We start from the raw sequence: 288,358 nt of genomic DNA, 5'->3' as shown, positions 1-288,358 counted from the left end.
GTGCTTCAAGGTGTATACCACATACTTTAAATTAGGTTAATTGCATGATTGCACTAGCTTTCGATGCGATATTTTAGTGCGTACAATTGGGCACAAACCCCACGGGATAGGAAAAAAATCGCTTTTTACGCAACAAGAAACAATCAAGGACGATAGCTTCGTTGCCTGACCGCAGAAATTGCCTCGAAACGTTGCCTCCACAAGCGACACAGTGAGGTTGTGTCGCATCTAGGTAGGCGAGATGGTAATTGAGTGTAGAATGAACGGCAAAAATCTGTAGTCACGAGTTAGCACATTTCTTTGAATTGCAATCTTCTAATGGTCCACGACTGTCCAGTCATTCTAACCCTCATTTACTTTGCCGCTCTACCACGCCATGCTCGGCGTGCTTTCGTCCTTTTGCCTGATGAGCGCAAGAGCGCGGTCCATTTTATTGCGCTGCTTTTCATCATTCGTTTACTTCGATGCCCCCGCATAGCAACCGCCACTATGCCGGTCTAATAGGACAATCGACGGTAACGCAGAAACGTACAGGCCGCGCAAGCATCTGCTATCATCGGCATCAATCTTTATTAGCTATTTTATATTGCTATATTTATTATCTTTCATTATGTTTGTTCAAAGGTCTTCGCGCATGGGCGGCTAGGCGGTTACATGAGTAAGGGCGCACTGGTATAATGTTCTTCTGATGTGGACATAGCGGATCATATCAACGCCTCCTGCGTTGCTACGAAGCTTATATAATTGGTTTCCTGTTTCTTATTTTCGTTTGAATTTCTAACCACTCGCATTCTTTACACCCTTCAACGGAAAGTAATAACCGTCACCACTATACCATGAATAAAGATCCTTTCGAAGCTTCATTCTCAAGTTAAAGAAAAAAAAGAGTAAAATGCCTACGACAGGCAATCGAGAGAACAAAAACATTTATTGGCCTCTAGCTTCCTTTCATTTTCTTTCTTTTTCTTTCACGGGGCAGTTGTAGAGAGTAATGGCTTTTTTCCTTACTTCTTCACTTTTCACGATTTTCTCCATGTTCCATTGCACGCGGTTTCGTTATTATATGCACAGCCGTCTGCACCGACTTTCCAGTTGAAGAACTGCAATGAGGGAACGAGCTTACGTTCTCATCTCCATGCGAAGAACTTAGTTCGATGCGCTACTAGAGACTTGATTTTGTTCTTATCGTTGTTTTCTTTTTCATTCAGTTCGGTGCTTTGACAGTACAAAAAGAAAGTATTTTCGTAGGGAATTAAAGAGAAAAGTTAATCGAGCATTATTAGTAAATTAGCCTTCTATAGTACAAAAATATTAGCTGCTACCATAATATAAGCCTTGATAAGCTTGAAAAGACGAATGAAAATTAAAGACGGGTCGCCACGCCGCCTTGAAGTTCCGGCAGCAACCAACCATGACGTCACAAATTTTTCCGGCGTCTGCAAGGGCCTATATAACTTTTGTTTGTTTGTTTAAGATGGTTTACATTGTATTGTAAATCGTTAGGCACTGATTTGGCCAAGGTTTAAATACTTACAGAGCCACAACTTCCTGAATACAAAAGAAAAGTTCCAGTATATAGGTATTTGTGACGTCACACTCACCTACCGGCGCTAGGGTTTCGAGGTGAAACTTATAAAACAGAACTTCGAGCTTAATTTTCTCTCCAAATAATTAACTAATTGCCCGAAAGATTTCGAAAATAGCATGTTGAAGGATTCTCTATTAGTCTAAATTAACATAGGTCTTCTCCTTGGTGTCCCAATTTTAGAAATTTTGGCTTAATGAAATGCTCTACAGGTGCCTGCAAATTATTAAAGTGAAAAGAAAATTACATTGCATGAAGCATCTACGGGTCCCCTTTCTTCTTTCGTACGATTTCCTTAGCAGCGCAAGTTCTTCATTCCACATGTCGTCACCCAAAGCATTATTCGAACATGCAACGGCCTAGTTCCTCGCAGTTGGTCCGTGACTCTGTGAAAGGAAAATTGTAGCAGACACCGTAAGGCATCATTGAGAAACTCAGCGATAGCTTTCTTGTGTAATATTGCGCATGTCACCATGCCATCCCCGAGTCGCACACCTCCATCGGCACATCAGCAGACGCACAAAGTGTAAATCTCGCCGCTAACCACTATGCTGAGGTGATCCCATGACTCCCAGTGTACCTTGTTGCAATCACTGCATCTCCATACCAAGCCCCATATATCTAGTATCGTGGCTCCAACTTCTTTGCAATGGCTAGTCACTGGGTGGCCACGTAGAACGCGGAGGGGTGAGTTGAGGGTGGGACGCAGTCGATTTAACATATTTAAGCATGCATGCTCTTTCGTCGCCTAGACACATCGGTTCTGCGTGATGGTCCACGAACGGGCACAAACCAATATAACGCACGCAGTGCCGAAGTTGTCGATTGGGGCACGTTACCAGTGACCCATGTTGTAAGCTGGGGCAAAGCAGCAGCGAGCACATGCCTGGTGGGCCAAGCTAGTACACAACTTGGGTCACGAGGTATGTGCCAGTGTCTAATGTGTGAAATTGTCCAAACCGTTCAATATGGTAGAAGTAGATATAGGCTGCTTTCGCTTTAACAACGAAATGAACTTACAGCGACCATGAAGCTGTAGCGCGCAATTTACCTGCTAATATTCTTTTTTGCGTCTTGGGGCATCCCGTTTCTCTTTTTCTTCTTTGCAACAACGCAGTGCCTTTGAGCAGAACACAGCACCTTTTTTTTTCTTCGCCTGAAGGGTCCGCACATTTGTTACGCGACTTTCACTCTGTTTCGCCATACTTTAAACATTAGTGTATTACATGTGTTTGCTAGTTCGTTTATACCTTGTTGGCGCCACAAGAAGGCTTAACAGCAATTACCTGCATTGCTGCTTCTTACGTAGGCAATTTTAATGCGTTGGCGTTCTTTGGGTACTTCATGCAATCTCGCGTGCTCTCCCCATCTCTGTATGTTTGTATCTATGTATCTTTCTATCTAGCCATTTTCCCGCGTGTCTGGGTCACTGCGTTGTCTGAGATCGAATGGTTAGCGCATAAGGCTGTCGTTCCAGTGTATGTTCCAGTGTATGTATAAGTATGTTCCAGTGTGTACATACGTGCCTACGCACGTACGTACGTACGTACGTAACTAAATACAAAGTTGTCTCTCTCCAACGGACCACTTTCCAGCCGACATAGCTTACTGTAGATACAGGGTTGCAAAAATGAGCGTCTTTTCCCAAATTAAACCCCTACTACTGTAGGCGCGGGAATGGATAGGAACCGCTGTTCGAAGAGACTCCTTGAAGCCGACTTCAAGCGCTGGGTTTGTGTTCCTTGGTCTATGCAGGTCTTTAATGAACTACTTTGATACAAACTTGGGCAACTAGGTATGTGCCAGTATGTGTGTGCCGCTCTTAAACGAACGTCTTTGACGCCAAATAGCGCAACTAGGTATGAGTCACTGCAAACCTGCCACTCTACAACGACGAAAAACATCCCCGAAATTTCTCCGATGCTGAGCGGAATCGTGCTCACATCACAAGAGTTCCGCCAAATCACCAGCCTGACGCACTAGGAGGCTCCGCCACAAGTGCACTGGATTTGTGCCGCTTTTCAGTGAACGCTTTTCACCCCAACGTTTAACGAGCGGCGCCAAGAATGCACTGGGTATTTGCCTCTCTTCAGCGAACCTCTCGCCAACTTCGGTTACTTGAATGTGAGCCATTGAGTGCGCAAGCAAGCGAGGGAACCGTTTTCAGCATTGGAAGGCACCGGCACACCAAGCTCCTCGTCTGGGAAGCCACGCGCGTGCTTCTGGGCAATGCCACTAGATGGCGCGGCGTGCCTGGAAAGAAGCGTCTGAGAGGAGCCCAGTTGACGCATGACTCGTTTCGCAGCGCTCCCACGCAACAGGGCGTCATGCGTTTCGGAGGCCAAGCACTGGCTTCTTGGCGGCGGCGCTAGATGGCGCCGAGTGTTCTTGTGCAATCTCGAAGGAGGAAGGAGACCTGCAGCAATACGCGCCTCACACATAGGCAGTTTCGACGGTAGCAATGCGTTGTGTCGCTAACCCATTGATAACCCACTGTTGTCGACAGTCGTCACCAGATGGGTTCTGCCGCAACTTTTTTTTTATGTTAGTCTTCTTTATGCCTCCGAAAGTTTGGATGTTTATTGCTGCGTTCATCTATTTTTTTAGCATTTGAATTCTTCACATTTCTCTCGATAATCTGCACTTATATGGACTCCTGACTCTTCTGCGATAATGTTCTGTGTAAGTCGATAATATTGAACTCAAGAAATTTTATATGTGAAAGTTGTTTCACGAGACTCGCTAGAAACAGAAAGGAAGGCAACCTTCGTGGGTTTTTTGTTGTACAGTGCGACGAAAAAACAACTATTATTATAGGCAAGTGAAAGCTGTGTCTAATCATACTTACTTTGTGAAGACATTATCATGGGTAGAGTTTAGTGCACATTCAATTATATTTCGTACAAGCGGTGTTCTTTGATAGCAACGTCACCTAATATCCGAAAGGCGCGCATCAGTTACCCAGGCGGTGCAACAAAAAGCGCGTTCCGGGGGGTCGCTTCCGAGCAATGCAAGAACTTATTCTGTAAATATGACCGCAAAGAAAGAAAGGAACACAGAAAATAATTCCACGCCGGTGCTTCCTTTCTTTTGAACAGCAGCTTGAGCGTTCGACAGACATTTTCGAAACCCGGACGCAGACTCGCCGCCACAGTTACCAGGGAAATCTCCTCCCTAGGCGTCCCCGTTCCTTACACGTGCGGCGCTCACATCGAACGCCAGCTTCCCTCTTTTCGCTCTCGAATTCGGCCCGGAGAGCCGGGCATCGCGCTTTCACATTCAAGGTTGAGAGGCGGCGCGACGTGACGTTGAATTGACGTCACCGCCATCCCCGGGAACTGGGAAGCGCTTTCGACATATTCCTGCGAGAGGGCATTTCTTTCTTCTTGACGCTGCTGCAACTCGAGCCCGTGAAGTCGTTCCCTTTATCGTTTATAGTGCGACCATCGATTTCCGTTCTCGATAAGTCTGTGGAACAATTCCTTGTACTGGGCAGAATATTTTACCCGCTCACGCATTGCACACATCGAGCGCTAATTACAGTCAGAGAAGCTTTTAAATACCAGTAGCTACAGAGCATGAGCAGGTGCGTCTTAATTTGCAGGGATCGTTACGGTCCTTGTTCGTTTTTTTCCTTCAGCATTATAATAGCCGCACCTGTTTCAATTGCATAAAAAATATAGTTGTGCAAAGCGTGCGGTCGGGATTGCATGAGACTGAAAGCCAAATATAGTTTTTTTTCTCGTGTACGCGTATTTTCCCTTTATTCCATCGAAATTTATATTTCGGCAGGCAAAGCGTGCGGTCGTGAGTGCATGTGCCTAAATGCCAGCTGTGTTTTGGCATGTACGCGTAGTTTGCCACAATTTGCTCATAATTTTTGTTTCGGCAGGACGTCCAAAGCTTCATTCACATCTCCGTTCAGTGACTCGGCATAAAATCTGTTTTAGGTAAGGCACGCGCGCGCACGGCACAAACACACACACACACACATAACTAATGTCCCACTCGCTCGCATCGCACTTTGATTTTTGTTCATATGCTTTCACGCTTCACAGGAACACACTGTGAATCAAGTGGGAGTGGCGTCCGCAATTTGCGTGTTGAGGCAAGTGGTATGTGCTATTAGTCGCTTTGACATTGAATCAAACACATCGGAGCATTCGGTTTTACAGTCGACGCTCAGAAACAAACATGTTGCACGTTCTGAAACAACGAAATCATTTGTGCAGGGTGTATACTTGCTCTCTTCTAAATGTTGCAAAATGCACAACACAGATTTACAGTAAACAAATCACGGTGAAACGGGCTAAGAGATATGGTAGCTCTATAAACAACACGAATATACAGCGGGTAACAATACAAGGGAGAGAGAGAGAGAGACACAGATCTGGTCGATGCGGGACTAGCACGTGCGGCAACGCAATCGCAATAGCTTTAGCTTGGCTGAAGTTTGTCAAGGCAAACAGGGCGACCCGAATGTAAAAACTGAATCCTGAATTTATCAGATTCCTTTCCATGTGCGGTGCCTACATGTAGCCGCCCGCACACGCCTTTCTTCGAGAGATTTAGGCTTAAGTGTGCGCTTGTTCCACGCCTCCCCCCCCCCCTTTTTTTTTCTTTGCGTGTGTGTGTTTGTGTGTGTGTGTGTGTGTGTTTTAGCGCGATTTCGTTTCTTTATCATTTATTTTTTCGTTTCATAGGGATTGATAAGAGAGAAAAGGTTCGCTACGGGCATATGTTTACATTGCATTAGCGGTGTGTTTTTACGAGGAAGCTTTAGCTCGGGGATTCCTATCTAAATACAGGGGGAAGGAGAAATAGCTTTTCTCGGCAACCACGGCATCAAATTTGATGAGGTTTGTGGCGTTTTAAATAAAAAGGTAAAAGGTAGTGACTGTTTTTGCGAATGTTTTATTGAGGCCGTAGTTTTCCTTTATTAAAACTGAAAAAGATTGCAAATTTTCAGATGATGAAACTGTTCTTTTTATAACTCTGTAATTCATCACTGACAAGTGATATCACAATCCTGCAAATTACACCTAATAGTACATTTAAGGCGAACAAAATTGATATATTAGACATGGCTGTGTACTGCAGACCAATACTTTGTTATTAGAACTTTTCCCAAACTCTTGTGAGCAATGTAACAAACAACGTAAAATATAAATTGACACCTCAAGTTTGTCCGCTTTGGATGTACTAGTGGATGCTGGTTACAAAACTGCGATATTTGTTCTAGGCGAAGAGCTGCAAATTTGTAAACTTCGTGCTTCTATATTTTTTTTCAATGTTACAAATTTTTAAAGATCGCATTAAAAAGAAATAAAACCCTAAATCTGAATTCCGCTTCCAACAGTCACTGTAATTTAACTTTATCTCTCAGTTGCAACTGGTTTCTCCAAAATAGGCCCAATGTTTATCTCGGAAGAGCGTTTCTGCGTTTCAATTGTGCTCGAATATGCGGCATCGGTGTTGGGCCCGAGCTATAGCTTCATGTTAAAGACAAATAAAACGAAGTGAGTGTAGCGAACTCGGCGAGATATTCTGAACTGCAGCTTCGTTGCGGGAACAGCACAGCGCAGTGTTTTCTTTGAAAGAGGGAAGCCGGGCCTCTTCGACTCGGTCGCACTTTCGGCACTAATTCAGCGAGCGCGACTCTGTTCGTCCTCGATTTGTCGCTGTGCCGCGTGCCGCCTGCGCCGCACTTTTCGATTCGACTTTGTTCGAGGCCAGTTCAGCACGACCTCGCGGTTCTCTTGCATGCTCCCCACTTTTTAGCACAGATAACATAACGCAGCGCCAGCTCACTGGCGCTGCGCCGACGGGGTTGTATCCCGCGTTGCTTACCACGCATTCAGACTAGCTCGCATTTTCAGGCGAAATGTAAGTTAGACGCATGGAAAGTTGAAAGGGCCCTTTGTTGAAGTATGTTTGTTTGTTTAAATATTTGGGTTTCGTAAAAAAAATAAAAGAACGTCGCAATCCCGGTTGCAAGCACGCTGGTAACGCGCAGTACAAACTTGATTGATATTGCCACCGTAACAAATGAGCAACAAGCTTTATATTGGAATCCGCGCGTTCGCCCGCCCAAAATGCTTAACCACTCGCAGCAGGTGACGTATAGCCCGTACGTCCCTGCGCTTTAATACTCTATTTGGAAACGCCGCGTTCGCGCATGTCGCGTTACACTTGCGAACCGGAACTCATTCGTCCCCGGGCATGACGGTCTAAAAACCTGAGTAATCAGGTGCAGCTAAATTTAAAAGATCGTCGGTTACCCGCAATTTCTGCATAAGCAGGGAGAAGGGGAATTACAAGATTACAAAGAAGTGTGGGAAAAAAAAGGCGGTAAAAGAAAAGTCGTACCCGAGTAACACCGATAATGTTATACACGGGGGAAGCGTTGCGAAAAAAAAAACAGCACGCAGACCCATTTCAGTTTGCTGGAGTCCAACTCGAAGCTTGTTTGTGTTAGCGAGGTAGCGGCAGTAGTTGGTGATCAGAGCACGACGTCGTCCCTAGCTGCTGTTAGCTGCCTGAGTCACGAGGACAAAGGTGATATATGATGCTTGTTGAGGGAAGATGGTGAATTAGAGGCGTGTGCACATATAGGCGTGGCACATATCAAAATAGAGTTAGTGCTTCTATACTGTTTGATGGCCACAGTGGCCTATACCCAGCTGCACTTCGCCACCGAGCCAAGCTTCTCTCGACTTGCCAATACAGTCGTCAGCTGTAAGTTGTCTACTCGAGCGCACATTCAGTGGCGCATAGGTAGCGCAAGATGTCCAGGGACGTGCGTCGTCTGCTCGGCAAAACAGCAGCATCCAGCACTCCGCATTGTAAGTGTTAAGGGCAAACAAATGTTCGCCTTAAATTCAGGTCTTCCTGCCGAGTGTTTCCCGCAACTATAGAACCAAATTTCAAATATAGCGTGGTATAGTGCGGTAGAAATGGGCCTTGGACGAATGAGACCAACGGCATATTGTTTGTAGTCGTGGTAAGTGAATAGGTAAATAATTAGGTTAATTAACGAAATGATCACCTTTAAGAATTTCTGAATGTTTATTATTAGGCCTGAATCGCATGTAAGCATGATGACTTTAAACAAAAAGAAATAAAAAACTGTCAGCACATTCTTGATTACGAAAAAAAAAAATTTTATACTGTACCACAAGCCAACTACATACGTCGTGCCCATCTTTCACCGTCAGTCTGGGCACGAAATTCATCCTTGTGCACTGTGTTTGCTAGTTGGTGTATTTATATGCTTATCAATAATGCTTAAAACACGCTTAATTTACTGCAATGTCCAAGTAAGCCTGTGAATTGTCAGTGTGATATGCAGCGTTGCTTCATAGCATATTTTTAATGATTTTTGTTATTCTCGCGCGTTCCTGTCTAAAGAACGTGTCATTTTAAGCAGAAGCGCAGTATATGCTCCGCGGTGGATCATTGCAGTTGCGACGTCGCCCTGTTAAGCGCGACGTGCCGGGTTTGATTCTCGACCGAGGTGACTGCATTTCAATGGAGCAGGGATGCAAAACACACTCCGGTACTCAGATTTAGGTGCAGGTTAAAAGAGCCCCAGATGGGTCAAACTCAATGCACTACGGCACGCCGCTCAATGTGGGTTTGTGACGTGAAAATTTAGAATTCAATTAAATTTTTTGGCAGGCCCGGCTTTTATCACTCTTGTGATGCATGAAACGGAGCACACTGTGTAACTTGACCGTTTTAGAAACCCGGGACCACTTCGACGAAGCATTCTTTACTCGTGGGTAAGTTACCCAGGGTTAAACTTGTAAACTGAAAAAAAACAATGACGTACATAAAATATCAGGACCCGATACACTCTGTGAAGGTGGTTGGACAGCGAAGCTGTGCGGTGAGCACCACCTACCATATGACGACGAGAAAAACAGTAAACTTTGGCAAACGTTCTTCTTATTACAGTGATATACTGGTTGTTGAGATCGAACGGTCCCTACAAGCGATGAGCTCAGCCTCAACGTATACCTCGCGGGACAACGCATTCCAGAGAAGACCACCATTCTGATCCTGGGGATGTGGCTCCAGCCCAATCAACGGTGCAATCATACTCTGACACTGCTGAAGACTGCCACCTTGCAGGTAGCCCGTATGATCAACAGAGTACCTAGCAAGAGACACGGTATGAAGGAGAGCGACACACTCAGGCTAGTCAGGAGCCTCATGGTTAGCAGAGTGGTGTATAGCCTTCCCTACCACAAATGCATCAAGCAAGAAGAAGAACAAGCGGATGTCATACTGCGAAAGGCGTACAAAACTGAGCTTCACCTACCGCAGTGCACATCGACCGAGAAACCGCGGTCCCTGGGACTGCACAATACCTTCAGGGAACTAAGAGAAGCACTACTATGCTCTCAGGCACGTAGGTTGATGCAGACCCCCACGGGAAAGGTGCTCCTGCGAAGATACGGGGGCGGCAGCATGATCCAAGAGATTGAGCGTACCGAGGCCATTCCGGACTAGTATCGCAGTACACTGCGAGTCGCACAGATACCCAAGAATATGGACCGGAACCTGCACAAGGCTCGTAGAGAAGCAAGAGCGGAGTACGTGCAGAGAACCTTGGCGAACAAGGACAACACAAGGTATACGGACGCGGCAACGTTCGTCAAAGACGGAAGACAAAACCGCACAGCAGTGTCGACGGTGGTTAATTCGGACCTCAAGGAGATCACCAGCGCATCACTACAGGACTGCACGGTAGTCGAGGCCGAAGAGGCAGCTGTGGCTCTGGCAGCACTGGAGGGCTATCGATCTGGCAGGCGTCTAACAATAACAGACTCTCAAGCAGCATGCCGTAATTATACAAACGGCAGAATTGGGCGCAAAGCACGCCACATACTCTGCTCATGCGACCCGGGAAACAAAGTTCAGCATACCATAATCTGGGTACCAGGGCACACTGGCATAACAGGGAACCAAGAGGCGGATAGGATAGCTCGAGGGCATACCAACCGGGCGTCCGACACATCCAGCCTTGAGGAACCCGAGTCAGTACCCATGGGCTACTCAGATATCCTAAATTATTATAAAGGGGTCAGACTGAAGTACCCACCCCCAGATAAGGATCTAAGCAGAGAGGATGCTGTTGCGTGGGGACAACTGCAGACGGGTACTTTTCCGAATCTAAACCTTCTCAATAAGATTGTCCCTACACAGTACGAGGCTAAGTGCCCATGGTGCGGAGAGAAACCAGATCTATACCACATATCATGGGCCTGTCAAAATATTGAGTCCCCAACTATCTATGAAATTAAAAACCAGAGTGCGGAACAGTGGGAGAGTATGCTTTCCAGCGTAAGTTTGAACGGCAAAAAGCGCCTAGTAGAGCGAGCTCGCGGGTTGGCCATACTCAGTGGAGCCTTGGACTAGGGCACCAACCCTGTGATTGCAGACAGAAGAATCCATCAGAAGAAGGAAGAGGCCATCTGAAGCCGCGAAGATTTCTTTTATAGAGCCCAATAAATGTTTTCCGATCCGATCCAACATGTTGTTCACTGTGATGCATTGTTTAGGTTGCTTAGGGTGGCATGAACTATTGCTGATGATGACAGTTTTTTTCTTGCACTTTTCTATCTGCGGACGCTATTGTAACATTGGAGGGTATCGGTAAACAGCTTCGCTGTAAAGATCTGTGTGAGGAAAAAGATTTGCAGTTGCTTTAAATGATTCGTCTTGTTCGCTCGGCTGTGCACCGGGTGAGAACTGTGGCTTTCGGAATTGTTGGTAACACAAATAAATTTACCTCTGAAGCCAGTTATTCGTTTATGCACCCTCAGGTGTCAATCACAGCAAGGCACACGAGCTTAATGGTTTTCGTGTCACTAAAAAAGAGGAAAAGAAGGAAGATGAAGTTTCGCATAGTTTTAAGCATTTGGAACGAGTGATATCGCTACTCTTCTACAGCTACTGTGAACGACGTTGTGTTTTCACGAGGACTCTGACACTCAGGAGGCATTCCAATTGATTACTTCTTGAGAAGAGAGGATGAGGGGCGAGGGCACGACAACAGCACCGTGTTCGCGATGGTTCATAGGGCTGCGTGGTTTATGCATTTTTTTCCACTTCGCTGTGTATATGTGTCATACGAAGATAAGCAATGCTTGAAGGGCTGCAGAGGACGCATTGAAAGCGCCAGGCCAGCTAGTTCTGTTTACTGTGTCTGAGAAATGTTATAAAGTTGGGAGCAAAGTAACATAAAACTAACTGACTAATTTTGAGTTTATTTTTCAGTTACTTGCTTGACACAGGAATTGCCAAATATAACCAATTACATTTTTAAATGTACAAATTGCAATTGTAGCCGTTAACTTTTTTCCTATAGTGTGTACATGTCTGATCGACACTCAGGCTTTTCAGTGGCTCCCGACCGAGCCAATGAAGGGCATACGCTCCTGAATGTCTATCAGACATGTACACGCTAAAGGGAAAAGTTAACGGTTACAATTACAATTTGAACGTTTAAAAATGTAATTGATTATATTTGGCAATTCCTGTGTTAAGCAAACAACCGAAAATATACTCAAAATTAGTCAGTTAGTTTTATGTTACTTTGCTCCCAACTTTATAACATTTCTAAGATACAGTAAACAGAACTAGCTGGCCTGGCGCTTTCAGTGCCTCCTCTGCAGCCGTTTGCGCATTCGTTATCTTCGTTAACAATCGGTTTCCAAATATTTCGTCGGATATCTTCCCTCGTTTTTTGTCGTGAAGTTATCAGCAACGTCACTAAAAACTCGCTCAATGTGCAAACCGGGGGGGAGGGGGGGATTGAATTGAATTGAATTGAATTTATTTTCGTATTCAACGGGGGAAAGTTCGAACTAAAAAGTGAAAGTGAATTCAGTTGCGAGAGGTTCGGACCCCCTTTACAAGGCATACAGTAATATAAACCAGTGACTAACATTTCAAGCATAATATGAGCACAAAAATTGTTAAACACGATAAGGCGGTGTTGTAACGCACATGCATATTGTGTACAACATCATTGTGGTTACTCAGCGTCTGGGTCCTCAGTGCAGCGCACAGCGTCATTGTTCAGAGACACTTCAGAAGACGCTCCCGACCGAGCCAAAGAAAAGCGGAAAAACCCATCGGTATGCGAGGGGCAAGCATTAATATCCTATGTAGCCGTCGCTATTGGTATAATACCAGCACCGCTTTCATTCGTCGGCCAAGATCTGGCGACGTCGCTCAGATGAATACACAAATATTGAGCTCCCGGCTTTGCCTTTCTCAACATGCGCATCGGCGAAGCAGCTACGTGGCGTGATCTTAGTCGTTCTTCCGTACGGCCCGCCAGATTCAGGCTCTCAAAGCTGCATATCCTTTGCAGCTCGTCTCGCCGAAGAAGTAGCTGGTAACATGTAATTGCTTACCGAAAAAAATGTAATCAAACTACAGCGAGCATTACCGAATAATGGGTAAATTACAGAACAACCAAAATACGTAATTGCTTACGAGTAATTAATTACAAGTGTGATTGGCGACGAACTGAAGGGCGAACCTGTAGCCTCTCCGTTTCTCAATCATTCTTTGGCAGGAAGAGCCCAGTGGGGAGCCTACAAACACGCTACAAACAGCTGCCGGCATGTTTTGAAATGCTAGGCCTACCTGCACCCAACAACGCCCTTCTCATCCTATTTGCGTGGCTGTGAAAAACCTCAACTATGGGTATTTCCTCCCGCTGAGATTCTCTTAGTAATCCGAGAGGTGGTGCTTAAATCATGATGACTCGCTCGCTCGCTCGCTTTCTTGCTCCTTAACCATGGCGCTTGTCTAACACGGTCGATTGGCCAAACCACCGGCCGTTGGATGAAAGAGCGGATATAAAATGTAAAGCATAAAGCACAAGGAACGGTAAAGTGGAAATTGTTCTTAAAAATGTTCTTAGAACTAAGTTTGAAGGGAAAATTTTTTTTCGGAGGAAGATGTGTGGTTTATAAAAGGATGATTGGTCCGGTAGCGCATCCGCCATCAGCAACAGAACGACTGAAGTGCCCCAAATGTGGCCTTCAAATCGTACCACATTTTAAACATATTTTATAAGATTGCCCAGTACTGACCGCACAGCGGAATGGGCTCAAGGCACTGTCTTTTCGTAGCGTAGACGAATAGGTCTACGAATAATCATTCGTATAAACAGCATGCAGCTACAGACGAACAACCCCGGATTGATCAGGAGCAACGAGCTGTGCGAATTCACTTAATGCCTACGACCATGGGCTCTGTAAGTTTATTTTCTCATTATTTATTATTTTTCTTTATTCATTTAGTTTTCAGTAACATAGTTTCATCGCTCACTTACTTTACGAAAGGATAAAATTCAAATTCAAATTCTTGAGCTTTAGAAAGGATCGAATTGAAGCAAACCAGGTATTGTACTCCTTACACTACATTGTAATTCGCAGATAGTCATGCATGTGTTACTGCGCCCAAAGTCGAAAGCCGAGGCTTCGTAGGTAATTACATTTGATGCATTTACAGGAATACGCAATCGGCCAAATGAAATTCCAAAAGCTTCTTTCTCGCGGCGTTGAAATGTCGCTCTGTACGACAGCTTGCTTCTTCTCTGCCATTTCATATTTGTTCACTGTGTCGTTTTCTGCGTCTTCTGAACACAATCTTCCTCACCGGCTTATTAAATGGCAATGCCAATTTTAAAACCTATTTCTGGGGTGTTACGCGCTAAAAGCAAAATGTCAAGTTTAAGCTGCCGACAACTGCGTTGACTTGTTGTAGCCAAGTTGTTTCGTTTATGTCGCATAGATGCCGCCTATATGCTACACCTTCCGTTATTGCGAGAACCGCACCCTTTATATGAAGTACATGGTCCACCCTTTGCGTACTGAGTTCGTAATTTGCTCAAGCTTTCCACTAAATTGCTGAAGACAGTGAAATTGGGTAGCAGGTGGGATCCTTGCACAAGTTAATGGGTACACGATGCGAAGACTGCAATACTTTCTTCAGGAAGGCCTTGCGTTAAATACAATGATCCAAAAACATTACTCGAACTTTCCAGATCGCTTTGGATGCCTCGGGTCCTCACGTAGAGTAAAGAAAGTGTTCGCACTTCGTAAGCGATAGGTGCAGACAGAAAAGCAAAAATGGGCACTGATATTGCGCGAAATATATCTTGAATCGCTGTATGTGTCGGGTGGTGCCTTAAAGATGAGAAAGAGAAAGCTCGTTAATAAAAGGCAGAGGATTCTTCTAGCGTGTTTGTAGGCGCCTATTGCTATTCTGCATATCAAAGGAGCTCCGGGACAGAAAGGCCCGAAAAGAAAATAAAGTGCAGGAAAGTGCATTATTATGGTATACTGTCTAGAGCTTGTCATTTAGGCCAATGGCTCTGGTGAGACTGGCGTGAGATGGAGCCTCGTCCGCGATATCCCGTACTAGGGACGCCGACCAAGTAGCGGGGCCACTCTGTGTAACCCAAAAACTCTCTACTTAAGCAATAAAATGTTCACCACCACTTCCAATCCGGAAGGAATTACTAAAAAAAAAATAAAGCTTGGCGTTGTCATTTTAGTTACATACGAGTAGAAGACATAGTGAGGTACGCACTTGTGGGCGTCGGGGCAGGTTTGTTGCACGATAGAACATGACGTCAGCAGATAAGGATAGAAGGCTGCTAAGGTGTTCGAACAAAGGCACAGATTCGGTGGTGTAATTTTTAGATCATTTGCCGCGCAAAAAAAAAGTACAGAATACATCATGCGATGTGCGACGCTAAATCAGCATATCCGTCAAGCTCGTCGCGCTGAGCATGCTGCTGCTAAGCTAGTGGGTGCAACTAGTGCTACAGAAAAGGCTGGATAACAAATCGCAGAGCTTTTTGCCCAGGCTTGGTGGGAACCTGTGGGCCATTTGCACCAAGGAAACAAAGCAATGCGTGAGCTAGTTGATCTTGAGGTGGACGTACTGCCGCAGTCTTCGAATCTGCTTTTTGCGGACACTGCTCCGATGGGCAACATTTCTCACGATGATTTTTCAGAAACTAAGAAGGATAATCGCATGTGTTATTCCATTCCGTCCGTAACCGCTGTGGTGACTCCTTGGTACTGATGTTCTGTGGAACAGTAAGCCCCAGGTTTCATTCCAGATTGCGTCAGCCGCTATCAGGGGGATCAGGGGGAGAGAGAGATAGAGAGAGATAAACCTAAAGCAAGCTTGTTAACCAGTCAGGAGTGCGGTTGTGTACCATACGATGGTGGAAGGGAGCGGGGGAATAGAAGGAAGGGAAAGAGAAATAGAGTGGGTCGAGCAGGGGTTGGAGAGAGACGTGCGCGGACAGCACTACAGCGGGGGAGCAAGAACGCAAGAAGACTCGTTTACCGTGCCTGCGATGCACGTTAAACGTGCACAGGTGGGTGATCTAAAGCTATACACTATACACGCATCGAGCTTTACCTGTTGTGATTTTCGACTAGACAAGCCACGTAATGTAACTTCTTTCACTTTGTCCCGTATAATAGCAATAATAATCCGGCTAGGATGTTTTCAGAGCACTTGTTCTTTACCTTGCCAAGTGGTATACATATATATATATTGTAGTGGGTAATATGCATGTGGCACTGTGCGGACTGCCACCGCTGCGGCGCGAGACACGAGCGCGGGTTGTTGATGCGAAGCGCTAGGACTCGTGATCTAGAGCTACCTGCGATCCCTCGAACGAGCTACAATAAACCCCATTTCATTTGGTGGAGCTGCGGGGTAACCTCGAAAACTGGAACTCCGAAGCCGGACGCTACCGACTGCTTCGACCATGCCTGACGAAACCACCCAGGAAGATGCACCACAGCCTCCGACGGTCATCGTTTCCGGTGCATTGCGCCAGCGTGATCCTGCCATCTTTAGCGGCACCGATGATCATGACGTGGAGGATTGGTTGTCATCTTACGAAAGGGTGAGCCAGCATAACAAGTGGGACGACGTCACGAAGTTGCACAATGTGCTGTTTTACTTAACCGGCGTCGCGAACCTCTGGTTCCGAAACCACGAACACGATTTCACAACGTGGAGCAGATTCAAGACAAGTTTCACAGAAGTGTTCGGGCGCCCCGCTGTGCGCAAGCTTCGCGCAGAACAACGCTTACGGGGGCGCGCGCAACATCACGGTGAAACGTTCACAAGTTACATCGAAGATGTCATTGACCTGTGTAAGCGCGTGAATCCATCAATGGCGGAACAGGACAAGATAAAACACATTATGAAAGGCATTGATGAGGACGCATTTCAAATGTTGCTAGCGAAGGATCCGCGTACCGTGGCCGAAGTTATCAACTTGTGCCAAAGTTTTGACGAGCTACGGAAACAACGCATCTTAGCTCGGCGCCCACCGCCTACGGAAGATTCGTTAGCAGCATTGGTTATTGGCGACAACCACACAACTTTGCTGACGCAAATAAAAGAATTTGTGCGCGAGGAGGTCGCGCGACAGCTCTCGATTTTGCCGACCACGGAGAAGCCTTCTCAATATTTGGCTCCAGCGATCCGACAGGTAATTCTAGAGCAAGTGACCGAAGCTCTTCCACCTCCGTGTCAGCCGGCTCTCGTGGCCGCGCCTCTGACGTATGCTGAAGCCGCTGCACGGGCGCCTCGTCTGCCGGGATTCTCGCCTCCGCCTTCAGCGCCTCCCCAGCCGGTGTTCTCTCATCCGCCCTCGCCTCGCCAGCAGGTCGCTCCCTTTTTCAGCGCACAGCAGCAAGGCACAAATCCTTGGCGCACTCCTGACAACCGCCCAATATGCTGTGCCTGCGGTACACCGGGACATGTAGCGCGCTTCTGCCGCCGGCGCTTGCCGGCCTTCGTGGGCACCGCGCGACCACCCAGCTCCGGCTTCCGACCATACCGTATGCCTCAGCGACCACCACCGGAAGTCTACGCTGCTGATGACATACCAGCACCGCAGTCACAGCTCTACAATACTCGTCGCTCGCCTTCCCCTCGTCGGCGCTCACTCTCACCCATGCGTCGTAGGCCCAGTGCCAGTACTACTGAGGCGGAAAACTGATTTCCGCAGTTCCTGAGGCACGAACTGCGTCATCGTCGGAACATCAAAGTCCTCGTTTTTCCCCCGCTAACGTTATTGAAGTGTCTGTTGATGGCATCAAATGTCTTGCGCTCGTCGATACAGGTGCTGCTGTATCTGTGATTAGTGAGAAACTTTGCCGTGCCTTACGGAAAGTGACCATGATGCCTTCGGTATTATTGCTTAGAACAGCCAGTGCACAACAAGTTCAGCCTGTCGCTATGTGCACTGCCAGGGTGTTGATTCGAGACATTTTGTATTCGATTGATTTCTTTGTGCTAACTTGTTGCTCCCACGATGTGATTCTCGGTTGGTATTTTCTGTCGCGCCATCACGCCGTCATTGACTGTGCACGTGCTGAGGTTCAGTTCTCCGTTCTGTGCGATTTGCCGTCTCACGACTTTCAAGTTCATGATGTTACCAGGATCTGTGTAGCTTCAGATACTGACCTTCCCCCTCACAGCGCGGTATTTGTCCCTCTTTCATGCGCATCGCTTGCCGAAGCGACGGTCATGTTTTCACCCGCTGCCGTCTTCATTCGCCGCCTACCTATATTGTTGCCTTTCGCCCTCCTCACAATTCACCATGGGGCTGCAGCAATACTGATTTCTAACCCAAATTCGTACACTTTGGCTTTGCACTGTGGCGAGACTATTGGTACCATCCAGACTGTGGACGCTGACGTTATTGTGCATTTCCCTGTTCCCGACGACGTGGATACTGCCAACGTAACAGCACTGGCACCCCATGTGCCATCTAACCGAGTACCACCGGATGTTTTTTGTCGCTCTATTGCCGATGACCTCGAGCCGACACAACGTGAGCAGCTTCTTACTCTTTTAAATGATTTTCACGCCTCTTTTGACTGCAACCAAGCATCATTAGGCCGCACCAGTACCGTCTCTCACCACATTGATACGGGACACCACGCACCATTACGCCAGCGTCCGTACCGCGTGTCATCCACCGAGCGTCGTGTCATCGCCGAGCAAGTTGAAGACATGCTTGAACGTGGCGTTATCCAGCCATCCTGCAGTCCTTGGTCATCTCCTGTAGTACTCATTAAGAAAAAAGATGGCTCGATTCGTTTCTGTGTGGACTATCGTCGCCTCAACAAGATTACACGAAAAGATGTCTATCCTCTACCGCGCATAGATGACGCCCTGGATTGTCTTCATGGTGCCGAATTCTTTTCTTCTTTGGACTTGCGATCGGGCTATTGGCAAGTGCCAGTGGCTGAATCCGACCGCTCGAAGACAGCTTTTATTACGCCTGATGGCCTGTATGAGTTTACAGTAATGCCATTCGGCCTCTGCAATGCACCCGCGACATTCGAAAGGATGATGGACAATCTTCTACGAGGCCTCAAATGGAAGACGTGTTTGTGTTATTTAGACGACGTGGTAGTTTTCTCCCCTGATTTCACCACTCACCTCTCTCGTCTACGCGAAGTCCTTACTTGCCTTACCACCGCCGGCCTTCAACTTAACTTGAAAAAGTGCCGCTTCGGAGCCCGCCAGCTGACCATACTTGGCCATGTCGTGTCCAAAGACGGCGTCCTTCCCGACCCTGACAAACTTCGTGCTGTCGCAGAATTTCCGCGGCCGACTACAGTGAAAGAGCTCCGCAGTTTCGTCGGTCTTTGCTCTTATTTTCGCCGCTTTGTGCGCAATTTTGCCTGCATCATCGCTCCCCTGACGAAGCTCCTGGCTGGCTCTGGTGACCTTCGCGACTGGACTCCAGCATGTGACCAAGCCTTCACCACTTTGCGCCGTCGGCTTACCTCACCGCCTGTTCTACGCCACTACGACCCGAGTGCACCGACTGAAGTTCATACCGACGCCAGCGGCGTTGGTCTTGGGGCCGTCCTTGCACAACGGAAGCCTGGCTTTCCAGAATATGTGGTTGCATATGCGAGTCGTGCTCTCACGAAGGCAGAATCCAATTATTCTGTCACGGAAAAAGAATGTTTAGCTATAGTTTGGGCCTTAAACAAATTTCGCCATTACTTGTATGGCCGTCCGTTCGACGTTGTGACAGACCACCACGCGCTCTGCTGGCTTGCGTCACTGAAAGACCCGTCGGGGCGTCTTGGACGTTGGGCTCTTCGGATCCAAGAATTTGACATTCGCGTCATTTATCGATCCGGGCGCCAACATTCTGATGCAGATGCGCTCTCCCGTGCGCCCATGCGATCCGACGAAAGGCCACCTTCACCCATAGAGTGCCCGGTTGCTACGCTTGCCGTTAGTGACATGCCGTCTGAACAGAGAAAAGATCCGTGGATTGTGTCTCTTATTGACATTCTTAGCAGTTCTTCAACGTCTACATGCCCTCGAGCCATTCGTCGCCAAGCCACCCACTTCGTGCTACGGGACGCCATCTTGTACCGCCGAAACTATCAGCCCGACGGTCGCAAATGGCTGCTAGTCATCCCTCGCCATTTGCGTTCCGACGTATGCACGTATTTCCATGCAGACCCACAACAAGCTCATGCTGGCGTCCTGAAAACCTACGAGCGGCTCCGCCAGCGGTACTACTGGCGCGGCATGTATTCTTATGTCCGCAAATACATTCGGTCATGTGCAGCCTGTCAGCGACGCAAGACATCTTCTCATACGACAGGCCCTCTGCAACCTTTACCTTGTCCTGCACGTCCTTTTGATCGGGTTGGCATCGACCTTTATGGGCCTCTTCCATGCAGTGCTACCGGCAATCGTTGGATAATTGTCGCAGTAGACCACCTGACAAGATATGCTGAAACTGCTGCACTTGCTTCGGCTGCTGCTCGCGACGTCGCCGCATTCATCTTACGGCATTTCGTCTTACGGCACGGCGCACCGCGAGAACTGCTCAGTGACCGAGGCCGTGTCTTCTTGTCCGAAGTTATTAATGAGCTCCTCGCCGCGTGCCGCACTATTCACCGCACCACTACGGCGTATCACCCACAAACTAACGGTCTAACGGAACGATTCAACCGCACCCTTGGGGACATGCTCACCATGTATGTTGCGTCGGATCATTCCAATTGGGACGATGTCCTCCCTTTTGTGACGTACGCATACAACACCGCCGTTCAGGCTACCACAGGCTTCTCACCATTTTTCCTTCTTTATGGCCGTGAACCATCCACTACCCTCGACACCGTACTACCATATCACCCGGATGCCTCTGAATTCACCCCTCTTTCCGAAGTTGCTCGCCATGCTGAAGAGTGCCGCCAACTTGCTCGCTCGTTCACGTCGGATACCCAAGGAATCCACAAGGATCGCCACGACAACGATCAGCCCACACAGTCCTTCGCCGTGGACTCTCACGTCTGGCTTCGGCTGCCCTTCCAAGCTCCAGGCCTTAGCTCAAAGCTTGCTCCAAAATATCAAGGTCCGTACCGGATCGTCGCGTGTACTTCGCCTGTGAATTATGTGGTCGAACCGGTGACGCCATCTCCGGACAAACGCCGCCGTGGCCGCGAGACTGTTCACGTCAGCCGCCTGAAGCCGTACCACGACCCCCTTATCGTATCATCGCCTTAGGTCGCCAGGATGGCTCCTCTTCGCCCCGGGGGAAGTTGTAGTGGGTAATATGCATGTGGCACTGTGCGGACTGCCACCGCTGCGGCGCGAGACACGAGCGCGGGTTGTTGATGCGAAGCGCTAGGACTCGTGATCTAGAGCTACCTGCGATCCCTCGAACGAGCTACAATAAACCCCATTTCAATATATATATATATATATATATATATATATATATATATATATATATATATATATATATATATATATATATCTTACTTCTTACTATATCCTCAATTATCAGTGACTTCGGCATCATGTACACGCCGGAATGCCGAATAACACAAGCACGGAAGCCTCTTTCTGCCCACTCCACGTGCGCCAAGGGGAAAGACACGTGACCAAGCATTAAACAGAAACAAAGAGGGGCACGTGTTGCACGGTGGGCGCCACACGTGTTTCACCGTTGGGTGCTCGCACCGCGCAAATGAACAGCATCGCTTTACGGACGTCACGACGAATGGCCCGTCTGTCAGCCATATATCACCTCGTCCCCAAAGCGACGCTATTCGGTGCGCGCTATTGTTTTCCGCTTTCCCCGCGGGCCATTGCGGGGCCATATACATTAACGGCGTAACTGTCAACGGTGAAATCCAATGCGCACTCGAGCGTCCGCGAGCTCATCGTTCGCACCAGTAGCGCGATCAGCGGCAGGATAGCAATTTGCGCTCTCGTTTCATGCGCTTTCACGCTGAGAGATACAGTATGCGAAAGGGCTCGGCACGTGCACGGCCCAGTTTGTGTCCGACGCTGCTTTCGCAACCAGTTTTATGATCTTTCCCGCCGCATATCAAGCGGAGCGGCATCTGCTGCGTTAGCACTGTTTCGACGTAATGTGTACGACGTTTATGGGGTGCTCAAAGTTTCTGTAAGCGAACGTCACTCCATTTGGCGAAGGAACCTGTCGCGATCTCGGGGTCGGAATGGGCGCAGACAGGTGACCGCGTATCGGAAGCGTTTTGAATCAATAGCTGTTCTATATGGAGCGGCAATTTGGACACGTGGCGCGACCACATGTGATGACCGCTCGTGATCGTCATCGTAAGTAAGAATTAAGAAACGCTCCCGCCGTTGTGGCGGTCCAGTGGCTACGGCATTGGGCTGCTGAGCTTGAGGTCGCAGGCTTAGAGCCAATCGTGTCGGCCGCATTTCGGGAGAGGGGGGGGGGGAGGAAAAAAAAGCAACGCTCGTGTACAGAGGTGCACGTCAAAGAACCCTGCGTGGCCCATATCTGAAGTCCCTCATTGTAGCAGTTTCGCGACTTAAAGAAACTATAGTTTTAAGGTAATAACGTTACGCCAATAGAGGGGTACAGAAAAAAGGCACGCATTCACATACCCTCGAGATGCGCCACTTCAAGCGGTTTATTCTACTTAGCAGCTGCACTGTGAATAATTCATACCCCCTCAGACATCGGCGCGCGGTGAAGATGTCAGCGCAGAGTATAAGAAAACGCGGGTAGTAGTTATGGCGTATCCAGTATGCAAGCCGCAAGTGTTGGCATCCAATGATAAAGCCAGTCCTCCCTCACTGCTGGCGCGACATGGGTAGAAAAACAGGCTCACGTAGACCATGGCAACATTATGTTAGGAATTGTGTTTCGATCATCTATTTCATATTTTCTGTTTCTGCAAATATTATTACTGCAAATAAATGTTCTGCAAATATTAAACAATAGTTCACGCCGCAACGCTCAGTATGCAAAGCGTGAAACCCTCCAGCAATGTTCATTACGCTGTATTCTTTATTTTTATTTTTTTTGGGGGGGGTGGGGGTAAAACAAAAACAAAGGTCTCCCGCAAGGTAAGGCGAGAGAAGGGCGTAAGCCTCTTTACTATGAACATTACCTCGATATAGGAGCACAAGTAGCAGTTTACAATTTATTAATAAAACCAAATACACACACTAATAAGAAAACAACATCAAAACTATTCACAGCTAAATTTTTAAGTGCACTGTAAATTATCAATTACTTGCAAAAGGGCATGAAAATAAATTAATACAGCACTGCAAAAGCAAAGCATTCTGTTACATTCATAATCTTAAATATTTTAGAATGTAACATTGATAACACCACTATCAGCTTCGAACAAGGAAAATCTGAAATTATTAATCAGTAAACATGTCCTGGTTAAAAATATATATTTTTACTATTGCATATTTAAATTTGTGAATTGTTCTACAATTTTTAGCTTCGGCAACAATGTCAGGGTATGTATTTCAACGACACATTCTTTTATAATCGATAGTTTGCGTGCCATATTTTTTATCCTTGCTTTCTTCGTTACTATTTAAGTACGGCGTATGCTGTGTCCTATGTCTCTATAAGGAAACGATATGAAAAATTGTTAGACGTTGCTGAAGACGTCTTAAATACCCGTACGTTGACCTTTGCTCTCTAAGAGTCTCTAAAACTGAGAATGTCGTAGCGCATCATAAATATAGGACATCATATGCATTGCTTTGAAAAGTTTAGCATCCGAACAGCTCGCCGTTGTAATGCCGCCAGTTTTTCTATATCAGTTTTATCACCATTTCCCCATACAAAGATGCAGCAGCTAAGATACGAACGTACAAGCGAAAACTGCGGTTGTCTGATAAGCCTGACAGGCACAGAGTATCGGATTCGTTGTGTAAAGCCAACAGATCGTGCGACCTTAATACGTAACTTATTTATGTGCTCTGAGCAGCTGAGGTTCTTATGAAATGTAACAACTAGAAACAAATGGCTTTGAACATATTAAAGTTGTGATCCACAATAGAAAATCTTTACATCGTAATTTATTTCCTCATTATTGGAATAAAAAAAACTGTAAACTGGGTTTCTGTGTGTGTGTGGTTCAGTGAAGCTTACTTAAATACAGCCACTTGCTAAGTTGTCGTAACCAGTAATTTGTGGCAAGTTATAGTTCCTGAAGGTCTATTCCGGCAAAAAAAGAAGGACATTAGTGTCATCAGCGTACATTATTCTTTCATCTGTTGGTGACACGTGTGTTATGTCATTTGTTTATATAATAACAATAACGGCCCTAAAATGGAGCCTTGTATTACTCTGTATTTAATTACGCTCTTTTCGGAACTGTGCCCTTGCAAGCAGTGCGCGTATGCTGGAATCGATATTCAACGTAGCTATGCATAGACTCTAAAGCTATGCCTAGAACGCCGAATACTTCGAGTTTCTCTAGTAACACGTTGTGTTTTACGCTGTCAAAGGCCTCGCGAAAGTCTTAGAATATACCAATGATGAGTTTCTTTTCATTCGAAATTATTTATAATTGTATGCCTGACTTTATTAATGCCATTTCGGTTGATTTCTTTTTCTGAAAGCCACAGTGTGTATCCGAGATAATGCCTTTATCCGGTCAAAAATTCTATTTAGATACCTATATATAATACGTTCAGCAACTTTAGAGAATGCCGGCAGTACCGGAATTTGTTTGTTATTATCAAATCATTGTGCTTTCCTACCCTAAGGATCACAGCAACATGAAATATCTTCATTTTTGGAAAAAGAATTGCCGTGAATAATATACTCGTACTTTGACAAATGTCTTTCAACGGAACACAGTTTAGCGAGCAGCTGTTTTAATAGGCTGGGCTTTAATGTGTTCTACACCAGCGGCTCATTTGTTACTAACCCAATTAAGAACGGGAAAAATCCCTCTCTCAGACGTAGGCGTAAGAAAAATGGTCTCGCTTACACGATGATTAATATCACTTTAAATTCTATGTTCAGGACACAAACCAGATGCAGAAGTTGAAGCACCGGTATTCACAAAATGCTCATCAAATAAATTAGCTACGCCGTTACCATAGTACTTATCACCATTTACAAGTTCAAGTGTCACGTTCGGTGAAGATTAGCCTCTTATCTCGCAGTATAGGCTGCACGTTCTGCACGAACATGAATTTTAGAGGCGTCAAGTCGACGCGTAAAGCATTCCGGTTTTGCCTATTGTTATTGCGTTGTTATTACTGAGTTCTTATTGCTTACGTAGTATCGACGTGCCAACACTGCTACCCTTGTAGATATCATCGTGTCGTCACCCCAACGAAGAAAGAACCGTGTATATTAACACGTGTACTTGTTTATCTCTTTCGGGTGACCGATTTTCACCGTACAACAAATGTTCTCGCTCAGCGCGGGATGCGCCCGCATGTACGGGAAGTTTCGCCAATGTTATCGATGGTTCTATCTACCATCGGATTACCATCGGATTACCACCATCTACCGTCGGATTAGACAAGTTTCTCCCGAAGCTTGTCGAAGCCGGCGGCATTTGCGACGCGAATTGTGTAGACCTTTCTGGAAGACACGCTTGCACCAGCGATTACTCTGGGACCTTCGATATCTCATGTATAAAACCGACGCACTTGACCGGCATATCAGAATTTCGGCGATCGCCGACTGTGTCCACCGCTATCGTTGTTCCTTGAGCGTAGCCTGTTTTTGAGGGAACAGGTTCGCAAAATAAAAGACTTATTTCGTAGTTCACAGTTTTGTTATTTTTTTCACCGTCAATTCTGTGCGACAATATGCAGCTAACTAAAGCCAGAGTTTAAAACTACGCAAATGTCACATAGCTGGAGAGAACCAAGGTAATGTTGTTTACTGTCGCTTGGAGATACTCAAATTATTCTTTTCTTCATTCTGCCTAATTAGATAATTAGTCGTAATTATTTATTCAACTTTTCCAATGTTACAATGAATGAAAAGTGTCAATGACAAAATTGTAAAGCGGCATAAAAAACTCCCCATACAGCTTTCTGTTGCTCAATACATGCTACATAAGTGTTTTTCCGAGCGCGAAAGAAGTCCGCAAACGCACGCGGAATTGTGGCGCGACTGATCGCACCAGGCACTTTGCGTTTGTTCGCCGGCTACTTTCACGATCGGAAAATTACTATTACGTAGCAGGTATTGAGCAACAGAAAGCTGTAGCGGGAGTTTTTCGTGTTGCTGTACAATTTTCTCATTGACACTTTTCATCAAACTATAACATTCGGGAAGTTGATTAATTAAGACTGTCTAATTAGGCGGAATCAAAAATATACTTCATATATGTCGCATTTGCATGTTTCTAAATTCTGGCTAAAGTTAGCTGGGAGACCCTGTGTCTAACGAAATGAAGGCACTGAAGCCGTACCCGGCTTAGTCTTCTCTCGACTAGACAGTTGGCTTCAGGCCACGGCGCTGTCAGATTCTTACCGTTTTTGTGACACTGTAATATTCGTAAACAGGCCGTCCGTAAATCGACGAAGTGCGAATGTTAAGAGCTGCGCTTCCTCGCAAGGAAGCGCTACGGCGCCCTGCACATTGTCACGCACGTGAAAGCAGCAAAAGTAGTAGTAAAAAAGAAATTCAGTGGCCAATTAGCCGTGAATGTGACGGAAACGCGTTAGCATTACCACAGATCTCCTTCAGATCCCGCATGCATGACTTAAACCGCGTTCGCCACGTAGCCAAGTGTTGTGCAGGAGCTCACTCGACAAACGTCTTGCCTCGTTAGGCGGCGAAGTTCAACTGACAGCACACACACGCACCCATATATATATATATATATATATATATATATATATATATATATATATATATATATATATATATGGGGTGTTTTTTCTTTACATGCACGAAAGCTTTAAAACTACAAAAACATTTATCACGGGAACTTTATGTTTACCATTCGAGTGTACAGTTAGCAGCCGCTAGATATACAGCAGTGTCCACAATTACGTGCGTAATTGGTAATTAACTAAGTTGCGCCAATTAACTTTCTACTTATCAAGAATAGGTGGCTACTGCAAATGAGTATATTGGGGTTCGTCCTCAATGCTAGCTATCACAACGATAAAATTTTAAATTGCTTAGTTCATGTGGGAGCTACGCGAACAATTAGTTCCCCTTGGCAGGCTCCTTGATACCGAAACTGGCTGGCAAAACAGTGCCTCTGTTGTCGATTTCGTCCCCCCTCCCCCCGCCTTTCGTCAGGCCTGCGAGGTCACGTACCACCGATCCGGCGATGTATATATATATATATATATATATATATATATATATATATATATATATATATATATATATATATATATATATATATATATATATATATATATATATATGTACATCCAAGCATGTTAAGCGCCACTCGACACAAGGAACTGTCGCCGGCCCTTGCAGCGAGGACTGAGATGGCTAAGAAATGTACTGCTGGCAAACATGCAGAGCTGTCCTGGCTTTTCGAGATCATAACTGCGTTTAGACTCTTTCTGTTGATCGAAAATCTAATTACGAAACGACTGCCAGGGAACACGAAGCGGCAGATGCATGCACGTACAGTACAATGGTGCAATCGATTTGGCTTCAGCTTACAGCTCACTTAATGCGTGCGCTTGGACCAACTCGCTGGATCAAGTTTCGACATCCGCGACGCCGGATATGCGGAAAGAGAGCATTGCGGGTTGTGCCGGGGCGGCTGAGGCATGGAAATTTGACCAACCGCAGTGTCGTAAGTGCATTGTGCAACAATGCGCTTGTGCATTCTGCATTGTGCTTCCGTTGTGTATGACCTTTAGGTAGCCAACGAAATCGAAGCCGCCAGACAGGCCCAATTTAACGCATCAGCAACTGCTGCGATGGGCAATGACGTGCGTGTATCTAGGCCTCAATGTTCTAGTGGCTGATAAAACGATACCTTATGCAACAAAACTTGACAGCACGCATTCCAGACACCATGATATTTGATTTAAGTTGATCATACTGGGTCTTTCAGCGAAGATTTCCAAAAATGTCTTAAAATTGCATGTGGTAGGTAGCGCAATCCTAGTCGATGGGTTGGTCTACTCAAAAGACCCGCATTACTTGCACGTGAAATGCATAATCGAATAGTTAATAGGAGCTAACTAATTAGGTTTTTACCTAATTACCTTGGGGCACATATTGCGATTTACAAATTTTAGCGCCTGAGGCTCCAAGGCATATCGAGTTGAAAAGAATTGTCTTGATGATACCATTCACGAGATATGCGCGGTCAGACTTGCAGTAAGAATGCATTGATATCCACTTACTTTCTTAACAAAACATTGTTTTAAGCATTGCAGCATAAGAATTACTGCAAGGTCAATGCATTTGTCCCCAAAGTTCTGGAATTAATATCTGGAAACTGTTATCATCCTGGCAGTTCGTTCTAAGTGGATTCGACAAGCCAACTCCCCGGCCTGAATTTGTGAATTGCAGTATGTGCCATATACTAATTAGTTAGAAACTTAATTAGGGAATTTGTGTTCCTTAGTGTATAGAGCATTTCAATTGTTCCTGCAAGCAATGTCTGCATGTTCGAGTAGACCAGCTCATGGACTAGAAGTATGCTATCAGCCACAGACAACTTTAAAAAATGTTTTGAAGGCGCTAGCTGAGACACCCGGTATATCATTCTGCAAAACGTTGCGCAAATAGCAGTGGCATTCAAAATTTTGAATTTTGTTATTCAGCGCTGCTAATGCAAACACTTACTTTCAAACAGCAGATTTGCAGATGAAATACGGCTGAGTCCTCTAACCACTACCAATTAGTCACGGCGTAACAACTCTGCCGATATCAGAGATGAAATCGCTTAGGGAAAGAATATCCTCTTTTGTGTGAAAGAGAGAATATTATTATGGCAGATGCAATACGCATTATACAGATCGAACACAACAATCATTGCGAAGCGCAGCTTTCGTGGAACGTAATAAATACTATCAATTTATCAATTTCATTCCTGCGTCCTTGGCATGAAAAATTTACCTACGATTACTACTATACTTCCTAACGCGACATTTGAGCGCAGCTCTTTACGTGTTACACATTGGTTGGTGCATAAAATCTGTCTCATGCGGCACAACGAAATCGGCGCGAAGAGTGACGTGACGACATCACAAATCGGGAGATCGCTTAAGGCCGCGTGTGAGTGACGCGTGGGCGCGATTTACAGCAACCGCAGCAGACAGACCTTTGCTTATGCAGCGTTTTGTTTCCATGTACGGTACCGGTCGACGAGCCTGCCGCATGAGATCGGTGAACAGACGACGGCCGCCTACTCTGGCGCAGTCTCATAGGGATCGTGGTTGCAGAGCCTGGAGCCTGTCTTGTGCAGCACTACGCGTTTCCCCTGGCCCGTTCCCTATACGCTCCTCCTCCTCTAGACGCCTCATGCTTTCAGTGTTGCCCTCTTCATCACCCGCTGCGCTCCGTGCTCGCTCCTTCATCCTTCACTGTGCTCATTCATTCGGTTGCAATGAGGGAGGCCGGGGTACGCCGACACTCAAAGCAGGGACGGGCGCGTAAGATTTGTGCTCTAAAATTGTGCAGAAACAACAAAGGAGTTTTCTAAGTAGCGAAAGCATTGTGAGGCTTGCTCATCTTCACGAACATGACGCGAAGTATGTTGTTTTCCACGATTTACGAAGCAGTGCATGGTATATTCAACATATGTTTTATTGCCCGTGTAGTCTGCTTTGGATCTTCAGCTGATCAACCCTTATCGATCGTTAGCAACTTCACCGGACTCGGTGCAACCCTTATCGACCCTTATCAGCCTTTATCGTTCGTTCTCAACCTTATCGGACTACATCCGCCCCTTACTGACCCTTACTGGTTGTTATCAACCTTTTGGAATCAATCTGACTTTCATCAAGCCTTATCTGTCCTTATCAACCTTATCGTACGTGACCCGCCCTTTATCGGTTCTTATCGATCTTATCGGACTTCATCTGACCCTTGCAAGACTTCTCGGTCTTAAGCAACTTTATTAGTAATTGTCCGACCATTATATTCTGTTGTCACTCTTTAGAACCTTATCCATCGCCCTCGAACCATTATCAACCGCGATCAGACGCATATCATCCTAACTCGTAAACTGCTTATCTGTTCGCACTGCGTGACAACACAAGCAACGTGGTACTACACATTCGCTTTGTTAAAAATACGTATATTCGTTTTCTGCAAGCGTGGTTGTTCAGCCCGTAGTGTAAAGCCCTGAACGCACGTACCCTGTCGCACCCCCCCCCCCCCCCCCCGCGAGGAACAGCGGTTTGCATCTACAAAAACGAGCGACAGCGCGCGCTCACTGGACTCACTCATAAACGCCTTGGCAGGCACCGCTTCATACTTTGTCATCAACAAAGTTTCAAAATGCTTCGCTATGTATAAACGTATTTGTAATATTTTTCTAGCTCTTAGATCAGCACAAAAAAGGAAAGGAGAAGCACTTTCTTGCGCGATATAAATCAGCTTCACTGAGAGTTTTTTGTAGCGCGCCGTAGCTGCAAGGCCAGGCGCGCCGACGCCAAGAGAGAGAGATAATTTAATTAAAAGAAGGCAGAGAGGTCGGCCTGAGCTAAGGTGCTCTAGCCTGCTACTCTGCACAGGGGGAGGGGAACTGGGACATAAAGATGTGATGAGGGATGATGACATAGCAAGAAGGATGCGCAAAGGTGAAAGCAAGTTCAGCACTCTGTGGTTAAAGAGGTTAAAGAAAAACTGCTAGAATGGAGGGAGGGCCCATCAATCGAAGCCTGAGCGTCACCATCTTGCGGGGGACTAAAGCACGCGAGTCGCCGCAGTTTTTGTGTTTCGGGTCGTCGTATTTTCGAACGTATGTTGCGGATCCCGAAATGTGCCAGCAGTCTGGTGTTTCTAGGAAAGCTGGCGTACAAGAAGTTTGCATGTTAGCGTTCTCCTTCTTACCTAAATAAGGTTACAGATTAGCATTTACTTTCTCTTTAATAAAGGAAAATTTTATATTTCAGGCTAAAAGGAAACCGCTGCCACCAGTTCCGAGATGCAGTGAGGATGCTAAAGCACGCACAACACGTGCTGATAATGAGGATTTTAATGACTACTTATGTTTGTCGAATGTAATACTATTTCTCATTCCACATTTTAAGCCTTTAATTGCTTTTTGGTCTGACAATTTTAATGATTGATCACTTTCTACACTGCATTAAAGAAGGTCAATAAACGCTAATTATCGCATGATATTTTTGTACTTTGGAGCAGCTACGTATTCCTGCCGATAAATTGGGGAAGTGCTCCAGTAGTAAGAAACCTGCGATTCGGAGACCTTCAATATGGCTTGCCTCATAGCCCACAATTTTCAATTAGAACTTGTAAATACGGTAAGTAACTAAAAACCGCTGGAAAAGTCCGCAAACAGGGCTGCTAAGCTATTGGCATTCCGCTTCTCGCCCTCCGCAAGATGGCCGCCGCCGGCTTCACCCGAGCCAATAGGCAGGTATAGGTGACTTACACTCCAGCATTTTTTCTTTAACCTCATTGGCCAACGAGGGGCAAGCCAAACGCGCGATAACTGATAGACAAGCCATGGACGCTTCAGCTTCGATAGAGAAGTGCGCTGCTGTCCCGTATATCTAGCTCATGTTTTTAAGAAACGGGGTGCATGAATCGCACATGTTCCAGCAAGCAAGTCTAAAGGTGACTTGATGAACCTGAAAGATCCTCTCCCTCGGGCATGTTTTTCTGGCATGGTACACAATATTCCATGTGCCGATTGCGAATCGGTGCATAATGGCGAAAGCGGAAATTTCCGCAGGCGTTTGAAAGAGCACAAGAAGGATGTCGCCAAAAGCCACACAGTGAAAAATGCCCTCGCAGGGCATGCCTAGACGTCGGGTCACGAGATAAACTGGGACAACGCGCGTATCATGTCCACAGGAAAAAAAACTTGGCAATGAGGCTGAATCTCGGATCACTAATAATTAAAACGACAAATCACGCAATCAATAGACTATCTGGCATAAGACAAGCGTTCTCGCGAACTTTGCGCCATGGACTGAACGCTATTTAAGGCGTCGTGCTTAGTCGATATTCCACTGTGAGCAAGGGATCCCTACGGATCGCCAAACGTCGTATTATTTTTATTTTGATCTTCGTCAGTGACCTGCTTTCTTTCGTATCAAAGCCAGAGAGGAGCTGTTCACCGAGATCGTGCCGCGTTTCTACGTGTAGGAGCCGTGTCGCACCCTCTGCGCATGCGTGGGCTCACGGACGCGAGCTTTTGCACGTCCGCAAGCGTACGTGTGGTCAATCGGCTTCTGAGTGTCTCACGTCAGCGGCGGTTTTCCTCAGTGGGTGCTCATAGAAATGATTACATACTTGAAACAACAGCAAGCGAATGTGCTCTCGCACAGCCATGAAACGCCGTGTGAATACTCTTATATTGTCTCGTTTTTCTTAATTTCTTCGTATCCATGTACCGCCCGCTTCTTAGCCATTCCAGCGTTGTGGGTATGGACGGAAATTGTCTATGTCAACAAACGGTGACCTGCAAATGATAAAGATGGCTTTCATGGGATCAAAGTGTGCGTGATACTGTGGGCCTATGCTTAGTAGACAGGAAAAGGCTGGACATTTGCGATAAAAAAGGAATTGTGCTGCTCATGAGGTTTACTTGTTGCAATGAAGATATTTGGTTTGCTTTAGCAAGCATCGATAGGGATGACTGCCTTGTCCCGTCCCTTTTACCTGTATGAAAAGGGTCGGTATTAAAATACTGCAAACTAACCCGTCGTGAGTGCTCATACATTTCTTACAGACAAACGTCTGTCATACTTAAATCACGCAACCTTTTCCGAGGTGGCGCGACGGAGGGCAGCGTCAGAAATCCCTCGGGAGTCTACCGCGGTCACTGATAGTGGTCCGGTAATCACTCCGCCTGCCTCCCTGGTGGCTGCAGCAAGTGCTGCTCCATCAACATCGAAGGTGGACATGCCGACTCCGGTTCCACAGGTCCCAAAGCTCCAAATTCCTGTAACTGCTCAAAGAAAGGGACCGGTAACCTAAACGGTTACTGCCCTTGTATACATATCCATCTATCTTTACCACGTGCTCTTGAACACAGACAACAAAAATCTTCCTGAATATGGCTGCACAAATCATTCAGTGGAATGCCAGGGGCCTTTTTCGCAATCTAGATGACGTCTACTAGAGGAATATCAGCCACGACTGTTCTGTGTTCAAGAAACACATTTAAAGTCTACACACAAGAACTTTTTAAGACAGTACATAATTTTCCGTAAAGATAGAAATAATGGTAATTCTTCTTCAGGTGGTGTGGCAATCGCAGCCCAAAAGTCAGTAGCATGCCAGCATGTATCACTCCAAAGTTCATTCGAAGCAGTGGCTGTTCGAGCTATATTGTTCAACCAACTTATAACTATTTGCTCTATATATTTATCACCTGATGAACGGTTTGACATTGCAGAATTTGAAAAGCTGATTGACCAGCTTCCCGAACCCTATATAGTAATCGGACACTTCAATGCTCACAACACACTCTGGGGTGACTCAAGATGTGATGCGAGACGACGGGCACTAGAAAACTTCCTTCTTTCTTCTGAAGACTGTCTATTTAACAAGGCAGAGCCAACTTTTTACAGTCCTACACACAACACGTATTCATGTATAGACTTAGCCATAGGGTGAGCATCCCTTCTTCCATACCTGGAATGGAGAGTTATCAGTAATCCATATGAGAGCGATCATTTCCCAACACTCCTAGAAACAACAAAGTGGCACGATGGACCAGCTTACCCCAAAAAGTGGAAACTTCATAGTGCAGACTGGGCAAAGTTCAGAAACATATGTAAATTGTGCCTGGAAGATGTGGACCACCTAGGTGTAGAGGAACTGGTCAGCTACATCACTGAGCACATCCTCTGCTCTGCTAAAAACTGCATACCTCAGTCCTGTACAGATAAAGTCAATCCAAAGCCGTGTTGGAACAAAGACAGCGAAACTGCAAATAAACTCCGGAACAAAGCATGCAGTAGAATTGCACGCTATCCAACCACAGAAAATCTAATAGAATTTAAGCGGTGCAAAGCAAATGGACGCCGTATCCGCCGAACATCCAAAAGAGAAAGCTGGACACGCTACACATCCTCAGTAAGCTCATACACGGATGTTAGCAAAGTATATAACAGGGTACGTAAACTAAAAGGACAACGTCCAAATCCTTTTCCTCACGTCACTGGCTCTGGTGATTCAGCTGAAGATCAAGCAAACACTCTTGGCGAGCACATTGAGATGTATCAAGTTCACAAAATTATTCCGAAAATTTATTAAAGCATAAAAGAATAGCCGAAGATATTCCTCTGCGTCCAAAAAAAGTCATCAGAAGGGTTCAATAGACCATTAACGTCCCATGAACTCAAGCTTGCCCTAGGCTCTTGTAGTAGCTCGGCTCCAGGTTCTGACACAATAACATATGAAATAATCAAGAATCTCCCTTATGGAGACCCTAAACTGCATCTTAGGTCTTTACAATAAGGTTTTTGCAACTGGTCATACACCTTCATCTTGGAAAGAAGCAATAGTCCTACCAATACTCAAACACGACAAAGACCCTTCCTTGGTTAACAGTTACAGACCAATTGCACTCACTAGCTGCTTATTTAAAGTATTTGAAAAGATAATTAACCGTCGCCTTGTGTTCTTTTTGGAATATAATGGTATATTGGACTCTCGCCAATCTGGCTTCCGAAAAGCGAGGTCTCCTACCGATAATCTAGTTCTCCTTGAATCATATATACGTGATGCATTTGTACATAGCCACTACTGTCTATCTGTATTCTTTGATATTGAGAAGGCATATGATACGACACGGTATTCTACAAGACCTGTCTTCCTATGGAATTTGTGGTAGTATGCTGAATATTTAGCAAAATTACTTATCTGAAAGAAAGTTCCGCGTAAGAATTGGCAATGTACTATCGCGCACTTTTATTCAAGAAAACGGTGTACCACAGGGAGGAGTGCTAAGTTGCACACTTTTTTATAATCAAAATGAACTCTCTCCACTCTGTTATACCGTCAATGGTGTCTTATTCTGTCTATGTGGACAGCACCCAAATCACCTTTAAATCTTGCAACCTGTCCATATGTGAACGCCAGATACAGTCGAGTGTTAATCGGCTCACGAAATGGGCAGACAAAAACGGGTTTAGATTCAATGCAGAAAAGACTTCCTGTGGGCTGTTTTCCACACGTGGAGGGGTATGTCCTGACCCTTGCATTACGATGCATAGGAGAAGCCTGGTTAATAGAAAAGAACAAAAATTTCTGGGTATAACCTTCGACAGTAAGCTAACCTTCACGCAGCATATAAAACAGTTGAAGCTGAAATGTCTTAAGACCATGAACCTTTTCGAGATTTTATCTCATCAGTCGTGGGGAACAGATAGGTATTGCCTCCTATCTCTTTTTAAAAGCCTTGTGTTGTTACGCATAGACTACGGATGTATTCTTTACCAGTCGTCTTCAAAGACAACTCTTAAGCTACTCGATCCTGTGTATCACTTAGGTATCCGCCTAGCACTTGGTGCCTTTCGTACGAGCCCCGTTCAAAGTCTATATGCAGAATCGGGTCAGTGGCCGCTGGATTATCAACGTACATATCTGGGAGTCACCTATGCAAGAAGAACCATGTCACTAAAACAACATCCATGCAAAGCACTCATAAGTGATCAGTCCACAAATGAATTGTACTTAAACAGGCATTCACACGCCCCGCCGTTCCCGTTGGCAGTAAAATCTGTTGCTGAAAAACTCGGAGTACTTTTCACGGATCTGAAGGAAAGCGACAATGCTGAACCCACCCCACCTTGGGAGCAATGTACAGTTACCTGTGACTTGTCCTTTACAGAACTGAACAAAAAGAGTTGTCCAAGTGCCTTCATCCAGCAACATTTCTTGGCCCTTGAAGACAAGTATAGATCGACGGCATTTTTCACTGATGCTTCGAAGCCTGCCACTTCGGTATCATGTGCAGCCCATGGCCCAAACTTCTCCAACACTAAAACCTTAAATAACCATAGCAGCATTTTTACAGCCGAAGCATACGGTATCCTGGTCACTGTTGAGTACATAGTGCCGCACAAGATACAAATTCCATAATATACACAGATTCCTTAAGCATTGTCACAGCCCTGTCCTGTGGCAAAGCAAGCCAAAACCCTGTATTAAACATGCTCCTTAACCACATTCACGTGGCGTATAAACAAAACCTTGCTCTTGTTGTATGCTGGGTGCCAGGACACTCTGGAATTGCAGGCAATGAAATGGCGGACAAAAATGCTGGACAAGCGTCTCATCGGGGTACCGTTGGTGTAACCTAGATACCTGGTGTGGACATGAAACCAGTGGTACGAAAGGCGCTCCGTAATCATTGGCAGGCCCAGTGGGACAAGGAAGTTGAAAATAAGCTGCACCTGCTCACACCGCACTTAAGCAAATCTTTTCCACTGAAGCTTGATAGACACACCGAAGTCACCCTGGCACGACTCAGAATAGGACACACTTATGGCACACACAAATACCTCTTGACAGGAACTGACCCACCGACGTGCACACGCTGCGGTGTGAGCCTAACCGTCCTACATGTCCTTATTCAATGTCCTGAACTTCACCGAGACCGATTGGCTCATTTAGAACTCTACTCACACCATATACCACCCAATCCCTCGATGTTCTTATCAGAGGATGCACTTTTTAACTGTAAAAGTGTGCTTAATTATCTTGCACAAGTTAACTTTCTCGACACCATCTCATACCATCCTAACCTTCAGATTGTGCCTCAGAGGTGAGGCACAGTCTTATGCACAAAAGTATGTCTGAGCTCTTGCGCTTCTTGTGTAAGCAAGAATTGTACCCCAAGGGACTTGGACAACCGAGAATAATTTAACATGTGTGCCTGTAGCAAATACATTTAAAGCCTTGTATTTATCTTAGTAATTATTTTAGAATTCATCCACTAGTATTTAAAGACATATCTTAGGTGTAGGCCTCTATACAGCCTTTATCTTAAATCATAGTCCTAAACTCACAATTATACTTAACCATAACACATGTTCTGGCGCTCTTTGGCCTTAGATGCCCTTGCGCCATTAAACATCATTCATCATCAGCAGCATGTGATTAAACCCGTCGGAATTTCACATCTGATTACCACAACAACTGTCAACTGGCACCGCCGTGGTCAGCCAGGAAGCCTTCGTTTCCATTCAACAGCAAGTTGGAAGGCAACTAGGGCTTCAGGCGTTTCTTGCCCAAAGCAGCCGCCTATTTTGCTCCTCTGTACGATGCCTTGGCCGGTCAACGAGGTAACCCACAAGGCGTCACATGGGCACTAGATTTCAGGCATGCCTTGAAAGACTGCAACGCTGCCGTTGACGACAAAACTCTGCTGTCTCATTGAGTACAGGATGTTTCCTTCGCACTCTAATAACTGGATGCCAGGACAAAACCTGGAGGCCATTGGCGTTCTTGAGAAATTTGCCACCCACAAGGCAATCCCTACCACCCCCGGTTCCGCTAACACAGCCATGACTCTGGCACCGACGAACTGGCCTGCTTTCTACTGAGTGCTTCTTGTCATCTACCAGGCAAATTAATGCTTTCGCCTCATCCTCCAAGCGAAGAATTGCTCTATTTATACCAACTACAAACTTATCCAATTCACCGTCTCTTAACGCCACCATAAACTTCTGGGGGCCCAACAGAAGTAGGTAGGATGATGTGGTCGCCAACGGGCTTTCCCGTGTCTCGGCCGTCCGTTTTTCTGTGATTGATGATGTTCTCACCGAAGCTCCGACAGCCAATGCCTAACTGCAGCAAATCCTCAAGCGTGAATCTTCACTCAAGCTGTGGTAACTTTCCGTCCCTGTGCCAAATAAGCAATCTTTTGTGACATTTGCGCCAGACGACCCAGATCCTACGTACCTTCATACCATCGCCATAGGCTTTTCAACGAGCTGCACAACCTCAGCCATCCTGTTTTCCATCCATCGTGGGTGACAGCTACGCTTGGACCTTCGTGTCGCTTGACTGCCGTGCCCATGCGGCACCCGCATGCGAAGTCAACTTTTCAATATTACCCAGCACGTCATTTCGCCGCTCGGAACTTACTACCTGCTTTCATAACTCGTCCAACATGTTCCCTTACACATGATTCGGTCCTTTCCACCAACCGGACCTTATCGCCATTGTCTCGCACTCGATGGACTGAAGTATGGCCACTCGAAAGAATTACAGCGAAAGTCGAGTCAACTTTCTTCACTGTCTGGATACCCGTTTCGGCAAGTCTCGTCACTTCACAACCGTTCAGGCTCGGCAGTCCGAAGCTCAGCTCTTCGGGATCCCCATGCTCGCGACCGGTTTTAAGAGACGGAGGACCACAAGTTACCACCCTTGCGCCATCGGATGATCGGACGCTTTCTGTGACAGTTAGATGCAGTCATCATGTCTCACCCTGATTTAACCTAGCTCGAGACTGACACCTCCGTAGCCGGAGATCTTTGCACCACCTTCAGTCCCTACATTCAAGCGACATCTGCAGAATTTGTCTAAGGGGAGTCACTGCGCCTTCCCAGAGAGTTACTGGCATCGTGTGGCGTGAAAGCTCAGATACATCCGATTTCATGGCGAGGCTACAACCCATCATGATCAACCTGTCCGTCGCCAGCGGCACATCATTAGGTGAACTCCCCTTATTTTCCAGCACACAACTTGTTCACATACATTCCTTCGCTATGACACGATACGCGGTTTTATCCAGCCGCCTTGCACCGGACCCTACCATGGTATCCTTCGCCACGACAAAAACTTCACCCTGCGCATAAAATAGAAGTGTATCCGCGTTTCCGTAGACAGAAGGGAGCCGGCACACATTACCTCTAACGAGCCGCACACTCCCAGTGTTCCTTTGGGCTTTGGCAACCAGGGAGAACACATTACGCAGCGAACACCTCTCATTAGGGATGTCGGGTGCAATTGACGGACAACTACTCGGAAACCTAAGGTTTCTGTGCCCCGCAAGTCAGTGATGTGGCGATATACTATCACTATGAATGCTCGCCAAACGGACCATTCGATCAGGCTTGCTGCGCAGTTTACGGATCCCTGGACCACAGCCGCGGCTGCAGCTCCCCTAAGCCTCTGATGTAATGCGTATTGAATTCGCTATTTTCTGACGTAATCAGCCATCCTGTTCTGCGTGGGAGTTGCCACTTCGTCATCCCACACGTTCTTGTTATCTGGTAAATGCAGAAAATGACATGGCAAGCAATCGCAAGTAGATTTAGAGGACTGTGGAAAACTTGAAACCTGTTGGTACTATAGCGGGTTGAATGAACCTGGTTATTGCAGAACACCACGATATAGAACACCATGCTGTAGACTGCTCACAGATACGTCTAACTTAGTGTCAAGTACGGCGATGCTCAGCTTCACAACTTCGACGAAATGCTACCGCTAATATTAGTACAACCATGAACTTGACGTTCAGACATATCTCAGGAGATAAGATCTTCAACTCTTGTCTATAGATGGCAGCTGCAGAGTTGTAAGTCTTTTGTTACCCTTTTTCTATCCACTGCTCTTGAAGTTAGCTGGATTGCGCACGGCTTCGCCTCTGGCATTTTTCCCTTCCTAATTTTATCTCCTTTCAGTAATGTTACTTCAGTATGAGTTTTTTTACCCGAATACAAGCACGAACATAAGATACCTGAAGCCTTAGGTAAAAGATGGTTGACGCACGTGCATCGTCACTTGTATCTATCTGGCTTTATGAGTAGCAGTCCTCGTGAGCAACCATTATGGAGTGGTCACAGCAGAACAACTTTATGAGGCAACTGCAGATGACGTCGAAAAGGAAAGAGAGCACTGCACAAGACAAAATGACTAACAATGTCCTCATCCGATCATGTTTTCATCGGCCGACTTCGTCCATTTCTCACTGCTACGTGGAACAGGCCGTCATAAGATCTTGCAACGTAAGACAGGGTTCATGGCACTGCCAACTGGACAATCAAAGATACTGCCGAACTTTCTGAAGTTCTGCACCGAAATGTCCACGAGTAACCGCGGGGGCACCTCCATGAAACGTATCATCGTCTGCTCCCTCGCGTTTGCATGAGCTGCAACAAGCTCGCGGGCTGCCTGAAACATCGTTGTTGCCTGCTGCTGAAACATGGGTGCCATCTCGTCGCACTGGGTCAACGCCCAGGTGGTCAAAAACATCTGGTCGAGTGCCGTGTTCGTCGAATTATCCGTCACACTGGCTGCGCCTAGTATCATCGAAGTCGTCACGTTCTTGTATATCTGGAACACGTCGTACAACAGCGCCACAAGTGTGCCGAACTCGACGAATTTGCTCTGAGCAGCATCAAGTGCCACGTCCTCCTTGACGAGGTCCGTCATACCGGCGTAGTACTGCTCGAATAGGCACAACCTCGTCTTGGCCAATTTTGTGCTGGTCTCGCGATGCCTCAGGTAACCCCGCATCGCCACTGCCGAATAGATCGGCGTTGCCAGTCCCATGATGATATATGGGAGCACCGACGGCATGAGAAAAACGGGAGCTACGTTGAGGGCTGTCAAAAGCGCCATGCTTGCCGGGGCGACCCACACACTCTTGTTAGACTCACGGTACTCGTATCCCGGGACAAGGCTGCTCGCTGTGACTCTCGTGTCGACATCGACGTTTTCGTCGGATGACAACCAATACAGTTGGCTACTCGACTGCTGCAACGTCAGGAACGCCTGAAATGGAGACTGGCTGGCGAGCGGCACGGCTAGTCTGGAGTGGTAGCGAACCAACGTTGTCATCTCCTGCTCAAGGTCATGCTCGGTGAGGACGGTCATTTCGTTGAGCTTCAAGATGGTGTTCTCGAGTTCGGCGGGCATCATCCAGTCCTCTTCAGCAATGTGGTCTCTCAAGACTCTCTTGCAGGCGGCCGTAAGCGCGCGCACGGTTTTCTGTTGCTCCTTCCAGGTGGCTGCCTCGACGCTCTCCTGGTTGGCAGTGGACGCCAGGACCCACATGGCGTAAGGGTAGATTTTCTCAATGGAATGAAGGCAGGCCAGGGGCCTGGCGGGTACTTTGGCCTGGTGGTACGCGTGGCCGAGTGGAAGCAGGAATTCAAAGTCCTCGGAGAGAAATGGGGCGATGAACGCAACGAACCGGTAGCGAATGTAATCGAAGAGGGTGCGTGTGTCGGTCTCCCCGATGACGGTGGACAGCCGATGAAGAAGATCGGGCGGCTTGACGAGCAAATGAGACATTCGGAAACCCCTGCGCTCTATCATCAATGTGGTGAAGTACTCGTCCCACTTCCAGAAAGAGTGGTACTCCTCCCACGTGTTCTGAACAGGCACCTGCGTACAATGGAAAAAATAATTTTGTTGCCAGGGATTTTCCATTTGAACGTGCCGTTTTAGCAGCGACCTAGAAGCATTTACGAACCTCCCGAAAAAACACGAACCAATAAGTTTATGCCTTCATCGCTATTAACTGCCATGGTAAATTTCTTTCTCGTGGGCTAACCACGAACTGCAATGCAATGATCATTCACTGCCAACCATACATACCTGCCTGGATCAACAAGACATTAACTTCTTAACACCAAATAAGAATGACCTCTTAAGACATTTTGTAGTCGCACGCCGTATTTCCTTTCTGTCAAGTCAACGAATTTTCTTTTACTAATGCTCAAATACTTACCTAAATTGGCTGCTTTCTAATATATTCAAACTTTAGTGCAAAATTGTGTCTTTCATTGCTTTATTTGCATAAATTTGCACTGACTCCTGTGCGATTGAGTAGCGCCAGCCAGCCTCTGTTGTTTCGGGGGCCCGGTACCTTCAAGCCCCCTCAAAATGGCCGTTTTTCTGGCTGCTCTTTTCGCTGTGTATAATATCACCGTTGGAAAGAAAACTGATTTGATTGATTATTTAATTGATCGCATGAAACAAAGCGATGATCCTTGATCGATAGGGTCATCCCAAACGCTTTGTTAGTGGGCTTGCAAAGCAGCGTCGACGATATGACCTGGGCTACCGCGGATGGCGAAGCATCCTCACTTGCTTGGCTTACTCTTGTAAATACAATCAGAATTACATTATAAGGAGCATCAATGCCTACCGTAACAGTTCACATTTAGATATTCACAGTGCATTCCCACCATTGAGTGACGCACGTTGCCCGACCGACATACTCTCAAAGCGAGCATGCCATATTATCGCACCGATCCAGCAGCTAAATGTTTGTACCACTTATTCGCTGCTTGACTGTTAAACTTTGAAAATGTAATCGCAAAGCTGCTGAACGAATCAACAGCGCATAGAAGAACACCGTGTGAATGCGCAGACACCTACGTCCTGCACAGCTTTCTCCACTCCTTGTTTTTATGGCGATAATGAAGCCACTACCGCTTTTCGTTCACCAGGGCACCCGTTGCCAGAGCCAAAACGATCACAGTGCGTAGCTGCTTAGCCGTTGAGTGCATAACAATGACAAGAAAGAAAAAAAGGCTGATAAGCAAAAAAATTCACCAGAATGCTACATTACAAGGCGCTAAGATCTGCATAAATGATGTAAAGGTTTCCTGCTGTGTTACAAATTAAACGTCTCTCTCTATAAACTACTAGCACCGCTTGACAGGAGCGAATTCCTTATGATCAACGTGACCTTGAACTTCTGCGCTGAAAGCATAAGCACGTGACATTTGTATATGTATCATCGATTACAACGCACATCCGTGTAACATAATTTAGTTTTTAGCCGTTCAAATTCTCGCGTACGCCAAAAAGGATTGTACCTATGGGTACGTATTATCGCTATACACCCGACCACCCATAGCGCAATATCGCTTGCTGTTTTTTAACGCGAAAGCGTTAAGGCCCTCGCGCCGCAAAAAATCCAGCGTGGGCGTCCAGCGTGGGACGTTGCTTCGGCAAAAAGAATTTCGAGCCACATTCCGAACTACACATGCCCAGCCACTTCTCTACCGCCAAACTAGCTCATAACTTGTGTTTCATTGTTTGCAAAGTTATTCCTCGGAATTTCGAGAACGGCAGCACACAAACAATTTTAATGAAAGAAAGAATACACCAGCAGCGCGTATCTTCTGCTGTACATCATGCTTCTTCTACAAAACTTCTTTTTAGAAATTACGAAAGTCTTCCAGTGTTCTGTTTTTATAATTATAGGCTGATGCTGTGTTGTAAAGCTTTTGTCAAGTATGGCACCAATGCCATAATAATTCTTGCTAAGTTAAAAGCAAACACAAGTGTTCGTTCAACCAGGCACAAATAAATGTGGACCGTACCCACCCCTAGAACTTCTAATGAACAATCTTTGTCCTATAAGCTACCTTCCCATCTGAACCTAATAAACGATGGAGATTTTGATCCTTCGTGAAATAAAAATTCTGTCATTAGGCGTTTCGCCCAGTCCATTTATTTTCAGGAATAGTACATCCTTTCGAATTTTTCCCTTTACTTGTCGATCGCTGTTTTTCATGTCCATGCCATTCCAAGCCTATGCAATTGGGTTGTATTGTTCTTGTGCTGTGTTACATAACTTTTTTGTTGCTCGATATTATGTAATATTTGTTGATTTATTTGAACTCTTTGTGCATGACTGACCATCATTCTGCTGTTTTGCCAACTGTAACTGTCGGGAATGTAACTGTGTAACTGCCAAGTGTCGGGACCTCGTCAAGCTGCTCAAGGTTTTAGTCCCGTACTCCTCCGATTCCAAGGGAAATAAAGGTGATTGATTGATTAATCGATTGATCGATTGATCGATTGATTGATTGATTGATTGATTGATTCATTGATCGATCGATTGATTGATTGATCGATTGACTGAATGATTAATTAATTAATTAATTGATCTTTTATGTTACGCAGTTTAAGACTGAAATATTTAAACTGCGAAACAATAACAGGAGATTGACCCAGGCAAGAGGCCGCATTTCAACCCGAAAGCTTGCCTTTGTGCACTGCGTTTACCGCCATCGTTTCTCGGTAAAAGTTACAGTTACACAAGCTGCAGTTGCCGGGAAGCTTTAAAAGCAGTCAGGGGTCCTTGAGTGCTATCGCGATCCACTCCTAAAGGCGAAGCTTTAGCGTCCTGTAAATTTTATGTTACTCTGCAATTTTTCGTTGAAAACAGCTTGTCAATTGGTCGAACATGTTCTGTGCTTTGCTCGTTTGTTCTGCTCGTTCGTCATGACTTCGTTGTCTTCATTCTAGCCGAGAAAATTGTACAGTAAACACAAATATTCGATCGAGTACGCCCTTAACTGAACTAAGGATTATTGGCTTAAACCTGTTCCTTCTGCTGTGCTATGCCACGGCTGCACTGCGCAAGCAAATCAATAATATTGTCGTTGTTAAATCACCTATCTCGCATCAAACAGTTTCTAAAATAAGCGAACCTTCCAGTGCCAAGAAATTCGTTTTCACTTGAATTTTGTCAAGTAAAAAGCGTCGATTGAATGAAGGAAAGAATCTTTATCGGCTACACCAAAGCATTATACATGATGCACATGGTTTCGAAATGTTACTGTACAGCGAGAAAATGAAAGTATCGCGATAATTGTGAATAACATCGCAGTTTCACGTGTGAAACGGCAATTCAAGGCCTGTAGCTCGTTGTTGGGACTCAAAAGATGAGTGTAGCATAAGAATCGCCACACACTGCCAAGTGTTACAGACAGCCATGATTCCTGTAAGATGGTGGTGGACATCCGTTATAAGTATCTTCTTAGTCCATACTGCACGGCAGTGAGTAAAACTTCAAGTTTTAAGGCTACCATGAACGCCGCAGAGTAAGTTTTTCGGACACCCTGTATATTGTATATACTTTAAACTTGAAACATTACTCAAGCACACAGACCCCGAATTAAAGACTTAGCAAAAGCAACCTAAGGAACCTTCGGTGTAACCGCGATGATCGCTTAGGGGCTATGGCCAAGCGCTGCCGAGTCGTGTATTCGATCCTGAGCTCCGTAGACTCATTCCGAAAGCGGTCAAATGCATGAATGCAGGTGCACTGAGATTTAGGTGCACGTTAAAGCTCCCTAAGTGATCTAAATAATCCAAAATCTCTCATTATGGCGTGCCTCAATGATATCGCCGTTGTGGGACGTAAAACTAAGAGATTTTATTAGGTTAAACTGAATTACTCAATTTTATTGAAATTTGAATTGAATTTTATTAGGTTAAATTGAAATTGCTCCCTTAAGTTTGCAATGTACCCACGCGCGCAAAACTTCCACGTCAGAATTGTTCGTAGCAGCAACCATGATGTTGTGGGGTTTGGCATGTTCTTAAACAGGAAGTGACCGGCGAATGGCAGGCAGCTCTTCCGAACGAAAAGATTCATGAATTCAGCACCACGAGTTTTCCAGGTGGTCACGGCAGTTCCGTTAGAGTGCATATAACTACTGGTGGTTCTTGAATGCGCGTGGGAGCCTGAAATACGTTTCAAACTCACATGTTCATGCCGATATTCGGAATAACAAAGTTGCGTTTAAAAGGAGCAGTTACACTTATTCGATATTTTGTAGAAAGTCTACCTAAATATTTTTTGAATGTCAAAGAGGGCACTTTGCAAATATGAAGGTTCCGAAACATAGTGGTTTGGGAAACATCTTAGTTACTATACTGAACATTGGGGTCCCGAAATGCGAGAACCCATGTCATCGAAATTGGAGACATGATGACTAAGAACTAGACTTGCTCACATAGTGCTGCAATAAGACTAGGTATGATAATGTAGTTTGCCAAAAAAAGAAGAAAATAAGAGTGTTGTACTTGCTACTTCTGCTACCGCTTGCGTGTGGTAGATATAGTGATCAAGGAACCGGACGGGGGAAACCAGCGTATCATGAAGCCATCATGTATACGTGTCTTTGGTACCGGAGCTGAAACTAGCTCTTAGAAGAGAACATTATAATAAGTTATTTAGGGTCCTATGAGCGTTTCACTACAGCCTATCGCCTTTGCAGCAAAATAATCTGCATATATACGCGAAGGATCGATGCTGTCTCGACCGAATCACTAGGTTTAATGTGTAATGTAAATGACCCTACAGCGAAGACCCCTACAACCAATTTGCCTGCACAACAAAATAGCCTAGGCTTCCTCGACGGCTCATTTGTTGCTTTACAACGAACACCGCGTAGCGGTGGTGCCGCCATTGGCATCTGCACACGTCACCAAGATGTGCCACGGCTGCACTCTGCGCTTGGGGCTGCAGCGCTAACGACGCACTTCACAAGCGTGCCGTTGCCAGAAGCACTGCTGCCCCACTAGTCCAGGTGCGCCACAACTGCGTCAGTTCTGGCGCACCCGCGGGTGCGGCGGCCGACGAATACGTCGCACTTGATGACGACGCGATGACACAAGCCCATACCTGACTACCTAAGACATTTTCAAAACCTTCTAGAGTGGAGAGGATGCGAATGTGATGGAAGGCAAGAGCTCAAACCCAGAAGTTCGAAGCCATGGATGCTGATAGCTATATTCTATGATATCCAACATTGAAACATGCTGTCAACCTCGATGCATTAAGTTTTGGCTACAGTCGCGCATTCTGTCAAAGTGTCCTATAATATAGCCACCTATTTCGCGAAGGCTATTTGAATTCATGCTAAATGGATCTTTTTGATTTGATTTTCATTGAGCGTGCTTAAACGACTCTATAGTGTGGGCGGTGTAGTGGGCGACCTTTACAACGAAGTGACCTACATAATGAAAGTTCATGGAGGCCCCAACACTTCGTCTTAAAGGTATTTTAACTGTATTTACAGATGATATGTGCTTCTTGCTTGGGCCTTCATTTACCGCCAAAAAAAAAGAAAGTAGATAAGTGTATAACTGTCGTGTAAGCGCTCTCCGTTAAGAGAATCCAATCGCCCTGCAACAATCGCCGCAAAACAAGAAAGCACAGCTGGGCAAGTGCAAGAGGGCTGCGACCACAACGATTCTATTCGGCATCAAACGTTTCATTGAGGCGAAAAGGAAACAGGTTTTGAGGAACGACTACACATGCGTCCTGATAACAGTCATGTTAAAGTAATGCGCTAACACTGCAGACAAGTTTGTGTGGCAGTTAACCCATCGGAATTCCGACAAATGGGATACACAAAGAATGCAATCATGGAAACAATCTTAGTTATGCATATATGCGTATACATCGCTAATATTGCAGTGAGAGCCTCTACAACTGGTAGGAGAAAATTTGAAATAAAAGTGTGCTGAATCATAAGTTGAGGGCGTACACACTTCTGTGTTGTTTTACGTAAAGATCCTTAAGCCCAATCTTCTGCTATAACCTGACACATTTACCATACGTGATTTCCACCTATCACGAGGCTAAAGGAAACCCGAACCATGCTAATGCCATTCCCAGAAGCATCATGTGATGACGTTACGAGTTACCACTCGATATCTGCGTCGCTCCACCTTCAGAATTTCTTAATAAAGCAGGCTAGAGTAATGACACACATAGCAACGTTTCAGATCATGGGCTGATTCGTGGAAAAGAACCGGAATGTGAGGGAGAGGGAAAACATTTATTGATATAAAGGCAAACTGCAGGGTCCTTCGACGAGCCCGGGGCGTGAGGGGGAGTCAGTAGCGCAAGACCCCATGAACTGCGGATGCCCGGCGTGCTGTCAGGACTACATCAAGCCGGTCCCGAGAGCTGACGCTAGACATTGAGTCTTGCCACTGCTGTGTGGCGGGATGTGGGATTCTAGGGCCGGCACTCATGCGCTGGCGTGCCCAAGTGGTGTGGCAGAACGTGGCCGGAACGTTGTAATCTGGGCATTCCTAGGGATATTGTGTGGGGTGAATGGCGTGATATGGTGTGCGGTGCCGAAAGGTGTTTGTCTGTAGCTGCCTCCGCGAAGTTGCTTCGGTGCGCGTGGGGTAGTCGTGCAACGGGGGATATTGTCGGCGCTGTAGTCTGAAATGTTGAACTGTGGCGTGAAATTGTTTTATGGTTGGTTCCGAATTTATCTCGTCCCGGTTCTCTTGCTTTGAGGCTCCCTAAGTGTGCGCTCGAGCCGAGGTGTGCGCCCTCAGGTTTCCAGCGAGAGAATCGTGTCCGGGCGTTCGTGCTATTGTCGCCGTTTCAGGAAGGGTAGAAGTATTTAATACGAAGGTCGCTGTTCGCGAAATTCTACCAGCATCGTAGTTAGGACATGCTTCGTGTGAATCTGCGATTATCGTGACGTGTGTTTTTCGGGGCTTCATGACCAGGGCTATGGCTATGGCCGCCTCTTCAGCTCCTGTGGTGTAAATGTACTGTATCGTTGCCACGGCGATCTCACGGAGGGCATAGTCCATGACGCTGACGGTGTGTGCGTGTCCGGGCTCGTACCTGGCCGCATCTGTGTACAGCTTATTACGGTAGTTGGCGCCCTTCTTTTGTAATGCTTCCGCGCAAGCTTGTCGGCAGCCTCTGTTGCTTTCGCGATGCATTTTCCTGGGTAATGGTGCGACATAGAGGTGCTCGCGAATGGAAAAGGGGTAAACTGCCGCAGTGCGCTAGCGGAAAGAATTCCTGGAAAGCGCCAAGTTGTCACAATTTGAAAAATGAATGGTACTTTGAAAAGCTGTGATCACCGAATTTAGTCTTCCGCTTCAATCAATAACCTGAAAGGCACTCCCAAGCCCCTGCAATTACGGAGGAGATTCGCTTGAACTCCGCTCTTTCTGTGAGCTAAATGCAGAACGCCATATTTAAACGATACTTCAGGCGAATAGTCGATTTCGGGTGGGTCCTTAAGTTCATCTTAAAGAAAATTATACGTCTTCATAGGCAGATGTCAGATAGCCTGGTAATGTGCATTGTCTGTCCCGGATAAGCACTTCTTGCTCTTTATTAGAGAGATAACATAGAAAGGGAGGAAAAACCCCAACGACTGATTTCAGCAGTCAGAAAGGGCGTCTTTGAAAGATAAAGAGAGCTTGACTATTAATGTATGGAAAAGAAAAGAATAACAAGGCCATGTGGAAAAGAACGCGTTAGAGGCATTCAAGCATGGGATACTGGTGAATTGCAAAAGAACCATTTGTCAAGGAGATCTTGCGAACGCTACTGCAATTTGTGTTGTGTGGCATAATCACTCGATTTAGATCCGAGAGACATACGGTCAAAAAATAGCGCAATACAAGAAGTTCTCTATAAAACTGATTTAGGTAATCTGGGCTTACAATGCCGCGGCAATAACGCAGATAATAAAGCAGTATAGCACTGCAGAGAGCAAACGCTTTGGTAAAGCATACCTCGTGTAATAAACCTCCGCACTGACTAGAGAACGTTGTTTGCTGTCCCCTATTGTGTGACGGTCATTTATGCGCATGGATATGTGCTCTCTCTTTCAGGCGGCTAATGGTGTTACTGACAATCGTAGATTAGTTCCAGAGAATAGCAACGGGCATGCCTGGGTTGAGGCAATACGGACGACGCCGAAACTCAGACGTGCTCATCAGATATGCACGGAATATTATTGCCTAATGAACACGACGAACGATACGCGGAAACGTCTGTAGATTGATCACCAGGTTCGGAGAACATGGTTATGGCGTTGGTAAGGATATTTCAGATACCTACCTAAACTCAATCTAATCAACCAAATATACACTCCGAAAGTTTCAGTTTGGCAACCCCGCAAGTGTAATGTGTCTGCCTGGTTTTCAACACGACACTGCTCATTTAAAAGGATCCAAAAGAGAAACAATATTTGAGCTGTATTCCTAACTTACTTTTCTGCAATGACGAAATAGCCGCTACAAACACGCAAAAAGTCGTGATAAGCGACAACAGTACGCTACAACAAGACTGGTGCGGGCCCGCCGCATTGCAATTACAGCACCCACTCACTGTGACGTCATGGATTTTGTCGGCCTCTGCTTGGGCCTTGTGAATGCTTCATCTGCAAACGTACACTGAAGTTGATATTCTAGAAGAGCAACACGCGGAACTTAGTAACTTTCAAAAAATTTTAGTAACCACAGTGACCCAAGTGCGAAAAAAGCAATTTGAGACCTTTAACTACACACCGACGTAGTAGTGGTGGGGTTCCATCGGGAAATTTAAGATTGGAGACTTTCACCTTCATTTACTCTTCTAATATATAATAAATGGAGGCTAAATTATTGAACTCTATTTAGATAAATTTCCCCATCAATTGAAATTCATTGAGTCTGTCTATAATGTTCCTTTTATACAACAGTAAAAAAGTCTTAGAAATTGCAAACCGTAACATTACGCCATCAGTGGCACGAACCACTCTATTGCATATTTCCCTGCAGTGCATAGTTCTTCTTTTGTTGGTTTGCTTGCTTTTTATGAAGCACACGTTCGGCATCATTTTGGCATAGCCTGGAAACAAAACGAAGCACTATGGGACCACATTGTAGAGTAGTGAAGAAACACAGGATGGGGGGGGGGCACATTGTTGTTTCGAACAGTCGCTGCTGGTTACAGAGCTATATTGCACTTTGCCAGCTAGGGATTTGGGTTTGGCAAAGTAGTTATCAGTAGGGCAGCTTTGAAAGACACGTAGCTTGCCCATTTTGTGTAAGCGCGCACTTGGTTTCATACATTTGAAAAAGGTGCTACCGCTGTGCATACATAAGGAGCTTACACCGCTAGACAGCCTGAGAAATGAAATTGATTTTTTTTTTCATATTGTTACGTAGGAAGGCGCAGAGGGAAGCTCTGTACATATATATTTACAAGTACGCCGCACTTGGCCAAGAGGCAACAGCCCGCGCTCGCCTCTAATCGTCGTCGTCGTCTGCACACTACTAGCTTTTTCATCATCGTAAATATTGGTCTGTAGCACTAACGCTGGCTGCAAAAGCGCTGTCCCAGAACAACTAAAGACCGGGCTCGGAAGCAGCGTAGTAGGTCTTGAGCCTGCTGATGTACACGACATCGCTGAATGCCAGAGTAGAGGGCGAGGTCGAACTGCAGCAGCAATTTCGTACGTCACTGGCGTCACCAGGCGCAGCACGCGGTAGGGCCCCGTGTATCGCGAGAGGAGCTTCGAGAGGGCGACCACAGGAGCACGGCGCACCACACGAAAACTGTGCGCCACGATGGCGGGCTTTGAACATATGATTCTGAGCGGTTTGCGAGGCCGTCAGTCGAGTACGGGCCAGCTGACGGGCAAGCTCGGTGAGGACGATGGCGTCGCGCGCAATACTCGCTTGCTCAGGTCGCACCAGCAGGAAGTGCCGTATCAAGAGGCAAGGTGGGTTCGCGACCGTACAGTAGATAGAATGGAGAAAATCCGGCGGTGTCATGCCGAGAAGAATTGTATGCAAATGTGACGTAAGGAAAGTCAATGACGAAGCCATGGTGGTCCTTCGAAACGTACACGGACAGCGTACCTGTGAGGGTATTGTTTAACCGCTCCGCCAGACCATTGGTTTGAGGATGGTAGGAGGTGGTCAGCTTATGCTGAGTGGAGCAGGAGCGCACAATGGCGCGATAACTTTCGACAAGAAGGGACAACCACGGTCAGTAAGCAGCTCTCTCGCGGCGCCATGATGCAATATGATGTCATGCAAGAGAAAATATGCGATGTCAGTGCAGCGACTGGTTGGGAAAGCCCGCGCGATGATGTATCAGGTGGCGTAATCAGTTGAAACAGCTACGCATTTGTTGCCATTAAATGACGCGGCAAAGGGGCCTAAAAAGTCTAATCCAGCACGAAAGAACGGTTCCATGGAGACGGATATCGACTGGAGATGGCCGGCTGGTAGCACCTGAGGCGTTTTCCGATGCTGGCCGGAATCACAGGCAGCAACATAGTGTCGGACAGAGCGAGCGAGACCGGGCCAGTAAATGCGGCGACGGACGTGGTCGTACGTCCGATTTACCCAAAGTGCCCAGAAGCGGGTGCGTCATGAAGCTGAAAGAGAACAGTCGGTCGTAGATGTTTGGGCACGACAAGAAGATCAGGTCCGCCAGGGAGGCAGTTCCTTCGGTACAGAATGCCGCCTTGGAGGACGTACCGGTGGATGAAGGCATCGGTAAATATAGAGTGCAGACGCTCAATCAAGGCTGGCACCGATAGGTCGCGGTACTGCTCATCAGCGATGTTAGTGAAGGCAGACACAGAAAATGCCGTTGGTGGTACACCGATGGCCCGGGTAGCGAGGAAGGCAATCAACGTCCTTGTGCAGAGGGACATATTTGTAGTTAACGGAATAGTTACGCTTAGGGGATTAGAAGAGCCTGCTGGTGTAAGCGATAACACGGTCCTTGAACCACGCTGGCGTCACTGCGCCAATTCTGTGGCCGCTGGCTCAGTATGAACTTCGGTGCAAGGTCCATCTAGATAGGTCGGGAAGTTGGGACGAAATGCGTGCCAAAGCTTATCGCCAATGATATCAGTTAGTGGTGCACGATTGAAGCGTGACAAGGTGAGGAGTGGACAAACACTTCAAATAGAAAACTTATGTCTAACAAATGCTCTAATTTTTTTAGACATCGGTTTTCTAGTTGCAGTGCTTGTCCCCCAAAAAACCTACGTGTAAAAATGGTCTAAATTTTTTAAATCAGAACACTGACATACGAGTAAAATTTCAGTTTCAGATATTTTTCCTGCCCTAACAGAACAAATGTTAATTTTTTCTATTTCACAATTTCTTAGTTCTTTCTTGGCGACCTTTACCAACCACTGATTATGGCGCAAGACTTGGCAAGGCTGTGCAAGCCAGCTATTAGGTCGTGAGGAATGGCGTTGCTCACTTGAACGCGGCAGTTTCGTCCGGGTTCTTTTTTTTTTCCTTCGGTGTTTCTTCAAAGTGTGGCGTGCGCTAATTTGGCGTGACCGAGCGCACTGCATTCATTGGCGAAAGGTGTGAGCGCAAGTTTTTTTCTTATCCTGCAAAATTCCAGCTGTGGCTTCCGACACGCTTGTCTCGTCGTGACGATAAATGCGGAGCGCCCGGCGAAAAAATGTCGCGCTATGTTCGTTTACTCTCCGTAACGTCGGCTCTGAGTGTCCGACAGGCAGCAAAATTAGTAAGTAGAATGTTTTCTAAGTGATAATGCGCGACAATTTTATCTCATAACTTTTGGATATGAATACAAGGTGCGGCAAGTAACTACGAAAGATTCTTTGAAAAGGATTCGCATAGGTTGCTGTGCCTTACGACTGTGTGCCGGCCATAGTACTTTTCATTATTGAAAGATGTTTTGTTTGGTCAGTTATATTGGTTGCATTTTTCAAGGCGAATAAAAGTGAAGTTGATTTTGCAAGATCTTTGGCCGTGTCCTTTAATTCCATTCTATTCGCTGACCTTCCTAAGGAAGTTACTGGAGCAATCGCCGTCAATAACAGCCTAACTACGTTCACTTTAAGACATACACGACTCCTAATAGTTAAACGACACGCTGGTGTTTCATCTGAGGTGAGTCGCAAGCTCGCCTTAGCCTCAGAAGAAAACTGCTGTCACAGCGGCCGTCATGTCGGATGCTAAAGAAATGCAAACATTCGCATCAAGCAGCGTAAGATCTTGACGTCATTGCCATTTCCTCTTGTGACGTAACTTTCTTTTCTTGTTCTTTTCATCCTTGCTGTTAGTTGTCCCCATAATACGTTGAGGGCGACGATTACAACGAACCCAATTTTCTTGGCATGTGGACTTCTATGGAAGCTTCGCTACCAGTTTACATATACCTTGTTCGGTAGGCGCAGAAGGTGTGTTAGAAAGTTGGTTAGATGCGAGAACGCAGAGACCTCGTTATCACGCCACTTCAAAGGGGCGTCTTACTTCAAAAGTTCGGTTAGTGGTCGTGCTATGGCCAGGCAATTTTGACGTAGCGGTGGAAGTAGGAACAAAAGCCAGTAAAGCTGCGCACATCCTTGGCACACTTCGGAACAGGGAAGTACGTAACAGCATGAATTTTGCCTACGTCCGCTTGCACTCCCTTCGCATCAACGAGATGTCCGAAGACAGCAATCTGGCGACGTCCTAATTGGCATTCTGATGTGTTGAGTTGCAAACCGGCTAGACAAAAAACGTCCAGAACTGCTAAGAGGCCTTCGAGGTGCGTAGCAAATGTTGAAATGAATAATATAAAGTCGTGGAAGTAGAACAGGCGCGTGGACCATTTGAAATCGCGAAGAAGGAAGTCCATCATGCGTTCAAATGTGGCAGGAACGTTACATAGACCGAACTTCGTCACTTGGAATTCATGAAGGCCGTCAGGTGTTACAAAGGCTGTCTTCTAGCGGCCTAGATCGTCCACGGCATTTTGTCGGTAGCCGGAGCGAATTTCAATAGACAAGAAATAGCGAGCACTAGTCAAGGGAGTCATCAATACGAGGTAGGGGATACACGTCCTTTTTGTAACCCTGTTAAGGTTGCGATAATCCACGCAAGATAGCCATGAGCCACCTTTCTTTTGCTTCAGTACAACAGGTGACGCCCATTAACTACACGACGGTTCAGTAATGTTCTTGGCAAGCACTTTGCAAACCTCTGCGCGAATAGCTTGGCGCTCAGCCGGCGACACGCGATACGGGCGGCGATAAAATGATAGGCATCACTGGTGTTATGTGACGTTTAACAGCTGTAGTTTGGGCCAAATTCTGATCATTAAAGTAAAAAGAAATAGTAGTATGAAAACAGAACGCGGTAGAGTTCATGAGCGTGCTCGGACAGCAAATCGGGCGCAATCATTTTCTGTAACTCCCCATTGTGCATATTGCTGACAGCGACGGTAGAGGAGGGTCGATTGAATTGTCGCCTACTGCAATAGATTCTATTGAGTGTTCCTCGATTGAGCAAAGCTGGGCCAGAGACATCCCGGGTGGCAGCGCTTGCGTCGCCAAGCCAAAATCGACCACTGGCAGGGAGACGCTATTCGCCCTAATAGATAAAACATCATGAGGTACTGTGACACCATGTGTAAGGAGGACGTCTTGCATGGAAGCCGCGATGTAGTCATCATCTGGCACTGGTGAGGATGACACAAAGTCAACGTAAGTCAGCACCGAAGGTGGCAAGAGAAAGAAGTTCGCGGAACTGAGGCGACTCGGGAGTGGTTCAGTGGCATCGAGAACAAGCAGCTCAAGGCGGAGAGTACTGGCTGAACACTCTATGAGAGCAGAGTGCGAGGAGAGGAAGTGCAGGCCGATGATGATGTCGTGCGGATAGTGGACAATGACTGTGAAGAGAAAGACAGTGGAGCGATCGGCGAAGGAGACGCGGGCGGTGCACACACCAATTACTGCGGCTGTTCCGCTATTGGTGACACGGACAACGGGTGTCGTGATGGGTGTTGATGTCGTGCGGATAGTGGGCAATGACTGTGAAGAGAAAGACAGTGGAGCGATCGGCGAAGGAGACGCGGGCGGTGCACACACCAATTACTGCGGCTGTTCCGCTATTGGCGACACGGACAACGGGTGTCGTGGTGGGTGTTATTTTCTTGAGGCGGTTACGAAGGTCCGCGCTTATGAGGGATAAATGCGCCCCAGTGTCTATTAGAGCGGACACAGGAACATGTTCGTCTTGCACGTTAAGAAGGTTCATATGGATGGGCAGCGTCAGTAGAGGATTTGGTGGCCTACGGGGCAATGCAGCGTCACCTCGAGGGGCTGCATCGTCTAGTTTTCCGGCTGAGAGCGACCGCAGGGAGTCGGCGAATATGAGCGATGGGGCTGGGGCGAGCGAGATTGTCGGCGTTGGGGCAAAGGTGACCGTGAATAAGCGCGAGTCGGTGCAGGAGATTCAGTGGCGGCATCATCGAACCATGAGGTATAGGGAAAAGAAGGGCCGCTTGGGTAAGAGTAGCTAGTATAAATGGTCCGGGTCGGGGAACTCCAGTGACGGTGACAGTGACCATAAATATGCCCTATTCGACGGCAGTGAAAACAAATGGGTTTGTCTTCAGCAGTGCGGCATTCAGATGAGTTGTGGAAACGTGGTGGGTAGTACAATGTGGGACGGGGCGGAATAAAACAATACGAGCTGGCATCAGGGCGATGGGCCACACGGACGGTGTGGGGACCCATGTTAGTGAACTCTTGCCGGACAACTGCCTGGATCAAGAAAACAGGGACTGCAGGTTAGTTGTAGGAGCTGAAGTTGAAGAAATGTGCATGGGTGGCCTGAATCTCTCGTCGGGCGATCCTCGTAACATCGCCAGTGTTAGTGGGACGAGGAACGTCGGCACAGGAAAATGTTGCCGCGGTGTTTGGTAAATGGGCAAACTGTTGCTCGTTACCTCGGCTTTCTGCGAGTTCCAGGCGACGGCAATGTATGATAACCGCGTCCACCGTAGCCACATTGAGCAAATTGAAGGCGTCGTCAGCAATGCCTTAGAGAATTTGGGAAACCTTGTCCGGCTCAGTTATCTGTGCGTCGTGCGGCATAGAACCAGGCGTATTGAATGTGCGTGAGGTACGGCTGTGTTCACGTATGCAAGCGGCTGGATAACGCCTTCTTCGCGGCAAGTTGGTGACCGAAAGGCTTGACGAACAAGCCTAAGAGTTTTTGTTTAAGTTTATTCTAACTGGTGAGCTCATCATCGTGTGCCTGAGGTGTGCTACCGAGGTAAAATACTACGTTGGCGAGCATGACGGTAGGGTTCGACCGGTTATTTGCGCTGACGCGTGCATACAGGCTGATCCAGTACTAGACGTCTTTCCCATATTTTCCCTAGAATACACTAGGATCACGGGAACCGGAGAGTGCAATGTAGATCGTAAAAGTGGCAGCAGGTCTCGGAGCCGGTTGGAGTCGAGCGATCGTTGCTGGGAGCCATGATGGAAACTCGACGAACCGCCCAATGCGAAGCTCCGTGTCGAAGTTCAAGGAACGTCATCTCCATCAAGTATTGTGACATGCTGACAAAGATTGTACCGCTCTAACATGCGCCTGGAGGGCCCTGCCCGACTCTTCGTTGTTCCTGAGCATCTGCGTCACACTGTTCACGCCCAGCTTCATGATGTCCCGACTGCCGGTCACCTTGGCGTGTCACGGACCTATGACCGCGTTCGTCGGGGCTTCTAATTGCCTGGTCTATACCGTGACGTCTGCCGTTATGTCACTGCGTGTGACCTTTGTCAACGACGCAAAAAGCCGACCACACTCTCTGCTGGTCGCTTTCAACCACTTGACGTACCATAAGAACCATTCTTCCGTGTAGGTGTTGATTTTGTAGGCCCTTTTCCTACGTCTGATTTGGGAAACAAGTGGATTGCAGTAGCAACAGACTACGCCACCCGATATGCAATCACACGGGCTCTTGCTCTGTGCAACCGATGTCGCCGACTTCCTCCTAGAGAACGTCATCCTTCACCACGGCGCCCCTCGACAGTTGCTCACCGACCGCGGCCACTACTTTCTTTCTAAAGTTGTCAACGACATTCTGCACTCGTGCGCGACTAAACACAAACTTGCTACAGCTTACCATCCACAAACGAACGGTCTAACCGAGCGCCTTAACCGCACCCTTACTGACGTGCTGCCCATGTATGTCTCCGCTGACCATCGCGACTGGGACGTTCCGCTGCCGTTCGCTACTTTCGCCTAGAATTCGTCTCGCCATGATACCGCCGGCTTCTCTCCATTCTTCCTCTTGTTTGGCCGCGAGCCTACGTTACCTTTCGACACCATTCTGATGCTAGCCTGAATTCCACGTCCGAGTACACCCGTGAAGCCATACTCAAAGCTTAAGAAGCACGCCATATTGCCCGACGTCGACTTGTGAAATCGCAGGACAATCAGCGGCGCTTATATGACGCCCGCCATCGTGACGTACATTACACACCGGGCACCCTGGTTCCCCTTTGGACGCCGTCGCGACGCGTTGGCCTCTTGGAGCAGTTACTTTCACGCTACTCTGGCCCTTACCGTGTCTTGCGTAAAGTAACTGACGTCACGTACGACATAGCCCCTCTTGAGCCAACCGGGGCTCTGCATCACTCCGACGTGGTCCATGTCGCTCGTCTTAAGTTGTATCACTCGCCCGCCTCCTAACTAGCGCCGAGCCGGTGCTTCCGCTGCCGGGGGTCATGTGACACGCTGACGAAGATGTTGTCAGCTTGGTCGGAAGAAGACGACGCTCTGGACTTCGCGCGCTGTCGACCATCTTGTCAGCCGCTACGATTATCGTAAATATCCTGTAAATGTTCGTCTGACTGTTTTTAACCCCGTAACAATATGTTACGTAGGAAAACGCAGAAGATAAGCCGTACACCGATACGTTTATAAATACGCTGCACTTGGCCAGGAGGCAACCGCCCGCGCTAGCCTCTAGTTGTCGTCGTCGTCTTCGCACTTCTGACCTTTTCGTCATCTTGAATACTGGTCCGTAGCAATATGCTAAGCCAGACCACAGAAAACGTATTAAGCATGAAAGAGGCTATAGTGATAGGACGAGCAACACACTGCGCACGTCTCTTACCTTGCGCTGGCATTTCACAGCGTAATGGTGAAAAATGTATCAGGTGTTCGCATATTTCTGAACCTAATTTTTCTGAACCATTGCTTGTTTCCTTAAAAAAAGAAACACAATGCCTAGCCAATTATTCAGATCAAATGGCACCTGACGTTGCGTATGCAATATAACTGCTACCTCACAGTTGAGTTAGCTGAAAAAGAAAGGAGCGAAATTGCCCTTCGAAATGAAATTAATCCCATGTCGTAATATAAGCTTAGATTTTTTAAACCTTTTGAGAAACACTCGCTCGGAAAGTTCGTACTTCACATGTTCTTGTATAAATTAACGCTAAAGAAAGCACAAGTTGTGCTCTGTTATTGAATGGTGTTTCGCGATACTAAGAAAAAGTGCTGTTCCGGTGAGCCAGAAAAGCTTGGTAAGCCAAAAAATGCGCAAGAACAAAATAGAAGTGACGACGGCGCCGCGAAATCTCCACACCTGCGCGCCCTGACTTCATGAAATTCGACGGCATGAAATGGGGCCTAGATTTTTTAAGCATTAAATGATTTTTGCACATGTCAGCGATCTTCAAGCGACCTAAGCCAAAGCCGTTATCCGCGCATTCAAACGAGAACATTCGTGCAAGTTGCGAGAAGAGAACGAGATCATCCGGGCAACAAGTCAAAACTTAAGAAAATGTGTTCTCTGGCCCCCACAACTCTTCGTACATGAGCGCACTACATACGCTAGTTACTGCCCAAACAAGTTGCAAAAATATTGCGTCTGAGTTCTTCCTAAACCTTTATCACACTGTCACTCAAGCCGAAAACACGGGGAATGCAGGAGATGGAAATTCAAGACGATGGAGCAAAACGAGAACAAGGTGAATGCAGGAGCCAACGTTTCGACAAGTGGACTTGACTACTTCAAGGCGACGTACGCTTTCCTCGCCACAGTATATATAGGTGGGGTTCTTCTAAAGGGGAGAGGGTGTGAGGCGGGAGGTTGCGGAAACGAGGGAAGGTATGTTAGCGTGTCGAATTGAGAGCAAAGGAACACTGTGCACACGGTCAAAGCCGGGGCCACCTCGCCCTCCTCCCCCCCCCCCCCCCCCTGGTCTGTCAACGCACGCGTGTTAGCCGGCGTGTGAAGGGCGTCTGACACGCTGGCTGAAAAACGAAAAAAAAAAAGGAATGGAAAGGGGGAAGAAAAGGGGGGGATACGCCAAGAAATCAAACTAAGTGTTGTTGCCTATAGCTTGAAGATTAGCATAGCGAATAGATTCTAAAGCTCCCTTTGAAACGTTTATGCCTATTGGTTGCAATGTCTTGAACTTATGGATAAGGTATGATTCTCTGTATTTTTTTTCTCGTTCAGAACGGAAATATGACTGTAAGATTTGGAGTTTAAGTTCATCAAAGTAATGGCCTGGTTGGTTGAAATGCTCGGCGATTGCTTTGGGAAGCTTTTAAGCTGTGTCCGCGCGATGTCCGATTAATCTGACGTTCATTGATTGTCCTGTTTCACCGATATATTGTTTCTTGCGGAAGGAACATTCAAGCATATAAATCACATCCGAACTTGTACAAGTGAAGCTAGATTTGACTTCGGTGTATAACTATTTGCAGTGCTTTTAATTTTAATGTCACTTTGAAGGTGTCTACACGTTTTGCACCTAGGGCGACAACATGCTTTTATTACGGGGGAATGCTGTTGGCTGACTATTGCGTGCACTAACATGTCTTTAAAGTTCCTGTTTCGGCGATAGGTAACCCTAGGTACATCCGGGAACGCTTTTCGCAGACGCTCATTACTTGATAATAATGGGTGGTATTTCTTAGGATGTAGTTTATGTTTGGGAGTGCATTAGAATATTTTCTTATAAAGGCCGGTGGTCTATCAGATTCTAGTGTGGGCTGTCTCTTCGCCAATTCCGACTGTCTCTCCAATCTTGACGCTGCATCATAAGCTCTATCGAGAGCAACTTGGGGATAGTTCCTTTCTGCTAGCGTTGTTTTAAGGTCATTTAGGTGGTGGATATATCCGTGGTCTTCGCTGCAGATTCTTCTTATACGTTTCGCTTGTCCGACAAGGATTCCTTGCTTGCAATGTCGCGGGTGATCTCTGTTGTAGTCTAAATATTGCTGGCTATCTGTAGGCTTCTGGTAAAGTGTCGTTCTCAGTTTTCCGTTTTCTATGTAGACCGTCATGTCCAGGAAGTTGATCTGACTAGCGGAGCGGTGAGCAGCAAATTTAATACTCGGGTGAAAGCGATTGAAATGGCTAATTAAGTCTGTTAAAGCGCTTGTGCCGTGTTCCCATACTATAAATATGTCGTCAATGTAACGAAGATAGGTCAGGGGTTTTAAAGGGTAGGATTTCAGCAGGTCTGCTTCAAGCTGTCCCATGAAAATGTTCGCATACGTAGGAGCGAATGGCGTACCCATGCTAGTGCCGAAAATTTGCAGGTAGTGTATAGAATCGAATTCGAAATAGTTGAGCATGAGAACTACCTAAGGAGCGATAAGTAAACTGCAGAAGCGTGCGCTTGGGGATTGATTGCGAGGGATCTAGAAACGGCTCCAATTCCTTCGCTCATGGGAATCTTGGTGTAAAGGGCAGAAACATCCAAAGTGATTAGAATATAGCGGTAGGGAAGGATTTGGTTGGCGTTGATGCCGTCGATAATTCGAAGGAAGTGTGGCGTGTCTTGAAGGAAAGATTGGAGGGTGGTGGGTATCTTTGACAGGTGGTGATTTAAGATTTTAGATAGTGACTCAGTAGGTGTGTTGTTATTAGACACAATAGGCCGACCTGGGATTTCTGCTGTAAATATTTCTTCGACTGGAACTTTATGTATTTTAGGAAGAAGATAAAAGCGGCCTGCGGTTTTGTTCTTGGGCGTCATGAAGCGATATTCAGATTGCGTGATTAGTTCCCTGGACAGGAGATCCGCTATTGTGTGTATCACAATATTGCTGTAATCTGAAGTTGGGTTAGAGTCGAGTTTTCTGTAATGGGTGTGGTTGCTCAGTTGTTTAGAGGCCTCATTATTGTACCTTTCTATAGGCCAGATTACAATACTGCCGCCTTTGTCAGCTGGTTTTATTACAATATCATTCCTTTTCGCAAGTTCTTTAAGGATTTCGTGTTGAGCGGGGGCCAAACTTTTGCGTTTCCGGCAATGCCGCGTTGACTCTAGAATTTCCTTTGATATCAGTTTTATGTATAAATCGAGGTCTGGGCATTGTTCGGTTACCGGTGTCCACGTGCTAGGTGGTCTAAGAGAGTCTCTATCTTTTTTTCCTAAATCTGGTCTATCGAAAAAGAACTCCTTGATGCGCATGGATCGTGAAAACTCTGTTATATCTTTGTGGAGTTCGTATTCGTTTACTGCGTTGTTCGTCGGACAAAACGTTAGACCAGGTTTCAGAAGGTCAACTTCTTTGGGGCTTAGACTCTGAGATATATCTACTACATTGCTGCAGTGCACTGGATGCTCGCCTGTAGGACTGTCGGTGGAGCTACGTGCTGCGGGGCTTACATTAGTTTCTTTGGGTGGATCTGGAGCTCTAATATCTTTGCGCTGGTATTTATCTAGTAAATTTTTCCTGCTTAGTTTGGACGAACTGTTAAAGTTCTCTTCTTTCTGGTTCAGGTAACATTAAGCTGTCGAGTTGATCAGAAATTATCATTCGTTGTTCCTTGCAGTGTTTTTCGAGAATGTCAATAAGGGAGAGCGATGCATTTTCTAGGAAAGCATTCCACTTTAATAATAGCCTGGAGGGTAAAGAACTGAGGGCGCATCTTACCTTAATTCTGAGACTTTTCAGGATTTTCCTCTGTTTAATGCAGCTAGTGTAAGTTTTTGGGTGAAATCTGTAATTTGTTTGTTTGGCCACGAGTTTGCGGGATTGGAGGAAAGGGCGAGATTTGTTGTTGCGTGTGCTATTCGTAGTGCGTGGTAGTCATTTCTGCTTGGTTCGGGCCGACCTCCGGGGTGAAAAATCTTCAGGTGGTGTCTTTTTACGCTTAACTTTCTTGTCGAGGCCTGCACCGATGTCTGTCTGCGTATCGGTTTGCTTGTTAGTGTATGTAGCTGTTTGCGTGAAGGCTTCGCGGGTGGTTGTGGGCTTCCGTATGCGCGGATGTTGTAAAGGTGGTGTTGGTTCCGCGTCCACCGTCTGTGTAGATGCTTCTTGGGTTCTAGCTTCGGTGTAACGTGCGTGCGAGCTGGTGTTCAAAATTTCAGGCGTGTGCTTGTGTTGAAGCTAACTGGGACGCAGGATTTGTTGGTGTTGTAGGTTGCGTCGATTTAAAAGAGTTACTGAGCCTGTACTTGATGTTGTTAGCCATTACCTGGACGCCAAAAAAAATTGGGGTGTAGTCCGTCCTGGGCGAGCAGAATGTCAGGGTCCTGGTGTATTTCAGCGTGGTGGATGACATCGACGTTTTCGTGTTGGTTTCCAATGTCAGGAAGAAAATCATTGAGCTTACGTGTCTATAGTGCGTGAGCTAGGAGTGTCGCTGATTGTTGAATAAGCGGCCTGTGTTTGTTTGCAATCCTGGGAAGTACTGTTGTCAGGGTGATTTCCGCGTTTGGTCTGTTGGTGTGCAAATCGTTGATGAGCGTTTTCATGACCTCAACTGTGTTGTCACCGGTGTCGTGGTTAAGGTCATTAGTCCCGCAGTGAATGACGAAATGTGTGATGTGCTGTGGTGCTGCAGCAATGAGGTCTCGGATGGCGTGCGTTGTGGCGCCGCTCTTAAAGCTAATCTGCGGTGAGTGTTGGCCTGATGGGAAGTATTCGTGCATGTACTTGTAGTGACTGTCTCCAATTAGTGCTACGTGTGCCAAGGAAAGTAGAGGTCGCTCACCTTGTTCCTTCATCTTGCGTCGGTACAAATCCAGGGAAAACACGGGGTATGTGGGAGATGGAAATTCAAGACGATGAGCAAAACGTGAACAAGGTGAATGCACGAGCCAACGTTTCGACAAGTGGACTTGTCTTCAAGGCGACGTACGCTTTCCTCGCCACAGTATATATAGGTGGGGTTCTTCTAAAAGGGAGAGGTTGTGAAGAAGGAGGATTCGAAAACGAGGGAAGGTCTGCTAGCGTGACGAATTGAGAGTAAAGGAACGCTGTGCACAAGGTCAAAGCCAGTGCCAGCCCCTCCACCCCGGTCTGTCAACGCACGCGTGTTAGCCGGCGTGTCAAGGGCATCTGACACGCTGGCTGAAAAAAAAGAAGAAAAAAGGAATCGAAAGGGGAAAAATTGTCACTCATTGTCACTCAAGCTGTAACTTCTAATACTTATGGCTGGCTCATTCGTAATCGAGTGCAGATGTAAGCATTAAATGGCAACCGGCGAAGCAGATTGGTTGGAAATGATACTAGCCAAAATCTTAAAATCGGCGCAGTGCGTTTACGCAACGGCACACGGCGCCATAGCGCACCGCACCATGCCGTACTGTGCACTGGTCCATGTGGATGGTCCCCAGCTACAAGAAGAAAACCGGCTGGAGGCCCCACGAAAGGCAACGAAAGACGCTAGGGACACAGAGTGCCCTGCCCAGCTAGAAAAAGAATGAATTGAATTCTGGGATTTTACGTACCAGAACCACGATTTGATTAGGAACCCCACTGTAGTGGGCAACTCCGGAATAATTTTGACCGCCATGGTTTGTATAACGTGCCCCCAATGTACTGGACACGGGCGTTATTGAAATTCGCCTGGATCACAATGCGGCCGCCGAGACGGGGATTTATCTCATGGCCTTGTGCTTAGCAGCGCAACACCCTAACCGCTAAGAAACCGCGGCAGGTAGAACCGCGGCGGATAGAACCGCCTGTAGGAGGGGTCACGCAGCATGGCGTTACCTCTCGAGGCGATGCAAAACGCGTGCCCTGGAACTTCCGGGCCGCTACCATTCATAAGACCGCTCAGCGCCAAAAGATGACAGTGAAGTTTATGGTGCCCTGTAACTTCGTTTTGAATGTCGCTATCAGAAATAAACTTATGAGTACTAGAATTTACAAGCATGAGTGATACTGGGAACAAACATTAGGAAGAACTCGGAAGCAGTATTTTTGTAACTTGTTTGGGCAGTGACTAGCGTATGTAATGCGGTCTTGTACAAAAGGCTGGGGGGCCAGAGACGGCATTTTAACGCGATAGCGTTATGAGGCCCGCATCGCAGAAAATCCGGCGTCGGCGTCCTGCGTCGGACGTCGCGTTGCCAAAACGAATTCTTACAAAATTCTGAACCACGCGTACCCAACCGCTCTTCCAGCACAAACGTTGCTCAAACCTTGTCTTTCATTCTTTACAAAGTTATTCCCCGGGATTTCGAGAACGGCAGCCCACAAAGAAATGCAATTAAGCAGAAAAAACACCGACAGCGCATAACATTTACGTAAGCTCTTCTCGCACCGAAATATTAAAAGTGTGAAACAATAACAGGAGATCCACCCACGCGAGAGGTCGAGTTTCTAGCAGAAAGATTCCCTTCCTGCATAGCGTTCGCCGCCAGTGTTTCCCGATAAGCTTTACGGTTACATAAGCTGCAGTTGCCGGGAAGCATGAAAAGCTGTCAGGGGTCTTTGAATGCTATACCGCGTTCCAATCTTAATGAAGGCGAAGCTTAAGCGCCGTCAAAATTTTCCTAAGTTTTTGACTGGTTGCCCGGATGGTGTCATTTGAGTGCCCGGATAACGGCTCTGTCTATTGGCTCTAGGTCCCTCGAAGGTCACCGACAACGGCAGCTAAAGCATTTCACGCGTAAAGAACGAGGAAGGGCCATCACTCACCGGAACGGCCTGCTGCTTCTGGGCGCGCACGAGGCCAGCGATGGAGGTCTCCAGCTTGCGCTCCAAATCGTGCACGTTCTGCGCGTGCTTTCGGACGTCAGTGTCCGGCTTTAGCAGCGCCAGGGCACGCGCCACGATCCGTGTGTAATCCCGGTCCGTGGGCCGCTCCGCCGACAGGAAGTAGCTGGACGCGTAGGCCCGGCAGGGCATGCGGACACTCGCTCATACTGACTAACCAATACTACCGCAGGCTCTGTACTCAAGCTCGCATGAATTCCTACTCGTCGGTACTCACTCGCGATCACGCTAATACGGCCCTTACCCTCGCCAACACTCACTAGCATTCACAGTCGCTTCCGTTCAAGCCTACCCGCTCCCGCTTATACCTGTGTCTCATGACACTCGCCTTCTGTTACTCCCGTACACTTTGCCGTGCGCTCTCACTTGTCGAGGGTCACTCGGGATTCCGTTCACCCTCGTTCACTAACAGCATTCGTCACTCACCAATGAAACTATTTCGGAGCGAATAAGAATAAGCGCACAAGGTGTAGAAGTGTGCCAAGCTGTTCCTGGATAAAACGACCATAAGCACAATCTTCGATACATTAGTAGAGGATGCAACCACATCATCTACTAATGCATTGGAGAACAACGCAGTTCCATCGTCTATAGGGCTTCTTGAAATTATATTGCATATTGTTTTAATACATCTGAACATGCGGAAGTTATAACATAAAATAGTCTTCTTGGATGTGAAGTGTGATATATTTGGAAACAAACTGAAGTGGTTTAATTATATTCATGCCGTGAGCTTTAAAAAAACGCCATAACACTGTCCCTTTCAGAGTGTTAGGTCGCCACAGACGTGGAAATAAAACCAAGAATTGCACTTCTAGTATTGCCGGTTCACATGAAAACGTAGAGTGCAGCTTCAACATAGCAGTTTAATATCTCGGCTTTTAGACAATTTTTTTTTACCACGACAAAATTAGGAGACGCTTTTTTTCCCACTCGTTTGGAGGTGAAGCCTGTAACCCTTATATTTTAGCAACATTCATTTTTTGCGTTTGTAATCTGCTAATAAGCATTAAAACCTAATTGGGAAGTGTGTAAGTCCTGGAACAGTCTTCGGTTTCAGGAGTTTGAGAAATAACTCATGCTGTGGATTAACACATTTCAATATTCATCAGCATCATCCCATGCTCGCTGAGTTTCGCTGCAGAACGACGGGCCTTCGCAGTGAACACCACTATTTCATGTTTTGCGCCAGCCCATTCAATGGAATGGGTACCAAAGTTCCTAACTGTTTCATTTCCTCCAATAAATTACTGCCCCTCGACCACGTTGCAATCACGTGGACTTACTTTCTGTTACTCCGAAGTTGTAGTTATGGGTTACCTGAACATTGCGTGGTATTCAAAATTCGACTAAGTCTTAATCGCTACTGCAATATCAAAAACTTGAATTTGCTCTCTAACCCACAGCGCTATCTTATGCTTCTGATTCTCCATCCAATTATGGAAAAGGTTATCGTTGTCAGTGAGTACTCGGTCGTCTCATTGCGATCGCCACAGTCATCTCGCAAATGAGGCCACGTTAACAGTTGGCCAAAGCACTTACCTAGCATGCCAAACGACTCTGTGGTAAGGTGCGGTTCATTTCCACTGGGAATTGTTCGCCCTGAAAGGGTGCTGCTCTAGGCTGTGTGGTAGCGATGTCACCTTTTCCCTTTATGCTGATGAAGTTTGAGTTCAAGTGCCTTATTTTATCACAAGTCGTGTTTCAGTATATGGATTTTTTCTAAGCGAACGTTTCTATGCGGAAGCGAGTTTTCTTACTTTTTTTTTTGATCGGTCACGCCTTCAAGCGCATGAATGTCTTTCTACTACTGTGCATTGTTTAACTTGGAAGCGAGTTTTCTTACTTTTTTTTTTGATCGGTCACGCCTTCAAGCGCATGAATGTCTTTCTACTACTGTGCATTGTTTAACTTTGCCTATTTCGTTCTACCCATAACAGTGAGCGTACGCGAAATGACTAGAGCTCTAGAAAATAAAATAAAGCCACGTAATCACGGAAGCTCTTTTTCAAGCATTACAGCTGCCCCTTCTCACCGTTTCAGTAGCGTGGCGGACGGCGTAACGGCAGCACGCAGCGTGTCGGGCACCAGAGAGACAGTCACGAAAGGGAACACACGCAACTCCCGGTCCAGCGAGCCCAGCAGGCTAGTCAGGTTCTCGTCGTGGTTTGTCTCGTGGATGTGGAAGTCTCGCAGCGTGTCCTGGAGGCTCTCGCGTTCGTTCTTGCCCTTGTACTCGATGAGGCAGTCCATGTACAGGTTTGAGAACTGGCCGAGAGGGTATGCGTGATGTTAGCATAGTTAGTTCGCAATCATAAAAATGGGCCATTGAGAATTCTTACGAACAGGCAGACGTTAAAAGGTGCTCGAGAAAGTTCAAGATAGTGAGAAATTTTTCTAGTAACATTTATTGATATCGTAGGCACTGTCTATTTGTTGACGTTTCTGATAAAAAATAATTAGTATGGCGGTAGGATGAGTAGAATCAGAAATGTCAACGCTCTTAAAACACCATCAGAAACGTTGTTTTGATAAAACGAGAAAAGATACTCCACGGCATGTTCACGGTAATTATTGCAAATGCTAAGTCACTCAAGGAAGAAACCAGGATCCAACGAAGTAAACATAAATGGTGTGCAACAGCCTACACGAAAGCAGCGTGCAAAGCCATTTGGGACTATTTCCGACACCAAAGAGCAGTCTCCCTTTCAATTCTGTACCGTGCCGGGAAATAAGATTGTTGAACGAGCGAGTATTTAGGTTGTTGACGTTAACCGTCTCATGACAGCATCGGGAATCGAACCAGTAACTTAGTGCAATAAAACCACTCGTCATTGTCCACTTTGCCCACTATTACGGAGTACCAACTATCCCAACAATCAACTCTCATTCATCATCAGTACGTCTGAGAATATTCATTTAGTCGAAGTCTAGCGCTGACGTACTTGCCATCCAGCCTAAATTAAATAGACCGAAAGCTCAGCACGCTAGATTCTTAGCGCTCAGCCCCCACCGGAGTGGGGCAGCGGGGCAATGAAACACGTGACCTTATGCTTAGCAGTAAAAAAAATGTTAGTTACTGTAAACCACTACGGCCTCACATGCGGAAATATGTGAGGAGGCAAAAGAACGTGTTGGGTAGTGGAAGGGTGGGATCACGACAATAATTTGGGAGGTCATGAACGCCGCTAACAAGGGGAGGGCGACTGATCTCATAATTCAACCATTATACTTTCTATCGTGTGCAGAGCTCGAGGTAATTGTCAGTTCGCGAAAGCTGTAAATTACATAAAAATGAAGCTTACACCACACGGGCCACCATCTCGAATTATTTTTCTTTCAAACGATGTTATGGCGCCAGCGGTATCCGTCCTTTGACACCACTCGACTTCTTTTGTGCATTCACGAGTCAAAAGCCCGATTGCTACCGTTCCATTTAATTTACGTCAAACGTGAGTACGCGTTCCTTGTCATTGGTCTCATTGGTGCCTGCAGGGCAAAATGGATACACCAAAAACAAGGAACGCCTTTGCAATAAATATGTCGCGAGAGCATTTTGTCTATAGTTGCTTGCTTCGAGCGCAAGGCAAGAGGGCTTTCCCTCAAGAGAACATTGTGCTCATCGGAAGAAGCACAATATAAAGTTTCTTTACTTCAATCTTCTTTTTCCGCTCACTAGAATTTTGTGTTTCGTTTCTGAGGGAGACACGCACACAGAGATTTGCCGTTTTCAATAGACTTTTGTTGCAAAGGCTTCAAAGAAGTCGTTTCGCTTGGCTGTTCCGCGCAGCGCTCAGTCAGGCACGATCCGGTGATTTCGGGTCGCTAGCCACTTATTGGCCCAAAGCTATGAGCCACGTGCCTTGATCTTCCTTTGTGACTCAATGTAGCTGGAATGTTTAAAAGCCGTAAGAAAGTTTATATACAAAACAATCTGCATTCCACCTTACAAAGTGTCGGTATAGCGACAGGGCCAAGAAGTTCTCAATCCATCAGTGTTTATACCACGAATCAATGAGTAGCTGTGGGTATTTGTAGCACCAGTTTCTGCCTTCTGGCTTTCCTCCGCAACTTATGCCTTATAGAATAATAACCGAAACTCCTTTATTCTAACGTATTGCGCGAAGCGGGAAAACGTGATTGAAGCACAGAAAAAGAAACACTGTGTTCTTCAATGACAGAGTCCTTATTGCAGAAGGTTGCACAGGTGCTCCATATTACGTATGTCTGTACATGGGTAACTTCACTATGCCTTACAACAGGGGCATCGTTGCGGCATCTTTATGAATAAAAAGCATGCTAAAACGCTCAAAATTCATCCAGAGTCCCCCACTATGGCATGCTTCATAGTCATATCTAGGTTGCGGCCTTTGAAACTCAAAAAATCAATTTTTAAATGCGTAACGGCACATAGAATAATATGAGGATAATGAATACCTTCTTCCGCAAGCGGGCTAGCGAAAGTGGACGTGGAGGAGCCCGAACGGCGAGACTAGAAATGAAATAGACTTCATACTCTGCGCTAACCCTGGCATCATACAAGATGTGGACGTGCTCGGCAAGGTGCGCTGCAGTGACCACAGGATGGTAAGAACTCGAATTAGCCTAGACCTGAGCAGGGAACGGAAGAAACTGGTACATAAGAAGCCGATCAATGAGTTAGCGGTAAGAGGGAAAATAGAGGAATTGCAGATCAAGCTATAGAACAGGTATTCAGCTTTAACTCAGGAAGAGGACCTTAGTGTTGAAGCAATAAACGACAATCTTGTGGGCATCATTAAGGAGTGTGCAATGGAAGTCGGTGGTAACTCCGTTAGGCAGGATACCAGCAAACTATCGCAGGAGACGAAAGATCTGATCAAGAAACGCCAATGCATGAAAGTATATCTAACCCTACAGCTAGAATAGAACTTGCAGAACTTTCGAAGTTAATCAACAAGCGTAAGACAGCTGACATAAGGAAGTATAATATGGAAAGAATTGAACATGCTCTCAGGAACGGAGGAAGCCTAAAAACAGTGAAGAAGAAACTAGGAATTGGCAAGAATCAGATGTATGCGTTAAGAGACAAAGCCGGCAATATCATACACTAATATGGATGAGATGGTTCAAGTGGCTGAGGAGTTCTATAGAGATTTATACAGTACCAGTGGCATCCACGACGATAATGGAAGAGAAAATAGTCTAGAGGAATTCGAAATCCCGAAGGTAACGCCGGAAGAATTAAAGAAAGCCTTAGGAGATATGCAAAGGGGGAAGGCAGCTGGGGAGGATCAGGTAACAGCAGATTTGTTGAAGGATGGTGGACAGATTGTTCTAGAGAAACTGGCCACCCTCTATACACAATGCCTCATGACCTCGAGCGTACCGGAATCTTGGAAGAACGCTAACATAATCCTAATCCATAAGAAAGGGGACGCCAAAGACTTGAAAAATTATAGACCGATCAGCTTACTGTCCGTTGCCTACAAAGTATTTACTAAGGTAATTGCAAATAGAATCAGGAACACCTTAGACTTCTGTCAACCAAAGGACCAGGCAGGATTCCGTAAAGGCTACTCAACAATAGACCATATTCACACTATCAATCAAGTGATAGAGAAATGTGCAGAATATAACCAACCCTTATATATAGCTTTCATTGATTACGAGAAAGCGTTTGATTCAGTCGAAACCTCAGCAGTCATGGACGCATTACGGAATCAGGGTGTAGACGAGCCATATGTAAAAATACTGGAAGATATCTATAGCGGCTCCACAGCCACCGTAGTCCTCCATAAAGCAAGCAACAAAACCCCAATAAAGAAAGGCGTCAGGCAGGGAGATACGATATCTCCAATGCTATTCACAGCGTGTTTACAGGAGGTATTCAGAGACCTGTATTGGGAAGAATTGGGGATAAAAGTTAATGGAGAATACCTTAGTAACTTGCGATTCGCTGATGATATTGCCTTGCTTAGTAACTCAGGGGACCAATTGCAATGCATGCTCACTGACCTGGAGAGGCAAAGCAGAAGAGTGGGTCTAAAAATTAATCTGCAGAAAACTGAAGTAATGCTTAACAGTCTCGGGAGAGAACAGCAATTTACAATAGGCAGCGAGGCACTGGAAGTCGTAAGGGAATACATCTACTTAGGGCAGGTAGTGACGGCGGATCCGGATCATGAGACGGAAATAATCCGAAGAACAAGAATGGGCTGGGGTGCGTTTGGCAGGCATTCCCAAATCATGAACAGCCGGTTGCCATTATCCCTCAAGAGAAAAGTATATAATAGCTGTGCCTTACCAGTACTCACCTACGGGGCAGGAACCTGGAGGCTTACTAAAAGGGTTCTACTCAAATTGAGGACGACACAACGAGCTATGGAAAGAAGAATGATAGGTGTAACGTTAAGGGATAAGAAAAGAGCAGATTGGGTGAGGGAAGAAACGCGAGTTAATGACATCTTAGTTGAAATCAAGCGAAAGAAATGGGCATGGGCAGGACATGTAATGAGGAGGGAAGATAACCGATGGTCATTAAGGGTTACGGACTGGATCCCAAGGGAAGGGAAGCGTAGCAGCGGGCGGCAGAAAGTTACGTGGGCGGATGAGATTAAGAAGTTTGCAGGGACGGCATGGCCACAATTAGTACATGACCGGGGTTGTTGGAGAAGTATGGGAGAGGCCTTTGCCCTGCAGTGGGCGTAACCAGGCTGATGATGATGATGATGATGACACTCACCGCAACGAATTGAAGATCGGCTTTTGCACAATGCAACACCTAACAGATTTAGCGCAATTGAAATGCTATTTCAAACACATAAATGAACGTAAACAAACTGCTCAACTTTGTTCTGTTCACCAGCTTGCTCATATTTTAATCATGTAGCTGCCCATTACACGGATTCACCTACGTAGTACCACACCTGGTGAACAAATTCACCTCCGTTTCAACGGAAAATGACGACAGTGGAAAATGTTTTTACCTCGGCAGTTGCGATAGTCAGATAGCAAGGCAGTTTCGCCAAAGTGACGGATCTTTAGCAGAAAAAGTTTCGTGCATCTGATGTGGTTGCTTAGTGTCTTTGGTGTTGCACTGCTAAGCACGAGGTTGCGGCATCAAATAGCGGTTACGGCGGCCGCATTCCGATGGGAGCGAAATGCAAAAACACCCGTGTATTTAGGATTTGCGCAGTAAACAACCCCAGGTTGCCAAATTTACCTGGAGTACCCCGCTCGTCATGCCTCATAACCAGATAGTGGTTTTGGCACATAAAACCCCCATAATCTAAAAAGAAGGATGTCTGCGACAACATTGGCAACCATCATTAGTGAAAACACAAACTTCCAATGTGGAAGCCCAAAGTAATTAAATGTAGAAAGTGTCAGAGTCTGTCGAACAGCCTTGGAATCGTTTAAACAATGCGACTAGTTCAACTTTCTCAGGCAGGGAAGACGTCTCATTGCGCAGCTTATGCCGTAATATAAAATGCCATTTCGTGCTCCCTCATCGTGCAAGCATGATTCACTATTTCATTGTGAATTCGGATTTCTTCGCCCTCGCGAATTGTTTTTCCTTTGAATCGAAAATCTGAAAAGAAGGTTTTGATGACCAGATTGTTTGGAGATTTGAGATCGATTTGGGGTTCATGAAATCTAGGTATCTGGCCGTTTTCGTCTCGTCAAATTATACGATTTGACGTCTTCTAGTACACGTATGACCAAAAAAAAATTGCGTCATATGGAAGTTTGGAACGAAAAGGACGCACGAAGAGCTTAGAGTCACATACGGAGGAGACAGAAGGCTTATTTATCGCAAAAACGGCCAAATAAACCTACATCCGCTCGTTTAGTCCGCATGCGCCTAAAACCGAAGCCGGAAGCGTGGCTTGAAAATCGAAAGATGCGAGAGGGATCATGGGAAGGATTCGAGTATGGGTGTGGTGGTAGTATGCAAAGTGTTAAAAAGAAAACACCAACAAGATGCCTGGGAGTCTGTGAGAATACGATTGGGGTAGGAGGAGCGAGAGAAGAGGTGGAAAGGATTTCCCCAGCAATCTGACATTCCTCCAGGTGGGAGAGATCGATTAATGTACAAGCGCCTACAAAAGTGGTATACTCCACGCAGATTGCTACTACAGCAACGCCGCTCGGCAATTTGGCGAGCTGCAGCACGAACCATTGACACGAGTCGAGCGACATGCTTGCAGGTAATAAAGCGCACCCATTGGCTGTCTCAATCCCAGATGCTGCCTGTAAATGGCGTTGCGATGCAGTTTGCCATTGCTCGGTGTCCCGCTGCGTGGGGTATACCACTTTTGTCGGCGCCTGTACGTTCCTATGTTGCGAGTACGGTCCCGAGATCAGAGTCAACTACTTCCATGGCTCCTACGCGTTCATTCGCTGGAGCTGGCGTCAGTGAAGAGGGCACAGACAGCGCTGCAGCCCACGGGATAACCAGGCGGCAAGTAATGCGACCGATGGTCCCGGTGGGCAGTATGGCAAGTAGAGTTCATATGGCGGGGAATGGGAGATACCGTAAGCTTAATTGGCACGCGCTGCAGGAGAAAGAGCCGTTGATGTAAGGGCAGCAGGATTGGGTGGGTAACCAAGTGGACTAAGAGGATGCCGTCCCGGGATTATGGAGAGCAAGCATGTCATTTGGGCGGCCTGATGGTCCTCTGTAAGTTCCTTGCATTACAGTGAAGCTATGAAAGCCAATGGCAGCGGTGCGGCAGTGTGCTTGATATCGAATCTCAATCATGCAAACTTCAGTAGCGCAGCCCCCAAGCGGCCGTATACTCGACTGCAGCGCCCGTCAGAATTTCATTTGAAACGTAATTGCGAATAAATATAAAATAGAAGTTAGGCTTCGTAACCTCCCTCGCATACGCAACTCCTCTGCGCTTTCTTTAGCGAGCAATCCATTTTTTTATTTCATATTTTTTGGCTAACGTCGCGTGATACCGGTTCAGTGTTGGAAGTCAAGTAAGAGTCAGGTAAAATCTGACGTCGACGTCTTGTATCACTGTTTGGGTGGGAACCCCTAAGCGACCGTATGACCGTGACGCCAATGATGAATGATCATTGAAGATTCTGCAGAAACCAGCACGTATTTGCTCTTGTGCGGAATATTTAGGCAGCGTTTGCATTTTCATTGCGCAATTACATAGAGAACAGAGCCGTTAACCAAAGCATCTGTGGTGTAATTATGGACTTAGCGCTTAACCAACGTATATGCATCTTCGGACGCCCCAGTGCTGTACCGCAAGTATGTATCTCTCAAAGAACGATAATAGTAAGTATCGGCGGACGAACTCAGCCTGCAACTAGGTTGCTTGAGACACGCACCCTTTGCGTCTACGCCTCGTGGTGAAAGTACTATCGACAACCATCACCAAACACGACGAAAACGTTCAAAAAGCGAAAGAAATGTATCCCCTTTAAAACAGCCAGCAAGTGCTTTCGAAGGCTGTGATAACTCGCTTGTATAGCTGCGCATGAGGTGTTCACACCTGTGAAGCTTTCTTTCACTTTCGATAGGCATGTATAACGTCATAAAATTCTATAAAAAAAGGCCCAAAGAATAGAAAGCGTCAAAAATACGAGAATGCGAGAAACGTTAGCTTAAAGGACGCATAGTGCGAGCTCAGAAAGTTTCCGCCATTCGTAATAAGATGAGCGAGTCGCACATGTTTCTTGCGTGTATAGAATCAATCTTGCAAAATGTCCTAACTACCCCAATGGTCAACACAGCACGAAGGGAACGTGGCTGTGAACCACTGCGGTTCGTGAACACTCATGCCTAATCATGTACTTCCCTCTTATACAACAAAGCTTGTAAACACCTGTTTTATAACCCCAAAGCGACCTGTGGAATAAATGTCCCCATGGTGTATTTTAAATCGTGTTTTAACAAGTAAAAGACACCGCCTCCATTTCACACTGTAAAAGTGGATGTGAAACAAAACTGTGGACGAAGTGTAACGTTCGCCATCGCGTACGTACCCTTTCCGTTGATACTTCGACACCGCGTTGATCGCTGTGCGTGTACGCGGCGTCCGTACACGCTTGCCTGTAACGCACTTTCACGAGTTGAAACGTCGCTAACTTTTAACGCGATACCGTTAAGGGCTCAGTGTCGCAGGAGACCTGGTATCGGACGACGTTTCGGCAAAAATATTTTGAAATCATCCACACCCAGCCCGCCCTCAATGTGGCGCAAGGAAGCTACTGAACTAATTTTCTCAAACTAAAATAGAAAGATAAATTATAAATTAGGACTTACACACAATCTACAAACATGACAGCGTCAGATTGCAATTTGACTATACGAGAAAACATGATTCCGTTACGCGACAACTCAAAGAAGCCTATTTCCAGCGTTTCTACCCGCGGCTAGATAGACCACCCGCGGCTTCCGCCATTTGCGCGCACCAGCGCGTGAGTATTTCGGGGGCCACGGAGCGTCGCGCCAGGTTTTTAAAGCGAAAGCTTTACTTGCCGCGAACTTGCGATTTCGCCGTGGTGGTGCTCCGAGGAAACACATGACGTAACAACGAGCGCCTCACCGCGGATATTTCCCTTTCTCTCGCTCCATAGTCACTACTGCGCATGCGCCCCTAGTAGCGCCGAGACAAAGGTGTTCGATCCCTGTACGGTGCCGCGCCTTTCCGCCGCAACCATTTGGTATGACGTCACACCGCGTTCCTCGTCGTTGCGCTCGCTTCCGCTCGCTTCGCTAGCTGTGTCTCTTGCCTGATAACATGTCGGAGAATCGAAAAGGAGAGCTCTCGTGCGCCGCAACCACAGTTGAGGCGGCAGTATGGACGGCGACAATTCTGATAAGCAGGAGGAGACCTGGATTCGACATCGGAACGAGATGAAGAGGAAACGAATCGCCCAGGAAACAGACGAACAGCGCGCCGAACGACTGGCTAAACGCCGCAACATAGCTAGACAACCAGACTAATCGGGACTTGTAGTCAAGGTTAACCAAGGCTAACCATGCTATGCCTTAGCTTTCGCTACGTATATGTTGGCATAGCCGCGCTAAGCCACTGCCAATTTTTTGCAATAGCTCCAGATGGCGGTCGCTTCCGCCGCATCGCGGCCCACACGAGAGGCCACGTTTCTACCAGAAAGCCCGCCTTCGTGCATAGCATTCGCGGCCAGCGTTTCCAGGTTAACATTACTGTTACATATACTGCAGTTACTGGCAAGCGTGAGAAAGAGTCAGGGATCTTTGAATGCTACCGCGTTCCTGTCTTAAAGGCGAAGCTTAGACATCCTCCATCTTTTTGGACAGTGCTTGACATAATGTCGATTCCGGTCGCTGCACACGTTGTGCGACAGATCTTCAAGTGACTAATCGTTTGATGACGTTATCACATGAAACAGGACGTCGCACAATGACGTCATCGTCAAGTGATGATGATGTCACCTGATGAAGTCATGTGATGCCTCCTAGAGAAGCAGCGGCCACTGTGCACTTGCCGCTTCTTTGCACTGTGTGCGGGAACGGCTCACGTTTTTCTTTGAGAAAAGGTGTCGCACACGGACAGCGAAGAATACCGACCACCTATAGGCTAACAGGTTCGCTGTAAAAGCCGTCGACGTTGCGTGGCATACTGCCAGAGGCGCTTGCACGGCAGTTCTTAGATTGAGCACGTTACGGCCACGCAGATATATAGTGGCGTTTCCGCTATCGCTACAGACTGTAACGGTGGTCTAATTTGGCGTTGTAAGCATTGTTTTGAAGTCTGAAGCGACTTTCGCGACCCTGACCCTAGAGGTGGAAATATCACTGCCAATTTATGAGTGAACGAAAGCCTTCTACTTCGTGCTTTCTCGTTAGGCTACTCGTTCTCATTAATATATCCGCAGTATATAATAAACAATTGATCAAACCTGAATTTACAATACAGTGCATGCTTATTATACCTGAGCTCATCAAAGCGCGTTGCTGCAGTTGTACTGAGAAATGCACTGGGAATGTGCAGCTCGACAACGACGAAAAAGATTCTTCAACGCATTTCGATGGGGACGAAATGCGAAAACACCCGTGTACTTAGATTTAGGCGCACGTTAAAGAACCCCAGGTGGTCAAAACTTCCGGAGTCCTCCACTACGGCGTGCCTCATAATCAGAAAGTGGTTTTGGCACCTAAAGCCCCATAATTCAAAGATTCTTCAAATTTATCTGATGCTGAGCGGAATCGAAGCCTTGTAACAAGGGTTCCTCAATGAGAGCAACACGATGCTTTGGAAGGCTGCGCCACAAAGGCACTGGGTATGTGTCGCTTTTCATTGCATCTCTTTCAGGCCAACGCCGAGCTCTGGGAGCTGCGCTATGAATGCACTGTGTGTGCCCCTATTCAGTGAACTTCCCGTGAACTTGGGTCACTGAGTGTGTTCCACTAGTTGTGCGGCAAGCGAGGGAAGAATGTCAGCGTTCACAGGCGCCGGCATTCCACGCTTGTCTAGGAATCCACGCGTAAGCAGTACCATAAGATGACTCAGATTATCCACATAGAAACGCGGAAGGGGAATCCGGTTGCCGCATGATGCATTTCTAAGTGTTCACATGCGCCTGCTGGCCATGCGTTATAGAGGACACGCGCAGGCTTCTTTCCGGCGGCGCTAGATGGCACCAATTGTTCTTAGGGAATCGAAAAGAGGAGCCTGCTGTAGTGCACGCCTCGCACATAACTCGTTTTTGGGGGGGTTCGAATTGGGCATTCGTCGACGGTAATGCGTTTAGCATTACCGTCGACAGTAATCGTCAGGTGGGTTCTGGCGAAATTGTTTAGGTGTGAGCTATTCGGGTAGACCGCGGGCAGCAACCAACAGCAATGGTCAGAAATTTTGGTAGGCTCCGCAAAAAGAAACATTCGCTTTGATACAATCACCGCTATTACACCGCTGCCTCAATTATGGCTACCGCTACTACTGTAGCCTCTATTCCTACTTTACTAATACTGCTGCTACTACCACTTCACCATACCTGCCACTACATGTGCAACTTTTGTCTGCGGCACTGCCTGTGGCGCCACAAACCTGATGCAGGAAGCGTCCCTTGAGCTCGTCCTGGAAGTTCTGCTTCGAGGTTCGGTTGAAGTAGCTGTGCAGGTTGGCCACCATGGTTCCCACGGCCAGCTGGCGGAAGGAGTGGGGCCCAAACGGGTACTCGCCGCCACCGCGCCACTGGTGGTCACACGCGTGTCTGTACAGATCCGTGCATGGGTCCACAGGGTTCTGCACGCGGTTAGTCAGGTAGAGCGACACCCAGCGGCAGTCCGGGTGGCTGCAGGCGGACGGCTCCGTCGAAGTCTGCGAGAGGTCAGCTGTCCCGCTCTTTTAACTAGACAACAGAAGAGGCTCGGTCATTCAAGACCTAATAGTTGCTCCAAGGTTGGGCGTAAGGTATGGATGCTGGCGTGCACTTATTACAATGACTAAGCAATGCGCGACAACCCGGGCAGAAGAAGAGACACGCTGAAAACAGAAGCGGCGCACGTTCTATTAATCTTATCCGTCTCTTTATTTTGTTCGTGTTTGCATGTAAAGCTACCTATCTGTTTGATTTTTCGGGCATCGCGAAAATTCGCGCATCTCATACAGCGAATAATTGGACACGCGCGCGCGCATGTAGTACGTTAACTCTCAACACACAGAACATGTCCTGAACTCTGCGATTTATTAGAATCGCAGCCCAAAAGACAGCGAAGCAGAGTTTTTTATGAATTTGCGACAGCGCTGGGCCCTAGGGGATTTCTGAAAAAAAAAGTATTTCTGCACCCTAGCACTTTTTGCCGGTCGTGCGTTGGATCGGGACAAAACAGATGCACAGGTGCTGTTGGTGGCCATTGCCCAACCGCCACGTTTAAATGAACGGCCGCTCTATATCTTTCGCTAAATAATAACTTTATTCGTGTGTTTTCGAAATCAGCAAAAAAAGAGTATTCCAGTTCACGTTAGCTGGACCACGCGATATATATACTGATTACTGTACAGCTATTAAAGGTAATTAAGGTTAATAAGAGACTAATAAGACTCTTTACAAGCAAATTACTTAAGCAATTACAATTACAAGACAATTAGGAATGGTGAGGCTAATTAATATTATATGTTAGATTATTTCCTAATAAAAGAGACATCACAATCATACTATTCATTAAGCCTAATAATGTCGAATAAATAGTTAATTAGGTAATTTAGCGCACGTTGGCGTCGTACGACCATACGTGTTCGGATGGCTCAGAGGCGTATGTGTGCAAGATGAGCGTCTGATAAGAATACTTACGCACTATCTGTTAAGTCAAATTAGGGAGTTCCTGTCGGCAATTTTTTTCGGTTGCAAATACCTAAAATTCGTTTACTATATTGCGTTTGCTGTTGTTAAAGAATCCTCGCACGCGGCACGTAAGCACAAGCATCGTCGTGCGTCAATCAAGGATGATGCACTCGATAAAAAGTGTCGTACCTCTAGTTGTGTCGATGCGAAGGCTACGGAAGGCTACCACAATGCACTGCGCTTTGCTGCAGCATCGGTACTGTAGTAAAGCGGCTCGTACTATCAGTCTATTACGGTACCCCACCCAAGCCGTTCGCATGCAAAAAAATACCTTCAGAGGTTATCTTAAGCATAGAATGTCTCCTGGACCCTCGAATGAGATTAATAAGTTTGCAAGGAAGACATGGCCACAGTTAGCACATGACCGGGGTTGTTGGAGAACTATGGGAGAGGCCTTTGCCCTGCAGTGGGCGTAACCAGGCTGCTGCTGCTGCTGCTGCTGCTGCTGCTGCTGCTGCTGCTGCTGCTGCTGCTGCTGCTGATGATGATGATGATGATGATGATGATGATGATGATGATGATGATGATGATGATGATGATGATGATGATGATGATGATGATGATGATGATGATGATGATGATGATGGACACTCGTGACGGTGCACAATTTTATGCATGGATGTTGTGCCGTTTTCTTACAGCTAGCGATAATATATAAACGTGGTAACCCGCTCGAACAAGCGCTTGAAAAATTTTAGCGATTATTTGCCAAATGCTTCCTGAGCCCTCAATGAGCCTATCCGTGAACATTTTTTTTAGGAACATGCTTGGAACGCAAAATTTATGCTTACAAAGTTTCTAATTGACAGTGTAGATGTTTGCAAATGGCAAACGGCTTAGTCCGCCGCCAAGGTTCCCTTCGGTGCCCCATCGCCGCTGCTTCATTAAGATTCCTCGAGCACGTTCCTTATGAGAAACAGTTTATTTCTATTACGATTCGTTTTGATATGTTGGTAGTTCTGAAACAATGCATCGTTGAGTATCCATAAATATGAACTACGCAGTCAATATGAAAGTAAGGAACTTGCCACAAAAATACCAATAACTCCAGTATTGCTAAGTTCCACCAACAACTACCTACAGACACGACGTTTCCTGATGATTTCAATGCGCCGGACATGATGGTTATCTGAAGCAATTTAAGCCGACCTTACGAAGAGATGTTTTGGAGCGGACCTTCTACATCCCCATTTGTAGCCGCGATAACAGTTTCGTTGCAAAACGAATAGCAGAGAGACGCACAGAAAATGCGTCTGCCACATGTGATGAGTGTGCCACGTACTAAGTTCTGACAGTGATCGTGGCCCAGATAAGCCGATCAAGAACGCGACACGAAGGCGCAGCTTATGAGGAGGACTTCGTAGGGTCGCAGCAATTAATGCGGACACAAACCGGAAGTTTCCCCGAGAAACAATTTGGCTCCAGTGGGACTCTATTGGGACCCGTTGTGGCGTAGTGGGGCCGCTGGACCAAAGTAAGCAACTCTACACGAAACGTGTAGAAAACTCAAGCAGTGGCTACGATAGTTGTTTTTTTTTTCCGGCTCACGTACGTAACCACGTAGCATCACGGCAGGACAACCTTTACATCTTGCGAGAATATGGCGGGACAACAAATGCTGTAATTTCGTTCCAACTTTAGTGCACACAAAGTTTGCTTTGAGACCTTGTGTTTCAAAAGAACCATGACGTCCTCAGTCTGACCATGTTCGCGCCCTTGTCCCCAGAAACTATACAGACCTGCTTTTTTTAAGATTAGTTTTGCTTGTTTGCAACGTTTCATAGTCCAAAAATGTAGTGCACCATGTAATCAAACTGACCGTTATGTTTGTGGTGTGCAGGTTGCAAAATGTTATGGCACATAGCACGTTACCGTATTATACAAGGCGGATCTGCTTCTGCTTACGAAAGAGTTCTTGAGTCTGAGACTTAAATTTGTTCTCATATCACGTGTTTCAAGAACGCCCGCATGATGCAAAGGCCACAGTTCCACAGATGATAGGCGGTTCTTAGTGTAATATGTGTTGGATTGCATTGTACTAATTGACATGCAATATGAAATTAGGTTGGTAAGTCTTTTCATTGCGCGGAAGGGGCCGCAATTTCAGTGGCAGTCTTTCTTTGTCCCGCCCGCTGCGCCTGTGACATATGGCGTACTTTTGTTCGGATACCTTGTCGCCTGCCTTGGCGCGCGGTCCGAGAAACTCATTAAAATGGGCAAGGTCCTGCATCAGGCCCTCTGCCGTGGATTGACTGTTGATCTGCTTGAGCCGATACGGCACCCGGCGCCGGGGGTCTACCGCCTGACTTCGCACGTTGTTCAGGTGCTTCGAGGCGGTCACCAGGGCGGCGAGCATCAGCAGGAAAGTCACCTGCACCGCACAGCAACAGAACGAGCACGTAGTTTCTTACAATCATCATCATCTTTAATGTCCACCAGAGGGCCAAAGCATGTCCTAACGATTTCCCCTTAGCCCGGTTTCACGCCAGCTCACCCCGCCTTATGCTCCCCATTTCCTAAATTTATCATACCACCTACTTCGCCACATTTATAACATCCGCTTCCTTTTCCGTCGCGCCAATCCTGTAACACTAATACTCCACCGGCTATCTGCCATACGCATTACATGGCGTGCCCAACTCATTTTCTTCCATTTAATGTCAGCTATATATGCACAACGATTACTTCAGTTTGCTCTCTAATCCACATGGCATTGGCGTTGCGCTGATAAGCCAGAAGGCGCGGGATCAAATCCCTACTGCGGCGCCTGCATTTTTGACGGCGGCAAAATGACAAAACACCCGTGTATCGTGCATTGGGTTGACGATAAGGAACCCAAGGTGGTCAAAATTATTCTGGAGTCCGCCATTGCGGCGTACCTCATAATCATGTCGTGATTTCCGCACGTAAAACTCGAGAAATAGTCAATCCTCCTGACTTCTTTTTTTTGTTTTCCTGTCTCAACGTTACGCCTGTAATTTTTCGTTCCATCATTCGTTGCGCGGTTCTTCACTTCTCGACTGCTTCTTTGTAAAACCTCCGATAATGGTGATCTAGCAAGTAAGAAGAACTAGTTGGCTACCAGTGCTATAGCACGTATCTTTACGGCGCAGATTTAGACGGCACGGAGTGAGAGAGTAAAATTTGATAAATTTTTCGGCTCACCACTAACACTTTTGCACCCTGATAACTTCCTATATAGTCTCAGAAGATTATTATCTAACAAGATAAAAGGCATGCACTGGGAATGTTAAGCTTCGTGAGAATTGTTTGTGGGCTGCCCCAATCTCAGAGCTCTCAGAAAAAAAACTTAGTTTGGAACGCAAAAACTGATATGAGCAACATTAGTGATAGAATGGTGCACCAAATTATCCCGCATATACAGCATAGAGCATGCATATGCCTAATATATGCGGAGCCGCACGGCAACGCTGACGGCGACGGTGATGGCGAAAGCGAAAATTCGCTTGGAATGTCCATGCACGTGCTCTCGAAATAAAACGCTACCATTGCACATAAATTGTCATCAAGCACGTTCGCAGCTTTTGCGCTTGTTCACGACTTGGTTTAGGGGAAGCTGTTTTCTTTCTGATAGGACAACAGGCCGCAATCTGACGTAGACGTCACCTTCATTACTGGCGCAGTATAGAACTCGGACAATTTCTTTTCATTGTGCCTTTTGGAACATGCATTTGCTCTGGCATTTAGGCCCAGAATAAAAAGAAATTGCTTGAGGCCCTCTGTAGCAAGAAAGCAGGTAAATTGTGAGTCAGCACTGCGTCTATATGTGCATAAAAAAGAACACCTTATTCTAAACAAAGTGATGTTTCATTCATATGTGAGAAGGCTGCGAGTGGGCTTTAGATAGTATGCACAGTGGCAATGTTTTTGTATTCCCGACGCAGCGACTGCTAGTAATGTATTGTTGAGCAATGGAGACCAGTTGTTGAGCGTTTGTCCCGTGTTATTAGCTCCCTCAGTTCTACATTTGCTTTGTAGAATTATGTTGCATACTAGAGTCCAAGTTTCTGTCCCTAAGGTTACGCAACTACGGAACAATGACTGTGCTTTTTTTTTTCAAGGACACTTGGTAATGATTATTGTATGCACAGGGGCCCATTTTTATTCTTCTGTAAGCTTTTTTCTCGTGATCATTGTCTCCTGATACTAACCGGCGTAGATCAACGTACTCTTGCGAACGTTGTAGGGGCTAAATGCCTATGAGAAATTCTTGTCCTAAAAAAAAAAAAAATCGGGAAAACTTACAGAGAAATCCAGCGCGGCGGAGCTGCTGTTTGAGTTGGAATGCGAGAACGTGGTAGCTTCGTATTTACAGTTCTTCATAATTCGCTACGGAAGTGGTTAAAGAAACACTATTTATAATGGCGGACGAACAACAGCGTGTCTGCACGCCATCCGTACTGTCAAGAGGCGCAGAAACGTAATTCTTTCAGAAGGCCCCGTCCTGTATGTTCGCTGACGCCACTGGCGAGAGCGTCAGCTAATATCGAATACTGATTTCAGTAGGCTCATTATCTTCTCTTCGTTGTTTCTTGTGCCGTGTTTATTGCTGCCTTGACGCATGCCGTCATTAAAATAGATGAGTTGCTAAGTTGCGCTTGTGTTTGGTGCTCTGTACTTATTGGAGAAACAAGCATGAAAAGTTTCCGGAAGATCTCGTCATGGCTTCCGTAGCATAATAGGCTTGAAGGGCTATTAGATACTTGAGGTGGGTGGGCAACATTTACATCGCGTTTCAAGTAAAACGATAGCACATTTGTCTCATACTTTCGTGTCACGAAATATGACGCACTTTCACATGAAAGGACTCGCGGACATGAAACTATTTGCCCCGAACTCGCGTAGTGACACGCTTTCTTTCGACCAGCGGTTACAGCGGACAGCTTGCGTTAGTAATCGAAACATAATGCGTAGGCATACTGGGAGCGCAAAGGCGCACAAATTTTACGCAAATCGACGTAAACTTTCGTCAACTAGTCGAACTCACAATACAGGAAGTAGTTATTCTGTAGAAAGCGTTACACATTAAGAACAGACGGCACCACTGCGAGAAAACACCGAGTCAGACTTCTGCGACCTCACCGTATGCTTGCAGAGCTTCCTAAGCCTTCTACTTCCTATGAACGTATACGGCAACGAAGGATATGGCTATTTGCGCGAAAGAAATTGTAGCGCCCGGGGCCACTCACGCCTGCCGAGATGAGGAAGTACTTCCGGTTGCCAAAGGCCTCGGTCAGCTGCCGCAGTACGGTGTCCTCAGTCTCGGCGTGCATGCTGGCCCCCGAGCGAGCGCTGCCGGCGGAGCCCAACGCGCCGGCGCTCCTCGACGTTTGCAGAAGCCGTCGCGTCTTGGCCGTGCAGGGCGGGGCGAGCGCGGAGCTCACCCGGTCACCACGACAGACAGGGCCGGCTCCGTGCAAAGCCCGCTTCTTCTTCTTTCTCCCTCTCTCGCCACACGACACACGGCGGCTACTGCTTTGCGCGGATGGATTTTTCGGCTATCCCCTATATAGTAGTGGGTTGTGCCGTTTCACTTGGCACCAACAGACCGTGCCACTGACCGCACGGAATGTTTTTTTTTTTTTGCTATGTTTGCGATGTCTCGGAATTGTTCATACAGACTTACCGTTCAAGAAGATCAATCTGCTGCACTCGTTCTTGAATTGCTTATTATTATTATTTTCTGTATATACAGATGTACATATATCTCTGTATTGCATCTTGCATCCTCATATTTTCGTTGCAAGCTAGTAATTGAGCAATGTTTCAAGAAAGCTTTAGCCAAAATTTATAAAAGAATTGTCGTTGCACATGTTAAACCATTCTCGATAAAGACCAGTGCACGGCCGATAAGACAAAAATAGATTTACTAGGTTGTTCAACATAGATTTTTTTTTCACATAACTACATAATTACCAACAACACCAGGCCGACTCGAGAGAGGGTATGCATACCTTCAGCGAGCTGACGCAAGCGTATAGGGCCGAGCGCCAGCTCTACCCCCCCCCCCCCTCACTCATCCCTTACCCACCAACACCATATCCTGTGACGCCGCCTCCAGACACGAACACTCCCCACCCCATGTCTACTATCCCGCATCCACCCGGGTGCCATAACTTGCTGCTTGTGCTCCCACCACACCACTACCCGAACACACATCCTTGTGCGCCCGCCTCGGGAGGCCGGCGCACATGGATGTGTGGGGGGAATGCGAGGCCACACATACTCGCACCGGCAGAGGATCACGCGGGCTGTAGGTGTGCAGCTGCGACATGGACTGGCGGACCTCTAAGCACTGTGGGGCCGTGCCTGGCCTAAGCTTGCACCCCACCAGTGGACAATAAAGGTTCGTCTCTTATTCTCGTGTGTGTGTGTGTGTGTGTGTGTGTGTGTGTGTGTGTGTGTGTGCGTGTGTGTGTGTGTGTGTGCGTGTGCGTGTGCGTGTGTGTGTGTGTGTGTGTGTGTGTGTGTGTGTGTGCGTGTGTGTGTGTGTGTTGATCCCTCCATTCAATATGCAATCCACCCGACTCATTGCCTGTTACCCTTAGTGGGGATGGGCGCCTACTTGAAAACGGTAATATTAGAGCAGGTGCACGGCGAAGAAAAAGCAGCCGATACTATGTCCTGTGTCTCGACAATTCCTTTTTTTTTCTGCAACTACTACCTGCGGTACAATATTTCTCTTAAATATGCGATGCCAATAAGCCACAATGACCATTGACTTTGGCTGGCTGTTGCTCAGTTTAACCAAACATCGCATTCATAGGAACCGGCTGAAAATTGGGTCGTAGGTGAGGTCAAAAATGTTCAAGAAAACTGCGAATAATGTAGGGTTCAGCAAGATACCTATGCGGAATTCTTAAAACCTTGCTTACCCGGTGCCGATACGCATTGTACATAAACTTGATACGTTTTATAAAAATAATAAAGCTAAATACCCTAATTAAAAAAATAGTGTAAACCAAAATAAGAAAACGGGAAAGGACGAAACTTACGGTACAAGAAGTTCTTTACAATTGTGCCAAGCTGGCTTTTCTGCTGTTTAGAATTGCCGAAGGTGTGGCAGTTAGGGCATAGTTAAAAAAATAATTAAGAGACAACTCCAGAACCATTAAGTCATTGCATGCTTCAAGCTTTACAATGAACTAATATTTCCTGTACTATAATGCAAGATTAGCATAACGATTTTCATGCTACATCCCATATGATCCCATCTTATTGTCCGCATAGCATCATACTCAACATAGGCGGAATACCCTAAGTCAAAAACGAATCTCTAGCAGCGAATAAAATCTATATTTAACAGTGCGTGAACCACTACACGATTTGTGATTCAGAGAAGCCAGCTTGTGGCGTTCTAAAATATTTCTTTGTTTATTTGATGTACCCCACAATTGTCTCTCACTTCTGCTTAGGCTATTGGGCTGTTGTTCTATTGCAGTTCCCACCAAATTCAAGCGCCGAAATCTGCGTCGCCTGTTAAGCTTCTCTCCTCACTGAAGTAACTGGTTACGCGGTATCGCTTTCCAAAAAAAGTTACTTGATATACGGTGAGCATTCCCGAGTAAAAAAAAGTAATTGTTCACTTCAAAACTACCAAAAGAAACCGTAAATGATTACAGGCAATTATTTGCACGTAATATCTTATATAAACGCCTGCCCAGACGGTAAAGAGTCGTCGCTAGAGCGTAAATGCTGACATGACCTATTGCTGTCGCAATAAAAAGGTGAAGGCATCAGCATCCGGACTTCTGGGGCCGTTCCTCGGGGTTCACACGAATACCATGTGTATCGGAAGTTATGTTGGCGCAGCTGAGTAGTCTCGAAGGAAGAAGTGATTTAAATCCTCAGCTTCAAACAAAGACGGACCTGTTCCGCGAATAACAAGAAAATGGGCACAAAAGTCGCCCTTTCCTGCGTTTAGCGTCGCGTCCTTCACCGTACCTCGGCGTCCCTCCCCGTACCTCGGCGTCCCTCTCCGTACCTCGGCGTCCCTCACCGTAGCCTCAGCAGGCCTAGGTGTAACCGAGCGAACTATCACAGCGAAGGACGAAAGAACGCACGCGTAGCGCGGCTGGAGATGATACTCGGCAACAGCAAAGAAAGGGTGAGGAACACTCCCGAACACCGAGGGGCAGGGATGGCGCAGGATGCCGCAGCAGAGCAAGCGTCCGGATGGACGGTGACGTCGGCGTGAGATGTTCAAGTGACTGTCGAGCATGTCCTGCCGCAGGGACGCCGTCGCCTGGCACCGGGCGCAGGAAGGGGACTGACAGTGCGGACCGGGAGCAAAATAAATCTGTACCTCTCTTTCTTTCATGCCTTCAGTGCAAGGCTGAACGCTGTCCTGGCTCCGCCGCAGAGACCATTCAGAGGAGAGTGAGGGTGCGTCACCTTAGCTTTGTTGTCTATGCAGCGCAACGGATTGCGCGTCTATCGCGCGTCTGGTTACCTTCTGTCCATGCACGCCTCAGCAACGCTTGCACCATCGATACTGGGACAGCACGGCGCGGAGCGAGCGCGCCTCAAGTCCCCATTTAATTGCTGTCGCAATAGTAGTGTGGTGCATTTTTTGCATGTACTACGAGGGCGCGAGCGACTGCTTCGAATTCTTTATAAGCGATGAGCGAAAGAATGAAGATACAAGCAAATAACTACAAAAGGTTGCTTGCGTCCTCGTGTGTTCGCGCATTGTTTATAGCATATCTACTCCGACTTGCTCAAATTGCAGTAGGTTACTGAGGAGCATACAATGAGTGCACTGTATAAATAGCAAACGCATTTGAATCAGGAGTTCGGATTCGAAAATCGGCAGTTATGCTCACCGCTATATCGTCGTGCTTTGAGCTTAAATTTCTTGTCTTTTTGGGTACGAGTTCCTCCAATAAAGAATTCGATGTCTCACTCTAATTTTCAGCTGTGTATTTTTCCTCCCCATCACTACAGCGTGACCATATGCGCAGCACACCGTCAACCTCCACTGCAGCACCGCAAGCTGTGCCGTTCAATAAGCTTGCAAGGATCTCATCATGGTAGCGTCCGTGCTTTGAATTATTCGGCTTCATAAGAGCGTGCTCTTAGAACGTCTGTGTGTCGCGCAATACCGCACAAAAATAATCAAGCGCGAATGATGCGCCGTCTCTAGCAGATCGTTTAGGGCTTCAGGCTCCAATGTAACCAGTAGCGACGGTTGGCAGGGATTTTTTTTTCTTAGTCATGTGATGGAGGGTAAACCGAGTGTTAGAAGTTGGCCGACGACGACGACGGCGACGACAGCAGAATGACGATCTCGCAACTACAATGGTGTAACGATGACACCGTAATTAAATCGATAGAAGTATACAAAGCAAATTCCTTTTCAGGCTTTCAACTTCTGACGCCATCAAATTTGCTCAGAGGAGAAATTAAAGGAAGAGCATGCTGACCACTTATAACGGCGGGTAAGAAGGCAGCATAACGGCAGCGAAAATGAAGAATGACACTTTAATGCGTTTTTGTTGCCTTTGTCCTTGCGCGGTAAGCCTGCGCTTCTGGCAAGCACCAACTGAGCCTAGACAGGTACTTCGAAATAAAGCAATGCAGATGGGCGTCGCTTGGAAGAGAAAAGGGTGATGAAAAAAATATGAGGAAAGAACAATAAGTTAGATTGCCAGCTTACATTGGTCGCGTCGAAATGCAGGAAAGTGCTGTAGTGGTGTTAACATGACGTCACTGCATTTAAGGAACACCGACAGAGCGCTGCAGCGGTCCTCTACTGATCCGTTGTTTTTCGTTTCAGTTTAGCCTCGGCTAAAGCGTGGCTGGCTTATTTCTACACGTGACGCTCAGGTTTAACTGGGAGCCATAACTGACAGAGTTAATATCACCTATATCTTAGTCAGTATCAGTATGACACGCACATTTTACCGCGTCCCACAGATCAAGCTAGAAAGGCGAAGTGTAATGTTAGACCTACTGTCCCAGCGGAACAAAAAAGAAAATGAAATTTCGCTTCTTCTTCCACATGTAGCCAGATTCTGCAAGTAATCCCGAAAAAGTGCGAATTAGAAGAACCAAGTCAACAAGCTTAAGCATGCAGAAAGACTATAAAACGCACACCTAATTAACGAAAGGATAAAAGGAAACACCGGAGAACGAAGAAACAACCATAAGTTATGGCAACACGGGCACAGCGCACAACTGAGCCTTTACACCCCATTTATTTATTTTTTCGTTTATTCCCTAATGTCGCACTATAAAGCGAGGCTGAAAGAGCCTGCCCGGCTTTGTGTTCGCCAAAAAATCAATACACTCATTCCGTAGAACCATGCAGTAAGATACAGGCTTAGTGATGGCCAATGTGCTTCTTGTTGCTATGCAGCGAAACTCCCACGATTATGTCAGCCTTTAACTATGTACCTGCTTACTTTGCGCGAAATCGAAGGACTCGAATAGAGATGCAGCTGCATTTGCTGACGAGACAAACGTAATGCTAAATTTACTCTTCGGAATTTCCATCTGTCGGCTGTGGCATCCATTGCTCTAGCAATATATATCCTGGTTCTGTGTCGATAGCTATGCTAATAGTAGTGTTGTGAATTATTGAATGTAAAAGGAGAACAAACTTTGGCCGCTTCACTGGCGGATCTAGAGGGGGAGGGGATGGAAGCCCAGCTCACCACCACTCCCTTTGATGAGACATTAGTGTTACCTGAGTTAAACTCCCTTGAAGTGAAGGCCAGTATGCTACCGTTTATGCTGCGAAAATACGCTTTTATATTCATATCAGTTTACCATAATTTAGTGAATGTGAAATTTCAGTACCAGCTTTCTTTCGGGCGGACATCTTCCAGCGATATTTTTCTTCGTCATGCTTAAACTACCATCTATAACTCCTTTATATTTCTGAGAGTTTTTTTAATACGATTCCTTTCCTTCCCAAGTTGCATAATGGATTAAGGTTTCCACGGATTTTCTTACACATGGCCTAGATTTGAAACGCGCTTGAGAACTAAATGATAAGCAGACGGCGACAACCCTTTTGATGAAGGTCCGCTCCTAGATGGCACCCCGGATTTGCCCCTCCACCGATTGGCCTTTTGAAGCGTATGCGAACGGCAGTAACGCTCTTTTTGGGCTCGGGACGAAATTATTTGAATGATAGTTGCTTGAGATTTCAAGAAAAACTCAATACCTCCGACCGATGAAAGGAGGACTTTAATGTATGGAACGAAATGTTCCGGAAACATATTTTGGCAAATCGGTAGGCTTCGAAAAAATAAGGAATGCGTCGAGTTTAAAACCTGTGCCTGGATGTCAATCATAGATACCGCACTTTCGTAAAGTGGTCTCTTCTTAATATCTGTAGCAAAATAATATCACACCTTAGTTTGCAGCTTACGCGAAGCGGCGATTTTTTTTTTCGTTTTCGGAAAGTTTATTCCAGAAAGTAGCCTTATCTTCATTTTTTGGAGCTGACTACAATAATAAACTTGCCCGCAGTTGGTCGCGCAATTCGCAAGTCCTTGAAAACCTGGGCAGCGCTTTTAAGGCGCTGAGTGCCGAAACTGGTCTGGACCAGTGTCCTGGTACTTCTTTCCTCCGTCAAGGGACATCGCCTTACCGCATCGCGTAATTGCGTGCATTTTTCTTTCTATACAATATTTTTTCTTCTATCGCCTTTATTTCGCTTTAACCTTTCCCCAGCACAGGGTAGCTAGCCGATAGCTACGCTGGCTAACCTCCCTGTCGTTCCCGGTTTCTTTTCTCTCTCTTTCTTGTCCGCTGTCGAATCGAGGCAACTCATAGAAATTTTTCACTGGCTTTAATTTTGCAATTAGGGGGGGGGGGAAATAACACCTAATAAGTATAAGTAATGGTTGACCCCTACAGGGCGTAAGGTGGGTTGCCTACATTAAGTCGTTTGTTTGACTCACCATCCGGTACACAACAGCAACCTGTAAGATAAAAACATTTATTTCATCTAAACTTATATAATTTTTGACCTGATGCATTAGTTTACTTGAATTATTCTGTTTCTGAAGAACTGTATATTAAAAAAAGTGCTAAAAAGGCGGAAAAGAAATCTGCTGTGAACAGCAGGTGGACTCAATTTTCTATTTGAATTGTTGTAATTTTTTATAAAATCAGTTCACGAGATTTCGGTCAGAACAACTTTTCCTAGAGAGTCGCTACGTTACTAGAGAGGCGCTCTCAAGTGGATGTTTGCTCTTAAATGCACTGCATGGAACCTTCGTAGCGAGAGCGAGCGAGACAGTAATCCGGCAGCAACCGGCATGCCTCTAGTTCCCAGCTAGTATTCCACTGGGGTCACAAAGGCGAGCGGGAAGAAGATGAGGAGGAAACAGTAATGCGAAACAAAGGCGAACTCTGAAAGAATAGCCGGGAGGTTCGGCACAGGCACCTCTGTCGCCATATACACGGTTCGGGACCCCGGTAGTAAAACTGGTCCCCCAATGCGTCGGCAGTTGGAAACGTGTGCGCCGGCGAGTCGGCAAGTCAGCTTCCCTGTGAGCGCGTGCAAAAAGGTTCCCCCGTGGCCCATGACGAGACGTGAAAGATGGGCACAGTAGGTCCCACGGCTCCTCGCTTCCATAGCTGTTTATTAGTTATTTACCATTCTCGCGATGACCCGTTAGCTTCAGTTATGGAAGATTCTCGATTTCGAGTATAGGTTGGTCTCATTCTCTCTTCTTCTCTTCTTTTTTACTCGCGCTCACGCGGTATCAAAAACCTATCCTTATACTTTGTTGCCCTTCACTACTTCCTTTCCCCAGCAATACACTTCCCACTCGTCTTTTGGGAAGTCAGCTATATCTGCGTCTTTGCTCGAGTCCGAAATTAAATTTCCCTCATTTCCAAGCTGTCTGTAGACCCGCAAGCGGGTCGACGTGCTCCCAGTAAATTTGATCAGGCCAGTTCGTACGATTTCGCGATAACTGCTGGCGCAAATTGATGAGGACACAGGACCGACGAAACACTATCGCGTATGTTTTGTTGATCCTGGGCCCTTGTCGATTTCACCCTGCCTTTTACTGGGGAAAATGTAGACGCCTGTTTAACTAAATTAGCAGGTCTGTCGGCCAATGAACAGTGATCCCGAAGGGGCAACGTGGGCGCTGGTGACGGAGGTATTTTACAGACCTTTTCACGTTCATTTGGTGCCTACCATCCTGTCCTGGACATATCTTTGCACCAAATTGTTTCTGGTCCTGTCCCCAGAGAGCGCAGTCCTTAATTTCATCTTTTTGACGCACTGTGTATTTGTAATTTAGCAAGTTCTAGGGAAGGCGGAGGTAAGGCGTTATCAAAGCTGGATATATCCCAATGCGTAGTTAAGAAATGGAATCTATGCGCTTGTTCAGATGTAACCTGCACACACATACTGCTACGTGCTAATAGAAGACGATGATGTTGATCCTTGGATTTTGTTGGACGTACTCATAAGCGGCCACTGCTGATCTGATGACGACGACGTGCCTTGCTTGATGTTGACATCTAAATTGGTCTCCTTCCATTTGGCTACCTGACTTCCCGCCTATCTTTCCGACAGAATTATTGGCAGGTTTCTTAGCTTTACACAAATTACCATCATCTCTGTCATCAGCTGTAATCTGAACTGATTCCCTGTCTGTCTATTATTCACTAACTCCCTGCTATAATGATATGGTACGGGCGGAGGCTTTCACACATTACTTTACATGCCTCAAAATGAAAAAAAAAATGTTCTTCACTTGCCATATCCAAAATTGTCCGATTCATTAGGAACTTTCTATTCTCTTCTCCCAAGACACTTACGTCTTGTTCGTTTAGTATGGGTGACAGGACACAAACGTCTAGCCTTAAAGAAATATGCAGGTGCACTCGCAGTAGCATTCGTGATAGTCCTACAACAATCACTTTACCTACATCAGCTTTCATCACCGCTGCGGGTTTCAGAGAATGTGCTGCTGCAAATAACTTCGAGCAATCATGGTTTTCAACATCTTATTTTCCTCATTTCAGTTTTCCTTGGAACAACAAATGGTGCTCCACTAGAAAAAAATTGTAGTAATGGTTAAAATACTACGGCGCCGAGTCCCCTCATTAAGTTTTACCCCCACAGCTCTCGTCTGGCTATATCGCCTTTGTGCCATTTATGCAATTGGAGCGAATCTCTGCAAGACTTCTTTCGAAATGCCGCCGTTCTATTATTCAGTGAAAAAGATTTTTAGAAACCTTCCAAAAGCTTGGCTTGAATTTGACTATTTCTGTAATTCTTTCCTTTGGAGCTTCCTTACTTGGTTAAAGCCACAGGAGCGTTTGTGAACCTGTCTGCATCTTTCTGCGTGTGAAAAAAAGAATTACATCCTGTAATTCTTCTTAATACATATATGACCCACAAAACCATTTTTTGTGCAATACTTACATAATTTGTTATTCATATCTGTAACAACAGACACGTTAAATTCCATTTGCAAGACACTTATTTCATTCCAATCTAACTTATTCAAAAAAGTTAACAGTTCCTTCATTGCCATGGCAGATTCCCTAGAGTGGGCTGTACCATTTCACTAGGGAACAAGAGTGGCTTCCATGTTGGCCAGTGCTTTCTACCCTTGCAAGTATACCCTGTAAAGTTTTGCTACTTTGCTTTCACGTAACATGTATTTGGTGGATGCGCTGGATATTACTTCTGACGACGGAACTTTGCAGTGGACGCCACCTCGTGTCCACCGCCATGCGTCCCGGTGTAGACACGTCGCCTCGAGATATGTCTGCAACCACTACCCAGTCTATCGCCCTCGCACAGCCCCACGATTTTCCGGGGCGAACATCGTTGACGTGGATGAGTGGCTCAGCATTTACGAGTGAGTCCGCAAACCGAATGACTGGGATCCAGCTATAATGCTGGCAGACGTCATATTTTACCTCAGCGGCACCCCTCGCGTGTGGCTTCGGGCCCACGGGGACGATCTCACCAGCTAGGACACGTTCATGCAGGAGCTCGGTGACTTTTTCGGCAACCCGTTTGATCGACAGCTTGCCACCAAGAAACAAATGGCGGTACGTCAACTGAGGCTTAATTGTCGTATATACAGGATCTGCTTTCCTAGTGTCTACAAGCTGACGAGATGTCCAAGGCTTACAAGACTGCCCACATTTTGAAGGGTATTGCGGACGGCGCGTTCATTCTGCTTTTCTTCACCAATGTGACCACCGTTGACAGTGTGATTAAACAGCCCCATCTTGTAGAGCAAGCAAAATTCCAGCGTATCTCGCCTAAGTTCCTGCGTCTGTTGTAAGAGGTAGTGTCGGGCATGGCAAAAGGCGTAGCTGGCCCATGCCGTCGTCCGACTCATCCATGCTAAGTACATTGTTGAAGGGAGGAACATGTTCTCATCGAGAACGAGGAGCACTGGGTTCGTTTAGAGCATGTACATGAAGAGTGGAGAAGGTTACATCTCCAGTCTAGCATGACTGAATTGAAGCACACTGAGAAGCCGAAGAACTTCGCTTAAACCCCCTCTGTCCTCTCTAGATTCCTAAGCCAAGTGAATCGGCCGTCTCACTTCGTCCATTCGAAGTATCCAAAGTCATCTGAGGACCCGCGTTGAGGGCGTGGGTTCACACAATCACTCCCGCGCCTTTGTTCACTGAACAGAGAAAGGGAAGGAGCTTTGTGGACAGGGGTTTTAACGCTTGGCTCTAACTGGTGCGTCTTGATTCCTAGGATAATCCAGTAGTTAGCGGAAGCGTCTGTCAAACGACCGAGGCAGTTACCTGAGTCCGCGATGATACGCTGTAAAATACCATTTTCCAGGAGTTCCTTGCACGCATTGGTCCGTGACGGCGACAGTACACCAACAAGCAACACTCGATCGGTCAAACGTGTCTCGTCTTGCTGACGCCGCAAGTCTGCCCGAGGGAAACGTATTGCTAGCTTCAGGAAACGATTCTTCCCAGTGGTGCAGGAGAGGCAAGGAGGTCACAGCCCCGGCTGGCCGATTCTAAAACTGCCGAATACCGCTGCAACGTCGTCCTGTGAGGCAACTCTCTAAACCATCCGCATCAGACGACGCGACGCGCATCGTCTGCCGAGAAATCGAGGCTGCCTATCTGGCTTCTCATAAACTCACGGTATCCGACACCTCAACGCCGACTCTTTCATTGATGCAGGCCGTTTTCCACTAGTAATTTGAGAACCTTGGGCCTCTACTCTACTGTCTGCGCCATGAACACTGCTGTCGTCGCGCAAGTCACCGCGCACAGGCCTCGTCGCGGACTGTATGCCATCATAGTTCCAGAAACCCGTCGGAATAGAGAACACCCGGACACATTGCTCGCTATTGCCACAGCCAGTGTTCCTCTCAGTCCCCTAGTCCGTTTCCCGCTTACTGTGGTCCCTTGCGTACTAGAAGCCGCTACCTGTCCCACACCGAATCGTCTGCACCTAATGTCCCCGAGGAAGGTAGTCGCTACGCCTAGTCACCTCCGTCGCATCGCCATCCATATCGTTCAGCGACTGCCACATCTTTCCTTCGCCTTCCTTTAGCCGTCGCTTTTCGCCAGAAAACTAGCCTGCGCGGCTTATGGAGGTGAAGATGTGCTGTCGATATTGACCCAAAACCCTCAGCTGTCGCTACGTGCCCACTGGAATATTCTTGAAGTCCATCTCAAAGGCGTCCCTGTACCGTTGCGAAAACAAAGGCAAAAGAAACAAAATCCATGGCTAACGCAAGAAATAATTCACCTAAAGAGACAGATCGCCCACCATAGACGGAAGAGAAAAAGGAACCACGAAAAAATAGCGTTGTTATCAGGGCAGTTACGAACTAAGCTTAAGACAGCCATAGAGATGTATTACACCGAGACCTTGTCGAACTTTGTCATTTCCTCCCCACACCGTTTTTGGCGTCACTTATCGCAGGCTGAATATAACCCACAAAGCATTATCATGAACGGTTCGGTTCTGCACGATCACGGAACGATAGCGTCACATTATAACACGTTTTTTCAATCTGTCTTTTCCACGCTGTCGGGCGGTGATGCGTTGCAAAATAAGATGCCTGCTCATCATTTCAGTCGTACCGCGATATTTCTTACTTACGTAATCGGTCTATGGGCCAGACGTCAGTTGTCGCGCAGCGCATACACACAGGCGATGCCAACCCTGTTCACAGAAGCCGCTATCGAGCGTCTGCGTCTGAGTGAAGCGTTATCCAGCAGAAAGTCATGAAGATGCTTTCGAAGGACATTATCGAACCATCCTCCAGCGCCTGTGCACCTCTTGTTGTTTTAGCGGAAAAGAAGGATGGATCGTTGAGCTTTTGTGTGGACTATTGGCACCTCAACAACATTACGAAGAAAGACGCTTACCCGCAGCCGCGGATCGATGTTGGCGCTAGGGTACGTAAGGTGCCGCTTACTTCTCTACTATCCGCCTTCACTATGGATATTGGCAGCTTTCTGTGGCCCCGACAGAATTAGAAAAAACGGCTTTTGTATTTCTTGGTGGGCGTTACCAGTTCAAGATTATGCCTTTTGGTCTCTGTGATGTCCCAGCCACATTTGAGTGAATGATGGAGTCTTCGCTTCATGGGTTGAAGTGAATGAATGAATGAATGTATGTGGTTTAGTGGCGCAAGGGCCAGATATGGCCAAAGAGCGCCAAGACAGTGTTAGTGATTTTGCGGTGGAATGATGGGTTCTGTGACGAAGATGTGACTTGGCTTTAAAGTGGCCTAAAAATAGTCGCTGTAAAGTGCGTAAAATCTATGTGCTATAAAATTATGGCGATGATTAATGACGAGTACTATGAACATTAAAATCCATCGTAGAAGGATGATGCAAAATATAGAATATATAAGATGGTAAAATTTCTTGGAGCACTGCTGCCTCGCCAGAGCCCTTCAACCACAAGGGCCTAGAGGCATGTGCTATTCGAAATAATTATCACAGCGCCATCCTCTGAAGAGAGGAGACGCTATGAACATGTGGGGCTAAAAACATGAAACACAACATCTTTCAGATAACTTAGGACCGCGTTGGTGTCAAACAGGGGTTCTGGGCCGAGTAACATTACTGGATGAAGGGGGATCTGCTGCCGGTATGCTATGAGGAAATGTTTCTTTCTTTCATATTCGGCTTTCCGACACTCCAGAAGGACGTGGAGGACGGTGAGCCTCTCCCCGCATCCACCGCAGGTTGGAGGCTCGTTTCCGGTGAGTAAAAAGTTATGTGTGCCAAATGTGTGTCCTATTCTTAGACGACAGAATAGGACATCTGTCCGGCGTGATTTTGTTACGGAAGGCCAGAATCCTAACTGTGGCTTTATCACGTGGAGCTTATTATTTGTTTCCGCGTCCCATAGGCGTTGCCACTGGTTCCGTAGTTTCCTCCGTAAGAAGGGCTTCAGGTCTGTGACAGGAACTGCAGCGGTGTGATTAGCAGAATGTGATGCAACTGACGTGGCCATCTGGTCCGCCAGAACATTACCTTCGATGCCCCTATGACCTGGCACCCAGCATATGATGACATGCTGATTACCTATATACGCTTTACACAGAGCAGAATAGAGTTCGTTAATTACCGGATTTTTGTGGTTAGAGAAGGCCATCAAGGCCTTCACAACACTAAGGGAATCCGTATATATGACTGCTTTCTGAAGTTTTGATCTTCTGATATGTTTCACAGCCGACAATAGTGCGTAGGCCTCAGCCGTAAAGATACTAGTTTCCGCATGTAGTACGTCGGTTTCCGAGAAGGATGGCCCGACGGCTGCGTAGGACACCCTGTCGTGTGACTTCGATGCGTCTGTGTAGAACTCCGTGCAGGAGTGTTTCTGCTGGAGTTCCCGGAAATGCATTTGGATTTCAATGTCTGAAGCGTGTTTCGTAACTTGCATGAAAGATATATCGCATTGTATGAGCTGCCACTCCCAAGGAGGAAGCAGCTTGGCTGGATGCATTAGGCGAAGTTCGAGGAGTGGAACACGCATTTCCTGACTAAGCTCCCTCACACGCAGCGAGAAAGGCTGTCTTACGGAAGGACGGTTACGAAACAGTGTAGCATATGTCATATCATTAATGGTGTTAAAACAGGGATGTTCAGGATTAGAGTGGACTTTCAAAAAATATGTTTGGCTGATGTATGTTCTCTGGATATGAAGTGACCACTCATTCGATTCTGCATATAAGCTTTCAATAGGACTTGTTCTGAAAGCTCCAGTGGCCAGTCGGATTCCTAGATGGTGGACCGGATCTAGCATCTTTAGCGCGCTCGAGGCTGCAGAATGATAGATCACGGCACCGTAGTCCAACCGTGATCGGATGAGGCTCTTGTAAAGACTGATTAAACATTTCCTGTCGCTGCCCCATGTTGTGTGGGATAACACTTTGAGCAAGTTCATTGTTTTTAAACATTTGACCTTGAGGTACTTTATGTGTGGAATAAAAGTTAATTTCGAATCAAGTATGATGCCTAAGAATTTGTGTTCTTTGTTCACAAGAATTCGCTGACCATTCATTTCGATACTGGGTTCTGCAATGAGCCCTCTCTTTCTTGTGAAAAGCACACAAGAACTTTTGTTGGGGTTAACTTTAAATCCGTTTTCTTCTGCCCATTTGGACACTTTGTTCAAGCCCTGTTGAACTTGCCTCTCACATACAGTAAGGTTGCAGGATTTGAAGCCTATCTGTATGTCGTCTACGTAAACAGAATAAAAAATGGCTGGCGGTAATGAAGCACGAAGGGAGTTCATTTTCACAATGAAGAGCGTGCAGCTAAGTACACCACCTTGAGGTAAACCAGTTTCCTGTATAAAAGGTCGCGACAATGAATTGCCGACTTTCACGCGGAATGTACGGTTGGACAAATAGCTTTCTATTAGGACGAGCATATTGCCACAGATGCCAATTCCCGACAAGTCTCTCAAGATTCCATAGCGCCACGTAGTGTCGTCCGCCTTCTCCATATCGAGGAATACGGATAGGAAATATTGTTTATGTAGGAAGGCGTCGCGAATGTTTCCCTCAATGCGCACAAGGTGATCGGTTGTGGACCGCCCTTCTCTGAAGCCACACTGAAAGGGATCGAGGATATTGTTGAGTTCAAGGAAATGCACAAGTCTGCGGTTAACCATTTTTTCAAAAAGCTTACAAAGACAATTTGTAAGAGCTATCGGACGGTAACTTGCAGCCAAGGAAGGGTCCTTACCCTGCTTAAGAACAGGGACCACAATCGCATCTTTCCATGTGGATGGGAGGTATCCCGTAGCCCAAATAGCGTTGAAAAGCGTGAGTAGTGTAAGTTTGGTGTCAGTGTGTAAGTTTCTGATCATTTCGTACATGACTCTATCAGGTCCCGGTGCAGAGCTTTTGCATGTGGTCAAGGCAGCTCTCAACTCAGCAATACTGAACGGCCGGTTATAAGGTTCATTCTGTCTGGATTTTCTTATTATTGGCTTGCATTCTTCTATTTGCTTGTATTTCAAAAAGGATTGCGAATAATGGTTTGAACTCGACACGTTCTCAAAGTGTTCTCCAAGTGAGTCTGCCTGATCTTTCAGCGTTTCACCTTGTGTGTTCACCAAATGAAGTGAATATGTTTGTCGCCCTTTCATCCTATTACCCTGTTCCAGGCTTTGGCCTCATCTGTATAGGAGTTTATACCGGATAAAAACTTCTGCCAAGTCTCTCTTCTGGCCTGTCGGCGGATGCGCCTGCCTTGGGATTTCACTTTTTTAAAACTGATAAGATTTTCCGCAGTGGAGGAGGCGCGCAGCAACCCCCACGCTCTGTTTTGTTTCTTACGAGCGATCCTACAATCGTCGTTCCACCACGGGACACGCCGTTTGCATGCCAATCCATTTACTTGTGATATACATTTAGCTGCGGTATCTATTATGAAGGCTGTAAAATATTCCACGGCAGCATCAATTCCTAACGAGGACACGTCATCCCATGAAATACTACTTAAACTTCGGAATTTCTCCCAGTCTGCTGTGTCAATCTTCCACCTAGGAGCTTGTGGAGGAGATTCATTTTCTTTAGATGTTCTTAGCAATACGGGGAAGTGATCGCTCCCGTAAGGATTTCTCGTAACTTCCCATTCGAGTTCGAGCAGTAAAGAGGCGGAAACTATACTAAGATCTATTGACGAAAAGGTTCTGTTCGCAAGAGAGTAATATGTGGGTTCTTTCTTATTTAGAAGGCGCGCTCCAGAAGAGTAAAGGAACTGTTCAACGAGACGCCCTCGCGCATCGATACGAGAGTCTCCCCACAAGGTGCTGTGTGCATTGAAATCGCCAAGAACAATATAGGGTTCTGGCAATTCATCTATGAAGGACTGAAATTCATGTTTGTTTAGTTTGTAGTGTGGGGGTATATAAATCGAGCAAATAGTGATAAGTTTGTTAAGTAAAACTATTCGAACCGCCACTGTTTCAAGGGCCGTTCGTAGCTGTAAATGTTGACATGCTATGCTCTTTTGGATCACAATTGCAACACCTCCCGATGATGCGATTGCATCATCGCGATCTTTGCGAAAAGTAACATGCTGACGGATACAGCTTGTGTGTTGTGTTTTTAGGTGTGTTTCCTGTAGACACAGCACTTTTGGATTGTGTTTGTGTAAAATCTCTTGCACATCATCAAGGTTCCTAAGAAGACCTCTGACATTCCATTGAATGATTTGTGTATCCATGTTGAAAGTAAATAAGTGCTGTGTGTACGGAAAGGGAGGTGATGATTTAGGTTACAGAGCTCTTTCGAGGCCCTGTAACGGGGGTTCTGGCCTTTCTGGAGCGTTCGAGGGAGCCTCGCCGCTCCTTAGGCGTTTGTTGCGCCTTGAGGACATGTGTAGTGTCCATTGCCTCTTGCGAGGCGCCGGACACGTGCTCTTGCGAGCGGGAAGTTACCAGCGAGGGTCCCGCCTTGGAGGGCAAGACCCCTGCGCCCACCAGCCCGGAGGTCGATGGGGCTCCCTGGGGAATTTGGCTGCGCCGGCCGTTGCCAGCGCTGGAAGGGACCTGGGAGGTTGAGGCAGCCTCGGCTGCGCCCACCTTCGGGGTCGATGGTCCCTTCTCCTCGGTTGGCGGAGCAGCGCTAGCTGCAACCACCGCGGGGGCAGATGGCGTAACTGCCGACTCACTGCCTGTGGGTCGGACAGCCGCCGGAGGCCGTTGTGACACTGCCCCCTGACGCGCCACATCGGCAAATGTTTTCTTGGGCAGGTAAGATACCCGCCTGCGTGCCTCTTTGAAACTTATATTTTCTTTTACTTTAACTGTTACTATTTCCTTTTCTTTTTTCCAGGATGGGCACGATCGCGAGTACGCGGCGTGCTCCCCATCACAGTTTACACAGTGGAGAGCATTTTCACAAGCTTCAGAGGTGTGTTCGTGGGCACTGCACTTCGCACATGTTTGGCGGCCTCGGCAGCTCTGCGAACTGTGGCCGAAGCGCTGGCATTTGAAACATCGCAGTGGATTGGGCACGTATGGCCTGACACGAAGCTTGATGTACCCGGCCTCGATTGACTCGGGCAGGACACTTGAACCAAAGGTGATTATTAGGTGCTTGGTTTGGATCTCTTTACCATCTCGCCTCATCTTTATTCTTTTGACATTGATAACATTTTGCTCGCTGAAGCCCTCCAAGAGTTCAGCCTCAGTGAGCTCCAGCAAGTCATCGTCTGACACAACGCCGCGGGTGGTGTTCATTGTACGGTGCGGGGTTACTGTTATGGGGGTCTCTCCAAATGACACTAGTTGCTGTAGTTTTTCATATTGTTTTACATCGCGGAGCTCCAAGAGGAGGTCGCCGCTTGCCATCCTCGACACCTTGTATCCTGGACCAAAAACATCAGTCAGGGACTTTGAAACAAGGAATGGTGAAATGTTTCGCACTGCTTTGTTTGGCTTTTCGGAATGAATAACGTTGAAGCGGGGAAAATTCTGGGTTTGGCGTCCAAAAAACTTGAAAACATCTTCGGTGCGCCCTCGTTTTTGAGGGCAATCAGCAAGGGAGGGGAAAGAAGTTTCCATGAAAAGTGTATACATTCGACAACAGCGCCGACCGCCCACCACGGAGCCCAACGAGGGGACGCGGCAGAGCTTGCATGCAAGTCTGCACGACGCCAGTCGTACGCTGCCACTATAACTAAATATGGTGTACCCAAGGTTGGATAGCCACACAGGGTTAACCCTTGCCGCCAAGAAGAAGGAAGTGAGTAGAAGCGAGAAGGAGACAGGAAAGGTGGAATGTAAGGGAAAGACGAAGGTTGTAGGAAGAGAGAGACAGGAAAAGGCGACTGCCGATTTCCTCCAGGTTGGTCAGTCTGGAGGTGCCGTCTATGTGAAGCTGAGGCCGAAGAAGTGTGTTGCCTCCGCCGGGGGCCTTAAAGGTCCAAACACCCAGCATCGACTCAACCCCCAGGATCCCCTTTTCCCCAGACACGGCTAAGCCGCGCACGGCTACACGCGGGAGGGTCCAACCCTCGTGTGCTCGGGTACGTGGTGTCGCAACACACCAAACGCCTGCTTGAGCAGACGCCCCTGCGGGGGTGGGTTGAAGTGGTATACATGCTTGTGTTATGTGGATGACGTGATTGGGTTTTCGCTTACGTTTCATACACACATCGAACACCTCTCAGCGGTTCTTGACGTGTTCCGCCGTGCCGTACATCAGTTGAATTCACCGAAGTGTCGGTTTGACCGTCGGCGCATTACGAACCTCGGCGATGTTGTGGACGCTACCGGCGTACAACCTTACTTAAAGAAAATTCGAGCCGTGAAAGACTTCCGGGCGCCAAGGCTTCCGATGATGTTTGCAGCTTTTTGAGGCTCTGTTCCTATTTTCACGGCTTTGTGACAAATTTTTCAGTGATTACGAAACGGCTCACAGATCTTTTTAATGAAGACGCTCCTTTTACCTTTGGTCGTGGTAAAACTGCCGCAATTAACGAGCTAATTACACCCATCTCAACACCTTCCACGGCCGACTTCGAGCCATCAGCCCGTACCGATGTCAGCACTGACGCGAGTGGTTACGGAATAGGCGCTGTCTTGGATCACCGTCAAAGCGATACATACTGCGTCTTCGCTTATGCCAGCAGGCTGCTGTCCGTATTGGAGCGAAAATACTCAATTACAGAACGTGAGTGTATCGCTCTTGCATTACCGCTGTGTCCTGTTGCTGTACTCTCTGTCGCCTTCTTTATACGCTGTTAACCACTTTACTTCTATGGACATTTGCAATATTTCGGCCTTATCTGTTTGACCGACCATTCACGGTAGTTTCCGACCTCAGTTGGCTCGCCTCATTGAAAGAACCTAGAGAATGTGGATTATTTGTCCCGGTAACCTGTGGCCGAATGTGACTATTCGCACATTGAAACCCTCGACTGGGTCTTTTCCGCCACCCAGATGCTTAACCTCGCCATCGAACAGCGTCTGGATGCCTACTTAAGAGAAATAATCGAGCACCTGGAATCCTTCCGTAGCGAGGCCTCTATGCGCATGTTCTCCTAGAAAGATGGCACCTTGTATCGGCGTAACGTGTACCCTGACTTCCCTGATCAGCTCCTCGTCATACAATCGCTCCTATGCTCCACAGTTCTCCGTGAGCTTCACGACGCCGCAGCCGCTGACCACGTTGGTGTTACACGTTGTTACATGACCGCGGGCGCCCACGCTTCTGTTGGCCTGGCTTAGTCCGCTGATTAGGGCGTTATATCAGTGTCTGCGAGCTCTGTCAACGCTGAAAACGTGTAACGCTTCCTGCTGGGTATATTCTGCCCACCGATGTCCTACCTGAGGTCTTCTTCCGTGTTGGTTTGGACCTTCTCGGGCCCTTTTATATATCTGCCTCAAGAAACAAGTGCCGATTACGCGACGCGCTATGCAATGACACGAGCGTTGGCGACCTGCTGTGCTCCAGACGTGCCAGACGCGCTTCTTCGTGACGGAATTTTAGTACATGGTGCCACACGTTCATTGCTGGCGTGAGGTACCCCTTGAATATACAACCTGTAAATAGTTTCGGTGATGCGCTTTCACGTAACAAAACCATAGGCCCAGTTTCATAATTAGGTTAAAGAAAGGTATCCTGTAACCAAACTGAAAGTTATCCTGAACAAAACTGAAACTTGTAACCACAGAAAGCCTCCTACATTGAGGCACGTTATTAGACGTGCAGGCTCCACTGTGCGAGACGAACACTATCACACGTACACACGCGCATATCATAAGTAGCCAACAAACACTGACACCAAGGACAACATAGGGAAAATTACTTGTGCTTACGCACAAGTAATTTTCCTTATGTTGTCTTTGGTGTCAGTGTTTGTTGGCTTCTTATGATATGACTAATAAAGATCGGGCTCCTCGGATAACCCCATTTCTTCTCGTTTTTGCACACGCGCATGTAATATTGCCGTAGCAGTCTTAAGACAGACGCAAAATAGAAGCACAGTTTGCAACGATCTATAAATGAAAGGAAATAAATTAAGCCGCTGTTTACAAGGAAATTATTTAGTGCATTCAAAGGACACCTTTGTTAAGTGAGACGCGACTACTAACAAACTATTTTGGATGCAGAAAGTGAAAATGAATTTTGATAGCTAATGGCTCAGTGGCCAGAGCAGAGGTTAGGGCATACGGTCTGGATGATACTATTAACAAATGAGCACACAAATAAAAAAGTAACAATGTCATAACCCGCCGATCAGGCGGCCTCGCTCTAGTAAAAGTGTGTTTACCTAAATGCTTTAACCTTTCGTGCAGGCGGACTCTCTGATTATTACATAACGGACAATTGATGAGAAAAATCTGAAGTCTGAGGTGTCGCAGTACGGTCGGTTAGATGTCCTCTTCTTTCTAACTCGGAGCAAAACGTGAAGTGTGTAGGTCGCGTGCAGTCGTGAACGGTGTAGCACGTATCATATCACACGCGTTCTACTTGACCCAAGGCTATTCTTGAAGACTTCATTGAAGCCGACGTTTTTTCTCTAAGAATTAAGTTCAATTCCCATTCTTTTTTTCATGCTAGTCTTTATACACCGGATCTTCATTCACAATAATGAATGTGATCATAATATGGAGTTGTTCGTATAGGTAATTCTCCATTTTAAATGCAGCGGAAGGTTCAGTCCATGCCAGAGCTGCGCTCTACAAGTATACAACCCGTTTCTTTCTTTTTTAGTTCGGCCAGTTGTTTATCTTCAAATTACCTGTGCCGCAAATTTGTTCTTTTTTCAGACGAAAAACCTGATGAGGCCGACCTTACAGGCATGAAAAGTTGTTACACCTACTTTCCCAACCAAAGAGAAGAATGAACTTCTAATGCGTCAGCATTCTGGAGTACTTCACCTACTTTCCAGGAGATAACTATGTATGTATGTATGTATGTATGTATGTATGTATGTATGTATGTATGTATGTATGTATGTATGTATGTATGTATGTATGTATGTATGTATGTATGTGTGTGTGTATGTATGTATGTATGTATGTATGTGTGTGTGTATGTATGTATGTATGTATGTATGTATGTATGTGTGTGTGTATGTATGTATGTGTGTGTGTATGTATGTATGTATGTATGTATGTATGTATGTATGTATGTATGTATGTATGTATGTATGTATGTATGTATGTATGTATGAACGGACGGATGGACGGGCCGACGTACGGACGGATGGATGAATGGATGGATGGATGGATGGATGGATGGATGGATGGATTGATTGATCGATGGTTAGATGGATGGATGGACCTGGTTCACTGGTAGAGTATTGCCAAATTGGTAGCGCGTCAGGCTAGTGTGAGAACAAAGAAAAACTGCACAAAAAAGAACAAGACAGAGAAAGAACCACACGACACAGGCGCTGTCTCTGTCATGTTCTTTTTTGCACAGTTTTTCTTTGTTCTCATAATGTCATACCAACTAGCCCCTCACCGTACGCTTCTAGGCTAGTGTGCTCAGGGAAAAGGGTTCTAAATGAGCCCTCGGCCAAATTGTGTCACTGAATGTACGTGCATACAGGGTGTTGTTTGAGTGATGCAGCTTTTTTACAATAAAGTAATTAACACAACGAACGTGGCGTATTAACAGATGAGTTCCTATTCGAGGCGGGCATGCTTTGCCGCTAATTGACAAAAACTTTTATGCGTTGCATATTGCAATCACTCAGTTCAGCCCTTGGGCGCGGCCGGGCAGCCACCATTGACCTTTAGCGCAACCACGTGACGTGACGTTACAACAGCCGGAGGAAAAGCTGGGCCCCAACTCGCGCGGTCGCGCGCGGCCGCAGCCACCACCTGACTCCCGCTCCTCCCGCTAGGGGCGCTGCGCCGGCGCGTGACGTCACGGCGGAAAAGCTGGGCCCCAGCTGGCGCGGTCGCGCGCGGCCGCAGCCACCACCTGACCGCGCAATATGCAACGCATTCTTGGCTTAACCAAGCTAAGCCTGGCAATTTTTTGTATTGGTGCCTTGGGGCAGTTGTCTGAAGGGCATTATTGGCGCGCGGGACATTTTTATACACACCTATTCTTTAAAAGCCTTGAAAATCGCACCTAATTTGAGATATTTATCATCAAATTATAAAGTTCAACCGAGGCAATATCGAGACTGAGCGCATCTCACTCCTCGTCGGGTGGCAACGCCCCGTGAAGAAGTGCGGAGTGAAGTTTCAATGATAGCATGCCGCGGCAAATTCCCACACGACAGACAGCCGCACATAGTTGACAGGCAAAGCACGCCGTGTCCGTAGCTACCTGGACTGGCCAAGACGTTCGGTTTCAAACTTCCTCGCTCTTGTTGTCGCGGGCATTTCTGTGTAATGGGCTGCCTTTTCTGCACACCCGCGACGCTCGGTTCCGATACTGTCTGAATTTACCGCTGAAATTTGATGCTAAATGTATTGAATTAGGTGCGACTTCCATTTTCGTTTACAGGGAAGTCGTTTACACGGACCATGTGCCGTCGTCGTCTTCGCTAAAATTTCATCATCAGCAACGGCTCGAGCGTTGTTGTCTTCCACAGTTGGCTCCACTGCCGCTCGACAAACCAGCGCAGGATTTCACTTCTGTTCTGCCGTCATAATGAAGAGGCCGCGCTTACGGGGGTATGAGTCATTGCTTAAAGGGGTACGAGCCATTCATTGTCTTAAGTGACGGACAGAAGTAAATTTGAAACAATTTAATTTTGAAGAATCGCAAGCGGCAATGACGAGCGGATGCTGCTAACCACGCCACCGAGCAAATTCGAGACATCGAACACAAGCGACAACGGCGGAATGCGGGCATACCGTCACTGACGTCGTTCTCTGCATCCCATTGGTGGGCCGTGCTCCCAATATGCGGAGGTTTGGATTAGTGGTTCCGCACATTCCATCCCGTCTACAACTATGGCGAGACCACCAGTAGTGCATGTTGCTGAGGAAAAGGGTGCCCAAGGCGAGCGTCAGCAAGTGTTGGCTTGTGAACGGGCTTGTCGTCGTGGGGCAAATCCCGAGTTGCGCGCCAGAGATGCCGAGTTTAAATGGCAGCGGCGGGAGGTCGATACAGAAGTGCGCGTCCGAGAGGCGGAAACATATCGACGGCGTCGGAATGACGAACTCCAGCTCCGCGAACGAAATGCCCTAGAACAGCGTCAACGTAGAGAAGTAACCATCCTGAACGGTAGAGCCACTGGTCGCTTCAAGCGGAAATCCCTGCATCAAGACTTTGGTCACAGTTGCAAAGTCTGCGACAGTGCGAACAGCAAAAAAAAAGGCACTCCTAAAGCTTGCTCACCATGCGAAGGACGCAAAAGCGAAAATGAGGTGATAAGGATGGTGAAACAAAAGATTTACAATATAGACTGCTTGCGAAGTTTCACTGGCATGGCGTCACATTCGTTGCAAATACCACAGCTTCGCTGTTCGACCGTCTTCACGGACTGGAAGATGCGGTGAATTTTCCTAATGGGGATGCGGTAAAATGGGACTGCTATCAGATCCGCTATTTAAACAACTACCCCTAACGCACTAATAAATAACTTAATTAATGAATTTGCTGTTAATCACTTTCCTGAAGATTACGGTATATTACGGCAATATGCGTCCGCATCGCCTAGAAACTCGTCTTCGTTAACACCACATTATCCGCGCTTATAGACTTTTTTTATAAAAAAACACGTAATGTCTAACAACACTCTCTATATGTGCCGCTCTTTAACAAACCTTTTTTCGTGCCGACATTGGTAATTCTAAATGCGGTACTGGATAGGTACGACTGTTCATCGAAACCAGTTCACGCCGAGCTGGAACGCTGGGTGTGTACAATTTGTGCTGTTCTTCCATGAGCCTCTTTGATGCCAACTTTCGCCCCTTGGTACGTACCAGTATATCGGTGTGTTCCACACTTCAATGAACGTTTCTGGCGCCAACTTGGCTCAATAGGTATATGCCACTGGGAACGCGCCGCGCTGCTGTGACAGAAAAAACAATGTCATTTAAATTTCTCCGATGCTGCGCAGAATCTAACCCTCGTCACAGGGCTTCCGCAAATACAGGAACCCGACGCTTTTCCATTCTGCGGCACGAATGCACCGGGTATGTGCTGCTCTTCAATGAACCTCTTGCGAACTTTGGTCGCTCACTATGTGCCATTGGCTGTGCGGCAAGTGAGCGAATGCTTCTCTGCGTTCACAGTCACCCGTGCTCCCCGCTTTTCGGCTGGGAAGCCAAGCGTGGTCTTCTCGACAGCACCCCTAGATGGCGTCGCGTGTCCAGAAAGAAGTGCGAGAGTGAAGTGGTGTTGCCGTATTACGCATGTCTAGGCGTTCGCACATACCCACGCACCATGGAGTTCGGAGGCAACGCGCAGGCTTCGCGGCGGCGGCACCAGATGGCGCCGACTGTTATTAGGGAAGCGCGAAACAGGAGTCCCGCTGTAGCACACGCCTCATACATAACTTGTTCCGACGGTGGCAATGCGTTGTGTCGATATATTGATTCAATTATAAACGCATTATCGCTTACAGTAATCGTGAGATGCGTTCTGTCGAATATTTAATTATTCGCTTTCGGGCGCACGCTTGCGAAGACGAAATTGAAGCGTTAAAGTGGTTAAATTGCGATTGCTTTGCAGAGATTGTAATTCTAGCCCCAAACTTGGGATATTAGGTTTAAAAGCGTGTTACGAATTGCCTAGGTGTTCCAGATAACAGTTTCAAAAAAGCGTTCGCTTAACAGTTTGCGAGAATATTAACAGTAACACTAGCGACATTGCTAAGCTGCTCTTTTGGACGGATATGTCGAAAGTGCGGTAGTCGTTTGGTTTCTGCAAAGCGGCCATGACATCACCTCTCGGCCTCAATTTCGCAATTGGAATATTCACCTTAAAATTAGCAATTAAAATGGTAACTAGCAAATCTTTTTGCTTACCTACCTGGATATTGCAATCTCACTCGCAAGTAGCATGCGCCTCTGCATGTAATCAACTTTAACAAGCCGAATCCTTTCATATGCCCCACGAGATTATAAGAGAAAAGTTCGTTGGAACTTCAGAAAAGAAAAGGTCGAAAAGAAAGAAAAGAAAACGTATGGTGAAACATCCCATTATTTTCCAGTCAATGGTACATTGTTAAAAACTGTCTCAAGCATTAAATATTTGCACACAACGTGATTCTACTGCTTCAGCTGCTAGGGAATAGCGTTACATCACACGCACCATATAATTTTTATGCATATATGGCATCAAAACACCCCTTCAGAGCTAGCATCTTAATTGAACCCGAAGCTACATTAGGCGTGGTTAGCTTGGGCGCGTGCTCAACACTGCGTGTGCTGGTTTATTATCGCAAGGGTAGCCTTTCAGCGGTGAATTTTAATGCTGCCAGCCGGATGGCTTATAAGCTTTCTAATAATGCGGCGGGGCGGAACCTAATACAGCATGCAGAATGCGGCCATTATGAGTTCCGAGGCCACATGACGCAAGCTGCACTGACGCGAGCGGCGAGATATATGGTCGCCTTCCCCAGGCAATCTACTCCACTGAAGCGATCCGGTGGTGCACAAGAAAAAAAAATAACAGCCACATGATCCGAGTTGAGAATCGTACCTATAACCGTAATACCGTATTGCCCTTGTCCCTGACATTTTCGCGGCGCAGGAAGGGTCCAGGATTGTAACACTTCGCCGCGCAAAGACTGTTTCGAGCTCTTAGGGCGTCGTCGCGAGCAGTAAGGTCAATCCTTTTAGTGGAATTCGAGGCACAGAGAACAAGGCCAGCATTTGCAATTTCCATAAGGTCACAATATGCCTGCCCACCTTTCGCTACAACAGTTTGCTGGATTAGCATCAGCGCAGCGTCACTGAGCACTAAGCTTACCAATTAGATGGCGAAAATGTCGGCGCTATGGCAAAAGAGCACAGCGTAAGCATGTGACCCTGAGTGCGCTTTTCCCAAACAGTAGTTTTCATCGGCAAGCTCTAATCCACTTGACTATTGAAGTTGCAACTACCCGGCAAGAATGCTTTCATTTATTTACGTATACCGGACTAGGTGTTTGTAATAATGTCGGAAAACGACTGCACACAAGCGTAAATTCTTTTCTTCTTCCTGTTTCTTTTTGCGCAGGAGTTGATAAAAGTAAGCGAATGTGATGAAACTGGCGATCAGTGGAAAGGCAGAGGGCGCTCGCTAAGTCCTGGCAGAAACTCTGGAAATGATTTCGTCTTGTGACAAAAGAACTGAGTTTTCCTTTTGCTATTCAGTTGATGAAAGGAAAATGTCGCAATACAGGACGCAAGCGAGCGCCGTGCCGCAGGTTGACAAAGGGAATCAAATTACGCTGGCTGCAGTGCAAAGAACAAGAAATAGTTAGGAAATTCTCGCAGCAGAATGGGGGGACTCATTCGAAAGAAATTGCTCTGCGCTTTCTCAGTCCACGTTGGAAGCTTAACATGTAATTTTGAGACGAAGCAGTCAAATATATGTATACTATAGTGGATTTCTATGAAACTGGCCAAGAAACCAGTCTCAAGGAGAGAAAGAATCGCGTGCCATGCTATCTGTGCACTTTTCTAATGCAGGACTGCATTATTATGCGTGTCACAGACTCTCGGTGTTTACATCAGTTGTTGCGGTAAGAAGAATATCCCAGGTCGTCAGATAAACACTTGACACTACAATGGAACTCTCATCGCTCCTTGAATTACAAGCGATTTCCTAAAGGAAACCGAATTTTGAATACTCGCTGTCCATCTAGGACAGAAAGGTTTCACTAGCGAAACGACTAGGCTATGCGCTGCTCCAGGAGCTTGGAAATGCAAGCGAGCAATCGGAAGCGGTAGTAGTTATCAACAAGCTTCTTAAGTACTACGGGGTGAGCTTGCCTGACATTTAAAAAGTTGTAAAGTGTGCGAAGGAACTTTCTTGCGGCAGTATGCCAGAATGCCTTCTCAAACTACCCTCATCGCTGATCGAAATAAATGAGCTGGACGTAACCAAAACCACGGTGATGGAAGAAGTTATTTTTTAACATTGAATTGCTAGCGCGCATCAAAATTTTGTTCCCAGTCTCTAATTCTCTAAAGAGTCATGAGTTACGTGTCGTCGAACGGCTGCATATTATCGCTACAGTAAAAAAGAAAGAGAAAGAAGAATTACCAAGATAGGAAGATCGTGCAAGAATATAAACAGCACCCGTGTGTCCAGCTGCCCCACCCCTCTGTTGTGACCGTTATGCATTTCTTTCTGTCCTGCTCCGTTTTCGTTAACATAAGTGGGCTCGCCGAGCGAGCGATCCACTCTAATTGAAAACTGCACGTCGGTGCGAGGCAATAAAACCGACAGCTTATCGTACGCCAAGAAATTGCCTGCATTTTCTTTTCAGTTAAGCGATGGCGATGCGAGAGCCACGTTAGTCTTTAAAAAAATAATTCTGAAGTCTAAAGTTTCAAAACTGCACGATGAGCTATCAGGAATTCTTGAGTGGAGTGCTCCGTATAAATTTACGGCCTCTGCTGTTATTTAACACGCACCTAAAGCACGCAGCGTGGTCGCTTCGAATCGCGGCCCCATGCGGCCGCCGCGACTGGGAATCGAAGTAGTGACGAGCTTCAGCTTAGCCGCGAATTGTTATAGCCGTCACTGTGCCATCTTTGCCTTTATAGGTATCTTGCGCATAACGTGCACTGACCTATATTATCCCTTACTGGTAAGAAACCATGTCACAACTTCTCAGCTGAAGTGTGAAATGAGCCATGGACATAATGGGGACATTCTCCGCTCCGGTATACTCTGTCATCTGTCACTGGCTACGACCGTTAACCGCAACAACACCGGGCTCTATGTTTCACCTAATGATTCGTTCCAACTGGGCATACAGTTAGAAAAAAAAACGCAGATCCAACCCGCCTGTTGCATTCTACATGAAGCGAAGCACTCATGATGTGGGTAGGCCATTGCTATCCTACACACCGTGATGCCTATAATTGTGTTCACTTTCACCCTGCGTAACGTGCCACCTTACGCAATGTTTGTGTATATTCGTGACTACACATTGGTGTTTTTTTTTTTACTTTCACGTTCATATTCACTGCACAGCTCACAAAATATGGCTGAATATGGCAAATCTGGAGGCTGCAAAGTGTGAGAAGCATACGCCGTGACGTCACGAGGACAAAGATGATGTGCGACCCTTGTAGAGGGAAGGATAGTAATGGCGGATCTGTGCACACAGAAGCGTGGTAGATATCTACTGACATTTAAGAATTCTGCAACTCTTGTGTCGAAGTGATATATGTTGATTGCGGAGGATTGGCCAAGAATGGGCACGCTCCCAGTGGCTCATATCCAATGGCTGAATCAATAAAAATCGAGCCGTTAGGCAAACGCTTGGAGCCAACTGGCACTTGAAACGCTTTTCGTGCAGCCCAAGTAGGGTGAATTGCATTTGAACGCGCCGTGCGTGAAGAGCACCCCTAGTCAGAAAACAGAGCCATGATTTGCTTTATCGCCGCCGTTCTTATATACTGATGGAAGGTATCTGTATACGTATCTGCATTTGTACACACACTTATGTATATTTGCATTTATGACCTATACTCTTCTTTAAATTTGAAATTTCCTTAACGCCAAGTCTTCAATGAATGTCACTCGCGTGCCGATGAGGTTCACTAGCTATAAACCTCAGTTGTCATAATCTTGTAATGGCATTAGCAATGTTATCACCTACATGCGATGTGAACATTCCTGTGTTCTTCATCCAGTGCGGCCTTGTGACAGTAGTCAGTATGTATGTTTGGCTCTGAGAATCAAACACTTGCGTTTACTTTGGTGGGTACTTATATTTCCCTAATCAATCGTTTTTACAGACAGATACTAAAAGGCATTTTAGCTATGACCCCTAGTCCGCGATATGGTGTTGGAGCTTGAAGCCCATCATTCTCCTTGGGCGAGGAACAAGATAAATTCCAAAGGAAGAAGCCTGATTTCTTTGCCTGGGACAATAAATTTTCCCGTCTATAGAACGGCAGGACTATGTGTCTGTGTGATTGGGCATACAGCAGTTTCGATTTAACTTTTGCCTCACCATATCTCACTGGCATCGTTCACCGGTTTGCTTATGCAGAAAACCACCGAAATGACCTCATTCCTATTTATGTGAAGAAAGAGAGCCAAGCGAAATCGTGTTCATCAAATTCCCTAGCAACAATACGTTGATCCGTGCTTAAATAACTTACAGAAAATGCATGCCACTCAGTTTTATCGAACCCATTGGAAATTCAAATCGCCAAGGCGACGCCAGATGATACGCGTTTTTTTGGCCATCGGCGAAATACACGTGTGGAACTACAAGCATATTTAGTAGCACAGGCGTCTCATTTGTACGTCCCTTCACTTGATCTACTCCATCTTCAACCTCCTCTGCTTCATCTTCTAAGCCGTACCCTACTAATCGCTCATGTCTAAAATCAGCGACCGCCAGAAGAAGAAAAGTTGGCCGCACACGAATTTTGCGGCGGAAATACAGCGCTTCCATGCAATCCGCCGGCGATTGGATGCGACGATACACACGGACGAAAACTGTTTGCGATCTAACACGGACAGGATAAATTTAAAAAAAATTAAGCTTCGCATTTCTGCGCTGAAGAATCAATGCTGGCGTCCACATGCAAGCGCGCTTGCATGTAGGCTCCCTATGTGTAGCAATGTGCGCTTTCTAATAGAAGCCTGTAACCGCAGCCCGAACATTGCAATCAACCTGCGTTGGGTACTAGGTAATTCTGGGATCGAAGGAAATGGGTTGGTTCATCAACGTGCCCCCGAAATTAACCTCAGGGCGCCCTCGATTCACTGGCCAAATACAATGACAGTGGAAGTTACTGCTTACAAAGAACAAATAGCTGAACACTGAAAGAACATCACGGAAAACCGCACTATTTTACACCAACGTCACCCTTCGCTGAACACCGAATAAGCACATTTCCTTCGCAAAGTTCAACCGGACACTCTTCTCACCCCACTAATGCTCTATGACTTCGATCGGCGTAACAAAGCTCACTGCCCCAACTGTCCGGAGATAAGGGCAGATAGAGAACACATTCTGTACACACGCAACGGTGCCATTACTTCTCCTTATTTCCCTTCCCATTGCCCTCCTCCCTGGAGTGCTTAGCTTCACTCGGCGGATAAACAATGGGCCTTAGCGGAGCAAGCGTTTACAGTGCCTTAGTGCTGGCCTTAAATAAAGTTTTTAACGTGATAGCGTTAAGGGCCTCCTGTCGCAAAAAAAAATTCAATGTCGGCGTCGGCCGTCACTTCGCGAAACATCATTCCGAACCACAAACACGCAGGCCACCCACGTGGCGCATGTGCATCACAGAACTAATTTAATTTCTCAAAGTAAGATACGTCAGAAAGATTACAAAGTACAATTTAAGCCCGACCTACACGCATAATAGCGTCGGAGTTTAATTTGAATATAGCAGAAAACATAATTTTCTTGCGCGCAAACTCAAACACAAACCCCTTTTCCGAGCGGCGCGGCCAATTCGGTTCCTTGCAACAGCACGATCGCGCTTGGCTCCGCGGATCCGCAAGAAAGCTGCGGTTGCCGGGAAGCGTGAGAAGCACTCAGGGATCTTCGAAATCTATCGCGTTCCACTCTTAAAGGCGAAGCTTAAGCGTCCTCCAAATTTTAAAGCGAAGCTGTTAAGGGCTAGTTTCCCCAAGTTGTGTCCCTGTGTATAGACAGAAAACACCCCATATGTGGGCCGATCCAGAAGATAGTGCAATGCTGGGCCGACCCGCGGTGGAGGTGAAGCAGGCGTTAAGCGCTCCCCATAACTGGGCCGATCCCGAAGATAGTGCAATGCCTGGCAATGCCATATGCACACACATATGGTTCATGAGCCAATCAAACCAAGAATACGTAGATCTGAACTGTAGTTGATCCTACTTGTTTTACAGCGAAGCTGTTAGCCTCTATTTGGTAGGGATTTTTCATGGCTTGCTCACCTGAAATACAGCTGCATGAAAAGGGGTTTGACTTTCCGTGTACCAAAATTATGTTTTTTCGTATACCCGAATTCCAATCGGACGCTATCAATCTGCAGGTTGGGTAAGTCCTACTTCACAAATTTTCTGACTTTGACAAATTCAATTACCCCGATAATGCATTTGCGCTAGGCGGAGCACCCATGATAATGATGATGATATTGATGATGATTTAATGACATCCCCCTTGAAAGCAGGCAGTGCCACATAGTCTGCTAGCGTGCTTGATTTAATCAGGTATGCTATAGATGTTTTTTATGTAGAATTTTTGTATACATCTCCTTTAGCTTTTCTTTTCTTGAAAAAAATACCTTGTACCGCTAGCCGTGACTGTAACTAATCTGGTCGTATCAATTTCTTCATTGTTTTTTTCCGCCAACACTGTAAACGACTCTTGCTTATAACGACTGCTGACCGGTTGACGCTTCCATCCACTTTAAACCCAATCACCTCTGGAAGTTGTTCGTTACGTAAGGTTCTCACTGGGTGAATCTCTTTGCATTTTATTAGGATGTGCTTATTGGTCTCCAGATTTTCGCTGCTGCATTCAATTGCGCCATCTATTTCCGAATATTTGCTCCGGGTCGGTTTTGTCTTTAGGCAACCGGCTAGATCCTCGAATAGCAAGGCACTGCCCTTTGTGTTATCCTGCAGATTTTCCCTTGTAATTTGTTTCGTCTCATTCTTATCAATCTCCATAGTCCTTTTTTGTTTCTATTCTTGGAATTGAATTAAGTTTCTCCGTTTCACTCACTTTCTTTCTGGTGGCTCCTGGTTGCCTATTTACACTTTCAATTACCCTGTACTTGGCTGCCAACTTTCTTGTCCTCTGCCTCCATTCTGTATCCACGCTTTTCATGTACAGATACTTCTGCGCTCTAGCTGCCCATTTATTTTCATCCGTGTTCCTCCGTCTTTCTTCAAAACTAACTTTTGTTCTGGGCTTCTCTGAATTCAAAAGAGCCCCGTCCATGTCGCCCTGCACCGCTTCCTTTGTGGTTCTCCCATTGGCTCCCAAAGCCAACTGGCCTACCGATCTTTGGTCAACTTCCAACCTCAACAAAATATGCAATTCTGAGCATCGAATATCATTTGAGAACGGTCGCACTGGCCCCATTACTCTTTTCCAGATTCCACACATCTCATACTCAATGTGGCCCCACAGCGCTTTGTGTTTCATTATTCCAGCATACCGCTCTCCCTTTATTTTCATATTTTCTCGGTAGGTGCTTGAGTAAGCCTTTGCTTTGTTTATCTATACGTCGAGTTATTTACATTGCTTGAGTATGGATATAACTTGCTGTTGAATTGACACCACGTAATTACTCGTATCTTCATTAACGATCGTAATTCCTTATTTCTCTGTGCTAGAACTGAGGCCTAGATTTGTCGTTGCGTTGCCACATATATTTGCAAGTCTCTGTAAATCTGTTTTAGTGTTCGCTAGCCGCAGTATATTGTCCACATACATCAGCCCAGGGAGCTTCAGTTGTACAATTTATCCATTACACGTGATGGATAAATCAAACCCTGATTCGCTGTTTTCCAGTCGTGTTTTTTTTTGCCCTTAACATAAAGTGTGAACAACAATGGAGACAGAGGATATCCTTGTTTCAGTGCTTGATGAATCCCCCCCCTCCTTCATTACCTTTTCGACCTTCCCATACAGCTTGTACTCGGTTTTCTCTGTATATCTCCCTTAGCAGCTCCACGAAATTGTCCTCTATGCCTTCGCGCTTAAAGATAACCCATAACCATTTCATGTCTACGTTTTCATGGGCTCCTTTCATATTGAGAAATGCCGTCGATAAAAGGTTATTGTGCGCTACTGAAATCTCTACGTACTGAGTTAGTGTAAACTTATTATCGTCTAAGCGTCTGCTCGGCCACAACCCATTCTGCAGTTCCCCTAATACATTATTTTTCTCCACCCATTTCAACAGTTCCAATTTTATGGCTTGCATTGCCATTCTATATATCACCGATGTTACTGTAACTGGCCTGTACGAGCTCGTCTTATCATTACCGCCTTCGCCTTTGTAGATGAGGTTCGTCTTGTTTTCACGCCATCCCACCAGCATTTTCTTCGTTCTGATCACCTGCTCTAAAGCATTAGTTGGTAGCGCCTTGCCGTTTGGACCGAGGGTTTTGATGAGGTGTGGAGGGATTCCATCGAGTCCTGCTGCCGTGTCATTAGGGACATTGTCTACTGTTTTCTTTTTCAAAAAAAGCTTTCTAAGTTACGACAAATTTTGATCTCCCAGGCTTCTCTGTTGTTGCTAAATCTATTTGAGTTTAAACTAGGCTTACTTTTTACCGAAGTTATCCCTAATAACGTCTGTGATGTACCGCAATGCATCGTCTCGGAGGTATACCATCTGCATCCCTTATAGCCGTTCGCGAATCTTTAGTGGAAGCTCCGAGTGCTCTTATATGTCCGCAGAATATTTGGGGCACCTTTGTCTCTTTTGCGAATGTTATGCACCCAACGTCCACTTGCTCCTTCAGTTTTGCATTTTACGTGCTCATTCACCACCGTTTTCTTTTCTCCGTATTTGTTCCATCTAAGGAGCACCTCTTCTTTGCGTAATCCCGACTTTTCTGGCTTTTCGGTGATCCTTAGACGCCTGCTTTCGCTCTTCTGCTTGTTCCACCACTTTCGTGGTTTCCTCTTTCCAATCCGACAGTTTTTTTGGCCGTGTCTCTCTTATTTCCTGCTGCATAACGTCGACCACTTCCTTATATTCCTAGGCTCCGTTATAAAAAGCTTCTATTTTCGTTTCTATGCTTTTGCGATCTTTGTTATTTGTTTTCATTCATTCGTATGAACTCTGATGCTATTGGTTCGTGTTTCGCTTTAGTATCTCTACCAAACTTTAATGTTAAACGTCTGTGATCGCTACCCAGGCTATATTTTTCATGTTCGACTAATATTATTTGGTGTACTTTATCAGAGCACTCGAGACTAAGGCATAGTCTATACATAACAGCCTGTTTCTGCATTGCCACGTTACCAGTCCAGAACACTTATTCGTCCTGTTGACCGATATAAGGTTCTGTTCATCACACAGATCCAGCCCTAGTGAACCGCTGTAATCTGTATATCTGTCTAAATCACCAATGCTTGCTTTGAAACTCCCGCTAATATCACTTAGCCCGATTTCTTAATCTCATTAATACCGCTTCTAATGCAATAAATCAATTCTTTATTTTTATCTCTGCAATCACCAGTCGCCTCAATAGGTCAGCTACTCCCAACCACGTCTTTTTGTCTTGCCATGTGCCGCTAACCCATAAATGCTGCTTACTTGTCTCTTTTACTCTTTGCCACTTCAGACCTCGCCTAATCAGCAGGCTTCCACCTCCACCTTTCCTTGACCCAGTCATTCTGTTGCATCCTTCTCATACAAAATTGTCAATAACAGGCGGCCGCTCTAAATTTCGTACGTGCGTTTCAGTCAACGCGTACGCGCTAATCGCTTCGTCATTCAGCTGCTCTTGAATTTCCAGCCATTTTCCTGCTTCCGACCAGCCTGCATGTTTTTGTAACAAATTTTACCTTCTCTATTCTTATCCTTTGTGCGTGTTCTCCTACTTCTTTGTGGTTTAATTCTGCCTTTTACTTGGTGTGTCGCTGCAACCAACACCTAATCTTACTTCCTGATCGCCTGCGGCTCACCTCAAAGCCTAAAGCCCCGGCCTCGAATCGACGTTCAACCGGTGTTGCTACACTTTAACTTAAATCTATCCCGTCACGCACAAAAGCGCATTCGCGGTCTGCTCAGTGCACTTCTCAGTTGATGTCAATTAAATTACCGTTCATTGCCTTAGTTAGCGTCGAAATTTTACTGCTTACTACGAGAACTACCCTTTCAATTGCATACCCCTGCCTTTCAACCTCTGGAACTGTGCACACTGCAATTTGTAGTGCGTTTGAAACATACCGGAGGTCCGTGGCCCCTTTGGCTATTTGCCTCGTGATCCCTGCCCCTCGTATTTGCAGTACGTCAATACCATTATTACCACCAGATGACTCTCGTTCACTGTGTCCCACAATCGTTCCTTGGCTTTCGCTATTACCCCATGCTCTGCTAACGGTAACGCCACCTAGCAACATTAATTTTCCCAAACCTTTCCATCCGCCACAAATGCTCCCGCCTGACTTTTCATAAAATCTAGTGCTGCAGTCAAGTATTGAAAGTCACTCTTTTTCCACCGCGTTGCTACGTTTCAACTAGAAACAATCACTTTTTCAAAGAAAGCTTGTCATTTTGTCGCACTATCTTAAATCATTATCCCTTCATCCGAAGAACAACATCCTAATGAAACCACCATCTCTCCTCCATTGTTGCAATTGTAGATGCAGAAAGATTTAGGATCGCATTGAAAAATGTCTTGTAACCTCTTTTCTGTAATTTCTCGAAACGTTTGCATCCATCGCGCTGCATTCTGTAGTGCCTTCGGGCCCTGAAAGTGTTTACAATGAATGAATGAATGAATGAATGAATGCTAAGGTTGCTGTGGTCTATGGGCCTTCGTGATATACTTTAAGAACGGTGTCCGCTGCCGCTCTGTACTCGTCTTTCTCTCATTCCCTCCCCTTCCATTTTCTATCTTTTTGTATGGCCCTACAACTTCCTTGATGCAGCGTAGCCAACGGCAACTACGTCAGGCTAACCTCTCTGCCTTTCAGTCATATTTTTTTCTTTCCATTGAAATGCCAAAAATTGAAAAGGGGTCATGGTTTGATTCCTTTTACGCAGACGATGCCTTCTCCATACATTCTTGATTACGGAAACTCAACACTGCTTTCATTTTTTTTCATCATTTTATCAAGATTACTACTAGCATACGTATACTTTCGTTTACTGCACATATTGTCTAAGTGTTAGCATGAGGAAAATTTCAATGCTTAGACACACAATTTTAAGAGGGAAAAAATTCATCGCAGGAAATATCAATGTTTCCTTCAGGAAGTATTAAATCGGTTATTTCCGGTTAGCCACCAGCGAGATTGTGGATATGCGTCTGCCGTAGCCCTGTGATCTGCTTTCCTCAAAGCTGGCTTGTTGGAAGGAACTTTTCACTTGATTTGAACTTCCCGCTGATATTAGGCATGTACATCACGCTTCGAAAAAACAAATTATCGATATGCTGTTAGTTCCTCCTTCTCTGTAAGATTTGGGAGTGCTAATTTGATGCGAGTGTATGTTGTAATTTCCTTGTTCTTTCTCAGCTTCAGCAGAGATCTCCGGTTGGCTACCCTGTAGTTCCAACTAATTTCCTCGGTGTAACATTCGACCGCTTAGGATGCGACATTGTGGCGTGGGTCAGCGACCTCGGTTTTTTTTTTTTTTTGCTTTTTTTGCATTGAAGTATTTACGCTAGGCTGATGAGTTGAGAGCAGGAAATTATATGTGTCCTCATTTTCCGTAGACAGCCGGTGCGCTACAGGTGCGACGTTTTACGGAAGACAGGCCAGATATGACAACTACGAAAGCGGTTGTACAATGACAGATGAGATAACGAGAAAGACATGCGCTCAAAAACGTGCGCAATGTTACAATTACAAAAGCTGATTGAGATGCCTACCAACCCCGCGAAATAATTTTCATGTCATTGTCTTCGCGTGCAATGCCGATAAAGTGGAGTGGCTTTGTTCCCACATGCGAACTTTATTGTCAGGTTTCCTGCTTAACCACATTTCAGGAAGTAGATGTTATTTGTGCGACGGCAGGGACAGCTAAAAAAATTTGACGAACTGTCTAATTCCACAGTGACGCGTAAGCGTGCAATCCGAACAAAATTTTTCAAAGCAATTTCAGAATAGAAAACACCTTTGAAATAAAGATTAATGAATTGCCGCCTCTTGTATCGTTAGCAGAAGAACAGCTAGACCTTATTATAACATTTTGGTTCATCAAATTTTGTTATGATCTTCAAAGAGAAATTTGAAAAGAACTTTGCATCTATAGTATTGCACTTCGGAATCACATCCCTGTTTATAATAAGTCATCTATTTCATTGTAGTTTTACAGCAAAGCTGTTAAGTGCTAGTTTACCCATTATCCTGTCCGCCTGTAGAAAAAAAACGAAGATAGTGCAATGCCAGGCCGACCCGCCGCGGAGGTGCAGTTCACCATTAAGGGGCCCACATACACAGTTTCGCTGGTCATCCTTCCTCACAGAGTGGAAGGCCACTGATTTTTTTAAAGGGATGAAAAAAGGTACTGTTAGCAGAAACATCTTTTCATTTGTCTAAAATATATTTTCATAATCATTAAATTATTTTTGCGTTACCTTTCTTACTGTATCGTTAGGCTTGATATTATTGCAATACAAGTTTTATTTTTCATTGTTAATAATATGTAGAAAAGCGAAATTCTTTTGTATACACTACTAGACAATCCTGTTTCTGATTATTTATTCTGATGTTACTGTACAGCGTTCTTTTAATGCACATCCAATGGTTTTCTATTTGTTATAACTTTTTCCCTACGGGTTGTATTTCTTGACGCTTTTTCTTTTGTTTACCCTGTTCTTGCTGTTCTGATACTCTTATCCAGCCTCAATGATAAGAAGTTCCCCTGGCATTTTCTCACTCTGGGACCTCCCGATGCTGCCTATTATATTAGAGCTCGTTTTTTTTTACATACCATAACGAACAATAAACTTAAATTTCAAAAATTACACCCGACAACGTAGTCGAATATCTCCGACGGAGCACCTGTCTGTTACGCCCTAAACCTTCAAACGTGGCTGTTACAAGCTTACCTTGAAAGTGAGCTTGGAACTATTTGTTCTAAACCCCAGCAGATATAGATGGTGGGGTCGCGACGCACAGTATTATTTTAGTGTGCTGAGGCGATTGACTCCAGTAGTATGCAGGAAGTATGCCACGTAGGCGGCTACTTCGCATTCACAGGGAGGACTGAATTCTTATCTCGAAAAACCAGCCGCACGGCTTGGAGCTGAATAAATATGGCTAGCTGGAACGTACAGAAACTATGCGGGAGAGGCTAGAGTCGGGTTCACATCCTGCTTAACGTGTGGGCGTTCTTTTTTTTTTTCTGGGGCCTCCTTACTACAGTGGAAGGTCAATTTGTAATGTTTATTTTTTTTTCTGCGTTAGAATTTCGCACCTCTGTAGGCACACTCGGCCGTGGTAAAGCAGCAATTCCATAAGTAATGGCGTCCTCAGGCGGAGTGTGTTGTACATAATGAATACGAGAGGCCTAAAAAGTAGCGTGATACTTGGGTGATAAATAAGAAGGTAAAAGGAATCAACAGCGGTTGAACAAGGCATATCACCGGAGCCATCGTTTCGACAAGGGCGGGGGGGGCGGGGGGGCAGAAGTGGGGAGAGATTTGTGTACGTCAGCGTAGCAAGCGGTTTCCTTAGCTGCCACATGCGTTTTAGGAAATTTGCCTGGTTTAATGGTACCATGGCAACAGTATTCGCAGCATTGTTAGCGTATGGCTACTTATTGATCCAATCAAATGAAATTTTTCCTTATTCGACATATAGATGATGTTGAAAGATGTCGAAAAGGCGTCGTTTTTCACTCAACCATCCCAGTTGCGCTGAAGTTTCAACCAAGCATGAAGCAGAGCCAGACTTCTCATAGTCAAAAATGTGTCGTTTTCCCAGTGCCTGCCGACCCCTTACGGAACAGTTAAAAGAACATGGCAACGCCTTTTTTATTTTTCTTATGTTTTTCTCAGAAATAAGTGCAAACGCTGTAGAACTTACAATAAATACTGACAAGCGTCAAAGGTCAGCGAATAATTAAGTGCAATATTTGTTTGTAAGAACTAGTTTTGGTTTTTGTAGCAATGCTGTGCCCGAATCCTTACGTCGGCCATTAGCCAATACCAATAGCAATAGCCAATACATTGGCTTCGTTTATTCCGGCGATGACGACTATTGCCACATGCACGAGCACATTGCTCATCAGAAGTGCGCGAAGCACACCTGTTCAATGCTTTTCATCAGAAATGACGCCATACCTAGCCTTTCGTTTGGGCGACGTCAGCAAATTTCGCTCAGTGTAGGGACGTCAGATAATCTCAACGACGCCAGATCCGGCATTTCAAAAGAAACTTTATTGTAGCAAATTGAAACGTCTCGTGTATATCAACATTAGTTTTTGCTAAGCAGCATTCTTTTACGTTCACGCAACGTATCGCGCAGTTTCTTCAATTTCGAAAGTATGCGTCTGCATAGTTTTTTTTGCTAACTGACCACAGTTGTTCAGAGAGCCCCAATGCATCATGGGCAATTCAAAACTAGTTCTTCATTATTGTGCATGAATGAGGATTGTGTAAATGCGAATTAAGTACTAAAATAGTATGGTAGTAATTACATCTAGCCACTACTGAAAGTCTCTATAGAGAATCAAAGACGTTATTATGGGCTTTGTAATAATTGCGCAGCGTTTGAATGAGTGCTTCAGTGTACCAAACTCTGCGCATAAAAGACAGAGAAAGGATGCATTGAAGGGCAAGGAGGTTAACCTGAGGTACTTCCGATTGGCTACCCTGCCGGGGGCAAGAAGCAGGGGGATAAAAACAGAGAAAGAGTGAAAGCGGCAAAAATGTTACGTCAGTCATGGTTCAAAGGAACACAAGTTTCGATGTTCGAGGATAGAATTTATGTCCGACTTCTTCCGTTCACGCGATCGGTTCTTCTCACTGCCTTCGAGCCCATTCAATATATCTCTCGCGCTATCCTCCCTAATGTCGAGCACTGCCGTACCTATAAGTCAAAGCGGATTTTCTCTACAGTCTCCCGCTCAGCACTTCAGGAGGGCACGCTCTCCCTTGGGTGATTACCCGCGTACTCCACGCTCTCAGCCTGTTACCGAGCAAAGGTAAAACTGAGGCCACAGATCTTGTGTTCGTGGGCGCGCGGAAGAACCAGCGTCCCACAGTGCAGGATGAAACTTCGTTCATTTGTTTCTTGCCCTTGTGTATCTGGCACGGTGGCTGCTCTTTTTCTACATTGTCACGTAGTTCACCCGCGGTTTGCCTGAGCAGAATCGACCTAGGAGCACCTACAGTCGACTAATCCGCTTGGTTGCTAGGTAACGAGGCTTTGTGCCTAGGCTTACGCCGAGCTTTGTTTAATCACCGGAAGGCGAACGCAATATTACTTTCCCGTTCAGTGAGTTTCTTCGCCATATCGTTACTACTTCTTTTTCTACTAGCCAGCATTGCGGCCCGCGGCTTTCAACCCACAAAAGAACGGGACGCATGGCTGGTCATATTGCGCAGAGCCCGTGTAATGCACCTGTCGGGACTATCCCGCACGTTAGGCTTGCTTTTAAAGGCTGGTGACGGCGTCTGAATGGAGTTCACTTATCCGTTAGTCATACGCTGATGGCTCTGAAATTTCTGCACGCAACAAGGTTTTCTCATCAGGTGCTTTGAAGTTACGACATACAATCTCTGCGGTTAAGCATCTGCTCAGAAATATCCGCTCCTCGAACCTCCGGAATGCGCGCGTTCTTGTGCCAGCTATTGGCTCGCCTCGTTAGGCGGCATGTCAAAAGCAGATTGAATGTGCCGATCACGACGTGTTATTCCGGAACGGCGCAGGTACTGGAATAACTTGGGTCGTTCGAACACGATTGCGTAGTATGATGCCAACGGTTCGAATACCGCTACTCGTTAACATATAAAGGTATTAGAGTCAGAGTGTATAGACCTAATCGCGGATAAACGCTGCGACAAGTGCGGACAAATAGACGTGTTTGCAGAAGGGAACACCGAGAATGCCATCGAATACAGATGTACATTCGTTCTGTGGGCTTTTTTTATGATGATATTAAAACATACGCGTTTTTTTTATTAACCCGCTAGCAGAAGCGAAATATCAGTAGGCTTCGCGGATTTTGCGTTCACAATGAGGGGATATATTGTAAGCTACGTACGTACACTGTTCTGGGATCTTGCCGTATGGTTGTTTTGAAAGACGTAGTGACAGTGGACAGAAGCTGAGGAAAGCGGTGAAGTAGGCGGACTGGCAAAAAGGAACACCGGAAGCATCACCTAGAACCATGTTGGAAGGACAACAGCGCTATCTTTGTGCTGCTCATATTAAGCTAGTAAATGGGATATTAACCCGCTCATAGCAGTAGTGATAGTAGCCTAGGTATATTATATGTTAATTACCAGGCCTAAAATATTACGAGCTGCTCTACCCAAAGTACCCAACAGTAATGACAACTATCGTATCTCTGGGTATACAGCTTGTTATTCTTTTTCTTCGTTTGCTTTGTCTTTACCCGACGTGCCTCTGTAGAGACACTGATAAAACGGTGCTTCATATATATATATATATATATATATATATATATATATTATGCATATAAGGTAGTACATATGACTGTTTCTGAATAGAGAGAAAGAGGAAGAATAAACTCTGTGTTCGGCTAACCGTGTTTCGCTAAAGCCAAAGCCCCCTGCTCGCGCCCCACAAGTCAATGGCACAAAGGTCTGGCATCAAGGTTCTTGGCCTCAAAACATCATCATGGCAGCATTTAACCCGACGCCCTGTAACCAAAGCGCACAGATCCACCGCCTACACAGACCAGTGTTAAAGCCACGTCATCGAAAGCCCTGGACATACCCTAGTGTACCAGATCAGAGGAGTACGGGCATGAGGAATATTGTTTCACGTCTTGGAGCTCCACGCTCCATCCCAATGGGAACCCGATGTGTACATATATGTGCATGTAAACGGTAGTACATTATATGTCACGACACTACGAACTATCTAAGAAAGGCGACGTAGCCCACTGAGGTGGTGGGGAAGAAAACGACGATAGTAAAGATCACCCTTCCGCCATCTTGACATTGCTGCAGCCCACTATAGATCGTTTGTGAATGCATCTTCCTTTATATCTTTTCCCGTGGCATTTTCGTGGAGGGGCTGGGTACTGCGCAAGACGGAACTCTGCGGCGGACATATCCTGGCATGTTCAACCATGTCATCAGGCGGGGATACTGCGCCAACCGCAAAATCCGCACCCCAGCCGGCGATCTTGATCCAACACCGCGACACGGCTCTTTTTTTTCTTTTGGCACCTACAGTGTCGACGTAGATGACATGCTTGGCAATTACGAGCGCGTCGCAACGAACGATCACTGGGACCGACAGTGACACTCTACAATGTCGCTTTCTACCTAAGCGGGACAGTGCGCGTCCAGTTTGACACTCACCGAACAGAGCTGACCAGCTGGGATATATGCAAGCCGAAGCTTCGTGACCTATTTGGAAAAGCAATTGGCTGCCAGCACGCCGCTTCAAAAGATTTTTTATGTCACACTCAATCCCCCACGGAGTCGTAAGTGTCATACATCCTTGCCGTTATTACCCTTTGCCGCCGAGTCGATACCAACATAACCAAGGTGGATAAAATAAGTCACGCCCGATAAGTCATTCCTGATGACGCTTACAGCTTGCTGGTTTTTGGGAACTACTCAGCCGTTGAAGAAATTATCAAGGAGTGCAGGCGTTTTGAAGTCCCGAAGAGCTGCCTCATCGCCCAACAATTCATGCGGCTTCCAAACATTGCCGTGCCATAGTCCTGCGCGGACGTTTAGACACTCAATCGGCAACACACGAGCTATAGCCACGTCCGCAGGGTGAATCCTGAAATTGAGGTGGCATCTCAATCTTCCTATTTCGTACGCCTTTCCGACGACTCCCGACCAACAGTCTCTTTAGTTCAAGCCTTCGTTAGGAAAGAGTTAGCTAACGTAAGACTCCAGGCCGTTTTGTCACTTCTCACCCTGGGGTCAGTTCTGCTGCTCCGCTTTATAGGAATACAGAATCTTTCGCCACTATCGTAATCCGGCCCAGCGGTGAACCCAAGATGGCAAGCCCATTTCTTTTCATTGCCATGGTGTTTAGACATATTTCCCGTCAGTGCCGATATCGCCCACCTTCGTCCCTTCGCTCATTTTGTGACATTCGCCACGACGACAATCGGCCCCTGCAGTTTTTGACTCGTAGCAGCGGACCGCTCCGAGACGCTCCTGAACCGACCCTGCCCCAGTGTACTGGATGGTGACTATGTGGTTACTCCGTCTCCCAATGTACTTTTTTTCGCTCAACGTTTCCTTTCCTCACACTGTTGTGGCCCTTGTGATCAACGTGACTTGTCTGCCTCTCTTGAACCTCGGACTCTGTATTCAAGCTCATCCCCAAGGCACAGCTCTGGCCTCTCTGTCGCCTTCAGATGAGCGCCAGATTTCCTCACTGCCGCCTGATTCTCCTTCAGAAATTCTTTCCGCCGACGGGCCACTCCTCCGTCGGTACAGAACGATGTTACCAGGAGGATTGCTCCGGCCGCTCTGCCCTCACAAGTGGACCACCACCATCATTTACTCGCCACATACTCCTGCATTTTCGATTTTGACGGCAGTCTCTTAGATCAAACCTCTCTTGTCAAATATCGCGTACATACTGGTGATGTGCCTCCAATTCACGGGCGACTTTGCCGCGTGTCACTGTCCGAGCTCCAAGTTGTTCAGCAAGAGAATGACAAGATGCTTTATTATTACTGGGGTTCTAAGGCGCAAAGGCTACAGCTGCGAAAGAGCGCTACTAACGAATTTTAATACTGATCTTGTGTGTTAAAAAATATTATTGTGGATATAATAGGTCGCGATACCTGAGAAGATGCTTCTAAAGGGAATTATTGAGCCGCCCGCGAGTCCGTGGGCTTCCATTGTTGCTTTAGTTAAAAAAGAAGGACAAAAGTTGGCGAGCTTGCCTAGAGTTATCGGCCTCTCAATACGACCACGAAAAAAGATTTCTATCCTCTTTCACGCACTCATGAGCCTCTGGATTGCTTTCACGGTGTGACCTGCTTATCATACCTCGACCTGCGCTCGGGTTACTGGCAGATCGCCATCGACTACAGGGACCGTGAAAAGACAGCCTTTGTTACAGCTGACGGCCTCTGCCAGTTCAGAGTTATTCCATTTGGCTTGTGCAATGACTCAGTCACGTTCGAGTGAATGATGGATGCGCTCTTGCACAGATTTAAATGATCTATCTGCTTGTGCTGCTTGCACGATGTGATCGTGTTCTATCCGACAACTGCAACACAGCTCTCACGGTTTACATCCATCTTATCACTGTATCGTGCGGTTGGGCTACAGCTTAATTCTTCGAAATGCCACTTCGGTCGCCGCAAAATTACTGGCCTTGGGCATATTGTCGACGGATTCGACGTCCACCCCGATCCCGCTAATGTTCGTGCTGTGATTGAGTATCCTGTACGAACGTGTGCCAAGGATTTCAAACGTTTGTGAAAATGTGCTCGTATTTCCGTCGATTTGTCAGAAATTCCACAGACATAGTCCGACCACTAACAGATCTTAGAAAAGATGTTCTGTTTTCCGGGGGTCTCGATCAAGCCACAGCCTTTTCACACCTTCTCATGCTGCTCACTGCCCCGCAGGTTTTCGCACACTTAGATGCCCATGCTCTAAGTGAAGTACGTGCAGAGACGAGCGGCTATGGAATTCGCGCTCTTTTCGCCCAATGCCAACGTAGTTATGATCGAGTTATTGCGCACGCCAGCCGGGTCCTCACCCCTGCCAAGTGCAATTTTTTTAACAACCGAGCGCGAGTACGTTGCACTCGCTTGAACAGAAATTTCACCCCTACTTATACGGGTGGCCTTTCACTATGATCAATGACCCACAGGCTCTTTGCTTGCTTTCGAGCCTCAAGGACCCCGCAGGACGTCTAGGTCGCTGGGCTCTGCGCCTCCATGAATTAACCGACACTGTGGTATACAGCTTTAACCGACTATACCAGGACGCTGACTGCTTGTCTTGGCACCCCGTAGACAACCCAGACGTTCCCACAGAGGGCACACTGACCGGCATTTCCTCGCTGTCCGCTTTCAGCCACATTGGTGATCAACCGCGGCGCGACATGTTTTTAAATAATCTCATTAAGGGCCTGCCGTCTGGCTCGTCCCACCCGCCACTTTCCCTGTTCTTCATTGTATATGATCCCTTATATTGCCGGAACATGCACCCAGACAAAAGGGAACTACTACTCGTCATGCCCTCTTATCTTCTGGCGACCGTACTCGAGCAACTGCATGATGTTCCCACAGCCGGTCACCTTGGTGTTTCCAGGACGCAGACGGTATACAGCGCCGCTTTTCCTGGCATGCTCTCTACCGTTCTGTTCATTGTTATGTCGCTGCCTGTGAGTCATGCCAATGCTAGGAAAGGCTAGCTCTTCCTCCAGGTGGGCACCTCCAGCCTATTCACATACCTGCCGAGGCATCCTTCCTTGTCGCTCTCGACCTTCTCGGCCCCTTCTCTCTCTCCACCGCGGAAATAAATGGATTGCTGTTGCTACATATTATGCCACATCCCGTTGCCGCAACCCGCTACCGCATCAAAAGAACTCTCACGATTAATTGCGCTACAGACGTCGCCGACTTCTTGATGTAAGTCGCCATTTTACTTCCCAGAGCTCTTCGTCAGCTCCTCATTGACCGGGTTGCTACTTCTTATACAAAGTCATCTAAGACTTCGTTTTTTTTTTGCCACCGCTCACAAGCATACGACCGCGTACCACCCTCAAACGAACGGTCTTACTGAATCCCTTAATCACGCAAGCAATGATATTCTCTATATGCATGTTTCATCTGATCATCACGACTGGGACACTGCGCTGCGTTTTGTTACCTTTGTGCATAACTTCTCACGCCATGAGCCCGCCGGCTACTTTCCCTTCTACCTTCTGTATGGACGAGAACCAACGCTCCCTTTTGGTACATTCCTTCTTACCCCCTGCCAAACGGCTTACTGAATACGATTCAGCCACCATCGCTGCAGCAGAAAAAATTTGTCACATTGCCCGTCTTTCGCTCTCTGCGTGGCAGAAGTTGTACCCACAATCGGGACGCCCACTTCAGCGCGGGTGACCATGTCGTTCTCTAGTCTCCGTCTAGGCGCGTTGGCCTTCCTGAAAAACTACTTCCGAGATACTCTGGCCCTTATCGAGTCCTGCGACAAGTAACAGACGTTGCTTATTAAATAGCTCCGCTCAATCCTACCACATCTTCTACTACCTCAGACGTACTACCTCAGCCATGCCCTGCGCGATACCCTCCACCCATACATATTGCTCAACTAAGACGAATAGCTGCGTTAGGCCTCGCGTTGGCGCTTTTTCCGCCGGAGGTAAATGTCGCGAGACAGCAAGAAATGTGACAAAGGCAACGTTGGCCAGTTGTGGGAAGAAAAGAATGATTGTAAATATATTTCCGCCAGATTGGCAGTAAACGGTTTATAAGCGTCCAAGGCGTCTAGCCTTGGACGAAGCCACGGGGTCACCCCTCGGCTCTCGTGTCCTGGACATCATAAACAACCTGGACTGGCCCCCGCTGGCGCCGCTCGCTTCAGAGTTGGACAAGGGACGCTCGCCAAGACAGCCCCATTGGCTCGCCGGTTGCATTCGGCGGCGGCCACGCGTCCGCATGCTTAACATGTAATAGTACCGGTGCTTATAGCGGAGCCGATGAGGAACGTGTGCTTCGCACGTTCCTTCGGACGTACGAAGCGCACGGCCAATTGACAAATGAATGAATCTGGCTATTTTGCTTTGGAAACACAGACCACCAAGCTGGAATGCTCCTGCTCAGCAGCTTCTGTATCGCCTGGCTCCGAGTCTAAGCAAAGATTAGTGGTGAAACAGCGCAAATGCTTCCACGTGTAAGTACTATCAAATCGCCTTCTACGTCAGCCTTTGACGCTTGCTTCAAAACCACTGCGTTTCAAGGCTCCTCAACTTACCATCCTCGCAACAGCAAATCCGTGTGGGTGCGTTAGCTAGTGGATGTAGACCACCTCACTCACCTGCAAGATCTTCCACTCACAACTAATACTGTCACAGTGCAAATGTAGTTGACTTCTCGTTCGGACTTGCGTCGGTATGTGGTTTCTGGTATTGACATGGGGGAGTCGTAGGAGAACCTTATTGATGCTTTGCACTATTCTATACACAAGGTGGTGACAGCTCGTTACATGGTGATGGACACACGTGCCGGGTCACTCTTCAAGGTGCACTGACTCCAGCAAGCCATATTACGTACTATGGATACATTCGGCAGTTCCATGTGTTCAGCAACGGTGGTACACTGCTATCAGTGTTTTCGTCGCGGTGATATGCGAGCCTCGCGCCCACCTCTCGCAGACACTTCTACTGAGTCACTCGACTTACCCACATACAAATGCAGACTCTACCAAACGGATTATCGTGATATATCGTCCAAAGACTGTCCAAACTGAAGGCTACCAAAGCCCACAACAGCCGCAAGAACCGCGAGTGGATGGAAGGGACAGTGTCACTCCAACAAAGAATAGGTTCGCATTACAGTCCTACTCCCCGCGAAGAAGAAACACGAACATTAAGATATCCTGACACCGCTCACTACGATGGTTCCGGGTAGGGTACAGCGACATTGTCAAGCGCGTCAAATACGTGCTTAGTGTGAGACATATTTGACTAATTTATTGACAAGAAATTGCTGCTAGCGCTCGCGTATTTCCTTTCTTCTTTCACCGTCTTCGTGTAGTTGTGCGCTTAAAAGATTTTGTCGTGACTGATATGGCAGCAGATTATCTGGCAAAGAAGGATCAGCAGATAACTCGACTCCATAAGGAAGTCACGCGCCTCACCCAACGAAGTCTCACCTCGCTCGATCCGCCGGACAAAATACGACACATGAAACATACGTGTCGCACTCTGTACCTGGATCATACTCCGCCTGTGTACCGACACAGTCCAATCTGCCCCGGCTGAGCTTATCTACTTTGTGGCGTGGCAACTGCAACAGCTATCAAAGGTGCTGCTGGTCTATCTTCCACAATGCAGTGCCTGTTCCTTGGAAAGCAACGCGGCACTATTTTCTCCTTCAGTGGAAGTGTCCAGGACTTGCCAATAAAGTAGGAGAGCTTCGCCGTCGCATGTCATAAGAAAACTCACCGCTTGGTGCCTGCCCCTACAAGAGACGAACTTGCTTCTGCTAGTCTCCCGATTTACTACGAACGCTTGCCCAACCATCCTTCGTCGACATGAGAACACAGTGTTGGGCACTCATGCAAGGCTGCTCTATATGTAGCGATTTATCCTAAGACGCAAGTCTCGCTGCTGTCTTGGTGTTACGAGTAGCAAGAAGTGGTGGCGCTGCTGGTACGTCTGTCGCGCACGGACGTGACTGTGGTTTCATGTTATGTGCATCCGTGCAGTGGCAGGGCTACTTGATTGTGGCTAGCGTGTCTAGCTCATCTTTGTCACTCACCCTGGGTACCCAGTCCTGGTCAGCTTAGACTTCAATGCGCCTCATCACTCGTGGGGTGGACCTTCTACGAGTGCGAGAGGCAGCATTGTGTTAGGCGCGCTTACAGACGCACAGCTTGTCCTTCTGAATACCTCTGACACTTCTACTTGCCATTGGGATCATTCCAGTGCCCCACCATACTCGCCAGACCTCTCCTATTGGCTGGGTACGCGCGCTCCCTGGGATCGCTATCCGGATGGTTGGGGTAGTGATCACGAGCTCCTGATACTCGGTTTGAACACGGTCAGCCACCGCCGCCTTCACCATCGATGCAACGTTAGCGACTGCGACTTATTCCGCAAGGAAATGAACACGTTGATGGCAGTTACACCGGCTGGTCCGTTGCAGGCGTTAACCACAGTCATCCCACTCACCGCCAAAAAATTAAAGCTGTAGCTCCTGCGGCGGGTATAGCCCACTACGTCAATATAACACTGTCACAGCCTGTCGCACCATTGTCATAAATTCCGCCGTGGCTTCAGACACTGGCGAGCGACAACCGACTTCTCATTTGCCTGCGACAGTCCAACTTCCAGGTACTACCGGAGCCCGCCTTCACCGCCACTGGTGACTCATCAGAGATATATGCAGACGTAGCTATCGAGAGCTGCGTTTTGCACATCAGCCTCGTATGTTTCATGCTACCTCACGAGCAACAGACATGCTGCTATATACAAAGGCGCCGTTCCCATCTGTATTTGGGGAGGTGACAGCTATACGGGACGGTTTGTCAACCATGATATCTATGTTACAGTGCTTGACCCCGAATAGATTGTTTTATCTAAACAGGCTCCATGCAGACTGTTCGAGAGCTACGAAAAAGTGACCGATTCCCTAGCTGTAGCATCAGACATGCTCGGCCTTATCGACTTCTGCATCTTTCCTCTCCGGGTACTATAGACACGTCGGTTTGCACCTGCCCTACTGGACGCAGATGCCGTCTGCCATCCAGCGGAAGTCCAAAACCCGCTTCTTCTATTTAGTCCGACATTAAAGAGCAGCTTGGTCCTGCGCAAAGAATCTCTTCGGCGCTCCACGCGCGCACTCATTCCTTCGCGTGGATTGGACCTTCCCGGCAGCTTAACTCGCCTAGAGGAGGTTGAGCTCATAAGAATTCGCGTGGGCGCCGCCTTGACTACTGCCATCCGAGCCGCTTGGACGTCCCTGTACAGCCTCTCCCACTGGCCTGCCCCTTCTGCACTGTCCAAGCCGCAGAGGCAACGCTGGGTCACCTCTTGAAGACCTGTCTCGGCCTTCGCGATTCCCGCACCAGCCACCTGTGCGGCCTTGGCTAGCACCAAGTTCGGCCACCTGACCTAACGTGCCGCTCGCACGGACCTTTGCAGAGACCGCTTCTGGACTTCATCTAGGAAAGAGAACAATAACTTTTTATTGAGTTTATGCCGTAGAACATACCGACGCTAATAAAAATAAATAACCAGGCCAACTATAACAACTGCAGCGGCACTGCGATACGCGATTGCGAGGACACACGTAACGACGCCAGTGCAAACGACACAGCTGTACCATGACGATGATGGTGATGGCTATGCACGACTAAGATAACGGCCGTTCGCACGATGAAAACATTACTGGCTACGCAAATTTTCATACGTTGTGGGCCTCTGACCCAATCCTTGGTTGGTACAAACAGACATGTACTTTCTTCGCGACTTCCGAGATTCAGGGATTGCCATATTTGTTAACAATTACGGCCCTCATTGCGTCCAAAAACCCGATATTGCCGCTAAGATATTTGAAATGAGCGATCCCTGTGAGCAGAAAAACACGCGTTGCGACAATCTACTCGCCGACCTATAATATACACAAGGATTCGCAAGACCTCGTCACGATGCGTGCCACTCCAACAAAAACTCTTACATTCGGGCCGGCGATCAAGCCCCAACCTAAACCTTTGGTGGTTAAAAATAGCTTTGCGGGCATTTTTAACAGGGATAGGCGGGCTAGTTGGTGGTCAATATTGGAATGCATCATGTAACCGCACAAAAACAAGGGACAAAGAAGAGGGACAAATCCGCGCCTGTCTTGTGTGTTCCTTCTTTGTCCCTTGTTTTTGTGCGGTTACATGATGCATTTCCGGGCATGCCGACGTCTTTTCCGACGAAAAAGCGGACCAAGTTGTTCGGCACTGCGAAAAGCGGGAAAACTTGCTCGAAGAGCATTATAGCCGAGCACGGTGTCACGGTGCAGTAACTGCGAAAAGGCTATTACGTAGAGGCAGACTTATTCATCATGTTAGAGCGAGAATGAAGTCTCAGGGAACTTCGGTGAGTCAATAAACACTTCAGGAGACGTCTGCTCTCATTGGCTAAGGCTGATGCGAACGATCGGGCACCTCTTATAAAGCGACGTGATCCTAACACAAACTCGGAAGGCCTGCTTATGAGGATATCTAGCTTTCTTTTGTGAACCATTCGTGACACTAGGGACTGCCCAAGATAAGTTAGGTTAACGCGTCATTTTCGAACAGCAAGAGAGGAGGGTGTTATCGATAATTCCAGCTGAGAACTGAGCTCAGACCTAAAGTTATTGGCTAAGGTTCCTCAAAATCCCATGGTGACACAGTAGCCTCTCCTCCCATACATGTATGACCCAGGGAGGAACACTGGTGGGTGTCGTCTTAGGGTTACGTGCTGTGATCCTAGTCCTTATCGCCATCAAGGAAACAGCATATAGGCGTCCCTTCTATATCGCTATCTTGCAACTTTACACCGATTTGTCTCAAGACTACTTTCTGTGTGAAAGATACTCGGATACATCCGGGCACCAGAACATCCGAGAAGAGAGAGGACAGAGAGGTTAGTAAGTGTAAGTACCGGGTGTCTACCCTGTGCTGGGGAAAGGGGTAAAGGGAATAAAATGAGAAAGAAGAAGGAAAAAAAGAAACAGACAAATTCACACAGTAACGCCATGCTACGCTCGACATCATTCAAAGACTGTCGCGCAATTCGCATGTCCTTAAACACTTCACAGGCCCTTAAGGCCTTCAGTGCCGAAGCCCGTCTGGACCAGTGCCCTAGGACGTTTTCTTCTGTGAAGGGGTGATTGTCCAATTTTTGTGACTGTCCGCGTTACAATGCGCCAAGAAAAGCACTCGTGACCGCATCCGAGAAGGAATGGCCCCATCTGTAGCTGGCACAGAAAGCTATTCACGCACGGCTGTAATCCCGGAAGTAAAGCAGTAGAAATGATCATTTGTACTTCCACTACATCCTCTCACGGGCTCACTTGCTCTTTACTTTCCTCTTTCTATTCCCCCTTTCCCTTACGCTCAAAGGAGGACAGGTAACCCGACGATCGTCTGGCTGACTTTCGTGTCTTTCCTTGCTAGCTTTCTCTTTCCTACCACCTATATGGGCCAGTCACTGTGACAAACCACTTCCCGTCCCCTTTCCAAGGATGGTCAAAAGTCCGAAGTTGAGGCATCCCTTGAAAAAAAAAAAACAGGCGCTAATGACGCTTTCAAGCAAACAAACTCAAGGCAACAATGTCATGGTAAACAGACGGGCGTAACCCGCGACACACGCCGTTGGTAGCTTCCAAAGAGGCTTAAGAGCGGCCGCTGAAGAAGAGCATCCAAGCGAGCACGAGTAAACGCAAGTGTGCACCTTCGAAAGGAAATCCGTATCGAGCAGCAGCTCGGCGCCCACGGCAACAGGTGCGCATGGACCGTACGCGGTTTGAATTATCGCCACCTCAGCGCCAGCGCCTCTGCTCGAATAGCTTCGGCGGCGCTGCTTACTTGGAGCGCTTAGGAGCGCTGGGATCGAAACCGCCATCTGTTGCGCTCGCGGAGGAATCCGCGCCAGACGGTTCCGCAACGCGAGGAGGAAAAAGAAAGCCATGTGTCGCGGCGGGAGAACGCAAACAAAAAAGAAGTGCGCGAAAGCACGCAAGAAAGGAGAGCTCCTGTGAGTGCGCGTGCGCGTTCGGGTTGTCCGGGTGGTCTGCGTGGCGGCGCTTACGACAAGGTCGGCGCGCACGGCGCGAGTATCTCAGTATCGCGCGCCGCTGGCTCAAGCCAGCGCTTAGCCGGGCCCGGTGTTCAGTCGTTCGGCGCCCGCCGCATCGTTCGAACGTGTTGTTTGGGCGCGGTTCATCGACCCGCCCGCCCGACGCGCTCTGCCGCTCGCTTCCCGGTTTCGTGACATTGAAAGTTGAGTCCGCTTGGACATCCTGTGCTGCTCTTCATCCTGTGCTGCTCTTCTCAGCAGTTGGCTGTCTGGATCTCCCGCTTTCGGCTGCTGTAAAGTACGTCAGCAGCCGCAACTGTACTCAGCTTCTGACTCTGTCCTTTTGCAATTCTTGTTCAGGTGGCTACCCCGAAGGTTTATCTTCTGCAGGCTATACTTTACTGCTCTTCAACTACTGTGTTCACGAAGCCCGCGTTTAGTGAATGACGGTCAGTTGACACTCTCTCACTCAAGCTTCTTTGTGGACAGAAGAAAGGATTTGGGTCCGAACAAACGGTGACAAATATTTACAACATTCTGTGAGAACGCACGTCCTGCATTGTTCTGCTCTTTTGAACGTCCAGCGTTGCAAAATCACAACTGAGGAAAAACAAGTCGCGGGATTGTTCCAACGCTGTCTTAGGTGACTGTCAATTTGATAAAGTTCCAACAGGTTAACTCTGAAAAGAACCTATAACTGGACACATTGTCACGTGTCAACTTGTTGTTTGAAAGACGGAACCCATCTTTTGGTGAATTTGTTAGCAGAAGAGCGCAATACTTCGCAGTAGTGATACTTCCTACGGCCCGTCGGAAATGTGGCTGGTTGCACACTTAACACTTGTTGAAGATCATCCCCACCACTATTGCGTCAACTCTGTTGGTTTGGCGAGCGATACCCTAGACGTTTAGGGGTTTGTGAACATTGAACTCGCTCTTGGGAAGCCTGCGTTGACTGCATTCGATCTTACCAGGCGGCGGTGTTCGTATTGCGAGGAGTTGCCAAAAGTCAGGCCGTGCCGTTGGCAACCCTTGCGTGAATCGTTCACGTGTTGCGTGAATCGTTCGAGCGCTGTACTGGGACCCTTGCACGTAGTCCTTCTTTTCTGCACGGAAGTTCGCGCTCTGCTTCCCTGGCTCAGCAGCCCCGGTGCAAGAAATGCTGTGACTTCTGCTGAAGCACCGGTGGACGAACCAGAAGGAAGGAAGTCGCTTCTTCAACTTCCGTGACATCGGCACGTGAGTACTATTTCGCTTATTGCACGCAGCTCAGAGACGGGTTGTCCGCTCGTTACACGCTATGATTTCGCGTTTTTTTTCTGCTAATAGAAAGAAAAAAAATTGTTCTCGGAGGATTTTGTGCATAAGATTCAAACTTTTATCGCGAAATTTTTATCACTGCTCAAAGACATGGTAGTTTTTACAGGCGTAATTTAGCCTTCTGTGCGAATACTTGGATGTACATTTAAGTTGTCAGCACTGTCGTGCAATTTATTCTGATACAAAACTCCGATTACGCTTTAAAACATAAACCAATAACTGTAACACTGCCTTAGTATACGTACAGTGTAATGTTTGACAATATTCTTATTCTGTATATTTAGAAAAGATGGGTGGCAGAATTTCTTTCAGAAAAGATGGTCCCGTTCATGAAGCCAATTTTCATGCACTACTTCATTGCGATTAAATAATTTTTCGCTGGAAAGGTGGACGTTCTCTTTATGTCAGGAAGAAAAAAAAGTAGAGTAGCATCTTGGCACTTGACTCTTCTGATCCGGCGTTGTTGTGCCTCCGAAATGCAGGAATTGTTGGTTTCTTTTTGACAATCATGTGCTATATGTACGGGGGCTTGTTAATCAAGTTCACGCTGCCTTGTTCTTCGCTAATTCAGATGAACGTTTCTAAAATAAAAAGAAGGCTAAACAAAGTTTACACACTGAAAAAAATAAAAGCACGTAAATCATATTCCCCAGTGCAGGGACACAGCAACTTTTTACGCCAAGAAAAATTTCGGCATTCTGAATTTCTGTGTGTTTTTACCATTTCGTGAAACTTGCATGGTTATAACTCTGTTCTGGTAGTAACTAGGTTTTTTAATGTGCGTGCAAGTGTTTATGTAAATGTATGTAAGAGAGTGCAGCTCGTTAACATTCCAAGGGCGAGATCCAATACACGTAACGAAAGGGCGAATTGCCGCATATCTAATTCAACTACTTGGAGCATCGCACGTCCATATTAAAAGTCATAGATGAAATTAAATTACATATGATCATAAAGGTCTGCAGTGAGCAACAAAATCACGACAGATACGCAACAGGATATCTATTAAAAATGTTTACATTGATAATGTGGAAAATGTTGGCTCGGCTCCCATTGACAGCAAGTTGTTCTTTTCGTCCACATGCATCTTTTTCCTTATTATTTGAACACTTCAATTAAAACCTCAATTATTTGCCTCACAATTTTCTACGTTTATAGCCTGTTGACTTCATACGGTTCTAACTAGAAACAGTCAGGCTCTTCGGTTTCCCGTCTCATTAAAGTCTGTGTGTGCAATTTAATCTTTAGCTCCTACAGCTGACAGCATCAATTTTGTCACGTCGAGTCTTCATGTTTCTTGGCGCTTTCGGTGCTGACATCCCGACTGGAACAAGCTAACGCCTGCTACGCTACAAGTTATAAAGTCATCGTTTTATGAAAAAAAATCGATTCAGTGCAACGCAAATGTCAAAAGTTTTGAAGGGATCAGTAGCAAGCGCTTCTAACCTTCACTGTTTAAGAGACGTTTAACAGTCTCTTGCGTACAGATTCCAGTGCGGTTTTGACGTTGTACATGACATCTGCTGACGCGCATGCATCAGGGCTTCTTGAACATTTATAAGATAGTGACATTTCTCTACCCTCTTCAAGCTCGCCGCAAACCTGGTATAGATATCGCCGAGCTCAGAGTTATCGTACGCTAATACGTTATCAAGCTCAAATGAAAGGGGAAGGGTAAAGTGTGTAAGAAAACACATTTTGCTCGTAGTTTGTAACGGCAGCATTTAGAAATCGTTAGAAACAGCTGAAATTCCAAAGCTCACGGGACAGCTGCAAAATTGAGTATGACTGCCCGTATCCGCGAGCAAGTACGCCAGCGAGTGCCAAGTGCTGCTCCACATATGACGCAACAGCGCGGACATCTTGGCGACGAAGAGCGCAGAAAATCGCGGGGCATGCGAGGAAAGTTCTGAAGTATTCGTCAGAATGTGTGACTACCCGCCGTGGTTGCTCAGTGGCTATGGTGTTGGGCTGCTGAGCACGAGGTCGCGGGATCGAATCCCGGCCACGGCGGCCGCATTTCGATGGGGGCGAAATGCGAAAACACCCGTGTGCTTAGATTTAGGTGCACGTTAAAGAACCCCAGGTGGTCAAAATTTCCGGAGTCCTCCACTACGGCGTGCCTCATAATCAGAAAGTGGATTTGGCACGTAAAACCCCAAGTATTATTATTATTAGAATGTGTGACTCTTGCTCAGATAGCAGAGGGAACCAGGACTGGCCAGGACGCCTTCTAAAATGCGCTGCGGCCATCCGGTAAAGAAAGGACACGGACATTGCGGGACATTTTGAATGATAAAAGACGCATGCTTGTATGAACATTTGCTTTAGCTCCGATGCATCCAAGCAATCTCTGGCGATCAATGCTTTCTGAAGAAACACTTTTTATTGGTGGGAACACCGGTGTTGTTGTCTGCGGGAGTGGCGAGCGTAGCAGTCAGGCAGCACGGGTCTGATAGTTCGCAGATTTCTTCAAAGTTCGTCCTTACGCAGCTAATCTTTTCAACAAGTTGTTGCGTTAAATAAGCGAAATTTCCCATTCTTTATATGTGTGCACTGTGCCTTCTCGCCTTGTTCGTGAAAAAAATATCAGTGCTTCAAAATTTAGGCTAATAAACACAGATGAAGCCCGGTAAATATAGCCACAAGACCGTCTGAAGCTATGAGCACGCACATCAGACAAATCTGCGTGCTAACCATCATTCCCATGCTAGACGAACGATCCCAGCGCCAACATTCCCTCTATTAATTTTGGTAGGAAGCTGTATGCTGCCCATGGCCATGAGCAATGCTGAGAGCGCATGCATTTTTACGTTCTGACACACCACAATCCAGTTAGGCCACGAGCTGGACATAGGTGCTTCAAGTTAAGCTGCGAATTTACAGACGCAAACTTGTAGCACTGGCTATTGTAAACAGTATCCACCGCTGCTTTGGATGAGTGTTAAGGTGTTGCTGTTGGAACGCGATGTTTGAGCGCTGGTCGCCCACGCTGTCGCGCTTTAAAGGTTACAGGATTGCTGTTCTCGGTACGTTTCGAGCAAAGAGCAAACGCTTGTAGCCGATGCATAAAATAACTGGCAGTGTACTAGGGCAGCTTGTTCGATCCAGAGGTCAAATAACCTGGGCTCCACTGCAGTAAAAGAATGACTGCAAAGAGAAGGAAGATGCAGTCGAGGACTAGCAAGCGTGAGAGGTCGTGAGGGGTGGAAATTCGCAGGCTAATCCAGGCATATGCTTTCGCGAGAAAAGGGTAATTGGCCATCACTAGAAAAAAGTTTCGCCATGCAGTAGAGGTTAAATAATAAGCGTGTATCGAGGAACTACCGCACCAGTTTTAGGGCGACGGACGCAGAGAAGGTCTTCATTTGCGAATATGTTAGAGATGTTCGTGAAAAACAAAAAGACTACGGTAGAACGCTTGAAAGACATCCGTCAGGATGCCGTTAATACGCAGAGTGGGACGCATTTCAACAAAGCCCCATCACCGTTTACAATTCGTTGACTATTCCCTTAACCGTCACACACTTCCCTGAAAGTCCGACTCTCTTAATGCTATAAAAGCATACCACGATCCAGCATGAGGGAAAATGAAATAACTTGTTTACGGTTATGTCTCGCTCTAGAGAACATACATTCATTTCAAAGAAAATCAATACGACCTTCTCCCAGTAAAAATAATTTGTATCGTCAATAGTTACTTCGGACTTCGTTTGCCTATTTACCTACAATTGAAAATTTCCTCCAGCATATAAAAAAGGCGACTATGGGCTTTTGTGTTCCCGGTGCCTTGATCAGAGTTCGGAAGCGTCAAATTGAGCAGATCAAAAATGATACGTAGTGCTACGTGTTGCTAATATGCCCTTTTTTTACAGATTCTATTCGTGATCGCAGTGGAGTTGTGAATGCTTGATCCAAGGATATTTTCTAACACTCTTGAAGTTATTGTGCAGTTGCAATTTTATGTTTTTTGTCATGAATCTTTGGTGTACTTTTCTTGCTGTGGCCCGCAATCTGCATTTCATTTATAAGAAGTTGCGCTTATGCTTTAATGACTGCTTTTCTTATTCTAACCCCGTCCTTGTAATGTTTTCTTGGCATTAGACTCACGCAGGCGCACGCACGCACGCACGCACGCACACACACACACACACACACACACACACACACACACACACACACACACACACACACACACACACACACACACACACACACACGCACACGCACATGCACACACTAAATAAAAAGAACACCGGCGCTGACTTTTCTCGAACTCATCGAGTATTAATATCATTTTTATCAGCCAAGAAATAAAATTTCGCCATGCCGCCCTAGTTCCTCTTTTACTCACCCCAGTACACATGTATTAGAGTGCACATGCGGAACACATAGTTGCACATAGTCGCGCTCTATGTGAAAGAAGATTTCACTCCGCATGCTGAAAACGCAACCTGGCACGGCGAAGACTACTGCGCATAAGTGATAATAAGGGCATAATTACGCGCTTTGCCATAAGATTACACCTCCTCTTTGCTAGATTCAGGCAGACTTCAGGCAGACCTGCGACGTCACAGAGATGGGTGGCTACCACTGCCTGTCAGTATCTGAAACACCTGTTCTAACACGTGCTAGCTTTTTTATTGCCTTCTTATAGTTTTTATTCAAGTAAAAAAAAATCTGCCTCGGCTGCATATTATTCGCTCGACTTGTTGAAGCCAGACGACATACATCATATTTTCCTCTTCCGTGCACCTGCCTGCAAGAAATGTTATAAAGGTATTGTGTAGAAAAACGACTGACGTGTGTGGTAGCGCAAATGGTCAGTTTCAGCACATTTTCTGTCGATCAAACATGCTTAACAATGCGAAGCCTTGGAGTACGCAATACGGCAGTAGAAGCGTGATTTTTTTCTTCATTAAATCCGGCCGTGGCAGAACTCTGGCCGAGCAAGTTTCACTATGCTCGCTTTTATCTACGAAGGGGAGAAATAAGAACGCCGTCATTGTACCTTAAGGGGACATACGTTGCTGTATGCACGTGAATGGAATGTATTACCTGCTGTTTATTGAAAGTGATACAGACGGGGCAGCATTGCCGCGCTGCTTATGTCCTGGGGGCCCTGAATGCGATAACGTCGTAGTACGAAATATTAGTTTAACTGTGTTTAACCGTAGTTTGAGGCGGACAAACGGACGCACGTTCGGTTTGCTGCGCTACTTGGGGAGAAGTAGCTTAACGAATGGAAAGAAAAAGAAGAAAAAGACAAAGAAGAAAGCCTGCAAGAAAGGCGCGAAGAAAGAAATATCATTACGGAGGAAGGAGGAAAAAACTGAAAAGAAGGCAGGGATGTTAAACACAAAAGCGTCCGGTTGTCTACCAGGCACTGGGGGGTGGGAATGCGAGAAAATGTAGAAATCAGAGCTAGTGAGCGAGGTAGGGATGGATAAGAGTTTATCGGTACAGGACACGTAAGCTGTTTTGGTGTTTCGCAGGGAGTTCTATTTCTTCAATACGCTGAAAGCGGATGCCTGTCACATCTGGCAACTCCCCCCCCCCCTTCTTCGAAACAAAAAACGCGTTATCGCTTAACGGCGTGTTTTGTTGATGTAGAAAGATGCATACACCGGTAACAGCACCTAAGCCCCCGACGATGTGCAGTCGTGTTTGGAGGCGTCTTGCAATGATGGAGTTTAGTGGCTCACGTTCGTTATTTCACAAATCAAATTGCGGTTTCACACTGAGAATTGACAGGTCGCAGTCACCAAATGCTGATAGCGACTCTTGAAGATCTGTTTTCTTTTCGGTTCTGCCTTGAACTGACAGTAAGCGTTTCCACCTGGCCAGGTCACTCTTTACGTCATTACTTATCTCAACCGTCCGGCTTGTTTCAAGCGTTTCGTACCAAAAGTAAACGGAAGTTTGACAAACTCAAAGCCTTAATACTATTAACTACTTGCAAAGGAGCTTTGAGGCGGCTTTTCAACCTTGCAATATCGCTAAGAGCAAATGTGCGATAGCGTCTACTTACGCGTCTATTGCACTTGTTTTCGTTGTATCGCTTTACTACTGCACTTCAATGAGAACTATTACTTTTTTTTCTTTACAGCGAAGCTCGAAATTCATCCGTCCATCTGTCGCCCCTAGGCCGAGAACTCCTCTCGCACAACCCTATGCGCATACGCAAAAAAAAGAGAGGGCCATTGGCCACGCCAGTAGTGACGTTGCTGCTCTCCGTCGCAGCCGAGTGCGCGCGCAGCAGTTTCTCTCCGGCTCCGAAGTGGGTAGGCCACGCGTCATACGTACTCCTGAGGAGCAGGCAGCTTTCAATCAGCAACGCGGCGAGCAGCACTGCGAACAAGCTCGTCTATGCCAAGCCGATGTTGCAGCCCAGGCACAAGAACAGGCTCGTGCAGCTAATCACAAGCAGCAGCTGCGTACCGAGGATCCGGCAGCCTACGAAGCAGTCGTTTAAGGGACCGTTGGGATTAACCCATTCGTAAACGCAGGGGCAGCACGTTTCAGCTTCACTGGTTAACGATCTGCACTGAGTACTTGGGTGGTTAACTTTGTTTCTACCACATGCGCCTTTCGTAACTAACTACACAGCGTGGTGCCTCTGAGTCAGTCACCGTCAAAACAATTTATACGGGGAGTTCTAGGGCTGAGAACAATCCTAACAGAAGAACACATACACATTCCATGAACGTGATACGTGCCTTTGTTTGACCGCGTATGCATTTCCTTCTATGACTCATCAGCTAGACCTAACCAGCAGTTAGTTCATGTGTGCTCGTGGCTGCAGCTTCTATGAAGTAGCATGAAGCGCCTTCCCTGCATGCACCCAATTGGATGAATGAGTTCATCGGATAATAGCGTAGCGGAAGCACGCCAAGCCGCTTCCTTGGCCTCATCCGGCTACCGATTGCGAGTGCTGCATCATCGTTAAACTAATTCCCTTCTCGGCATTTGTTGTCTACAATCTCGTCCCCAGTTCCGGAAGGCGTACGCGGATACGATTGTCGACGTGCGCGAGTACTTAATTGCTGGAACAAACACGATTCCCGCGCATTGTGCGGGAAGAGCAGTTCCTCTCTTGATGCTGATGGTATGCAGATTAGTGCCAAAAAGATACGCTGGATATTCTTGTCCCTGATATTACTCATATATTTAATATTTGTTTGTCGAGTGCGGTTATATCCTGAAAGAATGGGGGTAACAAAATTCGTGTTTTGTTCGAAAAGGGTGATAGAAATTATGTTAAAAACTATCGACCAATATTTATACTGCCAGTTTTATGGAAAGATTTACAAAAGAGTTATGCATTGTTAACTGTAGCAATTCCTCGAAAAACGTACTGTAATTTCACATACTCAATTTGGTTTCGGAAAACACCGATCTAATGAAATGGCATTATAGGAGCAAAAAGAGTTTGTTCTATCCCAGTTTGAGAACAAACATGTCGTGCTTGGCATGTATGTAGACTTTACGAAAGCGTTTGACAATATTCAGCATTTTATGTTGTTTCAGAAATTACAATCCTATTGAATTTGTGGCGATCCAATACGGTGAATAAAAATTATCTAAAACATCGCAAACAGGTAGTCGAAATCGACAGGAAGTGCTCGGAACTCAAGTCGATTTCTAAGAGCCTACCTCCGGGAAGCATTCTTGGGCCTGTTCTTTTGATAGCCTACATAAATGTCCTAATTCGCATTTATCCCGACACTAGGCACGTTCTACATGCCGACGATGTCAGGATATTTGTTTCGGCTGAAGGCAGTATAACAGTGCAGCAAAGAATGAACCAGATACTTGTGAAGCTAAAACATTGGTGCTGTTTCATTAATTTAAGCATAAGTACCAGTAAAAGAAAGGCGGTATTAATTAAACAAAAGATGCACCAATAAACGATAATTTGAAACTTATAAATTGGGATAGTGAAATTAAGCTGGTAAATCACATAAAAATTCTGGGAGTTACGTTTTCAAGCAATATGCTTTCGAACGAACATATGGACAATGGACAAGTTATCGCGCGTTGTGGGTATGACGTAGCGCTGTAAAACAGTGCTGCCATCTAAAATAAAGCTTTTACTTTATAAATCACTGTTTTGTTCACTCCTCCAGTATTGCTTCTTTGTATGGTGCTCCACAACCTCTGCGAACTTGCAAAAACTATACCTGATGCAAAATAAATTGATCAGAATATTTTGAACTTACTGTATGATGCCCACACGGGTGAATTTTTCAGCAGGCTGAAATTTTACGTGTCGACAAACTCTACACTTATAAGTTAACTGTTGCGATTAGGCTCGTTGTGAAAGAAAATCGACATTTTCTACCTGACCTTTCACATCTACAGCAACGCATGACATCACCTAATACACCATATAAAGAAATGTGGAAAGGGATAACCCCGAAAACAAATTATTCCAAAAATAAGTTATCCTACATAATGCCTACAGTACTTAATAAATATGTGAACGCTGGTGTAGATTCTCTGCAGTGTACACCTCGATTGGCGAAAATAGCGTATGCTAAGTGTTTGAATTGCATTGCTTCTCTGGTGACCCTTATACTTGTTCCTGTGCTTTCACTGTTCATGAAACTAAGATATCAACTGCGTTTCTTTTTTTTTATTTTCTTTATGTTGAACGTTGTTGTAATTGCCTCTACTGACTGCTTTGTGCAAAGGTAGCTGTGAGCCTTTGTCATGCTGACTCTACGGAGAGCAGCTTTTACCTACAGCATCCTTCATCAGTGTAATGATGAAATGAAATTATTATTATTATTATTATTATTATTATTATTATTATTATTATTATTATTATTATTATTATTATTATTATTATTATTATTATTATTATTATTATTATTATTATTATTATTGCCATCGATTGAGACGGACGAAAACTGGTGCGATGGGATCGTTTCAGGGGTGGTGCGGCCCACATTTACGGTTAAGTTTGGCTGTGTGGCCGCTACCGAAAATAGCAGCCACAACCTTCCTGTGACATGGCAGAATCGGCTGCATGTGGAACAGCTTGCACTGAAAGGAACGTAGTCTGGAAATAAAGTATTTCATAATAAGATGGATGTTTAGAAAATATTTAATAGTGTGCTGTATGTGGATCCTACCGGGGTGAGTCCTTGAGTCCTACAGGAAGAGAAAAAAATTATGCCAGGCATATTGCTAGGTTATTGTAGAATAAACTAAGTGCTTTCTTGAATTTTGTGGCCGTGTTCTCAAGATTTTCAACAACATATAGATTAGTGAGCTAATTAGGATGCGAGTAGCAGTAGCGCATTATTTATGTTTGCATATTTATTCGCGTACTTGCACCAGTGCTCATCAGGTGACATCTTAGTAAAGCACAAACGTTTAAAGATTGAGCATCGACCTACTAATTTAATTGGTGTTAAATGAAATTCCGTTCGTATTTACTTTCTGCAAAGCATTTCATTTACAGGTAAAACTTACAAAGAGCACCTAAACAAAATTGCCCAGGAATTAGATATGGCAGTCTAGGCTTCATGTTGAATGCAACAAAATACCTGTCATACGCTCAAACATAGGAGTGTATATAGATTCATCTGGAATGGACAACAAGTAGCAGTTAATCTTTTCAGTTTGTTCGTCGTAATTTCATTTACTTACGTTCTACTCGAGCTGTAACCAGTTGGCACTAGTGAGACTCCAGCATGGTCAGTTTGCTGGAAAGGTTTGCATTGATTCCACTACCGGATGTGAAATAAATAAAGCAATTCAGCAGCGTTCAAAGTTATTTTTATTCATTTCGGAATTGCATTGAATTCTTTGGTTTTACACGCCAAGACCAGGGTTTGAATACGAGATGCGCCGTAGTAGGTAACTCCGCATTAATTTTTACTAGCACAGGATCCTTAACGTGCCCTCAGTTTACGGGACCCGAGCGATTTCGCATTTCGCCCCCATCGAAATGCGGACGCCGGGGCCGGGACTTGATCCCGCGACCTCGTGTTTGGCAACGCCACACCATAGCCGCTAAGTCACCGCGGCGGGTTTTTCAGTATGAAATGCCTTTAGCTCCCGTTGTCGGTGAGCTTCAAGTGACGTTGAGCCAAAAACCAGAGCTATTTTCCGGCACTCAAGAGTGAACATCCTGGCATGTTGCGGAAACAAAATGAGATTCCTCTACTCTTTGTACCGGACCTCAGTGCATAAGCTAGTTACTCCCAAAGAAGTTGCACAAAATATTGCGTCCGAGTTCTTCCTAATGTTTGTTCACAATATCACTAAAGCTGTAGCTTCTAGCACGCAGAAGTGTTAATTTTCCTTTCCAATAGCATCGTTCAAAAGTCGAATAAAGGACACCATACGCTTCCGTTTTGCGAAATGCAATTTGCTGCGGATCTACTGCGCTCCTTGTGCTGCTGGGTTGCGTGGCGCCGGACGTGTCCGGAAGCGCTGCTTTGTCTTCATGGAGGACGGAGAAAGTTAGGAGATAACATTAGGTCACGCGGCCTGTCTTTACAAGCGAACGCTCCGTGAAGCCAGTACTCAGTGGTGGCCCAACACGTGACCTCTTGCGTCGAGATCCCGGTGCAAGGACCTAGATTTGCCGAGTCGTGTGGTCGCGCCTCCCCCAGGCGCTTCTCTGTTTTTAGCTGGGCAGTGTGGTCAGTCTCCCTGGCGTCTTTCGCTGCCTGTCCTACCTCCTTCAGCTGGTTTTGTCCTAGCGTGGTAGCGTCCACATGGACCATTGCACAGCATGGCTTGAGGCGGTGTGTGCCGTTGCTGACGTGTACCACGCCCATAGGAAGATCGTGGCTAGTATCACCTCTAATCAGTTGGCGTTGCCGGTTGTCATTTCATGCTTACATTTAATCTCGATTACGGGAGAGCTGCCAATTTAAATTCGTTGTCCTTGCCTCGCACAGTTGGACATATTCTGGATGCGCGTCATACTTTTTCACTTATTTAGTTTGCACGACTTTTGTCCGTTGTATTGTTATCTGTGTTGAGTGGATTTCCCTGCGAGAAGCCGTGCTAAGGGTGTCAGTAACATGGCAAATACTCAGTGAAACTCTTTATTCTGGAGATACGCAATGACAGAATTGACTAAAGTACCGACGTTATTTTACGACGCAATCACGCAATATAAGGAGTGTGCGACAAACACCGCCGATCCCCAAACGTCCTCTCTTTTAGCAAACCGTTCCACTGCCAAACCTCCATAAATTACACGTTGTTAGCGACGTCTCTGGCGACTGGTTCACCCACAAAAGCGCGTCGTTTCGCTGTCCAACATCGCGGCAGGCAGTCGCCTCGCCAGCCGTTAGATGCAGCGAACACAATGTCAACAGGGGCTCCGTGCATACAGAACTGGCGCCAAGGAGGGACATTACCGAAAACTAGCCTTGAGTCGCGGGCCATTTCCCAGTCCGCGTCGAGCGATCGATGCATCGTATAGCGACCCGATCGCGTCCACGTGGCGTTCAGGACCGGCCCCGAGGAAAAACACCCTCAATTAGGAGTCGGGCAACGCTGGGCGGATCGCCAGGGTCATTCGGTGTGTGGTTTATTTATTTGGCCTGAAACATAAAACAGTCAAGCTCGGGAAGGAGCGCCGCCGGAATAGCTTGCTTGACCAGGCGGCATCAACGTCCAAGGTTGGGGATCTAGTCAACCGGCGTCAGAGTATTAGCCCGTACCGAAGCGTGCCACAATTCAACGTCTGTTTTCTTATCAAATGTAACACTCAACGCAGCGTAGCTCGCTCCTCCCCCCTCTGCCCATTTTTTTAAGCAAAGAATTGTGATGTTAACATTGTTTGTATTTCCATTGCAGAGATTGTATGCTGTGCTTGCACTTACGGTAAGCAAGGTATTCTCGGCATGGAAGGCGACCATAACTGCTTCCTAAATGGCACGTATTACAGCGTTACTGTCGTCGTGTCAAAAGTAGAACCATTTAGATATAAATTACAGAAACTTTTAGTACAAGGCCAAGGAAATTTGAATAATAGAAAAGACGACACCCGCGCGCTAGCACTATCAACAAAGCTTCTCTCGCACTTACCCTATATTGCGCTACGCGCTCGAAAATAAAACATTTGTCAACGATGAGCGCTGGATTTATCGTTTACTTATTCTGCTTCTGTGTCACTGAGCTACGTCTTTCTCTAATGCTATGCTGATAGGCCCAAGCATCCAGAATACGGGAAATGAAATAATGGAAAATGTTCACAATTAAAAATGAAAGGAGAAACGACAGCAGCCACGTTTGTAGATTCCGCGAACCAACGAGTTTGTCGAATATGAGTCAGTTGTCTTTCTTTCTTGAAGGTTGTTTCTGAGTAATGCCACGTAGATCTCCTCCACGAGAACGCACGTCAATGTCTATTAATTCAGCCACCCGCCGAGCTGTGTGCAGCACCGATCAAGACACTTGCAGGCTGAGCAATAACGTTTTTTACAGTATCATAAGAAATAGGCGCCACCGTCTACTGGAGTTTCCAAAAAGGTGTTCTGTCATCCCGAGAATATCAGGATATTGAAGGCATGTCTCATCTTGAACAATGGCGTCTTCTAGAACATGGTCTTAGTGGCGCAAATAAAGCATTCTTGAAAATGAAATCTTTCTAAAAAAAGTATTGTTTCTTCTGTAATACATCTTGCAGTAAGAGTCTAAAACTGAAACGTGCGATTGAAACCGACGGACAGCAAGCGATGATCTAACTTTCGCTGCACCTCCGTTAAATGCCCTGACGTAATAATACGCTCTCTTACTCAATTTAGACAATTACCAAATGCATTTTCACCCCTTGCTGATTCTTACTGAAGGGAAAATCAGACATCCACTCGTTCGTAGCAATTGCTACAAAAGAGACCGATACGGGTTCCTCGAAAGAAAAGCCTCGCAGTTGAAGAAAAATTCGTCCTGGTCCGGGACTCGAACCCGGGACCACCGCCTTTTCGGGGCATGATTCTTGCGAACGTCTGGGTGTGCACATGTCCCGTGAGCTCAATGGCTGCTTCGCATCGAAGCGAATTTCGTCAACCTTGTGCTTAGCTACTTGCATCGTGAAGTTTATTTTGCCGCTTCCTCTGTGAATCCACTGTCTATACAATCACTCTGACGCTCCTGACTGTCGCGCACCAGTGCTATTTTAAACGCACAATTCTGATGTAATTATTATTATTATTGTTTCTTTCAAAAACATCTATAAACTTTAGCGGAAATAGAAAGCGAGCAGTAGGCTGGCATGAGGTGGAGGAGGAGGAAGAACTTTATAATAGCAGGAACCACTGGCGATCGTGGCTCGCCTGGCCTGGTCGAGGCAACTGCCACCGGAAAGGGCACAACGCTTGCTTAACCTTTAAATAGGAGTAAAGAAAAAAACAGAATCAGTTGAGAGCCGCGTCACTAGATATATATACATCAAGAATGCCTGATAGGTGCACGCGACATTTTTAAAGGTGGTTTTTATTTATCAAATTGATTTCAAATAAAGAAAATGCTGCAAAAATGTTTTTTTAAAGTCATGCCAACGTCATCTCATGACGCTAGAGCGTGCTTGTTTTTCTTACATGTGAAAATATATGTGACCTTAAGTACATTGTGCGTAGTGATCAGCAAAATTGATGGCAGGACCCTGTAAAAAATATTGAACTCATCAGCATGTCCAGGTCCCGAATGCGTACGTGCGTGGCCAAAACACATATCAAGGCTATCGCCAAAAAATAAAACATGTTTAGGGAAAAATATTTTTCATAGTGAGAATTATTGTTCTCGTTTATTCATATGTCTTCCGCGCATTATAAATATCATGGCCACGCTTTACTTTTGAGAAGTGGCAATTGGTTTTTCACAGTAACTATTGAAAAAGCTTTGTATAATACAGAAATGGGCGCGCAGGAAACAAATATTCCATATTGTAGGAAACATGAACGCAAACTTAACGAAACAATAAAGAAAATTCTCACACCTAATAAAGCAGCAAATTAAGTACACCAGGAGATCATGTCGCCTGTGTGCACCAAAGTTGCCTTGTCATTACGGGAGAGCAGAGTGTTGAGCAGGGCAGCACGCCCTCTGCGAAATTTTGTGGCTGCATTCTCCTCTCAACCACGGAAATGTAGTAAGTGGACGCTGGTTAGCGCTTGTTACTGATTATACCCTTTGATCACAACGTTCTTTCTCTGCATTTGAACGTAAAACCACACGAAGGAAAATAAAACTCATCTCCGGGGCTCCGGATTTGCTGTAACTAAATCTGATAATGAGTAATCATCAGGTGGGTTTCAGTTGGATTAGTTCTCTAACAATTAAGGGTAGCTTATCAATATCATAGACAAGAAACTGATGCAACAGTTGTATTTGACAGGTACCAGGCTATGTCGATTTAATTTGAAAAATAAGAATAAAAGTTATAATAACTTAAAAACCGTGCAACTAGCCATAGAAACGGAATACATAAACGTTGAGAGGAAAAGAGTAAAATATAGCAAGACACTTCGAATAGCTGATGATCATGACACCATGAAGACGAAGTAGTTGCTTAGGACACGTCGTCTGATACACTGTAAACGTTTATGAAGAGGCCTGCCAGAGTTACAATACGTATGCCAGAGGAAACAGTTCTTCGTTAGTGCGGCAAATAATACGATAGAGCGATAGCGTTACACATATTTAGGGCTAACATTTAGATGAATGATTGAGGATAGAATTGGCGGGAAATCGTTGAGAGAGGCCTCCATCGCTTAGGTAGAGGACTTAATCGATCTGATGATTAAGTTATTATAGGGCATTATTTCAGTACACACTGTGCTCATATGATCGATGCCGGGTTATCGCGGCCATGAAGACGACGTGTGGGGTTTGAAAAATTGAAAATTGCGGTTACTTGAGCACGCTTTCAGGAAATTGAAGGTGATCCCCGAGCTCTGCGCCACATAATTGATGTTTGATCATTTATGACATCTGTAGCATGGATGCATCCTAAAGGTCACAATATTGTGACATCACACCGCTGTTATACCGCCTGCTGAAATAGGTACATTTTTTTTGTACCGTCAGTCGCGGAATCTCTGGGGTGCTTCACCTAAAAAAAAGAATCTGGCCAGTTTCATCGTGCGCGTTTACGAAGCAATGGCTGCTGTAGTTTCGTGTAAAACAGAAATATCTGGCTGATCCGCCCGATGCTCCACGGCTCACGAAGGCGGACATTTGCTCCCGCATCCAACAAACCTTGTCTTGGCCAATGCGCCATCTCAGCTGGCTTTCATCGATAAGCGCAAGAGTGTTTCATCTCTTTGACGCCGGCGTGTCGCCCACCGCACTCTGCTTGGTAATCACCCCAGAGGCTTCCGTACAATTTGCCTACGTGCCACCCACGTTTGTGTGTGGGTAGCCCGGATGAGACAACGTTGCCCACCCTTACAAATTCGGGAGTGTTACCAAATTGTGTCTACGTGTGAGTGTTACCACACACACTGACATCCTCGGTTGCGCCAGCGAGAGGGTCGGCTCCAAAGTACCTCGAGATAAAGCGCACCTGTGATGGCGTTCATTGGACTGGGGCAGGGGATTCTGGGCCGTTCACCCCGAGCAGGGCCACTCAAGTATCAATTAAAGTCAAATTCGAAAGTCTCAAATTTGCGTATGCATGCTACATCAGTACGGTACCCACAGAGTTGTCGCCGCATCCTGGCCATGAGAACATTTTATGCTGAATTGGCTAATACCTGCCCAATTCGCTAAACGCTTGCGCAATCGAGCTGCCATTTACGGAAGCTGTCCCGAAAACATACTAATTAGACCCGCATCCGCAGGGCCAATAAAGCTTGCTAAGGGATGCCGCAACCTAATGCCGGTCGTGTTAACCAGCTTAAATAACGTATTTGCCGTGATGTTATCAAAGTCTCGGTCGTAATCAGGACACCGCGAACATTGTTTCGGACGGAACGTTGAAGAATTGCCATATGTCGTAAGTGTAATCTGACGCGCATGTTGGAGTTAGGTTTTCATGCTCCGAATGTTAATAAATTTAATTTCGAATAGGGCTGTCTCCTCCTCGCAGGAACTTGTACCAATGAATACACTCGCAAAACTACGCGGCAATTAGGCAAGGTTGTTCAATAACATGACGCATTGTGTGATCGTCGTGAGCGGTATTGAGCAACTCCGTAAGGCCCTCATATTGAGCACATTGCGGAGTGGTTGCTTCACATATCTCTGAGTCATTAGTAAGGACACTCCCCCCCATTTTTCTGCTCCTCTAATCACTTCAGTTATGCCACTACAGCAAAGTACAGTGAAACTCCCGCGCGCACAAATATCGCTCGCCGAAGCATCTTACTAAATTCGCAAGCATTTATGCGCTTACCAGACGAGAAAAGTCGTCTGTTCGTCTGTCCCGTAAGACTTTGTGCCTCGCTCACTTTCTGTCCCGTAAGACTATAGCTTTCGTGATGGCGCCCGCAGCAGCGAGCGAATTCACCTTCGTGCTGCATCTCGCCTCAACGCGGGCTACGCAGCGAGAGCACAGAGCGCGCGAAACGGCCAGTGCTCGCCGCACTGAGCCCCCATCGCAGATCGCTTTCGAGATCTGGGCCCCGTGCCTCTGTCTTCAACGCGAACTCAGCGGCGAGAACAGAGGTCGCACGAGGCTGTTATCAGTGGGCGCTCTGTGTGGGCATCGTGGATGGCTTTCAGGATACGGTCCACGCGGCCATGCCAGACGCAGCCGCCGCGTGAGCGCGTTCGATCACAGTTCGTAGTGACTCGACGAGGATGAATAACGCGCCTAAAGAGCCTTGACGGCTTATAATGATGCGAACGTCGTTAGCACAGCTGGCGCAGCCACCTGCAGTATAGTTTGCTTGTGTGATCAATACACCTTGCACCACCGTCGGCAGCAGTTCGTATCGCCGCAACTCAGTCGTTTGTACTGGTCGGCTCAAGTTTCGTAATATTGATAATGAGACCGGGCTGCGTGGAGATGAGGAAAGGACACAATGGTTACGCATACTTAAAGAACTCCCGGTGGAGCTTCTGCGTTGGTTTTTTTGGCCTTAAAGTTCATACCATGCGATTTGGGTTGGCTTAGAAATCTACCCCACGTTGACGGGAGGGAAGGAATAAGGGGGGGGGGGGGTATTTATTACTGCCTAATCAGGTTCCCACATTTTACCTTAGGATGCAAGGATTCTGTTACAATTTTTCCATACAGCTATTGCTTATGTTCTGCCAGCTATACTTCAAAGAGCGCTGTCTTTGACTGCTTTACAATGGGAATAAAAGCACGCTTCGTAAAATGTGCATAAGACTTCATCATCGCGTTTCTTTCGTAATTCCTCAACGCTTGCAGAAAGGATACTTTCAGGACATGAGGAGTGCGTTGCGGCCATTGTGCATGTCACCGTTTCATTTTTCTACGTTTCTTTAAAAGCGATAAGGTAATGGCTTCATTCAGCACTACATTTCTGCAGTGCTGCACCCCCAGTTGAATATGTTCTACTTCGAAGGTAATTTTCGTTGTCAGGCGATGGCAGACGAGCACGCAGTGCTTGCGGCCTTCACAATTTCACGACGTCTGCTTCTGCAAGATACTTTTGCCTTTTGTATTTTGCCATTACCAAATAAGACTGTCGTTATCAACGAGTGACATTTCCTTTGCTGCGGCTCCGCCGTTTCGTCTTAAATTATTATCGCTCGAGTAAGGATCCAACGTGCATTTCCGCGTCTCTGCCTCAGCGACCTTTCGAGGCGCGTGCCCGTCTACGAGCTACCACAGCGAACGCCGAATCGTAGGCATTGCCACTCGTGATGGATAGTGGAGTTCGCGTCGTTTAACATTTTGTCTCCCGGATGCCTTGAGAATGTTGGGCCCTGAAAGGTCACTGAAGAGAGAATACGAAAAGCGGCGGTTGTCGCTTTGTGCCGAGTTGTGACTCCTTCGCTCATTGATATTTCGATTACATTCTACAGCCGATTATACCGCCTCACAGAGTAAAAATGAAGTTTCAACGATGGCTTGGTGGGCTAGCTAGCAATGCACCTTAAAGGGTTAACAGCCCAGACAGGCGGGGACAGAGTGAAGAACAGGACACAGCGCTAAGCTACGGCTGATACTTTTTTGGAAGGAGCAACAGAGATGTAGGCTGAAGCCGCCTATGGGAAGGCTAACAAAGTGAAACACAAAAAAAAAGAAAAAGAAATAGGAAACTAGGATGTGTCCTGTTGTTCTTCTCTCTGTCCCAATGAGGTTGCGTGATTAGACGAGAGAACCGAAGTGGCTGATATAACATAACGGAGATAGTGTAAATTAGAACAGCTGATTGCGTTTCATAGCTGAATGCCCTATTAATTTCAATAGCTGAGTGCAGTTTTTTCGATGGGGTTCTATTCGGATTCCTTTTATTTCTGGGATAATAAATGTTGGTGAATAACGTCCCAAATCTACACTAGGGCTTTGGGGAATGATGTAGTGTAGAGCTGTTGTTTGAGTTTGACCACTCAAGTTTATGTAATGCGTGAATAGAGCCATGGATATCCTCCCGGCATAAATTTTCTTTAATTGGTTAGCTAAATTTCGGGGTATTACGCGCCAAAAAGCGCGGTCTGTTTATGAGGTTCTAGCCGTAGTGGCAGTCTCCGGAATAATTTTGAGTACTTGTGTTTCTTCAACGTGCACCTAATTTTAAGTAAAAAAGCGGTTTTGCATTTCGCCCTTCTCGAAAAGCAGTCGCTGTGACCAGGACCGAACCCAGGACCTCGGGCTTATAACCGCGCAGCGATATTGCCTCTAAGCTACCGCCGCCTGTACCGTTGCAACAGGGCTTCCCTTCAATCGTAGCAATTGCTGCAAAGGAAACCCAGACGGTTCCTCGAAAGAGAAGCCTCGCAGTTGAAGAAAATTCGAGAGGCAACTGCAGGCTTTTCTTTATTGGAACCCGTACTGGTTTCTTATGTAGCAACAGCTATAATTCGGTCGATGTGGCATTTTCTCTTAATTAATTTCTCCTCTCCACCTTGCGGGTTTCCGCAGAACTATTTCGTCAAAACTCTTGCCTTTGCTTCGGGTTGTTGACAAATTCTACTTGGCCCTGCCATCTGCTAGACGCCTGGTTAGCTCAGATGGTAGAGCGGCTACACCGGAAAGGTGGTGGTCCCGGGTTCGGGTCCCGGACCAGAGGAATTTTTCTTCAACTGCGAGGCATTTCTTTCGAGGAACACGTATGGGTTTTCTTTGTAGCATTTGCTACGATTGGGTTAATGTCCCATTTTCTCCTAATTAAGAGCTTCCCTGCTTATAAGAATGAAGCTACAGCCACTCATAAAACGGCCTAACACAATAGCCATTTATCTTCAGCAAGAATGCTCCCTTAGAAGGTACCATGACGTGGAATTTAGTAGAATAAGTCTTATAGGTGGAACTGCGCTTTCTTGCGATAGCAATTACATGGACACTGCAGATGTATTTCTGTCGTCGGCATCGGCGTCGCCGTGATGTACCATATAAAGCCGAAGGGCGATAACGTCATCGCCACGCGCCGTATGCTGTACCTGCGAGTGAAAGCGTGTGAGGGTGGGCCGACGATGGTGGCTGTCTCGTGCGCGCAAGGGAGGAAAGCGGGGAGAAAGCGCGCCATCTTCCGCTGCGCGCAAGGCACCGGAGGGAAGGGTGGGTGTGGCTGCGTTCTACTCCGGCGGCGGCTGCTTACAGCATGGCCGCCCGGGCCCTAACGTGAAAGCGATCTGCACAGGGTACGGAGTCCAGCCGCGTAATTAATAAATGTAACCTAACTTCAAGCTCATGCTTGACTTGATTTAAATGACGCCGGGCATTAACGTGCCCAACGGCGCTCACTGTGTTTCCTTCGGCGCGTTCACAATAGGCGGCACTTAGATCTAGTCAAGCATGGGTCTGAACTTAAGTTGCATTTCTAAATATGAAGGTAGGTGTGCCAAGGGCTTCGCCGCTTAGTTTGCGTTGAAGCGAGAGGCGGCACGAAGGCGAATTCGCTCGCTACTGCTGCCGCGCTTTCTCAGACCAGCGTTTTGAGAGCCAGTCTACGCGCTCATCGAGTGAGGCGTGTTCATGTTTGCTTGTGCACCCGTGACACCATGCTTGTCAATTTCGTTAGTAAGCGAATCTTCACATGTTCATAGGGCCGATAAAACTGCTATTCTTACTTCGCATAGCTGTCTACTAATTGCCTATCGCACTCGATGCTCCGCCTTCTGGGTGAAACTGCGACATTTTTGCGACAGCAGTCTCAAGCGTTTAAAATAAAGAAATAGGTACAATGTTTACAATAATTTGTATTTCCCATGCAATCTTCATAGCATTGGAAGACCAAACGAATTGCGGGAGACTCTACCATAGGACTGTTGATTAAGAATATGACAACAAACATATTGTCTTTGGGAGACGTTGTGAAGTCAATGTGTGGATAACGTGTCATGCTACTCGTTGTTCTACGCAAGCTGTGTGCATGACTGTACAAAACTATATATGTAACTGTGCCATCTGTTCTCGAGATGAGTCATCATCAAAATCAACAGTGCTATATGCTAATTTCCTCACATCACCTTTACCCTTACACTGTCCTTACCTCTTCTTAGAGGCATCACGAAAGTCACATATCTTGGCGTCACTCCATGAATCCATGAATACCAATACCATGAATCCTGGCGGATTCATGGTATTGAAGATGTGACGCAGCTACTTTTGGAAAGCCAGTGGAAAGTCGGCGCTTTGTACATCGTATTGTGCCTTTCTTTCGTCCCATGTCGGCTTAGCGCTACCCCTGCAACCATAGAAGATTGTCGGGTAGGCGGTTTGTCATCTGCCTGGAAAATCGACGAAGCGATATGGAAGCATCATGCCATCACGCTTCGCTCGGCATGGGCTTGGTGGCGAAGCTAGACCAGCATTCTGCCTTCCGCTTCTGGCAGGAGCCTTCGTTCGCGCCGACGCACACAAACATTCCCGCTGAGCTGCTGCTTGCACGCTCCGGTGTGAGTGCAATGGAGTGGCGCCGCTCATCTTGCCAGCGTTGTGAGACGCCCGGTAGCTACGAGGGCACTGTTTCTGCGGCAAAGCTGCACTTGCCTGCGGCGTCGCGTCAACACGTCGCACCCACGTATTATGGAAACACCGTCAGAAGGCGTTCAAGCGCAACCGTATACCTTGCAGCCGCAGTCATTACTTCGCTCTCTCGGGTAAAATTGTTTTTCTTTTCGATAATTTGGGTGCGATGGGCCGCTCAGGGCTTGGTGGGGCCTGGCGTAGGCGCTCCAAACCACTTTTTTTTTTATTCTCGGTGCCTCGCAACCTTGGCCGTACTTCTGCTCCAGGAAAAGCGTCGTTTTTTTTAAAGAAGAGGAAAAACATCAGAGAGTAATAGACCATTCTCTTTTTCCTTTAATGTATGTTGCACCATTTTTGAAAAAGATAACAGCTCTGCACCTCTGCAGGTGCCATTTACTCGTAGCGAGTTTTCATTTTACCTATGACTCGATTTCCATTTGATTAATTATATTATCGGTGTTCGAGGAGATGTTGGTGGCTGTACGGAGCACAAACTACAAGACTTAGTTGGCCGTGTGCGCCAAAGCATGTAAAAGAGTTAAACAAAGTATATGTAAAAATGCAGTGACAGAAGATCTATCTAAAGTTTCCTTGTATGCATCCGGTAGATATATCATATGAGTTACACCCCTATATGAAATTCATTGTATGAATTGCATGAAGAATTCGATGAAGAGAAGGCGTACAATTGAGAAAATTTATAAACTCTGGCTTAGCACATCCGATATTGAACACTTGCATAGAACAGGAAGAACTGACACCGACGTCTGCTTATGTGAAGATGCTGATCAGGAATGAAGCGCTGCGAAACATATGGCAAACTACTTACAAGGCTTTCTGCCAAATTGAATGCTCTTGATAGGAAGTCAGTATCATTAGGTAAAATCCCTTCAGTGGGTCACCATCGAAAAAGTGCAACAATGTGCAGCACGGGCATTTCAGCACAGTAGTGTTTCTTGAAGAACCATGAACGTCGAAAAATTACAAATCAAAGTTTATCTGAGCGTTATATCTCAAAGCGCAAAATGTGGATATAGTTATTTCTTTTTTTTTCTTTCTCACGACATTTGCGCATATATTTCTTCCCAGAATTTCCTTTAGTACCACGTTCGCTTGGCTTTTGCGTGCGTGTTTGCGACTGTTGTGTTTTTAAATCGGTACCTGCGAGGTATGTCATTCGCATATTCACAAAAAACACTCTGCATTTTATGTACTGCTCATTAATATTTGCCATTTAATTTGTTGTCGGTTTTCGAGCGACTGCTGGTTAAGGGTGCTGCTCAACAAGAAGGGGCCCTTAAAGAAGCTCCTGGAAAGCTTCTTAATCTCCATAAAAGCAAAAAAGGGAGCAGAGTAAAAAGGCGCAAACGTCCCCGAATCGATGAGTGCCCTAAAAACAGCCACACCTTGAATCCCCCTCTTTGCCGTGCAGTTGTCTTGCCCTAGTAATAAAGGTTATCCGCTTTGGAAGTATTGGACGCAGTGTAATTAATTCTCGCATGTGTGTCCTTGAAGATCGCGCGTGCAATCCCCAACGCCACGGTAGACTATCAATTAGCACGCTTGAATGAAAGCCGGCACCTTTAATACAACGCCTCTCGCAATAACATTTATTCGTCTTGAGCATTAGGTTTGGTACAAGACGGGTAGACAGACTGTTTCAATTAAAGTTCGCTGCTTTCAAAATCGTAATGCTCCTTTTTCAGCTAACCACAACTTGTCTAGCGATTACTTATAGTGTTGAGGATGATAATTAATCTGGAGTGCGCTACCTCCCCTCCCGGACGTGTTCAATAATCAAGTCGTGTTTTTTGGCACGTAAAACCCCGGAATTTATTTAATTTATTCAAAGTGTACAGGATGATAGCCAAATATGAATCTTAAATTGACGGTTTTGCTTTTTTATTATGAATCATAGTAATTTTTATGACTTTCGCGTGTTGTACTCCTTCGCAAATATTTTCAGCAATTTTTTTCCCAGCCGGCTTTAGGATGGGGGATAAAAATAATTCGGTTCTCAAATGAAGAAGCGAAGATTGTTTAGTTACCTAACGATGTTAAGGCGTGAAGCGTTATCGACCAGTCAGTAGATAAAGATAGAGTGACCCTCCTTCCCTTTTTTCCCCGCGATTTCACCATGCATGGCTGCAGATAATCACTACAGGCTGGAAACGTAAGCACTGCATAGTAGATAAATACTGAAATGTCTGTGATTCTTCTGACGTAGATGTGACCACGAAGTCTAAATTTAGTATTAGTGACGAGTGGTTAATTTGCTTAACCAAGAAGATATTATACTGCTCATTTGATGATATCACAGTTATGCACACTAACGAAATGTACGTCATCACGTGGAAAATTAAGACATGATGGCGTCAGCGAAAAGTGAAAGTTCTTTTTTTGTTCGTTTGTCTTCACTGACCATGAGGCCCATGTCTGTACTGCCACACCAGGAAGTTTATTCATTTGACGTGAGTGGTTCTGTAGAACCAATCGAATTCTTTATATTAGGGTGTAGAATACCAATAAATAAAAGGTCACATAGGGGACAGATAGGTTCTTCAACATTTACGTGAGCTAGGTCGATGGCACTTCCCATCATCATCATCATCATCATCATCATCATCATCATCATCATTCTGGTTACGCCCACTGCAGGGCAAAGGCCTCTCCCATACTTCTCCACTACCCCGGTGATGTACTAACTGTGGCCATGTTGTCCCTGCAAAATTCTTAATCTTATCCGCCCACCTAACCTTCTGCCGGCACCTGCTACGCTTCCCTTCCCTTGGAATCCAGTCCGTAACCCTTACTGACCATCGGTTATCTTCCCTCCTCATTACATGCCCGGGCCAAGCCCATTTCTTTTTCTTGATTTCAACTAAGATGTCTTTAACTCGCGCTTGTTCCCTCACCGAATCTGCTCTTTTCTTATCCCTTAACGTTACCTATCATTCTTCTTTCATAGCTCGTTGCGTCGTACTCAATGTAAGTAGAACCCTTTTCGTAAGCCTCCAGGTTTCTGCCCCGTACGTGAGTACTGGTAAGACACAGCTGTTATACACTTTTCTTTTGAGGGATAATTGCTGTTCATGATTTGACAATGCCTGCAAAACGCACCTAGCCCATTCTTATTCTTCTGATTATTTCAGTCTCATGATCCGGATCCGCGGTCACTACCTGGCCTAAGTAGACGTATTCCCTTACCACTTCCAGTGCCTCGCTACCTATCGTAAACTGCTGTTCTCTTCGGAGATTTAAACATTAGTTTTCTGCAGATTAATTTTTAGACCCACCCTTCTGATTTGCCTCTCCAGGTCAGTGAGCATGCATTGCAATTGGTCCCCTGAGTTACTAAGCAAGGCAGTATCATCAGCGAATCGCAAGTTACTAAGGTATTCTCCATTAATTCTTATCACCAATTCTTCATAATCCAGGCCTCTGAATGCCTCCTGTAAACACACTATGAATAGCATTTGAGGTATCGTATCTCCATAGCTGACGCCTTTCTTTATTGGCATTTTGTTGCTTTCTTTAGGGAGGACTATGGTGGCTGTAGAGCCACTACAGATATCTTTCAGTATTTTTACATACGGCTCGTCTACACCCTGATTAGGTAATGCCTCCATGACTGCTTAGGTTTCGACTGAATCAAACGCTTTCTCGTAATCACTGAAAGCTATATATAAGGGTTGGTTATATTCTGCACATTTCTATATCACCTGATTGATAGTGTGAATATGGTCTATTGTTGAGTAGCCTTTACTAAATCCTGCCTGGTGCTTTGGTTGAAAGAAGTCTAAGGTGTTCCTGATTCTATTTACGATTACCTTAGTAAATACTTTGTGAGGAGCGGACAGTAAGCTTATCGGTCTATAATTTTTAAATCATTGGCATCCCCTTTCTAAAGGATTAGGATTATGTTAGCGTTCTTCCAAGATTCCGGTACGCTCGAGGTCATGAGGCATTGCGTATACAGCATGGCCAGTTTTTCTAGAACAATCTGCCCACCATTCTTCAACAATTCTGCTGTTGCCTGATCCTCTCCAGCTGCCTTCCCCTTTTGCCTAGTTGCCAAGGCATTTTTATTTCCGGCGTTACTTGTGAGATTTCAAATTGCGCCAGACTATTCTCTCTTCCATTATTGTCGTGGGTGCCACTGGTACTGTATAAATCTCTAAGAACTTCTCAGCCACTTGAACTATCTCATCCATATTAGTAATGATGTTGCCGGCTTTGTCTCTTAACGCATACATCTGATTCTTGCCTATTCCTAGTTTCTTCTTCACTGCTTTTAGGCTCCTTCCGCTCCTGAGAACATGTTCAATTCTATTCATATTATACTTCCTTATGTCAGCTGTCTTACGCTCGTTGATTAACGTGGAAAGTTCTGCCAGTTCTATTCCAGCTCTAGGCTTAGAGGCTTTCATACACTGGCGTTTCTTGATCAGATCTTTCGTCTCCAGCGATAGCTTACTGGTACCCTGTCTAACGGAGTTACCACCGACTTCTATTGCACACTCCTTATTGATGCCCATAAGATTGTCGTTCATTGCTTCAACACTACGATCATCTTCCTGAGGTAAAGCCGATTACCTGTTCTGTAGCTTCATCCGGAGTTCCGCTCTTTTCTCTCTTAGCGCTAACTCATTCATCGGCTTCTTATGTGCCAGTTTATTCCATTCCCTCCTCAAGTCTAGGCTAATTCGAGTTCTTACAGTTCTATGGTCACTACAGTGCACCTTGCTGAGCACTTCGACATCTTGTATGATGCCAGGGTTAGCGCAAGAGTATAAAGTCTATTTCACTTTCAGTCTCGCCATTCGGGCTCCTCCACTTCCCATCAATGCAACGTCAAACACTCAATTTCTTGTTGGTTTCTGTGTATAAATTGGCTACCTTGCAAGCAGTAATTACAGCCGCCTTTCACAGTCGACATATTCTACATTATCTCAAAATCCATCAACGAGGCCGAGATAACAGGTCAGACTGAAATGTTCCCCAGTGAAGATATTTGGCTGTTTTCCTATGGTCTTATTGTTGTTAGACTTAATTTTGTTTATTCTTCCCTGTCTTCAAGTCCGTTTTTGTAAGGCAGTTTTCTCGTCATCCCTTCCCAATTATCGTAGTCGAACGTGTTTACGCCGGCAAACATCTCTGTCTTCGTGATACTTATCCTGTCTGAACTTTTCCTCCTGATCTTTACGAGGTGTCAAGTTAGTTTCTCATGATAGAAAACGCCGCCTTTCTCTATCGGAACGTCTGCGTTTTAGAGTTGCGTAGTAGCTTTTGTGAAAAATACATGGAAAAAGAACAGCGCTTAAAGGCAGCGCCGAAATCAAGCCCCCATGCTTGTGTCTAGCTCCCTGTTCCAATTACCATCTATAGTAACCTATTTCTGAGAGTGTGCCAAGCGAAGGAAGGAAGGAAAAAGTGGAGAAGGAAAGGCAGGGAGGTTAGCCAGTTCAGTTTAACCGGTTACTTACCCTACGCATGGGAGCGGGATGGGGGGATGAAAGATAGGGAGGAAGAGAGAGAGAAAGAGCACATAGCACAGCCCACAAATCGTCCTTCAGAGACCATCACTCTTTCGTGGTACGTGATATCACTGTCACAGCCGCTTGTCCAATCCCGTCTCTTTCAAAAACCGAAGTAGTGCCTTCGTCGCCTTCAGCTGCGATGTCTTCTGTTGGCGGCATGTGACAATCGTTTTGAGGGACAATGGTCTAGTGTCAAACGAAAGTGGCACTAAGTCTAACAGTGCAAATGTCAGACTCGAAGGTCCTTTAGCACCATTTCCGCAGTTCATCATAAGGCCTTTTCAAACAGACCTCCACAGAAAGTCTGCAAAATATCAGTGAACGATAAGAAATATGAGGCTGTTTTTATACTTCGAAAATGTCAATTTTAAGAGTAGGACGCTCCACTATGTCAGCGTGGCTCGGGCAATTTGCTCCTCGGAGAGTGTACCTATAGAAGAATTGCTTTATTAGTATTTTTTTCTAATTGCTTGTGGTGGTTTGTTACCTTCGTAATCTTAGTATAGTTGCCCAGTTGCTGCTTAACGTCTGTTCTTCAGTTGAGCTTTCACAGCGTCTTGCCATCAACTTCATTCTTCTAATAAGCAAGTGGGTTCATCTGCGTCTCTAAAGGGCATGCTCGCAGAGTCAGAGCCCCTGGAAAGCAAAAAAAAAAAGAAATCAAACAAAAATAGGCACAAACGATAAACACGATTCCTGTTTTATTTTCCACACATGTGCCTGCAAGTGCGTCCGACAAGAAACTGTTTTGTCGAAGGTATTTCTCAACGCAGTAGCGCATATATCATTTTCTTGGTTTGCTGTCTATTTATTTTTTTATTTTCTTATTTATTTATTTATTCACAAATTTCCTACAGCGCCCTTATAAGTATAATTGTTGAGAAGAAACACAGAAAGGAGTCTATGAGGTACAAAGATAGTAATAACACACTTCTTGTGGTCGTCATATGATACGAAAGTAAAAGTGTGTGCCAATAAAGCCAACAATAACTTTATTAATCATCATTGCTGCATATATGTTCTCGCTGCCAGGAAAAGAAATAACGATAATAGGAGCACAGTAGAACGTTTCATTTTTTCCCAGTAGGAAGTTGCAATTACATAGTTGTAGAATGATCGTTTACAGATAACGAATACATCTTTCTTGTTTGTGAAAGCGATAATTACATTGACGGAAGCTGTGCATTTATGTTTAGGCTTCCGCCCAAGCACTCAGTACTCGACTTATACTTTCTTTTCTCGGGTGAGTCTTATATGCCATGTCAGTTCCACCGCGGCAAGCCCTACAGTGCGTAGGGAAATATCAGGCGTGCAATAAATCGGAATAATGCACGTTGTATGCAGTGTAACGCAGTGTCATGCCAGGTGCTTTTCTTTTAATGTTTACAGAGAGAAATAGATATACCAGTTTTATAGGTACGCTGGCGATTTCTTTCAAAATCTCCCGTGGTGATGAGTTGGATTATTCCAAGTGTCATCCAGCTCGATGACTGGTCAGAACAATGTATGTTCCGAGTTAGCGACAAAAGTGTGCACATAATTTATTCGGTTCTAAAGCACACTGCTTTTATGCGTGCCTCGTTTTACTGTAATAATGAGCGCAAACAATGCGGGAGGGCGACGTGTGCCTTGAAAAATTACGCAAAGTTTGGCATTGCACGCCAGGCGGGGGGAGGGGGGGGAGGGAGGTCAAGTCCGGGGCGTATCCGGGGCATTCTCTGTGGCAACATTGTCAGACGCGCTGCGCTGTGTACGTAAGTACGGATACAATTATGAACTATCCGGGAGAGTATTTACTGCAGGGACACTGTGCCCAGACTGGCGTTCAGTGGTGCGCTTTACTCACTTTACAACAAAAGAGACAAAAAAGGAACATGTCGGCAACCACTCAATCACAACTCAGCAGTTACCACGGTCACCTGGTTAAACAGGATTGTTCCAAAACGGCGCTCCATTCGTGCTCAAAGAACCAGCATGATCTGAGTGACCGACGGCCGTTTCGCAAAATTTGGACGGATAACGGGGCCCCGAGGCACTAATTACGGTGCTAATTAGCACGTTAAGGCGTTGCGAGCAGGTGGTCCTGACCGTACGACACGTGGGGAACATATTGCAGCAGGTTCAGCGACTCTGTTATAGCCGCAAACGCATATATTTGCTGTCTGATTGGAAATGAGACGCATGCGGGGAACGGGGGTGGGACGGCCGAGCAAACTGCGCTAATAGCTCAGTATTTATGTGGTGTCGAAACAATTTCGCCAGATTCGTACGCGGAGTGCAAAGGTGCATCGACCTTCGTCTCGAAGGCGAGACACAGCGCACACAGGCGTGTGCACGGCGTAAAGCAATTTGTGGCTGCACAAATTTTATTGCACCAGCGTCCCCCCCGCGTGAATCTCCTGCCGAACCCATCCGCCGCCTCAGCAAATTAGGGCCAGTGTGTGTGAAACTCGGCAGATGGCGCTGCGTGGTTCCGACGTTCGTGCGTTTGCTTTTTTTTGTGTGTCGCTAGCCTGTCGTCAATGCGCTACAAAGCTTGCAGACAAACTCGGGGTCATACACTGTACTTAGGTAGATGGGGCGAGAGGTGTGGGCCGAGCAGCCGACGTCAGCAACAAGCTCGCCTGGTGTGTGGGAAATACAGTAAGCGAGGCCACCTTTCGGGGAGCAAAAGCAAATCGCATTACTTACTCGCGCCCGTGAATCTTTTCTCTTTGTTTTTCATAGCAGAAGCCGTTTATTAGCCCACCTTATTAAGGAGTTTCCACAGCAGTGCATAGAACAGGATATTTTCTTTTCGTAATGGCGCACCGAACTAACCACTGCCGCTATAGCCGATGTTGCGTACTCTTTTCGCTTCTGCCGCTGCTATTTCTATGCTAGATTAGCGTGACAAGGCTTCCTGAGAGATGCCACGCCGCGCTGTAGTGGTAACTCGCTGTGGCGCTGTGTTTTCTTCTCTCTTCATTATATTCTCCACTACTAGTAACGATGACACCTTTCACCAAGCCGTACCGGGCGTCGGCAGCCACAGCGATAGGGAATAAGCTAAATTAATCCAAGAAAGACACAGCCAAGACAGGCAAAACCACAATTATTCGCTAACAAATGGCGTATCTCGGGAAGAAGCAAAAGAACAGCTCATTGCGCGCGCATGCGCAGAAGCGATACGCCGAGTGCCTTTCCGGTTTTCTGCCTTCTGCGTGACGGTTCTGAGCTCTTTGAATTTCTTCCTTATAACGAACCGGCTGGCCCAACACGTCTTGTTATCGTCAACTGCATTGACAAATATGGCTTCAGAGCATCGCACAAAAGGCATGGACGATTGAGAGGAAACACGCGTCCAGTCCGCGTATCCGTGTCTTTTTTGTGGTGTTCTAAGAAGCCTATCACCAAGGGTGCCTGTCGAGTTACACGGGAACGGAGAAATCGTTTTTTTTTTCATGGCAAACACTGCACCGATATCTCTGTGATTTGTTGCATCTACATAGAAGATAAAATCTGTTGCCTACAAGGAGTAGATATTTCATTTTGGCTATAACCGATCTTTATATAAGAACTTGAGAAAATGCGAGGTGTTAAAAGAACTGAAGAAGGACGCTTACAACTTCGAAATAAAATAGTATCACAGTACTGTAAACTACGCTTATGAACACATCTGAAGCAGAAAAATATGCATGTATTATACATCGCTATCACTTATAACTGAATTTATTTTATAAATATATTGTGTATTTTAGCGAGAATTCGAGGTCGTAAGTCATAATTATGCTTCCTATAGTAGGTATAATTCTCCCTTATGTACAAAAGGTTTCCTGCAACCGAACATAAGCCGTTGAACTTTTTTAGCGGCTGTCTAAAATAAAGAGCAGTTGTGCGTTTTACAAGTGTTTGAATGGGAAAATAGGAATTGGCGCCGCTGTTGATGGTATACCTGTTAAACTTTAATTATAAAACCAACTAGCGCGGCAGGGCCAGTTGGTTCACTATTTGAGGCTTGGTGAGACATGTGGTCAAGATCTTCTTTTCTCGCCATTTATGATACCGGATCAATGTGATCTGAAACTGAGCTCGCATCTACTGAGGCAGAAGACGACCAGCGCCTCCTACTCCGTATGCTGCGCGTTAACAACGCACGCACCCTAATAGATAGAATCGTTAACAAAAAAACATCACCCAGGTTTCTTTTTCTTTTACTTCTACATTAGGGACTTTTTCGTTATGCTAGGTTGTATAGGTGACGCAAATAGCAGGGTGTCGATGGAAAAAATAAGGTTATACCATCGTCAGTGTCGCGAAATATTAACATGTCTCTTCAAACTGCATTCATGTCACTTCAAACTAACATTACTTAGAAATGAAAAAACCAGCGGTGATTGGGTGGTAAATGCGTGAGAGATGCCTTAGGGTTTCGTCGCACCTATTTGAGGTCCCGGTACTATGGATTTCAACCGCGCTCACTTGACACACGTCATGCATCGTCGATGAGCCTAGTCCAACACCGAGAGTGGTTCTGAGGAGACCACCGTTATTTGCACTATATATGTACATATACGCACTAGTAATGAACCTTCCATATTGCTTGTGATCTTTCTTTTTCGCTCGCTCGCGCTACAACAAACCTTCTCGGAAGTGGTCTTCTAGACCATCTTTCACAGTGAAGCGATAACGCCTGCGGCAATGCGCTATCCGGCAGCGTCACATATTCTGGGCGTGCATGGTGATTAGTTTTGCCGCCTTTTGTGATAAAAAAAAAGATGAGTCTGTTTTTCGGTGTTGCAGGTGCGAGTGTGTGTTTTTAAAACGCAGCTGCGGTTACTACTGCGTTTGATAGGGGTCGGGGCATCTCTGTTGCAAATAAGCATTTTATCGAATTCGACAACGTATTTGCAACTTACATGTTCTTAAAACGCACTCACAGGCAGCATTCTGCAATCCTATACATTTCTCCGACAAACATTACAAATTACCCGTGTTTGTCAACACATTAAGATCGTATGCAATTGCACTGCATAATTGTATTACCCCTTAGTGACGGTTCCCGCGGAGGATTCTGTTGCAGCAACTGTTAGGGCTGTCTGCTGTTAGGGCTGGAGCCGTGAAAGCACTTATCTTTACCGCTGATCCGCTATAACACGACATGAAAAACCGAAACACACGGATTACCGGTTAAGAAAACCATGCATAGAAGTTGGGGTCTATTCCAATGACTTATAGGCAAAGATGACTGTCATCTGGTAAATACTGATCTTTACGTTTCAGAACAAATGAAGGGCTCAGCAGCACGTTGCGCTGAATTTACGCTTGACGTCGACCACATGCCGTCGCACTAAAACCGCTGCCCAATTGCTTTTTAACACCTTCCCGGTGAATAAAGCAAGTCACACAAGCCCAGGTTTATACTGAAGACGAGTCTCCAGAAATGCACCGGTTAATTGACGGGTTCCTTAGGGTGCACCGAATGGGTCCGACGTTGACGGCGTTGAAACACGCATATGAGGGGAATGCGTGCGTTTCATTTACTGCATACATGAGCGGCACATAATTCAACCATATATATATATGTGCAGTCATAACAACACTGCCCAAAATAAAGTGAACGCATATGTTCTTCCAACTTGCGAACGCTGCGTTGTTTACCTGCCCGCTAATGCACCTCGTCCTCAACGTTACCTGGCCCATATCCACACCAGCCGGCGCGATTCGAGTGCCGCCCTATTGGAGCCTTCGGCACGAAAAACGCATCGGACACGCTGGCAAGCACGTCGGAGGGTAGAGGGTTGATCGCAAACAGCGAATAGTCGTTCGGGGCACCTGATTGCGACAGGCCCGGTCTCTAGCGCTTTTCGCATCGCACCCTGCCACTTTGCTCGCTGTCGGCACGTACAAGGACAAGCTAACCCAGCTCGTGCCCGAACCCTTGCATTAGTCTTGTCGCTGACGCAAGCGTTCCTGACAAGACCGATGTTGCCGTCGATGTAACGCCGGTTTCGCTCGATCATTGCGCAATGCCAACGCTCTGAGAGCCACGTCAAGGTGCACACTTAGATGCTGTCCATGCTGGTTCTGTAGAGCCGTTCCGCGTCCCCGTTGTTCACAGCGGGCGCGCTGTTTCCAGGGGCCTGCGTTTCTAGCCTAGGGTGGCGAGCAACCTAAATTTTTTATCGCTGTGGCCGGCACCTCCGGTGTTGAGGTACGACTGATGAGCAATCCTCGCCTTACGCAATATAGCGGCGAGAATTCGGCGTCAGCTAGGAGAGAGAGCTTTAAGGAGGACGTTAAAGGCTACGGCGATGCGGGAAGAAAACGTAACGGTCATGGTTAGGCACACAACGCTAAAATGGACGATCTAGCGAGGGTTGCAAGATACGACGAGTTTGTCAATAGGGTTCGGCGGAAGCAGTCGGAACGTCAGTCACCAGATTCCAATTACTTCTTCATTTCCTTCACTCGATTACTATGAACAGCAAGTACGAGCCCCCGATTCGTCTGTACGCATAGAAGATCCCGCGGGATTTTAATCTTCCCGTACCCCTGCAAATTTTCCCGAGAATTGTGCATAGAACAGCAGGCACATCGGAGCTTTCGGAGGTTGCGAAATGCCGGCCTCATTACGAAGCTAAGTTGTGGTTTAAAAACTCACAGGTTTTTAAACAGGTTTCGAGAAAACGGTAGTTTATGTTAGTAATATTTCATTGAATGCTTGGATTTATATATTGACTCAGGTGCAAAACTACGTGTTCATTTCATGCTTCGAGTCAGGTCTAACTGCTCGCGTAACTCTTTTTTTTTACGAATTCGTTATACGAATCTGTGAATGTCGCAGGAAGCTGCTGCAGCACGTGTTGTGAGCGCTGGTGGGAGCGAACAAAATGCTGAATTTGCTACACGGTGCAGCACCATGTTGGTTTGTTACATAATATCCAACCGTACATATGCAGTACAATAATAATTGTACGTTATATAAGACCTTTCACAGGACCGTTAATTATATTTTTCGCTAGCATCTTACTGTGTAACATCCTTGCATCTGTTGCTAGTCTGTGTGATACAGCTCTACCTTTTTCTTTTCTTTTTACCACATATGTCTACTTATATCTTTAAATAGCTTTAGCGTAGTTGTTTATGTTCCAATTTCCCTCCTTCTAGGGAATACCTAGGCAATTCCTTTATTTCATTTCATCATGGCTCATGGCAGCCGCGGCCGTTAGTGTCCACGTGCTGGTCAAGATGCTCCCGCAGAATGTTCTTCCTCGGTCTTCCTCAACTGAAAATAAAGAATATAAAATGTTCGCCAACAGAAGCAACAATAATTGAAACTTCTTAACGACGCTAAGAGGCTTTCCCACAACATGAAGGAACGTGCTGCTTGTGTGGACCACTAAACAAGTGCCGTTCGCAGCGTCATCCACCCATCCGTCATGCAACGGAGCGCTGTTAGGAGTGGCCTGCCAAGGTGGCAACGTGCAAGTTATTTCAGCCCGCTGCACGTGTTTCGATCCACCAGTGGTGGGGGCGCCCTTCAGAGAACCAGCGAGGACAGCGGTAACCAACCGTGAACTTCCTTTGGAGAACTTGACTACGGCGGCGTTCATCCACCAAGCGCCTCGTTCGCAGAACAGGAGAAAGGCAGCTCTGGAATTTAGAGGCGCCGGCTGCGGTCGGGCGTGACCACCTGGCTACGGGGACGCAGGACAATGGGCACCACGATGACTGCGTTGCAAAGGTCGTCTGCCCGCTGAGGGGGCACTGAAACCTGTGTCTGCGTGTGTGTGTTTGTAAAACGTCCCGCAGAGAGGCGTCTTGTTTACGCTGTCGTCGAACGTTTTGCCTCACCTAGGGATCTAGGGAACACGAAGTGGATATAACCAGCTGTTGTCGGCGGCGAGAGTGTGCTCGTCAATCTACTCGTGAGCTGTGTGCTCGTTTGCTGTATGCTTCGTCTTGCGGGCTCCACTTGGGAGGCACGCTAGACTGTGTAAATGTATCCCATGTTTAAAATGTAAATCACTGTAAATAAAACTTGTTCACCTAGTTCCTCCCAAGTTCCTCTCTACGACCTTCAACGCTTACAAATGGTGGCAGCGGCGAGATAGTCCGACAACTCCTACAACCAGTAACAGCGTGGGATCTTCCGACGAATCTAATAGCGCGTCCGAAAGACGCGCGCTCCGTAAATAGCATCGGGTCACTTTCGCCGAGTTTGGCCTAACGGCTCACACGAGTCTCGTCCTTTCTTTGCGAGCCCCCACCAGGTCTCTTGACCGGGGACGCTGCGGCCTTGACTGTTCTCGGGCCGAATAGGCCAGCCAATCACAGCGAAGGGCGCGCGCCGGGTTCCCTGAACCACCACCAGACGGCGCTCGCCTCCGCGCTTCTGCGGCTGCACCGTAATGAGGAAGTAAACGCTTCTTCCGGATGGGATGGATTCTAATTGGGCTACGTACGTATACGCACGCTTAATCAGAAACCATGATTCGTTCAAGGCGTCTGTCGTACTCGCTAGTATTCAGTAACTCCGCTTAACAAATAGCTCGGTATAATTTGCATATGTGTGTCCATGTATATATATATATATATATATATATATATATATATATATATATATATATATATATATATATATATATATATATGCAATGTGCGTGTGAGAGAGAGAGAGAGAGTACGTACATGCGTGCGTGTACTCGTGTTTTGACTCTTTGTGCACTCTCACAAAACTTCCAACTCGTTCGATGTGCTGAGTATTTGTTTTACAAATTTCCTATTGAAAATAGAAGCATCTGCAGCGCCTGCGTTGTCAGCGCTGCCAGAGCTGGCAACGTGCTCAGAGCTTTGCATGCGCTGCCAACGACGCAGGCCCCACGGCTACTTGTTGAATCTTGTTGAATTTTTGGAAACCAATTCATTTTTTCATTCCTGTCAACATGGCTTCAGAAAAATGTACTCGTGCGAAACCCAACTAGCTTGCTTTACTAATGATCTTTTTGCTGCATCTGACAATAACTTTGACGTTGACTGTATTTTCTTGGACTATGCTAAGGCCTTTGATACCGTAACACACGATCTACTAAACCTTAAACTCTATCAGCTTAACATTGATCCTTTAGTATTAGCCTGGATTAAGGACTTCCTTTCCAATCGAACTCAGTACGTAACTGCCAATAACGCTTCCTCTGCTCTTTCATCAGTTACATCAGGGGTCCCGCAGGGATCCGTCCTCGGCCCTCTGCTCTTTCTAATTTATATTAACGATCTCCCTGATTGCGTGAAATCGTCTTGAATTAACCTATTTGCTGATGACTGCGTAATATATCATAGGATTAGTGACCCCGCCGATTCCACTAAACTACAAGAAGACCTTAACAATTTATCTAAATGGTGCAATGCGTGCGTAAATAAATGTAAATATATGCGCATATCACGCCGCTCTAACAATACTGACACACGCATGTATTTTCTGAATAGCGCTTCTCTCAGTCAAGTTAATTTTTACAAGTATCTCGGCCTTTACATCACTCACGATCTATCATGGCACAAGCATGTTGAATTTATAACTTCTAACGCTAATCGCACGCTAGGCTACCTACGCAGAAACTTTTACGCCGTTCCTGCATCTTTAAAACTGACGCTTTACAAAACACTCGTTCGATCAAAATTAGAGTATGCCTCGGCCATCTGGGATCCCCCTCAAATATCACTAACCCTCTCCCTCAAAGCCATTCAGAACCGCGCGTGCCTCTTTATTCTATCTAATTACTCTCGTCATGCTAGCGTAACACTCAGGAAGCAAACCCTTAACATACCGGAACTTTCAGTACTTCGTGCATACAGTCGCCTCTGCCTTTTCCACAAGATTTACCACAACCCGGTATTAAAAGCAAAACTTCTTACTCGTCCTTCCTACTTTTCATCCCGCAGCGATCACCTTCATAAAGTTTTCGTGCCATCTTGTCGCACGAACGCGTACTATTACTCTTTTTTACCTCGCACCTGCAATGACTGGAACCACCTCCCCGCATCAGTCGCTACTATTATAGACTCATCGGGGTTCAAGACTGCTGTTTTCCATGCCATTTAACAAATGTTTTATTCATTCATCTGCATTTTTTTCTATGTATATGTACCACTCCTTTCTGTAGCGCCTACGGGCCTTGAAAGTATTTAAAATAAATAAATAAATAAATACATTGACGCTGCGCATAGTCGGGCACATACGGTACGCAACACTGGCCCGGCGAAAAGCTGCCAGCGCTTTTGAGCGCTCAGTAAAACATTCACGCAGAAATACTCAAAGCTGGTTACGTGAGTAAGCGAATAGCCGGGCGTGCCATGGAGCGGCGTTCATCCCATTCATTCATTTGCTGCTGACGATGTTCTCTTCATTGGGCGTTCTCTGCAGCACCAAAAAGCCAGAACTCGCACCACTGTTCTCTCTCACCAAGGCGTGACGATTGAACGAACGATCAAACTGTCGTCCACCGAGTTTCTAGCTCGAAACTGGTATTGAAAACGCGAAACCAGCGTTTCCTCCCCAAACTATGAAATCATGCCCACGGGCTGCAAGCATATACGGAACGAAAAATCGGCCGTTCCTGGATTGGGTTTATTCAGTTTTTTTTTTTCACTCCGTTCAATGGGCCGTGCCGAAATCGTAGCGGGTTCGGCTTAATGTCACTGCTTTCAGCCTGATTGATGGTAGCATCCACACACATATATAGAGTCGTTGCTGCTGGCCTATGTTTTTAAGTCCTCTAATCCATCAAGGCCCATTTTCCTAAGTGAAATTATCGAAGAACGACAATCCCTTCTTGTCTTTGTGCATCACGTTCCACAGGCTTCGAAAATAAACCAATCAATAAATATAAATCAATCAGCAAAAATAGGCAAACATAGCAAAATGTGTTAAATAAGTAAGCGATAGAAGTAGTGGCAAAACAGGAATTTATTAGCGAAGCACTTCCCTTTAGCATATTGGTTGCGTTGTTCTACTTTTTCTAAGCGTACGATATCACCCACTGTAACAGGCAACGCAATTAAAAGTAGCAAACAAAAAGATGTTCGACAATAAACACAATTTTGAAGCTTTCTTGCTAATTCGTATAGCTAATCCCCTCAATTATGCCCCCAGGGCCATCAGGGTATTTGAAATAAATAAATAAAAGATGAGTGAATGGTAGAGCATTGTGGAATGCTAGGTGTGATTGTGAGCACTTCGGTTAACATGCCCTTGCAATTGCCGGTTTGTAGGTGTTGACGCTAGAAATAAACATGACACCAAAATAAAGCTAGTGTCCATCGTTGCTTCCAATCTTAATTTGCATTTTCTCGGCGCCTATAGGTTCAATATTACCGATGTAAAATCAAGCTCAAAGGTTGTTCTTTCAACGTCGCGTCTAAGGCCACGGCACCGATAGCATCAATCCAACGTCATGGGTTCCAGATTAACACATATGAAACACTTTTCGCTCAGCAAATATCAACAGAAGTTGCTGAAAGCAACGCAATTGGTTTTCTTTTACAGCGACAGCGTTCACGGACTCACTGCTATGACCGTTTCGATGTCCGACCAATCGCGGCATTCCCAAAATCGGTTGCGAGGAAAAAAACAAAGAAATAAAAAAATTCTCATCGTAAGGCTCGAGGCTCCAGACTTACGACGGTCACATTGGCTGTGCAGGAGCTTTCCTCCACCCGCCGTTGTCGCTCCGTGGCTATGGTGTTGAGCTGCTGAGCACGAGGTCGCGGGATCGAATCCCGGCCACGGCGGCCGCATTTCGATGGGGGCGAAATGCGAAAACACCCGTGTACTTAGATTTAGGTGCACGTTAAAGAATCCCAGGTGGTCGAAATTTCCGGAGTCCTCCACTACGGCGTGCCTCATAACCAGAAAGCGGTTTTGGCACGTAAAGCCCCATAATGTGAGCTTTCCTCGCAACCGCTCTGCCTCAACTACAGCAATGGAGAATATCGATATGGGAGAGCGCTATAGCCCAAGCAGCTACCGCGATAGCTACGCCCGCGCCACATCTGTGTAGTGGACAGCGCAGGCGTAAGCCCCTTGTTGGTATTTCAGCGCCACGGCTGTCCAGTTGCGTAGGCGGCCCCCTGTTTTCTCCTTCGACATGCATGGACTCATTGAGCGCGCCTGCTTCGTCAGAATAATTAGTCTTCTTCTAGCGGTCCGTTTCGTCTAATGTTTACCGGAAGCAGTCATACAAGTTTTCTTCAAGGATAGCGGGAGTCCTATTAGTGGAGTCGCCCAAGTATAAATTTCAGTGAATTTATACGACCCCAGCAGTATGAAGGTAGAAGGTTGTTTTAGGACAGATAAGTGGCTCTGTCCGCCTTAGGTGTAGGAGGGCAAAGAATAGCCGAGTGGTATAACTTCTCTCTCTTTTGTAGACTCTTTTCTTGGTTTCGGCGAAATAAATTGTTTGCTTCGTGGTTCGAAAATGTGTTACGCAATCCACTTAATTGCCCTGCTAAGTTGATACCTAATTTGTTTAAATTGTTTCTTTACTGGTATTTTTCTTACTTCCTCTGGCGCACTAAGCATTTTATCTAAATTCGCGATTACCATTTCCTTAGTAGCCTTTTTCTTGCCCGTTTCTTTTAACCACCTAATTCACATTAAATCCCTGACTGTGCATTATGCGCCAGAATGGTTCAGGACAGCAACAACAATAACAAGAGCAACAGCTTCGCTAACGAACATGACCCTCCCTTTTTTTTACTTCTCGAAGGGAAGTTATTCGCCCGCTGCCGCGCTTTTTACACTCCAAAAAACAATGCATGAAATAGTCCAAGGCTTACAGTGACCGAGTCACTGCTTCACATTACGAGAGAAACTATTTTTTTATTGATGAAGATTTATGCGTAGCACCAAGTACGCCCTTCCAAAACCTGGCGCGTCGCGATAGCTTGGACAAAAAAATTCAGAGCGGCGTCACCATGCACATTTTTTTTTTTTTTTTGTCGCGCTTGCGAATTACGGCGTCCGACCTCGAGCTATGGTATCTACATTTCAATTTGCCATTTCCTAGCTCGGCTGCCTCTTCCTATGTGTTTTACTAACGAAACTTCGAGCCTCTCGGATCCTCTTATCCTCTTCGCTCACTTTAAGAGCAACATACCCGTTATTACGCGGAAGCGTGGTGTATACATCTTCTACTAACGTTTACATTCACTGAGCCCTTATTGAGCACCACTCAGCGATCAGTCCACACGTTGCATCGCCATTTGAAATCGCTGTAGCACCTGTGACGTCTTTTCGCCGCTATCCAAAATGGAGCCAAGATAAAGAACATGAACCGGTGGTCCATATGGAAGGAAGCAAGGTAATTCACGAAGGGAAAGAATTGCCACACTGCCCACTAGTGCGCCGTCCGTTTGCAATCCGTACTAATGCACCGAGTCAGCCGGAAAGACCTTGCGGAAACTTGCGACGCTTCCTGTGTCGTTGCTTCACTTTCGTCCCTCTCTTTCTCGAGGTCTAGCCTCACTGCCGCACTCTGGTGCTGCCCTGCCGAGACGGAAGTCTGGACGGCGCCGGAAGTGGTCATGCCACAGGGGTGTTCGGCGAGACGCGTAGGCTCTACATGAAGAGCAGAGGTCGGCTCCTGTTGTTGATTACGGTTCCGGCTATATCGCTCCTTCTCGATACGGGGATCGTCGTTGGCGGCTGCAGTAACAGGTCCAAGGTCGAAGTGCGACAGCGGTGGCATTTGCTCTATACCGTGGCTGTGACTACTCTCGTCTGCCGTTTGAGTGCTTCTCTGCGCTGATCAATAAACTTGTACAAAAGCGTATAGCAGGGAAAAAAAGATCATGCAGGAAACTTTAAAGTCATGGTAGGAGTGTTCGAGGGAATTAAAAACAAAATGTGGAGCGAACTGTTCTTAGAGTAACCGTGGAACAAGATTGGAGGTCTGTTTTTCTTCACCGATAGTCGGTAAGCAGGAGCCCACTGAATTGGTGGGGACACTATGCGAAGGTCCTTGGTGCGTCCGAATTATCACAGAATTCAAGTTCGATGGTTCTACCACAGTTGAGCACCTGTCGCATAATCAGACACAAAAAAACACAAACACACACACACAATAACGACACGCAAACGCAAAATAAAATCACTACAAGAACGCTACATATGAATATATATATATATATATATATATATATATATATATATATATATATATATATATATATATATATATATATATATATATATATATATATATATATATAATGAAACGTTAACCCTTTGGCACGAGAACCTTACGCAGTATGAAAGAAGACAGCCCCCGCTGATCATTTTTTTCTACAGATGGCGTAGGCAGCACGCATGGACAAGTGTTATGCTGCCGTCGTTGTTTTCACTGATGAGCATACATCAAAGGTGAAGTGGTGTCCACACAGTGCGCTCGACACATATCTTCGTGTTTAGAACGCGCACACATAGATGCATACATACATACATACATACATACATACATACATACATACATACATACATACATACATACATACATACATACATACATACATACATACATACATACATACATACATACATACATACATACATACATACATACATACATACATACATACATACATACATACATACATACATAGAGAATATCCCATGGTTAAGTCGATTCGCCAAGGCCCTATATAGTATTTGGTCTTGATCTTCGACTACACTTCTAATGCGCCTGCTTGGCTTTTGACGCGCCGTAATAAACACTTCCGCAATGCTGTTTACATAGTAGTGTATAAGTATGCATAGTGTGAGCACGCGCGCATGCATACATACATGCGTTGGCTCTATTACAAAAAAAGAAAGAAAGCTAAGGCAAGGCGACCCTTGACCGCACCGCCACGATTGTATGCTTTTTTTCGATGCGGCGTACCGCTCACTGAACATTTTAACTTCGGTCGTCATTCCGCTTAAGCTGAACTGTTGACTTATATGTGTGGCACGCCTAACGATCAGTGACTCGCTAAGCCTGACGCACCGTCGCTCTCTTAGTCTCCCGGACTACGGACCAGGTAAACTTTCGGCTTGGCACAATCGCAGGTGCGGGCCGGCGCCAGGTCACCTCATACGCGAACATAGGTCTTCCAAATCTTTTCCAACCTTTGACACAATAGAGTGCATCCACTCCTGAAAGATACTTAATTGAAGTGGCACACTGAACAGTTCTCGAACAAACGAGCGGCGGAACGATTCCGAACAACCTGCATGGGTGGCGTAATCTGCTCAATCAATCCTCGCGCGGAGACAATCCCGGCATGTTCAACCCGTTCAGCACAAGCCTTTACGGCTGGCCCGCTGCCAGGCAGTACAATGCTTGTCAATATAAGTGCTGCCTGGACACGCCTCCGTAAAGCGATACCAGGCAGCGTGACAGTGACCCTGCACTTACGACCCCCCCCCCCCTCTCTTTCCGCTATTGTTACGAGAGTGGTAGCGACGAGGGGATCGAATTGTCCCGGGAAACCAGGGAATCGCAAGCAAAATGAAGAGAACAGACAGCCCGGAGGGCCCAGCCCCGAGGTATTGAGCGGGCCGGCATCGTTTCGAACGGGATCGCTTCCTTCCCTATATCAGAGTGGCAAGGTCAGTGCCTCCACACGTAGTCCCTCCCATTTGGCGTGCCTGCGGGGCTCGACGGCCGTTGGCCGGCGGCAGGGGGGGGGGGGGGGGGGGGTACATTGATTCCCGCCCGTCAGTGCTTTGTTGATGTCGGCCGCTGCTGCGGGCGCAGAGCTTATACCGTAGCGTACCTAACTCGTTCCCCATGCGATTCGGCTCTCCCGGAAAGCTAGCGAGCCCTTCTAGTCCCGTGATCTGGCTGCAAATGCGGCAAGGCCACTGCGGGTGCCTTCGGTTAGGCTCCTTCGTAAGCATGCTACTCACTCAAGCAGCAGCTTATCGACGTTGTGTGGCACCACTCGTGCGCATCCGCATGATATTTTGCATGGTCATGCTACTTCGGAAACGGATATGCCATAAACATAACTATTTTCGCTGATGTTGCTTGGAAGTAAATAGAAATGTTGACATATTAAATAGTCGCCGGTTTCTCTACAAATAATAAATTGTAAAATGTGTATACTGTCTTTTAGATGCTGTCATTTCGATACGGTCATTTCGATGCTCCGATTTGGGCATTGCTTTGCAAATTATAATAAAATGTTTGCTTCAGAATTCAGCCTTTGCGTTCGATCCCAATTCAATAGCTGGCTTCGTTTCCTTCCTGCCAATCTAGTGTATACTTTTTCTCGCATTCTGGCATTATGTCTACCTTCCTTTGCATCGTTACGTGATGCGTTACGTTACGTTTCTCTGAGGCTTAATGGGTTGTTTGCTGCGTCTTCTTCTCGAACTGTCAGTCAGCGTTTCTTCTGCATACAATTATTTGCAGTCGATGTCGCCCATTTACAGTCTTTCATATTGCGCCGCCATTTACGGAAGCAGATTTTGCTCTGCGTGTCCGGCAGATCGCAGATTGCCCGGCTAATGTCTCTCGCTTCATGCCATCATCTCAGCTCTTCTCTGTGCTGCGTAAATTTGCCTCTTCGTGGAAGCTCGCATTGCGCCGACTATAATAGACGATTGTCCACATGCCATTAGACGCTACTGGAACACCGTCTGTGTGTCTTACCAGTACTTGCCTACGGGACAGAAACCTGGAGGCTTACGAAAAGGGTTCTACTTAAATTGAGGACGACGCAACGAGCTATGGAAAGAAGAATGACAGGTGTAACGTTAAGGGATAAGAAAAGAGTTGATTGGGTGAGGGAACAAACGCGAGTTAATGATATCTTAGTCGAAATCAAGAAAAAGAAATGGGCATGGGCAGGACACGTAATGAGGAGGGAAGATAACCGATGGTCATTAAGAGTTACGGATTGGATTCCAAGGGAAGGGAAGCGTAGCAGAGGGCGGCAGAAAGTTAGGTGGGCGGATGAGATTAAGAAGTTTGCAGGGACAACATGGCCACAATTAGTACATGATCGGGGTAGTTGGAGAAGTATGGGAGAGGCCTTTGCCCTGCAGAGGGCGTAACCAGGCTGATGATGATGATGATGATGATGATGATGTTGATGATGATGCTGATGATGGAACAATGTCCCAACATCGGCAAAGAGTAAGTGAAGACACTCTTGCGAGTTAAAAAAAAGAAACGGTCGGCTTGTGCTTGCGGGCCATTAGTGTGCATCGTGCCGTCCGCGCACGTGCACGTGATCACCGCCTCCCCCTCTGTCTCGAACGCGAAATCTTGGCGAAAGGCTGCTTCGCGCGGTGAAAATCTGTGGCACGCTGAGCTTTTGACGGCGCGAACGCGTCACCGATTTAGGAGGGCGGCTTAATTTATTATTCTTTACGTTACTGTGTATTTGCAGATGCCTAAATAGGCAACAAATTAGGAAATATTTATGAAGTTAGAGTCAGCTGGTGGAAGAAAGAGAATGCTGGAAGAGGCCTTCGTCCAGCAGTGGAAACAAGCAGGAAGATGACGGGGACAACGATAATGGATAAATAGGCAAAAGCAAGACGCGTGGTAATTAGAGATCGGTGGGAGAGGTCTTCGTCCTACCAGTGGACTAAGCGGAAATGATGACGATGAACTTCACAGACGTTACATGCGCAAGTTTTAATCGCATTTCAGGCCCATGGTATTGCAGCGCGCGTCGTTTGAGTAGCCGTTCTCAAAAACTTAATTTGAAAGCCGTCCGGCGAGGGCGACTGTTATAAGAACTGTCAAAAGTAGCACGAACTTTATTGCGCATCCAAAAACGCTCGAACGAAATTTATTTCCTAAGATCAGAATTTGGAGTGGAAATGCAAGTGGATCACGCTCCTGTCGCCGCGAGAAAAAATTGCCGTCCTGGTAGCGGAAATTTGGACCTTTCTCTCGTGAAAAAAGAAAATTAATATTTATCACAGCGACACGTTTTGTTTTTAACGTGAAACTGACGTTTCGTTTTGAAAAAAAAAGAAAGCAAAAGAAAAAGGCCGCCGAAAAGGTATTTGTCGCGAGCAAAGAAAAATGTTTCTCCTTGCGACAGCGCGTAAAACTTGGATAATAGATTTTTTGTTTCCTTTGAAGGAAACAATGCAGTGTTTTCCGGCAACGAACAACTAGAGTATAAGCGGCGTTTGTTGTTACTCAATTCAGAGCTACGAGCCAGTTGGAACGAAACGCCCAATTTACGGTTTCCGGGCAAATGCAGCATTTTGCCACGGAGCTTCGTCGTGGAGAAGCAAAGCCGTATGTCCGAGAAAACCGTGTCGTTCATTTTCGCAGCCTGCGTCGTTATTAACGAGGCGATAAAGCAGACAGGGCCGCTCGATACCCATGTGCATTTCGATTTTTCTAAGACACACGTCCGCCACGTTTCAACTGCACGGTTCGCTTTTTCGGTGTTCTCGTAAAAAGACTGGACACTGCCGAGGAACGATGCCCAATACGGATTCACCGAGGCAGCAGGGATGCGTTATTTTGCCGTCCATAGGGTATTTTTTTTTTCGATTTCGCTTTCTGGGAAAGGCAGCCTTCTGTAATGTAAATAACGCCCGCCACGTCAGAGAGAAACAATGCGCGTTCGCGCGGCACCATTCGTTTCGCGCACAGTGTCCAGCTCCACGCGCAGGCTATGTCGAAACGAATCGACGGCCATTTTCACACGACGGGGCTTCGCGACTGTAGCCGACGAGGGTACGTCACGATCGAAGCAGCAGAAACATAAAAAAAAACGCTGGTTACGGAAAGACAAGAATTACCCGATAAAACAGTGTTGACGCCTGACGCAGCGCCTAGCTGTTGGCTTCGACCCTTCTGTGCGGATCCATCACATCCCCTCCCTTTGTTATTCTTAGTCCATCCTTTTATTATTTTATTTTATTTCGCGTCTCCAATCAGTTCTGGTCTCATCTTTGGTGCGCGATCGAGCCGTCCACGTGCTGAGCGGTGCCGACGGCGAAAGACAGAAGGGAAAAATAATTCGAGGAAGCAGGATAAAAAAAACTCTATAAGAGAAATGCCCCGGCATCGGTGTCAGGTACTGCGGCTGAGTTACGCTGCGTCCAGTCTTTCAGCTGTTCCTATGATATTGGATGTTTCTGTTTCGTTCGTTTTAGTCGCGCCTCTTTTACTACCACGTTACTCACCCTCCGCTTGGTACACCCTGTATACGCGCTGGCAAGGTCACTACACCTGCGGTGCCAGTCTCGCCGGAATACCCCCCCCCCCCCCCGTCTGATACCTGTATCGATCCGCTGTTGACGACGTGCAAAGTCAGGCGTGGCGGGAACGAATGGTGGAGGCCAGGGAAGTGCTTCTGGATTTTGTCTCGTTCTTCGCGCAGGCTGAATGTGCCGCTCGGAGCGTCGTGTGTTGCTACTCTCTTTCCGCGCCTTTCTTTATTATTATTCTTTTTTTTTCTGCGCCTCCTAGGCTGACACTGCCAAGGCACCGCTAACCCGACGCAAGTCAAATGACAAATTTTCTCACGGTTGAATTTTCAGCAAATGGACCTCTAAAGCATATCCTACAGGTGCTCGCATATTATTTCTCCGTTTCTGTTTTGTTTACGAATCTTATGAGGAGTACGTTTAATTATATTTGCAGCCTAGCCTCTTCAGGCACGCTACATTTAAAAACGCGACGAATACGCGTCAAGGGACATAAAGAATTACAGTAAGAGATAGGGATATGGGCGGCAATGTTTCGAAATAATTTATCAAATATGCCTCCTTCGCTTCAAATTATTAATAATACTGTGGTAAATGCTTCAAAGCAATACACAAAACGTGAAGGGCGCACACTTAAAGGAAATCCCTAAATAATTAGTTGAGTATTTAGAAAAGAATGTTCTAGATTTAGGTGTGATTTAGAAATTTCGACCATTTGTCGAAATTTCCGGAGTCCTCCACTACGGCAGGGCTCATAATCATAAAGTGGTTTTGGCACGTAAAACCCCATAATTTAAAGAAAAAGAAAAGAATGTTTGCAGTTACGGTTGCGATAGATGAACATAGACCCTGGTTATTTGGTCTGATAAAAACGTGTCAGTTGGAACGTGCAGTGATTGATAAGAAACAGTCACATAAAGAATGCGTATGCACAGCATTGATCAAACATTGGGAAAAAAAATAAAATTACGTAGGTTGTCGAATTCATTTATCTTTGCTCTTTACTTTCCGCGTGGTGAGCGTTGGTGTTTAATGCAATATTCTGACTCGTCAAATGTCGCTCTGGTCGCCGCGCTAGCGCCCACGACGTGTTTTTCTCGTACGCCCACTGCCATGGAAAACTTTCGCGCGTTTCGACGTCCCATAATTTCCTTTTTCTTCGGTTTTTTTTATTTCTTCTTTTTTTTTTGAGGGGCATGGTCAAACGCGTGCGTTATATTTGCGACAGGTCGAATTTGCCGCGAAATATGCCCTCATGTGGGCGCAGCCCTTCGATGCGCGTGGGATGCCTTGAAATGCGGACATATTGCTCACATACCGGGAAGGCACCTTTATATTTGTTTCGGTTAAGAAGATAGAAGAGGATATATTCCTCGCGTCGTATTGTCATGGCGCAAAAAGGACTCACCAACCCGCAAGCGATTTCATTGGAAGTTCTGGATTGGGAGCAAGAGCACCCAGCCCGCACGACAGTTACCGACTGGACATTCACGTGACACGTTCGTAATCATCAAGTATCCTCTTTCTTTTGTTATAGTTACAGCTGCATTAAGACAAAAATAATTAAGCCGCAGGAAGCATACGATAAATTACTTATTTGTTATCTTTAAGGTAAATGTAGAGATAAAATGAAAAAAAAAATGAGATGAAATGAATTTTGACGAAAAAAAAACAACTTCTGGAAGTGGAAGCCGCACATCTATCTCATTACGCGTAAGGAGGGTTACAATGGCGGCGATGTTTCGCGGCATTCTTGAGTGTTTCTTCTATGTTTTTACTAAAAGAGCCCCGGTTGTGTTAGCGAGCGCCGCAAATGGCCATAGAAGCGGCGGTATACCTTATGAATTTATTCTTTTTATTTGACCTAGGAGATTAAAATCAATTGAAGAAGCTCCTCTCCGACGAGGTCGAAATTTGATTCGCTTGACTTAACCACGTAACTCAGTGTGACAAAACACTCTATACTGAAAGTGAAAGCTTCAGACTCCGCATTTAAGAGGACATTTGTTAGGCCTCATACAAAATGTGAAAGTTTCTCTTTCTTTACATTCTGATATTTCTAGTTACCTTATTCGGTACTGGCTGTTGGAACCCAACTAGAAAACGCAAAGATAATTATATGTGCCTCGGCGGAGAAATTCCTAAGTCTCTCATTGCGTATTTTTCGTGAAACTGTAAAGAACCATTGCACATGCATGTATAAAAGTGTTGTCCTTTCGCACCTTTTCGGCCGAATTATAGTCGTACATTTCACCCTACCAACCTGACGTTCTTGTTTATTTTGTCGTTCCGTTCTATCTTTAACTAGCAATCTTATTATTTGCTTTAATTGCCATTCTACAGGGTGATCATTTTTATGTTTTGCGAACATTATAAAGACCACCTGTTGCAGATGACATAATTCTAATCATTGAACTGTGTTATTCAGAGAGGCAGACATTACTGGCACGAGAAAGCGAAATGCAACTGAACTGATTACCAACGCTAACTAATAAGTCTCTTAATTATTTACTTTATGGCATGTGTTGCAATCTACGAATTGTAGGCGGTAAGTTTGCAAGTACCACTTAGAACGAATTTCGCGAGTGACGCCAGTTTGGAGATATGCGCCATCAAAGTCGCCGTTACAACGCAGTGTTGTTACACTAAATTTTTTTAAGAAAACGCTCTTTTTCGCTTTGAAGCAGGAAAGTAACTGAAACGCATATGTATTTCGTCCCGCACTTTGGGGAGTAGTATCTCGAAAGTGGTGTCATCCTGCAAATTCTTTCAAGTTGGCACGTCTTGCAAGCTCACCAGCTGCCATTCGTAAATTGCAATATGTACCGTAAATTAATTAAGATGTTAATTTGCTTGTGTTAAGTAATTGAATGTGTATTTTGATTTCTCGGGCTAGTAATGCCCATCCCTTCGAATAATTCAGCTCAATGACAAGAACTATGTTGTCTACAACAGGCGATCTTTAATTATTGTGTAAAAGTTAAAGTGATCACCCTGTAGTTTTGTGGTGTGAAAAATACGTGAAGTTGTACTATTTGCTAGATGACGTTTTAAAGTAATCATCACCTCTGTTGTAAACATGAATACTTCATTATTTTATTACATTACCCGGGAAAGCCCAATCGACGGATGCTTTTTTACACTAGCAAGGGGCTATTAGACAGACAAAATAAACAGAAATATAAGACAGAAATATTAGGAGTTGTGCAGTAGATTGGTGGTTTCTTTCAAGTCAGCGAGGGGTGAGTGAAGCACAACGACGGGGTTGGCCAGTTTGATAATTTTCGTATGTCCTGGCAAAAAAAAAAGAAAACTAACTGTCCACTCTGTAAAGATGAAATGGCAACGAAAGCATTTCGCTTTTCGCTTGGCAGTTTTGACATTCGTCAGCATTATAGCTGCCATTGCATCTTCACAGAGTGGAATAGTTATCATTTTTTTAATTGTGAGTCTGGCGTCGTTGCTCGTTCGGAGACGGATGGGCTCCTCACGATTCTCGCTTTCGTTCAGCATCGCGGGAATGTCCTTCGTCGGTGGCCGTTTCGCCCCGGCGCCGTTTACGTTCTCGTTGCTGTTTCCTGCGGCGCTCCTCGTACGCATGTTGTTCTTCGGGTGCGCGAACTATGCGCTTCCGCCCGATCGTTAACGCAGCTGTTGAATGGCTCACACCCTTTAGATGAAAGGTTCATACCCTGACCCCTGTGGCATATACCTACAGGGGTATGTGTCATTGAGTTTGGACCATTTCTGCACGATCACCGGAATCGGCCCACATGATGGTTTTTTCTGTGGTCGAACGCCGGAAAAACTGAGTAAGGTTAGTCATATACAGCTTCCGCTCTAAAAAAATGAAGCAAGCTTCCCCGTGATGCGAGCATTTTGTGCTCGCAATACTCCTTCGCGGTCGATGCGATCGAAATGCGAAAAACAGACAAGGATGAGATGCCGTAGGGGTGTGATGTAAGGTTTAAGGAATTGAGAAACTGCGGATAGGGCCACTGAGCGAACTTAAATGCGGAACCAACAAAAATTGCGCGTATAGCGTTTGATCGCAATGAGAACCTCCAGTCTTACTGCGATGTAATATTACTTCCGGGTTCTTTCCTTGAAACTCGCTTAAGTGTTTCTATGATCTTTTTGTTTTAAACCTGCATGGAGAATGCGCTTCGTCTTTCTTTTGTTCCAAACATGTGTGTAGGGGAGGCTGGCATCGTGGGTGATTCCGATGTGTCATGCTTGCTTAGGCAAAGAATGTATGTTTAAAAAATTCTGATTTTAACAAATAAACCAGAAAATATTAAAAAATAAAGATTTTGATCGTGCTAACGAATAGGTCACATGCATTAAGTGAACCGTGCCACATTGTATGCCTCAACAAGCAGTGATGGCGGTTCATGTTAAAATAAATAAAAAATTATGTCACAGTCACGTGTATTTCTCATCTAGTTCAAATAAGCACGTCATTCAATACAATATATAGAAGGTTACGCACCAGGTCTAGAATATTTAGGCACACTTCGCAGAAATGTTAATTGGCAGAATATGAATATTTTCAATATAATTGATGCCACATATATAGCATCGCTCTAATACCTATCCGCAGTTCTTGACACTTCTACAGAAATTATTCCAAGGCACTCACCGCACACTCCACCACAACCTAATAACCACTGCGATCACTTCCGTTATTTTCTCTAAAATATGCCCACTTTCAAATTCTGCAAACCTATCGGTTTAGAGAATGCAGATGTATGCGCATGAGTTTGAGAGGGCTGGCTATGAGGAGGGAAGGAAGGAGGTACCCGCATTTGAATGCGAACACCCGCTCTCTTCGGAAAATATTCACACCGGTGCAGGAGAGGTAATGAATAGCAGGTTCACTGCTTCGGGAAGAGAATATGAAACGGCCTCAGGGAATATAACTTGCGTAAGCTGCGGAATCCATACACACTTGAAAAGAACGGATGACTCCAGTTTCCGGGTTTCGTCTTGTGACTTCCTAGTGCTTTTGTTTTATATAGGGGAATTCACTATAGAATAACAGAAATGCATTACTCTTACGGTTTGCGCAGCCGGCAGCAGTTTCGAAACTTTAGGTCTTCTGTTGTTTACTCTTTTCTTTTTTTTTCTTTCTGCCAGCCTTTACACCCCTTTCGTTCTTCACGAGTACATAATAGACAACGGGATATATCTTCTTGTTAACCTTCCTCTCTTTCCCTTTCATATCTCTTTCTCTAGGCATGTTCTGGAGGGAGCGTACGCAGTTGATATGTTCTACTTATTTTCCTTAATTGCCATTTGATAATTATATCTGTTCGAAAGTTATCCAGCGCCTCATGAGCGGGCGCGGACAGGGCTTCTCTGTGCGGCACACATAGATGAGAGACGCAGTGAAATAAATGAATGAAATGCACCTTGGAGATTAACTAGGACTGAGCCCGGCTGGTTATGCCTACACTTCGGGAAGGCAACCAAAATTGTGAAGAGAAGGAGAGAAAGTCGCTAGATGATGCGCGATCGAGTTTTCGACGACCGGCACAGCGACCAGAAATTGCGCGCAGTACCCACGCTTGGGTCCAGGTCTGCTGGCGGCAGCTATAGCTTGTGGGCCAGATGTGAGGCTGGGAGCGGCAGCATGTTTCCGAACTGTTTATGTTTGTGCAGTGTCATAGGGTAAAGCATCAACTTGATGGTGCTTGTTGTGTGTTTATTTTTCTCTCTCCCTTTACCCTATCCCAGTGCAGGGTGGCAAACTGGATCTCTATCTTCGGGTTAATCTCCCGGCCTTTCGTATCTCATTTATCTCTCTCACTCTCTCTGCTGTGTTGTTGCGCCAAATTCCACACAAAGTGGCTTACAGTGGCTAAAAGCTTTCTAGACAAAATCCTAGGATGGTTTCCGACACAGGTGCTTGTCTTGGTTGCCGTGCATGACAGCACGACAAAATTTCAGGGGGTTGGAGGCGCCAAGGTGGCCTGAAACCCGATAGGTCCCTTACCACCAGCTCACCCCCCCCCCCCTCCACTGCTCAAAACGCCCTCTGTTGTCGACGTATATGAAAGTGCTCAGTACCGCGTGCCAGATTGTCCTCTACGTCATGTTGCCTTCAGGAATTGCAGCAGCGCATTTGTTGACTTTCCGCAGCTGTTGTGTACGAGAACGTGGCCCCCAAGATGTTCAACACACGGAAATATTAAATTCTGTGAAAGAGTTTGACATCAAAAGCAGCTCAAATGAAACGCGCCCAATTGCCAGAGTCAGTAGGTGAGGCCGTATTTCAGTATCCGTTGTACATTTCGTTCTTGTAAAAAATAACGCAGAAGTGACGAGAAATTCTTATAAATGGCGTAGACATTAGGCAGAAAACTTGTGCAATCACTTGCAGGGCAAAAATCTGCAATTAGTACGAGCATCGGACACCTCCTGCGTGCTAGTCGCTGCGTAGATGACCAAACTGAAAAGGCGAGCAACCACCGTTGACGCAGCTCGCTAAATAAATGTATAATGAAGTCAGCCAGCTGGGTATAGCCGCACTCCAGGCAACTGCATTACAGAAACTGGGAAAAAAGAAATTATGGCCCGCACAAGGGGCACTTACTCTGAACCTGAATAGACTTATTACGCCGGTAGTAATGCCAGTTATGAGAACGTAACGAAGGCGGGAAAAGCTGAGCGCTATGTAGTGAAGAGAAACCAATTAGGCCTTTTCACGGGTGTTCCTTACACGTTTCTATGAATGCCGTCAGTTTCTACAGCGCCTATAAGGCGGGTCTGTTTGAATGCAACATTAAACACTTTTTCGTCATCATTTTTAGCGTATCGAATTAAGGTAAACGCGATTGATGTGCAATAAAGCTAGGTTACGTTAGTGTGCCAGATGCCGTGAGATAGGGACTTTCATCAAAGGGAAGAGAGAGTACAGGGAAATGGTACGGGAAGAAAGGAACGGGGGCGAAGGGGGCAAGGAAGAGAGCGAAAAGCGTTTTCTGGAATCAGTTTGAAGGCGAAGTGCTCCCGTTAGGTTCAAGTACGATCTTGTTTACGATGCTGTAGCATGTAATTTGTTGGGGTACACGTAAATGGTGGCGCGTTGCATTAGCCTGATGCACACGGAAGTTCATGGAAAACACAGCTGCTTGCAAATGGTTAGGGATTGACTGATGTAAGTTTCAGTTTGTTCGTTGGCGAACCTATACCTTGGAAAAGCTCGAAAGCTTGGTCGAAGCCTCGGAACTAATTTATGTCAACCTGGTGTTCTTCCACGAGCGCCAATAATCTTAGGACACTGGCGCATTAGCATGCTGATGTTATAGTGATGCGACCGGATAGCTTGCTCGGGGCAGCAGTATGACTCATTCACCGAGCCGCCTCATTATGAAAACGTGCGTTTGTAGAGTTCCCCCTGAACCGGCCTTTGTGCGATACTGAAACTGGTGCTTCGTGAATCTGTTTGCGGAAACAAGTGTAAGCAGTTGGGACATGTATTTGAGAGTGCCATCAATATCCGGCTCATTTCATTTCCAAGGACAGCGCTCCTCAAATGGCAGTCATGTACAATGCTCATGGAATGGCGGTCTCTAATCGCCCCGGGGCCCGGCCTTTTCATCGAAGATGCAAATCCGCTTGTAGGCCGCCCGTGTTTCCTGCAGGAAACTTTGAACCGCGGTTCTCTCGGCTTATTTGCAAGCTCGCAGTAATCGCCGAAGCCAATGCATTCCCGATTACCTTCTTGCGCACTTGAGTCGGCACAAGAACAATAGCGAATACACAGCATAACACGTGTTCATGGCATTCGCATATACGTGTACGTGTGGGCCGGTCGCGACGGTGACCCTCTTTTGCACTTGAGATTGGAATCGACTTGTGTACCGATAGGCGTCCTAGTCTAAGCCAAGGGCCAACAAAACTGCCATATGGCATATTTCATGACTCCCATCGGCGTCAAAGATGTCTTTGCACGCCTCGTTGTTCAAGGATCCCAACGCATAGGAGAGAAGTAGATTAAGGTTGTGTACAGCCTAACCGCGCCGGCCCGACTATTAACTTATGCATCTGCTAGAAGCCATGCTATATAATGCATTTCAGGGAATGCGCCGTGTGTGTATTCCCTCTTATTCTTTCTATACCATGCAGAAACAAAATTCCGCGGCACGCAATGCCTTAGTATCCACGCTGTAGAAAATATGCATAAGAAACAACCATAAATATTTATCCTCAAGCACCTAACACTGTTAATATTCGACCGTGTCACATTATTAACACCTACACGTTGTTGAAAGGGAAGGTTTCTGCTTCAACATGAATTCTTCAATTTTATGAACTGCTCAGAAAGATTTCTTTTTCTCTACTTATGTTGTGTGTATAACATTCGAGGTTTTGTCACTATATTCTTCTCGATATTCTTTGTTTAAAACGCTGCCGTCATTCTAAACACATCTGTAAATTAGGATATATGGGTCAGTAACTTGTAAATTAACACAGAAGCTAGGGAACAAGTTCAGGATCGTGCAAAGAGCGATGGAAAGAAGCGTGTTAGGCGTAAATTTAAGAGACAAGAAGAGTGTGGTGGGAATCAGAGAACGAATGGGGATAGCCGATACTCTAGTTGATATTAGGAGAAGAAAATGGAGCTGGGCAGGTCATGTAAAGTGTAGGGCAGACAAGTAGCGGGCCATTAGAGCTACGGAATGGCTGCCAAGGGAATGGAAGTGCAGTCGAGAACGGCAGGAAGTTATGTGGGATGGTGAAAGCTTAATGGGAGGTCAGTGCAAGAGGCCTTCTCCCTGCAGCGGACACAAAAATAGTTTGTTGATGATAATAATAATGATGCTGAATTCGGAGATGATGAGGAGCCGGAGCCGTTCAACAAGCGCCGACATCTTTCCGAAAACAGGTAATAATACCAATAGAAATCGCTTTTTTGTCCCAGTTACGGGATAAATTACTGATAAGAATGAACGCGAGTCTTCGTGCAACAATGTATTGTGCTTCGTCATTCCAAGGGGATGTTCTTTGTGATCTTGTCCAAGGCATTTATTCGGGCTAGTTGGTATGTGATCCTGGGAAGTACTGTAGCGCTAAATATAAAGGAACAGACAAGAGACATCTATGCATAGCGCCGTGTGTTGTCGTTTTTTGTTTGTCCCTGTCTTTTTAGTGCGGTGCGTGAACTTGTTCGTGAGCCTTTGACCCCACTCTCTGCAGTTTCATCAAGATAGGCGTTACTCCACCAAGCAATCACCTGTGCTTCCGTTGTGGATTATTCAGTACTACACATCCGTTCATTCATTCCGTTAATGAATTAATAATTCATTTCTGTGATTATTCGCATATTTAAGCGGGAAAAATGTCCAGGAAGCGAAGAGAGAAAGCTAGACATATGCGGGCGGATTCATTCTCTTTTTATAAAAGGCCGTCACGACTGACAGCATTTTAAAAAAAATCACTCCTCAGGCAGTCCGTACAGCTTAACCAGCGAAGCTGAGACATGCGGCCCCGATGTTGATCACTCCATGGAATCCCGACAGTTCATTATACGACAGCTTGGTAGATGGCCGGAGCCTCCGTACGCAGTTGCTGCTTGCGATCGGCTGCGGGAGCCAGTTCCTCTGCCCGGGCTGCAGCATCGGCAAGGTGTCAATTAGCTCTTTCCCGCTTGTGCTCGCAGAATTGTTAATCGATGGCTGCCTGCTCCTCACGAGCACGTCTGACGCGGGGCCGATTCATATCGGAGCCGGAGAGAAACTGCTGCGCGTGTGCTCGGCTGCGACGGAGAGCAATGACATCAATACTAGTGCAGCCAATCTCCTGCCTCTGTTCCTTTTTTTTTTCGCTCCTGCGCACGGGGTTGCGCCTGAGGAGTTTTCGGTGTACAAGCGGCAGACGTATGGATGGGCGAATCGGCGGGCCATACGCAGCTTCACTGTAAAACAAAGCAGGGAACAAAAGAACGAAACACAAGAAATTAAGTTACATATCACAACTGACACCAATTTCCTGATGTCATTAGCCTTTTCGCGAGCTCATTCGATAGTTCACTTTCTCCAACGAAGTTGCAACTGCTGCGGCATTGAATATACGTGAAAGGACAGCGCGGTCCCGGGCAAACCTTCCTGTAGCGTTTGTTATCACCGTTTGGAGCGCTGTATTTGTCGAAGTATTCGAAGCACGACACTAGCTTCTTAATTAATTCCTAGAGGGAACTAGAAATTTCTCCCGCAACGCAGATCACATTTCTGCAAGTAGGACTCTAATGAGGCCGTGTTTACGTACAAAGTTTGCGTGACCTCATAAGACAGCGGCATGAGCTGGTGCCTCGCGAACGTTGCCTGGTCTCTATTACGAGCTACAGGCAGAGCAGCGGTCCCACTCAAGCTATCGCACATGGCATTTCACAAGTTCTGGCCTATCCTTGAACACCGACGTCTCCCACAAGGAAACGGTGCAGGTTATTTTTCTTGTTTTACGAATCAACGGTTCTCTGCCATGCTTACTGTTTACAACAGTGAACTACTCCTCAGAAGAAACATCTTCCAATACATCGTTCTCGTGCGTAAAATATTGTGCAGCTGTGAGACTTGCGGAGAAACAACTCTCCTTATCGCACACGCGCAATTCTTCCTCGCGTGTTGAACACGTGGCGACCTCTAATACGATAAACATTTCACCTAAAAGCATGGCCGAAGTGGTAACTCGGTATGCGACAGCTACAACGACGGTCACGTCGGACGACGCAGCCTAGCACGTCCTTATTCCCGCTTCTGTGTCTTTAAACTCGTAATTTATATCGCGTCTCGTGTGAAGCCCGACGCAGCAACTGCGACGTTTGTCGGCGCAGCGAGCTGCGCTATTTCGCTTGATGTTAGGTGAGCGTTTTGCTTGTCTTTAAAACTCGTCTTTCTTTAGCGTGGGCCCGGAGGTCCCTGTTGAACTTTTTCTGGTGCAGTGTTCGCAGTATGGGCGATCAAGTGTACGTTTGCTTGTGCAGTTTCGCCGCATCAATAGACACATTTTTCAGTAACCAAAATGCGTCGCCGTCAGTCATGCCTCGCTAAACAGAATTTTGATTACAGATAGCCCTCAGCAATTTTTATGTCAGTAATCGAAATAATTTGCTTTGATATATTATTCTTTGTGGCCTCTAACATTTTGTGGTGTCTTTTAGGACCTTAGAACCATGTGGCATTCGTTCGTGCGCGTACGGCTGTATTTTTATTGCATAATGTGCATTAAATTCTATTAAGACAATTGTATATAGGACGTTTATTCCGGTCGCGTTCTTTCTTTAATTCTATTAATGCTTTCTTTTATGTAGGCGTAGTATGCAGCTACGTCTGCGGGATATGTTTTTACCTTACAGTGGGAAATAGGTACCCTCAATTTCCTAACTGTGTCTTGTGTTAGCCTGCTCAGATTTAGCCTAACCTCTCCCCTTGATCCAAAGTTATTAAACAACGAAAGGCAAACACAACACATAATCAAGTGCGACACGCAACACAAGACGCCACTATTAAAATAGCGCTATTACCGTAGGTGCATCTTTTCGCGTTCGCTGAGCGCACACGTGATATGCGCAATACAGTCATCCCCAGAGAAACACTATAGTTTGGTGACTAGGAGGTACACATACAGAGGTTGGTTCTTACACAATATGATCGTAGGCGTGGCATCGTTTCCATGTTCCTCATCCTCACAGATATGAAACTAACGTCTTCTGAGAAGGTGATTGACAATTGACAAAAACTTTATTGAAGTGTCCTGAGGAGCTTGATTGCGGGGAATCAGGTTGGTGGGACCGGGAGGTGGTGACTCTCTGCGGCGTCGCGAGCCCTCTGGACAGCCTGTAGTTGGTGCGTAAATTTCAAGCTCTTAAGCAAGGCGTCCTATTTGGACTTGTTTTGAAGTTCGGAGCCCGCATTGTACGGGCACAGCCAGAGCATGGGGTCGAAGGAGCAGCATGCTTGACTGCATTTGGAGCACGAATGCGGGAAGTTAGGGTCTATACAGCTAAGCTCTCTGGGTGTGCGTTACGATCTCGTCTGTAAGAGCCTAAAGGTAACGGCCTGAGCCCTGCTCAGTTTCCGGCTGGGGGGAGGGAATTTCCTCCTGCTTTGTCTGTAATGCGACGTAATTACGTGATAGGTGGTAAGAGGAATATTGAAGGGGGCATTCCTGTGGGCGAGCCAGATCGTTAGCTCGGGCGCGGTTCGTGGATTCACGCGCCAGGCAGTCAGCCTGCTCGTTAGTGTTGCAACCCGCGTGGTTAGCTATATCGATCACGCGGGCCGAGAACCTCGCTATGCTGTGGCCTCCAGTTTCTTCGCCCGTAGTACTACGAAGGGATCTGTTGACGATGCCAGCTACGTGGTTAGAAACTAGAGCGGACGACGAAGCCCTGACCTCCGTGCGTGAGTCGGAGAAAATGGTCGACGGGCCTTTTTCGGTTTGAAGAGCCAACGCTATCGCGGTTTCCTCCGCCTCGTTCGCGTGTTTAGTGTAGATTGACGCCGCGCTGATAAGTGCTCCGCGCACGTCAACGACCGAGATTGCAAACCTGTCTTCGCTGCCGTATTTGGCGGCGTCGACGAAGAATGTATATGCCCCGTAAGGATCGGTTCGTTGAAGGATGGTTCTAGCCCGCGCTCTTCTGCGACCTTCATTATATATCCCGTGGTTGTTCCTTGGTACAGGCGCTAACTTTATAACCTCGCGGGCAAATTTAGACAGGGGGCATCTGTCAAGCAGTGCCTCTATAGGGAGCATACCAGCTTCATCAAGAATATTATAGCCCGGCTTAGTTGACGAAAGCCTGAAAATCTGTGCAATAAACTGTGCTTGGATTAATTCGTCTGTGATGTTGTGAATTACGAGCTTCAATAGCTTTATCGTGCTAGTGGACTGTGGAATACCGAGCATTCCTTTGACGCCGGAACCGATGAGCGTGTCGAGTTTGTTCTTTTCTATTTTGCTACATTTGAGGAATGGGGCCGTGTAAGTAATTTTACTGATGAAGAAAAGCTTGGAAAACTCTGAGTAGGTCGTACTCTTTGGGTCCTCCCATTTTGCTTGTGATTGTATTGATAAGTCTTAGTATATTGTTCGCCTGCGCACCTAGCTTGTATAGAGCTTCTGCATTAGAGCCTTTTGGCATTGATTAAAAGTCCTAAAATTTTTATGGAGTTCACCCTCGGAACGGGGTGCCCTTCTCGTGTCGAAATTTCGGCTGGTGGCGTTTCCAGAGGCTCGAGGTTTCTAACGCCATCCCTGGCCTGTCTGTAGAGGAGGATTTGGTCGGTGAAAGCATGAGATTCGTGCATGTAAGAAATTATTCTGTTAGTATTCCGTATTTCGCGATATAGTGAACTGACAACCCTAGCCTTCTTTCAATAAGATTCCAGCCAGAAGGGGGGCATTTTTGCAGTCACTGTTGTTACCCTGTCGCTTACCTAAGGGAAGGAATTTCCACATAAAAGAAAGAAATATAACTAACAACGGGGCATATAGTGGAATTTTATTGCGTTTTATGTACACGTAGCAATGCACATATAAAGATGTGTGTCTGTAAAAAAAACTCACTGTAGCCCACGCGAACATGTCGCAATATTAACTCTTACGTAGTCGCTAAAGGCACTACGAAGCAATGCTAAGCCAACCGCAAAATTGAACGTAGAGCTGCTTGGCCTGAAATACAGCGCTAATAGCTAACTGCAAACCGTCTATTGTTTTTGTCCTTACGACCTAAATAGCTTTGTTTTTTTTTCTTATTCTGCCGAACACATTAAATTCTTAACCTGGCGCTCAAGCCGCCTGCAGGCGCCATTCTCACTGCCAGCGTCGTACCGTCCCAGCTGAACGAAAATGCAGCTTGACGAAGACGTTACAATATTTCTCTGCTTTCTTTATGACGGGAGACCGATAGAGTGCTGCATCGGCATGGACCATGCGCGGTTTAAAGGACGCCCCCATGGTCTGTCTGCCCTCTTTTGAACACACGGAAGCCCCGCACCGAATTGTTGAAGCAGTGGCAACACGTACAAGGCGAAGGCTTGGCACTTTCTGTGATTCATCTGTTTGCTCTCCGAACGCAAAGAAGCCTGCGTTCTGGGGAATGAAATTGTAAGGACTGCCGTCTTGAAATCAACAGTCTTAACGCTGATTGCGCTTATCTGCGACTTTAACCATACGTTCGAAGGATAGTGTCATCGCTACTCCCGAGAAGAATCCCCACGGCGTGTCTGAAGCCCGGCTTAGCATAATAGCGGCGTCTACATGCAGTGAAAAGAAACCCTTTTTTTTTTCGGATTGCAAACATCCTTCTGACTTCCATGCTCGTAGAATAGGGCTTGAGCTTTACCGTGGCGATTCTGTGCGTTCTCTCATTTTTTTTCTAGGAAGACTTTCCGAGCGCCGCAGGAAATTTACTAGGTCGCGTAAGCGTGACAAAAGGGGCTCTATGTCTGCATTGAAAAGGGTATACATTTCTTTTTGTCATGCAGCAAGTGCCTCAAAATCTAGAATTGCTTCATGCAAAGCACACGGAGCAGTGTGCTCTGCACGACATTTCACTTCTGCTGCGGCTGTTCATGAAAATTTTATGAGTTGTCAGAAAGCCAGCAAGAGCAACCCTGATTACTCATTGAAAGTGCTGTGTCCCCTAGCGAGAGAGTACACCCGTGGTCCTTCGTCCGCTTTAAGACAAGTCGTTTGCTTTTCCGCTCCATTAATCTTCCATTGAAGCAAAATCGTCCTTTCATCTCAAACAAAATGTAAGGTTTGAAAATCTCAATTTCTCGTAAACTTTCTCTAAGTATTTTCTTTTCCCTCTTGAACGACCTAGGTTTCAAAAAAAAAAATAATGTTTACTCCTGCTAGGGTTGATTGCGACAGCCGCGGCCGGCCGTGAAACCAAAGGTCGTTGCCCTTAGGGGTGGCCGACCTTTACGCGAGTGAAGATTGTCGTGTTTATCGCTCGCGCAGCATTTCGTTCCTGTGCTTTCTACGCTTGGCGTACCGGCAATATTTTTGACTTCATTCACTCGATGATATGGGACGCGTAGGCAACTTTCGCGGGCGACTTTTCCACTGCATTTGACTGTCCAGTGAATGTGCAGAAATAACGAGAAGAAATGAGCGGATCACGTTTGCGCGCGCGCACACACACGACGCACAATAAGCAGCGCTTAGCGATAGCGCGCTTGAATCGATGAGCAACGTAGCGGACACGACAGGACATTTGATGCGGTGCGAGCGTAAGTATTCTGGCTAAGAAAAAAAAATTGAACAAAAAAGCGGAATAGGAGAGGTAAAAATCAATCACGAACGTCGGGTTAAATTTTAGTGCCACCTTTCGCCTCAGCAAAACAAGTACGCTGCTAAAATATATAGAGTAAACATCGCATCGCGTTCTGTCCGCCTAAAAGCCGTTCACGAATAACGCTTCCAGAAGCGTTGCCATTTCGTAACGTGGCAGGTGGCTGGAGTATTCGGGCCGACTCCGTAGAAACCCAGAAGGAGAAACTTTATCTTTATTATGGCGGCAGAATAGCAGGATCTGTGTGTTTTCTTTTGTTGTGTTGATGTGAAGTGAAATTCAGATTGTTCCCGCGTCGTTTGTTCTTATCCTCGACAGCGCACATGCGCGAGCTTAAAGAACAGCTATACAAAGAAGCAAATAGATAACCCGACTTGGGTTTCTGTCTTTTTCCTAAACCCCACTCGATGGGAGAAATTGTTTTCTCTACTGACGAGAACTGATAAATTCCAAGCAAAGGTTCCGCTAGCAGCGAAGGGGCAAGCTGTCAACACTCGGGCTAACGACACATAAAGTTCACGTGCCACACATCCAAGCAGCTACGTCTTCATATCCTTCCCCGCCTCCGATAAAGATCGTAGCTCACAGCTCTTTGCTCATTTACTCATTACATCTTCACTTAAAAGTTAATTTTCAAGTTAACGAAAGCTATAACATCGACGCTAGGCAGGGTGCACCAACTATCATACACCAAGATTTGTATATATGCAAATGCCGCGTAGCTGGGCAGAACCTAGGTAATGTTATTTGCCGTCACTTGGAGATGCTCAGATTATCTTTATTTTCGCATTAAGCCTAATCGCACAATGAGCCTTAATTAATTAATCAAGTTCTCAAATACTGTAATTACAAGAAAAGTATCAATTAGAAAATTGTAGAGCGACATGAAAAACTTCCGATACAGCTTTCTGTTGCTTATAAATACGTGTTACATGAAAGCGTTTTTCCGAGCGCCAAGCAAGCCTGCGAATACACGCAAAATTGCCAAGCGACTGGCCGCTCGAGGCACCTTCCATGTATTCGCGGGTTTCCTTCACGTTCGCAAAAGCACTTTTATGTAGCACGTATAAGGCAACAGAAAGCTGTAGGGAGAATTCTTCACGTTGCATTACAATTTTCTTATGGACACCTTTAATCTAACTACCATATTTTAAAAGTCATATAATTATTTAGGCAGAATTTCATTAGGCAGAATGTAAAAAAAATATAATCTGAGTATCTCCAAGCGATGACAAACGACATTAGCTTGGTTCTCTCCAGCTACGTCTCATTTACATATATTTAAATCTTCGTGCATGGTATTTCGGACACCCTGTATAAATACATATGTAGGAATAAAGCGGCTGCCCAGGTGCACTAAGTAGTGTATTGTTTTTTTGCATAAGAACCTATATATTTTTGCTGCAACGTATCCTAATTTTGTTATAAGGCAATAAAGCGTGATGGATTCATAAATGGCCGAATTTTGCGATTGCAGCTTGCGAAATGGGCAATTTAGAAGGTTTCCGGGTCATTGCGATGTTCATGGTAACGACTTCGCTGAAGGCGAGGTAAGGTTTGCCTTAGCAATCCCGATTACATTTCGTGCTCATTTATGAAGACATATACTAACGCTATGGTAGATAACGTTGTGCGTGCCACTAAGGCAAGCTACCGGTCTAAGCCGAGATAATCTTCGTCGGCCCCTTCGTTCGCAAGATCGCCAGCTTCGATCCGGCATACCGGTAGGGATCCACAGGAGCCACGCAGGCTATCTACGCAGATTGTGACTTGGCGTAACCTTCGTGCAACACTATCGGCATCAATTGAAGTCATAGCGCTATACTGACACGGAAGTGAAAGTGCAATTCCTAAGGTATATTTAGTGCAGACAATACGGCCAGCCGTTGGCGTGTAAAGAGGCTGCAATAGCAAAATAAATGTTGCATCTGCTCTCGTTTATAGAATGCAGGGCTCAGTCGTAGTCCACCGGTCTAACGTTACACAAGAGCTATGTTGCGTTAGCAACGTTAAGGCGAACACGACACAATGGTTTAATCACATTATGGACTATGCATTCGTCGCGGGATCCATGGACACTCTGAATGTGCAGCTTTGAAACTAAAAACAAACAAAGAAACAATCAAGCAAAGAATTTCACGCCCAGTTGTCCTAACTATTAACCTTAAGTGCCGATGGATGCTATCCGGCGTGATCGTTTTCCTGTACCATGGAAACAGAATCTTCGGCATAGAAAGAGTGGCTGAGAATATTGTACAGTACATAAGTTCACAACAATGAGGCTTACTCACTCACCCTTGCGTGCTGGGTAGGTACTGAATTTCATTTGTAGACCGAAATAACAATCAGAGAAGCCATTTAAATGCGTATCTGTCGGAACACCATACATTTCTGGCTATTGTTGCGTAGAAGGAGCCTAATTTTGCGCGTATTGCTGACTTTGCTACTCGTGTATTGAAGTTGTAGATGCATTACTTTTACATGGTCCGCCAGTGACATTGTGAGTGAGTGGCCGTGTTTACTGTGGCCCACATAGTTTTCGCGGCGAAGTAAGATGGCAACAGTCAGTGAAAAATGACTAGCACAGTACTTTTGTGTAATCTCATTTGCTTGTAAACGCATTTTATTTAAACTCAGTTATTATTTTTTATTGAGAAAGAAATGAAATCGGGACATATATTCACCTATATTGGTGACGGCTACTCTTTTCACATGATAGGAATAGGAATAAAAGAGATAAGAAACGTCACAGGCTACAAAAACCTACAGCGGAGCTAGCTAAAGAGCATAAGTGAAGTCCGGAAGACGGAGCTCATCGGAGCTGTATCATGGGCTTGTGTTCGGACATCAGTATACGCGTATATGCGGGACTGTGTGTGCGTCCGTGAGCGGTGTAACCCTTTCTCGCACTTCGTCTCTGTATGTGTTCTAGTAAAATGAGAAACACTTCTTAAACAAAGACAAGCTTGTCTGAGTTGAGATAAAACTTCATTTCCCTCTGTTTTCTTCTCTGTGAACAGAGGTTAGTGGCCGCTGAACGGATACTCTAAACCAGGCACTGTGCTTGCGTTTGCTCACTATGGCTCAGTATTCTCTTCTATTTAAAATGTTACGGACATGTGAAGCCAGATTTCAAACCTCTGGTGAGGAGCGATACAGTTTACGGGTACACGACCTTTATAGGCGTCGGTTAGGGAGCTCCCGTGAAAGCCACTAAATTCCTTAAGGGGGCCCCACGCCCGAAGTTATGCATGTTGCTTTCATTCCACATTTGCTTACTGTGAAACATGATGATTCCTCCAGGGTCAGTGAAAGTGCCGAAATCGGAGCATTTGTTATCTTAATTTGCTCCTGAAATTAGTTTCAGTACCAATTGCGGCGTCATACATCAACAATTTTCGGCCACCTATGTGACGAAAATGCGCGTGACTTATGCTGTTCGTTTAGATTAGCTCGCGCGTTAAGAATACATTGCGCACGTTTATGGCGTCCATACGAAGACGACTTGAAAAATGAGTACATCTTCTATACATTCTAAACCTGCCAAGATGTGCACATATTTGCGCAATATGAATTCGTTTCATTTGCATCTGACATTAGGTGCACTGTCCAATTGTCTACAGTCAAAACATAATGCAAGAATTAGCATTTTTCCGTAGCACGGTACATGTGAGCAGTGTATAAAGTTGATTCCGTGTATTTTTTACAAACATCCGATGGCCAAGGTGCGTTTGCAGGCGCCCCTACTAGATGTCGCCACCATATACAGTCAGGCTCGGGACCGGGCCCGTATGCGTGTCTCGTCTGAATCGCAACTCGTCGTACACGCTTGCTGGTGAAACGTGCGGAGAACTCAGCTTTACCAGTAATGGACGCTACAAAGTCGGCGTTGTTAAATACGATGAAAGCTTTATTTTTTCTGTACTCCCGCACGTAGTTACTGTAACCACGGTAAAGACCCCATTGAAATATCGCGACTGCGGCTTGCGGTGGGAAGGCCACAATGAAAAGAAAGATTTAGGTAATGCAGGATGTAAGCCGAGTTTTGATGCGAAACAGTGTAAGTCCTCTCTAGATGGAGCGAAATGCGAGAGCATGTACCTGTACGTTTCTGTCAGCTGCTTCTTGTTTTCAAATTGTAAGCTTCATAGCTGTTGTCTGACTACGTCTATTTTCGTGATTATTTTTTTTTTTGCATTCACCGCTTGATAACAAAGGAACACATCCTGATGCAGAACATCGCAAGTGTAAAAGTGTCTCAGGGCCCCTGTAATGTGATGATACGGACAAGATCACTGAGGTGCCGCGCTGCGTCTGCTCTCAGCAAAGAAATCTAGGCGCTTTCATTATCTTCATGTTCCTCCAGGGCAGCTTTCGGGCACCTTCGTTGTCGAAAATACCGCAGCGCCCCGATGGCCGCGGAAATACCATGCAGTTGCACCTTTTATCTAGTTTTACTTGGCGTGACGATACCCTGCTGTGTCTCTTGCGAAAAGGCGTTTTCTTTGCGAACGTCTGTTCATTTCTAATTTGTATCGCGGATGGTTCCATTATGTGATACGTTTGCGCAGTAAAAACATTAAAACACCTCGTATGTAACCTGCCACCATACGACGGCAACAGGCGTTTCCTTCGAACAACTTCATGGCAATTGCAATAGATGACAAGCCTTTTACATAATATCCCCATGCGTCTGCAATGAGCAAAGCCAGAAAGATGCTACTGCGTCTCTTAAAGTGCACCAGCCTATATGACCGCTTGTGGTGAATTGAACGCTGAAACTCTCCGTTGAGTGTATGTTTTGCGTGTGTGCTGTAAACTTAGATCCTTGTTCTCAAGTCGCAGTCCCCTTTCCAACTTCACTAGTGTAGGGTAGCCAACAGGACCCAGCCTTACTAACTTCCCAGACTTCGCTTTATCACTCGCCTCTGTTGTTTGGTGTATTGGTCAGAAATAAACGATCACGAAGCCACTATTTCTGTACTTATTTTTTTTTTATTGCAGATCCGGCGGACATGTCACTGCTACTGTTGCTACTGGCGGCCATATTTGTGTTTGCCGTGGTGCTTGTGGTGACATACCTGACGTACCGGCGCCTCTACGACAACCTCCAATTCAAGCCGAAAGTGCTTAACGACAGCCCCGTCCACGTCAAGATCGCCCCGAGGTAATAAGAGAGGCTATGAGAACGTTAACCCGCTTCATCGCTTGTCATGCAAGCCGAAACAGCGCTTTTAGGTGGCAACAACATAAAATATTATCCTTATTATTTTTCTTCTCATATATATGCTTCCCCTTATCCCCTCCACAAGTGTAGGTTAGCCAATCGGACGCGTCCATGCTTAACCTCCCTACCTTTCCCTCTTCGTTCCTGCCTCTCTTTTGCCTGTTTTGACACCTACCGCGGTGGCTTAGCGGGTGGTGTTGAACTGCTAAGCACGAGGTCGCGGGAACAAATCCCGGCCGCGGCGGCTGTATTTTTATGGGGGCGAAGTGCAAAAGACGCCCAATGATTACATTGCGCTTTTGCGAGCACATCTTTTGTTAAGAAAAGCTGGCTTAAAAAGAATCTGCTAGATGTTACGACGACAGGAAAACTACGTCAGAGAAGCGTCACCTCACAAATTACGGTTCTGATTTGTAGATGCAATAAACCGCAAATTTTCATTAAAATGGAATTTGGCACTTGACAAGTAATATTTTCATTGCGCTGTAGTGACATTCCTCATTCTTAAAATGTCACCTTGTACGGCACCTTTCAATCCCGCCAAGCTAGAATGAGCCAAAGCGGTTCGATATGAAACCTCCTCATAAAATGTGTCAGAGTTTTAAACAATTTTAACACCTACACTAATGTCTGATTAAGTACAGCGTGGACACAGGAAAGCAGAAAACAGAACTTGAGCATTTTGAAGTCTCGTGAAGTAACATTATTCGTTTATTGAAACAAGAAGGAAGTTCATAGCAGCATGGATGCTTCAGGTGATCAGCAGTACTCGAACATGGAATGTCGCTGAAGCCAACGTGTAAACAAGGAGCATCGTCATCGTATAGGTCAGCAAATGCGTCAAGGCAGCAACTGCGTTCCTTTCAGTGCCGATAGACACAAGTAGTTTAGTCGAAAGGTTAGCTCCGGCTAGATTCCTTGTTGTACCCCTGTTTATAATTGGTTTGTGGTCTACAGTTAACAGCGCCAGGTATGATTTACCACTGCGGGTATTGCGGCCGTACACCGCTCTGATATCTAGGCGAGTACATGATGTATTCCAAATCATCGTCCACATTTCGTTCATTAAATTAGTCCCCAAGGCCCTCGCTAATTTAAACGATTGTTTTTTTGTTGTTGTTGTTTCAGGTCTCCCAGCTCTTCTAACGTACCGTCAATCACAATCAGCCATAGCCTTCCCGAGATGAAGGAAGTAGTGGCGGACGGGGTTCAAGAGAGTGCCGGCAAGAAGGTGGCTCCCCTGAGGCAGATTACGCTCCCGACCGTGCCTACCCGCCATCTGACCTTCCAGAGGCAGCTGTCGCACCGTCTTGATCTCTCCACAACTGTGCCATTCGAAGGTAATTTCAAAAGAGTGCGAATGTGGCGATCCTTGGTGATACATTGTTAGATGTGCAGTGCGTGAACGTGTTACCCACTCCCTCAGTAAAACCCTATCGAGGAAAGATTTCAAATGCGTTAGACATTAGTGCGCGTTTGTTCTCGGCCGAGCTGCTGCAGGAGCTACAACACGTCAGCTTCTGAGCGATATGAAGACGGCAACACAATGTGCATTGTATTGCCATCGTCTTTTCTCATTCCACGCTGCGTTGAAGCAGACATTGCTTAAAGAATGCTTGGTCAACAGTAAGCCAGGTTGAAAAAAATTTTGCGGTACAGTGGCTTCTGCTTTTTATGACAAGCGTGTGTTCGGCACATTCCGATGCAACGTTATGAGGCTTAGCGCACTACGAAATTGGCGTGCCGGTGACTATACGAGTGTATAAAGAAAAGTGTGAGCTAAACAATTCAGTAAATCAGGGCTTTGTGTGCCTACTCCTGTCGGCACTGAGCTCATACGCTAACTTGAGGACTGCGTATTGGTTGGCAAGAATAACAGAACTTGTGTTGGCATGTCTCCCACGCATAGATATGCCACGAAACTGCATGCAAGTGAAAATGTGGCAGAGGAGTTTGGTTCAGCTTCTTGAAAGTTGGTGTCCAACATTTTGAAGCAGAACTTGTATAAGCTTGCCCCAAACAGGATTGTCAAAAATAAAGCCCGAACATGGGGAAGTATAACTTTTTGCCTAAAAGATTCTCCGTTTTGGCGTACTAGCTAGGTTCCATCACCTCCCCCCCCCCCGCGGGAGTAGTACAAACAGCACTGACTTTGAGAAGCATGAAAAATTTACATGAAAATTTCAATTTTCCTGGTCAGTTTGTCTTCCTGAATAATACGAAAATCTGGTGATCCCGAATTTTCAGCATTTCACATCGGTTCGTTAAACACAGAACACCTCTAACCACATGATAGTTAGTGATAATAGGCATGAATTGGACCTGATGCTCGTGCTACCCGATATCATTTTTTTTTTTTGCTCGCTGCCTTCCTGCTAATGCGAAAATGCTTGCAGTAGTTATGACACATTCATCCACGTTCTATAGCAGTCTTCAGACGGGCTGCAGATGTTGGAAGGCATCTTATGCTTTCTTTCCCTCCTTTTGCAAATTGCGTTGTCCAGTGTGCAACATGCAACAACGTGAGAGCCACGGCACCGTCGGGGCCATACAGCCGGAACTCTACGACCAGGAGGGCGTCACTTCCGGCGAGTCGAGGCGTGAGTCTACGGACATGACGTCACAGGCAACGACATGCGGCAAGCTTCACTTCGCGCTCAAGTACGACATCGACCTGGAGGGACTCGTCGTCAAGGTGAGCTTGGCTGGTGACCTTGCGTTGAGTTTTTCACCCGTTGCTTCAAGATGCCGGAGATAGAGAAAGAGAGAAAAAAAAAAGAGCGAAGATAGGAAAGTTGAATAGGCTACGCCTTACACGGGGGCAGGAGAATGCGGGGAAGTTGGAAAATTGAAAGAAAGACAAAAAAAAATGAATTATAAGGGTGATGGGCGAACACCTAAACGGCGTTCATCAGGGAATCAGAGGTGGTCGCAGAGCCTAAGCCGTCTCTACTGCAACGTTTTTTCTATTATTTTCTGCATCATGACGCAGGTTATATGATCAATGGATGCATTTCTGTCCTAAAAATATATGGCGTGCCCCCTGGTGATCTAATGTTTGCGTACTCACTTCCCCACTCCATCTACTGTTCTATGTCTCGGTTTGCACGCGGTTTGCACGAGTGCTTTCGCAACTTGAAAACCACCCCTTCCTATTCTCTGGCGTGGTCTCTCAATAAATGGTTTCCTTGACTGAGCTGTGCGATTTATTATGCAGAAATGATCACTTTCTTCCTTGGGTTAGCTTAGGCGACATTTTTTCCTTTCTGATATGCACACTTTGCGGAACTCCTGAGATTTCTTTAGAAGTAATATCATTGCAGTCAGCTTTTCTTAAGCTATAAGGACGTCGACGACTGCTGCTACAAGACGTGCCCAAATACTGTAAGTATCGACCACTCCGACTTAGCTGAGGCAAGCAGGAAAAAAGGAACATTTAATTAGTAATGTAACGCCTGCCTTGTTTACACACTGGTGCCACACGACCGGAACAGCGCAGAGAAATCACGGAGGGGGGCGGGGGGGGGAGGGGTGTTAAAGCTGCAACTGTGTACTAAATTATTCACTTCACTTTCACCCACACAAAAGCAACGTACGCATACATGGAAGGCAATGGAGCAATTAGCCCGACACTTTCGAGGTAGATTAAAGAAAAAATTAATTTTGGCCGCTTTAGTAAATTACAATTCTATAGTGTCAAAAAAGCAACTCTTGCCACAAGATGAGGCTATGAAAGAAAAAAAAATGAGCAAAAGCGATACAATAGATCGCAATGAGGCGCTGGCGTTCTAACGCCAGTACGTCTTGAGGTCACAGCTATTTAGTGTCTGCTCCGGCATAGCTAATATTTGAAGATCTTTAAAAAATGTCACCGCACTATATTCTAAAAGAAGCAAACACCGAATTAGACAAGTTTCAAGGACTTTTAGTGAGTTGCAACGGTTCGAGTAGGACAAGTAAAGGAAAAGCAGGAAGGTTAGCCAGAAGTTCGTCCGCTTCTATGTCCGCGCTTCGGGGGAAGGGCGCGCGGTGGCGAAATGAAAGAAAGAGGAGTAGAGTCACGAACACATGACGATACACGCTGAGTATATAGATGATCAGCGAGACTTGTGGACGTTAGGCCTAAAGTCCACAAGTACCAGTACTGACTGTAGCACAGCGTTTCCATATAAGAACCTAATGCAGGGAGCCCTTGCGCTTTTATCTACAAGTATGGCGAACCAGCCAGCACGGAAGGGACGATTGGTACTGGGATGCGCCTAAAATTTGCACCGTTGTCTTCAAGGGGTTTTGGTAGTTTGCAATTCAATTCATTTCAACAAAATATTGCCTTTTAAATGCAACAATTTGGAATGGTAATGAATCTCCACAGAGACGTATTGCCTTTTGGGTGTGGAAAAGCCGCATTGCTTCCAAATTTAGGCAAATAATTGCACATAACCCACAGTGAATAAAGCCACCAATACGTTTGAAGCCACAAGCACGAATATTGGACAAATCCATGCACATCATCCTTGCTACGGTGGCTGAACGATCGTAGCGCCAGAGTTTCCTCTAGTAACTTTAGCAAGAAACTTTGGGCTGTGTGTTAAATGTAATGCTTTTTTCTGCGCCAGTGGCGCGCAACGCCCATGGCCGAACAATATTCGCTTCCGAAAACAGTCTCGAGTCCAAGCGGTTTAATGCCATCAGAGAGGTCCACGCTAGATGTCGCACCGGCGGCAAAGGCAAAAAAAAAAAAAGAAATTGCTGGATAGTCTGTTCATTTCCGCAAGCGTCTTCTTAAGCGTCTCGGCCATCCTAAAGGGGGACTAGTAAGCCTTTGTAAATGCTACCTCGAGCCTGAGGCGGCGCAACAACGTCGCATCGGGGCGGGGTCTTTGTGGCGTCAATTGTAGCTTTAAGAAATGATCCAGCGTATATGTGGACGGCAGATATAGAGGTACGGGGAAGATCAACAAGTGTGTTTCGTCATGCGAGCCAAATAAACTTTTCTTAGCGTCTGTTTTGAAAAAGGACATTTTAACCGTTCGGGCTTCTCTGTGGCTATTGGACCGGGCAGCCACGGCAGCGATGTCGTTACCAGCAATTCCGGTGTGTCCTGTTAGCCACTCACATATGGTGCCAAGCCCTTTGTTGAAAGTTTTATGACGCGTTAAACGCTTTGGGTAATGTTCATTCAGAAAGGCCTGTATGCGATGAACGGTTAGCGTCGTTTCTCGTAGCATTTCCCACGCTGTTGTACGCTGCCGGCTTTTGTAGATGCGTGCATGTAGTCGCTACGGAGAGCTTGACATCTGAAACACAGAAATTTATTTTTTCTGGCACAGCTCCGCAATCCGACTATGATAAAGTGCATTTCATTTGTTGAACCCAATTAAATATAGGCTTCGTGTATTACTTTGTTTACAGCCGGCATGCCCAGGCTGGAAAGAAAAAAAGAAAACATTTTTCCAGCGCTGTTGGTCTTCAAACTTTTGCTCGCAGATGTACGAAAGCTGTCGCACTTGTGTACTTTTTCTAGTGGCATGAAATGAGACCGGAAATTGACGTAGAAAAGAAAGCCGTAAAAAAAAGTGGCGTACGCGTCACCGAGTCGACTACGGAGACGTCGTCTTGATCATACCCGGGCGATGCCAACGATGTTACTGCGTTCCTTCTAGATAATAACGCCGAAAGAGATGATCGTCACCTGTTAAGTATAAATCTCAAACCCTGTTTTGAATTAGGACTAGGCCGCAAGATTCTTACTGACACATTATCGATTGTTTCTACTTGTATAGATACGTACCTGTACCATCGCTACGCACAGTGATACGGGAACCAGCCCGCACGAGAAGACGAAGAATTCCCTTGAGGTGCATTTCATGTTTTCATCGTCTCGAGAACGCATAATAGGCGGCGAATATGCCTTCCTTTGCTTTCTCCTTGCACTCGTAAGAAGCTTGTTCCGTGTGGGTTCCAGCAATAAGTGGAAAATTTTAGCAAATGCTCTTGCATTAAGCTATATGGAATGGCATTCTATGTAACATAACAAAATATGTGAACTGCCATTCTGTACAATCAGCGGTTTTATGTAGAAAGCCTTTCCATTTGGTTAAATGGAAAACGCTTGCAAAAAAAGAAACAACTAAATGTTTACATCCTTGGCTGAAGCTTACATGGAAGAATGTTGTAAAGAGTTCAAGAAAGAGGAAATTGAAAACAAAGTTGCACTATCCCTGGTAGCCCAGCGGTTATGGCGCCTGCGGTGCCGACCTCGAGGTCACGTGGCTGCTCTCGGCCACGGCGCTGGCAATCAAATGAGGGTGGAATGCAAGCACGCTCGTGTACCGTGCGTTGGTTGCATGTTAGGGAAACGCTGGCGGTGAAAATTAATCCGGAGTCGCCACCCACTACGGTGTGCCTCGTGATGAGATCGTTGTTGTGGCAGGTTAAAAACCCCGAAATTTAGCTTGTTTTCCATTTGAAACTGAAGCTGAAGTAGGTTTACAGCGTAGTGCCGGGGTACATATATTGAAAGCTTAGAAGGCCCCAGGGCCTTAGCAACCGCGGTTGAACGCGATTGGCTGACAAGACGCTGGCGGCGCTCGGTGCCCTTTGCAACCGCTGTGAGAGTACGGCGCGTCACCTAACGCCTTTTGCGCTAATTTAACCTAACCTAACCTATCGCAAGCGACACGCAAAGGAAAGAATCCTCACTCCGTGACACCACAGCGTCGCCGGCTGAGTTTCAGCCAATAGCGTTCAGCCGCGGTTGTCAAGGCGCGGCGCGCCTTCTAGATTTTCAATATACGCTGCCGGGGTAAGGCGCACTAAGGCCCGTATTCACAAAATGCTTTTACGTCGGCATTTTTCCGCACCGGAAAATTTCACCCCATTTTTTTTCGCAACTTACTATTAGCGCAGGTGGGCGGCCAATGGCAAAAAGCACTCACGAACGAAAAGCTTCGCGAATTCTGCGCCTGAACGTTAATTTGCGTCAGTGACTCATGTTTTCCAAGTGTGAGTGAGCCACGTCAGCCTGCAAGAACAAAATAGGCAAATGGTGAGGACAAATGGCTCGTACCATATATGCCAGGGAAATAATCCGAACTATATACCGTGTACGCGAGAGACCAAGCACGCAAGATTGCGTGCTGAAGGCCAACCAGCTTCCCGCGTCGCGTTGAAGCAGCCGCTCCCTGTTTCCCGGGCCTGTGTGACGCAACACAGGTGTCACGTGAACCCGTGTCCCGACCTTGAAGTTCTGAGCGCAGCGCCGGTCTTTTCCGCCGAGAGGGAAATACGCAGGCGATAGAAAGGGCGACAGTCGCCATGAAATCTTTTATTGCACCATGCTTACCAAAAAAGAAAAACAAAGTAAACAAGCCTAATTCTTCTTGTTTATAGTATTACCTGAAACTGCCAGCCGTCGTCAGAGATCAGTTACGAAATTCCTTTCATTTATTTACACCATTACAAAAAAAATTCGCAACACTGCGGAAGGTAGTGAAGTAATGCGCGCACAGAAATCGCAATCCACGGGTTTCTAGCTGCAGTTGTTTCAATTGGCGGGAAAACCTAGTAGATTTATTACAACTACAATTTGTGCTCATCAGGCTGGGTAAAAACACGCCTTCTGCAGCGTTGTGCTGTCAATTTATGCGGCATAATATACTCAGGTCGCGAGCACAGACGGTGCGCCGTGGCCACAGATACGTGTAGCTCAGCTGAATCGTTCTAAACACACTGAGATCTCCGACGCTTCCCATGCAATTATTACCCCGTACGTGGTGACATAAATGTTTGCAGCTTAACGTTACATCGATTTCCACGACTCTAACTTAGGGTCTCTCATTTATATCTGATATCGTATATATTTCTTTGTTTTCGCTCACGTATGAGGATATCCAACGAGGTTCTCTACAATATTAAAACAGTTGCACCCTTTGGGGTGTATATTTGGCTGACAACAATAACGGTCATCTGCCTTGCTTGCGTTTTCTTTCTTGAAAATCATGCTCTCGCTGCTTTCCTGTCGAGAGTGCTATGCCTCGCTGATAACGCACATGCCGTTCGTGTCTTGAAATATACCGGGCTCGCACCGTTAACGGAAGGAAATGCGGACAAGACAGATGGCGACTATTGTTGTGTGGCGAGATGTCACCCAAAGGGTGTAATATTGTTTAAGAATGTACCCTGTAAAATAATACACCAGCTTAAAAGTGAATAAGGGTGTATATGCGTTTAAAGCTCACACCCTTACACCCTTTTTGGGCATAAAGTCGCGAGTTATAAACACATATACATCCTTTATCCACTTTTGAGGGTGTACGCTATCTTGAAGTCTAGGCTAGGTAGCGCTGCCAGACACGCGTGTAACGGAGTGCACTCTAAAGAAGTTTACACGCCTTTGGGGCTTATCTTGTCCCAAAAAAATTACCGTCATCGGCCTTGCTTGCGTTTCCTCTCTTGAAAACTCGGTGCTCGCTACTTTCCTCTTGAGAATACTGTGTCAAGCTGATAACGCGCGAGCTGTTCGTGACTAGGAATTACCGGGCTAGCAGCGTTAAAGAAAGAAAATGCGGGCAAGACAGATGACGATTGTTCTTTACGGACAAAAACACAACCCAAAGGGTGTAAACTTTTTTCAGAGTGCATAGAAACGGAGCACAGACCTGCGTGTCACGACCGCTGTGAGCTTTTCTTGTATCTTCGCAACGACGAAATGCGGAACATCGCAAAGGCAAACCGCCTGAAGGTGAGCGCGAACTCGCATTCTCCAGGTGTCTATTATTCAGAGTATGACTATACCACGTGGATAAATCAATCTAATGGCCCTCTTTAGAAAATAACGCCGCAAGGCAAACGTGCCCCGTGAGTTTACTTAAGACAAAAGGGAAAGTCGAAAGCTTTCATCAGTACGTGGTCTCTATCCGCGTCTTAGTGATATCCCGAGGTATGACTCCCCAATGAGCTCAAATCAAACGTTACGCTTCAGCAGCCCTTCCAGAATTCTAAAGGTGACAGGTCACTGCTGAATACGTAGCGAGCCTGAACGACGAGGGAAGCTCAGTAAAATTCGCCCGGGGGCCATGGAAGTCGAACTCTAGTGCACGTTTCACTGCCTTCGGATTCCCGCCACAGGGAACGCTTTCCATTTTTTGACGAGTCGCCTTAGAGACCGCAAAAGTTGGGGAGCCTATTATGTTTGAAGAAGTCGGCAGGAGGGAACTTCGAGAGTGCTCGTTTGGATAGATACGCGAAAATGAGATCCTGTTTCACCCTCCCCTCCCCCCCCCCCCCCGCCTCCACCCACTTCCTCTCATTATACAAGCACGGGACGCACCTACGCGATGTTGTGAAAGGAATATGTTTGCGCGAAGTTTGCCACGCCTCCGTTGGTACGTGGCGTGACAAAAACGCGCTTCAACGGCCGGAGGGCACCGTATGTCGAGCTTTCTTAACGGCAAATTGTTTTTTCGGCGCGTTTCTTTCGGTATGAAAATCTTAAAGGCTAAGACGTTGACGTCTTAGCCTTTAAAGAAAAGAAGATGGCGGATCCCAGGTGTCAAGAGAAAAGTTGTTTCATATCTGTGCAGGTGTTACGCAAACGTAGCACTAAATGCGGGAATGCAACGACACAAATGGAATTGACCTTTATATTTAATGCTAATAGAATTATTTCAATCCGTTGTTTATTCTGAGGTAGCGCAATCACGTAAGTGTAATATAGTGAAGGAAATGTTTTTGATGCAGTTGCTACCTCCGTTTCAACGCGACAGCAATGCCTCTTGTTCTTCTTGCCCATTCGGGCACAGATGCAGGAACGTACCCTTTCTGAGGCATTGGCCGAGAAAGGGCGCATGCGCACTGGCATTCACCCAGAGGTCAAAGTTCTCCATTGGAACACAGACCCAGCGACACATACCTCGTGACCCAAGTGTTTGTGTGTACTCGTCGAGTCGGGATAAGAAATGTCGAGGGAGGAAGCGAAGAATGCACACCGCTTTGAAAAGCTCAGGCAGACGTGAACATTCAGTGGCTGCATTGAGAAAGGGCTCGACAGAAAGGGGCATCGTTCGGCTGTGACTTTAACGCAGTGACATACTTTGTGTTTTTCCATAGCGAAATGGGCGAGCTTTTCGCCATGTTTCGAATGCATCTACATCTACTGATTGCGCGCAAGTACCTTGAATTTGTGCTTGCATCATTCGGGGCAGGGCGCGAGGCACAATTTTTTGTCATCAGATCAGTCGTTGACGTTCATCATCATCATCATCATCATCATCATCATCATCATCATCATCATCATCATCATCATCATCATCATCATCATCATCATCATCATCATCATCACCACCATCATCATCATCATCACCATCACCATCATCATCAGCCTGGTTACGCCCACTGCAGGGCAAAGGACTCTCTCATACTTCTCCAACTACCCTCCAACTATCAGTGGTTAAAAAGTGCAAATTACAACCCTGAATTGGTAACCCTGTAGCCGTGGTAAGAAAATGATTGTCTGAGTAAAAGCCAAACAGTGCACACGTGTTAATGCAGTGTCGTGGCGAAAACACTCGGCTAGGAAATTGGATACTGTAGAATTGCCGTGCTATTGCTGCAGCAGTTATACCAATTAAGCGGGCGCGCATTGAGCGCTCGCAGGCGCGGAGGACTAAAAAGTAAGCAAATCTTACAAAGTCACAGAAACGCTTTATTAATCAAGAAACCGTAATATCCATTAGCGAATGTTACATTAGCATGTTGTATTGATTTAGGTATGCTTCCAAGGTAGCCGCAGGCTTACGTGTTCAGCTCCAATCAAGAAGTATTGCTTATTAACATTTATGTAGAGTAAGACGGTGCTGCTTAAGCGGTTCTATCGATATGCTGTGCTGAGACACGCTCGTGTGGCCTTTCTAAAGCGCAAACCTTTAGTGCCTGCTTGCAATGGCTCATACCCGAAAAAAGCCGCGTCTTGTCGAGTGCTTCCAAAAAAGATATCGTCACAAAGTCGAGTTGTTTTAAAGAAGCTGGCGAGTGATACAAAAAGTATCATGAATAGCAATGTCTCACATCCAAAAAAAAAAAAACATAACCTGGAATGATTCATACCCCCGTAAGAAAGTGAAAATGCAATGGCTGAATATGAAAGAAGAGACGAAAGAACGAAATAATGCACGAAAGAGGCTTTAGGTAGTGCAATAGGTGCTCGCATGTGTCGTTGAGGAAATCGACCTACAGCGCAATACGTTTACTTCACACTGCAGCTCGCTATGTCTTGCGAGAAGTCTGAGCCCTCTAATCGGATGACTTAATGCATTACCACGTGTGCAGCAGGCTTTCGCCTTCATGTGTTACAGGGGTGTAAGATGCTGCCCATTTCTATCCGTTCTTTTGTTTCTTCATGATGGGTATCTCCACTGGTCAGTATGCGGTTAGGTTACCATGGCCAGTAAAGATTACCCAGGCCTGTAATCGATGACTGAATGCCCCTACTATATACATATAAAGTGAACCTCGGCAATATTGCGAATGTTAAACATATTTTGGTGTTGATGCCGGCAACCATGACTGGTATACGTTTGGTTGGAGAAAATTTCAGATTCTCAGCAAAAATTAGCGACCACCGCGAACCAGTGTAACGCAAATATCGCGTGCAATAGCCATACTCAACTTCACTGACCGCAGTAGACCAACTGGTTCGAGTTCTTCGATTTTGGCAGTTCATAATTTATGCTAACTCATGTTTTATAGAATTCGTAAGTGTGCGCACTCCCATCATTAATATTTAAAAACGGTTCAACTTGCTGTGAACGCAAGGAAAGTTCTTTAAAGTAGTCATAAGCTAAGTTACTGTGGCGGAGTCTAATACACGCAGCGGTATAGCGTGGTTTGGTCATGAAAACTTCATGAACATGGGCATTTTAGGAAGCCGCGTTTACCTTGTGCCTACACGTGCCTTGCTAAGCCTCTTTTCCGACTCACTGCTCCTACAGCTGGCGACGAAGTCGAGAAACTGTGCCGCCTGAACAGCTCAACTAGTGTTTTGAAAACACGCCTAAGCAGCTTCCGCATCTCAGAAACGCCTCAGGTCAAACAGAGTGCCCGGTTCGGCTTCATTATTTAGCAGTAGTACGGAATGGCCAGACCACTGTCCAGTGCTCTCGGGAGCCTTCGCCTGAGTTTGTCTTGAGTGGCGACGCTTCTGGAACATTGAGCATGAGCTACGTGAAGCAATCAATTGAGTGTATAACTTGCAGTACTAGTGCGTCAGTGCGAGGGCGAGACGATTGGAAACCCATTGCGTGAGGGATTGGCCAACAGAGCCCTTCAATTACCCGCCTCGGTTGCTGAGTGGCTGGGGTGTTGGGCTGCTGAGCGCGCAAGGTAGCGGGATCGAATCCCGGCCACGGCGGCCGCATTTCGATGGGGGCGAAATAGGAAAACACCCGTGTACATAGATTTAGGTGCACGTTAAGGAATCCCAAGTGGTCGAAATTTGCGGAGTCCTCAACTACGGTGTGCCTCATAATCAGAAAGTGGTTTTGGCACGTAAAACCCCATAATTTAAATTAAAGCCCTTCAATTCGGAATCTCTTGGTTCGACGTCGGGATAATGTGAGTAATCTCTCATACTTCCTCACGCGGCATCAGAGCCTATTATTGCAGCTTCCCAATTAAACACTGTTTCTACTCAAAGCATCATCACTGTCTAGAAATGTGACACAAATATAGTAGCAGCCGTGTCTTTAGGTCTCATTTGGCCCCAGACTGCAAATCACACAACGTTTTCAACCTGGGTTTTAATTCTCTACTCCTATCTATGTAAAACAGGAGAACTTGGCATCGCCTACGTTCAAACAAATGAATAAAGCGCTGCAAATGCAATTGACATCAGAGCAGGTTGATAGAGAGAGAGAGAGAGAAATCAAATTGAGTAAAATAAAGCAAAGGAATTAGGAGTTGGCTTCCTAGATGCGTTGCTGATTTTACTTGTATAGTCCGGAGGAATCTCTTGCACCGCGGAAAATTTCAATCCGTGGACAATGCCTGCGCGAAAATTTTCAAATCAGAAGCGCGCAATGTGTGGAAGAAGCATCAAAAGACGCCAAAGAACCTGGAAACGTTTAGCTGTGCAAGTAATGAGAGCGGAGTATCAATAGCAACTTTCGTTCACAGTAACCAATATATTATTTATATTCGCAGACATGCGTTCAGGGATTACTTGACGTCCAATCACATCAACGAAGGCAAGAATCAGTCCAGGCATATCCAGTCATGTTTATCTGTGTCTACGGTGTCGGACACTGTGCACCAAACATATACACATTAACAGCGTACTGTGTAGCATAATCTAAAAAAAAATTAAAGTTAAAGTAAGCGTCTCCGCACCTTCCACGAGGTAAATCCATTATTTCTTGTCTTGTTTATCAATGGCGACGTATGCCTGACCTAACTGAAATGGGCACTTAAATGCACTCATCTTCAGTTCTCTCTGAGAACCCTACAACGTCATGTCGCCTCGCCGCGTTGTTTGTCTTGTTTGTTTGTTTTATCGAGGTCGTTGTCTCCTCGAGCGTCACGGGAAGGGCTCGTTAGCCATTCGTGTGCTTAGCCTTTCGTCTGTGTGCGGCGCATCGGAAGATCAATCCAGTCGACGCACAATCACGAGAAGCAGGCAAAGTCTGAAGGTCAATACTGGCATGCAAATTCGCGCTTATGTATTGTTGAATTTGTTTCTGCGTTTTCAGTATAGTGGCGAGTACAGCAAACATGACATTCCGTGCGCTACTCTACTGAATTGTACACCCTGAGAACAAAACAAAACGGCAAAATAATTACAAAGCGGATTTCTTGCAGAGCCTCAGCGGCTCTGCAACGTTCTTTTTGCTGCTGCGGAAGCCTAATTAATTTGTGCTCTCACGGAGTCAGTGCACTTTGATGAGAGTACGGCCTTCGGTAACCAGCGCCCATCATGCGCCATGCTAGACCCTCAAACTTTCTCTTGTCTGACCAAAATTAATTAAATGCTTCAGTCTTTGTGTGCGTGCGATGAACTATGTCGTGAGAAAGTGAAACAGCACTCTATGCATATGAGGCAGTCGCTACACGTGTTGGTAAACAGGGACGCAATTTCGACATTTGCTTGCGTCGGCGCTCTCGACAGGTCACACAAACTCTTCCACAATCTGCATTCAAAAAGTAAAGCAGAACAAAAGAAAATTCAGAAAGAAAGAGGCTCATTTACTGCAACAGCGGCATTCCCCACTTGGAAAACCGCCATCTTGTTTTTGCTTGTTTGCCTCCTCTTCGCATAACGCCGTTCACCCAATGAGGGCGCGTTCTCCCAAGAAACCAGTAGTTTCAGGCTCTATGGGCAGGCGGACACAAGACTTGCCAAGAAAGTAATGACAGCTATAGAAATAATGAACCATTTTCCGCTAATTTACGTGAAAATTATCGCGCTTTGGGCGTATACGTGGAACACACAGATTTGAAGCTCGTCATCGTCCACGGCCATTCCGTTTCGTAAGCTTTAATGCGACAGTGCTTAAAACTTTCAGAGTTGTCTGGTTCAGAGTATTTATCGCGCCATCGTCCGAATGGCACCTTCCCGTGCACCATCACACGTACTCCTGCTGAACTTCTCCCTCACCTGATTGTGAAGAGAAGCAGAACCGTTCCAAGTGCAGTTGGGTAGCAAGATACGCTAAACATTGAGGTATCGCCCATTTTGAAATTATTTTAATGCCTAAACATTATTTGTCAAGAACCCCAGCCCTGTGCCATGAAAAGTGTAAAGCGTTGTACTTGCAGAAAATTGCGTAATTTGGAAAGTTAAGACATTCAATTGTTATGATGGTGTAAATGTAGATGATTGGTAGCTTTTTCAGAGAAAAGTAACAATTTAAAGAAATCAAAAGACTAAAATGAAGAATAAAATATCCATTTCTAATTTTTGTTTGTTATGGGCTTTACGTGTCAAAAGCGCTTTCTGGTTATGAGGCACCTAAAAATACCCATAGAAGTGCATAGGCCTCCCCAGAAAATGCACGGAGAAGCTTGTACTAGGGGTGGGACAAGCGAAACTTGGGGTTTGGTCAACTTGATATTAGGTATTGGGTCACTTTAAAATTCGGAGCTGTGCGAACCGAAATTTCTGTGCGGGCCAAGTTGAAGTCTGAGAGTGGGTCAACTTAAATTTGGGGGTGAGTCAAAAATCTGTAAATAGGCCAACTTGAAATTTGTACGTGGGTCAACGTGAAACTTGTGGGTGGGCTAACTTAAATTAGGGGGTGAGCCAACCTAAAATCTTGGACACATTGGCCACTTTGAAACTTGGTCATGGACCAAACAAAACATGGAGGTGGGCCAACTTGAAATTTGAACGTTGCCAACTGAAATTTGGGGTTGGCACAACTGAAGGGTAGTGTGTGGCCTACTTGAGTTTTGGGCGTGGAACTAGTTTCGAGTTATGAACACCTCGCGGGCAAGCGAGCGCGTTGAAACGCTTGGGGTATCTTCATTGGGCCTTACCGAGGCGCACTCAGAATGCAGGCGAGAGCTTGCGTAACACAGGCTTATAGGAGAGCGACAGTGACGGTGACGTGGCGTCGCGTCGTTGCACCTACGCAACGTGTCGTGCGCTGTACTGCGGCAGCTGGCGTTCCTTTTCGACCGCTCTACTCTGTCTAGGCTCGCTCTTGTCCGGCGTTCCAGCTCAATGGGTACGATTGCATTGAAGGCACTGGTTGCGACGAGAAAATCTGGCAATTGTCTGCTAAAGCCTAAGCATTCTTTGCCACCGGAAGGGCCATGCGTAGACACGCATCAGCTAGGAAGAGCAAGTAAGCAGAAGTAAGCAAAAACGAAGTCACAGCCGAGCTTAACAATGCCCACGGATTAGCAGACAGTTCTCGGAATTTCTGTATCTTTTTTAACCACAGCGAATCAATGCAGCAGCGGTTGCGATAGCACAGAAGCTTCATGCCTGATTCGACATTTCTTGTTCAGTCGATGCAAAGGACTAAATGATTCTTTCTTCCTCGAATACAAGTGGCAGCTTATGCAACAATAAAGGGGACAAAAATTATTACAATACTAGCTCGTTGACTTGTTATAACGTATTCATTGCACAAGTACGAATATCAAAACACTGTATTTTTTATGAGACCGCTGTTTTGTGTGCTTATCGTGCCACTGTTACCGCCGCCACCTCAACTGGGGGCGCGATGCCGCTCAGACCAGCGTTTCTGCTGTGGTTTTCGCCACAGTCCTAGCGCCTTGAAGCGAAGTTGAATAAAGAATTTTTTCGTGGTTCTTGAGATGCCATATCTTCTTATGTCCTACTGTGAATGTGTAACAATCACTTCGAAATGAATCCACTCAGTATCGGGTACCTTGATGTAACCGAAAGCAAAACGCTACCGTACCATATAATTTCTTTTTTTTATTTTTTGGTCTCCGGAAGGCAGGAATGATTGATGTTAATGCGGAACCACTGCTAACAACTAAAAGCGTTTTCACGAAAACATCTAAATATATATGGGATTTTACGTGGCAAAACAACAATCTGCTTATGCGGCACACCGTAATGGGAGACTCCGGAATAATTTTCACCATGTGGGGTTCTTTAACTTGAAACTAAATCGAAGTACACATCTGTTTTTGCATTTCACGCCCATCGAAACGCCGCCACCGTGGTTTCTCACGAACGAAAAATTCAAGCTTATGCGATATACGAGAATTCTATAGAACCTTGTTATTCATTTTCGTTCTTTGATTTACCTTTGAATTTGCCATATCACTGACACATACTGTGTTTTGAGCTATCGGCCACTTTGCGCGTCCGGTAATATTCCGCGGGTGACATATGCTCTGAGAGTCATGGTGTCTACGTGTTCACATATCTCGGAGCAAAAAGCTGACAGTAAGACCACGCAGCCATTGCTCGTGCAGATTGCACATTCATTCGCAGCAGTCATTGCCTGCGTTCACTTCGCAAAGGTGGCTGCTTTGAACGTCAATCAAACGCTGTGTCGTCCTCACTGTGCTCGTTTGGATTGTGGTCATGCCACTGTCATATATTCATTTCGCCGTCATCGTGCCCTCTCGCAGTAGTCATTGTGACGTCTACTTTCTCTTTTCGTGCCGTCGTCGTCATTGTTTTGTCGCTGCTGTCGTTATATGCCCTACGGACTTCGCGCAGTGTCGCAGGAGTTCCGTTCAGTGTGATACAATAGGCGCAGCCAAGTCCGGGTAGTCACTGCGGTCGAGCTGCTGGAATCGCTGAAGTCTGTAGATCTTTTTTTTTTCCTTCTAAGGAACTTTGGGAATTGATGTACATACGGGCAGGTTCAGAAGCTTGCGAAATTCAGCTATTGCGAGAACGCTGAATATCAGCCCGACTCAAAAAAATTTGCTGTTTTAACAGGAACGCCCTGCGTTATGCGCGTACACTAATACACCTCACACGTTCGAAATGCAGCCTGCGTGCTCAACCTCCGGCTCTGCTCCTACTCAGATGCCGCATCCCGTGAACGTTTGATCCTGCTTGTATCTGCATGTTGCTAAGACTGCCATTGAAATATTAAGTTAACGTGCAGCGAAATAGTGAAGGGTGACTTCTTGCTCCTCCCCGGTTTTATTGATGCTCATGCTATCCATGATTGCCGTTATCGAGGATTTGTTGTACGTTTGCATTGACCTACCTGTAACAGCCAGAAAATGCGCGCAATCCTGAAAATAAGCAAAGAAGTAGGGGATATCAGAGTCCAAATATTTCCTTATTTACCACGTTGTCGACCTCGCGGTTTGAGAGTAGGTATTAAAGCAGCTGCCCGGCATGGCACTCTGGTTCTAACTCACAGATATGCGCGTATTCTCTGCCTACGTCATGCCTTCGCCAGGACGGAGGACCACGAGCTGTTTCAGAATGGAGCTCATAAAACTGCACCTGTTGATTAGGCACATCTTTTCACGTAATTGCGTGCAAAAGTTTTTTTTTTTTTTACAAGCCTATATGACGTTGAAGAACGACAGTCTTGAACCGTGCCTTTCGAACAAAGTGTGAAGTAGGCTCAATAATTGAAATGTGTTGCTCAATCAATTGATATTCGTAACTTGTACTGGCAGTGATACGCGCGTGTCCATGTTAATAGCTTCATAACTATGGCAGTTTCGAGTTCTCTGCGGCAGGCAATATTTTTCGGTTATGTATGCACAAAAGAAAAACCACTCTGTCAGTAAAGAAAACTTGTTGGTCCTATGAAGAATTAAAAAATAAAAATAATAAACGGCCGCACAGATAAGATTTCTGCAAAACTGTGGCGTCTTCTGTAATGCGAAATGCTGTTTACCTAGAAATAGTCGAGCGAATAGCACAAGGTCGGCACAAAACGCCTCCTTAAACAAAATAAATATGTTGCAGCTCCAGTCCAATCTCTCCTCCGGGGCCTGTTTCCGTTCCACAGAAACGTCGTCTAAACACGAGTGTGCATAATCGCCACCAGAATGTGTGTGACAGCTCAGCTAATGAGCGTATCCATATGCAGCAAGAAATCGAGGGTGGGAAACGCAAGTAGCGTCAGTGCTGGGAAAACATAAAAGAGCTACAGAAACTGTGTAGATAGGCCTTGCCATGAGTCAGTGTGGCTCAACACGTGTTAGCCGGCAAGAATAGAGCAGGCAAAAGTAGCCGCATTTCGACATACACATAGAAATCGAGGTTGCCTCCCGGATCAGAAGGAAACTCTGTTTCGGCAACGGGGATATAGACTAAGCTAATATTGATATTTCCCTTTCGATTTGCCTTTAGTTCGCGGGACGAACCGACGTTAGCCATGGTGCAGGCTTGGGAGATGAATACTGGCTTGCGCAAACAACCACAAAGGCAAAGTTTGTTCACTTAAGACCGCACTGATATAAAAGAAAAAAATGAAACCGAAGAGGCAAGTTTATGGCACCATGGCTCTTGGGAAGGGTAATGTGGAAACAAAGAGACATTTGATGTGGCGACGAAACTTATGGTTACACAACAGAAAATACAGCTATGAAGAAATAATAAAAAAAGAACGTGCAACGGAATAACTATTACTTGATTATGTGTTCTGTAAAATGCGCGCCATGATTGGCTGTGCCAGATCGCATTGCCTTTTCATCCTCACGTGTGTTACCATCATCATCGGCATCTTCATAGAACGAATCCCTGCAAACGTTGCAAACTATTGCGACGGGGCAGTCAACAGTGTCCTGTATTAATCATAGGTAGATAAAATAAAGCGAAACTCACGAACTGACAATTGGTAGGTACAGTTAAGGACTCCCTCGGGCATGCGACAGTCAGACCCAACTTGGCTAACTCGAAGTCAGCGACTAAAATGAGGCGACAGCGCTGGGGAATTCAAGCTTATTCGGGGATAATTTCTAGGATAACTAATTGACTCAGGCTAATCGAATCGCGGACTCAGACGCACTGCTGCTACAGGAATCGCAGACTCAGGCTTACTTGGCCAATGCTTAAGGCCTCGTAGCTTCCCCGGACTCAACACTACAAGCTCACATTAATTGTAGCTGCTAGGCTTACAGTAAAACCTAAATTTAATGTTTAAAGTAATTGTAACATTTGTGGGTTTCGATGACCCGCTTTAGGCGCGGCAGAAATGCGTGTGCCACTGCCAATACTGTCAATGTGGGGGGAGGGGCGGAGAGGGGGGGTAGGTTCGGAAAAGCTGTAAGATCACATATTCCTTGTATACTGTCTCTTTATTGGTATAATAACAGTCCCATCTTCGCGGATGTTCCGTGCTATGTTCTGCTGGCTCCACTAGGTCTTTCCGATTGTTAGTTTCAATAAAGCGATTCTAGTGTGTCTGATGGCGGTAAACTATGCACTCTTAATCTGGTTCTACATGAGTTCTACATTTTGCAAGATGTGCCGCTTAGTAGAACTAAGTTCCCATATTATTACAGATGGGTTCCAGTAAGCGGAACATACTTTGAAAAACGACCCACTTATTTAGTGAAATTTATGTGGAACAAGATGGAAAGTGTATAGTAGACTTAAGGAAGCGCATATTACAATTGTCTTCGACGCAGCCAACGACGTTGGAATCATGCTATAAGCACAGAGGCGGGAATTTTTAAAAAACAGCGGGTAGAAACTATCGACGATGATTTGCAATCTAAGCGGGTGGCCCGAACGAACGATAGTGAGATAGCGAGAGAGAAAGAGAACGAACATTTCCCTCGCCGAGTCCGACCACCGACAAATGCTCGACCACAAACCAGCCACGACAAGGACCAAAAGAGCCAATGAAAGCTGTTCGCCTTAAAGATGCAATAAAACAGGAGCACGAAGCAGCCGCATGCTCCGCCGGCTGAACAAACACATCCCAAGGAGAAATGGCAGCAGCGATGACAAAAACCTCAACAACGACAGCAAGACGAAAGACTGCTGCCAGCTGTGTTGCAGTAGTTCCCGTTTGCAATTTGTGGTACTTGGCCCTGAATTCCAGGCTACGGTCGTTTCCAGCCCCATGGCGGGCCCAGGTGCAAATCACAGCCAGACAGCACTATGTGAGGCTAAGTTAGCTGGAAGCAGGCAATTTGTGGGTAAAATATGCGCCCGTTGTTTAAGATGCCACGGGAGCCGTGCGAGGTCCTGGCAATGATTTCAACCGTGTGAGCTATCGAAGTTTTTGGCTTCATAGATGGCAGTACTTCATATCAGCGATCACTCTTTTTTTTTTGACAACTGCGTGCTTAGAATGCTACTAACCGTATTTGGAAGGCATTACAGCGCTATAGAGCAAGGACAAAAAGACAAAAACCGCTGTAGCGCGCCGCGCTGTCTTTTGTCTTCCTGTAAGCCCTGCTTGCTTGCGCTGCAATGTGTTGCACGTTTATCGGACATAGTTTTTTTTTCTTTTGTCTTCGTGTTACGACACCGTCATCACTGTTTCGAGATGGTCCTAAAACGCCAGCCGCCATACTCGGCGTTTTGCCCAGTGATTGCTCAAGTATCCTTTTAAGAAGAGACATGTTGGAGTGCAAATTGTCGGCGTGAGTCAATGGGTTCATAAATTATTCAGTGCGTCTCTGCACACGAAAAGTGCCTTTTTTCTCTACGTTGTGCTGCGTTGGTCGCCGCTTTAACGGCTCTAAAACGGCACCGTAACCTTTGCTCAAGAGATCTGTCCCGGAGTTTCACACTCTTAGACACAGCAACCCTACGTGATTGGTCACTTTCGGCACAGCGACAGAAATCGTGGCGTGAAAGCGTTATTTTCATCACGCATAAAGAAAACGCCTCGCACCTCTTGGAAATAAAAAAATTTCGCGCAGTTTCATGGGACGTCATACGGGTGGCAGAATCGCTCGACACCTATCGTTTCTATCGTGTTTCACTCTGGCATTTGCACACTTCTTGGAGACATTAGGCCGCTAGGTAGTTCTTGCGCGGCATTAGTCTTTTCATGTGTGCGATTTCTGGCGGGGTTGGAGCAGGGATGGCGTGGTGCACCTTCTACACGTCCTCACAGATCAACGAGCAACCTTTGATCACATTTTTGACCAGCTATGGCATATCGTGCAGAATTTCGTATTGAGAGAGAGCGAGAGAGTTTTTTGCTTAAATACAAAGAATTCTGCCAGCGCCAATGTAGTGCCTACATGCTACCCTGCATAAGGAAGGGGATCGGGGGCAGAAAAGGCCCTAGAAGGAGGAGGGCAAGAAAGGGAAGAAAAGAAGAACAACTCTGATTATTGTACGCACATATGAGACAATGGTGGTGGTACAACCGGATGACGTGTGTAATGCGGGTCGCATTACACGCTCTCTCACGCCGGAGCGGTTCAGGGGCGTTTCGCAGCTGTTTTCGTGTGGTGCAGCCTCTTGTGCGCCGGCGCGATTGGTTCAGCCAGCAACGCAACCTGCGCCAGAATCCAAGAAGTTTTCCTCGGCAGCGTAATTATGAAAGGTTACAAAATAAAACTTGTCGTGACTGTACCCTACACGAATTAAGAAGTTGTTCTTTTCTCTTCTTCTTGGAGGGGGGGGGGGCACTTTTTTAATGCCCGTGATTCGTAATTCGCGTCTCACGTCGCGCTTTACCGGCTCCAAGATGGGGGTCAGCTAGGAGTCTTTACGACAGCGTCGGGGGAAATTGACGAAGTGGTCAGTCTCGCAGCCTGCCTCGGTGCCCCGTATGAGTATGACCTTGGTGTAGGTGATTCATTATCACTTAAAGATAGCCAGAAAACAGATCTCTACTACCAAAAGCTCGCGCGCACAACTTGTACATCTTTGATGTATCAATCGCTTAAGTTGTCATACATCTGTGAAGGATTTCTTAACTTATTAACTTATTATTAACTTATTATTATTAACTTAACATTGCTTAATCAAAATTCCCTTCGCTCCATGTTAGATTTCCGTCTTCGCCTCTATTATGCATCATTTCCCAACCATCGTTTCCGAAACTTTTTTAAAGCATAAGCTGGTATGGATTCAATCCAATAGCCGTTTTGGTTGGCGATGCTGTCCGCCACCGTCGCGGTTGTCTGTCGCAGCTATCGGCAGGAATTAAAAAACAAAATCCATTTTCCGGCGGCATCGAACACAGGCCCTCTACGTTGGAGTCGGCTGCTCTGCCAATTAACCAGGCAAGCGCTTTCTAGCTGCTGCCGAAACACGCCCTGTACAGGCATCCTAGCGCGCTAGGGAGGCACGGGATGTTAGATGCGCGCCGCGTAGCGTTCATACGTGCACACTTTCCACGGCAGTTGCATTTTATTGCACCAGGCGGCACGTCATGTAGCAGTGAAATCGTATCGTGCAACTTGCCATGCGATTTGAGACGCGCGCAGCGCAGCCACGATACGTGCAAACTTTATATTGTAGCTGTGTTGTATTTCATGACGTTTCGCAGCATGTAGCAGTTGCATCGTGTCCTGCCACGTATCAAGGGATGTGACATGTGCGCCGCGTATTCTCGATACCTGCGTTTCCTCTTCGGTGCACATTACGGAGCCTCCTTGTAATCTAGAACCACTGCTCAAGAAGCGGAACACACGCGCGTGGCTGAAACCTGGCAACGTCAGGCTTACCAGGCCGCTGTGCAGAGAGCAGCACAAAACACAGCTAGTCGTCGACAATGGGCTGACAGTTTAGTTCGCTCTGGGGAAAGCGACTGGAAGGGACTTCGCCGCGAAGCCGCTGTAGTGCGTGCTGTCGAAAATATGGCACTCAGTACTTGCGGTTAGCGTCTTGAAACAGTTTACGACGGCCCCCTATGGAGCCACTCCTCTACCTTATGCTGTGACTATACTTCGTGTGGCGTGCAGGCTTATGACTTATTTTTACGGCCCTTACAGCGCTTTCGATTCGGGAATGTTATACGACAGCTGAAATAACCTTTTCTTCATATTTTTTTCACACGATAAAACCTCATGCTTAGATAAGTACAAAAGGCTGCTGCTTAGCTAGGTGCCTAACATGAATCTTTCCCCTTATCTTGAGGTACCATGCAGGCATAAAAGTTTAACAAAGTTCAACGTAAGAAGACCACATGAAGCTCAGCATGAAAACAAAAAGTAGTCTCGCATTTACGTACAAAAATATGCCAATTTTGGTACGTGATGCCGGCCAAATGCTTGAAATATTGTAAAGCTAAACAGGCAAGCGAAATTTATGCCGCCGCAATGATGCGCCATACACAAAAGCGTCTTGCTATACAGCACGAAAAATATCGGGATGCTGTCACAGATGCGATTGCACAAGCGCGATGACATGAGCATTGTCAAATGCTGGTACACTTAGAGTACGCAAACGCATACTCCTGTAGCAGAGCTCTTCGGCAACTGAACTCGACAAAAACGGAAATTTCCTCGCAAGATAGAAAAGCCGTATTTTTCAGCCATTCAAGGCCATTAGTTTTGAATTTTACGCCATCAGCTAAGTTTGTCGACAGCGCGCGTAGGCGTTGTAATGACGGTTACACAGCAGAATGACCCAGGAATTGGTTCCTTAATCTATGCGCTGTTCACTGCATCGTTTTACCAGTGGGCTTCTGATTTGGAAAGCCTCCCGATAGCCTATACTGTTGTCGGGCATGCTTATGTCCACTTTCTGCTTGCGTAGCCTCTTTGAAAGAAGGTCTTGCATCGCAAATTGAGGTTACCGGAATGTCGACACAACCTAGACGATGTGTCCACAAAGGTTGCCGTCCTGGTGATTCCGGCATCGGACGCAGGGAGAGAGAGAGAGAGAGAGAGAGAGAGAGAGAGAGAGAGAGAGAAACTTTATTTAGTTCTTTCTAGGATTTAGCGTCTCGAGGTCTCCGTCGTCTCTTGGGCGCCGGCGACTTGGAGCCTCTTCCGGTAAGGGTGGGCCCCTATTCCAGGGCTCCACTGAGCCTAGCTACCTCACTAGCGTGCTGCACTAAGGCCCTTTGGGCCGTGAGCTCGCAGCTGGTAAGCCGACTCTCCCATTGAAGAACTTTCGGCATGATTGCCTATCTAGAAGGGACGCTTGCAACTTGCTAGAGTTGCTCACTTGTGATTTATGTTTGTGTTGCCTTCTTTACTTCTTCGTTCCGTGATACTTTTCGACTGCATGCCGACATTTCCTCTCTTGTTGATGCTGTCTGAGAGCAGCGCGAACAAATAAAGGCACGTCAAATAGCTCGAAGGCTGGATCGATGTAGATCAGCAGCGGCTGGGAAGTTCCGATAGCAATCTGTCACCGCTACCTCATGCGAACTTGCGTAACTCGAGCTTCCTTTGCAAACACCAAGTTACACTGTAGCAGAAGTTGCGGATAAGGCCTGCATTCATGCACGGACACGACCTCTTCAAAGAAACATTTCGCCATCGTTGATGTGTAACGTTAGTAAGAACTGTATACTTATTTGGGTTTCTTGCTGAATAATTCTTTTTTTATGCTTGCCTTATTGTTTTTGCATCACCACTCTGGACGCGTGAAAGCCGTGAAAGGCGTGTAATGACTACGGTGCTTTTTGAATTACAATCTGAAAATTATGAAACTCTTCTCGCGTTGTGAAAGTGTCATTCCTTTATAACGTTGACTTTGCGCAGTCATTTGCGTACATGAACGAAAAATCACTGTCAAATAGTGGCTGGAATTTATTCACTGCTACCTTTCTTGTCATTATTTCAGTTTTTGTGCTTGTGTGGGGTGGCAGGGGGGTGTCCTACCAGTGCTCGTGTCGCAGAAAAAAAAAGCAAGTTGGACTCTGTGAAGATGAAATTGAAGCAATGTCTAGAAATTGGCAAATGATGCAGCCTCTTTTAAGAAGTCACTAATCTTTCACCCAGCAGTGCTTCTGCCTTCAAACATCGAGCTGTTTTAAGATATCATTATTGCGACAAGTTGGCTGCACGATGAGCGCAAGTACCTTGACGTGAACAAAGTATTGCTGTGTTCAGAAATAGAGGGCGAAACTCGTATATTATCCCGACCTCAAAGAACCGCAGCATATCAGTAGCACGCTAATTTTCTATGTTGTGGACAAAGGGCCTTTTTAAGGGCTCCAAAATATTCCGGTAGTGGGCCAGTTGATTCAACCTTCATACTCGATATTTTTTTATCTTATCAATTCACTTAATTGTCCGCATTGTCAAGTTCTCTCGTTGCCACCATTCTGTTACTGGAATAATACATTACTCAACTCCATATCGTTCCCTTAATGGCATACATAAATGCGTGTTCGATTCAAATTGCTTCTATATTATTGTTGCGTGTAGAAAGTATTTATTTTAGGCGATAATATTTGCTACTTGGATCAACAGTGAATAAAAGATGCATTGAGCCGTATTTACAGCCAATATGTCTGCAAATATGTACCTGACACTTTCATTTTCATTTGTAAGTCTCTCGGAGGTTTGTATAGCTGTTTGGGAGGAGTGTTAGAGGCATTTTGTGAACTCCCCATAGACGAGAAATTACTTGCGCTTCATCGCCGCCCACTAACTAGGCCAAGGCGAGTTTTGTAGGTGCTTCTGCTTTCAAAACAAATGTCTGCGATAAAATGATGATGACGCGATGCAGCCGACGGCAGACTAAGAAGCGGTTGCTAATCAGACTAGCGGAATTTTTTGTTTTGTTCTATTTCAATGCACGCAGCAAGAACGAAATTGAGGCCGATTTATTTATCAATTGCGAGGTGCACAAAATATTGCAAAAGTCTTGCCTCTCGGTACAGCCTATTATGCATAGTATTCCAGCATTTAACACGTTTCCTTTATAAGTTTTCGCTTAAATTTTATTCACTGTGCATTAAACTACGGTTCTTTCACTGCCAATGTATTGTTTGAAGGCGACCAAGGCTACTAACGACACTGGCGCGGCTGGACAAATGATAAGAAAGAGATCAGCGTTGCGCGCTTATAAGTGGTGACGCCTGCCGAGTACGTTGGGCAACGCGCCGATGTTCTTTATAGCTCTTCGTTGCGAAATGACTATAGAGACGTTGCAGCCCGTTTCTTTATGGCGCATAGTCTTCTTTTGATCGTTCTTGCTCTGGCTAACCAGCACCATCAGCTAGTGTGACTGGTTAACCACCATTATCGTGTATTCCCAGAACCAAAATGACCAGGCTGTTGAAGCATGCATTGTTTTTCTAATAATGGACGTTCACTTCTTTATTTTTGTTGCATTCATTTTGTTTGTGTCTTAACAGTGACTGCATCCCTCCTATAAAGTAATAAGGATGGCAACGTTTCATCAAGTTTGACGAGGAATAAAACTTCAGGCCATTGAAGTGGGTATTCAACCATAAATAATTCCCTCGGGGGAGCATTGAATATGTTTTATTGCATGTACTTGTTTTCGCTTGCCTCAACAAATATAGAGAATATAAGCTGAAAGTATTTTTTTCTGCCTGTATGCACAACCAAACTTTTGGGGTTCTCTAAGCAAGTGGTCTAATGAATTCTGTGATGTAAGAAAAGAATTAGACAGTGGCTCGCGCACTGCCTTCTTATACAAACAACAGAAAACTATATTTAGTGCTTCCGCTTTCTATATTCGTATATTGACGCTAGAATGATGCAGAGATGTTAACTTGCTTCTCAGGAGAATCTTTTACGTTCTTATTGCTACCGTCGTGCTGTGACCGACACCCTTTCGTGGCAAAGGAGGACTTAGCAATCCCATTTCTCTGTAAAGACTTCTTAGGGAACTCCAAGCAGCACTAAGCTATTGCTTGTGAAGCACCAGCCTCTAAGGGGCATATCGTACCCGCGTGATTATCCTGCTGTCGACAATTCACTTGCCTATTCTTATTCTTCCATTGTATTTTTTTGACATGATGAGAACGAGAAGTTTGCGCACGAATGCGCCTTCGTCTGCTCCTTGTCTCAAGAAGTGTGACCGCATTAACTCGAAAATAATTCGAACATGAATATAGGTGGACCCTTATATATTGGATACACCGAGAAGTAAAGCGATAATAATTCGAGTATTGGTGCACATGTCTCTTGTTAGGAAAACTAAAGACATTGAACATAACGCACCGTTGTTTAACTTAAGCTCGGATATTAAATGTCGCTTATCGATGCCACAACCTGCATACTCGTCGTAACTATCAAAGAAGTCGTCCTCATCGAATGCTTCGCAGGCCTACTCGGCAGCCCAAACGACGATGTCCTTGGTACCGTCGATTGCATTGGATATGCAACATTTCTTGAAGCCAGTCTGAATAATCTCCGTTGAAAGATTTGGCGGGCGCAATGGTGGGGACATGATTAACTAGTAGTTTTGCCTGCTTAGTTCACAAATATAGGTCGACAATTTTTCCTCAAGAATATAAGTCGATGGCTGAATTGGGTTGACACTTCCGGAAAAAAAAAGTGTGAATTATATTCGAATGAATGCGCAGTTTCTTTTTCCACATGTCGTGCTACACACTATCATAGCCTTGCATACATGCAATACATCCACAATCTATACTGTACGCGCAGAACATAAACTTATAGCACACATATACAGTACATAATTAACACTTATATTGTGCACGTGTCTATAGCATGAGCTTTTCTACGCACCGCTGTAAATGACAAAATGCAATTAAACTCTCAATAAGTTATCACTGAACGTATCCTTGGGCTGCCACAAAACCTGCACATCATATGCTTTATGCAAGGCTAAAAAAATGGAATGAGCCAAGCACGTTTCATTCCTTAACTATTCTATATTTAGGGCTACTCTGTATTAACTGCTCTGTCTTAACTAGCGTGCAGACAGCGTCTCACACGCTCTGTTGCGCTATTGAGGTGCAGTTCTCGGCAAGTTGAGCTACGGTTTTGCACTTAGCGCTTCCAGTGCTCGCACGTGTTGCCGTGTGGTGGCTTGCATGAACATCTGGCAAGAAGAATAATAAGGAATTTAAAAACGCGTTCTTGCATGGACTAGGCATTGTCCATGGAACATTATTTATGGCCGCATTTCATAATTCGTTAATATTTTCGTTATTAAATTTCTTGCAAGCCGCCCCTGATTGCCACACCTGCAGTGCTAGTCCGAAAATGTCGTATAGCACGCGGGAAACATGTTTTTTTAGAATCTTTTATCGCAGTGCATTGAAGCAATAAATTTGTTGCTAGATTAGGAAGCAATCACTGAAAATGAGAACAAATAAATGTTTTTTTGTAATGCATTTCAGTACTCGTTCGTTGTTTATCATTTATCTGGAGAAATACGACAAGACGGAAAAAGTCACGTCGCCTTTTGTGGTACAGGGTTGTGCTTCTCGTATAGAACGCACGAATTCGAGAACTGCGTGTTTCAGTATGCATGTGCGACGGTGCGATGGTGTTTTCCGGTTCGAATTGCGTTGTGATGTCGAAATAATGTGACCAGCATTGCCTTTTACAAACATACATGCACATACACACGCACTCGTGCGCATACATACATACATACATACATACATACATACATACATACATACATACATACATACATACATACATACATACATACATACATACATACATACATACATACATACATACATACATACATACATACATACATACATACATACATACATACATACATACATACATACATACATACATACATACATACATACATACATACATACATACATACATACATACATACATACATACATACATACATACATACCAGTGGCATAGCCAGAAATTTCGTTTGGGGGGTGGGCTCGCTTTGCAGCTCGGCCTCCTCCTTATAAAATTTTTCGAGGGATCAAATACAATAAACATGAATAATAACTGCGTTACCATTGCCAAAGATGCTGCAAACAAATTCTTGAACGCTACGCACTGTCAAGAGAAGTAAAATGTGTATTTTTGCATAAAAGAATATACTCGCATGTCTCAAAAAAATTGTTCCCGATATAACTGATATCGGCGCTTCCATGTTTTCTGTATATTTATTAAGTAAAGCAAATACCACACAAAATTTAGAACTATATCAGTTTGAAACCAGCAAAGGAGTGCATGCTGCTGATATGAAAAATATAAAGGCCATAATATGAACAAGTTGAAGACAAATATTTTATTAAAACTTCGTTAGCCTCCCTGCCTTTCTATCATTTGCATCTCTCTCTCTCTCTCTCTCTCTCTCTCTCTCTCTGTCATTGAAGAACCTTTTTTACGTTTTTCTGCATATGCAACGACCAGAGAAAAACCTTAATGACGCTGTCTTTTGTTAGAACTTATTTTGCAGGAACAGCTGTCGCCGGTCGTGTATTTTGAGTAATTGCACCGAAATTACAGTCGCAACAGAGAGCACATGTAAAAAGCAGGGGTTCTGCAAAATATACAAGGGCGAGTCTAATGAAAGTGAGCCAATTCGAATGTATGACAAACGGGGTACTTTATTTAAAAGTAGTCTCCCTGAGCGTTTAGGCATTTGTCCCACTGACTAACGAGTCGCGTGATTCCTGTCTCATAAATCTCCTTGGGTTTCTGCTCCGAAAAGTTTGTAACTGACTCTTTCAAGCCATCGTCCGGCACGAATCTGGTTTCCCTGAGCTGTTTTTTCAAATGCTCCAAAATGTGTAAGTCGCAAGGCGACAGGTCTGGGCTCTACGGCGGATGTTGCAGCGTTTCCACTTGAACTTTGTCAGTTTTGTGTTAACCACATCAGCGACGTGGGGACGCGTATGCTCGTTAAGCAAGATGATCACATTCATCAATTTTCCACGTAGTTTGTTCTTGATTGCGATACGCAACCGCTCCGACGTTTCACAATATCAGGATAGTTTCACAAGGTTTAGCAAATTTGATGTCTGACTCCCGGTGCATGAGCATTGCCGCGAAATCCAGCCCGATTTCGCAAAGTTCGCGTTAAAGTGTCTTTTCGAGCACAAAAAGGACATTCTAGACAAATAGAGCATGATACATACATACATACATACATACATACATACATACATACATACATACATACATACATACACGCATACATACATGCATGCATGCATGCATGCATGCATGCATACATACATACATACATACATACATACATACATACATACATACATACATACATACATACATACATACATACATACATACATACACACATACACACGCACGCACGCACGCACACGCATACTCACGTTTACATACACAAATACATGTGGTGGCTTAAAAATGTCAACTCAACACTGGAAAGTTATGTTCACTCAGGTTTAATAGGATAGCTCAATGTCAGCAACATTCTTCGCAGCACGGTAAAGTGGATTTTTGGGGTTAGAAGTCCCATGAGCTGTCGATATGAATATGGTGACGAGAAGAGTCACGCTCACGAATATCAACTCCCCATGTCACGGTTGTTTCATATAAACTTCCCCTATCGCATCGCTTCAGTCATTCCAATTTTCCACAACACCGCGAAGTCTAATTGCGAAATCGTGCTGCTAAGCAAAAAAGAAAAAAATTGTCTCGTCATGCGCCTTCGCTTCAGCGTTTTGTGTTGCATTTTTCTACGAACTCACTCTGAAGCCATACCAACATGTCCTTCCTGTCCCGTATATTAATATAACACAATTAAAGTAACTGTCTTACGTGCGCAATAAAAGATATCATTATGAAGCATGCTCTAGAGGGGGACTCCAAGATGATTCGCACCACTTGCAGTTCTTTAAGGCGCACCTATACATATAAGTATCCGACCGTGTTTGCATTTCGCCTCCATCAAATGGGGCTGCCGGGCACAGCATTGAACCCGCGACCTCGTGCTTAGCAGCGTGAAGTCTTAGCCACAAAGCGACAGCGGCGATGATATTTTACCGTAACCACCTCGGCCCCTTGGTACTTAATTTTGGGTACCATGCTTTTATTTTATTACAAAAGATTCAGAAGCGATTACGTAAAATATTCACCCACATGTTAACATTGGGCGCATGCGGAACATTATGTTAGTGGAAGTAATTGAGGTACGTAATTGCTCTAACATATTGCGAAAATTGGGAGCACTTTCTCCTAGGATGTTGTTTCATCGGATAATCTAAAAAGCAACCATGAAGAGCATTTCGAATAGCGCGAGGTGGCATGAAAACCCACGATACATCATGAACATGACAGCCTGCCACGCGATCTCACACTTCCATCTCTGCGCTTGAGCCAATAAATGTTGCTTTTACGACAGGGACCATTAGGCGACGGCTAATTTCTCCATGCTACATAACGGTTGTGCCTGAAGCACCTAATTATGGCATTTATGCAAAAAAGGCGTTTTCATTTAGTGACGTGATATTCTGTGCAATAAGGGCTGACTTCAAAAGCACTTACGTCCTTCAGCTGTATTCGGATGAGAGTGGGACAAAGACAATGTAACCGACTACCCAGAAAATGGAAAAGAAAGTTTGTGAATGAACATGAAAAAGAAAAGGTCGCACGGGAGCGGCAAGGGCGTTGGCCCAGCAGTGGATGCATATTTATGGCTCCAAATTTGGAGCATTATTCCAGATTCGCTGTTTCTAGAAAAAAATATAATAACAAACCTTCGCGAGCAACGTGGTTTCATCGTCGATCGGCTCGTAGAAAAACATATATATATATATGTGCGAGAAAATGTTGCGCAAGGACATTTACGAAGCGATGACCCTTAATGGCCAACTTCTTTGCAAGTTTGGTTAAGCAGTCTTACGTGGCCCGTTTCATAGATTTCTGCCAAGTCTCTTGCAATCAGCGGCCTTTTACGAACAATGACTTCAGCCCGAGAAATTGCCTTTGGAACAATGGGTTAGATTGCTCTCTAAACTGTGCAGATGCTCGGAACCTAGCCAGACGCCAAGAAAATATCAGTCAGTACTGACGTGGAGGTATGGCCTACTGTACAGATGATCTAATTTAAGCAGTGTAAGCGGTCGTAGATAACAGGAGAACGTGAGATGTTCGCTGTCCTCCTTGCGTTAAAACATTGCAAAAGGTCAAAAAAAGCGCCCTAACCACATTTCGGTTGCGATAAAATTAGATAGCCGCAACAAAATGGCCGTTACCTCGCCATAATGGCATGAGAAAACTATATTTTGCATGTATAGTTTTTAGCCGTGTATTGTTTCTGTTGTTGCATACAAGAGCACAAAGTTTCCAGACCTAGCACTCCCTGCGTCGTAGACTTGGTCATAGATAACAAGACAGCGGTCACTATCCGATGTGCGTTGACCTACCACTATTGCAATGGATAGCCGAAAATTAACCCTTGATAGTTATGCCGCTTTGCTGCGCACTTCTTGGATTGTGTATTTTGAGCTTTCAACGTGGTATCTCGCTTACGGGCTTATGGGGTTGGGGGCGGAAAATAGAAAATGCCCCCTGCTCATTATTTCTTTCTTTGAAGCAAATAACAGCGCAAGTCAATGCTTGTCGAACGGTTTTGGAGGAGAGAAGAAGGGGGAGGGGTGATTGCATTTTGCAAGCAACCATTACATGTTTCGTGGCCAGCCTGCAGCAGCAGTTATCGTTTTTCTTTCTGTCTTTTTTTAAGTCCAACGGCACTAACAGGTCGGTGACACAAATACCCACTGCCTGCAGCAGCGCGCGCATGAAATCACATATGAACTCAAAATCAAAAGATGTCTGAGACATCCCTGCTTGACGTTAAACGTGAGATAAGTTCAAGAAATGCAGTACTTCCGTAATGCCAGCAGTGTTTCTTTCGCCATTCCTACTGAAGCCTTTGCAGTGCAGTTCCACAAAACAAGTTTTTGTACTTTAAATATTGGGCGCCACTTGCACATATTTTTATGTGAGAACTGCCCGGTATTCCCGTTGTGATGACGACTCTCTCGTTTACGTTTCTTCCTGCAGATACTGCAGGCCAAGGACCTTCCTTCCAAGGACTTCCTTGGCTCTTCCGATCCTTACATTAAGCTTTACCTGCTCCCGGAACGCCGCAAGAAATTTCAGACTCGAGTAAGTGCCCCCTTTGTCGTTTCATCGGCGATTTGAATGCTTTGTTTTGTTAGTTGTTTAATGCTAGTAGCAGTCTGTTGTAATAAAACAGTTGTAACATCAAGTCGGCAAGTGCCGCCAAGTTGGCTGTCCACGTAAAAGTGGCCTAGCTTGCACGTCGCCGTTTGCTGTTCTAACCTTCAACAGCCGATGGTATTTATGGTGTCAGCATAATGACGTCATTTTGACTTACGAGAACGCTACACGTCTTTCTCCTAGCAGTTGCTACAAAAACGATCGCAGGTATCATTGCGTACTGGTAAAATTGTTTCAATGTTAAAAATCTCGGCTGATAAATACCAATTTGTCATTCCGTTTCTCAATGTTATATTCTTTCCATCGCGTTTTGCAGACGTATAAGACAGCGTTTTTTGGTTTTTCTTCAGGAATGTTTTTTTTTTCGATTGGCTTCTAGAAAGCGACGTTGGCCGAGGAAACGAGAACACTATCTCGTTTCCTCTGCAAGAATAGACATCTAGTTTGCGTGGCAAAATCTAACCTGGGTGATTTGATCTTTGATTAGGTTCACCGCAAGAACCTGAACCCTGTGTTCAACGAGTCCTTCGTGTTCGCCATGACAATGGAAGAGCTCCGCAACAGGACGCTGCAGTTCTCGGTGTACGATTTCGACCGCTTCTCGCGGAACGACCTCATCGGTCACGTCATCGTCAAGCACCTCCACGAGCTATGCGACCCTGCTCACGAAATGGAGTACACCATGGATATAGTGGGCGTGCCCCAGGTAAGCACTGATTTAATCCATGCTGTTTACTTTAAATAAAATATTCATGCCGGATGAGGGGATACTTCGCTTTACTTCACAGAGGGTCACAAAAGACACTAAAAATGGAATGCTAGCCGAATAATTTTGACAAACTGATGTTTTTTTGAAAGAGAACTTGCATGCAAGTAATCGGGTGTGAGCGTGTTTGTCCTCAACGATGGAGTGTCGTCTATCCCAGGAGTCAAACCAGTGATCTTCAGTTCAGTAGCAAAAGCAAGGAAGCGATATCTTCACGTCAGTCAATCCTGCTAACGCCACGCTCAAAGCAAATCTCAAATCTGGCAGCCTGCCGCAAAGGCTAACTGCCACATTGCGTTATATTTAAGCTTTTGTCCAGCAATTTCTGCGGCAGAGGGGACTGTTGTTTGTTTAAGTTTTCAAGTAATTAACGTGTGAGACAAATTATGTACAGTCTCGGCAAAATTTTATACGTGATGGCCTCATAAGGGAGGTTCGTGACTCCTAAATTCCACTATTTTTACGTGGGGTAACACGGTGAGCAAGCTTTTTCTGTCAGCGTGGTAAAATGTTTCTGAGTTTTTGTTTCTAGACATCGCGCAGAGAGAATCTCCAAGGTCTCCCACCGACACTGTTGCAGTTCAGTTAAAAACAGCGAAGGTAGACAAGCGAATACGGGTTCACACATGAGGGCAATGTAGACAACTTTGATTACTTAAGCGTGGTGCGTTGTTGAATGAAATTCCGTCGAATGGCCGCCTAATCAATTGCATTGATTAGTTTGGTTGCAGTTTTCAATAGAAAACTGAGTGATGAAGGGAATTCAATACCTGAATGCGAAGAGCATTTCAGGCAACAAGCTTATTAGTGCAGGTAATAAATGGATGTATAAAACGGGGCAGCAGCGTCATTTCGATGACAGGTATGATATTTTCAACCGTTCACAAATGGCACACTTAGTGATGTTGCAATGATAAATCGCATGTCACCGTGGGCAAACCTGCGTGCAACCCGATTCTAATGCTCTAACACAATCAGCAAGTCAGAACCTGACTGTTGAACCCAAATACTGAAGCTGTTGTGGCAGTTGTAGGGAGGAAAATTCCTGCCATCTGTACTGCCATATTGAGGAAGCCACTTCCGATGCACCAGGGCCATCTTCTAGATTTAGCCCTTTTATCTGTGTTCGCCAGTCCTGAAAACGGGCTTAGTGTCCGAACCCACGCGTAAATAGCTCTAAATTTGCTTTCGACGGCAAGAAATCTCAGTTAGTTTTCATTGCTCTACGACATGCATCTGTAAAGTGGAATTCTGGCCGAATAATTTTGACAAGCTGATGTTTGATCTACGGTGATCTGCACTGAAGTTCATATTTTGTGCACGTCTTTATTTTTGAACTCCTGTTTCACTTCGCATTGAACAGTAAAAAGCCTCACGGAAATGGCTGGTGCTGTTAAGTATGTGTACCTTCTTTGATACGGCCAAAAACCAGTTCTTTATTTTTCCCTTTTTTCTCCGTAGCAGCACTCTTTCGTTCACATGCCTTCAGGCCTTACGAGCGCTGTTCTAGAAAGAAAAAAAGCTAAATGAAAGGAATGAGCGTGTACGACACATTCGCGCAGCGAAGAGGCAGCGCTGGTCCGGCCGCGTCTTTATTAATGCTAATTATTTATGTCAGACACGCCCAGCGCGTTCTCCACGGTACCAGCGTATTCGTTCATCGTGCTTCTATCGAGAAGTACAGACATAGTAAAAAGAAGAAAAAAGAACCTGCCGCTCCTTTCTGGCCTGTCGTCATCTCACGCGGCCTGCAGAGAAGTCGGATACATTATGAGAGCAAAATGACCTTCCTCGATCATGGGCTGGGTGTGATGCTTTATTTCATCTGAAAGCTTTCACGTCGCTTGCGCAGGCCATTTGCGTAGCACGCAGCTAATTATATTCACTCGTGGCAAGCTCAGCAGCAGGCGGAGACGACGAATAAATTACATTTAGTAAGTGGAGGCTGTATCTGCAGTCAAACATGTGTTTGCGTGGCAAACAATGTGTCCCTCTACCGGCTACAGTCATGTGCTACCTGACGCTAAAGGTCCCAGACACGATCGTGTAGCACAGAATCATGTTAGCCCACAAACCATTGAGAGTGAGCCCGTCCCTGTTTTGTAAGATTATAGATCACCGCATGAATAGTATATATATATATATATATATATATATATATATTGTTCAAAGATAAGCGTTTTTTGTGCAATCCAGGTTGAAAAAAAAAGTTTCGGTGCATTTCTAACTCACGCAGACTTTTAATAAAGACCTCCTCATGGTTATCCGTTTGATCATAAAGCCGTACCACCTATTTTATTACAGTACTAAGACTGTCACACACAAACTCGTGAAGCGCCTACAAATAAGCGTTGGGCGCCCTATGAGGTGCGTTCCTTAAATAATCTTAGCTGAGTGCTTCTCCCACGTTACGCTATGCAGGAAAAAATGGACAAGCTGGGAGAGGTGATGCTCTCACTGTGCTATCTCCCAACCGCCGGACGACTGACAGTCACTGTCATCAAAGCCAGGCACCTGAAGCCCATGGACATCAGCGGGTCCTCTGGTACGTGCCTTTGGCGAAAGATAAAAGCAATTACAGCGTATTATATCTGGAGTGCCTGCAAGTCTAGGTACTGTGATAAGGGTGACTTGTATCCGTTGCTTCAGTTGTAGCCACGTGCATTCGTGCCCGTTGGGACCGCGTGGCATGTGACACAATAATGCGACTTTCACAACCCGCATGGTCTCGTTAGGTGCGATTATACTTCTCGAAGTCCCGTTCATTTCCATGTCGTACACCCGATAGAACGAACGATGCAGCTAAATGGCGGCTTCAACCCTGCTGGGGAAAGGGGTGAGCAGAAGGTAAATGGTGCTAAGTATGACTCACAAGGAAGCTTCATATCTCCAAGTTCATGGTGAGCACTCTTTTTCTTTAAATAAGTTGTCCAGCACGCCCTTCGTGCTCCATATGCATTCTTGACATGGAGGTGAACCTTTCAAATCGCATTTCCAAACATTTGAGAGCCTCGATAGCTGTCCTATTCATAAATTCCGTATGACACACGTTTAGAGCAGCGGCATGTCTTTAACCGTTGCGCCATACTGCACCTCGTTTCTGTACAGCTGCTTGTAGTACTTCAGAAAAATACGGGTTTCAAGAATCACCTTGATTCCCGCTGCGACTGCATTTTACAGATGTCTCTCTCTCTCTCTCTCTGTGTGTGTGTGTGTGTTTGTGCGTGCGTGCGTGTGTGCATTTCTCTGTATTTCTTTCTTTCTTTTGCCATACATTAAAGCTGGAGCAACAGCCATGCCTGTTACTAATATGACTTCTCGAATTATCTTCAAACGTTTTGTTTATCCCTCACTCTTTCTCCGTGTAAATTTTGCCATTATCACTGATTTTACAGAAAATTTGAAATGCTTAATTACTAGAGACGAGGACAAGATCTCAGGAAAGCTTGCTTCCTTTCCTCAGCAGGAAAAATATGACTATCCTACTTTGATTTGCTCCCGTGCTTCAACCCCACAAAGCCCGAACATCATTCCACATCAAAGAAACTTTTTTAAAATTTATTCATATTTGTTGCTGGCCATGGAGAGTATGCTAGTAACGTCATTATTGTTCGAAGTTGGACGAGTTGGTCATTAATTATCAAACACTGTGGGTGATGCAGTGCACTGACTAGGACAAAACGGAGAGAAACGCATCGATGTGTCATGCTTCCTCGTGTTCTCGTTGTCCTGTTGAGTGCACTACTTCACCCACAGGGTATCATGAAGGAAAGTATATTGGCACAAAGAAAACAGTGAAATTCTAATTCATTAAAAATATTTGGTACTTTCATTACTTCCTCAGTAATTAGTTTTATGAACTATAAACGCTAGTATGGGCACTGCATTGAGTTTTCGACCCATAGGTCAGTGTTTTTAAGCATCGAATTCAGCATATCAAAAATGATACGTTGGGTTTTCTGGGGTCGATCACTTCACTTGCGACTGTGGCCTACAGTTAGAGCGTAACGTTGCTGTGCTGAAGCCCGAAAGTGAATTTACCATGACTCCTCTCGCTTTTCGCTGTGATCTGGTGCAGACCCCTACATCAAGGTGATTCTTGTCTGCGAGGGCAAAAGGATCAAGAAAAAGAAAACAAGCGTCAAGAAATCCACCCTCAACCCGGTGTTCAACGAGGCCCTCGTCTTTGATGTACCACCGGAGAACGTCGACGACGTAAACCTTGCTATCAAAGTGGTTGACTATGACAGGTACGCTCGATGCCTATGGGCGGTTATGGTGTAGCGCTACTAAGCATGAGGTGGAGGTATTAGAACACTGCCGTGGCGACTGCATTTTGATGGAGGCGAAATGCAGAAACGCCCGTGGTTCCGTGCGCTGGGGCACTTAAGGACCCCTGGTGGTGAAAATTATTTCGGACTCCCCACTACGGCGTGCCTCGTAATCAAATCGTGGTTTTGGCACGTAAAATCCCGAAATTCAATTAATTCTTCTAGCTGGGCTGTGCGTTCTGTCTCCATGGCGTCTTTCGCTGACTGTCGCGTGGCTTTCGTCTTCTAGCTCGGCAGCGTCCATATAAACCAGTACACAGTATGGCTCGGTGCGGTGTGGTGTGGTGGGGTGTGCCATTGCGAACACGCACTACACCCATTTTAAGGTTGGGCCTAATATGCTTTGCCGGTAGCCATTTCATGCTTACATCTACTGTCGATTACTCGAGAGCCAGCAATTTTTTTCATCTTCTTTCACATCCATAGATTTATAATTTCTTTAATTGAAAGATTAGGTACATGAAAATTTGCCTATGCTGTCATAGGTGTCTGTTTGTTGGCTTCTTATGGTATGACCAATCAAAATCGGGCCCTCAGTTTCCTTTTTCCTCGTTCTGGAAAAATGTAGATTCTTTTGTGAGTTATGGGTGATTGGTTCACCATCACGTCTGATCAATGAGCCTGAAATTGATTATTTCAGTTCTTATTTGCTCTTGAACTATGTTCACAAGCTCAAACAGTTGTTCAGATTACATCATTAGCACATGTTGAACACTACAGCCAGTTGTCACACATTTTTTTAGCCTCGCGAGTAAAACAGTTTAACCTCGCCTGCTTATGATGAATTCGAGGTGACTTCTCTGTAAACCTGCTGGTCGGCAGGAGTGTGTCAGCAGAGGACGTTCTCATCAGCACGTAGTGTGATGAGAACGTCTATCTATAGCTATTGCGTAGATTCGCTGCTCTCATCACTAAAATTGCACATCTATTGCATGTAAATACATTAGTCTCTCTGCGCCTTAGAACATCCTTAACATGGCGGACATTAAAGCAAAAGCGAACATTGCAATAGTTCCATCAGTGTATTGAACAATTCAAGCTTCTCGCCCCATCCATACTCTTCATGGCTTAACTCTATATGGAAATTTGCTCCATATTGTTTATGTGAATCATTAATAAGAGCTAAATTGAACCAGGATAATATATTCGAGTAAAGACTCGATACAATGGAGGTTCATCAAAAGTGGTCCCGCGAGTATTCATTTGTCAAATAAAAATTTTTTGCCAGCTGACTTTGTTCAGCTTAAAATTATAATACACATGGTAGTTCTATGTCACGGATAGTTTAGTTCAGGGCTGCAGCTATTACGATTCATTATTGCCAAGCGTCCGATAACGTTGGAGCTATCTGTTGTACTGTGTGGTGTGGTTCATTCGTCATCCAGAATTGTCTGCTTTAGTTCTCTTCCAATATTTTGCATGTTTCTTTTTTTCTGCTGCTGGAAAAGTGTTAGCTCACATTCGTACACACATCATTTCATACTGTGTGTTACGCACCATCAGCATTCTCATATTAGAAAAACCTCTCTAACCTCCGTTTCTGGCCTGCTTAGATTTCTTGCTTGCTAAACTTAATGTTTTTTTTTCCCACGCAAAGTGCACGACACCGTGTCATCCTAATCGCAGCTTAGGCTTCTAAAGCACCTATTAGCTAAATATGCCCTTAAACGTACACAACAGTAAGAACGCACGAGAAGGCTAGCCTGCAAAAACCCTTCCGCTGTTGCAGGGTTGGACCAAACGAGCTCATGGGATGCTGCGCCGTTGGACAGTTGGCTACTGGCGTTGGACGGGACCATTGGCTCGCCGTCATGGACAACCCACGGAAACCGACTGCGCAGTGGTACCCTCTAATAGACAGCCTCCCGGCCGAGCTGGACCCACCGCGAACACCGTCAGTGACCTGTCTAAAGTGAAGAGTTTGTGGGATCACCCGCTGGAATACAGAAAGGGCTGCCGCTGGCAATGCTGAGTGCTGTGTCAGCCTTGCTTCTTGAAGGATTCCGCATAGCGGCATTGTGCGGGAAAGAGTAGGCTTCAGTCGCTCCAAAAAAGTGCTGATCATTTCTCCACGTATGGCTTGTGTAAAAATGGCTTTCCGAGCTGGTTCTGTGCTGAACACAGATTAACCGGCCGTCGGAAGACTGGACACTTTTGGCGCCGCTGTGCTGACGGGCTGCCACGCCCATTCTAAGATCGCTAAACGCGGTGCACAAGTATAAATTCATTGGGAGTGAGAACACCACGTTATTTCTGATAGCTCAGCTGCAAGCGTTGGTGATCTGTGGCCATCAGAACGAATTCGTCGTAAGGACATTCTTTTGCGCCACGTTTGAAAGCATTTATCCAGGTTTTGAGCGTTTTGCTCTGTAGCCGGAAACAAGTAACTCTAACCAAGGTTCCTAAGCGGAAGGAACCGATATGAGTGAGCTGTATTGTGTACGTTGTGATGCGAGTTTCAAGAGCTCATGAAAACGCATTTGGCCAACGAGCGGTGTGGCATAATGTCTGGGAGTTATTCTTATACCAATGAAATGTATGTTATCGTTCTTTCTGTGTGACTCATACTTCTGTGAGTTGCCTTGAGTGGAATTGACGAATTCCTCCAGTAAAACGCGCTTGTAGCAAACCATTGGCAGCCACATCAAGGGCTGCTACACCTTTGCGCTTAGACGCGCACGTGACAACAGCAGAACCTCTCAACCACTCTTGTCTTAAGAGCATGCTGAACATTTTCTTTTTCACCCTCCAAAATTGAAGGCTACGCTATTTATGCCGAATAAACTCCTCATTAGAACAACACGTAGTGTGTGACTCTCAAATAGTGAGAATGATATTGGACAGCCTATGTCTGGCACAAATTATGAAAACTGGTCCAACAGAGTTCCTTACTAGCATGCTTCCAATGGATTATGTCATGCCACGTATGTACAGTCGTGTCACGAAGCACTTCAGAAAAGGATTTGAGTGGCGCTCTTCTTTCCTGTAGAACGATGTGTTTAGGTACGAGCAGTACCGTTAATGCGCGCTGAATATACCTAAGGCCTGCCTATCAATAGCTTTACCAATAACTGTACAACTTGTGATATGTAAGCGCCTAAACACATGTGGTATTTATTGTAGTTGTTTCAGGCATGTCAGACACTATTTGTTCGTTGTATATCTCGCTACCATGTAAGATAAAAACCACCACTGACCGTTCTGGAAGTGAACAGATGTCGTGCTGCAGAAGTGTCTCATCTTCACCTACAATCATAACCTGATCTAAGATTGAAAATGCCACATTCTATTGGCTCCTACATGTCGCGATTTCTGATAGTGCAACTAGCACTTTTTTATAACGCACAAAATTGAGTGTTGCCATACAGTATTTTGCCTCTTGATACGTATGTGGAAAGAAAATGCGGTCAAGGCAAAGTAACAAACAGTAATAGTTTTCGGTGTTAATTTGCAAGTAGTACTTCGCTGAATATGGTGTATCCACAGAATGAGAATATTTCCATTCTAATACAGGTTTCTAGTAGGCAGTCTATTTGGTATGTTCTTAGTGAATTGCACGTGGTAGACGAAAGTACGAAGCTATCGCCAAATATGTTGCAACAGAACTGCTTGTTGGTCTAGTTGGTGCTTGCTAAAAGACAAGTTTTTTGCCGCAAGTTAAAAGACACAAAAGAAAGACACATAAAGACAACATGGGCGCCAAATACTTCCCTGCACTACACGTAATCAAAGCATCTTGCAAGTTATCATAGGGGCTCTTTGTCCATGCCAAGGGTGGTAAATAAAACTTATAGGTTGAAGATGCTCTTTCTCCCAGCTCATTTTCATCGGTACCTTGATGAACCGGCAGTTCATCAAAGTACAATGTGTTAACTCATATGCACAATGTGTTAATTAGGATTGTTACAATCACGCTGATTAGTCACCCCCACAACCGCACGTAATGCGACAAGGAAAGAAGTATCTATCAGGGCATTTTCTAATCATCTTCAGGTGGTGTTTTACTAGTTTCACGTGTGCGGCCAGTGTGTTCTTCATGAAAACTTGTAATTTCACCTATTATTTTTTACCACATTTGGAAGCACTGTATAAAATGCCGAATGAGACTCTCAGGATCCACGGGAGCAAGGTTTTCCAGTGGCAGAGCCGCCTGACTTTATTGGCACAGACGTCAATGCTCATGCCACGATTACAGTACTTTTTATAGCACACCTCTAAGTCGCCAGTTTCTGCAGTGTGTGTCGCAGTCGGCGTTGTCCATCGTAACCGACCGAACGAGAACAATGGAGGATGAAAGCGAACACGCAGCGCAGCTATAGAGAAGACGGCGATAGCGAAGAAAGCGCGAGAAGTAAAGCGGAGGAGAAGGATATGGTGAAAGTGTGAGAAGAAAAGCGTAGTGCCGTGCAAGACGGGCTCAGTGGCGACGATGGCTACGAGATGGCGCCAGAGTAGGGCGAGTCGCCTGTGCGGGAACAAAGCGCTGCGTGAGCGGTGGTATGTCTGCGGCGGCTGCTGTGAGTCGCGCCCGCGCGTCATCCACGCGGTGCCTCTCGTGATCTCCCGCTTCGAGAGGCAGTCGCGCCTTACTTGGCTCCGTATGCAACGTGACGCACGAGACAGATTATCCGCGCTAGCCAATACAACGCGAAATGAAAACACGCATAGAGCTGCGCTCAAATTTTGCATCAGGGACTATAGTAACAGTCAGTGATTTTATGTTATTGCGCCCGTGTTAGCGCTTGGGTTACTGGTACCTGCAGTGTGACTAATTCGCAATCTGTGCAGACGGAGATATGCGACCAGCTATCGAACGTAAATTATGTAAGAAAAGTACCTGCATAAGTATTAAATATGCGTGCGGATTCATATAACTTTCAGAAGACACGAAAGTGGCAGAGTCATTCTAGAGTTTGTGCCGAGAAATCAGGATACGGCATTTTACAAAAAACGTAGGGATAATCGCAGTCCATGAGCGCATAAAGCGCATTCTTTGGACTAAATGTCAATAAATATGCTTCACACCGTATCTCACATCATTCTGTACTCATGTGAATGTAAAGCGAGTGGATTTATACCATACGTTCCACAATCAAGAGTATTGCTTAATCCTGCTCCGTGTCTCGCGTGGCCAGCGAGATGTTCACTTCCTGAAATATGTCGCTATGGTGTTCGCCCAAGTGTACGTATGTACATAATTTTGTTTGTATTCAGGGGAAAGGGCGCGTCCGTGCATCTAACTGACCTCCAGCTACCGCTTTGTAGGGACGTTTATCTCTTAGAGTTTGTATATTGTTTCTACCTCGCCCGGCAATACTGCAACTGTTTTTAGATGTCTGACGTAGCACATAGACGTAGTTCCACCAACCCTCAAATTATCATTTTCGTTGTTTAGATGTCGTGTGAGTGTTCTCACTAGTTATTTCTAATTTCCCGTAGACATTGTATACCTTACACCTTCAAGTTGAAATTAAGCAATGAGCAAATCGATGTGGCACTAGCATTCTTGCAACTGAACATTCGCTAGGCACGTGCACTTGTACATTACTTACACTTATTCTGTTCGGTGTGAATATTTCACTTCTCGCTTTAAAATATATTTCTTGCAGTTAGATTCAAATGTCAACCGCCGCAAATGGGTCAACTTGTCGTCTTGTTAAATTAAATCTTCATTATGTTAGGACTATTACGCTTTCCTGTAGGTTTCATGCTTAGGGTTAAGTTCAACTTGCTTATCAAGTAACGGTTTCCTGACCATACATACAGATGCCATAGTTTAGGTTTACAAATGCAAAAGCACATATTCAGGTATTCGGTATTTATTATTCCTTATCTGTTCTGATAGACATTTGGAAGCTCTCGCGCATCAGTGAATCTCGAAGATCTAGCAAAAAGATAGCTTTTCGATAAATAATAGCGTTGTCATGCAGAATGAAGCAAACAAAATTCGAGAGGACAGAAAATAAAATAGGATAATATAATGTGGTATCTGACTCTGTACAAAAATTTTTAAGTTTCCTACACTCCCTTTCTTTCCGACTATCGCAAGTCTTTAAAAGTTAGAAATGGATTCCTTTTAGCCGTTGCCGAAAGCTTAGATTGTATTTTTTTCTTATGGTGCAATCATTACCAATCAATGGCGTTGTAATTGCTAGACGCAGATTTAGGACTGTGAAAATCGCTTTGCATAGTGCGACCTATATGAAAGCACGTAGATTATTTGAATGTTCTAAAGACAGAACAGCTTTTTGCGTACCTATTTACTTCTCTAATTACAGCAGTGTCCTGCTTGAGCATTGGAAATTTAAACAACTTTGCGTGCGGAGTGTTAGTCACTGTTGATATATTGTGGAAACACAGTTTTTATAATGGCATGAAGCTTTTCGCCCTCTTGAAGAATGTAGGTTGCCCTCTTCATTAACACGCAACACCTATACAGTGTTGATATAATTGACACCAACAAGAGATGCTTGCGACCGTGGTTTACAGAATAATGGATCGTTATGGTATTGTCATGGAATGGTCACGCTTTGTAGCGTAGTCCTGACAGTCCAGAGGAGTCCTGACAGTCCAGAGGAGGACCAGAGAGTTGTTGTGAATATGTGCTCATCACGAAAACCAATTCCTTTTATCTAATGTATAAGTACCTCTGTCTACAAAGTCCTCTAGCTGCCATAGACTGGGACACTTGATAGTGTGTGCGGGGAACAAATCCATCTCCTATATACTTCGTTTCCCTTACGATAAGCAAGGATACAAACAGTTGTGTACGGTGTTGTCTGAAACTTTCTTGTAGGATATTTATATGCCCAAACACTGGCATATAAGTTCGAAGCTTTCAGCCATGATGCATCCAATGGCCAACAAGTAAGAGCCTTAACTCCTCACTGTGTACGCCTATATTTACTTACAAGAAAAGTATTTTTAGCATGACGACACGAGCTTCTACTTTATTATCATATTCAACCTGCTCATCGTGAAATAGTACTTCCGATAGAACTCAGTGGTCTCTGGGTGCTTTCAGAGGTTTCAAAAGTATTACACTGATAAGGATTTTCGACGAACAGAGGAATCTGCAGTACATTTTTCCTTCTTATGCGGTGCACAAAAAGACACTTTTTCAGGATAAGCGACCGCCAAGGACTGTTCCCTACATTTTTTGACGGTCTTTATTGTGTTTGGTTCGAGTAGGTTGAAAACCTTCTGCCCTACTATATGGATGATTTCAGAATTTCTGCGTGCTTTTTTTCACTCTGATTTAAGAAGCCAATGTGTCTAATGGAGGCCCTGGCGAATTATCTAGGGAATATATTCAACAACTTCCGACAAAGCTATTTTTTGCTTCCACTCTTAAGTAGAAAATACAGAAGATACAAAGGGCGTGGGAGCATGCACTTCACAAATAGCCTCAATACCTCGTCGCATTGTAAAGTGGGGAAGCCCACACGGAATTTGAATAATATTGGGAGTTTGGTGTCATCATGAATGCAACGAATAGTAATGCCAATGCCCCGACGAATAAATCTCTATGCATACGGCACTTCGCTACGCTGATGTAATAATTGCCCGTATGATTGCAATTTTATGTGAACTAATTACTATGATGAACTGATTACTGTGTGAGAACATTCAGTCCTGACAAAGCATAAGGAGGATTGTCACTTCGGTCAGAAGTCCAGTGAGAACTATGAGTGCATGCTTGCCTAATATTGGAAACATGGCGGAAGGCTAAGCAGCAACATGCGGTGCTTTCACTGATACTTTTTACTGTCTTATATTGCAATTTTTTTCGCATTTTGGCGGTTTGCAGCAATGGGGGGGGGGTACCCAAAAATCTTAAGGAAATTTAGCAGAGCCTCCTGCTATGATATATGTCAACAAAATATCATTGCAACTTCAGCGATACATTGACATGTAGAAATTATGGACATGAAAAATTCTACAGAAACATTTGGTGTGTATTATGTAATAAATTAGATGTAGTATCGCCATAACTAGCAATTTGACGACCACTGCTGAAAGCTGAAGTGAGACACGATCAGTTGGCAATGCTGTTTCACCTCTAAAGGAATTATGAAAACACTTCGCTGGGCAGCGTTCGTTCGGATCTTTCTGACCAATAAGGCTGGAAGAAGCGTTGTCTCCGACTGTAGCCAACGTTTCGGCAATAGCCACTGTTTCCACTACAAGCTACATCACCCCTTGAGTAAAGGTTGGCTTGTTCTCCTGTCGGAACGGTGGGTCCAACCTGAGACATTCCTTATTGACCCCTGTTGATCATTCGCTTGTTAATGAATTGAAGTGTCAAGCTGTCTGTGAACCTCGATCTGTAGTGCTTCGATTTTTGTGTCATATGTGTCGTGCAAGCAAGCTCGGGTTACTGGTGCCCCGTTTGCGCTCGCGTTTTTGCTGCGCGTTCATAGCAGATCCTGCGAACCCAAAGGCCACATTCTGATGTACAGACCTGAATGTCTGCGTGTAACATCCCACATCCTTGCCCTGTTCGCCGGCTGCTAATCCCTTCCACACGCTGTGACACATGTACGGAGTGCGTCGTTTTCTTTTTGTCTGTGCTGTGGGCACAATCCCAGGTGTTGTAACGCACTGAAAGATGTCAACGCTGCGTACAGCGACACTGTTTCCATTTGTATGTACTCGCCATGAATGTTGATAAGTTTATATGGCTATTCACATTGCACTGTTACATTGACAAATGTTGTTTTCAATGGCGCTTTGTTATGTGTCATTCAATTTGCTGTCAAATACTTTTGGCTGTACAGCGTGGAGATTTGCCTCGGGAGTGGACAAAGCTAGGACTCCAACGTCGACTTAAATACAGCTGACCAATACGTGGTTAGCTGCTCGCGTATGTAGTACGCTTGGGGCTAACAACGTCAACCCTCACTGGAGAGTTGGTGTGGTTTATGTGTGATACTTGGTCGGCGCGATTCTAGACGAGTTGTAAACTTCCTCTGTACAGCCCCATTGTGACAAAGTTGTTTAGAAAGAGAAACATCACGATGTACATCTGCGGAGTCACGCAAGCGTTGCCGACATATCGAGAGTGCTGTATATTTTTAAATCAAGATTACTATGAAGTGGTTGCGGAAGAGAAGATGTAAAAATAAAGCATGGTCATTGTGTATCAGCTCTAAGAAACTGTAAACCCGACTGTATGAAAGTTGACGTATGTGAAAAATAAATATGCCCTTTATTTTTGCCGTTAAGAAAAAGGTCTACAGTGTTGGTTCTATCGCCTTTGACGTGACGCAACGTCGGAAGAAAAGTAGTTGTGATTGCCGGAAACCTGGAAATTTTGTCAAACATTGGGAACAAACGAACACAGATTACCCTTGATTCTACAAAACCCCGGTGATGCCATGGTGCAAATTATGTGCTTTTTCTGAAGTTTTTTTTATGTAAATCTATACAGAGCGCCTTAATATTTCTAAGTTGGCATTACTTTTTTATACGATATTCATCCCTGTAATAGAAAACACCTCGTTTTAAGGTAATAAGAAAGGATTTAGTGTGTAGCGTAACCTGCATGCTTCATGCTTTACAACAGCAAGAGAAAAGGTACTTGGGCGCGTAGCTTGAAATTCATTTGCGCTGCAGTTGTAGGAGTGTATAGCGGCAAAGTAGAGCAGGTCATTAGTGTGCACGGCTTTGTATGGTATTACTGTGGACTTGCGAACTTCAAATTAAAGCAATAAAACGCACCAGTAGCGCCACTCGTTTCTTTATCAATGGTGGTGTGTTGCAGGAATAAATTGCGTTACATTGCCAAAAAATACAATAGGGAAGGGGAATGAGGCTAAGTGAGAGAAAAACACCTGATTCGTTACGTTTATGCGTGGCTGAAGTGGAAGGTATGGGAAGGCGAAAAGATCGAAGTAAACTGGAGAAGTTTAGCAATTGCGCGTAGAATATCTTGAATGCTAAGTTGTTTAACTGAGTTACTTGAATATAGTTAGCTGAATAGAGCCTTCATCGCCTTGAGAGGTGACCACCGTATAAACCAGCCCTCCAGGACTGTCTGCTAGGAACTGGGCCACTTATCGAGACTTGCTGGCAGGATCTCGCAGAAGCGGCTCTAGGTGTTGCAACAACGGCAACAACGGCAAAATAAGTGTTGCGGGTCTTCCTCACAGCCTCAATAGCCACATATACCACTGTTTCTCATTGAGAATGCAGCAAACGAGAGATATTGTAAAGCCTACATAAAGCCAAAATTAGTATACAACAGTTGTTTCGGTTTGACACATTTCATATTAGATACAGAGGTTGTAAAGAAGGCATTGGGCTTCAGATAGTGGTGTGCAGGAAACTGCGTGTTCCACGTAGAACGTGTGGCAGCATGCACGGGTTTTCTTGCTGCATCTATTCTTGACCAGGTTTGCCGTGATAGGTCAGTGGGTATTGTCTTCTGATTTTTAGCATGAGGTTGGGAGTCTGATCCGCGGACGCGACGGCTGCCTTTCTGTGAAGCGAAGTGCGAGAAAGGTCATGTATTTTGATCCAGTCCATGTCCATGTATTTTGATCCAGGTCGTGATCCAAGTGAAAGAGCCCCAGGGGCTCAAATTTATTGCGAAGGCTTTCATAAGGCGTGTCATGTTGCCCCAAAGTTGTCTTGGGACGTAAAAACAATCATTAAATATTATTGACAGCGGGATGGATTCCTGCACGCCATTTTCATGAGCAGGAGAGGTTCCATCGGTATGTTCATTGTCCATGATGTCACAGTGCCATGGAAGCCATTGAAAGGTAATGCCGGGGCCCGGGCCCGCAAGACCATGCAGATGTTTTTGAACTTCATTCACTGGTTGGGTGCGTGATTCGTGTCGAAAGTCGAACGGCAAGCATTGTAGTGCTGCATCTTCTGGAGGGCACAGCGCAAAAGTCGGGACAAATAGAACTGATTCTGGCAGGCATCGTGTTTGATAGCTGACATGTGCACTGCTACAGGAAGATATTTAAGCAGAGAAGCAATGGACTGAACTTTGCGCGTGCGTGTGGCTTGAACTGCCGGCTGTGAACTCTTAAAATCAGGTCAGTGGGTGTTAGCAGACTCAGTTCAAAGCAGCGTTCTGTTTGCCTGCTACTCGCTTCCCCGATTTGAATGACGTTTTCTTCGAAACGCGTTGCCTTACAGAGTAGCTCGGATTCAGACCTTGATGCAAATATTGTAAATTTGCCTTAAAATCATTCGATACGCAATATTTTACAGGCGCTTTCTTAAATATCACGTAAGGTATTCAACGAAGAACGAAAAGCTCTTCAACTGACGTCGTTTTTCCGCGAGACATCATAAAGTTTACGTTGATGGCATTCAGTTTCAGTTTATTATTCCTTGAATACAATGAATTGGTCAGATGCAATATACAGACGAGAGTCCCAAAGTCAAAGGCTGGTCCCAGGGTGAATAACACATCCACTGTGTATTTGTGAAGACAATCGTTTTATGTGTCGCACAACACGAGTAGAAAAAGCAGCTTCAGAATTACAAGTAATAGCTCTGTCTTCGTCCAAATTTCTGGCAGTGGAAGTCGAAAACGTGGTTGAGAAAATCACAATGACGAACTAGAAATTTAGCCGCAGAGATATAATTTATAAGGTTTGAGACAGTGGCGATTAGGCGTATTGTTTCCGAGAAGGTGCCTCCTGACAAAAAAAAACGGGCACGGGTTAGGTTTTCTAGGCCTCTGGTGTGCACAAATATCATATACGCAACTTCAGCTGAAACGAAGCGCTCGACTGCCACGGCGAATGGATTCAAGAACATCAGATACTGCGGTACTAGCAATAAGGTCATGCACTTATTCCACGTCGAATAAAAGCGACGGATAACTGGTCAGAGACTTTTCATGCTGTAGGAAAGTGACAAAATTAACATATGTCAATCGAGAACCGCTGACGGCCAAAACAAACCATAGCATCTAGGTAAACTTCGTTGCATGCCAGCCACCACTCCTATCTGCAAGGGTATACTGAACTATATGGTGAGTAGGCTTAACTGGAGAAATTGGTGCGAAGGGGGGGGCAGCAAGACAGCACGACGGCGGCGATAGCGTGAACAAGCTTCAAAGATCCGTATAATTGCTATCGCAATGAAAACGTAATTCTGGCCGAGTGGCAATAGATCAGGCTGTGCTATAGAGGACTGAGGTTAAATCCCAACATCGGACGCAGGGATTTCGTTTTATTGCGTCAGCAATTATGCCAACGATCAACATGCGATCCCGAATTCGACGCTGTCGTGCTGTCCTACTATAGGCGCTGCATCCGAGGCTCGCGCACTGGGTGTTGGAGGGCTTTTAGAGACACGCTGGTCACACTCCTTTCAAACGACTCTGTCGAAGTCAACTCATCGTTAAGGCTTCTGCTGCTGGCATTTGCATTGTAGCGTTCCTGCTGAGCCGGTGCGTGTATATACAGGTGTGAGCGGAACGGACAGTAGACGTCAAGCTAATGTTATGTGCTGTTTTAGGGCCGCTTATGAAGGCCGTCGATTTCACGTTGGTCTCATCTCGCGCACCTTCGAGGTGTGACGCCGATAGTGGAATGAGGCCCAGCTACCTGGGTCCTTTTGCTTCTGCCAAGCAGCAGTTTCCATGTGCGCTGCGTCGTACCAAACATGTCCCACCCGTGTATACTTGATACAACGTCCAAGTAGTTCAATCACCACGCTAAACCTTGCTGTCACTCGACCTGGCAAATTTTATATCAACAAGCCCTAGAAGGATGCGAGACAGGCACGTGCACATCAACCGCGAAGTTCCAGGCATTAATCCAGGGATCATAATATTGAAACTAACAGTTTCGCCTGTAGGGCGAGGCGCTCTCCGCGGTAGCATTGTTTAGCGCTGCGCTAAATCTGGTTGCCCAGGACATTAACTGCAGGCGAGACAACATGTTCGCGCTACGCATAACTCAAGGCAGCTCCTGCTGGATAGAAAGAACAGCGCCCTCGAAGCTACCAGGTGACTCTCAACGCTGGCATGATTAGGGACATCGCCAGCAGCACTAGACGCGCATCGATGACGAAAGCTTCATTACAATAGATTATTTAGGGTGCTATGATGGTTGATAGTATGTTCGCTTGTGTTTAGAAGTACAAGATTTTTTGTTAAAGCTAAAATAGGAGACCCGGAAACATTGTGTCAATACCGCTAAAGCGAAACTTCACCGCCGCTACTAAGAGAAGAGCTCGAGTGCCTGTCACAATATGCGCTTAATAGCGATACAAGCTAACCACTGGGCAATGAAGTAATATTTGCGCTTGGTAATCTGTACAGCGCTTTGGGCGTGATAAAGATATTAAATTTAGTGCTCTCTCTGCACCTAACACTTTGAGCGCAAGGAAACTCGGAAAAAGGAAAACAGTGAGAGGCGAAAGGAAAGACGAGCGCTCGCCCCTTACTTCTTCCCCTTTCTTTTCGAGTTTTTTCCGCTAAAAACCATCATGTTAAGTAAACACCAACTCGCCCAAGAAGAAGTTATTCTCTGCGCCTGTTTCGGAGGCCGAACAGGTAGTATTGTAGCCGACGATTACGGTGTTAGTTATGATTCAACTGGTTGGGCTTTCTGCAATAGTTCAAGTAGCACAGCATATTTGCGTTTGATATGACGGCTGAGCGCATGGCGATATTCTCGCGCTCTTCGATTTGATTTTCTTCAAGGCTAGTTCAGAAGTACTACATCGTTCACCCATATTACAACTTTCAATTAAGATTACTCCCTTGCATCGCATACTCAAACTAAGAAAAGCACGAACAGACGATAAACTGTCGCAAAGCGAAAGCTGGCACTGTCGTCTGTCCTTCAGCTTGACCGGCACACCGCTACTCCTTACATCTTACGTAACTGTACATCCAAGCACACGATTGCATAAGCCTACCATGAATGCCTAAACTATGTGTTTTGTAATACTGAAGTTAAAACAGCTCTTTGTGTGCGCCTTTAGTATAAAATGAGGCATTGTGACAGACAGAATGGTGCTAACGAGGCCCGTCTCTAACGTGCCCTGGTTTATCGAGGACGATGCCAATGCGATGTTACTATGTTCCAGCATTCCCATGCGTGCATGTATGCATAAGCGCAGCAGCGCCAGATTTTTCTCTACGTGTTACTCAATGCAGCGCCTCCTCTATTTTCATTACGAGCCAGATGCGGCCGATCCGACCGTTCACCACCCTCTCATATCGTTCTTTTCTACTCTCCCCGTCGGCAAGTGATCGCGCCTCATTTACTGTCGTTGGGGAGCGTACAGCCTGGGTGGCGCCTCACGACGGAGGTCGCAGGAAGACTGACAGACGCGTGATAACTGACGCAAGGACGGAGCGTGTGCCACTTCTCATCGGGAACGGCAAAGGTGCGAGCTGAAACGCCCGCGTTACGCAAGCAGACGTACCTAAGCTAACCGTACCACCTGGTTAGCGTCGCATCGCGGCAACTCACTGAACTAAGGCGCACCAACAGTTCCCATTGGAGAGCGAGCGATTGCACTGGCATTGAAAAAATAGAGGAGGCATTGCTCTGTGCATTGAGAGGCTCGATAGGATAGGCGCGGCGCATAGCAGCAATTCATTTAAAGCGATACAGAATAAAAATCCAAGAATATTGCGAAAGCACCAAATTGCATTCCTAAGACACAGTTGCTCTTGCATATAGTGATTATCCGGAAAATTTTTTAACGGATGGCTTCATTTTTGACGCTGTTCACACGCAACGCGCTCCCGACAACAAGCTGACGTCTGACGTCACATCTACCTTCAGCAGCCACAGTTCGAACCGACCCGGTAAGTGCTGTATTCTATTCTACACGTTGCACCTTACACAATGCTGTTCTAATGAGGGAGATGACATGAGAGGAGGTTATGACTCTGACATCGATGAGCGGCCTACTGAACGACGGGCAACGACCGCAACAAAGAGCATTCCGGTGATACTCCATCAGAGTGGAGACAACCGCGGTGTCTACTACGACGTTAGCCATGCGAATAGCGGACGCCGTACTAGCCGCGTTTGGTGGACGCCGTAGGGACGCGTTACCGGCGCTGGTGTGTCTTGTGTGCGGTGTGCACTACTTTACTGGCCGCACCCCATCTCCACTGGTCTCTGGTGTTTGCGATAGCAGAGCCACGCATATTCGCCTTCTCTTTACAAACGCGCCTCTGATGTCTTGTTGCTTGCGCTTCCTCCAGAAAACAGTCGGCACAGCGTCAGGCTTGAGTCGCGACCTTTTCAATGACACCCCGAGGCTTTGAGATGGCTCGCAATGGGCCAGAAGCAGTGGGGCAGGTAAGTGTGACGCGTTATCCTGTTTTGCCGGAGCCTTCAAAGGACGCCGCTAGGTGCGGAGATTTGAGAAATATTAATTAAAATATTTAGTTTTAGCTCATTTATGCTTAGAAAGAGTTATTTTGGTCACGCTCGGCGCGATAGCTGTCATTAGAGGCAGAAACTTCGGCGACAACTTTTTTGTTCTGTGTACCTTTAAACACAGTGGAGGCGCACGTCTTCAGGCAGACGATGAATACACAAGTTACGGGAGGAGTTCATCGCGGAAATTCGGTGCCCGTCTATTATCGTACAGTGGCGCTGTGACGCCCTTCCATTTAAGGCTTTATTTCCGCTAGGTCGAGCGCCTCGTTTCTTTGGATTGCACACAATGTTTTGCTGAGTAAATGCTCCGTTTTCTCTGTACGGTCCACATTGGTGGCTGAAGAACGTGTTACGCAACGAAATATGCAGCAATATCTTGTCGTGATACGCAAGCAATCGCTTCAAAAGATATCGATCCACTGTTGGCCATGCCGGGATTTTTTGTTGAAACAGCAATTATGTAGACGCTAGAGGCGCATTTGGCGCCTTATTTGTTGGCGTTGTCGTGCAGTGTTGCCATCGATGACTCAGGCCAAGTACGCGCCTGGAGGACTAGAAGGCTTCCAGAGACGCAAAGGACGTTAGGCTCCAAAGGCGCACGGAGCCACGTAGAAGTACTGTCCGAGTCCTCCCAGTCGGCTCTGCCGAAACCAGACCTCCTTACTGCTGACACAAGCGTTGCGCGAACGCTCTTCAATGTCCCTGCTGAGCAGCTGTGTGCAACGTACCACACCGTGGGGAACGTCAAGGCAAACTCATGGGCATCCTTCTCTGGACGCTGACAAACGCGGACGGTTTTCCTTTGGTCTCAGCTCCAGCACTGTCGCTAGTGATGTCTTCAACACGCCAGCGTTCTGAAGCAGCGTCAGCACAGGGCTAAATCTTGCTGTCACTTTCAATGCTGCGCCTTCGTGCAAAATTGTCCATTTTGAATGCGAAAGGATGATGATACCAGAGATTCTCGATGGCGCAAGGTGCTCGGATTGATGTCAAATTTATCCGGAAGGTTCCTGAAAACAAAGTGAATTATTGCCTTTGAAAAGAAAATTTCGTAAATTCAGGTCTTAGTGGTAATCGAACGCGGTACTCCGGCCAGCGACACGAGCACGCTTCTTGGATGCCACGGCGGCTCCACGGTGGTCGTTGACTAAATGTGTGCCTAGTGCGTCCGTTGTTGGACACGTGACAGCGCAGCCAGTGCGGCGGAGGTGGCGCCCCCACGTCATGAATCTATAAAATGAAAAAGCATTAATATCCACTTGAACGCTGCGGAGCTCTCATTAGAGGTGCGAACTCCTGGCGGGGCAAGTGAGCACGTTGAGACACTATTTGCGTTTTTGTTTGGCCTTACCGAGGCGCAGTAAAACGCGGGCAAGAGTTTGCGCAGACAAGGAACGCGCAGAAACAAAAAAAAACTTTCATCGAAAGGACTATAATGCTATCGTATTCCCACAGGTATGCAGTATTAAGTGTCTATGCCGAATTTATGTCCCTCAGCGTGGGCGTACTTGCCATCGCGCTACTCTCATCACTTTGATAAGCAACTGAGCGGAAACCTTTGAATCCAAGTAAGATGTTTCCCTGGAGTATGCGGCCCCATGTTACAACAAATATCACGCACGTCATCAACCCTAGTTCTTTGAAAACAACGAAATAGAGCAAAAAACAACGTGACAGCTGGAATGATAGGTGTACATGCCCTGTTGGCGCTGACATTTATATCACTGAACCTGCTTTCAGTGCGCGCGCGAACACAGTGGACAGCAGTTAATATTCCTTTGAAACTCGACTGGGAAATAAAGTAGTTCTTTGAAGCAGTCCTTATTACGTGGTGATGCGAAGTTGGTCGAGTGGTGGCTGGCACACTCGTTCGGTACCAGCGGTCACCACCACGAGGCCTCTGGAAGAACAAGGTAAACTATGGCAGGAAACGAAATCCAAGAAGGTGTGCCCATGGGGCCCTAGAAGGTAAGTGTCGTTTGATTGTTATCGATGTCCTATTTATCCCATGAGCAAACGCACACCGAACGCAGGCACCACACGTGGTAGGTCAGTGTTTTTGGTGTGGCGCCACTCAGCTTCAGGTCTCGGGTATGGCGTATTTCGATGGAGGGGAAATGTAGAAAAGGCTCGCGTCTTTAGATTTGCGTACTCGTTTGACCAAGGCTATTATAATGCCTTCACATTCCCGCACGTAAGCCATCTTAAGTATCTCTGTTGAATCTTTAGCTACCAAGCTTTCTATGGCTACCGTCCGGGAAAATCGTGGCGGCTAACAGATAACGCCTTTGCTGCAAACCCAACTTTCTAGGGAACGATCCGTAGCTCTCAATCTAATGTAGTCATCTTGGAAAAAATCGTACTAACTTTGGCCGCTAGAATGACTCTACATTATTCAGAGTTTAACTTACTTTTCATAGTAAGCTAGTTCACTGTGAAGGTGTAAACGTCACACAATTTCCGTTTGCTGTCAATACATGGACCTCTACGGCGGGACATCTACGACAGGAAACGACTGGAACCCGCGCGTTATCAAAACTATGCCGAAACAAATTATATGACAATTAGCCGCTAAGAGGACTCTAATATTACACCCAGTTTCATTTCTTTTTCATAATTACGTACTTGAGAGCGAAGTTGTAGATATTGTGAAATTCCCATCTGCTGTCAATACATGGGCTTCGGCGGGAGGGAAACGGACAGCCCCGTGTTTGTCCGTTAGAATAAAGCTCTTGTCCTTCCAAGCTTCATTCACTAAATTAACTAGGAAGTACGCCCAGCCGCGGCGGCCGCATTTCGATGGGGGCGAAATGCAAAAACAGCCGTGTACTTAGATTTAGGTGCACGTTAAAGAACCGAAGGTGGTCCGAATTTCTTCAGTCCCCGCTACGGCATGCCTTTTAATCAGATCGTGGTTTTGGTACGTAAAACCCCATAGTTCAGTCCAATCGCAAATGACAAACAAATGTGTTTTGTTTCGCGCACTCCTTTGGATTACGCCCCGGTCAGCGCATATCGTCACTCGCGTCGGGGCTTGGTTTAACGGCCACCTGCGTCTAAACCGCGCTGCGTCGCAGCTGCGCCGACTACACCTGCGCCTTTAGAGCGGCCTCGTAAAGGCCCTTTGACAGTGGCTCTTTGTATGCATGACGTAGTGCGTAACGGAGTGCATGACGTAGTGCGCGCCTGATAAGGCGACCAAGGAGAATTATGGTACCATTTCGCTTAACCGTTCGCTCTGGGAAGGCCACACGGCATCCGCACGCCTGACGAGCAGCGCCTCTACGACGTGCGACGTCGAGAGCAGCCGTGAGAGGAGGACCGTCGAGGTCGTGCCAACCCGGCGTTCTATACAAACATAATTTTTACCACCATAGCGCCTTCGCTGGTCAACCACCTTCACAGGGTGGAATGGCTCCTAAGCTTTTTTTTTCTTTTGGGGGGGGGGGGCACTGCTGTCGAGGCTGCATCATCATCGTCATCGGTAAAAGAGACGGCAGGAGGACTCTCGCAGACTTTTTTAGGTCTGCTGGGCGACGGGAGCCAGAGACCCGTCACTTCGACTTCTCCTCGTGTGTTGGTGCTCGACTGGGTCCCTCCGAAAGTTGTTAGCCTCCCGAGCGTTGACGCCCGATCACGTCAACGCCTCTCCCCTGCATCTCTTCTCAACTCAACTTTGCTTTGCCTACGTAGTCTCTTCGCATTCTTCTGTAGGCTGTTTGATCTCGCCGTTCTTCGATGATTCGTTTGTGGCTCCTGTGTGGTGCGTTTTGCTTGCTTGTTTGTTCCTTAACTTGTGGCGCTTACCGACTACAGGGCATTGGACAAGAAGCCGGTGGTTAAAGGCTTAAGCAAAGGGGGAGCGAGAAAAACTTAAACGAAAAAGTAAATAAAGGAGAGGTAGAGCGTTTATGATAACTAGGAAATAGATTTACCTGGCAGATATAGAAATAAATATAACAGTAATTATATATAAACAATAAAATTTGTGGTATATTTGGTGGTACTAGAATAATTTCGAACACGCAGTTTCGATTTATGAGCTATGCGATTATTTATTTCGAGAGATAACATGGTAGCCTTCTTGCGTCTTCGAGAAAGTCGGAAATGGCCACGCAGATATTCCTGTGGCTAAAGCCCAATGAACAAGCCCCGAAGGAGAGGGTTTTTGAGCATATAAAGCAATAACTTATTTTCGGAATGAAAATTAGAACTTTTTCCTGTGATTTCAAAATCGATGGCTTGCTAATAGAAAGTGGTCGATTTTACAGTTTTCTGCCAGGTATCATACACAGGGGACGGTGCCAGACCGGACTTGCATAGGTAAATATTTAATGATGCAATGTGGCAGCGTACTTCCGTTATGGAGATTTCCAGTTTACGTGTGGGACAGGATTTATCTTCCCTCGGAATAAAGGAAATGTTTATTTTCCTATGTTGCGATTTTCAGTTTTACAGAGGAAAATTTTCTAAACCTAGTCGCAGTGACATATGCCGAAGTAGACGGAACGGACATAACTGGTCCATCAAGAGATGTCCGCACATGTCAGCCATATCGCTTAATAATATACCATAATAGCGTGGAACCGATAGCAATTGATCCCGGCTTACGTTGCGAGGGCTTAATGATTTAAATGTATTGAATACAGTAGTCTCTGAAGATGAAACTATTGGTGTGCATATTGACGGTCAATCAGTCATTATAACCTTCGTAGAATAATTTAAAGGAAGTTTTCGAAGAGTCAAGGTAATGGCAGACAGTTTAGCCAGAAATGTGAAGGCATAATGCAAGTGACAAGAAAAGTGACTCGGAGAAAATACTCGCACCTTCTTCGTCCTCACGTATTGACACAACAGTGGCGATCACACAATCTATTCCAAACTGCGTTAAAAGATCCTCTAACATGCCATTGAAACATGTAGTGGACAAGAGGATCGCATTGGGTGATAATATATAATGAAATTCAATCTTTGCATAAGCAAGCGCTTGTCTAGGAAAATTATCTCGCGTACATTAACCTTAAATGGACTTAGCTCAGCTTCTACAAACAAAACATGAGGTCACAAATGCCCTCGTTTCACAAATAACTAAAAGTTCTGGTCATATCAATTAAAATTCGTAAATGTTTACATATATTTTTACTGTTAGAATGCGGAATATGCACGGAAGAGTAGGCAGTCGAGCTTCAGGATATGAAACATTGTTTGCTACAAATTTTGGTAAACCAAGACAATGCCGAAGAGCCTCCCGATCTAGAAGACCAGGAGGGTAATCTTTTATGCTGGCTCACCAGAGACTAGCACGCGCACAAGCTCCTGTATCGGCCGACGGTACATGCGAAAAACTATTATCAGAGTGTATGTGCGTAACCCAGAACGGTGTCAGCCAAGTTTGCTTATCACACCAACAGCGCGCGCTGCCCTAGATTTAACATGATCAATGTGATTTCGTCAGCTCAGACTTGTGTCGTGTATTACACCTAGATATTTGATAAAGTAGACCTATGAAATTATTGCCTGGCGGCATTGGAGACCGATATTAACGGGTACACTCAAAGGCGAAACGATCAAGGAACTTTTGTTAACATTAAGCAACATCGAATATCCGGAAACTAAGCTTCAAGCGTTTCTAAGAATGACTGCAGTGTTCTTTGTAATGAGAGAAACGTCATGCTTCTAAGTTTTGACACAATGGAATTGCGCTTAATAAACCATTAAACAAAATAGGAGAAATGACAAAGCTCCGGGGGAACACCTCTTGATTGATCATATTTTCGCGTGATCAAGCCACGTTGGGAGCAACAAAACTTTCCATCTTTGAAAAGTTCACACTTCTAATTCATAATATACTGAGTAAAACTAATGCTATGTAAAATGTTAAGCTGTATGATATGTTCTACACTATCGCAAGCTTTAGCTAAATCGGGGATCGCTAAAGTTGCTTACTGCCGCGTGTGTCGAGTAAGCTTATTTCTTTTTCCCCACGCCATGAGCGCCCATGCAAGTAGGTGTCCTCCTTGTTGTGGACGGTGCACATGGTGGCATGTTTTCGTTGTCGATTCGTCGCTAGGCTCGCCTATTTTTATGCAAGCTCCCCTAGATCAGTCGAACGTTCCAATTGGTGAGGCGATTCCTGTTTGTTCCAACACCAACTCCATTAAAGTTCAGTTCGATGATATGCTCCTTAAAAAATGCAAAGCTGCTATTTTATCTCATGCTAAGGTCTATCTTAAACGATTACTGTTTGCACGTACCAATGAAGACGATTGATTGATTGATTGTAAGGAAGACACTTTATTGCGACTGACGCTTCCGAAACTTAAGAAATGTATGGAATGGGAATATTTTCTCCTTTTCTCGATCGATCGTTTTCTCTTCGCCTCCCTGACTTCGTACCGGTCTTTCCAGCGGAATTTTTTGCTTGAATTGTAGTCCCCCGTAAACTGAATACATCAACACGTTACTCAGCGATCGTGACGGATTCTGTGTCTGCGTGATCTCCCCTCACTGCTTGTGATGACTCCCAGGATTTGCAAACTTTCAAATCGTTTATGCCACCTCATTTAACATTCATTAGGAATTACAGACTTGTTGGAGAACAAGTCTGTGAATAACGCAGTTATTAAAATCCAAAGGAATAGATTTTGGAAGCAAATGACGCTGCGTGGATTTCACGCCTCTTCTTTAACAAGTTCAACAAGATTTAACAAGATTTTCAGAACATATGGTATTATAGGAACGGTAAACTCTGTGAAACGTGAGCATTTCAGGTCGCGTTCACTAAATTACGCTGACGAATTTCATTTCTAAATCTTTACCTACACACAGCCGGTCTGGCTCCTTCATTGTACTATCCCTCTTGCCGGGAACATGAAACAATAGATCATTTCCTTATTGATTGTCAAAGATATACTGAACTGCGAAAACGAACGTTAGAAACACCGTTGCACCTTCTTAGATTAAATTTAAATGTTGCAAATTTATTATCTCTGGGGACCTTGACCCTTGGCCACAGTGACAGGAACATTGGCGACGCGATCCAGGACTTTATTGCAGGGTCGCAAAGATTTCGACTATAAAATCGCAACTTTAGATTTCGCGATATTTCTACAATATCAATTAGATTAGCTGTGTTTCTTTTTTCCATTTATTCTTTCATTATACTAAAATTGTAAGCTGAAATATGCGCATTATTTCGAACACGAAAGAAGGCACGAGTCCGCGGGACTTTGCTGACGCCCTGGCAGACATCTACCTACCAGTAGAGCGCAAATTTGTCCCGTGGGACGACCCGACACGCGAGTATAAGGGGACACCTCAACTATCGCTGGATCGTCCTTTCAAGTTTCGGAGATTGTGCACGCTCTTCATGAACTAAATGGATGCTCGGCCCCCGGCCCAGACGGACTAACAAAGAAACTACTCAGAAATCTAGATGACAAAGCCATACAAATCATTACGAGCAAAATTAACGAGGTATGAGCTGAAGGCCGTGTGCCGGACGAATGGCGAACTGCCAATGTAGTCCTCATCCCGAAACCCGGAAAACCGCTTCATGCAGAAAATCTGAGACCCATCTCCCTTACGTCGTGCCTCGGGAAAGTCGCAGAACATGCCATCTACAATAGCATTGGAGAGCACATTGAAGAAAACGGCCTATTCCGCCACAATCTCATAGGCTTCAGAAAATCACTATCCATACAAGACGCCATGCTACTCCTCATGAACGCCGTCATAGACAAGAAATCCAGGGATGTAAAAGGCATCCTGGCGCTCTACCAAACCAAGGCCTTCGACACGGTCAGGTACGAGCACATCCTCAACGAAATCTCCACTTTAGATCTCTGAGTAAATTTCCACAATTTCGGAAGATCGTTTTTGGATAACCAAACGGCCACCATAAAGGTCGGACAAATCAGAAGCAGAAAGCACATGCTAGGTAACATCGGTACCCCGCAAGGGTCAGTGCTTTTGCCGCTTCTTTTCAACATCGCAATGCATGATCTCGTAAACAAACTCTCGAAAGTCCCGGGGGTAGGGCACGCGATTTACGCCGACGACATCACCGTTTGGTCCACGAGCGGCCCGCTAGGCACTCTGGAGCAGAACCTCCAGCAAGCGCTGGACACCACGGAAGCTTTTCTTGCAAACACGGGACTGAAGCTCTCCCCCAGCAAATCGGAGCTCCTTCTGCGCAACAAGGCCGCAGGCTGAGACAGCCCTTTAGCTCCCTCCCCGTTCACGCTCACACCAGGGACGGAGGAAAGATCCCCAGGTGTAACACAATCAAGGTCCTGGGCATGATCATGGGGGCTTACAGCAATGACAACGCGGAGGCACTAAAGTGCATCACAAAAAGCACCCTCAACTTCACCAAGGCCATATCACGGGTCACCAGCAAAAGAGACGGACTGAAAGAGGACAACCTCATGAAAGCATTTCACGCCTTCCTCATCAGTCACGAAACCTACGCCACCCCCTTCCTCAACTGGAAGAAGACGGAGCTGAATAATATTAATACACTAATCAGAACGGGATTAAAAAAGCTCCTAAGCCTCCCTAGAAACACTAGCACGGAACGACTCCTCCATTTCGGGCTACACAACACGGCAACTGAACTCCTTGAGGCACAGCGAAACTCCCAAATTAGTCGGCTCTCACTCACAAGGGCGGGCATCGAAATCTTACTAGAAGCAGGCATACATTCCCTCTTCATGCCACCAGAGAAGTCGCAACTATGCACAAACGCCAGGAGATCAATAACCGTTGATCTCATCCCACGAAACATAAACCCCACTTACAACGAAGGGTGGATAAAAGCGAGAGCGAAGGCAATACTTGACAACATCAAACGTAACGAAACGCAAGTCCTCTTTGTTGACGCGGCCAGATATTGGAATCGAGGCGCCTACGCGGTATCTGTGGTGGGCGCCCATGGCTCACTCGTCAACGCAGCCACGGTACTTACCAACTTCACTCACGAAGCCGAAGAAATGGCCATCGTGGTGGCCCTTCGAGGCTGCAAAGGAGCGTCAGTCATTTACTCGGACTCAAGAATAGCTATTAGAACCATCTCGTCGGCCCTCATCTCTAGGAAAGCAGCCACGGTTATCAACACGATCTTCTTCCAAGAAACCGGAGGAGACAACCTCACGTCCCCACACATCACATGGCTCCCGGCCCACGTGGGCAACATTTCCGGACCTCCTGACTGCGATCCGAACGAGCGGGCACACCAACTGGCGCGAGAGCTCACATTCCGCGTCTGCGGTCCGCCCTCTCGCTTCAACGCAGCCTGAAGGGACCTAGACATAGAAGGGACCAAATCATAGGTTATCACGAAGAATTTTTCCTCCTCCTCACCCAAAGCTCAAAAAAGCACAGGCCATCACTTACAGACAGTTGCAGACTCGGACATACATCACACCAACAACACTACGCAGGATCAATCCTGACCTTCCTACTGAATGCCCACACTGCGGCCACGAATACAACAACTTCGAACGCATGCTCTGGCTGTGCCCTGCCAACGCGAGCACGGACTTCCCCGACCAGTCTTCCTTGGACTCAGCGCTCAGAAGCGCAGAGCTCATCGCTCAGCTCAAGGTTGTCCACAGGGCCCGGGCAGTCGCCGAAGGACTCTGTCTACCGGCCCCGACCTGGGCGGAGCCGCCGGATTCATTTTCTTTCTCCTCAGGACCTAAATAAAGCTCTAACTCACTCACTCGAACATACTAATTCAGAACTTTTGTTTACATTATTTCATAATTCATTTTTCTTGCTGTTATACTGAACTACCATATTCCTGGCTAATTCCATAGAAGGGGCATGTGTCACCTACACCAAGGCTCTGCATCTACGCTTCCTGACACCAGGGTAGTAGTTTAGTACGTGTGTTCTCAGTGTCTGTTAAGCAATAAATTCCAAGAAATGGCGATACGAATGTTTCCAGCCGTGGGTACCACACAATTATACTGACACGTTACAATATGAGGAAACGTGCTCAATGCAGCGGACACGTGTTCACAGAAATGTTAAGTCAAGGCGCTGCAACCATGTTTTGCTTCTTAAAACAACAAACACACACGTTCACGTTTAACGAGTGTGTCTCATGTACAAGCGAGATGTATGTGAATAAACACAAGAAACAGCTGAACCGATCATGTGGCAGAAAGTTCCCGTAACCTGCACTCCAGCCACCGCTGCGTCAATGTGTCTAGAGAAGGCGTGTGCTGGCAGATTTTCTGAAGCGCCATTCTGGTCGCATTCAATACGAGTTCCTGATTTTCCACCCATATTTCAAACATAAATATTAGCAATTACTTTAGCTCTTCGAAAGCTTCCTGCAAATTATTCGACAGCTGTAGTAGTGACCGATTCGTTTTCAATGTGCACTGCACTCACCTCGGCCTCAGTCATTATAGTTTTGAAATAACTAGCAGCATCAATTCCTTCGACCTTCCATCTGGTACGCTTGGTACGCGCACCAGGTCGGCGTGATTAGTTTTACAGTGAAGCTGTTTATGGCGGACCCTGTGCCGTCATTGTAGAGCTTCGCCAAAACTATCGTGATCAGCAATGGCTCGAACGAGATCGTCTTCTTCCAGAGCTAGCTCCTTTGCGGCACGTCAATCCAGCGAAGAATGTCACTTCTCTTCTGTCGTCGTAATCGGAGTTCGCGTTTACGTGGGTGTGAGCCATACATTGTCTTACGTGGCGGACAGATTTATTTTGAAGCAATTTAATTTTGAAGAATTGCAAGTCCCAATGCTGGGGTGAATGCTGCTAAGCACACCACCGAGTACACTCGAGTTCAAACACAAGAGACGCCCACTCAAGATCAAGAGGTAGAACAGACACCATAAGACCAAACAAATTCAACATTACACACAAAATATTAAAGAGGCAATCACATGGTTTTCATTTCGCGCCAAACCTTGCTGTCACTTTTGGCGCGCAAGAAAAGGGACGCAGCAACTTGTAGGCACAAAAAAAGAACGCCAAAGCAGGGACCGAAACCACACGCGCAAAAAAAAGAACTGCAGAAAAAAACAACTCCTAAAGTATGCTCGCCACGGGAAGCACGCAAAAGCGAAAATAAACTGAAAGAATGGTGAAACAAACAGATTTGCAATATGGACTACCTGCGCAGTTTGACTTGCATGGTGTAACACTCAGTGTAACACAGCTTCGCTAATCGACCATCTTCACGGACTCGAAGGGGCAGTGACCTTTTTAAATGAAATGGCCTGCATACTTGCACGTATACATCCCTAGATGACCCAGTCACGCTAGCTCTGGCAACTTCCGCTTACATCACCGCGGCAAGATTTACAAAACTGTGCTTGAATATACTCCGCCAAACAGATATTCCAAATAACAGGCTTAAACAGTTTGCTTTACCCTTCGGACAACCAATGATGTCCCACACGTAAATTGGAAAGCTGCATCCCAAAATGCGATGCCATATTCCACCCATAAATGTTCATCTCACCATCATCATCTTCGTCAGCCTGCCTACGCCCACTGCAGGGCAAAGACCTCTCCCATACTTCTCCAGTGTTTATCTTCGTAGGTCCTCTCTGGTGCTGTCTCCTCTGTAATTTCTACAAAAAAAAACTGAAACTATTCATGATATTGTTGATATATATTGATGATATTGATGAAGGCAGAAACATATTTCAACAACGCGCGCAGGTTTGTGCGCCCCCGCAAGAGGACAACGGCGTATTGGAGGAAACGACGACGAAATAATGGCATGTGTTTTGGCACTGTTTTGGCAAATAATGGCACTCGCATTGTAGATGGCCGTTGTGAGCATCTACAAGAAGGAGAAGAGGTGAAGCGACGCTCGAGGGAGAAGAAGGCATTCTTGATCTCCTGTACAGAACACGGCAGTGCTTTTTATTTACCCCCAGGGCACAAGTTAGCCCACAATAAATAGTTGTGTCTGGACTCACTTAACTGTTCGTTACAATATTTTATGTTAACCTGCCGCCGATTCGCAATCCATAGAAAGAAACACTTCGAAATTCCATTCCGAAAATGAGGCATTGCTACAACATACCCTCCTTTGACGTAGTAGTTCTGGGGAAACTCGCAAGGTCTAGACAATAATTATTATAGGGAAAATGAGACATCCACCGAATCCTAGCAGTTGCTACAAAGAAAACCCTACAAAGGTCTCCTTTGTAGCACTTGCAACGATTGGGTGGATGCCTCATTTTCCCTTTATTAGTACCCTCTTTTGGGACAAATATATTCGGTTTCAGCAAAGGGATGTATACAGGGCCGTATGCAAGTTCCTTGGTGGCACAAGGAGAATGCCTAGTTCAGATAAAATTACGGTGAATAATTGATTTATTATTTTCACAATTCCAATTAGAACGACAAAAAGGTATTACATTCTAGCTTGTTCTCCGTTCAGAAACGTACGTTTTGTTGTGACCGTTTTTCGTTTAACCCCATTCTTCGACAATCCCCGAAAGTCAGCAGCCACCGCTGTTGGAGCCAAGTGCACGCGTGTAACGACAGGCATATGCTATGCTACAAAACCTCCAACACTGGTCTGGATATTGCAGAGCGTTATCTTAAGTATCTCGCTGCGCAGATATTAAGAGCAGGCAGAGCAAAAGTAGCAAAAATGCATAATTGCACAGCGTATGATCTTTAACATATTATCTCGAACTTGAGCAACTAAACACGCGCGATACGAGTTTCTGCTTGGTATTTCCAGTTAATGGTTGTTGTAGGGCAGACCCCAAATCGCAATAGATACGTGAGACTGCGGAAAATCGAGGTGATGGCATTTTCAAATGCCAAGGCTTTATTTTCCTTACGCTCGAATAAAATCACTTCAAAGTAACATGTTTATTACTACGTTTAATTGTTTTACGCTTAGTATATTGCCCCTACGGCTACAACAGAGTGCGTCCTAGGGCGCCAGGTAAAGGAGCTGGCACCCGATTTTCAAAGACCCTCCATATTATTGTGTTAGCTTTTGGAGTGTCGTTCAGGCAAAAGACTATGTGTGAAGTGTATTGTAATACGTGCGTCTTGAATCTACAAGTGCCTGTTCAACTACCAAATCCCGGCAAAGCTTCACTTATATATTGTCACGAACTGTGGCGAAGACAAAGGCGTTGTAGTGGGGCTGAGTCAGAGTCTCTCCTGTCGGACTGAAGGAGCTGCTAAAACCTGCGTGCCCTGTGCAGTCTTGACTAGCCAGGTGCTAGCCGCTTGCTGTTGAGTGAATAGTCCCTGTAACATCTTTTTTGGTGGAGGTGCCCGTGCGCGCTTCCGGTCGTCACACTGAACACTACCATCATGTGCTACTCATCACAACTTCACTGCCTCATGTCACCCGCAAACCAATCGACACACAAAACGCCTCAACCGTACACTGACCGACACGCTTTCTATGTACTATTCTTATGATCCCCACGATTGGGACGTTGCCCTTCTGTTCGCCATATTTGCGTACAGGTCATCGCGTCATGACACTGCCGGCTACTCACCCTTCTTCTCTTTGGCTGCCATCACTTATTACCCTTTGACACCTGATCCCTTCTGATTCGGCGTCCACGTCAACGACTTCCTATGCGCACGATGCCATCGCGCGTGCGCTCGTCGCATACACAATAGCCCGCACTCGGCTCTCGTCATCGCAGACAGCACAAGAGCCCATTTACGGTTGTCGACACCGGGATACTGCTTTTCCACCGGGCCCTCTCCTCCTTCTCTGGCTCCCATCTCGTCGTGCCGACCTTCGTGAAGAGTTCATGTCGCGGTACGTCGAGCCCTACCGCGTGCTGCACCATCGGACTCCTGTAACCTATGAGATAACTCCCATGGCATCCACTTCATCAACAGCCACACCAGGAAGTGACATCGTACATGTTTCCCGCCTCAAGCGATACAACTGTGATAACCTATTTTCACCATATATATATATATATATATATATATATATATAAATGTATATATATGTATATAATGCAACTGATTGTGGTCCACCCGTAAGAAACCTCAGTTTCACTGCGCTTTTCTATGAGGCATAGCACATGTGTCGAGTGAGCACCAAGAGTTTGCAATGTGGTGAACGCAGTATCATGGATCCGGAAACTAATAATAACGGATTTCTTCCACATTTACCATTAAAGGGCTACTGTATTTTCGTTTTGTCTTGTGTTGTCCTGGCTAGTGATCTGCGTTCGGTGGACGTTATAATATTCGATCTGTGACTTGACGCCTCTGTTTATTGTCACTTTATCTGGCCCGCGCTTTCCGTAGCTACATCAATTCCAAGCTACTGCACATTGTTATCGGGCGTCAGGAGCGACCACGGAAAAAATTGCCTCCGCGCCTTGTGGCAACGCAGTGCTTTGTATACGTAAAAAAAAACTAAATGTAGGGTTTTACATGTCGAAATCAGGATACGATTACGAGCCACGTCGTACAGTGGGAGACTTGACAAGCCTCAGACACGAAGATTAGATTATTCCGCGTACTATCAATCATTCACATGTCTGAACAACGATTTCCGGGCCACAGCACTCTGTAGTAATTCGTGTGGGAAACTCGATAACGAGACGCAAATTGGAAATCAAATCGCAGGCCCTTCACAGCCTCATATGCCCGGCTGTGTCGGCTCTTCACAAGTTATTCTCGCTATGCGGCCCTTGGCCTGCTTATTATCTATTATCGCCCGTGATTGTAGATAAATACGGACAGCAAGGACACCGTTTCAGATAATGCTAGTGCTGTTGTATCTGCGAAACAGAACACCATTTCTCTCTCTCTCTCTCTCCAAGAAAGTGTTTACTGCATCGCGGAAACCCCCGCGTTGCCTTAATTTTTTCTTCTCACAAGCGTCGAGCTGTAGTGCTATAATAAACCAGTCGCGTATTCTTCCTGAGCGCAGAGGGCAGCTTCGAGCGACAACATTGCCGTACCTCGCTACCGGCATCCAGATTAGCATACACAGCACTCAGGAACGTCGGCAACGCGGTCCCACTTAGGGAGCGGAAGATTGGATACTCCTGAAATAGTACCTGATTATCGCGCGCCGGTCGAGAGACGCGATTCTCTGCAGCGAAAGAGAATTGAACGCGACAGCCGGTGTCACGCGGCTCTGGCTGCTTGCAGCTGCGCGCATCTGCCACATGCTTTTGCGTTTGTGAATATGTAACTCATTGTTGTTTTACCACACTATCCGGTAATGAGAGTTCGGAAATATCGCGGCTTTAGCCAGTGAGAAGTCCTGCGGAACGCGTAGTTCGGGGAAGAAGCATACGCTTGCCAAATTTTTTGGAATGATGATTGTTTTAACGGAACGTGTGCGAATCAAAGTGACCTTGATTACCCTAATCTTTGTGTGGGCTCATTTGATACTTTCGGCTTGCGTCCTCGCATGAATTTTGTTATGCGAAACAACTTATGCGCTCCATAACTTTGAAAAGCAATCCCGTCTGTCACTTTACCCTGTAATAAGAAATAATTTAGTCTGCAATCTTTCACTCTTGTGTCCCCAGCTATGCAGGCATCTTTTTCATTCGATCGCAGAGTTTTTATCTCGTACCCTCCCTCCCTCCCCTGACTTTCATTCTGGTGTTTCAGAAAGTGCTTGCAGTAAGCCAAAAAAAGGATCAGTGTTAAAAAAGAAAGACATAGTTTCTATGACTGATATTGTTCGTGCGAGTTGAGAAATTGTACACAATATTTTGTTTTTGTCAAGATATCAGGAGGTGATGTTCACGCACAAACATGGCGCCGCTTATTCGTTCTCACGAACGGCTTGTATACCGTTACACAAATAGTTTTGCAGATTTAAGGGCATATTTTTTGCGGAATACGCGTATAAGGTTAGTTAATGCGCCCACTACCACACTGCAACGTAGCCCTCAATACAACACTGGGTAAATTAGTTTACTGCGGATTCTCACGAATGAATGAACGGCCAAAAAGCGGCGGCCGAATTACGATGTATTTGGAATGCAAGTGCTCTCTTGTACAGTTATATTGAATGCCTGTTAAATAACACCGGGTGCATCATTTAAAGGTTTAGGGGATTTGGGTGTTGCACGGTCTGTGCCATCTATAGTGCTGCCTTAAAAACAGTAACCAGTATCAAGTCGTGCAGTTTGCTATGCTTCTCAACCCTAGGTGGTCGAAATAAGTCGAGTCCCCAACTATAGCATTCTTACCAGCCGGCTGTACACTTTGAGCTTAACTGAGAAGCATTGAGAAGGCAAGGAATGCCATGCGAACGACAAGATAGGATGTGATAGGCACGTATTGTTCTTGTCCTTACCTTTTAAGCGCTATATTTGAGATACCAGTATGATGGACAAAATAGCCCGAATTACTGCACTCTCCAATTCTACACTACAGTTGCGGGTCGGAAAACTCCGCACTTGTTTTGCAAGAAAGCGAAGACGCGAAGGCAGTCACCGATGTTTTCACCCTCTCTGTTCGTCCCGGCTTGTCACGTAAAGATGACTTGTATCCGCGTGCATGTGGAAACAATTTTCTACCTGTTTATTTTTTTCAGCACCCTAAAGGTATAGCGTACGGTCGCCGTTGTCGAGCCTTGGAAATTTTACAGATGGGTTGAAATCTGGGCCAGTTGGTACATACTTGAACGAAAAAACCAGTCAAAAACACAAAGGACAAGAGGAGAGGTTCACGCCACAACGACCAGTCGTTGTGGTGTGGACCTCTTTTGTCCTTTGTGTTTTTGACTGGTGTTTTCCTTCAAGTTTGGAAATTTTATTTCACCACTTTTGTCTGTGTGTAAAAATAAAATAAAAGGACATCCCTTAAGCTCCTGATGCCTACAGCTGATCTGGTTTGAATTGTTCGCTAATATTTAAAAGATACGCCGCATTCACAGCCAGATTTTCTTGAACATTTGTTTGTTTATTGCGCAGGCACAGTGAAATGTGTAAATAAGCTAATAAACCCCTCATAGAGAGCAACTCGAACATCTCGATTGCTGATGAAAGGAACATTCCGCAGCATTGTTGCCAGCTTCCCAACAAGAACTAAATTGTTCAATGATCATAAGATGATAACATGATATGAGAAACGTTCCTACAAAAACGTGCATTTCTCTATGACAAATTGTAGCGCAGTAAAATAGATGGACAGAGAGAAAGAACGAAGAGACGACATTTCTCCAGCGTGCTAAAGAAGTTAGAAAAATGAAAAAGTCGAACTTTCTTCAATAAGGCGAAGCATTGGTGTAACCAAATCCAGATCACCATACCAAATCATCCGAACAGCTAAACGAAGTAAGTTTAGTACTTTATCGGCCGTGTATATGGCAGAAAACATTCACTTACTAAGTTAACGAGCCTGCTGCCAGGCAACCACAAGCAAACATGAACAGATATCACTCGAGGACCGAGGATAGACGCTGTCGGAACACTGACGAGATGAAAAGCGACCGGCCACAGCGACCAACGGACGCTTCGCGCTGCCTTTAGCCTCAACACGTTTAAAAAAAGACGAGATTACTCAGCCTCCAACACAAGGCGGGTGAGAGCACACAACAGAATGACATAAGTAATCTCGGCTCCCGACAGGTTACCCCCAAGTTTACCTCCAAGCTTACCTCCAGTAAGCCCAGCCGCGCTACCCCACTCTCTTTCCCCACTTCTCCACCCTTTGCTCATGCTCCTGCCCCCTTCTCACGACGCCATTTTGCGTGCAACACCGGTCGAGCAGTAAGATGGTGCTCATCGAATCGCTAACCTTCTTCGCTCACCCTTTCGCGCTTTCGCTCAACCTCTCGCTCACGGCGCCACTGGGTGCGATATCATCTCATTGATCTCATTGAAGGCGGAAATTTGCCGAGAGTGGTCCCTTCTATTTCGAAAGCAATGAAACAACAACAGCAACGACGTCGACGATACAGCACAGTAAGCAGCTTCTGCAATCAACGCAGGTTAACCGTTCAAGTTAACCGATCAAGTGTGCCTACCGCACGCGAAGCCGCATGGCGCGTTAGGATGTCATCGACTTGGAATTCATACGGATTATCGAGGTGACGGCGACGGCAGAAATATGCCGAGAGTGTCGCTTTTATTTCAAAAGCGGTAAAACAACAACAAAGAAACGGGGCATTCAGCACCTTCTGCAATCAACACAGATTAACCGATCAAGATAATCGATGAATACCAAATCAGCTTAAAAATCCTCGAGCACGCGCTGCAGTGTTCATATGTCGATACAATGCCACAGATAGCAATGACGAAGTGTTGGCGGCCCAGTGCTCGCGACGGCAAGAATCGTCATAGTCCTGACGAGGACGCAGTTTAACCAAGGATACGAAGTTTGTAGGAGCGCGCAGTGAAGAGAATAAAGACAGACAGTGTGCGGTTTCTCTGCCTTGTGCATCGTGTCCTTCTCACTACACTGGTAATCCTTACGCGGTGCACAGCTAGCTACATATTTAGCCTTAATTAGTTAATCGACTTCACAAAGATCATAGTTAGATTAAAAATGTCGATGGGAAAATTGTAGAGCAACATGCAAAACACCTGATACATCGTTTTGTTGCTCAATGCGTGCTCCATAGAAGTGTTTTTTCGAGCGTCAAAGAAAACCGGGAATGCGTGCAAAGTGCCTCGAGCGGCCAGTCAGGCGCTTGCTTTGTTTGTGTGTATCTGAGCAGCCCAGCTACGGTGGCATGTGCATATTTTGACATCTTGGTGCAAGATAGTTGGGACAACCTGTATAGGCCGATTCATTTCATGCCTACCAAATTACCCCTATTTTATTATTCGTGGTCGGAGGCCAGCATGTCGAAAGATAGTACAGCCAGGAAATAGTAGATTTGGTTTTTCTCTGAATAAACTGGGGAGCTTGAAATTCAATAATGGTTAAATTTTTACCCAGTGCCTTCCTCCGATAGCGGTTGCTAAACAAAGCTGTAACGGAAGCCTTTCACCTCTACATAATGAAGTAAGGAATTGCTTACAAATTGGTTAATGCAGCTGTTCATAATGAAGGAGGCAAAACTACTTTATACCGTTTCTGCAGGATGCGATGGTGAGTGCTATTGAAGAAAGCCCGGGCGGTTTCATTACCAGAGGGTACAATAAAGCAAGCAAGGAGAAACGCACGGTAAATCATATTTACTGCTCAATAGTGAAACACGCAGTTGTCTTCGTTTCCTCTGCACCAGTGGTCATTTTTTCTTTGTGAGATATATCCACGCAGTTTCTTAAAGCACTGCTTAAAGAAATGGTGGAAGTAGGGATGAGTTCATGCATCACATTGGAAAAGGCACAGTCCAGACAAGTGAAAAAGCACCAAGACGAAGCTTCTTTTTTTATCAGTGATGTTAAAAATTTATGGCCGTTGCACTGTCATGAACAGGTATATGCTTTCTTCCTTACGCTTGCCATTCCTCTGTCTACGAGTATGACAACAGATGTACGAATTCTTTACCATGAAACATTTTTTTCATTTCGGTCAGCGTATGCGGTTATTCTTGGTAAAATCCCATGTAACGAAAAAAATGTACCACTATTATCGCTTATATCATTGCAAGCGTGCTGCAACTCGGCATACTGTGAAATCGTTGTGTAGAGGAAGTAATTGTTCAAGTATTAATAGGTCGAGTGCGCACATGGCAGCATCGTCGCGTCATGCATGAGGCAATCGCTGCTAAATTGAGCCCCTCGCTTGGCGTTCAGAGAAGCATAGCTCGGCGGTATTTTTGTCCGTCCGAGCCGGAGTGGTCGCGTTTGACCGAGCATCCTCAAACCATACCTGGTACAATCCATCAAACTGACTTTCGGGGCCTTATTCTGAAACGGCCACTTTCGTCGATACTATCACCTTGGCCGCGCCTTCGCCATGGGCGAGCGCTGATTGCTGATTGGCTGTTCTAGCAAAATCGGATGAGCTGATTGGCTGTTTGAGCGCTATGTCATTTTATTTAGCTCAACCACCCAATTAACACGCGCCTGAGAATACGTCCCCTGTTGCTCATAAGGAGTTATAAAGCTTACAAGTCGTCTGCAATTTCGTGCCGAAACTTGGGTGGTTCTCAACTATGTTGCCCCCGCTTTCGACAGGTAGAGCCGATAAGTGGTGGGAAGGGACGGGGCAGAATTACTTGGGAATGCCAATGCGTTCCCGCTACCTTTGACCATAGCGGGCCTGCTACAAATTGAGAGTGATCACGATTCACGAAAGACTTGGGTCACTTTGGTAATGGCTATACATGTGACACTCATCAACCTACCTCTTTCACGCCGGCAAGAATCACTGTAGATGCGGGACTGTATAGGGTACCGCTGTTCAATAAATCTCTTTAACGTCAGCTTGCAGCCCTGGATACGTGTCAATCGGTTTGTGAACCTCTTTAATGAACCTCTTTCATGCCAACTTGGCTCACTAGCTATGTGTCAGTAGCAGTGTGCTGCTTTACAATCATGGCCCTTGATAATCATTGCCGAACTAGCTATTTGCCACTGGAAATGTGCCGCTCTGCAGTGAAGAAAACGTGACAGCGTAATGACGACACTGTGCCCACAATGTAAAAACGAAGACGGAATGACGTCGACGGAACGGCGAAACCGGTATGACTAAGACCGCCTGGCAACCACGAGATGACGACGGTATAACCAGGACGGCGCTGGCATGAATACAATGGGGTGAGGACGAGTGTATAAGGATAATGGCATGATGACGATAATATGACGAGAACCGGATGACAAAGCTGGAATGACGATGATGGCAACCCCGACGGAATCCCGACATTGGACAACGAACAGTGCACGAGAGCAACTGTAGGGCGGTAATGCATTGACTCGTATGCCATGACGACGGCAGTATAATTGCGATTAAAATATGACAGCGTGGGGAAGAGAGATAGAATGACGTCAACGAACGAACGCAGGGATATAAATGATGGCATCATGACGAAAATGGCGTGACGAGAGTTAGATGGCTAATATAGAATTTGTGTAATTGAACAAATATGACAGCACCACTACGATGGTTTAATAACCAGTGCCTGATGACAACTACATGAACACGACGCGTTGAAATTGCGTCATGACGATGGCATGACAACGATTGCATGATCCCGATGGAAAACCACGACTGCAACACGATGACGTTATGACGAAGAACGCACGAGGACTGTATGATGACAGTGTCGTGACGACGACGAGCACATGACGCGAGTCAGATGTCAAAGGTGGAATGACGACGATGCAACGACTACGACAGCATCCCGTCCATCAGCAAATGTTCAGTGACCCAAGCTACATGACAACTTAAGGCAATGTGTCGGCGGAGAAGACTTGATGGCAGCGGCACAACGAGAGTCAGATGACAAAGCTGGAATAAGTGATGATGTCATGACTACGACACCATCACAACCACGAGACCGGTGATACGTTCCCAGTGGCCAAGCTATTAGAGAACTTGGGCCATTCGTCGGCATGATGACGACCGCATGATGACAGTCAGAAGACGGAGCTGGAATGACGACAATGGAATGATCACTACGGCATGACGTTCATCATCACATACCCAGTCGCCCTAACTGGAGGACAACTTCGACTAATGTGCTGGCGCAAGAGGCTAGATTGATAGATAGGTTTAATACGCCTGAAGTAGGCAGACAACGCTAATCGCACTAAAAGATAACCTTAACTTTCTACCGTGCTGAGCGGAATCGAACCCACGTCACAAGGCTTCCCGAGGAGGGCAACCCGACGCTTTAGCGAGCTCCGCCAAGGATGCATTGGGCATATACCGTTCTTCAGTTAATCTCACTCCAACTTGGGCCACTGTGTATTTTCCTAAAAAAACTTAAGTCTTTTCATCGCTCGATTCATAGCCGATCGCCGACAGCGGGTTGCACCCATTTCATTAAGGAACAAGAACTGTAAGTGCTACCGGATGTGCAGAAAGCAAAGGAACAATTCACAGCGTTCACCTCAAGTGTCGTAAGGTTTCCGATTCCTGAAAAAGCATCCTCGCACTTTGTTGTTGTCAGCCTTTCCTAGATTGCGCAATGTGGCAAATTTCTTCGGGGCCGAAAACACGATGGTTGCATTCGCCCATTGTCCAATTCTTTTCAGATTGTGGGAAATCTTTTGCATGTAAGGCAATACAGCAATATGTTCCCGTTCACCAAGCACCGGATTCGAATGACATGGTATTTCTGATGTTAGCTTCCTGAGAAGCTTCTCGGCAACAGACACTGGAACATGCGTGGGGTAACGAGCATTAGTCAGCCTCTTCGACTGCTGTTTAAAACTACCACTCATCATGTGCATGCACGATTTGTCGTGTACACACATGATGGTGTCGTGTACCGAATTCCCTTGTCATGCGGGAACCACTATATCGGGCAAACCGGTAGTTGCCTGAACGAGCGCCCTATGGAACATGCTCACAGCATCAGGTACGGGCGAGGGGAAGCACTTGCTGATCACATCCTCTCCTGCGGGTCAAAAACGTGCAAGCCGTTCCTTGAAAAATGTTCTCTCATAGAAAGGGCAAACACAGGGTAACTCGAGAAATCATTGAAGCTTAAAAGATAAGCAGAGCACGACCCAGATGTGTGGGTACGCCTTCTATTTTCCTCTGCGATAAAGAGGCAGATTTTCTGAGACTCTGATACCGGTCGTACAAGAGGCCCGAAGAAGGATAGGTCCTTCTTCGGGCGTCTAAAAGTGTTATATGTGAAAATAAAATTTTTTGGAGGTTAGCACTCGTACTGTTCGTGTGGTCTGAATTTTACTGTCCAGTCCTCTGCGCGATATTCATTGTCATTCAAGAAAGTTTAGCTCTGCTATTTGCTGCCGTATATGCAATGGTTGGAGCTCAAGCCATCACAGCATGCTGTGAGCCGCCGATTGCTCATTCGTCGCTCACACCGGTTCCACTTTCGACGCTTCCGCTTGGTGTTTTTTTTTTGTGTTTGCGTGTGCGTGTGTTTGAGGATTCCCCGTTTTTTCACACTCGCACTTAGAGCACAAATCTAATAAGGAAAGAGGCAGATGGAGTTCTTTGCGCTTGTAATTGGAAGTTGAGATGAAGCAAATCCCGCTTAACACCGGAAGCGAGCTACAGAAGAGGGTTGAGAAGGAAGGTAGGCAGCTTGAACTTATCCTGGCCAGAGAGATCGTGGATGAAAGAGGTTCAGGTCAGGCGACCTTTTTCATTAGGCGCTTCAGTTTCGCCAGGAAGCAAAAAAAAACAAATATTTTATTGCCAGCCAATACTAGGCTCCAAACCCAGGCCCCTACGGCAATGTGAAATTCGAAGCTGGACATGACAACCAGTCCACTTCAGCACAGCTATAGCGCTTAGTAAATTGTGCACAATCTCAACGAGCGGGTAGGATGTGTGCATCTATTTCTGAAGCCACAGAAATCGCTACTCTAGCGAATGAGGAAGGTGCTGGGCATCACCAAATGGCGGTGCTTGTGGTGACGACAGCACTACAGGCACAATTTGCTTGGCGGAATTGCCCGGCAATTGCTCCACCTACGTGTGCCTCATGGTGCCGTAGATTCATATGAATAGTTGTGAACCCTTTCATTCTCTCGCATAAATGCAAGCTGAATGCGTTGAACTTCCTAGCGGACAATATGCGCTCCTTCTGCGAAAACTAAATCCAATGCCCAAAACAGCTCCACACATTTATTACGGCGGCAGAAGTGCGCACCATAGCCAAAAGAGAGAACTCCTGTAAAATACCAACTCGATGAAATTGTAATTCGTCCCCACTTTTGTTTACCTTGTAAACCACCGCATCAGCGCTGTGTTGCAAATAGACTTAGATGCTTGACAGACACATTTTTTATGCGGAGTAACGAGATGTGCTTGCTGCTTCTTCATGAGGCTTCTTCCTCATCTAGGACTAAGTGCAACGAAGTACACCGGTACAGTATAGTTAGTTTGTTGCTGTTTCTATTCTATTTCTATTCGAACGTTTCTATTCTGGAGCAAGAAAGCACTCTGGATAACCTGACAAGAGGCTTTCCACGGGACCGTGGGGAAAGTCAGTTTTCCTGGAACAAACCCGATAACAAGAATTGTTATTCAGAAAATGGGGGGGGGGGGCGTTGCCCGTGTGAGAGCTGTCTCGGTAATTGAGTTAGAAGCCGAAGGAATCAGTAAAATCCCCTACCACTCTTTTTATGTTTTATATTATTTTACGTTCCATTAGGAAAAGCAACTCCAAACTAAACATATGCATAGGTTGCAACGAATAAAATAACCGGAAACATACAAGAAGATAGGACATACAAATTTTTCCACTTCCGCGACAATCAAGATTACAGTGCTCTGCTCGTCTGCGGAAAAAAATTAGACACACTAGGCCGCCGACAGCGTAACCTTATTTTGGTGGGCACAATGGCGGGCCCGTTTCATTGCTTGCAATTTACAGACAAGCGACTGTTATTCTTAGAGACTGAAGTAAATTAATTATTCGCAGACGAAATAACGCCACAGGCACCAAACGGAAGCCGTAATGACGTCATAAACAAAAACCAGATCGACACGTAGAGCGCGCTATGTAGGGTTCAGAGTATGGTAACAGCAACCGCAAAGCGTCGTAGCCACACTCAGCTGCAAGCCTATATATGAAAAGCAGGCGACAACACTGCTCGGGCTTTCCATTCACGGTCGTATCAATTCATTTTGTACGAGGTGTGTGACTGCATGACGACGCGAATTAGAATTACAACAGCCTTAGTGACCGGTGGCAAGGGTTTTCTAGGTGAATATTATTATTATTTAAGAGCAAATAAGAGGCTTGAAAGAATGGAAGCTGGAGAGGCCAATTCGCTTTGCTGCAAACAAACCGAGCTATAGTTTCTAAAGAAATTAGGGCAGCAGTTCCATTCCGTAAGTCCAGTGACCAAACGGGTTGCAGAAAATGATATGGCGCTAATACCGTAGCGCACGCCGCCACATTGTCTCCGCAATGCCTTCTGTTAAATTCTCAGCTCGCGAAATGGCACCTCGCGAGGTCTTTCAGCAGTAGTTATGAGAAAATCTCTAGGTCTGTTTCTACATGTTATGCTACAACGTCATCTATGAGTGTTTATTTTTCGCTTCCTTTTTCCCCTCTGCCATAGACGTCGGCTTCCTGTTATGTCAAACGAAATCCGCACAGTTTCTCTTCGTAATCCATGGTGAATACATCCGGACAAACAGACGTAACAGCACCAATCACTTCTCTCTGATTCCGGCATCCATGCGTTACTGGCCACCTGTAAAGTCCAATCGGCGTTGTCAAGTACAAGGACTATCGTCTTGACTCCGCACGCTAAGTTATATGATGGAACAAGCAGCTTCTTTGCCCATATGACGAATTGGTGGTGCCACTGATTTTTACTCAACAGCTGCCGTGAGCGCCAACCGGGAATGAGCACCGAATACCGTTTTAAGACACAACCTCCGATGGCGTGTCCGGTCCATTTAGGAGAACTGCAAGGCTACACAACTTCCCGCGGACGTCGAATCACATTTTCTATTTTTCTTTGCATTCCTGGTGTGGACTTTATATGCCGTTATGTTTTGTCACTAACTTGACCAGGTAACACTTCCTCGGGATACAGGTTGGGAAAATGGCGATCGACAGTACTAAAAGCGCATGGCTTTAAAATTCCTTTCTTCGCCACTAATATATTTTATTAGACCCATATAAGCCTCTCATATACCATAATGTATTACGTGAAGTATGCGGCCGTTCTTTTAGCGAGTATTTGTTATGGTGCTCTACCACAGCGCTGCGGTTATTAGGGCCTGGTCATGGCTATATCTTGAAACAAATGTTCATCCGTCGCGGCTTGAGATGGCGAACGCTCCAATGGTTCTGTGAGTATTGAAGTACAATTATCAACACAGGGGATGGGGGGCACTGAAAGGCAGTAAAACGCCAACAAACATTCAACAAACAGTGTCTTATTGATGGTGCGGGTAAGCCGCGTAATGCCGCCTCTGCGGACTGCATCGCCGACTTATTCGGTCGCTCGCAACTACCTTGCTTTCCGTGACTAGTATCCTGAGCCGGTTTCTAGCCGCGACAGTTCTAGTGATCCTGGAGATCGATGCGTGCCATCGAATAATATAATAATGACAGATCGGCAGGTTGGATGGAATGGGTCAGTGGCATTAAGGCGAATCGTATGCGCTGCATGCCCGCACGATTCATTTTCCGCGTCGTCGTGACAAGGTTCTGTATCGACGTGGCTCTGTGCATGGTCGCTTAGGTATAGGCCAGCTGCGTAGGCCACGCACAGTGGTGAGTGGCAGGCAGTAATGGAGGTGCAGTCAATGCCTTTCTCTTCTGAGCCCCTGCGTGTGGGGATAATGTAATTTGAAGAGGCGCTCTGTTCCCCTCTCTTGGGTATAGCTTTGCGGAAATCAAGGGAGATGTCCGGTGCGCTTATTACAGATATTATTTGATAGGTGGCATTCAAAGGTGCCACCTATCAAAGGTGCCAGGCAGTGCCACAAAGGTGCCACTGCCTGGCCTCTCCGACCAGCCTTCTACGTAACCTAGAGAACAAATATGCACGCGGAGAAACTTAGCTTTGACGACGCTTGTGCTTTTGTTGTGACGCCACATACGGAAGCCAATGGTTAATTTTTTTGTTGGCATCGTCGTCGTAGTTGTTTTATAACTATGGTTGAATGGGAAAGTGGGAAAAAGCGGGTGCAGTGTTTCTTTTATTATTTTGTTATGTGTTATTGTTTTCTCGTTTCTTCGTTATTTTCTTCCCTGGGTCAGGTTTGGAACTCAGCGATTGCCACCATTGTTTCTTCACACTGTCTAATATAGATGTATCAGAGCTGTCAATACAAAGATACACAAAACTGAGGCTTCCTGTTACCCCACATACCACACACATGCATGCCGCAGACAGACCGAGCTGCCGTCGGAAATAAAAACGGATATATCAGCAAAATGAATACCAACCAGAAAGAGCATGTAGCACCCAACCACGTTAATTATAAAAGGTTCGCCTCTACTATGAAATAAAACACTATTGTAAGCGTACAATTGTTCTAGTATAATCCACAAACAAAAAGTCAATGTAAGTAGAATGCACCAGAAAAAGCAACTCAAAAGTATTAGGCTCGTTTTCATAAAAAAACGCATATTGTCAGAGCAAATTTCCATTCAGTGCAGCAGAATGATGTAGCGATTATTTGAGCTTAAATAAATGTCACGTCTGTCCAAGGGGGTTATAGCTCAAATGAACTCTGAGTTCATATTGTGGACAATTGGCGAGAAAGTGCCCAAAAGAACCTTCCGTAGTATCACAATAGGCGCAGTTTAATGTTGTGTTCTTTCTCCTTAGAATCTTTAGTCTAGCCATGGTAGCGATCAGTAACCATGGCTGTAAAGTCAACTTCTGTTGTGTAGATTACCGCTCTGTGATCATATTACAACGATTTGGATTAATAAATCGCTACAGTCACTGTCAATGATACTTTGCGAGTGTTGTCTCTCTACAGTATCGTAAGCTATCGCTTGGAGTAGCTGAACATAATAGAAGTGTATGTTCGTGTATGTGCGTTCGAGTTCTCGTTTTTCATCTGGCACAGATAAAGTGGATTCAATTTTAATTTTCCATTGAGGCCACGAACAGTGATTGATGCAATGTCAAATGCAAATGCAATTCACGCCACGTCACATAAAAATGCCGCGTCGGGAACTTTGACACATGCGCGAAGGAAAAAATGAAGGAAGCAGGAATAGATGAAAAGACGGGGAGTTTAGCCAGTTCTCAGACCGTTTGGCTACCCTGTGCTTGGAAAAGGGGGAAGGGTAATAAAATATAGCAGAAAAGAGAGGTTACACAAAAAGGAAAGAAGAGCAATAAAGAAAAGGGGCAAATAAAAGAAGCATACGGCACTGCTCAAAGTCTGTCGCTAAGACCAGTTCTCAGCAAGAAGCGCAACGACACTTTCAAAGCCTTCATTACTGAGTACGGTCTCGGCCAGTGGTCAGGGACCCTTTCCGCTGAGAAAGGGCGTTTGTAAAGCCTTTCTAACACTCTTGGCAGTTCCTTGCTGGGCGCGCTAAAATGCAGACACTCACAGAGAAGGTGGTCGATCGTTTCCTCGCACCCACAGTTATCGCATGAAGGCCTGTTGGCCATTCCGATCGGAAGCGAGCAAGCATTCGTGAAGGCCACGCCAAGCCACAAGCGGCACAGGAGCGTCGCCTATGCTCTACATAGTCCTGGCGGAAGACGCGTAACCGTAGATACGGATCCAAGTTGTGGAGACAAGCGTTGGTAAATTCCGTTCAGTTCCCCTGCGAAAGTGTAAGTTCACGTGCGAGCGAGCTGAGTTCTGTAGATACGTTTGGTCTTGATAACGCTTTAGCTACACAGTGGTGGTCATCATGAGTAGATCGGGTGGCCTCATCTGCACGGTCGTTCCCGTAGGTACCGCAATGGCCTGGTATCCACTGATAGAATACGTTCTGTTTACCGTGTCTGAAGGCTTTTCCTTGTGTGCGCGTCCTTCGTGTTTCGGTGGTAGGCCCCCTTTTTTCATGTTAATCATGTACTAACTGGTCCAATAGCTTGGTCTAATGAAAAACATGTTGTCGACCCCCAGCGTTTATTACACTTGTCTCGACATATATAAAGTTTCCTTCTCGACATGTTCGGTTTCTGGCATGCTCTTGAACTAATATTTGCAATGCAGTCAGAGCACTTCACAACCGTTAAAGAACACGCTGGAAAAAAATACCATGTGAGATGCAAGTCGTACGTTACACCAGGTGTTACAGCGAATGTAATGTTTGACTGCAACGGTTAATTCACGAGTAAAAAAATTGTTACCGTTCGCCGAATAGAATATACGCAGTGCTCAGCAGTAGATTTCGGTTAGAATTACGCGTCACCTGTGCTATCAGTAGAAAGTTTCTAATATTGAATTACATGTTAGAAAACGTTTCAATTAAAAAATTGCAACTTTTTAAAGGTTCGAGGCATGTAG

At 45.9% G+C, this 288,358-nt stretch overlaps 1 protein-coding gene across 2 annotated transcripts; it reads left to right on the top strand.

Annotated features, from left to right (window-relative positions):
* The first annotated feature begins 137,649 nt into the window (after window positions 1-137,649).
* Window positions 137,650-247,697, top strand: LOC142563560 (synaptotagmin-9-like). 2 transcript variants are annotated; one of them, XM_075674143.1, is made up of 9 exons: window positions 137,650-138,902; window positions 205,133-205,295; window positions 206,484-206,695; window positions 207,860-208,050; window positions 238,680-238,784; window positions 239,347-239,565; window positions 242,047-242,170; window positions 243,704-243,875; window positions 245,686-247,697. In XM_075674143.1, exons 2-9 carry the CDS (start codon window positions 205,144-205,146, stop codon window positions 245,870-245,872), a joined length of 1,362 nt encoding a protein of 453 aa, XP_075530258.1. In that variant the 5' UTR covers window positions 137,650-138,902; window positions 205,133-205,143; the 3' UTR covers window positions 245,873-247,697. The 2 variants fall into 2 exon arrangements, with proteins under 2 accessions (XP_075530258.1, XP_075530259.1); XM_075674144.1 differs by lacking the exons at window positions 137,650-138,902; window positions 205,133-205,295 and adding an exon at window positions 206,255-206,376.
* The last annotated feature ends 40,661 nt before the right edge of the window (window positions 247,698-288,358 follow it).

This window comes from Dermacentor variabilis, chromosome 11, assembly GCF_050947875.1.
Source record: "Dermacentor variabilis isolate Ectoservices chromosome 11, ASM5094787v1, whole genome shotgun sequence".
Classification (NCBI taxonomy): domain Eukaryota; kingdom Metazoa; phylum Arthropoda; class Arachnida; order Ixodida; family Ixodidae; genus Dermacentor; species Dermacentor variabilis.
This window is presented reverse-complemented; position numbering and strand designations above follow the sequence as displayed.

Excerpts from the sequence above, each read along its gene's own strand:
- LOC142563560 (XM_075674143.1), top strand. The coding sequence starts at position 205,144 with ATGTCACTGCTACTGTTGCTACTGGCGGCCATATTTGTGTTTGCCGTG. Across the intron at positions 208,051-238,679 it reads TGGAGGGACTCGTCGTCAAG|ATACTGCAGGCCAAGGACCT; the intron begins GTGAGCTTGGCT and ends TTCTTCCTGCAG. Across the intron at positions 243,876-245,685 it reads AAAGTGGTTGACTATGACAG|GGTTGGACCAAACGAGCTCA; the intron begins GTACGCTCGATG and ends CCGCTGTTGCAG.